The sequence below is a fragment of the Pipistrellus hanaki genome (assembly GCF_964339955.1).
Source record: "Pipistrellus hanaki genome assembly, chromosome: 15".
NCBI classification, from domain to species: Eukaryota; Metazoa; Chordata; class Mammalia; order Chiroptera; family Vespertilionidae; genus Pipistrellus; species Pipistrellus hanaki.
The window spans coordinates 36,624,870-36,868,230 of record NC_140517.1 but is presented as its reverse complement, the minus strand read 5'-3'; the positions used below and the strand labels follow the sequence as shown (position 1 = coordinate 36,868,230).

Sequence of the window (243,361 nt, the reverse complement as noted above, 5' to 3'; positions counted from 1 at the left end):
TGTGTGATAGGTGTCCTATAGGGCCCATCGGCTCAGCCTCTCATTACCTGAGGTGGACACTCTTGGTGAACCCCTTTGTGGACCTGTGTGCTCAACCTTGTTGTAGTTAAGTCTTGATTGTTGTTGGTATCAGTGGGAGGAATTGACCTCCAGGACAATTGGCTGTGAGGATCAACTGTGTCTACGTAGGGAGAACTTCTGTGCTGGAGACACCCTTATGGGACAAGACTTGAAAAATTGCAAAAGCCTCTGTGCTCAGCTTGGATGGGGCAGAGTTTCAGGGTGGAGCAACAGCCTTTGCTTCCCATCAGCCCTGCCCTAAGTGGTCCCTGGGTCTCAGTGTCCCTCAGTAATCACTGCAGGCACCTCTGAGAGAAAACCACCCTTGCCCACTGTCAGACAGTCCAGTTGCTCCCCAAATGAGTCTGGGTTCCCAGAAACACACCTGGAATTGGAGTTCAGCTCAGTCGGGAGCTTTTGTCTCCCTCCTGCTTTAGAAAGCCAGCCACACACTCAGCTGTCCATGCATTCAGCTGCTTATCCTCTCTGCCTGCACATCTCCATACTTCAGCCTTTTGAAGCTCGTCTGAGTCACAATGTGCTTTTATCTTTCCTTCTAGTTGTAGTATTTCCACTCAGCTAGCTTTCCTGTGGTTCTGGAGTGTATCCGTTTTGTCTTTTAGTTGTAATTTTGAAATTGTTGTGCAAGGCAGCTGTTTAGGTGTTTACCTATGGTGCCATCTTGGTTTCCCCAATAAAAAATATATTTTAAAAAGTAAATAAATGATATCCAACATTAAAAAATAATAATAAATAAAGCCGAGCTCCTGATCTTCCTCCCTAAACCTGATCTCCTCTCAGTCTTCCCAGTCTTATGAACGAATCCCTCATCCTTCCAGCTGCACAGGCAACAAACCTTGCAATCATCCTTGATTCCTCTTTGTCTTCAGATCCCAAATCCAGTTCTTCAGGAAATTGTCAGTTCTATCTTCAAAGTATATTTAGAATCCACCCACTTTCCCCTGCCCCCATGGCTTCACTTGGTCCCACCTTCATTAGCCTTGTCTAAGCAGCCTCCTCACCAGCTCCCAGCTTTCTCCAGCCCCTTTCCCCTAAGAAGCCAGGAGGAGCCTTTGAACACCTGAGTCAGATCAAGTCCCTCCCTCTTCTGCCCAGAACTCTCCTCCCCTTATTCTCTCCTCCCCTAGGATTACACACAGAAAATGTCAAAATCAAGGAAAGGATCAAAGATGCAGAAGTCTCTCCTGCCCTGGACCATTCCAGCCTTTTAAAGAAATGAGACTCCTGTGGCATTAGCCAGACCCCCAGGTCTTCCACTTCCTGGTCCCCATTTCCTCTCCCAGCTCACCTCCCACTTTGCCCCTTGCTCTCTGAGCTCCTGTCCCATTGCAGGCCTCCTTGCTGTTTCTGGAACACAGCAGGCCTGGTCCAGCTTCATAGTCTTTATACTTGGTGATACCTTGTTACCACTGTCTATATCACTTTCCCTAGATACTGAATCCCAAGGGCTCACAGACTCCTCTCCTGCAGGTCTCTGAGGCAACATCACCTCCCCAGTGAGATATTTCCTGACCAAATTATTTAAAATAGCATCCCACATTTTTCCTGCTTATTTTCCCCCCAAAACCATGGATTACCATTTAATACATTACAGGATTGACTGATGCTGATTGCATTTATCTGTTCTTTCCCAAGAATGTCATCCATGGGGTAGTGCTTTTTGTTTTGGTCATTGCTATATCCCCTAGTCTCTGAAGCAGTATCTCACACAAGATAGAAGTTTAATAAATCCTAGGTGAATTTAAAACAATGATGAGAAATTTGAATTTTTAATTGAAACCTGATTGATATAAATTTTATTCTAAATGCAATGGGAAGTTAAGGGAGGATTTTAAGCAGGGCTGGAATCTGATTCAGCTGTGCAAAGGGTCCCCCTGGTTACATGAGGGGAACAGACTGTAGAAGGTGGATTGGGAACAGGAAACCCAGTGAGGAGGCTGTTACAATGGTCCAGATAAGGCTGAACAGGACCAGAGGCTTGGAGGAAGAGAGAGCTGTGGAGGGGTAGGATTTTTGGAAAAACAAGAGCTGACAGGATTTACTGACATGAATTTGGGGTTGGGGAGGACAGAGATAAGAAAGAGTAGTCAAGACTCCAGAAACTCCAGGTTTTCTACTGGGGATGGGGATTAAAAGACATGGCTCAGTGGATAGAGTGCCTGCCTGCGGATTGAAGGCTCCCAGGTTTGATTCTGGCCAAGGGCACAAGCCTGGGTTGCAGGCTTGATCCTCAGTAGGGGGCATCATGGAGGAGGCAGCCAATCAATGATTCTCTCTCGGAGAGAAACCAAGATGGCGGCATAGATAAACACCTAAACTGCTGTCTTCCACAACAATTTCAAAACTACAACTAAAAGATAGAATAAACATCACCCAGAACCACAGGAAAGCTGGCTGAGTGGAAATTCCACAACTAGAAGGAAAGAGGAAAGGACACGGAGAATCAGAACTTCAAAGGATTAAGATATGGAGTCACGCAAGCAGAGAGGAAGGGAGGGTGAGTGCCTGGCTGGCGTTTTCTGGCAGGAGAGGAAAGGAAGCCCCTGACTATACTGAACCCCAGTTCTGGGTGAAACACCATGGACCCAGGCTCATGGGGGTGAGGGGAGCCTGGACTGTCAGGTAAAGAGAAAGGCACAGGAAGATTTGGAGAGGAAGCGGGCAGGGGTCTGGAGGGATGAGCACACAAGTGTGCGCATGACTGACTGCTGAGGTTGCTACTAGCTCTCCCTAGTGAAAGGGAGTTTGAAGCTACTGACTGCACTGAACCCCAGCTCTGACTGCACTGAACCTCAGTTCTGGCCGAGCCTGGGGAAATCTGGACTCTCAGGAGGAAACTCAGGGGAGTGCGGAAGGCAGAGGTCTAGAGGCGCACATGCAAGGACAGGGCTTATGGGAAGCCAAGACTGTCTGCTCAGCTCTGAGACTCCGCCCCATCCAAGCTGAGCACATAGGCTTTTGCATTTTGCAAGTCTGGTCCTATAAGGCTATCTCCAGCACAGAAGTTCACCCAGCGTAGACTCAGACCAATTGGCCTGGAGGTCAATTCCTCCCAGTGATACCAACAACAATCAAGACTTAACTACAACAAGGCTGTACCCACAATCCACAAAGAGGTGCACCAAGAGTGTCCACCTCAGGTTACTGGGGAGGCTGACCCATTTGGCCATATAGGAAACCTAGCACACAAAGCTATCCTATCAACTCAAGGAAGCAGTGAAAATGTTGAGACAAAGTAACAGATCACAAATGAAAGAAATGGAGGAAAATAAATGACTAGATATAGAATTCAAAACCACGGTTATAAGGTTTTTCAAGAATTTCCTAGAAAAGGCCACTAAATTTAGCCAGACCCTCGAGGATATGAAAAAGGACCAACTACAAATTAAACATACACTGACGGAAATGAAAAATATTATACAGAGACCCAACAGCAGGGTAGAGGAATGCAAGAACCAAGTAAAAGATTTGAAATACAAAGAAGAAAAAAGAATCCAAAAAGTTGAAGATAGTGTAAGAAGCCTCTGGGACAACTTCAAGTGTACCAATATCAGAATTATGGGGGTGCCAGAAGAAGAGAGAGAGCAAGATACTGAAAACCTATAATATTTGAAGAAATAATGACAGAAGACTTACAAGTCCAGGAAGCACAGAGAACTCCAAACAAAAGGAATCCAAAGAGGACCACACCAAGACACAACATAATTAAAATGCCAAGAGCAAAAGACTAAGAGAGAATATTAAAAGCAGCAAGAGAAAAAACAGTTAATTACCTATAAGGGAGCACCCATAGGATTATCAGCTGATTTCTCAACAGAAACTATGCAGGCCAGACGGGAGTGGCAAGAAATATTCAAAGTGATAAATAGAAAAAAACCTACAACCAAGATTACTCAACAAAGTTATATCATTCAGAATTGAAAGTTAGATAAAGAGCTTCAGAGATAAGAAAAATCTAAAGGAATTCATCACCACCAAACCAGTATTATATGAAGTGCTGAAAGGTATTCTATAAGAGAAAGAAGAAAAAAGTATAGATAAAAATTATGAACAACAAATATATATTTATCAAGTGAATTAAAAATCTGAGCAACAGAATAAACTGGTGAATAGAATAGAATCAGGGGCATAGAAAAGGAGTGGACTGATAATTCTCAGGGGTAAAAGGGTATGGGAGGTGGGGGAAGAAATTGGAGAAAAATTGTATACCTATGGATGAGGACAGTGCAGGGGGAGTAAGGGCAGAGGGTGGGGTGGGAACCAGGTGGAGGGGCGCTATGGCAGGGGAGGGGAGGAGAAACTATTGTAATAATCTGAACAATAAGGATTTATTAAATTTAAAAAATTAACACCAGAAAAAAATGATTCTCTTTCATCATTAATGTTTCTATCTCTCTATCCCTCTCCCTTCCTCTTCGAAATCAATAAAAAATATATATATATATTTTAAAAAAGACATGGCGCCGAAGCTGGTTTGGCTCAGTGGTGGAGCGTCGGTCTGCGGACTGAAGGGTCCCAGGTTCGATTCCGGTCAAGGGCATGTACAGTGGTTGCGGGCACATCCCCGGTGGGGGTGTGCAAGAGGCAGCTGGTCAATGTTTCTCTCTCATCGACGTTTCTAGCTCTCTATCTCTCTCCCTTCCTCTCTGTAAAAAATCAATAAAATATTTTTTAAAATAAATAAATAAATAAATAAATAGATAAATAAAAAAGACATGGCTCCTGCGCTAACCAGTTTGGCTCAGTGGCCTACGGACTGAAAGGTCCAAGGTTCAATTCTGGTCAAGGCATGTACCTTGGTTGCAGGCACATCCCCAGAAGGAGTGTGCAAGAGGCAGCTGGTTGATGTTTCTCTCTCTTTGATGTTTCTATCTATCCCTTTCCCTTCCTCTCTGTAAAAAATCAATAAAATAGCCTACCTAATAAAAGAGCAATATGCAAATTAACCATCATTTCCCTACACCCACAAGCCATGCCCACCAACCACGCCCACCAGCCAGTAAGAGCAAATATGCAGGTAAACCCAACCAAGATGGCTACAGCCACAGAGAGCAGGAGGGAGCTTGGGTTTCCCAGGCAATGGAGGAAGCCAAGCTTTCCACCTGCCCTTACTGGCCTAAGCCTCCACTCAAGGCTACAAAGTTTCAATTATAGAAGGTAAACAAATCCAAACAGAAATGGCTGCTGGCCACAGAGCGAGCAGAAGGCTTGGCTCCACTCAAAGATACAAAGTTTCAATTGTAGAAGGTAAATAAATTCCAGATACTTGGGCCTCTACTTGGGTTACCAGGGGGCGTGGCCAGCCTGCAAACCATCACAGGCCCCTCACTTAGGCTGTCCCATGCCACAAGGAAACCCCCACCCTGACCTGGGACACCCTTCAGGGCAAACCATCTGGCCCCCATCTGTGCACCAGGCCTCTATCTTATCTAATAAAATAGTAATATGCAGATTGACCATCACTCCAACACACAATAGCTGCCCCCATGTGATCAAAGATAGCTGCCCACATGTGGACACAAATTGTCTACAAGATGGCCAGCAGGGAAGGGCAGTTGGGAGGCACCACGCCTACAAGGGTGGGCAGTTGGAGGTGATCAATCCTGCAGGGAAGGGCAGTTAGGGGTGACCAGGCCAGCAGAGGAGGAAAGTTGGGGGCAAACAGGCTGGCAGGGTACAGTTAGACATCAATCAGGTTAGCATGGGATGGTTAGGGGGTGATCAGGCTGGCAGGCAGAAGCATTAGGGGCAATCAGAAAGGCAGGCAGGCGAGCAGTAGGGAGCAGCAGTCCTGCATTGAGAGGGATGTCCCACATTGGAGAGAGTGCAGGCTGGGCTGAGGGACACCCCTCCCCCTGCCCTGTGTATGAATTTCGTGCACTGGGCCTCTAGCCCTATCTAATAAAAGAGTAATATGCAAATTGACTATACCTCTGCTACATCCACAAACCATGCTCACCAGCCAATCAGGAGTGAGTATGCAAATTAACCCAACCAAGATGGCTGCGGCCAAAGAATGAGCAGGAGGCATGGGTTTCCTTGGCAATGGAGGAATCCAAGCTTCCTGCATATCCTGGCCAGCCCAGGCTTCTGCTCAAGGTTACAAAGTTTCAATTATAGAAGATAAATAAATCCTAGATAACAGGCCATCCACTTGGGTCACTGGAGGTGTGGCTGGCCTGCAAATCATCACAGACCCCTCTCCCAGGCCATCCCATGCCCCAAGGGAACCCCCTACCCTGATCCAGGACACCCTTCAGGGCAAACCAGTTGGCCCCCACCTGTGCACTAGGCCTCTATCCTATCTAATAAAAGAGTAATATGAAAATTGACTGTCACTCCAACACACAAGATGGCTGTCCCCATGTGGACACAAGATGAGCACCACAGATGGTCAGCAGGGGAGGGCAGTTGAGAGGGACCAGGCCTAGAAGGGAGGACAGTTGGGGGTGATCAAACCTGCAGGGGAGGGCAGTTAGGGGCAACCAGGTTGGCAGAGGAGTAAAGTTGGGCCTGTAGGGAAGGGCAGTTGGGGGGGACCCAGGTCTGCAGGGGAGAGCAGTTGGGCAGAACCAGGCCTGCAGTGGAGGGCAGTTAGGGGCAAACAGGCTGGCAGGGGAGCCGTTAGGCATTAATCAGGCTGGCAGGGAAGTGGTTAGGGGGTGATCAGGCTGGCAGGCAGAAGCAGTTAGGGGCAATCAGGAAGGCAGGAAGGCAGGCAGGCAAGCATTTGGGAGCCAGCAGTCCTGCATTGTGATAGGGACATCCCTTGACGGGTCGCAGATTGGAGAGGGTGCAGGCTGGGCTGAGGGACAACCCCTCTCATGCACGAATTTTGTGCACTGGGCCTCTAGTATTAAAAAAAAAAAAAAAAAAAAAAGACAGCTCCTCCAGGTATGAGAGCTACAAGGTCTTTCTCCAGCTCTCTCAAAGGCACTGGAAGGGATCTAATGGCAAGCAAAGGGAACAAGAGCTGGCAGAAGCCCACTTTCCCAGGGTATGATGCTAGGACCTAGCCAAAGACTCAAGTGTTATTGATTTACAAAGCTGGGCTGGGCAGGCAGCCTGTTGACTTGGCCAACAAGCCCAGGACTCTTGTGTTGGGCCTTGTCAGCAGGGAAAGGCCCTTGGGTTTAGGGCCATCTGCCCCACTCTGCCTGCTCCTGGTGGACACTGAACTCTGGCTGAGAGACAAAGCTGATGGTGCCAAGCAATGGTTTAAATTATGGGCTCCCTTTGCCACTCATCTTTGAGGCCCTCCAGGACCAGTGCAATAATAGCTATCATCAATTGTGTCAATGGGCAGGACGAGACTGGAAGAGGCTCGGAATGAAGGGGCATGTCAATGGGATCACCATTCTATACCACTTAGAATTCCCAAGACTGTAGTATCGGATTAAGCACTGTGTCCTATTATTAGTGGCACTTGGGCAAAACAAAGGAGACAGCTGTGTCCTCCCAAGGTGGGAACATGGATCCTGGGATATCTAGAGGTGACAATGGTAGCAGTTGAACAGCCCAAGTGAGCAAGACAGGCTACACATTTGTGATCTTACAGTATGCCAAGATCTCTAAAATTTTCACATTAACTCACAACTATGAAAGTAGGTACTTTCACCAGCTGTAAAATTGAAGCAGTTAACAAGCCCAAAGGCTATTTGTCTAGGATTGGAACTCAGGCTGTCAAAGGATGATGATTCTCCTGAAGCAAAAACAGGTTGGCAAAGCAGGACGAGATGTAGCTTCCAAATGACACGGGTTATTTCCTTTTCCTTGTTGTGGACATGGCCAGCTGTACAGGTTTTGTGTTTTTTTTAAACTTATTGATTCTATTTATTTATTTTTTTTACAGAGAGAAAAAGTTAGAAACATCGATGAAAATCATAGATCAGCTGCCTCTTGCACACCCCCTACTGGGGATGCGCCTGCAATCAAGGTACATGCCCTTGACCGAAATCAAACCTGGGACCTTTCAGTCCGCAGGCCAACGGTCTATCCACTGAGCCAAACCGATTTCGGCAAGCTGTACAGGTTTTATTGTACACAGGGCACCTACCAAGTGGGTGAGTAGGAGTTGTGCCCACTCTGAGGGGGTGCCCACAAATGAGTGGGTAGCAGCATTAGTCTTCCCTCCTGCTACCCTTCACCCCCCTTACAGCTGGCTCGAGTTCTGAGCTATATAATCACCCTTTGTGCCCAGGATTTGAACACACCCTAGTTTCTGGCTCAAGCTCAGGTCTGGAACAGAGGGCAAAGGGTGTCCTGCCCAGCCCTGCCTCCTCACATCCCTGCCCAGAGGATGGGTGTGAGTGCAGGGGGATCAGGGAGGCTGGCTGCACAGCACTGCCAATCTCCGTAGGCAGTCCACTGTCACGGAGGATGAAGAGCTCCCCCAGGCAGTAGCACTAAAGGTTGTGTATCTATCACAGCATTTCATTTCCTCCCAAAGGAGTCACTATTGTTCTCATGCCCTTTACACACAAGCACAGAAGATACTTGTCCAAGGTTATTCTGCAAGATGCCTGGAATACTTCATGTATAAAATGGGAAAAAATAACCATCCCAACTGAGGGATGTGAACTGGACCTCCTAACTAGCATAGGCTGGGATTTGGGGACAGGGGAGTATGGCCTGGCTGAAAATATGAATTACTTGTCAAGTCTCTCCAAACAGGAATGCTAAGGACTAGTTTGCAACCTCAGGGACAAACCCAAGTCTAAAATCAACAACTCCTGTTTTCTAAGCACCAATAACAGCCTGGGACCTGGTCTGAGAAATTGACAAGAGCTCATGAAATCCTCATAACTCAGAGAAGAGTGCACCATTCTCTACCTTTCTGAGAAAACTGAGGAACAGGGGCGGAGTCACTAAAGAATTCATAGGATGCCGAAACCGGTTTGGCTCCGTGGATAGAGCATCGGCCTGCAGACTGAAAGGTCCCAGGTTCAATTCCGGTCAAGGGTGTGTATATTGGTTGCGGGCACATCCCTGGTGGGGGTGTGCAGGAGGCAGCTGGTTGATGTTTCTCTCTCATCGATGTTTGTACATCTCTATCTCTCTCCCTTCCTCTCTGTAAAAAATCAATAAAATATATTTTTTTAAAAAGAATTCAGCCAAAACTGGTTTGGCTCAGTGGAAAGAGCGTCGGCTTGCGGACTGAGAGGTCCCAGGTTCGATTCCGGTCAAGGGCATGGACATTGGTTGCGGGCACATCCCCAGGAGGGGGTGTGCAGGAGGCAGCTGGTCGATGTTCTTCTCTCATCGATGTTTCTAGCTCTCTATCCCTCTCCCTTCCTCTCTGCAAAAAAAAAAAAAAAAAAAAAAAAAAAAAAAAAAAAAAAAGTATTCACATAGGGTAGAACAGCCAGGAGGCTCCTCCCCCATCACCCTCTAGCCACTAGTGCATGGTTTTATGAGGCCCAGGGGCAAAGATATGCCTGCCCTCCAGCACCCCAGGAGGCCCACACCCTGCTCAGCTAGGTTTTCCCAAGTACAGAAGAGCCCAGGCTAGAGCCAGCTGCAGGGCTGGGCTCCTGTCCCATTCACACTCTCCTTTCTGCTGACTCACTGTTACCTGCCCTCTCCTGGGGGTGGAAGGTCAGTTGCAGGGGTGGGGCAGGCAACGAAGAGGAAGGGAAGAAAAAAGATGGAAGCCCTGCCACTGGGGGGCCCCAGCACAGGGCCAACAGAGACCTGCTCCGGGGCTCCCTCTAGTGGACGAGGAACAGAGTTGGAAGCTACTAAGGAGACAACAAGGCTAAGGCAATAAATCTTTATTAAGCACCTGTAGTTACTGGGAGGAGGCCATGATGCTGGACACACCTGTTGACAAGAGAAGGGGAGACCAAGGGTCAATGTGGGAAAAATGAGAGACAAGTTCCAGTCATCAACTATAGCACCCACAATTCTTTAAAGTCAACAGATCACAACTCCCTTCTGGGCCCCAGTCACTATCACAAAGGCAGTTTGGGGCAGTAGTTAAAAGTCTGGACTCTGGAGCAAGGAGGCCCAGGTTCAAGTTTCAGCCCTGCCAGGTACCAGGTACATAAGTTTCCCCACCTGTAGGAAGCATCTATCCTAACTAGGATAGGATTAAGGATGCATTAGAACAATGACTGCTAATAAGTGTTACTATTATCATAGTAATGCAAGACACTCTGTGCTGGACTTGCATCTCCTCACTGAACCATTTGCTCCACTAAGTTCTTACATAGAATAGGTACCTCAGAGTGAGGGTCTACAGTACCCAAGTGCAATCTGGTTCCTAAATAAGTACCAAGTTAACTGGTTTGCACTGAGAAGCCTTGTTGTACCAATAACTCTCTTTAAAAGTACCCACCTTATAGGATAAGGAGAGGTCAAACTGACTTAAGTGTGAAGAAACAGTGTTTGTCATTATTATTGATGCTCTTTTACCCATATTTTAGATGAGAAAACTGAGGCATAGAGCAGTAAAATCACTTGCCCAAAGATACACAGCCATCAAGTACAGAACCAAGATTCCCACCCACTAGCCTAACTCCAGAGCCTGTAGCTTCTGGCATTCTGCTGCGTTTTAGCAGATGCCAGGGCTGAGACCCCGGGAGCCCCAAGGATAAGGAGACAATGGGACAGAGCCCCAGGAACCAGTAAGTGTGTGGGGACCACCCTCCAGGCCACTCCAGGCCCCTGGAAGTCTTAGTGAGTGCTGTGGGGCAGGACACAGGGCCGGAAAGTTCTAGGGAAGACATCAGTACTCCCTGCTTCCTTCCTGGGCGGCAGCCCTGGGACAGAAGAGGTCAGTGGAGTCTGGCAGATGGGTCTCTATGGACGGGCACCTGCTGAGCCACACACCCTGAGGCCTCAGGGTACTACTCACTGTCAAAGTCGATCTTCTCCACAATGTTCTTGGGCTTAATGCTCTCTTCCTGGCTACAGATGAAGATCTGTCCCGCCTCATCAGCGCTCCAGCCGTACTTGCTCATCCACACCTTCAGCTGGCTGTCTGCAGGTGACACAGCAGCACAGGGGTTTTGGCCACCCAATCCTGCAGTACCAGGGGTCCTGGGATCCAAAAGCCCAGGCACCTTCCTTGCCCCAATGCTTCAGAAGCCAAGAGCATTTTCTATCCAAACAGCAGCAGCACCTCTGCACTTCTATAGTTCATTCTCCAGACGGCTGCCAGGGGCAGCTTTTTACCTTTCTCATCCTTACATGCCACAGACTTTTGTCTTATTTTCTATTTATCTCTTTTCTCTCCCAGGGCAAACCTTGGTTCTAACAGTCACAGTATATTTATGTAACTGCTTTTCCCCATGACCTACAAGAAATGGTTTCAAAACCACCGTGTCATCATCACCACGAACAATAAGCCTGTGGTTATCAGGTTTGAGAATTGCTTTGCAGTTCTTTTTTTTTTTTTAAATATATTTTATTGATTTTTATACAGAGAGAAAGGGAGAGAGATAGAGAGTTAGAAACATCGATGAGAGAGAGTCATCGATCAGCTGCCTCTTGCACACCCCCTACTGGGGATATGCCCGCAACCAACCCAGGACCCTTCAGTCCCCAAGCCAACGCTCTATCCATTGAGCCAAACCGGTCCCGGCTGCTTTGCAGTTCTTTTTCACCCTTGGAAAATATGCCACTAAGGATATAGGGCAAAAGGGTTTACTGTTACTGGAAATAACCATTATCAATGTGATCCAGATTCATGTTTCTTTTCAATTTTCAGGTTGTTAAATCCCCTTTTGATTTAATTTCACTTTTAAGTATGTCAAACAGTACAATGCCCGACACAAAGTGTGCAATTAAGGCCAAGTTAGCTCCCATTAGAAACAACAAACCCCCCCCAAAAACTAACTGGATCAAAAGGCAAAACTGTCAAAGGTACTCAGAGAAATCTCACTCCAAATCCACTGTTCTCAACCCCCTGATCTTCACCCATTTTCCTTTTTTCCCCTGTGTTTCTTTTTGCAAAAATGTGCAAACACACACACTTTTTTTTTTCTCCTTCTTTTTAGAAGAATCTTTTAAAAACATAAAACTAGCCCTAGCTGGTTTGGCTCAATGGTCAGCCTATGGACTGAAAGGTCCCAAGTTCAATTCTGGCCAAGGGTACATGATGTCTGGGTTGTGGGCTCGATCCCCAGTGTGGGGCGTGCAAGAGACAGCCAATCAATGATTCTCTCATATCACTGATGTTTCTATCTCCTCTCCCTCTCTGAAATCAATAAAATACATTAAAAAAAAAAAAAAAAAAAAAAAAAAACATAAATCTGATCACGTCCCTCCCTGCTCAGAACCCTCTGTGGCTCCATCTCTCTAAAAGTAAAGATCAGTCTTTGAAGGCCCTGCTGTATCTAGAGATCTCCTTCCCACCACCACTTCTCTGCTATCAACTCCCTATATACCCACCCATACCTACACTCAATTCTGCTCCAGCCACCCAAGGAACATGACAGGCCCCCACTGCCTGAGGGTCCTCACATTCGCTCTGCCCTCAGACTGCAATTGTTCAAATGCTGCCCCCACCCTACTCTACAAGCCGTCTTGCATGAATTACCACTGGATAGAATAGTGTCTGGCACAGAGCAGCCATTCAATAATTAATACAGAATAAACAAATGAATGTGATATATCTTCCGTCTTATACCAATTTCTTCTTCCCTGGGCTGGGCCTTCAATAACCACAGGGTGAGGAAGGGATGGATCCATCAGGAGCTGGCTGAGGCCCATTACCCCAGACTACCCTGAACTTCCTAGGCTGGCATTAGGGACCCAGAGAGCATCTTACCGGTCAGGTCTCCGAGCATCTCGGCCAGCAGCCAGCGATCAATGTGCTGATAAGTGATACCCACGACATGGCAGATAACTGTGGAGGTCAGGGACAAAGATGGTAAAGAGCCACGCCCGCCTCCCAGGACCCTGCTAACACTCCCTACCTGCCTCCACCTTGCCCCTGCCTGGGAGCTGTTTCAAAAAGGGACTTACATTTTCGGACAGAATCTTCAAAACCAGTTATACCTTCCAAAAGGTCCATGTTTTCATCCAGGGCTTGCTGTGAGAAGAATGACAACGTTGACAATTTTAATATTAATACCAAGAATGCTAATATTAAAAATATTAACATCCTGTCTGACATTCTCCGTTGGCTCCCACATCTAAAAAAAATTTAAAAATCGCACCGCTGCCCTGACCGGTTTGGCTCAGTGGATAGAGCGTTGGCCTGCGGACTGAGGGGTCCTGGGTTCAATTCCCGTCGGAGGCATGTGCCTTGGTTGCGGGCACATATCCTCTGCAAGAGGTGGCTGATCGATGTTTCTCTCTCTGTCCCTCTCCCTTCCTCTCTGTAAAAAAAAAAAAAAAAATCAATAAAATACGTATATTTAAAAAAAAAATATTAACAATCGACCCCCACATGCCAACTATTCTTCCGTGTGCAACCCCATCATGTAACAGTTACTATTTTTATGCCCATTTTAGAGATAAAGAAACCAAGGCTCAGAACAGTTAAGTGATTTGTCAAAAATTAAACCTAGGTTTTAAATCTGATAGGCAGAACCCAGTTCGGAGAAGGGACAGATACAGATTAGCTAAATGCACTCACTTTGCTCCTATCTCACTCAGAGAAAAAGCCTACCATATCCTACAATGACCCACAAGGCCCCACAGGATCTATGCCTTCACTCCAAATTTTATTAATTTTTAGAGTGGAAGAGAGAGGGAAAGAGACACATCAATTTGTTGTTCTCTTTTTTTAATGCATTCATTGGTTGACTTTTGTATGTGCCCTGACTGGGGATTGAACCCCCAACCTTGGCCAGGAAGCTCTAAGAAACTGAGCTACCTGGCCAGGGCTGCACTGACTGTTCTTGCATCTGAAACTCTCCTCTCCTCCCCCATGGTTTCTACTCATGTGTCACCTTCTCTGCAAAGGCACCTTCCAACATTAGTGAGGGAAATGCGGAAGCCACAAGGACAAGGAGTAGCCAGTGAGGTATGAGGAAAGTCAAAAGAGCAGTTGTAGCTGAAACTGGTTTGGCTCAGTGGTAGAGCGTCGGTCTGGGGACTGAAGGGTCCCGGGTTCGATTCCGGTCAAGAGCATGTACCTTGGTTGTGGGCACATCCCCAATGGGGGGTGTGCAAGAGGCAGCTGGTAGATGTTTCTCTCTCATCGATGTTTCTAGCTCTCTATCTCTCTCCCTTCCACTCTGTAAAAAATCAATAAAACATATTAAAAAAAAAAAAAAAAAAAAAAAAAAGAGAGAGAGAGCAGTTGTCTTGGAAGCCAAGTGATTAAAGGATTTGACAGGACAGGTAAGATGGGGGACTGAGAACTGCCTACTGAATCTAGCAACTGTTGACCTCGACAAGTTTCATGGTGTTTGTGTTGGGGAGCAGGTCAGAGGGTTGGAGTGGGTTCAAGTGAGCAGGGAAGAGTGACCATAGGCAATGTGTCCCAGAAGCAGGGTGACCAAAGTCCCCACCTGCTGAAACTAAGTTTTGAGGTGTGACATTTGCAGTTTTAAAACCTGGAAAGACCTGGGCAAACTGGGCAGCCAGTCCCCTAGCTGAGAATGTGGCTGTAAAGGGGCGCAGAGAAAGGGGGTAGAAGACAGAGCAAATGTGATGTCAGGGACAGCTCTCGCTTTTAAAAATAAAAACATCAACGATGAGAATCACTGACCGGCTGCCTCCTGCATTCCCTCTACTGGGGATCAAGCCCACAATCCAGTCATGTGCCCTGACTGGGAATCTAACCAGTGACCTGGCTCATAGGTTGACGCTCAACCGCTGAGCCACCACAGTGGGGGCAATAGCTCTTTGTTATGCTAGAACTACAGAGCAGGCATGTTCTATGGTGACACAAATAATCCAGGAAGACCACGTTTGATGTTACAAGACAGTAGGGAGAATTGCTATTGTAACACCACTGAGTGGGTGCAAGTGAAAGGGGACAGTGTACCAGATGGTCTGACATAAGAGGGACCACCCACCCTCAAAGCTGCAGGTGCTCGGTCAGCTGCCATGCCAGGGCCAGGGACATGTGCAAGTTCTGTTTTTGGCTGCTTCTATTTTCTCACAAAACAAGCAACCAGATTATAAATTAAGGTGAGAAGAAAGGGTGGGGTGGGAGGGGAGGTCAAAAGAGCTGTCTAGGTGAGTGGGGAGGGAATAAACTGGAGGGGGGGGGAGAGGCAAGAGCCTAGGCCAAGGGTGGAGGACTGTAGATCTGGGTTGTCACGTGCTCTGGGTGGCTTTTTCTCCAGCCTGTTACTTCAGATATAGGTGTGTGTGTGTGTGTGGTGGGAGGGGGAAAGGGGAAGGGGGGATCCCGGGGAGGAGGGATGCATGACTTTTGCTAAGAGGAAACAGAACAAAGGACTGGAGTGCTGATCAGCCCAAGAATGTCAGTTGGAGACCTCACAGGGAGCGGGTGTGTGTGTGTGTGTGTGTGTGTGTGGCTGGAAAGCTAGGAGGAAGTGGTCAGAGAGTGGAAATGTTTAACATTAATGGCCAGAGGAAGGAGAAATTATTGCTGAAGAAAATTCTAGGGCAGTGGGTCCCATTTAGGAAGCTGCAGAAGTGGAGGATCTGGTTCCAGTTAGAACAAGAAAGGGGGCAGTTCAGGTGATGGAGGACTTTTACTGGGAGGATGCCTGAGCCCTGTGGGCACAGGGGACAGCCTGGGAGTCCTGGCTGTGTGTGAGGATCACGATTCTATGAGATCCTGCTTGCACAGCCCTAAACACAGGAAGCCAGTAACGGACATGGTCATTACTTTTATCAGTTCGCTCTGTGTGGCCCAGCCACCCATCCTGCCCTTGGATCCAAGGAAAGTTACCCAGAAGGCCTGGAAGTGGCAGGTCTCTAGTAGGTCTCCAAGGTATAAAATCTGTCGGATGGGCCGTTCTTCTTGCTGGAGGAAAACGTTAAGGGAAAATGGTCCTAGAGCCTGAGGAGCATACTGTGAAGTCCTAAGCCAGCCCTCCTTACCCACCTCTTCTGATCCCTGCAGCACGGGTCGTAATGGCAAAAGGTGAGACAACCAAATCATCCAATGATGGGGACAAGGACATCAATGACTGTCCAGAGACTGAGCCAACTCCCACAGAATGTAAGCACACTGACATTAAAAAAAAAAAAAAAGAAAAAGCAGAACAATGTGCATAACAGCTTACAATTTGGGTGGGGGACATATCCTTTTCTATATAATAAAAAGCTAATATGCAAATCAACCGAAATGCAGAACCAGTCACTATGATACACACTGACCACCAGGGGGCTGATTCCCATGGGAGTGGGGGTGGGGTTGGGGGGTGCTCAGCCAGAAGTAGGACTCTTGGCTGGCAAGGGGAGCCTCTCCTGCCTCCATGACAGTGCTAAGGATGTCAGACTGTGAGAGGGTGCAGGCCACAGGTGCACGATTTATGTGTAGTGTAAATTTAACATACACAGCTGTACTTATGTAGCTACAGGATATCTGTGGAAAGGTCCCTAAGAACAGCAAACAATTGTTGCCTCCTATGAGCGGACAGGGGGAGCTGTGGGATAGGGAAGAGAAGCCATTTTCCCCCTATATAAATTTTCTTTGTATTTTTAACAGTGTGCTGTATGTCTTTTTTTTTTCCCCCCCTCCCATCTGGCCCAGCCCATCCGGCCACCCGTGTATTTTTTTTTTAAACCATCATAACAGAACCCTGTAGAAGGTGGACAATCTCTCAGAAGGGAGGCACTCTCATGGACACACCTGGCAGAACAGGTTCAATGAGTAAGCAGCCATTTCCCAGCTCAGCCAGTAACAGGCAAGTAGTTGTGACAATCCTGGCATGGTGATCACTGTGAGCACAGGGCCCAGCATGTTGGGGGACTCTGCCAAGTTTCTCAAGTAATTAAAGGCAAGTTAGAGGCTTTCCTAGTTAAGTGCTAGATCAGCTACAAAAAAGCAAGGGGAGGCGAGGGGATCCAATTCACTGATTTTTCACTCAACAGTTTTTCATTGAAGGCCTGCACTGTGCTAGGCAGGCAATGAGGATACATAAAGTTTAGCTGACAATCCAGCTCTTCCTGCCTTCTGCCTAGTGCCCAGCCCCCAACCCCTCCTGCCTCTGGCCTGGTGGTCTTTACTTAACTAGAATCCTCATGAGAATCTCTCTAAAGCATAAATCTACCCCCATCATTCTACAGCTCCCTGGTGCCCTCCCAAATTCCACTTTGAAAGCTATGGCATGGCTATGCTGAACTTCTATAAGACAGCACCGAGCTTTTCCTCCAGGCCTCCCTACATACTGTTCGCTCTGCCTGGATCACCTTCCCTACCACTTCACCTAACTTATCTTTCAGATGGTCTCTCCTCCAGGAAGCTCTAACATCCAGGCAAGGTCAGGTGCCTCCTCTGGCCCCTCTAACCCTGAGGCTTGAATACATGAGGCTGTCACTAACATGGGACAGGCCAGCCCTACCCAGCACTGGGCCAAGCCCAGAGCAGGCACTCAAGTGTAACTAAACTCACAGACCACTTCCCAGGGAAATGATCTTTCTTGCCCCTGCCTCCTCCCACACACATGTGGACCCAAGAACTAGAAGGATACATGGGCCTGGTCGATCATGCACTTGCAAAGAGTGAAGTCCGTGTGGGGCAGGTTGGTGAGGGCCTTTAGCAGGATCTGAGCGGTGACAGTGGTCTGAAAGAAGGCTGGGTTGAACTGGTACCTGAGAAGGGAAACAAGAGACACAGCAACAGGTGGCACCTCCAGGCCCCAGAAGCCTCACCAGGGGTGAGGCAGGGTACACACTGCTTTGGCTCAGAGTCTGGGAACTATACATGCCTGGGCTCCAATGCCAACCACAGATTCTCTGGCTACATGACCTCCCTGACCCTACTTTCCTGCTCTGTCAACAAGGACAGTTAATTTTCACAACCACCCAATAAGACAAGATAATGTTAACTGATTCACAAATACCAGTAAATGAGTATAGAGAGAAGTCTCAAATAGTGGTTTAGGGATCTGGAACCAGAATGCCTGGGTTTAAACTTTCCTGCTGAGTGACCATGGACTTACTTTATTTATTTTTTAAAATATATTTTATTGATTTTTTTTAGAGAGGAAGGATAGAGTTAGAAACATCGATGAGAGAGAAACATCGATCAGCTGCCTCCTGTACACCACCCCACTGGTGATGTGCCCACAACCAAAGTACATGCCCCTGACCGGAATTGAACCTGGGACTCCAGTCCACAGGCCGATGCTCTATCCACTGAGCCAAACCGGTTAGGGCACCATGGACTTAATTTAAATCCTGTCTATCAGTTTTTTCCCTTGCAAAATGGGGCAATTGCAACCATATCTACCTCACAAGGACAATACAACATTTAAGTGAGTTAATACATGCAAAGCTTATAGCATAGCAACTACCACATGGTGGTAGCGATCACCAGTAACAACCTAAACAACCCTATAAATACATCCATTGTATAGATGTTAAAACTGAAGCTACCCAATCGTAAAAATTATACAGCTGTGTGCCAATAAAGTACTGAAGGAGAGAAACCCAAACCTCTGTTACAGGAAAACAGATAAAAACTGAGCCACAGAAAATGGCTGGACCTCATTAATCCAGTGCTCAGTGGAAGCAGCCAGATGCAGGACTTGTTCTGGAGGACTCTAATTGCATCAAGTTCAAAACAGGCAAACCTAAGCTAAGGCGATCAGGATGCATGCATGTGTGGTAAACTCACATTAAGTCAGACCATTAGAACCTGAATGGTTGTGAGGGTGGGCAGTAGGTGTGACTGACATAAAACAGGTGGGGCAAAGGGCCTGAGTTGCTAGCAACACTCAGTTTTGCAATATAGATGGTGATAATATGGATGAATTTATAATTACTTCTTAAACAATATGCAGTCCCTCAGTATCCACCAGGGCTTGGTTCCAGGACCTCCTGTGCATACCAAAATCCACAGACCCAAGGTCCTTACATAAAAAAGTGCAGTATTTACATATAGCCGATGCACGTCCTCTCATACATATTTTTACTTTTTGGTTAATCCTCATCTGAGGATATCTTTCCACTGATTTTTAGTAGAGAGAATAGAAGGGAGCGTGAGAGACAGAGAAACATGGATGTGAGAGAGACACATTGATTGGTTACCTCCTACCTGCACAGCAACCAGGGCAGGGAATCGAGCTTGCATCGAGGTACATGTCCTTGACTGCAACTGAACCCGAGACCCTTGAGTCCACAGGCCGGCACTCTATCCATTGAGCCAAACTAGCTAGAGTTCCTCTCATACATTTTAAACCACCTCTTGATTACTTATAACACCCAATACAGTTACATACCATGTAAATAGTTGTTATACTGTATTGTTTAGGGCAGTGGTCAGCAAACTCATTAGTCAACAGAGTCAAATATCAACAGTACAACAATTGAAATTTCTTTTGAGAGCCAAATTTTTTAAACTTCTAATGCCACTTCTTCAAAATAGACTCACCCAGGCCATGGTATTTTGTGGAAGAACCACACTCAAGGGGCCAAAGAGCCGCATGTAGCTTGAGAGCAGAGTTTGGTGACCACGGGTTTAGGGAATAACAAGAAAAACGTTTATACATGTTTAATATACCGTATTTTTCGGACCATAAGACGCACCAGTTTTGAGAGAAGGGAAATGAAGAAAAAAAGATTCTGAAACAAATAGTGTCCTAAAATATTTTATGTGCATTAAAACCCAACATCACAGTCATAAACACATGTAATCAACCCTGTAAAGTAAACAGCAGCATTTAGAACCATTTTAGAGCCGGGCAAGCACACAGAGACCACACAGAGCCGGGCAAGTAAAAAAACTTTTTTTTTACAGTATATGTGTAGGCTATATTTGGACCATAAGACGCAGGGACTTTTCCCCCCCCCCACTTCTGGGGGAAAAAAAGTGCGTCTTATGGTCCGAAAAATACGGTAGATATAACCATAGTAGGTATAACTACACAGTACATCAGCAACATCACATTTTTAGGGGAATGTTTTCAACCTTTCCACTGATGTGGATTCTGTGGATATGGAGAGCCAACTACATATATTTATGTACTAGTCTGTATGTGTGTTCTGTAACTAACTTAAAAAAAAAAAAAAATAGAGCGTCGGCCTGTGGACTGAAAGGTCCCAGGTTCGATTCCAGTCAAGGGCATGCACCTTGGTTGCGGGCACATCCCCAATAGGGGATGTGCAGGAGGCAGCTGATAGATGTTTCTCTCTCATCGATGTTTCCAACTCTCTAGCCCTCTCTCTTCCTCTCTGTAAAAAATTAATAAAATATATATTTTAAAAAAAATCCATTCTGCCCTAACTGGTTTGGCTCAGTGGAAAGAGAGCATCAGCATGCAGACTGAAGAGTCCCAGGTTGATGTTTCTAACTCTCAGTCCCTCTCCCTTCCTCTCTGTAAAAATCAATAAAATATATTAAAAAAGAACACACATCTATCCTCCTGATCTAACTTCCTCGGATTCCTAGTTTTGCACACCAAGATGCTTCATGCTGTAGGCTACCCCCTACTCCTGTACCACCCAGTGTTGGAAGTGCTACCTTGCTGGTCACTGGCATGGGACTGGGATTAGAGGCAGACACTCACAGCTTCAGGACAGCCAGGTTGGCTTCCAGGTCATAGGCATTCTCCTTGGCCTGTGTCTCCACATAGCGCTCCAGGGTGGCCAGATTCTCAGGATTGTATCTAGAGAAGAATCAAGATGGATGAGCAGAGAGGAGACAGGAGCTGAGCCAGTTACTTTTTTTAAGGATGGGCACAGTAACCTGCTTCTTCCTCCTTTACTTCCTTTATCTTACCCGTATCTCAGACCTGAGCCAGGGGTCTAATGCCTAGGATGCTTCCCCAACCTCAGACAATCAGTCATCCCAACCTGTATACCTGGGCACCCGGACATCTTTGACACACACAGCTTCCTCCCTTCTCCAGATCTCACCCCTGTCCAGCCCCATCCTCTCCGCTCTAGCTTCTCCCATTCCAGTTCTGACCAATCTGCTTGTGCTTCCCCCATCGCAGCTCTGACCGCCCTCAGCTATCACTATCTACTGACGGTTTTGTCGTGACTCTGAACTGGGAACTCCATGAAAGCCTGGGCAGGGGCTGTCTTGGTCACTTCTGGTCCCCAACGTTGCCCGGCGCTGACAGTGAACATGTGTTGAATAAATGATATGAGAAAAGAAGGTAGATGAAGAGCATTGTCAGTCGAGAGGAAAACTGAGGGGCTGAGGCCTTAAGACAATAAAAGAGGGGAGACAAGGCAAGGTTATCTCCCGCCTCTAGACGCTTGCAATGCTGTTTTCCTTAAACATCTCCCCCCGAAGACTGGAAAATCCCACCCAGGGCAAGCCCAGGACCTGACCACCCACTCGCGGCCCCGCGGACCAGCTCTCCCTCCGACCAGGCTCAGACCTGTCGATGCCCTTGAGCAGCTTGCCCACGTTCGCTCTCATCTGCTCGAACATGGCCATGCCTGCGGTCGCTTCCCACCCGGGGGATGAAGCCGCGGTACCGGCCGGTGCGGCGTCCTAGGGGACCGGAAAAGGAAGAGATGGCGGAAACGGAAATACGTCGTAGTTTCGCTCCAGCCCCTAGGCGCTGAAGGGGGAAGGTTCTTGCGGCGGCCCCACGCTTTCCGGCTGCCACGTGATTTCTCCCCGGGGCCGCAGTTGGCGCGTGCGCACACTCTGCACCCGAACTGGTCCCACAGAGGGAGCGCTCTGTGGAGCCAATGCGCGGGCGCCGCCGGGCGCCGGGCCGAGCCCGTGGCCTCAGGCCGCGCGCGGACCCGCTAGCAGGGGGCGAGCCTCCGCGGTGTGCGCGTGCTCGCCTCATTGAACTTACAAAACTGTCGGAATGCACGTAGCAGTCCTCTGTTTGAGCCGTGATCCACGCTCTTCCCCCCCAGCCTTGGACCGCAGCAGGATCCTGAGCTCCATAGTTTCAAAGCCTGAAACTGGTCCCCGTGCTCCACCCTAATTCCAGGGGTGGGGGCCCACCCGCAAAGCTGCTGGGATGGTCTGCTCAGGAGGGGCAGGGGTGAGGGACTCCGGAACCCCGCAGATTTGCACCTGCAATATGTTGGGTGAAAGCGAGGTCTCCAGGTGTGGTCATAAGTTATGTGGATACAGATTCTAAACACTGCAGGCATGAATGTACAGGCATGTGTTATATAAGTGGAGGTATATAACACAACCCAGCCCATTGGGCTACACTAAGCTTTTACACTCGCTGTTGGTCTAGGTACACCCACATGTGTGCACATGCGTATCCAGGCATGTGCATGTCGGGTTGTTCTGCACACGGGGTTCCACTAAGTGCATGTCTGTGCCCAAGGTGAACAGTAATGTACACTGAGTGATCAGGCCCAGCTCCGGCTCCCTATGCAGACTGCCGTCTCTGGGTTGTGGCCAAACTCTCATGCACTCAGTAGAGGTTCAACTGTGGTTTTTAGCCACCACCCAGAATGGGGGATGGGGTGCTGAGGTACCCATCAGGACACACTTAAGATAGTTTGCATCTGATTTACATTCTGTCCAGGGCCCTGAAGGTGGAGAGGGGTCCCGTGGGTCCCAAGGCAAGCTGTCCCAACAGGCTCTCAGGGCCCAGGGGACTGGGGGTGGAGCTGGCTGCACAGCCTTGCGCTGGGGCAGGAAACGAGAGTGGGGAAGGGGGAGGCCACAGCCGGTGGAGGCAAGGCGGGTGCAGGGTGTGTGGGGAGGGAGGGAGGTGCCAGCACTCCAGCCCTGAGGCCCTGCTGGCCCCTGGGCGGAGGCCCAGCTCCGGCTCCCAGGAATGGACCTCGTGGACCCTGACATCTTTAATAGGGACCCTCGGGACCACTATGACCTGCTTCAGCGGCTGGGTGGTGGCACCTATGGAGAAGTCTTCAAGGTGAGGAGCCCCCTCCTTCTCCATCACTCTCCAACCAGGGGCCTTTGTGAAGCCCAAGAGGGGAGGGGATGAGGGAGGGTCCCAGGCTTTGATGGTACGCAGGCATGCTGAAGAGCAATTCAGGGGAATGGAGACGGCCTGACTGTCAACTTCCCTTTTACAAGGCTCGAGACAAGGTGACGGGGGACCTGGTGGCATTGAAGATGGTGAAGATGGAGCCTGGTGAGGAGAGGTCCCAGGAGATCCTTCCCCACACCCCACCGGCTTCCTAGGACACTGGGCTCCCCCCATCAGCCTTCCCTGCAGTGGAACTTTCTCTCCTGGCCTCTTTGCAGATGATGATGTTTCCACACTTCAGAAGGAAATCCTCATCTTGAAAACTTGCCGGCACGCCAACATTGTGGCCTACCACGGGAGTTATCTCTGGTGATGAGCCTAAGACTTGCCCTCTATCTCAGGACCCCCACTTCTAACCAGGGTGCCCCCTAACCTTTTGTCCTGGACCCTTATTTTAACTGAGTTACCCCTAACTTAATCCCCAACCCAAAGTTCTACATTTCTGACCAGAGCACCCCCTAATCTAAACTTTAATTTGAGACCAGGGGTCCAAAAATTGACCTCTTCATAGTAACCAAACCTTTCATCCTGTGCTTTGGTTCCCCCAGTTTCATTCTCTGTTCATTTAATGTGAACCTCTGAATTACCTGACCCCCACATTACTCCAGTTGTTCCAATAATGACTCTGTCCCTCAGACCTGGACCCTGGGCCTCTGTGTCCCCTCTAACTTCCTCAACTTCTGAGATCTTTTTTTTTTTTTTTTTTTTTAATATATTTTATTGATTTTTTACAGAGAGGAAGGGAGAGAGATAGAGAGCTAGAAACATTGGTGAGAGAAACATTGATCAGCTGCCTCTTGCACAACCCCCACTCGGGATGTGCCCACAACCAATGTATACGCCCTTGACCAGAACCGAACCTGGGACCCTTCAGTCCATAGACCGATGCTCTATCCACTGAGCAAAACCGGTTTTGGCAACCTCTGAGACCTTTACTCTGACTTCTACCTTAGCATGAGAGAGCAGAGGGTGCCCTGGATTAGGAGCCAAAGATGTGGGTTTGAGTCCAGTTGATCATGAATATGTATTTCCTCTTTGAGCCTCAACTTCCCCATCTATAAAATGGAAGTGGGATGATTTCACTCTGTGGGCAAGGAAAGTTAGAGATGACTACTGTTACATTAAAAGATCAGAGCCCTGGCTGGTGTGGCTTTTGGTCAGGACACTTGCCTGGGTTGCAATTCAATCTTTGGCCAGGGGTCAGGGCAATGAGGTGGGGGTAGGGGCAACTGATCAATGTTTCCTTCTTTCTCTTTCTCCATATATATATATATATATATATATATATATATATATATATATATGGACACCCCCTATATATATCTCATTTCCCCCTTCTCTAAAGGTCAGTGAATATACCCCTTTGGTGAGGATTAAAAAAAAAAAACACCAAAAATGTCAGAGCAAGACAATGAGCCAGGGGCTGTCCAATAAATAATAACTTACCACTGCTATTATTATTATTACTGCTGTTGAATGTTGTAGGCTGCAAAAGTTCTGGATCTGCATGGAATTCTGTGGGGCCGGTTCTCTTCAGGACATCTACCAAGGTGAGAGAAGAGCAAGGGACCCAGGCAGCTCCTGCCCTCCAACCCACCTCTTCTGTCTGTCTGTGTTTGTGTGTCCTGGAACTGTTTATTCTGGTCCACATTTTACATAGTGAGCTCCTCCGTTGGGCCCTGGGCCTTCCCCTCCAAAACCTGACAGTCCCAATTTTTCTGCATCTGATTTACATTCTGTCCAGAGCCCCTTCCTCAGCTTCCTCTGTGTCTGCATTTTCTCACCAAGGTCTATTTGTGTTTGAGTATTTCTGCATTTCTGGCTCATAGTAGGTGCCCACATTTTCATTGAATGAGTGATTCTCTCATCCTGCTTTTGCTGTCGTGGAGAATTTGAGGATAGGGTGGAGTAGCCTGTGATCACCTCTTGATTTATGATGCCCACTTCTACTTCTTCTTTTTTTTTTTTTTTAATATATTTTATTGATTTTTTACAGAGAGGAAGAGAGAGGGATAGAGAGTTAGAAACATCGATGAGAGAGAATCATGGATCAGCTGCCTCCTGCACGCCCCTCCCCCCCCCCCACTTGGGATGTGCCCGCAACCAAGGTACATGCCTCTGACCAAAATCGAACTTGGGACCTTTCAGTCTGCAGGCCGATGCTCTATCCACTGAGCCAAACCGGTTTCAGCTCTGATGCCCATTTCTATCTTTGACCATCTCCCTGTATCCCTCCATCCCAACACCTCAAGTGTTAGAAAAGGAAGGACTTCATTAAAAAGTCCTCAGTGGGGGGAAACTGAGGCCCACAGAGAGGAAATGACTCAGACAGCAAGACTGTCAGACCTGGTCTCTGTCTGCCTTTCTCTGTTGTTCCCTCTCCACCCTGTGTCTCTCTTCCCACTATTTGGTCTCTGACCATCTTTCTTTCTGTCTCACTTTGGATCTATTCCCGCTTCTCTGTCTGTGTCTGTCTGTCTGTCTGTCTGTCTGTCTTTCCTCATTTTGTAAAGTCCTATTACTTCCTGCTCAGAGCCCGCCCTGGGCCTCCATTTCCCTCCAAAAATCCCAAGCCTCTCATCATGGCCATGAGTCTGACATCACTGAGCCCCAGGCTGCACGGCCTGGTCTCATCTCCCCACGGCTCCTCTCACTGCTGCTTTCCAGATCCACCAGGCACTCCCGCCTCCCAGCTCTGCACTGGCCTTTGTCTCTTCTCCAAGCAGGACCACTCACAACTTCATCCTGTCACCTTCACAGCGTGGCCTTCGCTGACCAGCCTAAGTAAAATGTCGTAGCCTTCCCACACATTTCCTGTTCATTCTTGCTTTTTCTTATTTTTATTAGCATCTTGGGTACTGAATATTTTACCTATTTATCTGGTTTACTGTTGGTCTTCCTCACGGGCATGTTCTCTCTGTGAGGGCAGCTGTGTCCCCAGTGCCTACCACACAATAAACACACAGTCAATGTCTGTTGAGTGACTTTCTGTCTCCATCTGGCTCTTGGCATCCTGCTGCCTCTCTGTTGCTAACCACCCCTTGGTTCCCCGGCCCCCCTTGTCCCATCCTGTACCGTACCCCACTCCTCACATAGCACCCTCTCAGCCAGTTTGGCGGGACCAGGGGCTCTTGGGCCAGGTTTCCTAATTCCCAGCCAACCCTGTGCTGGGGTGACCTTTGCAGTGACAGGCTCCCTGACAGAGCTCCAGATCAGCTACATCTGCCGAGAAGTTCTCCAGGTGAGGAGAGGCCTAGGTGGGGCAGGTCCCTGCTCCAGCCCTCAGGCTCTCACAGCCTCCTTGTGTACCCCCTTCCCAGGGACTGGCCTATCTGCACTCACAGAAGAAGATACACCGGGACATTAAGGTGGTCTAGGGGCAGAAAGGTGGCCTGGGGTGAGGGGCAGGAGGCGGGAGTGGTGTTTGGAGGGCTTAGGGTGGTATTGAGCTGTGGGGCAGGGGTAGGGGGGCCAAGGTGGAGGCTGGGGGTGGTGGTCTCTGATAGCCTCTAATCTCTCCTCTGTCCCCAGGGAGCCAACATCCTCATCAATGACTCTGGGGAGGTCAGGCTGGGTGAGTGTGGCTGGGGATTGAGGAGGTGGACTGGCTAGGGCCCGAGAGGACCCTAGGTCACTGTCTCTCCCTTTACCTCCAGCTGACTTTGGTATCTCAGCTCAGATCGGGGCAACGCTGGCTCGACGCCTCTCTTTCATTGGGACACCTTACTGGTGAGGGTGCCTGCAGGCAGCTAGGGGTAGAGTGAGGGGCAGCAGCTCCCCTCCCCCCCATCTCTTCTTCTGGCTCCTCCCAACCTCTGCCTTGCTCTGTTGAATATTCTATCTTCCCTTCAGCTCTCTATCTTGAGTTTTCCCTTTAGTGTTTGTGTTGATTTTTATCCTGATCTCTCCCCATCTGTCCTTTTTTCTGTCTTAGTGTGGCCCTGTCTCTATGTTCCTGTCTCTCTCACTCTGTCTCTCTCAGTGTTTTCCACCTGTCTCTTTCTCTCCATCTTTGATTCTCTGTACACCTGTTTCTATTTTCCACTCTCCTCTCTCTTTTTGTGTCTATTCCCGCCCCCCCAACTCCCTCACCAAGGAGTCTCCCTTCCCCTCCTTTTGTCACCCCGGCTCTCTTCGGGTCTCTGGCCCCAGGATGGCTCCAGAAGTGGCTGCCGTTGCCCTGAAGGGCGGATACAATGAGCTGTGTGACATCTGGTCTCTGGGCATTACAGCCATAGAATTAGCTGAGCTACAGCCACCGCTCTTCGATGTGCACCCTCTCAGGTAAGCAGTGTGGTGCCCCCCCAGGGCCTAGAGACTCCACCCAGCCCTGCTTCTAAGCACCCCCACCCGCCTGCTTCCCCACATCAAGATTGTCCTATAGGAGAGCCCCCATTTCCTGCAAACCCAGCCTGAGACCCCCAAGGATCTTCTCAACTCAGAAAGCCTTTTTTTCTAGTTCTCCATACCAGGAATCCCCAACTCAGGGATCCCCATCTTGAGCCTCTCTCTCTGCGACTCACATAGCTCTATAATGTGAAATGTGGTGTCCCCTGGAGGTGGCAACCCAGTGCATAGTAAAACCTAAGCCTCATTCTCATCTGTCCCTCACTTGCTCTCTGCTGACTTCAGTGCTATTGAGGGTCCCTCTGGCCCCCACTGGGAGTCTGAGCTCCATGTACTCTCCTTATTCTTGTAGAGTTCTCTTCCTCATGACCAAGAGTGGCTATCAGCCTCCCCGGCTAAAGGAAAAAGGCAAATGGTAGGAGGAAGTGGTGAGAGGGAGGGCAGAGCCAGGGTTGATGGTCTGATGGGAAATGTCTCTGGTCCCTCACCCCAGAACTTGGCTTCTTTCTTCCAAGGTCTGCTGCCTTCCACAACTTTGTTAAAGTCTCCCTCACCAAAAGCCCCAAGAAACGACCCAGCGCCACCAAGATGCTCAGTGTAAACCACCCCTCCCCCAAACCCTCCCCAGACTCTCACCCCAGAATTCCCCAGGGCCACATGGCTCTCCAGAACATTAACGGTTTAGTTCCACAGAACCCCATGGCCCTCTCAGCGTCTTCGGTCCTTCAGAATTCCCCAGGATGCCCCCTAAAACCCTCCAACTTGTACCCAAACCCTTTTCCAAGATATCTTGAGTTGTTAATACTCACAAATTTCCAAGAGCCTCAAGACCCATTCCTGGGTGTACACTGGAATGGAATCCTCCGAGCCCCCCACCAGGATCCTTGAATTATTTTAGTAACTTCAGACTCCTCAGCATTCTCTGGTCTTCTGCCAGTTCCCCAGAGTTTCCTGCTTTCTCCCTCTGTTCCCCTAGGCAGGCTCTCCCGCCCCTGTTCCAACTTCTCCCTTCACACCAGCTGTCTGCCTGCTGACCTCCTCCTCCCCATCCCCCAGCATCAACTGGTATCCCAGCCAGGGCTAAATAGAGGCCTGATCCTGGATCTTCTTGACAAACTGAGGAACCCAGGGAAGGGGACTCCTGTTGGTGAGACTGAAGATGAGGAGCCTGAGGTGAGGGGTCCTGGCAGACAGAAGCCCTGGAACCTCCCAGCCTTTGCTCAGGCCAGGCCCCCTGCCTGGAGTGACTCTTGCAAGGATAAATGGGAGGGAGGATGGTGGGCTTGGCACAGGTCTGGGGGCACAGAGGTTATGGGAGGGGCAAGGGCTCCAGGCTGGGCCCACCAGCCTGATACAGCTGCCACTCTGCCCAGCCACCCCCTGCCATCCCTCGGCGGATCAGATCCACCCACCGATCCAGCTCCCTGGGGGTTCCAGATGCAGACTGCTGTCGTGAGTAGAGAGGCCTCAAACTTGGGAACTCTTGGCCCTAAAATAGATCCAAGAGACCCCCTTCACTCCTACATCACTCACCACTTTCAAGCAGACCCTCAGAGACCCCAGAGCCTCATTACTACTGACCTACAAGGTGACTCTAGGGGCCCCCACTGCTCTGACCTGCAAACAGACCCCTTCACACTTCCCATTACCACCTGACCCCCAGAGACCTCAGAAATATGGTAGACCCTTGATGCCCAATGGGACCTGAAACTGAACACTCTATTACTACTTTAGCCCTACCTTTCTAATCCCAAACCTTGGTCCCTGTAAACCAAGATACTTCCCTTTAAGGAACAGCTCCAATCCAAACTCCCAATTTTAGTCTGATTCTGAATCCATTTCCCCAGCTCACTGAGTTACCTCACCTTCCCACCCCCAACCTCCAGGACGGCACATGGAATTCAGGAAGCTCAGAGCAATGGAGTCCAGAACTGCAGCTGACACTGTGAGATGCCCTTTCCCCCACCTGTCTGGCCCCAAACACCCTCCCCTTCGCCTAGGCCACTGCTGACCCTTTACTTCCCACAGGCTCGCTTACAGCCCCCTGAAGACTTCAGGAGCAGCAGTCCTAGGTCAGGGACCCTAAGGCTGGGAGGGGAGGGGTTTGGATATAAGTGGGAACTGCCTGAGGCTTATGCCTGTCACTCCTCAGGAGGCACCTGTCAGAGTCTGATGATGACTACGATGACGTGGACATGTAAGAGAGGCTGGGCCCTCAGCTCCTCAGGCCTTCACCCAGCCCCTGCCTTCCTGCAGCCCCTGCCTTGCTCCCACTTTGACCCCAACCTCAGTCCCTACTGTCCTTCCACCACTCATCCCTGACCCCTGACTGGACCCTCAATACATGAAGGAGCTCCCACCTTCCTTCACTCCCAACCTACGACCCCAACCTGACCCCTTGCCCGGCCCCCACTCTCCTTCATTGATGTTTCTATTTCTCCTTAGCCCCACCCAAACTCAGCTCTTTACCTCATTCCCTTGACCCCCAACCCATCTTCCTTCCAACTTTTTATAGGACTTTTGATCTGACTCCCAACTTCAGCCCCCACCTGCCCTCAACCCCAGTTTCTTCTAGAATGTCCTTCTGCTCCAGCCAGGGCTCTTTCCCCATCTATCCAGCTCAGCCCTGGACCCTTTGCTCCAACCCCCAGATTTCAACTGCAGCCCCAACCCTCAACTACAGGTCTTCATCTTTCCTCATCTCACAAAACCTGACTGAATCTTGGTCCCTGGGAATTTCCCCATGTTAGACTAGACCCTGGACCCTGGACCCCAACTTCAACCCCAGCCCACAGGCCCAGCGTCAGCCTCAGGGCTCCCATCATGCTGTAATGGGCTCACATGTGGCCCCAGGCACCCTGTAGGCACCTAACCCCCAGGAGCTCAGATGGCTCTGAAGATCTGTGTCGTTAGGTGGCTCTGAAGATTTAGACTTGATGCCTTGACAGCACTTGATCTCCAAGGGTTGCTGTTGGTATTGTCATCATGATTATTATTTTAAAAAATATATATTTTTGTTGGTTTCAGAGAGAAAGGGAGATGAGAGAGAGTTAGAAACATTGATGATGAGAGAGAATCATTGATCAGCTGTCTCCTGCACATCCTCTACTGGGGATTGAACTCACAACCTGGGCATGTGCCCTGACTGGACTTAAACCATGACCTTCTGGTTCATAGGTCAACACTCAACCACTGAGCAACACAGGCTGGGCTGTCATGATGATTATTAATTAGTTCTTTAGTCTTCAGCTCCATCACAGACCAAGTCACCCCTGACCCTTCTGACCTCAGATATCCAGCCCCTAACCACTCCATCCTTGTTTTCCATACCCCCACCTGCTTACCCCGTCTTTTTGTTTTAGCCCCACCCCTTCAGAGGACACACCTCCTCCACTGCCCCCCAAGGTGAGGTCCTAGTCAAGAGCTGGGGGTTTGGAAGCCAAGAGTTTAGGGTCCTTAGATGCTGGGATACTGGACATTCTAGGGCTGTAGTCTGGGACATCAGGTCCTTTGAAATCTGGGAGATGGGACAATGAGCATATTGGGGTATGGGAGTGGCATCCATGAATCCACAGGTGTGATTCAAAATATTTAGCCTGATGGACACTGGTCAGTAGCTGGTTACCCAGCATTAATCCTTTAGTTGCTGGAGTCTATTGACGGGGTGGGGTGGAGGGGAAGTTGGAGTGGTGGTAGGACATTGTGGGAAGGGTCAGAGCTATGGCCACATTTCCGTTGTAGCCTAGGCAGGTTGGTATGGCAGGGTGCCCTCTCTTTCTGAGATCATCTAATGTCTCCTGCCCCACTTCTCTGCCTCCAAAGCCCAAGTTCCGTTCTCCATCGGACGAGGGTCTTGGGGTGCCTGGGGAGGAGGGGCAGCTGAGCCCGGGGGTGCTGGTCCGGTGTGCCAGTGGGCCTCCCCCACGCACCCCCCATGTCGGACCTCCCCCAGCCACCAGGAGTCCCCATCTAACTGCCCATTCAGGTAACAGGGCAGGCTGGGGTGGGAGGTGGGTAGGGGTGGGGGAGCTTTGGGGACTGATTATCCCCAATCCTGTCTCAGAGCCCTCACTCTGGAACCCAACCCCTCAGCAGTCTGACCAGCCCCCACGGTTGCCCCCCAAGAAGGAAAAGATGAAGAGAAAGGTGAGGACTCACACCTCTAGATGGGACCGGGGATGCTGGCGGGGGTGGGGGTGGGGGTGGGAAGACTAATGATAAGTGACATTTGTAGAGCAGTTCCTCTGTGCCAGGTACTAACCTCATGTCTTTACATGGTGTAAACTTTACAATTAGAGGTAGATATTATCTCGCATTTCACAGAGGATAAACTGAGGTAGAGAGGGTCATGTAGCCTGCCAAGGTCATAAACCTTTCAGGAGGCAGAATCTGAACACTGGCACTCTTGCTCCAGAGCCTTAACCACTGCACTTCCCGTCCACTTTTTTTTTTTTTTTTTTTTTTTTTTGCTGAATCTCCTGCTCTGCTCCCCATGACCTGCCCAGGGATGTGCCCTTCTTGTGAAGTTGTTCAATGGCTGCCCCCTCCGGATCCACAGCACGGCCGCCTGGACACACCCCTCCACCAAGGGTGGGCATTCAGGAGGGTAACAGAGAGCATGGCGGGATGGGGAGGGACTTTAAAGGAAGGTCAAAGTCAAGGACTAGGAAGGGGCTTAATAGGGTGTGGAGTGGCCAAGCTGAGGCAGGGACAGAGCCTGGAGCTACAGTGGCATTTGGGGATTAAAGATGGTAGGCTGGAAGATGAGTTTGAAAGTGAAAACTGGCAATATTAGGGATTGGTGGCCATGAGAATTAGATACAGCAGAAAGGTCAAACTTTGGGATACAAGATGGGGGACAGTTGGACCCCATTAACTCTATTAACCTGTTGGAGATTAATGGTAGAGAGAGTAAAATTAGCATTTTGGGATTGGGAGTTTTAGGGATTAGAATATAACAGAGAGGGATAGAGTTTGGGGATCAGAGATGTAGAGACAAAGTCAATGAGAGGTTAAAGAAAAAGCATAGAGTGTGGGGAGTGTCACTGAACAGGAAAAGCTATTATATTTAAGAGGGCCTGAGTTTGAGGATCAGTGCTGAGACAGGATTAGCCTTCAGGGTCTAGAACTAGGGGGGGAAGAGAGGAACAGAATTCAGAGGGCTATTTGGAGAGGCGTGTCTAATGTTTGGTCAGGACTGAGGGGACAGAGGGTCAGGATTTGTGGTTCAGAGATGAAAGAACCACCAGAACGTGGGAAGTCAGAGGAAGGTGTGAATGAGACCAGTTAGAGGGATTGGATCAGGGTTTCAATTCAGATTGGGGACAGGCTGGGAGTACTGTTGTGGGGGTGGGAATAAGAGAGCTGAGGGTCAGGGCTGGGAGTCAGAGTGCTAGTGTTCTCCAGACAGGTGGCGGTTTGGGAGGTCCCCCAGGATAAGGCAGGTCCTAGTGTCCTTGTGTCTTTCCCCCAAGACCAGCACCTGATCCTAGGGGCAGAGGAAGGCATTTTCATCTTGAACCGGAATGATCAGGAGGCCACGCTGGAGATGGTGAAGGGTGCTCCCAGGGTGGGCCAAGGGCGGGGCTGGAGCTGGGGGTGGCTGAGGTCTTACAGGAGCTGTCTCCCCCATTCTCTGCAGCTCTTTCCTAGCCGGACCACCTGGGTGTACTCCATCAACAATGTCCTCATGTCTCTCTCAGGTCTGGCCGGCCGCCAGGGTGGGGTGCTGGGAAGGGTGGGATCAGAAGTTCAGGGGTTGGGGTCAATGGGTTGGGAGGTAGACGGGCACAGCTGGTAAAAGCCTAGGCTCCCCTTCACTTGGTTCAGTCCCAGTCACCCTCACTTGGGGCAGGAGACGTCTGCTCCCTGATTCTGTCTCCCCATCTCACAGTCCCCACCTCTCAAGTCAGTTTTGAGGGAATTTCTACAATAAGTTTGTCTTTACCCTTCTTTGATGTTCAGATGACAATTAGGACTTAGCCCACACTACTGAAACAATGAGCAAGTTATAGATTACAATTTGTTTAATTTCATAAACACTTTGTGTAAAAAATTTCTAATTTGTGGGAAATCTCCAAACCAAATAGGATTCATGAGCTAATTAATATCTGTGATGACAAACTTAAAAGTTTCTAGATAAGTTTCTTCTTAAACTTTGCAATGTTTTTAACTTCATCTGGCTGGTTGAGTGCCCATAGTTCTTATGTGGGTACAAGAACCAAAGGGCAAGGAACATATTTCTTTTACTTGCCACTGTTACCAGTGCCTAGCACAGTGCCTGGCTTACAGTGGGTGTTTAAAACATGTTAAGTGAGCCCTGCCAGCATAGCTCAGTGGTTGAGCGTCGACCTATAAACCAGAAGGTCATGGTTCAATTCCCCATCAGGGTACATGCTCTGGTTGCTGGCTCAATTCCCAGTGGGATGTGCAGGAAGCAGCCGATTAATGATTCTCTCTTGTCATTGATGTGTCTCTCTTCTCTCTGAAATCAATAAATATATATTAAAAAATAATAAAACATGTTAGGTGAAAAGTGCTTAAGGCTTTAAGGTCTGTGAACTTCAGACAAAGTGACGGGGGGAGTGAAGCCACCTGGAAAGGCGGGAATGTCCGATGTCCTATAACGGCCTGCTTCCTGTGTGTACAACCCTGCAGGAAAGACCCCCCACCTGTACTCTCACAGCATCCTGGGCCTGCTGGAGAGGAAAGAGACCAGAGCGGGAAGCCCCATCTCTCACATTAGTCCCCACCGGCTACTCGCAAGGTACCAGCCCCCATGGCCCCACAGATCCCTGTCACCCCCCCTCCCCACCTACCTTCCACCCCCCCATACCTTCTTCTGCAGGAAGAACATGGTCTCCACCAAGATCCAGGACACCAAAGGCTGCCAAGCGTGCTGTGTGGGTGAGAGAAAGCCCCCTGGGAGGCGGGGAGGGGCGGCCTGGGCCGTGGGTGGTGCATGGGCCCATCCACCCTAGGGGTTTGCAGAGTTAGGGCAGGGTGTCCAGAGCCTGGAAAAAATGTGGCCTTTTGGGAGAATGGGAATGGGGAGAGAGTGACTCTATCATGTCCTTACCCTCTCCCACAGCGGAGGGCTCCAGCTCCGGGGGCCCCTTCCTGTGTGGGGCGTTGGAGACCTCTGTGGTCCTGCTTCAGTGGTACCAGCCCATGAACAAGTTCCTGCTGATCCGGGTAGGGAGCCGTAGACGCTGGCTTCTGCGGAGACTTCCATGAAACCCCACTTCCACTCGAGGCCTCATCCCAGTTTCCCCCAAGGTTCTGCCCCCCTGCCATAGGTCAGGGTGGGAGCCCTCCCCCTGAGGGCTTCCTAGTCCTTAACTCCCGCCCCTCACCCTGGCCTCCTTCTCCAGGCACAAGGCCCTTCCCCCTCTGCACTAAGGGGACTCCGTGCAGGTCCTTTGAGCCTCTGAGACCCGGCCGCCTTCGAGGCCACGCTCCTGGGGGTGGGTAGGTGGGGGTCCTTGTCTTTCTGTCACCAGAGCGCCACGCCCCCATGGGCAGCCACGAGAACTCAGAGTACATTCGTCCATTTCTAAGGAGGCGCCACCGAAACCCCGAGACCTCACCCCCAGACATTTCTGGATTTGGCCCCTCCCAAGGCCGCCCGCCGTCAGGGCCCCGCCCTCTCCGCCGCCCCGAGCCTCTCTGAGCCGGTCGTGTCGTGTGTCCCCCCCCCCCCCCCCCCCCCCCCAGCAGCAGGTGCTGTTCCCGCTGCCCACGCCCCTGCCCGTGTTCGCGCTGCTGACGGGGCCGGGCTCCGAGCTGCCCGCCGTGTGCATCGGCGTCAGCCCGCGGCCGCCCAAGTCCGTGCTCTTCCACACCGTGCGCTTCGGCGCGCTGTCCTGCTGGCTGGGCGACATGAGCACCAGTGAGCGCGGCGGCGCGGCGGGGGGCGGCGGGGCGGGCTGGGGCGGGCTGCCTGAGCTCGAGGCGGGTTGGAAGGGGATGGGACCGGCGTGTGCGGGGCGGGGAGAAAGGCGGTGGGCTCCTCGTATGGGGTAGAGGACCGGGCCCCTGGGAGGAGGAGCGGGTTTAGCCTACTTGTGCGGGGATGGAGCGGGCGCTAAGGAGGAAGGCGAGAGCCACGGAATCTGCCCTGAACCTACCTCCTCCTCCCAAACAGAGCACCAGGGACCAGTGCAGGTGACCCAGGTGGAGGAAGACAAAGTCATGGTGTTGATGGACGGTAAGGACGCCCCTTCTCTCAGCCCCGGTCTTGCTTTGCTTCTCCCCCGGAACTTACTGTCCAGTTTTCTCGGTAACCCGCTCTTACAGCCTCTTCACTCCCTTACAGGGTCTCTGAAGCTGGTGACGCCTGAGGGAGCCCCAGTCAGGGGGCTTAGAGCTCCGGAGATCCCCATGACTGAAGCTGTGGAGGCTGTGGGTACGTGGAGTTGGGCGGCCCGGGGTCCAGAGTGGAGGCTCAAGGGATCCCCGAGGGTAACAGGCACTGCTTTCCTCCCAGCGATGGTCGGAGGGCGGCTCCAGGCCTTCTGGAAGCATGGCGTGCAGGTGTGGGCTCTAGGCTCTGACCAGGTAAGTGTCTCCAGCCCAAGCCCTACAGCCTTACCTCCTCTCTCAGGACATGGGCCGGGAGGTCTGAGTCAGCTGTGAAACCCTGAGGAGAAGCGTCCTCCAGTCTCAGTTCAGACGGGTCCCCTGCTCTTCCCCAGGGTCTCTTGTGTCCAGAGCTCATCCCAGGCCATGTGTGACCTTGTGCATGTGTGACTTTGCTTCTCTCTTAGCCTCATCATCTCAACTATAAAATAGGAGCACTATGGAGATCTATGGGTGGTTAGGAGTATGGACCAGACCACCTGGGTTGGAATGGAGTTGAGTCACCTTAGGCAAATGACTTAACCTTCCTGTGCCTTACTTTCCTCATCTGGAAGATGGGGCAAAAATGGTGCTTAGCTCATAGGTCACTGTGTGTCAGAACCTGCCCATACATGTTCGTATTTTATTTAATCTTTGAGATCACCTGTCAGGTAGGTACTGTGATTTCACAGGTTAGTAATCTGAGGCACAGAGAGGTTAAATAACTTGCTGGAGGTCACACAGCTGGTGAGTGGTATTAGCAAGAATGATTATTTGTGGATCTGAGGCTGGGAGTTCAGAGCACTCCCTCCTGTCCTCTTTAAGGGAGCTGGAGGAGTATTCTAGATACTGACACACATCTTCCCCTCCAGCTGCTTCAGGAGCTGAGAGACCCCACCCTCACCTTCCGTCTGCTTGGCTCCCCCAGGTATGGACTTGGGGACCAGGGAGGGGAGCTTCTGAGGTGGAGGGGGCATCCTGAGGTGTTCCTAGCCACCGAATCTTTGGCCTAGACATTCTCGCCCCTGGTCCTGTTTCCAGCTCTGCCCCATATAGTCCATTGATTTTTTTTCCCTGACTATGGGGGTGTAAATTGCAGACATGGTGCCTATTTACTCATAAATTCTTCAGTGTGTGTTCACTAAATCAAGCAAGGACCTGCTCTTACAAACCACATGCAGCCTTCAGAATCAAGAAAATATGGAGATATCACTACCTTCTAATCCACACACCCATTGAAATATCACTATTTATACCAGTGATATTCGTAATAACAAAAAAATAATATTATTGGGGGGGGGGTGTCCAGAATGCAATCCAGGATGATGAATTGCATTTAGGAGTCTTCTTTCTTTTCTTCCTTCCTCCCTCCCTCCCTCCCTCCCTCCCTCCCCCTCCCCTCCCCTTCCCCTTCCTCCTCCCCCTTCTTCTTCTTCCTCCTCCTCCTCCTCCTCCTCTTCCTCCTCCTCCTCCTCCTCCTCCTCCTCCTCCTCCTCCTCCTCCTTCTTCTTCTTCTTCTTCTTCTTCTTCTTCTTCTTTTCTTCTTCTTCTTCTTCTTCTTCTTCTTCTTCTTCTTCTTCTTCTTCTTCTTCTTCTTTCTTCGTTGTCAATTCTCACCTGAGGATATTTTCCCCATAGATTTTTTTTGAAAGACAGTGGAAGGGACAGAGGGAGGGAGAGAGAGAAATAAAACATTGATGTGAGAGAGACAAATAGATTGGTTGCCTCTGGCTCATGCCCCAGGGGGTCTGGGATTGAACCTGCAACCCAGATAAGTGCCCTTGACCCAAACCAAACCTGTGAGCCTGCGGTACTCAGGCTGACGCTCTAACCACTGAGAACACTGGGCAGGGCAGGAGGCATGTTTCTTTAGTCTTTAGCCTGGAATAGTTCTTCAGACTTGCTTTGTTTTTCGTGATCTTGACACTTTTGAAGAGAGTGCAGGAAAATTGTTTTACAGAATGTCCCTCAGTTGGGTTTGAGATGCCCAGGTTAAGCATTTGGGGCAGGAGATTCACTGAAATGATGGTGTGGCTGTCTCACACATCATATCAGGAGGCACATGTCAGTTTGTCTTATTATCGATGACGTTCTCTTTGATCATTTGGTTAAGGTGTGCAGTCAGCCACGTTTTCCCACTTTCAAGATACTCTTTTTCCTTTCTATTAATAAGTACAGAAGCCCCCCTTTACTTGTGGGGATATGTTCCAAGACCCTCAGTCCTGAAACTGCAGGTAGTATTGGGCCCTATATGTATTATGTTTTTTCCTATACACGCATATCTATAACAAAGTTTAACTTATAAATTAGGCACAGTAAGAGATAACAACAATAATTAATAAACTAGAACAATTATAATAATAAAGAATAATAAAAATTATCTGAATGTAGTCTCTCTCAAAATATCTTGTGCTGTACTCAGCCTTTTCCTCATGATGATGTGAGATGATACAATGCCTATGAGATGGGGAGAAGTGCTATGAATGACATAAGCATTATGATGTAGCATTAAGCTACTGTAAGGGTTCTTTGAAAATAGGACTGAGATACTGTAACAGTTGGTCTGATAACTGAGATGGCTAAGTGACCAAAGGGAGGCTAGTATATACAATTGGGTAGGCTAGATAGAGAGGACCCCCTTTGAGTAGGACAGGGTGGGGCAGCACCAGATTTAATCATGCTAGTTAGAACGACATGCGGTTCAAAACATATGGATTGTTTATTTCTGGAATTTTCCATTTAATATTTTTGGACTGCTTTTGACCTCAGGTAACTGAGACCTTGGAAAGCAAAACTGTGGGTGGGGGGAGGAGAGACTATGTATCTTTTTGGGTGATGTGTTAAGACTGTGTAAATATACTCTTTCTTACTAGACTTTCATTGACTAGTTTTAGCAGTTATTGATAATTTTGTTTAAAGTTTTATTTATTGATTTTAGAGGAAGAGAGAGACATCGATTTGTTGTTCCACTTGTGCATTCATTGGTTGCCTCTTTAAAAAAATAAATATTTTATTGATATTTTACAGAGAAGAGAGAGAGAGAGAGAGTTAGAAACATCGATGGGAGAGAAACATCAATCAGCTGCCTCCTGCACACCCCTTACTGGGGATGTGCCCGCAACCAAGGCACACGCCTTTGACCGGAATTGAACCTGGGACCTTCAGTCCGCAGGCCGACATTCTATCCACTGAGCCAAACCGGTTTCAGCTTTAAAAAATATTTTTTTAAATTGATTTCAGAGAGAAAGGGAGAGGAAGAGATAGAAACATCAATGATGAGAATCATTGATTGGCTGCCTCCTGGGACTTGAGCCTGCAACCCAGGCATGTGCCCTGACCAGGAATTGAACCATGACCTTTTGGTTTATAGGTTGATGCTCAACCACTGAGCCACCATAGCTGGAACATTGATTGCTTCTTGTATGTGCCCTGACCAGAGATTGAACCTTGACATACCAGGACAACATGCTTCCCGGCCAGGGCTATAGATGATTTTTGTCTGAATCTATTATTAGGATGGTTACTAAATGGTGATTTTTCTATTTCTATCATTCTGTCTACATTTATTTATTTATTTAAAAGATTTTTTTTAATTGATTTTTTTTTTTTTAGAGAGAGAGAGAGGGAGAAAGAGAAACATTGATGTGGCAGCAATACATGGATTGATTTGTCTCCTACAAGCCCACTCCTGGTAATTGAGCTGGAAACCCAGGCACATGCCTTGACCAGCAATTCAACTGGCAACCTTTAGGTGCATGGGACAACCAACTGAGCCACACTGTAGGGAAAAACTGTCCCTTCTCCACCATTTATGTGTATGTATGTATGTATTTCAGCATAGTCTCATGGATTTCCATTGTATTCTATGGATTATATATAATCTATTACTATCATTTTTTTTTTAAAGGCACAAATACTCCCAGATTTAGCCAGTGCAAGCCTCTTCAAGGATCTTCTGTGACCATTTTTGACATACAAGAGGGGTCTTTTAAATTCCAAATATGAATTTGTCACTTCCCATGTCTAAAACCCTTCTATGGCACCCTAGCCAGTTTGGTTCAGTGGCTGGAGCATCGGCCTGTGGACTGAAAGGTCCCAGGTTTGATTCTGGTCAAGAGCACATGCCCAGGTTGCGGGCTCGATCCCCAGTGGTGGGTGTGTGCACGAGGCAGCCGATCAGATTCTCTCATTATTGATGTGTCTATCTCTCTCTCCCTCTCTCTTCCTCTCTGAAAAAATATATATTTTTTAAAAATAAAAAGTATCCCTCCCCACCCCAATGTGGCTTCAAGATAAATTCCTAATTCTGGCCACAGCTCTTGTGACTCTGCAGCCAACCCCCAGTCCCTCTACCTCCAGGCCTTTGCATGGGCTGTTCTCTCTCCAGAACGCTCTTCCCTGTCTTTTCACCAAGTTCCCTCCTAAGCCTTGGTCAGGATCTCCTATCCATTCTTTGGAGGCACCTTGGCTGACCCCTGGGGCTAGGTGTCCCTGCAGTGTGCCGTGCTTTGCACTCATGTAATTTACTGATTCATGTTGGTCTCCTGCTTGAAAGTAAGGTCCTCAAGTTCAGGGACCATGTCTGCTTGTTCACTGCTACAGACCAGCATTATGCAGGCACAGTCTTTATTAATTTGTGAACGAATGAATGAATGAATGAACAAATGCTTGGCCTTAGCCAGTTTTGCTCAATGGATAGAGCATTGGCTTGCAGACCAGAGAGTCACAGGTTCAATTCTGGTCATGTACCTTGGTTGCAGGTTGCTCCACAGCCCAGGCCCTGGTTGGGCACATGCAGGAGGTAGCCAATAAATGTGTTTCTCTCAAATCGATATTTCTCTCTGTCTTTCCCTCACTCTTCCACTCTCTCTAAAAAATAAAATAAAAATTAAAAAAAATGGAAAAATATCCTTGGATGAGGATTAAAAAAATAACAACACACACACACACACACACACACACACACACACACCCCCAAAAAAATGCCTGAACTGACTTCTCTCTTCCCCAGGCCTGTGGTGGTGGAGACACGCCCAGCAGATGATCCTACTGCTCCCAGCAACCTCTACATTCAGGAATGAGTCCCTGGAGGTGTTAGGAATCATTCCCTGCACCCTCCTTCCCAACAGACACTCATTAGTGGTCCTGACATGTCTCTTTACCACAATAAACATGTCTTCAGCCTCTACTGTCATCTTGTTTTTCTGGGGTTGGGGTAGGACAGAATTTCAGGATGCTCCTCCCCAATGTCAACAATCCAACACTAGGATGTCAGGGGTAGCACAGACTTTATTTCTCCAGGACATGGTCACCTCCCCCCAGGGGCCTTGTGGGGAGGGCCTGGGGCAAAGGGGCTTGCTGTAAGAGTAAGGCACTTGAGGCGGGGGTGAAGGGCCAGCGGGGTTGACTCAGTTGAGCTGGTCCTCATACTGCTTGCGGAAACAATCGCCAGCAGGGAAGAAGTCCCAGCATCTCTCTTGGTACATCTTCCACACGTAGGACTCCTAGGGTTGGGGGATGGGGAGGAGAAGGTTGGTCACATCTTCAAACACTTGAAATTGACATGATTAACCTTATATTAAAACTCTCCAGGTCCTGCCCACTGTCCTCCCATTAACACCCCTTTACCTGACCCGTGTGTTCTGTCTCATCCTTGTTTATCAGGTACATCAGGAAAAACCTGGGGATGGGAGTGCAGCAGTAGACAGGTCAGGCACATCGCATCCTTACCTTCTGATTAGCTGGCTGGGAATCCACTATGGACCACACCCACTTCCCTAACTGGCCAAGGCCAGTACCCTACCCCTGACAGTCAGTGACCATCCTTCTCATTGGCCAGTGGGCCCACACTCACATGTAATTGGCCAGGTTGTGTTCCTCTAGTGTGTGAGTCTCAAACCCGTGGGGTGTGGTATCAAAGTAATCACTGCCAATGCCACAGATGAAGCACTTGGTCTGTGGGTGGTAAGAGACATCAGAGTCCAGGCCCTTTCGACTCTCCAGGGTCCTATAATCCCTTTGGGTCACCCCCAGACAACACCTACCTCCATATCTTCCTTCACTTGTTCTTGCTGGTCTCGGAGCTCACCAAAAGCATCAATGATCAGACCTGGAAGGCAGGGCATAGGTCAGTGCCCAACCTCTGACCCACTTCTGGTTACCCACCTCTGAATCACCCATCTCCCATCTTCCTAATATCACCCTGCTTCCTGAAAATACTGACATCTAGTGTTTATTGAGCACTTATGAGCCAGACACTTAACACCTATGAATTGACTTGATTCTCACAACAACAATATGAGCATCTTATTAATATCTCCATTTCACAAATGGAGAAACTGATGTCCAGAGAGGTGACTTGCCCTAATCTTCCAGTAAGGAGAGGCAGAGCCAGGACATGGACCCAAGCAGACTGGGTTCTGGGATGGCACTCAAAGGAGCTAGTCTGAGCCCCACTTCCACAACCCCTAGCAGCACTGACCCTGGATGATGGCCAGCAGGATGACGATGACGAAGAAGAAGAAGGTGATGTCAAAGACGACTCGGTACAGCTCATATTCATCGCCTGCTGGGTCCTCAATCTCATCCCCAATGCCCCCACCAGCTCGGACACCCACGTACATGTGAAACAAGTAACACTGCAGGGAGAGGATGAGAAGCATATTGGTCACACATCTGATCATTCAGCATTCACCGAGTACCTACATGGCCCTGGGCCAGTGGGGCAGGAGTCATGGCAATGACTGAGACAACCCTGGACCTTCCCTCACAGGGATCACAAACATGCCACCAAATAGTGACAGTCAAGAAACGATCTGGGCTATGATGGGGAAGCTGGGATGAGGGAGACACAGGGTGATCGGAGGAGATAGGGAAGCAGAGGAAGCTTTGAAGCTTGAAAGCCTGGGTGAGCAGGCAGCTTCCTGGAAGAGGAGGTATATGTGAGCTGGGACATGAAGCAGGTGTTAGGTGGGAGACTGTTCCAGGCAGAGGAAACCACATGTGCTACATCACCATTGGGGGAGAAAGAACACATTTTGCTCCCATGAGGAACTGAAAGAATAAATCTTCAGTGAGGCTAGAAAATAGAGATCCTGTGAGCAAGGGTAGGGAGAGAGATGAGGTTCAATCAATGGTCACTGAGGGCTTCCTGTAGGAGGCAGCATGTAAGTGGAAAAAATAGGTGTCAAATGAAGAGGTGTATGTGCACAATAGGGTCTGGGTGGGAGGAAGAGAGAACACCAGAAGCAAAAAGCTTGGGTTGGGAGAAAACACATGGTCTTAGGGGAAGTGAAAGAAGGACCAGGCAGCCAGAGAGCAAAAGGCAAAAAAGACTGTGGTTAGACTCAGGCAACACTAGCTTTTCCCTGGCTTTGTAAGCTATAACGAGAGAATTTGTTTCATCCACCTGGCATTAGAGCCACACGAAGATTCGGTGCAGAGCCGGGAACATCATCTGTCTGGACCTTGGAAAAGACTTCACACTTGTTATTTCTTTCTTTTTTTAAAAAAAATAATTATATATATATAATTATATATATATAATTATATATATATAAAAAAAAGTTCAAGGAAATATATACATATATATATATATATATATATATATATATATATATATATATTTCCTTGAACTTTTTTTTTAAATATATTTTTTTATTGATTTTTACAGAGAGGAAGGGAGAGAGACAGAGAGCTAGAAACATCAATGAGAGAGAAACATCGACCAGCTGCCTCTTGCACACCCCCTACTGGGGATGTGCCCACAACCAACGTACATGCCCCTCGCCGGAATCGAACCTGGGACCTTTCAGTCCGCAGACCGACACTCTACCACTGAGCTAAACCGGTTTCGGCCACACTTGTTATTTCTGTGTCCCCTAGTTGTCTTGGGTAAAAGCTAAGGCCAGTGACTGTGATGGGCAACCAGGCTGGCAGGGGAGGGCAGTGAGGGGCAACCAGGCCTGTATGAGTGGTAAGATGGGGTCTGGTGGGGTCTCAAATGTCAGGCTGAGGTGCTGGACTGGGTCCTGAGATCATGGTGCCAGATTACAGGACATTTCAGATAAAAGCCTGAGATGATTCTTTCAACTGTGTCCCATGCCTCTGGTAGATTAAACTCAATTTAGATTATAACCACCATTATTATAATAGGAGAGAAAACAGAAATGGGTGGTATGCTGGTACTTTGGTGAAACTTCTAATTATAAATAACTAGAGGCCCAGTGCAAAAAAGTCATGCATTGTGGGGGGGAAGGGTAGTGTCCCTCAGCTCAGCCTGCACTGTTTCCTACCTGGTGGGATTGGGCCTAAACGGGCAGTCAGACATCCCTCTCCCAACCGCATGTCTGCCTGCCTGATTGCCCCTAACCACTTCTGCCTGCCAGCCTGATCACCCTCTAACCACTCCCTTGCCAGCCTGATCGATGCCTAACTGCTCCCCTGCTGGCCTGATTGCTTCTAACTGCCCTCCCCTGCCAGCCTGGTCACCCCCTAAGTGTCCTTCCCTGCAGGCCTGGTCACTCCCAACTACCCTCCCTTGCCAGCCTGGTTGTCCCTAACTGTTCTCCCCTGCTGGCCTGGTCACCCCCAACTGCCCTCCTCTGCTGGCCCTGTCATCCCTAACTGCCCTTCCCTGCAGGCCTGATTACCCCCGACTGGCCTCCTTGCAGGCCTGGTCCCTCCCAACTGCCCTCCCTTGCCAGCCATTTTGTGGTGGCAATCTTGTGTCCACATGGAGGCGGCCATCTTGTGTGTTGGAGTGATGGTCAATTTGCATATTACCCTTTTATTATATAGGATGATGGCAGGAGCTAACATTTATGTAATCCTTATCACATGCCAGGCACTATTCTCAGCTATTTAAATCTGAGATTGTCACAGAGCACCACTGAGTCCTGAAGATACTGTTACTATATATTCATTTGACAGGTGGGGACCCCAAGAGCATGGGGAGTTTGAATAGCTTGCCCACGATCACATGGCTTGGGACACTTTGCCTGAGTGCCTTTCTGAATAAGAAAAGTTATAAAAACTCAAATAATAGTACACCAGTGGTTGACATTTACTGAGTATTGGTTGTGTGCCTAGTACTATTCAAAGTACCTCACAAGCATCAGCTCACTGAACCCTCACAGTAAAGCTACAAGGCAGGGACTATTTATTATTAAGCCCCTTTACAGAGGGGAAAACTAAAGGTCAGGGACGGTTAAGTCACTGGCCCAAGAGCGTTGGAGGGAGGGGCTTACTGTCATCATGTCGTCGCACTTCATGTCAGGCTCGTCCTCATCCTCGCTTTTGTTGTAGAACTTGCGGAAGAAGTTGAAGGCCACCACAGTGTACAGGTAAACCACCACTGCCAGGAGGCCGACGGTCATCACCAACTGGGGATAGGCAGGGGCAGGTCAGCTCCATGCTCCGGCTTGCTGCTCTCCCCCCAACCCCCCCCCATGCCCAGCCTTCCCCATCCTTACTTAGGTTCAGCCATGCACCGCCCCCCCCCCCCCGAGCCTACTACCCACACCCACCCTCGCTTGGTGGCCTAGCCTTGTCCCTCATCCCTCCACCCCTACACAGTCTGCTAACTGGTCCCTGCCAGGCTCACACGCCTCCGTCAGGTCCTCTCCACACCTGTTTCCCATTGTGGGTGACAGAGGAGAGGATGGTGCGCAGTGTCTTGACTCCCATGGCAATGTCCAGTAGGTGGGCAGCAAAGAAGAAGTTGTTGTAGTGTCCCAGGAGGGACATCACCATGTACCAGCCCAGGTACAGGAAAGACTGCGGGCACAGGCACACAGGGTCAGGGGTCAGGGAGCATGCAGGGATTCATGGGGAGCACTCTGGGAAATAACACCCAGGGAGTCTGGGGACATTTAAGAGGGTTTGGGGTGCTCTGGGGATCAGATGCCATCTTTAGCTGGGAGTGGGGGGCCCTTGGAGGTTCAGGAGCACTCTGGATGAGGAGCCATCCTGGGGAAAGTTGGGGATCCCTCTGAAGAAGGATACAGTCTGGAAATTAAACAGCACTCTGGGTGACAAGGAGCCTTGGGAGTGTCAGAGCTTATCCTAGGATCAGAGATGTGCAGGGCTCAGGAGTCAGTCTCTGGCCAGGGATACCTAGGAGTGGAGCCATTTTCCTGCAGGTCCCTCCCCCAGTACTGGCCCCTCCTTACATTGTCTGTGAAGATGACCCCAAACTTCCAGATCTGGTACTTGATGTCAATGGACATGAGCCTATGCAGGGTGGAGAGAAGAGGGATGGCCAGATGCCTGAGGGTCCAAACCTGGCCAATCCCCCTGCCTGCCCCAGGCCTGCGTGGCGCTACCCCAGGCGCACCAGGTAAGCAGCCCCGGTGGTGGTTCAGGCTTGCGCTCATGGTGGACTGAGATCTCCAGCGAGGCCAGATCCATGCCCAGCAGTTCGGCAATTCGCTCCCGCCCATAGATGTCCCCGTGCTTGTCCAGGACCTGCACAGAGAACGTGGGGCCATGCAGACACAGCTGGAGTGGGGGAGGGCCTTGGCTGGCGTAGGGAGTTCTGGGGACCCTCAGAACTTTGTGTGGTAAATTGGGGGTACATTTTTCCAGGGAGAAGGGCCAGAGCTTTCTTAAAGGTCTAGCTGATTCATTAACCAAAGTAATTAGGATAATTTCTTATTAGGATAATTTTAAATTAGGATAATTTCTTATTTTTAGGTAGGTTAGTAGGCAAGGAGTTGTATATACTTTTTAAAAAAATATATTTTATTGGTATTTTACAGAGAGGAAGAGAGAGTCAGAAACATCGATGAGAAAGAATCATCGATCAGCTGCCTCTTGCACACCCACTACTGGGGATATGCCCTCAACCAACGTAAATGCCCTTGACTGGAATCAAACCTGGGGCCTTTCAATCCTCAGGCTGACGCTCTATCCACTGAGCCAAACCGGTTTCGGTAGGAGCTGTATATAACAGGCCTCTTGTTACCTATAAACTTATCTCCTCACCTCACTGCCTCACTCTCTCTGCTGCAGAAACAACCTGCTCACAGCTCCTCACATGCACAGGCACCCTCTGGCCTTGGGCCTCCCACTGCTGTCCCCTCCACCTGGATTCTTCCCCCGGATTTCCACTTGGCTCGTTCCCTCAGATCCTTATTGATTAGAGAGCCCTTTCCTGACCACCCTGCACGAAAGAGCAACCACTACTCTGCCTGTTTTCTTCTATATCACTTATCACAACTTGAATGCTGTAAATGTGTTCATCAATTGTCTTTCCAACTCCAGTATCAGAATTACTGTTGTGTTTACTGCTGAATCCCAGGTCTCTAAAATAGTTGAACATTGGTATGCAGTTTGAACAGTTGTTAAGTGAATAAATGATGGTAACAGCCAGATACTGTTCACATAGTAGGCCATATAATCTTTACAATTACTCTATGGAGTCGGCCCTATTGTTACCTCATTCTGAATATGAGGGAAACTGGGGCACAGAAAGGTTGACGCAGCCAGGAGTAGAAAAAGCAGGCAATCTGGCTCCTGAGTCTGTATGCTTAAAAGAGTAGTTCCTCCTTTTGAAGTAATATTTATGAAGTACTTACTCTGTACCAGGCACTATGCTATCTATGCTTATTGCCTGCATCATCTCATTTGTCAGAGGGAGGGGTGCTTATCATGCTCATTTCAAAATGGGCAAACTGAGGTGCTCCTCGTCCAGGTCACACACACAGCTTGATAGGACTGGGCTGGCCTGGTGGCAGCAAGGGACCCAGCCTGGAAGGCACTGTCACCACCCCATCCATGCATCTCACCTTCCGCTTCACAAACTTGTCCCAGTAGTTGCTGGGGAAAGACCTGTCAAGAGAGATAGACCACGAGATGTCAGGACAGGAGGGAATAGGAGCCACTAGCCAGTCCAACGTGGTTTGAAACCCCAATGTTTTTCTTTTCTTTTCTTTTTTTTTTTTTTTAAACATATTTTATTGATTTTTCACAGAGAGGAGGAGAGAGGGATAGAGAGTTAGAAACATCGATGAGAGAGAATCATCGATTAGCTGCCTCTTGCACCCCCCCTACTGGGGATGTGCCCGCAACCACGGTACATGCCCTTGACCGGAATCGAACCCGGGACCCTTCAGTCCCCAAGCAGATGCTCTACCACTGAGCCAAACTGGTCCCGGCCCCAATGTTTTTCTTACAGGGGACCCCACACTCTCACTCTGAAGACCCAGGCCTGAAGTTTGCCTCAGGCCAGCCATTACCCCCACTGGCGTCTTTTGGTGGAGCCCAAGTGAGGCCGGGCGCTGCCTTCGGGGCCTGGATGTACAAAGACCCTCATCGGCACTCAGGTGGGGAGGACTCCCCGCCAGCAACCTGGTCCTGATCCAGCTCCAGTTTTATGTAATGCTATTTGATGATTCTGGTCCTATATTGACCAGTTCTGATTGATATCTCTGATACAACAGGATAATCCAGGCCCATTGTATATTGACCTGCCCCAGCCCTGAAATAGGCCACTTCTTCAAGGAGCTTGGTTCCTTTTTGTGGAAAATGGCATTTATAAGTCAAGGTCTTAGGCAGATACTTTTTTTTTTTTTAAGTTTATTTATTTATTTACTTACTTACTTAATCCTCACCCGAGGATTTTTTTTTTTTTTTTTTTAGAGAGAGTGGAAGAGAGAGGGAAAGTCAGAGAGAAACATCAATGTGAGAGAAACTCATTGATTGGTTGCCTCCTGCACTCGCTCCAGAGCCTGCAACCAAGGTACGTGCCCTTGACTAGAATTGAACCCGAACTCTTGGGTCCACAGGCCGATGCTCTATCCACTGAGCCAAACTGGCTAGGGTAGGCAAATACTATTTTAAACAAGTGTTCCTCTGTCTTTTTGTTAAGCATGTGTACTTGGATGTGACATTGAGAGGGAAGGATGTGATTGGTGTGGCTTCCCTCCCTCCTCACACCACCCACACTAGGCAGGACCCCATAGTAACTTCCCACCTTTACCTAGAACTCACTGTGCTCAGAAACTATACTAACTCATTTCAGAGTTACAAGATTTTTTTAGGTCAATGTTATTATTTATCCTTACTTTACAAATTAGGAAACTGAGGCACAAAGAGGCTAAGTGACTTGACCAAGAATTCCCAGCCAGGATATGACCAACCCAAGGTTTAAATCTGATCGGACGTTCTTATTCTAGAGGCATTCCCCCCCATCCCACCCCTCCCGCCCCCCACCCAAGCCCCATATGGCACGAGAAATAGGACTCCATCTGGGGGAAAGGGAATGGGCTGGCGTGCACATGGGGTCCACAGTTCCAGCACATTGCCCTCACGCACCCTCATTTCCTCTCTGGGCCCAGTATAAAAACCGAATGATTTCACATTTCCCACTCATGGCCCTTGGGTGAGAATCCCACATGGGGCAGGGTTTAACATGCAAGTTTCCGGGCTCCTCTCCAGACTTCCTAAACCAGAATCTCCAAGGCCAGGGCCCAGGAGTCTCCATGTGTCACCAACACCCCTAAGGGACTGCAGAGGGAATGTGTCTACATTACAGAGAGGAAGACCAAGGCTTGGGGAGAATGAATCAGGCTGGCAGTGATGGAAACCCTGGTCTTTTGAGGAGGCCAGGACTGGAGTAGAAACGCAGCTGTGCTCCCCCCATCCACCTGGAGGTGGGGACTGGGTCCTTACGGCGTGTTAAGCACCAGTCGGTCCCACTGCCCCTTCACATCGTCGTCCTCAGGCTGCTCAGTGATGTAGAGACCGTCAAACTCCAGCTTCCGGGCCAGCTCCTTCTCCCGCTTAAAGATTACCAGGGGCACCTAGATTGTGCAGGGAGGCAAGGGGGCTGGTGTCGGGCGTCTCAGGAGACCACAGCCTCAGCAGGTGCCAGGAGATCTTGTTGGAGCCTGTGTGAGCCCCACACTGGAGTGAACAGGGCAGAGATGGGGAAGTGTGGGCAAGGGGGTCTGGGCTGGGATGGGGAGAAATGGGAGAGCCCAGATGTGGTGCCCAGTGCAGCCTGTGGCTTACCAAGGGAGGGAGTTCTGAATCAGATCTTAAGAATGAATAACACAGAGGCAGGTGAAAGGAGAGAGAAGTGGAGCAAAGCATTCCAGGGCAGAGGGACAGCAACTGCAAAAGTTCTAAGCCAAAGAACTCTGTTTATCCAATTATAACATGCCAAGATTTATTAAAATAGATCTTATGGAATCCAAATGGAAACTCTCGTAACAGTACTTATGGGGCATCACAAACCTCAGGCATAGTTGATGTCAGACTCTACATTCCCACTAGCACCCACGTTATGTTAAGAGATCTTAATTCACCAACTGACTAGGATGCAGGAAATATTCCAAATTTAAAAAACCTGCCTCTTGATCCAAAAATTAACAGTCATAAGACCTGTCTCCTCAGCTGTGACCCGAATTAGTTCCCAGTTTGAAGACCCCAATCCTGTCCCCATCCCCCAGCCCTTACCCCAACACCAGGACCCTTCTGTCTCCCCTCCAGTGTAAGATCCCACAGCCTGCGCCAGGTCCTCTCAGCCAGGGTCCCCTTCCCCTCAGCACACAAGCCCCTGCTCAGGAACATCGCATGGCCCACCTTGAGGCAGTTGTAGCCAATGATGCAGAGAAACGCCACCAGTGTGTGCAGCAGGCTCAGGCAACGCAGGGCAGGCTCCATGTAGCCCGTGCTCTCCTCCAGGAAGTAATACACCATATTCTCATCCTCGTCGCCCTCTGCTTCTTCACCGACGCCTGAGCCCCAGCCAGAGCCGCCACCAGACCCTGTGCCTGCCAGGTCCCCGGCTGCTGAGCCCTCCAAGTCATCCTCCCCTGGCGGGGAGTCTGAGACCTGAGGGGGGGCAGAGGTCAGTCACAGGCACCTGGTCTGCCATTACCAAAACCCACTAACAAACCAAACAGCCTTCATTTTTGAGGTTGTACTGGGCCCCTGTCTGAGATAGTGGGGAAAGGACTGTCAATCAAGATCAAGGGGTGGGCCCAGAACTCTAGCTAGCAAATCAAACTATGTCCTGGGAATCTCACTACTGAACCAAGTGACAGGAGGACTGAAAACAGAGTGGATCATCTTAGTGGTGAAGTCTTAAAGAGACTGACTACTAATATTTACACTAATACTAAAATTAGTAGTAGCTGACATTTACACAGTTGTTTCTTATGTCAGGTACTGTTCTAAGTCATGCAACTAGTGAGTGGTAGAGTCAGGTTTCACTCTCCCAGAAGTTGCCTGTGTGGCTCGATGGTCGAGTGTCGACCTATGAACCAGGAGGTCATGGTTCGGTTCCTGGTCAGGGCGGGCATATGCCACAAGGGTTGTAGGCTTGTGTGGGGCATGCAAGAGGCATCTCTCTCTCCCCCTCCCTTTTTCTCTGAAATAAAAGTCTGACAGGAGCCAGCCTGGAAGATGCCTCTCTGCTAGATGCCTCTCTGACCTGTTATGTAGGCATAGGCCCCAAGGATCCCTTTGTCCTTCAGGATGCCTGGTTCTTACCCTTTCCTTCCCATTTCTCCCTCCCTACAAATGTCTCTTTAGCTTATGTGAAAGCCAAGAAGTTTAACTGCATCAATGTGTGTTGCAGAGACAAAGGCCTGTGGCTAGGGACACAGGACAAATGGCAGAGCTGAGTACGGGACCCTGAACTACAGGCGCTCAGGTTCTAACTCCTACAGGCGCTCAGGCATCTGTCCAGACGGACCCACACACTCACACTCACCCCAGTGGGGTCCCAAGATTCAGGTGTCCAACCTGAACATTTCTGGTAACCCCGGGCCCAACACCTTGTCCCTGGTGAACTGCAGTGACCCTGTGAACTTATTAGGGGCTGAGCCCCCCACCCCACAACCCAACTCCTCCTGGCCCCTCATGACCAGCACCTTATAAAACAGCAAGATGAAGTTGATGGCAAATGCCAAGAAGAGGGCAAGAAATCGCAGGGTGTAAAAGTTCCGAGAGAGGTAGTTCTATGAGGAGGAGAGAAAGAGAAAGAGAAAGAAAACTCACAGGCCACCCTCTTCCCATAACACAAGTACCCGAGTCCTCAATATTTGGTCCCACAACCTCTTATTTTTTGAGTGCTTACTGTATATCAAGACCTGGGCTAAGAGCTTTATTTGCAGGAACTTGTTTAATTCTCACCACACCCTATGAAGTGGGTACTGCTGATATGACCACTCTACAGATGAGGAAATGGAGGCTCAGGGAGATGAGCTGCCTTGCTCAAGGTCATAGCCAAGAAGTGACAGATGTGGGATTTGGAACCAGGCAGTCAAGCTCCCAACCACTGCTGCTTCCTGTGTGAGGTTACCCTGTCTGCTTTACCACAAGCAGGGCACACCTACTTCCATCTCTCCCTCCCTCATTCTTCTCGTAAACCCTCACTAAACCACCTTCTGTCCAGCATGTTTCCTTTAGCCCCTGATGCCAGGTTGGCCCTGGGAGAGGAAACAGGAGGTGGAGCCCTGGACCCTCCCTCCCAAACACCCTCCCTTCTTCCTGCTTGGATGAGATGAATTGTCCCCCCAATAGGAGTAGCTGGGGCTGGGGTGACGGCTACAACCTGAAGGCTGACAGCCAAGAAGCAGGCCATAGCAGGAAGAACATGGCCTTGGCGGGATTTAGCTCCAGCACGGCAGTGGGATGCCTAAGCAGGTGGCCCCAGATGAGCAAAGGAGTGGAGGTTGGAAGAAGAATCACGATTAAGAGCAAGGAGAGGCGGAAGAGCCAAGTGGGAACAACCTAAAACTTCTGTCCCGTGCTCAGGTCCTGGCTCTACTGGGACATCTCTGCCCTCTTCCCAGCCTGGCTTTCACTAAGAACAAGGTGGAGAGGAGAGGGGTGTGAAGAGGACGCTGCAGCATGCTGGATCCTTACCAAGAACTTCACCCTCTGCACTTCCAGTTCTCCCCAGAATTCCAGGCCCCCACCTCTGCTTTCCTCCTTCTTTGAATGGGGTGGGGGAGGTGCTGTCTTCTTGGGGGGTTCTGGTGGAGGCTCAGGGACTTCTTCCTTCTCCCCGTTCTCAGCACTGCAAGGCAGGACAGAGTGTGGAGGTACCTGAGCAATTTGTTCATTCATTCATTCAAAGCCATGTACAGGGGGCCCACCCCATTCCTGGCCCAGGTCAAGACAGTATTGGGAACACAGTGATGGGACAACCTCAGGCCCTGTCCTCATGCTCTTCAGCCCAATGGAGTACAGATCTTTCACCAGATGTGGCAACCCAGTGTGGTCAGGGCTGGCATGAGGGAAGCTGGGAGCCCCGAGGAGACATTCCTTCAACTTAGGGATGTGATGTCAAGGTAGGCTTGGGCCAAAATTCAGACGATGAGGAAGACTGAGATGAAGCACGGGGGAAGGTGTTCTGGGCAAAGGCTTGGGGGTAAGAGAGGAGCATTCATTTCTCTCCTCCCTTTCACAGAGCCCCTCCTCTGGGCCTGGCTGGGAGATGCTGAGGACACTGGGTAACCAGGACAGCCTCCTGGCTCGGGCCCTGACCTCAGAAGGCTCTCCATCCAGGAGGGAGGCAATGATAGATGCTGGGCCCTCTGGGCCCCAAGGCCACTCACTCAGCTTTCTCTGGCTCTGGCTCAGGTTCTGGCTCTGGTTCTGGAGGCAGCTCCTCTTCCTCTCCGTCCACCTGGCAGCAGGGCAAGCATCAGAGTCTCGAGCCCCCATCCCTGGGTGCCTCGAAGTGTTGACCTGCCTGCTCACCTCTGGGTCCCTCCCTGGTCATCTGCTTGGGCACCCAAGTTTCACAACGCCCTTGCTAGAAGGGAGAGGGACTAGGACTCGTTTTACGGAGGGGAACGGAACGCCTTGCTCAAGCACCCAGGTCAGGCTGACCCAGGGTCAGGCTCACAGGCCAGGAGGGAGGCAATGATAGAGGCTGGGCGCTTTGGGCCCACAGGCCACACACTCAGCTTTCTCGGCTCCAGCTCTCTCTCCCACCTTTCCCATCCCCCTGACAACCACCCCCAGGGGGCACTCACAGCACTGTGGGCAACTTATTCCCCACAACCATCTGTGTCTCTGAGGGTCTCTCCTGGTGCCCCCGACCCCACCTCGGCTGCTTTTAATTTCTGGTCCTGTTTCCCCTCAAATGTCGTCTTGGGGTCTCTCGCTCTGTGACTCCAGATATGGTTTTCTTTCTGTTCCAGAAACATCACTTTTTTTTCATCAGGAGCCCCTCTCCAGGCCTCCACCCGAGTCCATTTCTCTGTGTCTCTGAGTGTCTCTCTGTCTTTCTCTATCTCTGTGTGCGGGGCCGGTTTCTCTCTGCGCATCCCTGAGTCTGAGTCTCTCTTCCCCTCCCCTCCCGTCCTTTCTCACCCCATCTCTCCCACACCCCAGCACCCGCCTCGGCTGCACTCTCACCCCCAGCTTCCTCTTGATGATGGGGGAGCCCTCTGGCGTGGGCGGCTCCACCGGCGTCGTGTCGCCCATGTCCCCGAGGCCTCCCGGGGCCCCTTCGAGCCGGAAGGGGCCCCGTTCCGCCGCGGCCGCGGCCCCGTCGGCGCCTCCCGGGCCGGCCTCGCGGGCGGCCCCTTCCTCGCCGGCGCCCTCCGCGGCGTCGCCGGCGCCCTCGCCCTCGCCCTCGCCGTCCGCTTCGCCGCCGGCCCCGGGCGGCTGCTCGCCGTGCACCTCGTCGCCCGTGGGGTCGGGCATGCCGGCCAGCAGCTCGGTCACCGTCACCTTCTTGGCGCCCTCCACGAGCCCGCCGCCGAAGAGCGAGCCCCAGAGCAGGCCCAGCGCGCCCGCCGCCAGCCCCGCGCCCGCCGCGCCCGCGCGCGTCACGGCCGCCCAGAGCAGCGCGGCCGCCGCCGCCGCCGCCTCCCGCGCCGTCAGCCGCCGCAGCCGCCGCGCGCGCCGCCGCAGGCCGCGGTAGCTGAGGCCGCGCAGCGCCCGCGCCAGCGCCGCCGCCACGCGCGCCGCTGCGCCCGCCGGCCCCGCCGCGCCCTCGGGCCCCGCCGCGCCCTCCTCGGCGCCCTCGGCCGCCTCCGCGCCCTCCTCGTCCGACTCCTCGGGCTCGCCCTCGGGCTCCGAGATCTGCGCGGCGATCTGCATCTCGAAGATGGTGTCCTCGCAGAAGCTGACGAAGAGCTCCATCTTCTCCGACTCGCCGCCCTCGTTGACCACGTCGAAGATGAACTGGCGCTTGGACTCCTTCACCTGCGGGCGGGGGGCAGGGGACGGGGGTCAGCGGGCAGCTCCGCTCCACGCGGCCCCTGATAGCGACATTCGTGTTCTATACCTATGTTTTAATAATTTAAAGCAAAATTAATAACAGTAAGTGCATATTCTGCTCGCTGTAGACTCTCTTCAACAAAGCTAGGCCCTGTTCCAAGCATCTTACATATATTGTCTTACTTAATCCTCACAAACAACCCCTAGGGCTTGCTCTTATCCCCATTTTACAGTCGGGGAATCGGAGGCCCAGAGGGTCACCACGTGCTGCGGTGATGCTGCTGAGAGGTGGCAGATGTGGGACTGGAATTCCCAACAAGCTGGCTTCAGAATATGATTTCAGCCTCTTTGAGACACAAAGGTTCCTCAGCCAGCCTGCCTGGGTTCAAGTCCCAATTCTGCCACCGAGTAGCTGGGTGATTTCCATGTAACTCTGGGCCTCAGCTTCCCCCTCTCAACATGGGGACAATAGTAGGACTTACCCTATAGGGTTGGTGTGATGGTTAGATGAGTTAAAGGATGCTGAGGGGTTAGAACCGCAGCCTGCGCTTTACCCACGCTGCGCAGTGTTTGCTATTACACTGCTGAGGAGCCAGGCCACACCAGCAGCGGAAAGCGCATGGGAAGGGTGAGCAGGTGGAAGTGCATGTTTGGAGGACACATTAAGGGAATGAGTGTCACGTGGGGAGCATGAGACAGGCAAGGAAGGCAGAGCTCCCAGGGCATGGACAGGCATATGAAGGGCCAGGGCTTCCGGTGGAGGCAGGGATGTGGCAGACATCCAGGTGCAAGGATGGTGCACCCACTTTTTGGCTAGATGGGGGGAGGGGGGGGATAGGGGGAGGGAGGTGAGTATGCAATGGTGCCTCAAGGACACAGTGTACAAACTTTGAGGGTTCCTGTGGACCATGTGAAGGAGCTGATGTGCAAGAGCCTTGTGAGAGAGCACCAGGGATTAAGGGAGGAATGGGTGTAAGGAGAGCATGGTGGCATGGGAAGGTGGGAAATATGTGACCATGTGGGCTCACTGTACAAGTGGAGATGGGCACATGGGGCAGGCATTCAAGGGCCTGAGGCCAAAGCAGGGGTGGGGAGAGTGCTGGTGTGGAGGGGCCTACAGTTCATAGGATCAGTGTATGTGAAGCAGGTATAAGTGTGCAAGCGGGCCCCAGGAATCAGGGAGGCCCAAGGTCATGAAGACAGGGCTCAGTGTGGGACATGAGCCAGCTGTGCAAGAGCCAGGTGTCCTCTGAGGAGACATGAAGGGCCTAGCTGTTGAGGAGGTTGTGGGAGTAAAAGCTTCATGGGCTGTAAGTGGGAAAGGGTGTGCAAGAACATGTGGAGGAGTATGCAGGTGTCTTGGGGCACCTGAGGAACAAAACGGAAGCGTGAGTTTAAGGGGAATGCAAGAGGTACGCAGGCTGGTGTGCAATGTGTGTGTGAGTCGGAGGGCCACCGGGATCACAGGGGTACGGCTGGGGACTGAGCGTGTGTGAGAGGCATGTGTGAGTGTGAGAGATTGAATGATAGGAGTGTGTCAGGTGGGCAGGAGATGATCTAGGGCCACATGAATGTACTCTTGGGGTAAGTGAATGTATAAAGACATGAACACTTTTGGGTTGGGCATAGGAGGGGCTGAGACAGGGCCAAGAAGTAGGCCTGCTCACTAAGGACATGTGGGGGCTCTTATGGGACTTGAAAGGGTAGTCCAAGTGTGCCTGGGTGGTAAGTGTGCGGGGCTACAGTGAGGGCATGTGGGAGGTGAATGGACAACTATATGGCATGCTAGTGCTGCATCCAGAATAAGTGGGATGGGCATTGTGTGGGCACATATGGTGGCTGGTGAGGGCTGGGCTAGCATTCCATGGCCCCCAGGGTCCCCACAGTGAGTGGGCAAAAATGTGGGCATGCGTAGGCCAGGGCCAAAAGAGGGCAAACTAGTGTCTGCTGGGAAGGTGAGCTAGGGGTGGGTTCCAGTACATGAAGGTGTGGGCTTGGTCGAATCAGGACTCTAAAGGCTCCAGGATAAGTGTGCAAATGGTGGGGACATAGTGTGCTAGCACCACAGTGAGGGCACACAGACTCTGCTTCACGTACAAGGGGTGTGTGTACATCCATGTGTGCGCCAAGGCTGCAGAGAGGCAGACAAGGGGAACGGAGGGTATACAAGGGCGCTGCAGGACCCGTAAAATGTGTGTGAAAGGGTGGGCATAGGCTTGTAGGAGCAGAGCAAACGCCCACCAGGGTCTTCAGACCAGATGTACAAAGCATGCATGGAGTCCAAGGGTGCGAGGAGCGTGCCCCCAAACCTGGGAAAGCCAGTGAGTGAGGTCGTCTGACCTGGGGCATCTCCCACTGGGTGCGGTTGGTCTCTGAGATCTCGAAATAGATGCGCTCGATGCGGCGGGAGGCGCCCATGATCTCGATGCGGCCCAGGTAGGGCCGGAAGTACTCCAGGATGCTGTCGGCCAGCTCCAGGAAGTTGCGCAGGCGCGGGTCGTGTGGCACGTGCTCTGACAGGTCAATCAGCAGCACTGCCACGTTGAAGCCGATTTCGCGGGCTGGCTCCTGGAAGCGGTTGGCGAACTCCTCGCAGTTGATCATCTCGTTTTCATCCGCTTCAGAGCAGGACAGCAGGAACTGGATTTCCGGGCTGCTGAACTGCTTCTGGCTGTCCATGGCCTGGGTGCGGCAGGGGTGGGGAAGAGGTCAGAGGGGTGACCTGGGGAACCTGAATGCTCTTCTTAAAACAACTACAGACTTTTCATGAAGACAGACAAGTCCAAAATCTTATTAACAGCTGGCACTGGCGAGGCTGTACCAGTCATTAAAATGTTAAAATATTAAGCTTCGTCCCCGCGCTCTGTGCGTTATCCCGGTGTGCCTGACAGGCCACTCCCCACCCGGCCTCCTTCCCCTCCCCTGCCTGCGGGCCATGGCCTGCACCTTAGGCGCTCTTGGTCCTCTGACTGTGGGTGGAAGATGGAGCTGAGGCATTTCTTGCCCTGCTTCCTCTCTGTGCCGGTGTGCTCCTTGTTCCAAGGTGAGTCCCACAGCCCTGTCCACGCAGCACCTTCTGTCTCCAAGTTAGGTAACTACTCTTTCCTCCGGGCCAGCCCCTGACCAATGCTTGCCTCAACCTCTGACCCTTTCCCAAGTGCCCCCTCTACATTTCCAGCAACCAAAAATTGACACCTGACGCATGGAAGCCTCTGAGTCACACCTGGTAACAGTCATGTGCCCATCACCCAGAGTTAACAAATGCTGCGAAAAGATATTTTTCAAATACTACATTTTAAAAAACATATTGTAGAATTAAAACATTACAGGTATGATTGGAGTCCTATCCGATATCCTTCTCTTGCTCCACCCCGCCTCCACTATCCTAAACATGTGTCAATACTTTTACTACCTATATCCCAACATTTTTCCACCAAAAAATAAAAATAAAAAAAATACTGTATCCTGTGCATTTTTTAAATTTAAAGGAGCATGTAATTTGAAACTTGTCTTTTTTCACTCAACTGCATGTTTTCTTTTCTTTTTCTGTTTTATTAGTCCTCATCCGAGGATATTTAAAAAAAATATACTTTATTGATATTTTACAGAGGAAGGGAGAGGGATAGAAGAGTTAGAAACATCGATGAGAGAGAAACATCGGTCAGCTGCCTCCTGCACACTCCCTACTGAGGATGTGCCTGCAACCAAGGCACATGCCCTTCACCGGAATCGAACCCGGGACCCTTCAGTCCGCAGGCTGATGCTCCATCCACTGAGCCAAACCAGTTAGGGCCTGAGGATGTTTTTCCATTGATTTTTAGGGAAAGTAGAAGAGAGACTGGAAAACAAAGAGAAACATCAATGTGAGAGGAACACACCAGTTGGTTGCCTCCTGCATGAGCCCTGACCAGGGCCTGGGCAGGGAAGAAGCCTGTGACCAAGATACGTGCCCTTGACCAGAATCGAATCCAGGACCCTTTGGTCTGCAGGCCAATGCTCTACCCCTTGAACCAAACTGGCTAAGCCAACTACTGTATGTTTTCTAGATCTATTCATGTTGATATTTGGATCAAATGAATTCATTTCATGGTAGTATTCCTGTTTTAGAAAAATAGTACTCTTTATTCTCCTGATGACGGACACTGAGGTTGTTTCCAGTGTTTTACTTTGCAGGCAACACTTAGATTGAATATTTGGTGCTGATCTCCTATGCAAGAGGCAGTTTTTCAAATGTTTTGACTGCACCCACAGTAAGAATACATTTTTATAAAAAAGAGGTTTCATGACACAGTTCTGACTTTCATTGTGCAACTCCCTCTGTAATGTTCTATTTTATTTCTAAAGATGCAGGTCATGACTTAACTAAACTAATTTCATGATCCATAGGTAGGTTGCCACATGCAGTTTGAGAAATGCTGCTCTGGGGTATGAACAAAAGTGAAATTTTCTGTCTCTAAAAAGTGCTTTGTAGTCAAGAACTTTGCAAAATGCTTTCTAAATGAGTAACATGCTTTGCAAATCATGAAGGGCTCTAAAAACCGCAGAATGTGGAGACATAATCACACAGGAACTCCTCACCTCTACCCTCATCCACAGAACTATCTCCTCCTTTTATGATGCAGGGTGACACTGAACCCTTAAAAGTGCCCCCCTGCCCACTGGGGGCCTGGGACTCCATCCCCTCCATTCAGTCCTGGACTCTGCTCTTGTGATTTGCTGCTTTCTCTTTGTCATCATCTGTTTGCCCACTCCCTTCTTTTGAAATGCCTTCTTCTCTGACATCAGATCCCTAAAGGTTGGGGGAATCCAGGCCTGGAATTTGCATCATTTTCTTTAAATATACACCCTCCATGGAGATATCATTGAGGTCCAAGGCTCTGGATGTCATCTCATACCAATGATGGCCAAGTCTGCATCCCAGCCCTGACTGCTTTCCAGAATCCAAACACAGCTAAAACCCTACCTAACAACTCTTTGTGGATCTGTTCCCCAAATTGGAAATGGCCCAAACTGAACTTTTGATTTCAAAACCTATCCTCTCACACTCTTCCCATCTCAGGAGTCATCCTTGATTCCTCACTTTTATCTCACCACCCACACCTAACCCACCAGCAAATCTGTCAGCTCTGCTTTAGACAGATCTAGGTCTCACACACTTTACCCCTTTAGTAGACCTCATTCAGGTTCTCCCTCCCCCTTTGTCTCCCATTGGACCATTACAGCAACCACCTCCCTGGTCTCCCTATTCCCCATCTGTTCCCAAAATCAGCTGAAGGGACCCTGGAAACATCAGAGTCAGGTCACATTTCCCCTCCTTGCCCCCTTTCCTCTGAGAATCCTTCCTCGGCTCCATCTTACTCAACTTAAAAGTCAAAGAGGCTCTGCCTATCTGCCCCCTTCACCTCTCAGACTCTATTTCTTCCTCTCTTGCCACCAACAGCTCTCTCCAGCCACACGGCCTCCTTTGCATCCCTCTATTCCCACCTTTCAGCTTGTCTCCTTCGCCTGGGATGCTACAACTTTCCCACCCCACCTCCACCCATCTTCACATGGTACCTTTCAGCTTTTCCTTCAATATTCTCTTCTAGAAAGACCTTCCTGGACCATGCAGATTACAGGATTTATTCAAACCATACTTTCTTATACAATACCCTGCTCATTTTCTTCAGACCACAGATTATAATCTGAAATTATTTCGTTTATTTACTTTTTTCCATCTGCCCCTCCACACTGGGCCATCAGCTCTGAGGATGTTTTGCTCTCTGCTACACACATATTCACCAAATGAATTAAGCATCTTGAAAACTGCAAAGAGTTTATAACTGTTACAATTTTTAAAAATATTTTTTATTGATTTCAGAGAGGAAATGAGGAAAGAGAGATAGAAACTTCAATGACAAGAGAGAATAATTGGCTATCTCCTGCATGCCCCACACTGAGGATCAAGCCTGCAACCTGGATATGTGCCCTGACTGGGAATTGAATCATGACTTCCTAGTTCATAGGTCGACACTCAACCACTGAGCCATGTTGGTCGGGCATAACTATTACAATTCTTTAACATTTGAAAGTCCCTTTTAAAAAATCCTGAACTTGTTTTTTAAACCATAAAGAAATGTAAGCCTGAATGGTGTGGCTCAGTGGTTGAGTGTGAACCTATGAACCAGGAGGTAACAGTTTGATTTTCAGTCAGGGCACATGTCCGGGTTGTGGGCTCCATCCTAGGGTGGGGCATGCAGGAAGTAGCAGATCAATGATTCTCTTTCATCACAGATGTTTCTATCTCTCCTTCTCCCTTTCTCTCTGAAATCATTAAAAAATATATTAAAAATAAACTGAAAAGCACATTGTAAAAATACAAAGATTTGTGAAGAGTTCAGAAAACTACATAAAGCTTGGTAAATGGTCAAACATTTAGAAACGAGAACTTCACCATTCTTAATCTCTAATGAACTCATGTATCTGAGCATTGACACAAGGGCTGCTGACATCACAAAAGAGGAGGCCCGGACAGGATGTGCCTCCAGATAGGCAGATGCAGCACCATCAAAAACAAACAAACAAAAGCAAACAGAAATAAAAATTCCATGCCCTAACTGGTTTGGCTCAGTGGATAGAGCATCAGCCTGCGGACTGAAAGGTCCAGGTTCGATTTCGGTCAAGGGCATGTACCTTAGTTGCAGGCACATCCCCAGGAGGAGGTGTGCAGGAGGCAGCCGATTGATGTTTCTCTCTCATTGATGTTTCTAACTCTCTATCCCTCTCCCTTTCTCTCTGTAAAAAAGAAATAAAATTATATATATTTATATAATTTTAATATATATATATATATATATATATATATATATATTAAAAATTCCACACCTGAAAGTCTGATTGAGCTTCTTGACCTATGTCCAAGTTTACAGGAAACATAGGGGACAGAAGAACACAGTAAGTACCACGACAAAGTTGCATCAGCCAGATCCAAACTGTGGGAAACTCAAGCACAGCACTGTTGAATAATAGCCACGAGCCACATGTAGCTACTGAGCATTTGAATCGTGCCTGGAGCAAACTGAGACATACTCAAAGTATAAAAAACACATACTGGATCTTGAAGACTTATTATGAAAAAAAGAATGTAAAATATTTAATAATTTTCAAATTGAATATAGATTGAAGTAATGTTTTGGATACATTAAGTTAAAAAACTTATTTGGATACATATTGTTAAAAATAGCCTGGCCAGCCGAAACCGGTTTGGCTCAGTGGTAGAGCATCGGTCTGCGGACTGAAAGGTCCCTGGTTCGATTCCGGTCAAGGGCATGTACCTTGGTTGCGGGCACATCCCCAGTAGGGGGCGTGCAAGAGGCAGCCAATCAATGATTCTCATCGATGTTTCCAACTCTATCCCTCTCTCTTCCTCTCTGTAAAAAATCAATTTTATATATATATATATATATATATATATATATATATATATATATATATATATATATATATATATATATATTAGCCTGGCCAGTGTGGCTTAGTCTTTGAATGTAGACCCAGGAACCAAGAGGTCAGCACCAGTCAATTACCAATCAGGGCACATGTCCAGGTTGTGGGTTGCATCCTCAGTAGGGGGCGTGAGTGGGGCAGTCAATTCAAGTTACTCATGAATTCTATCCTTGTCTTTTCCTTTCTCTCTAAAAATCAATGAAACCTACTAAAAAAATAATTTCATGTGTCCGGGCCAGTGTTGAGCATTAGTTGAGTGTCAGCTCACCCACTGAAAAGTTATGAGTTCGATTCCAGTCAACGGCACATACCTAAGTTGCAGGTTCAATCTCTGGTCCCAGTCTCATCTCTCTCTCTCTCTCTCTCTCTCTCTCTCTCTCTCTCTCTCTCTCTCCCTTCCACTCTCTAAAAATCAATGGAAAAATATTCTTGGGTGAATATTAAAATAATAATAATAATTTCACATGTTTCTTTTTCCTTTTTCTAAAGCATAGGTACTAGAAAGTTGTAAATTATACATATTGCTCACATTGTACTTCTGCCAGACTTCTACAGGACCAGTCACCTGGGTCTCCAGCAGATAAAGCGCCAGAAAAAGTAAACGTGATGGAGGGAAGCAGTAGATTTAAAGAAATGTAAACCAGCCCAGCCAGCATGACTCAGTAGCTGAGCTTTGACCTATGCACCAGGAGGTCGATTCTCCATCAGGGCACATGCCTGGGTTGTAGGCTTGATTTCCAGTGTGAGGCGTGTGGGAGGCAGCCAGATCAATGATTTTCACCATTGTTTCTATCTCTCTCCTCCCTTCCTCTCTGAAATCAATAAAAATATACTTACAAAAAAAAAAAAAAAAAAAAGGAGAAGAAGAAGAAGAAGAAGAAATATCAGTCAATTGCAATAGGCGGGCCTTGTTTGGATCCTGGTTCAAAGAAGTTACAAAAAATTATGTGATATTTATGATATTTGGATATTTGAACACCAACTAGAATCTAGTTACTAGATATTTGATTATTTAAAGAATTGTGAATACGTTTTTTGGTTTTGGTTGGGGGTGATAATGACATTATGACTTGTTAAATTTAAAAAAAAGCCTACAATTTCATTTATATGAAGTGTCCAGAATAGGCAAATCTATAAAGATAGAAAGTAGATTAGTGGTGCCTGGGTTGGGAAATGGAAAGTGACAGCGAAAAGGTATGGAGTTCCTTTTTGGATGTGATTAAAATGTTCTAAAATTAGATTGTAAGGATGCTTGCACAATCCTGTAAATATACTAAAAAAAAAAAAAAAAAGTCACTGAATTGTACATTTTAAATGGGTGAATTTTATGGTGTGTAAATTATTTCCCTACAAAGATATTTTTAAAAAGAAAATTTAAATTTAGAGATACGTTAAAAATATTTGCAGATCAAAAATAAAGAAAACCCCAAAACAGTACTGACCAAGAATAAATTTGTAGCTTTTAATGTGTTTTCAACTACCAAAAAGGGCTTTCCAAACTAATGCAAAAGTTTGGAACCTGCAAAGTACTTATTAATGGAGATGTGTCTTGCAAACTGTCAAGAACTCTGTCAACCATGAAGAACTTGGGAAACCATAAAACAATGCTATATAGTTTTAATGCAGATTTATATATGAATGGAGATGCAGAAATAAAAAACTGGAGAGTGGATAATAGTGGCAGTCCTTGGAGAAGTGGAATGAGAACAGAATTGGGGCCAAAGGTGACCTCAGTCATAGCTGTAAGTTCTGAGTTTCTTTACAGGAAGAGTGTATTTCTGTATTATCTATTTCATTAAAAATGAGTCAAGTATTTTAAATTATTTTCTACATAAAAATTAAGTATTCTGCATGACCCCCCTCCCCCAAAAACAACAACAGCAAAGTCAAAAGACAAAATGATGAACTTAAAAAATAGGTGCAACTCCTATTACTAGCCAAGTTATAATAAGTTAATATATAAAGAGCTCCTAGAAATCAAGAATAAAAGTACCAACATCCCAAGAGAAAAATAAGCCAAGGACATTGTTATTTCACTGAACAATTAACATGAAAGAAATAACATGAAAAGATTATTAACTGCTCCTCTAACAAGAGAAATGTGAATTAAAACTGCAATGCACTACCATTTTTTACTTATCTGATTGGCAAAAATCCAAATATTTGACAATGCGGTCTGGTGGTGAGGCTGTGGGGAAACAGGCACTCTCACATGATGTTAATGAGAGGGAAGATGACAAAATCTGTCCAATGACAAATGCATTTACCCTTTAACCAAGCAATCCTGCTTTCGATTAGATGTAACTGCACATATAGAATGATGTGTGTACAAGGGTATGGTTGTAGCCAGCATTGCAAATGGACCATAGGGGGCCTTCCTCAACACATTTACTTCTATCTCCTAGAAATCTACAATATCTGTGCTATAAACTGCACCTTTGTAAAGTGCACACAACTACTACAGAATGTGTTGTAATATCAAAAGACTGGGAACAAAGCAAATGTCCATCAGCAAGGAATAACCAAATAAAACATAATATATACACAAAGTGGAATACTGGGCACCTGTAAAAAAATAATGAGGGAACTCCCTGTACCTCCAGAATATATTAAGTGATATACACTAATGTATGTAGTTCATTACCTATTATAAAAAAAGGAGGGAAATAATATCTGGAAAAATGATGGAAGGATACAAAAGAAATTAATGCTACTTTTAGCAATGGGAGTTGGGGAAGGGCAGGTTGACAAAGAGGTGAGAATGAGGGGATCCAAGATGGCAGCTTAGGTAAACACACCTAAACTGCTGCCGTGCACAACAATTTCAAAACTACAACAAAAAAACAAAACACAAAACGTCTATCACCCAGAACCATGGGAAAGCTGGCTGAAAGGACGCTCTAGAACTAGACTGAAAGAGAAAGGAGCATTCAAGGCACAAGAGCTGAAAAACTGAGGTACTGGGGCACGCGCGCGCAATACGGGCTGGCAACAGATCCCAGCTGGCAGAGGGCGTTGCTTTCTTCAACCCAAAGAGAGACAAGCTCCCGATGTCTCTGAAATCCAGTTTCTGGGGAGAAGCTAGACTGTCTGTCATCAGGTCAGAAAATGAGGGTGGCTTGTTTGCAGAGCTGCGTGCAAGAATAATTGCTTGCTGTGCTGGGGTGTGAGACAAGGGGATGCGGTCAGAGAGGCAGATACGGCTGACAGGCAGCCATTGCTGTAGGCCACGCCCCAGCCTAGTGACGCCCTGAGACTCCGCCCTTAGACTCTGCCTCACACAATCTACAAACACACCCAAGCTCCAAGCAGCGGCTTTGCATATGAATGGCCTTCTCTAGTGCAATATAACCTAGCAAACTTGCAACCTGATGCAGACAGCTCCAAAGCCTCCATACTGTAAGCAGGGAGGAGAGGACTGTGGTTCTCGCTGTAGCTCCTGCAGGGTGGCCTCAGACAGTAGCTGAACTGCACCCCATTGGAGATCCAGAAGCCATTGTATCTAATGGTCAGTGTGAGACACCAGACTTCAACTCCTCACATCCATAAGTGACACATTCGGGAGGTGGACTCTGAGCACCAAAGCCCCACTGATACAAGGCCTGCACCAGAATTGTGTCTCCAGCGCAGCAGTTCTTCCATTATAGATACAGAGGGACTTAACAGCCAATTGGCCTGGAGGTCAATTCCTCCCAGTGTACCAACAGCAATCAAGGCTTAACTAAACCAAGACTCAACCCACAAAGGGGTGTACCAAGAGCAACCACCTCAGGTGATTGGGGAAGCTGAGCTACTGGCCCCTATAGGTCACCGACCACACAAAACCACTCCATCAACACAGAGAGGCAACCAAAATGTGGAGACACAGAAGTATGTCATAAATGGGAGAAATGGAGGAAAGTAAACTACTGGATGACACAGAGTTCAGAATCACATTTATAAGGTTACTCAAGAATCTTGTAAAAACCACTGAGAAACTTGAAGAGACCTTCAAGGACCTTAATGAGAATACCAAAAAAATGGAAAAGGACCAGTTAGAAATTAAGCATACACTGTCTGAAATAAAGACTATACAGAAACTCAACTATAGATCAACGTATCCCAAGAGTCAAACCAAAGATCTGGAATATGAGGAAACAAAAAACACCCAACCAGAGAGGCAGAAAGAAAGAAAGAAGAATCCAAAAGTGTGAGGATAGTGTAAGGAGCCTCTAGGATGGCTTTAAGCGTACCAACATCCAGATTTTTGCGGTGCCAGAAGAAGAGAGAGAGATCAGGATATTGAAGGCCTATTGAAAGAAATAATGACAGAAAACTTTTCCCACCTGGTGAAAGAAATAGACTTACAAGTTCAGGAAGCGCACAGAACGCCAAACAAGAGAAATCCAAAGAGGACCACACCAAGACACATCATAATTAAAATGCCAAGGGCAGCAGAGACCGGTTTGGCTCAATGGATAGAGCGTCGGCTTGGGGACTGAGGGGTCCCGGGTTCGATTCCGGTCAAGGGCATGTACCTTGGTTGCGGGCATATCCCCAGTAGGGGTGTATGCAAGAGGCAGCTGATCGATGACTCTTTCTCATCGATGTTTCTAACTCTCTATCTCTCTCCCTTCCTCTCTGTACAAAATCAATAAAATATATTAAAAAAAAAAAAATGCCAAGGGCAAAAGACAAAGAGAGAATCTTGAAAGCAGCAAGAGAAAAACAGTTAGTCACCTACAAGGGAGTACCCATAGGACTGTCAGCTGATTTCTCAACAGAAACAATGCAGGCCAGATGGGAGTGGCAAGAAATATTCAAAATGATGAATAGCAAGAACCTACAACCAAGATTACTCTACCCAGCAAAGCTATCATTCAGAATTGAAGGTCAGATAAAGAGCTTCACAGATAAGAAAAAGCTAAAGGAGTTCATCACCACCAAACCAGAATTATATGAAATGCTGAAAGTTATTCTTTAAGAAGAGGAGGAAGAAGAAAAAGATAAAGATAAAAATTATGAACAACAAATACATATCTATCAACAAGTGAATCTAAAAACCAAGGGAATAGCCGAAACCGGTTTGGCTCAGTGGATAGAGTGTTGGCTTGCAGACTGAAAGGTCCCGGGTTCGATTCTGGTCAAGGGCATGTACGTTGGTTGCAGGCACATCCCCAGTAGGAGATGTGCAAGAGGCAGCTGATCGATGTCTCTCTCTCATCGATGTTTCTAACTCTCTATCTCTCTCTCTTCCTCTCTGTAAAAAATCAATAAAATATAATTTAAAAAAATAAAAAAAATAAAAACAATAGAAACCAAGGGAATAAAAAAATCTGATGAACAGCAGAAACTGGTTTGGCTCAGTGGTTAGAGCATCGGCCTGCAGACTGAAAGGCCCTGGTTCTATTCCGGGCAAGGGCACATACCTTGGTTGGGGGCACATCCCCAGTGGAGGGTGTGCAAGAGGCAGCTGATCGATGATTCTCTCTCATCGATGTTTCTAACTCTCTATCCCTCTCTCTTCCTCTCTGTAAAAAATCAATAAAATATATATTTAAAAAAATATACAGTATTAACTGGTGAATATAATAGAATCAGGGGCATAGAAAGGGAGTGGACTTATAATTCTCAGGGGAAAATGGAAGTGGGGAGTGAGGGAAGATACTTAACAAAAAGGGTATACCTATAGAGAAAGACAATGGAGGAGGGGGTAAGGGAAGAGGTGGGGTAGGAACCTGGTGAAGGGGAGCTATGGGGGAATAAAGAGGAACAATTGTAATAATCTGAACAATAAAGATTTATTAAATAAAAAATAAAAAAAGAAAAAAGAAAAAAAAGTCACCTGAGCTACAGAAGGATTCTTACAGAAGAATACGTGCTCAAAATCTTGTGCATTTTACTCATAGGAGAATCTCTATCCATCACTCGAGGCTTCTTTACTTATATTTTTTCATGCAGTTATTACATCCTAATCAACTAACTTTTTTCCCCTTCAATATCAGAAGAGATACAACAAATATACAGAGGGAATAAAGAAGGCTGGTAGAAGCAGGCACATTGGCAATAACAAAAAATAAACCTGACAACTGCTTTGAATGCAGAAGTGAGAACTTTTAAACATACATCAAAATAAAAGACACAATATTCTAAACTAGAGCCGGGGAGCAAATAGGCTTAGGCACCTCAGGTCTGTGAGGCCACCACTGCTGTTCATTACAGTGAAACTGAGTCATCAGGAAAAAAGGTTAAATTATATTTTGAATTCAGCGAACAAAAAGGTAGAATATGCATTGCCCATTGTATAAATTTGTCAATAAAAATGGCATACCGTATTTTTCGGCGTATAAGACGACCTTTGAAACGAAAAAAAGTCAACCGAAAATCGGGGGCAAAAGACCAAAATTGCACAAAAATTACCTGCAGATCTTGACGGCAAAGTAAGTCTTTTCTTTGAAGTGGGGGGTAGTCTTATACAGCGAATATAGGCCTAAACCTATGTTTTAACTGTAAAAATACAGTGTGTGTGTGTGTGTGTGTGTGTGTGTGTATATATGTGTGTGTGTGTGTGTGTGTGTGTGTGTGTGTGTGTGTGAATACTGTATTTTCCATATATATATATATATATATATATATATATATATATGTTAACATTTGGGCAACCTTGGGGAATTGTATTCAGGAATTCAATGTACTGTTTTTGCAACTTCTCTATAAACTTGAAACCATTTCAAAAGAAAAAGTTAATGAAATGTTGATGGAAATGATATGGCAGTAATAATAGTACAGGTGTACCTAACTTTATTGCACTTTGCAGATACTTTTAAAAATTTTTTAAATAAATTGAAGGTAAGACCTTCTACCAGCAAAAGATTATGACTTGTGCCCAGCCAGTGTGGCTCAGGGGTTGAGCTTCGACCCATGAACCAGGTCACAGTTCAATTCCCAGTCAGACTCAATTCCCTCCACCCCCCGTGGGGGGCATGCAGGAGGCAGCTGATTCTCTCATCATTGATGTTTCTATCTTTCTCTTCCTCTCCCTTACTTTCTCTAAAATCAATTTATTTTATTATTTTTTAAAAATATATTTTATTGATTTTTTACAGAGAGGAAGGGAGAGGAATAGAGAGTTAGAAACATCTATGAGACAGAAACATCAATCAGCTGCCTCCTGCACACTCCCTCCCTACTGGGGATGTGCCCGCAACCAAGATACATGCCCTTGACCGGAATCAAACCTGGGACCTTTCAGTCCACGAGCCAAACTGGTTTCAGCTCTAAAATAAATTTAAAAAGAGATTATGACTTGCTGAAGGCTCAGATGATAGTTAGCAATGTTTTAGCAACAAAGTATTTTTAAAAGAAGGTAGGTACATTGTTTTTTAGACATAATGCTATTGTACACTTGACCAACTACAGTACAGTGTAAACATAACTTTTATACACACTGGCAATCTAAAAAAAGTTGTGATTTGCTTTATTGTGATATTAAATTTATTGCTGTGGTCTATAACCAAACCGGCAATATCTCCAAGATATGCCCATAAAAATAGTAGCTAACACCTTTTGATTGCTGCTGTGTTCCAGGCACTGTCCATTCTCCCAGCAGTCCTGTCAGATAGTTAATGTTACTATCTCAGCCCCATTTCACAGAGGAAGAAACTGAGGCTCAGAGCAGACAAGTGACTTAGCTGGGTTTACATAGGGAGAGAGAATACAGCTGTGATGGAGTGGACTGAGGGAAATGAGTGGGCTCCTGGATGAAGCTGATTTTGGTATTTCCCTCCTAACAGCCTCACTATTCAGACTTCCATGGTCACTGGTGTCATAAGATTATAAGCTTCATGAAGGCAGGATTGTGTCTGTCTCCATTATGCTGTGTCTATGGTACAGAGGGAAACTCAGTAGATGTTTATCAGCTGAATAGCTGATCTCTATCTATTATAATAACCCTATATAATGAAAGCTTAATATGCAAATTGTCCCCTCCACCAGGAGTTCAACCAGGATTTTGACCAGAGGGCAGGTCTTGGCCAGCCAACGTGGGAAGGGAGGCCATGGCCAGCAGCCACAGCCACTAGATACCCTACCTGTGCACGAATTTTGTGCACCAGTCCTCTAGTAGTATTATAACTATTTATAATGACAATAAAATGATGGCTTTCATTTGTGTTATTATATTTCACATTAAAAACAGTTCCAAGGGCTGTTGTATCTCATTTTACAAATAAGGAAACTGAGGCTTGCAGAGAATTCTCTTGCCCAAGGCAGGTAGTCAGGAAGGATATGACTGGGACTTGGCACCCTCACCCAGCTACTTTCCAGCACTCACCTTCTGGAAGTCCTTCTTGGAAATGAGGCCACGGGGGTCCGTGACATAGTCCTGGAAGGCCTCTGAGCCCACGATGTCCTTGAGTTTCAGGAACATGTCAAAGAACTTGAGGATCATCTCCACGTTGGATGAGGATTCCACCAGCATGTCCACCATCTGCCGGGCAATCATGCCATTCACCACGTTCCCTGTGGACAGCCCCAGGTCAGTGTGATCCAGCAGAGCCTCCTTTCTGGAGACCCATGGCTTGCTTCCCTCTTCAGCTCAAGAGCTTCCCACGGCTCACCAGGACCCACTGTGCTGGTGGAAGCTTCCCCGGCCAGCACACAAGCCTCCCCTTCAAGGGCGTGGGTCACTTTCTGATCTCAATCACCATCACGTGCCAACCTAGCTGATCCTGTCTTTGTCCACCTCCCGGAGAGCTGAAGGAGCCATCAATAAAGTAACGACAGCAAAAGCTAATGCAGGTGACAGATGCTGTGCTGGCGAGATCTCACCCTTGTAAGGGAGGTATGCTACTATCCGTTTTTACAGGTGAGGAGACTGAGACTCAGGGAAAAAGTCAAACACTCAGGACTACACAGTCAGTAAAGGGGTGAGGAGAGTTTGAACCCAGAAATACATAATTTCAGAGTTCACACACTGAAGCCTTCCACTAGCCTACAGAGGCCAAGTAGGTCCACAGATGAGTGAGGCAGGCACAGGGAAATAGCAGGGAGAGGTGGAGACTGTGGTAAACTGGGATCTCATACTGCCTTCTGAAGCAAACTGGCTCCAGCTTCTTTGTGTAACTTTCAATTTTAACATTTACATAAAAGGTGCAGTAGTGCAAGGGAAATCTGGATTCAACCATTGTTGACATTTTGCCACATTTGCTTTTTTGCTTTATACTCTTCCCACTTTCTTTTCGCCCTGAATCATTTGAGTGTTAGCTGCAGGCCCAAGACCTTCCCCCTACGCGTTCCATTGGATATGTCCTAAAAGACAAATATAATCATAGCATAGTAACCAAAATCGGAAGATTTAACTGATATAATTCAGCTATTTAATTCAGTCCAGCTAATTTTTGCCATGTGAGACTGAACCCAGGGTTACCAAATCTTTCATTTTTTCAAGAAAAGCTGGAAATCTGATGTTTAAAGAAAACCTTCTGATTTAAAAAAAATATATTTTATTGATTTTTTTTTTAATAAAGAGGAAGAGAGAGAGATAGAGAGTTAGAAATATCGATCAGCTGCCTCCTGCACACCCCGCACTGGGGATGTGCCCGCAACCAAGGTACATGCCCTTGATGGGAATCAAACCCGGGACCTTTCAGTCCACAGGCCGACACTCTATCCACTGAGCCAAACCAATTTCGGCAAAACCTTCTGATTTTTAAAGTTAATGCTTAGTTACCAAAGAACCTGAAACTCTAAGAGGAGTAATCATTACAACATTGTAGTGAAATATTTTTAAAAACTTGAATATCTATCAATGGGAATATGGTTAAATGAATCACTGTAACCCATACAATGCAGCACTATGCAGCCATATAAATGAATGAGGACAGGCTTTATGACCTCTATAGAGAACAGTCTGTCTACTAGTTAAATTGTTTCATTAATCAATAATAAATTATAGGTGTTCTATTTTTATTTTATTATTATTTTTTTAATCCTCACTGGAGGATATGCTTAGAGAGAGAGAGAGAGAGAGAGAGAGAGAGAGAGAGAGAGAGAGAGAGAGAAACATTGATGTATATGGAAATATCCATTGGTTGCCTTCTGTACGTGCCCAAATGGGGACCAACCCTGCAACCCCGATTTGTGTTCTGACTGAGAACTGTGCACAGGATGATAAACAACGGTGTCCCTCTGGTTGGGAAATTGTGGTTGTTTTTAAGTCTGCTAAGTTTGTTAGGCTGCAAAACATAGCTGATATGTTTAGAAACAAAATAACTATTAGGCTATTTAAAGTGTCCAGCCCATCTACCTTATTAAGATTTTTCTAGGGGCCCTGGCCAGTTTGGCTCAATGGATAGAGCGTTGGCCTGCAAACTGAAAGGTCCCAGGTTCTATTCTGCTCAAGGTACATGCCCAGGTTGTGGGCTTGATCCCCAGTAGAGGACACCCAGGAGGCAGCCGATCAATGATTCTCTCTCATCATTGATGTTTCTATCTTTCTCTCCCTCTTCCTTCCTCTCTGAAATCAATAAAATAATATTGTTTTTAAAAAATATTTTTCTGGGGATTCAATAATCTGATGTATATACAGCTAGGACCTGGCACATGATAAGTTCTCAATAAACGTCTGCTTGCCCTTGTTAATGTGACTTCTTAACCAACCCATTGATATCGACATGGTATCAGATAGAGTTGAAGGTTAGGGTCTGCAGCTTTGTAGCCGCCTTCCCCTGCCCCCAATGTGTACCTTCCAGCAGTGACAGCAGCATCACCACCATGTCCTTCTGCAGGTCCAGCAGCTCCTTCAGCAGCTCGATTTGGCTTGAATCCTAGAGACCCACACCACAGCCATATGAGGACTGGTTTCTGCAGAGACACCTCCCCCATCTCCAGCTGCTTCTGTTCCTCCTCACCACCCAGCAGGGCCTAAGACATCTTTTTTCCTCCCCTCTTACCTCCGAGGGGACCCGAGTCCAGACATGTTCCTCGGAAGCAGGGGGAAGGGTAGAGAGACAAAAGTGTGGGGATGGGGTTGACATTTGGGGAGAAGCAGGCCCAACAGGTGATATGTAGGGGCAAGGGCTGGCAGACAAGGACTGGGAGGAGTATGGGGCTTGGAGAGCAGACTTTTGGGGCTCAGACAGAGACAGGCAGAGGAAAGTACTGGGTCAGAGACACAAATAAGGGAATGAAGTATCTGAAGGGATGGGAGCTCATCACCGCGTCTGGCTAGGTGCATGGTTAGTGAATGAATGTGTGATGGGAAAGGTGGGACTCTGGGTTCAGGAAGAAGGCTGGAAGATACAGCCATGTGTTTTCTGGCAAGCTATCTGGGAACAATGTAGGACGTGCTGCCTCTCCTGTTACAGTGCCGAATGCAAAGCCCAGAAAAGCTTCCAACATGGTCAAAGTTCTGCCTCATGTCCATATCTGTATAGGTTGAGCTACATAAAATTGCCAATATTTTACCATTTTGATCCACAAAGTGGTAATTTCATATGGCTTTACCAAATAAAATGGTGGAGGGGGGGGGGATAGCAGAGAAATGGGACACAAGGCTCCTTCTACCCCAATATTAGTTCTAAAGTTGCTTATTCTAACCCTAACACATTTCCACAGTTCCAAAGCTCTGTATTCTGAGTCTAGGATTCTAACAATCCCAGGATCTCGAGATCCTGAGATGGGTGTGTGCCTGCCCAGAACCCAGCGCTTGTTTCTCTTAATCCCACGCTCAGAGCATGTGAGGCTAGCTTCATCTTCTGGTTCCAGGATTGAGTATATGACCAGATCTGGCCAATCAAAGCCTTCTTTCTCTTGACCCTGGTGATTGGTTCAGGATGGGCATGTGACCCAATAACCCAATCAGAGGGAATTGTAGGTCTTTTCCAGGGCTCTGTGAAAAAGGGTCTCTTTTCCCTCTGGAGCTGTTAACGGGATGCTCAGGAGCCTAGGGCGCCATTTCCCAACCCCTGGGGAGAGCCTGCTTGAGAATGAAGCCAGACAAGAGAGACATTTCTACTGACATCACCTTGGGCCTTGGAACTGTGATGGGAACAGATAAATTATTTTTCCCTTGTAAGCCAGTACTTTGCATTGGGTGTCTGGCCTTTGCAACCTGACCCTATGAATTAATTCTGCAGGGTCTAAAACTCTACACTATGATACCAACAGTCTCTAGAATTTTAAGATTACAACTGCACTGACACTGAGCAGTTGCATTTCAACATTTAACTCCTTTCCAAAAGTCGAATGACACCAGACAAGGTTTATGCCTGTGGCACCTTGGAGTAAATTAGAAAAAGGCCTTCCTTCCTCAAGACTGTTCCTGGGAAATTATAATATACAGGACACTTTACTGCCATCTGCTGGAAACCCATTTTAACAAACACACCCATGTATGTCTGATGTCTAGGATGTGGCTGGCCCCCTCAGAAGCTGAGCTCTGGCGTAGTGTTTACCTATCGCTGCCTTGGATCTGTTTACCAGATAGAAGCAGAGCAAATGCATGTGGTGTTCGGGAGACACTGGCAAGGCCGCAAAGGGGAGGGAGTGGTGGGAAAGGGGAGCACGAAGATTCGGAGATGGGAGATGGACATTACATCCAGGAGCCCACGATGGACGTCACATGCCGCAGCAGAATAAAGAAGCAGAACACTCCTCCAGCCACAGGCCCTCACCTAGAAGCCTGCGTGTGGGTACCCTATTCCTGGGGCTGTTTGAATGGATAATCCCATCAGAGAGAAAAGAACACCAACCAATCATAGAGGAGCTCCGGCAGACCAATGGAAGTATGGCTAGAAAACCAACCGATTGGTGGCAAAGAAAGAGGCGGGGTCAGGCCGAGAGCTAATCCAGAAGGAAGATGGATTTAGCCTCTGGGCGGGGGAACCGTCTGGAACATGCCGGGAGCACTTGGGTGAGAAAGTGAGCGGTGGGGCGGGCTTGGAAACGCGCCAGTTGGAGTGCCCTGAAGCAGTTAGAGGAAAAGCTGAGGGGCTCGAACCTGAGCTAGCTTCATCATCATGTGGGCAAACACGTGCAGGAACCCCACCACGGCGTCCCAGAGGCGGCTGTGCGCCAGGCTCTGCTGGTTCCCGGTGCAGGGGCCCTGCAGGCAGAGGCTGCGTGAGGGCGAGGCGCAGGGCGACTTCCCCGCCCCTCCCCAGCCGGCGGCCCTACCTGGATGTACTCAGTGAGGCTGTTGAACACTTGTTTAGCCACCGACATGGCCTTGGAAAAGTTCCTCTTGCCCTGCTCCTCAATGACATCCTTGCCAGAGTAGTACCAGTAGAAATCACTGATGGACTCCTGGGGGGCCGACAGAGGGTGAGGGGATGCAGGGCCAACGATGGCCCCCAGTCCCCGACCCAGGTCACACCCTTACCTGCAGCCGCAGGAGGTAGTCCACCGTGCAGATGATGATGTTGATAGTGGTCGTGTTCCCTGTCTGTGTCCGTAGGTAGTTTTGGAAATCTAAAAAGATTAAAAGTTATTCATTCATTGAGAATCTACGATGTGCTCAGGGAAGTGGACAGTGAGTCATTAATTAATTAATTAATGCATAAATTCAAATAGGGTGCCTATTGTATGTTGAGGCATATAATCATTAATTTAGTAACTATCAAGTATCTACTGTGTGGCAGAGGAAGATGGAGGATAATCTATTCACTTACGTAATAAATATTTCTTGAGGGCCTACAATATGCAAGATGTGGTAGCTGGTCATTTATTCATTGATTACTTTCCAAAATATGGTTCTGGAGCACCTACAGTGTAGCAGGGTACATGGAGATTTAATCCTCCATTTGTTTGCAAAATGGCTTTGAATGTCTACCATGTGCTGGGGGAGATGGAAGGTTAGTTATTATGTATTTATTTATCCAACAAATATTTATTGAGCACCTACCAAAATTGAGGAAATAGCATCTGTAATTTCTTTGTTCACTAATTCAATATATACTTACTGAGCATCTATATATATATATAAAAGGCTAAGTGACCAACTCTACGTACATATGTCTGACCGACTGGCTGGTCAGTACATAGGATGTGCACTGGCAATTTAAAAATAAATATTGACTCGGACATGCACAATACATATAAAGCTCTCAGTGGTGCCAATCACATGTGTGTGTTTCAACTGGTCATTGTCGATTATGAATTTGGTTGACACTTCTATTATAGAGAATGGGCGAATAACAATATTAACATATTTCTTCTAATTAACTTCCTTTCAATGTGCACACATCTGTGCACCAGGCCACTAATATACAATATGCTAGTGGGAGATGAAGATTGACCACTTATTCTTTGGTAGTACAAATTTACTGGGCATTTACTATGTGCCAGGCACTGTTCTAGGCCCTAGGGATATAGCAGTAAAAGAAAAAGGCCCTGCTCTTGTAAAGTTTAGATTCTCATGTAGTAATTTTCAGTATTTTCTAACAGCAATCTATGGTAGGAAAATGGAAATTCATTTTCCATTGAGACCCAGAACATGTGTTTAAACAAATTATATCCACATATACCTGAAACAAGTTTCACATACTCTTACTATGTGCCGTGCATTCAGATATTTTCTGTCTCATTAACTATAAGGAATTCTGATCTCAACCACTAAATCTGTAGTTTTCAACCTCTCAATCTTGGCTGCACATTAGAATCACCCGAAGGCATTTTTAAAAATCCAAATGCTCAGGCCCCAACCTAGACCAATTAACTTAGAACGTGAGGGGTGGTGGTGGTGAAACCTGGGCTTTAGTATTTTTTAAGGCTCCCAAGGCATACAGGTGTGCAATTAGGATGAGAACCTCTATGATAAACTGGTTCAGGTCCTCTGGTGAGTTAGTTCCCACTATTTAAAAAACATTGTTCTATGGCAGAACGTTTGTAACTATTAAAGCTGAGTGATGGGTACTTGGGGGTTTACTAGACCATTCTCTACTTCAGTGTGTGGTAATAATAATAATAATAATAATAATAATGACAACAACAACAACAACAATAATACACTGTTCATTGGTGGCAGGAGTGGTGGTGGGGAATACTGAGCAGAATGATCTTGGTTGTGATGGGGAAACCCAGAGGGACAATAGGAGCCAGAGGAGATCCTGGCCCAGCCTGGGTAATCAAGGAAGACTGGAGGAGGGGACCTCTGAGCTGAGACCTTAAGATAAGTAGGAGTTGACTGTGACCTCGAGCTGTGTGATCTCAGGCAAGTTATTAAACCTTTCTGTGTGGTACAGACTTGCCCATTTCCCATTGGTTACATGGCGATCACATTTATTAGACTCCTTAGAGCTAAAGTATATATAATACTTTAGCGTACATAAAGGAGTTAGGATAGCACTGGTACATACGTGCTCAGTGAACGTTAAGCTGACCTTAAAGGGCCTTAAAGAAAGTGCTGAGGTTAAGAGCTGCCCTTTGGAGTGGTGATTCTCAAAGTGACCACAGACCAGTAGCATCAGCACCTCCTGGGACCCTGTTAGATATTTACATTCCTGGGCTCCAAACAGAACTACTGAATCAGAAATCCTGGGGTGAGGCCCAGAAACCTGTATTGTAACAAGGCTTCCAGCTGATTCTCAGGCATGCTTAAGTTTGAGAACCACCTATTTGCCAAATGACCAAACGGGGTTCAGTGAAGTCCTTTCAATGTTGATAGCAATGTCATGTTGCACAGGATGGCTTTAACAGCCCTTGAGAGGAATTTCCCCTCCAAAGCCTTACTCCCCCCTTGACTTTCCTATAATCACATCATAATCACTGTATCAGGCGAAATGTCCATTTTGCCTTGTTCACATTATAGATAAAGTATACTAAAATATTCAAGATTTTATAAGCAGGTTTTCTCATCAACCCTGTTTGCTAACTCCTTTGTGTTCATTTACCTCAGACTATATGCACAAGTTGTTAAATATACAGCACTCCACTCTTGTAAAGAACTCTGTCAACTGAGAATGCTGTCACAGACATGAGCAAGTAAGAGACAAACCCTTTACCTTCATTGAATTGTACTGAATACTCAAGACATGCCAGGCACCTGATATTTCAAATACTTATTTGATTGGGCTGGTTTACGAATTTAGGCAGAAGACTGGATCAAAAATTTACTGGGAGAAAGAAATCCCACCCATAAGAATGTTTTCATTTCCAAAAAGTGATAGATCCAGGGAATAAAATTCATTTTTAACACCGAAGACTGATTCCACTCTAGTTGAATTTAAAGAAAGGAAATCCTAGTTATGTGGCAAAAGAGTATTTAATAAACATTGAAGAATAATTGTGGCCCTAAGAGCTTTTGAGAATGTAAAGCAATAGATCATGCTTTATCCTTTGTTGAAAAGAGTGAAGATTAGAGATATTTACAAATCAGTTACCTTAGTGAGCACTAGCTAAATAGGGTGCAGGTTCTATGGAAGTTTGATTTATAATTACTCCTATTCTTGTCATGAAGGCTAATCATTGGTTTCACAATCACCTGCTAAGCATTACAACCCACACCCTTGGGACTAAAATGGTTTTGGGTAGAATGTTTGTTGGACAGAGTTTGGCTGTCCCTTTAATGTTATATTTTCTCCCTGACTATGTGTTTAACTTGCTGGTCACCCTTGAACCAGAACAAATGTAAAAACTCTTGCTAGCCGAAACCGGTTTGGCTCAGTGGATAGAGCATTGGCCTGGGGACTGAAAGGTCCCAGGTTCAATTCTGGTCAAGGGCATGTACCTTGGTTGCGGGCACATCCCCAGCGGGGTGTGTGCAAGAGGCAGCTGATCAATGATTCTCTCTCATTGATGTTTCTAACTCTCTATTCCTCTCTCTTTCTCTCTGTAAAAAATCAATAAAATATATTAAACAAACAAACAAACAAACAAACAAAAACCTCTTGCTAAAGTTAGAAAAAATCTGTAGTTATTCCTTCTGGCAAAGCATTTTTATAAGCAAAATTAATAAGCAATGCTATATAATAAAAGGCTAATAAACAAGAATTTAGGCAAAGGATTGGAACACAAAGAGCAAACGGTAGAACAACCCTGAGTTATCTGCTTTTACTAAGTGTTATTTTGTGTGTGTGACTTTTGTCCTGTATTGTCTGTTCAATTATCCGTATATATAAAAGCCTCAGTGACTGTTATAACCTGTTGACCAATTAACGGGTCAACTGGTGGCTATGACAAGGCACTGACCACCAGGGACAGACACTTAATGCAGGAGCTTCCCCTGGTGGTCAGTGCACTCCCACAATCAACCTCCCGCAGCCAGCAACCTCCCGTGGTCTCTCCCCCTGGCTGGCTGGCCCCATCAGCCCCAATCACTGGCCAGGCCAAGGGACCCCACCTGTGCACAAATTCATGCACTGGGCTTCTAGTTGTAATAGATTAATTGAAAAATGCCATGTGACACCCCCCCCACCCCCCGTACAGAACCAAAGTATGGAAATCCATAACATTTACTCAACTTTGAAATAACTTGGGAAAATGGCAAGTAGCTACTCATTTTGACAAATTGATTTTTGGCCATATTGGTTTCTGATAGATTGCTTTTGGACTGGCCAGGAAGTGAATTTCTGGCTAGATTCCAGAAATTCAAGGGAGATTTAGGAAGGTGGGTGGATTGAGTTTGACTCTGGCTGAAAGTAAATGATGGACAAAGGGATACAGATAGGTAATGAGGTCATCACTGATAAGGGAGGAGGGAACTGGAGATTAACTCAGACAACTCTTCCAGACTGCCCCCAAACCTCACCTCCACCCACCCCTCCTTCTCACCATTATTATGCCCCTCGCAGAGCAATTGCAGGAATCGGAATAGATCTTGGGTGAATTCATCATCTGCCATGACCTTCTCCCCTGATTGGAGAAAGGGGTAGGGCCCAGAACAGGTGAGGTGTGCCAGAACACGGCACATGCACACATGGCCCATGCACACTGCACACACATGCGCAAAGCATAGGGAGGAGGAGGGGTAGCAGCCATCACTTCAAAGACACTATGAGGGCCATGGACATCCATGACACCAGGAGTCCTGATTTCAGAATCTGTGACAGCTGATGTAGACCTGATGGGCCCTGAGTTATGAAGCTGGGGCCTTGGGTGTCTTTCTACAACATCAGTGTCTCTCTGATGTCATCATTATGTGACATCTGGGAGTGTCTGCCTGATCCAGCAAAGATTCAAGCAGCTGACACCTCCCTCAGCACTCCTCCAGGACCAAAGGGTTAATGGATTATGGGGATTGGGATCACTTTCACACAAAGGCTCCGAGCAGAAAGGGATAGGACTGAAATAGGCTCAGGTGCCTTGAAAGCAGCCAATCCAGGAGAAGCAGTGTGTGTGTGTGTGTGTGTGTGTGTGTGTGTGTGTGTGTGAACATGGGCCAATCAGAATAGGCATCTGAAATAAACTCATCAAGAAGGGCTGTAGGGGAGGAAAAAGAGGGGAGGCTGGGGCCAATCAGAGCAGGCACAGAGGTTGCACACACACCAATCAGAGTGGAAGCTAGGAGCAACCAAGCCGGTTGGTGGATGGGAACTGCAGACCCCACCAATGTGGGGTGGGGTCATGACACAGAGAGCAGGGGTGGGGGAGTGGGGGAGTGGGTGGGGGGAATGGGGATCACCCCACCCTGGGGCTGTGAATCTGGGTCAGGAAGTCCGAGAACATCCATCTGGAAAGGGACATTTGCCATCTTCTCTAGCTTCTACTTTACAGATAGGGAAACTGAAGCCAATGGAAAGTAAGTGAGTAGCTAATCTGAGACTCGAATCTTGGTCTCTGGACCCTGTTCTCAAGACTTTCTCCAGGTATTTCTTCCTCCCTGGATGTCCCAGATCCTCAGCCCCCAGGTGAAGGGGGTGATGGGGGTAAGAAGGGACGAGTGGCAGAGTAGCACAGCAAGGGGAATGGGCTGGGGAAATTACCGTTCTGGCGGTTGATGACTGGGGCAGCCAACAGGATGGGAGGAGGAAGCAGGAAAAAAGAGGGGGGGAAAGAGACAGAAGGAGATAGAGACAGAAAAACACACAGTGACACAGGGCAGGGACGAAGACACAGACATGGAAAAAGAAACAACTCCCACAGAAAGAACGATAAGGATACAGAAGGAAGCCAGGAGGAGAGTAGGAAATGATGGTGAAGGCATTGGAGAAGAAGGAAGAGGGAAGAGAAAGAGAGATGGACAGGTAGAGGTGGAAAGGCAGGAGGCAAGGATCAGGGCAGAAAAGTTAAACACATCACAACACGGCAAAGAGGAGATTTGATTAACCAGGATTAGGGACATTAATGAGAGAACAGCAACCAGGGTGGGAGACTTGGGGCTCATGGAAGGCAGGGTCCATGTGGTGATGGGTAAGAGAACACAGGACACAAGGACACCCAAGGGTGGAGATCATGGGGAGGGAGACCCTGAGAAATTGGGGGCAGGACTGGGCACCACTGCGTGGGGCAGGGGAGGGGAGACCCCTGGGGATGCTTTTGGAGAGGGGGTGTCTTGGAGGAAGGGAGCCCTGGGCAGTGTTTGGTGAGGGGGTAGATCCTGAAGGAAAAAGAAATTCCATGGAGAGGGAAGCCCAAGAGAAGGCCTCACCAGTTCCGTCCTCGTTGACCATGCCCAGCCCTTCCGCCTTGTTCTGTCTCTCGAACGCATTGAGATCCAGGACACTGAGGGGAATAAAGGGAAGATGGAAATACGTGCTGAGATTGTCTTCCAGAGCCCCGCAGCGCCCCCGAAGGTGGCGGGTGAAGAGTCATGGGAAGCCATGGATGAGCAGAGATCAAGAGGAAGCAGAAACAGAGTTGGCAGAAGCTGTGAAGTAAAATAGCGTAAGGACAAAAAATGTCCCAGTTGAAATCAGGAGGGTACAAAAACCATCAATCAGCAAAAGCCTCAGAGGGTCAACAAAGACAGACAGTCACAGAGTCACATTAATAGGGGTCATTAAAGAGAGAGCCCAGATTCCCTGCTGCTCTGAGCCCCTTGAATTCTCAACATCCTTCCAGTTCCCCTGTCTGGATCCTGGCTTTTTGCCTTCCTTATTGTTGCACATGAATTCTTATAATAAACTCCCTCATGTTTGAGCGAGTTTGAATGGGTCTCTGTTCCTGGAACCAAGAGAATGGAACTAGATGTGATAGCAGGAGGGGGGCACAGTGGCACCAAACAGTTTCACTAAAAGATAGATACTAGAGCCCACCTGCATGTCTGCATCAGCGCCTGGATACTCTGGAAGAAGCCAACTTCCTTCTTGTCCTTCAGATAATCCAGCATTTTCTGCAGAGGGGGTGGCAGGACAGGGGGAACTGATAGTTACACAGGAACCTACTAACCCTCTTAGCCCTCCTCCCAAGTCCCTTCACCTGCTACCTGCTGCACATCAGCATTGCCCCCATTTAGGATGGAGATGCCCAGCTTCAGGGTGGAGGACACCATGGCTCCCGTCTCTCCTGAGGATGGGGGCAGCAGGGGACAAAAGATGGTGACTTAGTTTGGGAGCGGGTTTCTCCATCCACCAGGAAACAGCCAATGCAGGGGATGTGAGAGAAAGGGTCAGAGGAGTGTGGAGTGTGATAGTGACGGGAGGATGAGCAAGAAATCACAAGGCAAGGGAAACATGCAAAGGCTGATGTGTGTGTGCAAACCACAGACATTCAGGGGTGGGAGAGTGCTGCTGGGCCCACAGGAAATGAGGGCTGGGAGAGTGCAAACAGGATGTGTGTGCTCAGGAGGAGCCGGATGCTTGTGGAGGGCACCTTTGCAGGCACTGATCATCTGCAGCACCATCTCGGCCGCCCCTCGGTTGTGCAGCCGCGCCTGCTGGTACAGGAGCCTCTGCTTCTCCATCTCTTTCTCCTGGGGAAGAGCCAGGCCCATGGTGCCAAGTGAGTCCAGGCTCCCCAGCCAACCTTCCCCTCCCTCCAGCCCAGACCCTCACCCCTGTGCTCCCTGCTTCAGTCACTGGCTCATTTCTTCAACTCATAAACCTCCTCTATCTTTTGGGACTGAAATCTTCCATTTGTTCCTGGCACCTAGTGCAGGACTGGGCATGGTGCAGTCTTAACGCGGGCCCACAGACCTTCAAGGGGTCAATGGATAAAATCCGGGAAGTCTGTAAACTCGAATGAGGAAAAAGGTTATGTTTACTACCCTCTAACTGAAATGTAGCACTTCTTCCCATTGTGGATGAGGCCATAAAACAGCAAGATTATCAATAAGAATCACAGATGAGCCCTAGCCAGTTTCTCACAGTGGATAGAACATTGGTCCTCAGTATGGGTTCAACTCTGGTCAAGGGCATGTGCCTTGGTTGTAGGTTCTGTCCCTGGCCCCCCTGTCAGGATGAGTATGGGCAGCAACCAATCAACGTGTCTCTCTCACATTGATATTTCTCTCTGTGTCTCCCCCACCCTTTCACTCTCTCTAAAAAAATCAATGGAAAATATCCCCAGGTGAGGATTAACAACAAAAAGAATCACAAATGTTTCCATGTCACATTTTTATAGACATCTCAAAATATTGTTTTATTCACCACTACTTATCACTTACAGTAGCTATTGGACCCACTGTTAGATCTTATTTAATGGATTAATAAAGAAGTGCAGATATTACTGTATCATGAATTTTTAAGACAGTATTTTGTTAACTACTTCAATATGCTTATTTCCTCTCTTATGAATTCATTTTCTGAATTTAAAAACATAATTGTGAGAAAGGCTTCACCAGATGCCAAAAGGAACCCTGGCACGAAAATGGTTAAGAAACTCCTGAAAATGCTTGCTGATTGCCTTAATGATGAAGAGGTGGGTTAATTGCAAGTTTACTAGCTCTTTCTCACTGCATGGCGGCAAACTCATTGTTCAACAGAGCCAAATATCAACAGCACAGCGATTGAAATTTCTTTTTAAAGCCAAATTTTTTAAACTTCAACTTCTTCTAACGCCACTTCTTCAAAATAGATTTATTCACCCATGCCGTGATATTTTGTGGAAGAGCCAGCCACACTCAAGGGGCCAAAGAGCCGCATGTGGCTCTCGAGCCCCAGTTTGCCGACCACAGCCTTACCTGAAACACCTTTCTCCTTTTCTTTAATTCAGACATCCCTTCCTCTGAGAAGCCCTTCCTCTGGTGGAGTGGAAACCTTGGGTGGGCTTCCACAACCCCCTGAACTTACCCCTGAGCCACTCTGCTTTCCCAGCCCTGCGTCCGTGTGTCTCTCCCCCCCCCCCCCCAACCTGAGCATGTCTCCCCAATGGACTAACCTGTTCACTGCTGTATCCCCAACATCACCCTCCCAGGTCCTGGCTCAGCACTCCTCTGTGAGTGCATGCTGAATAAATGAGGATGAGTGAAGTCAGGGTTCCCCATCCCTTCCTCCAGGACCTCCTGACCCCACCTACCTCAAAAGAAACCTCAGCCTCTTCTTCAGCTTCACCGTTCTCCCCTCCCTCCTCCAGGTGACAGCTCTGAGGATGGGACATAAATTAGGGATGACAGGGAACAGAGGAGATCCTCAGTCCACCCCCACCCCTTTCAGTGGATAAGCTGAGAAGGGGACCTGCCCTGGATGGGGGCGGGCCTCACCTTTGCCATGATGTCAGCATACGCCATGTACAGGTAATCCTCATCCAGTTTGCTGAGGAAGTAATTGGGAGACAGTCAGGACCCAATGGAGAGAACCGTCTTACAGCAGCTTCCAGGTTTCCTCTGGAAAGCCAGCCCTCCCCACGCACAGCCTCTGTGGCTCACGCAGGGTAAATTGTCCGTTGTCAGAGTGGGCCTGTGATGAAGTCTGGGCCAATTAGTACTTTTTTCCTGATTGGACACAGGAACAGGCTAGAGATAGTCCAGTGGAACTCATATGGGGAATTTTGCTGAAGCTATTGGTAGAGTTTTTCCCTTTCTACTGGGGTTACTAAAACGGTGTGATGGAAACATGGAGTTTTTGGGTCCATCTTACCACCCTGACAACTATGACCAACCACCTTGTTAATCCCTGTTCTAAGTGAGAGAGAGATATAAATTCTCACAATAATCTTATTAGGTAGGTATATGACTAGCCACATTTTACCAGTGAGGAAACTGAGGCACAAAGATCCTTCTTGGCCAAGGTCACACGGCTTTTACTGGGGTTCACACCTGGATAGTCTAACTCCAGAGTCATTGCTTTTCCAGGACACTGAATTTCCCAGCCTCCCATGCTGCTATTGGTAGCCTGATGCCAGAATTCTGGCCAATGAGATTTGTGCAGAAGCCCACCAAGGAGGGCTTCTCTCTTTGGATAAAAAGATCTTGGCCTTGCCTAGAGGAAACAAATGCTCTTCCCTTCTTTCTGCCTGGCACGTGGTCATGTCTGGAAGTTTAGCATCCATTTTTGTGACCACAAGACAGAAGCTCAGAATGCACTGCAGAAAGCCTGAGCAAGCCTGTCAGCCTGAATGACTTGTGACTGTCATTGTGTCACTGCTTAGCCCTGGACTTCCTACCTCCTGACTTCATGTTATGTGAGAAAAATCTCTGTGCTGCCATTCCCTTGTCACAAAAAGGAGTTAATAATAGTGTCTATCTTACAGTGTGAAGATTAAGTGAGAGAATATAGATGTCAAGTGCTTAGCATGGTGCCTGACACATAAGCACTTGATAAATGTCCCCTGCTAGCAGAAGCAGCACCATTACTTCGCTCGTTTATTCCCAAGACTGTCATTAGCCCATATGCAGTCTTGTGTGAATTAGAAAAAGGACCCCCTTTCACACTTCCCTCTGTTGGAAATTTGTCGTAATTTGCTGATTTGTCCCTATAATATACTGATTTTGCTTGAGCAAGGTGCTTTCTTCTAAAAATGTCAAAATCAATACTGCCTGTGATGTGAAACCTTCAAAGATGCCCTTGTGAGTGCTCTGCCTGCACAGTGGTACATGGTGGCTTTGCCAGTCCTTGTAAAGTGACTTTGAGAGATCAGCTCCCCTAGGACACAAAAGGTCTCTCTTGAGGAACAGGGAGGTTGCTGGGGCAAGGAGGTAGTGGGTCATTTCCTCAAGACGTATGGAGGGTCCTCACCTCTTTTCAGTCAAGGCAGTGCGGCTAAAGTGCAGGACCAGTTGGTGCAGGGGGTCTGGCTTCTTCTCCTCCACTTCTTCCTCTTCCTCCTCTTGCTCCCCAGCTTTCTGCGGGAAGGAGTGGGGTTGGGGAAGAGGCTTCCAGAGTCCCCTCCTGTCTCACCCATTGCCCCAATGGGCTGGATTTTTTTCTCTCACATGTTCTACATCCTGGACCCTTCCCTGGTTCTGCCCAAGCCAGAGGCCACCTTTCTCAGACCTCTCCATGTAAAGGGTGATCCCTGGAGATGTACAACAGGCAGCCTCAGCCCCAGCCCTATCCAGCTCTGCCCCCACATTCCCAGGCAGGCCCAAGCTCACTGAAAGGTCATCTATCATGCGGTCCTCAAAACTGTGGTCTTCTGTCAGGATCCACGTGGCCTTGTACCTCTCCAGGAACATGTTACTTGCCCGGTGCCTGCAAGGGAAACATGTGGAGTGACAGTGGGACCTTCTCCGCTTCCTCTGACCTCTTATGAATTTGCTTCACCAACCGTTCCTAAAGAGCCCATCATATTGGCACTCCATCCTCCTGCCCACTCAGCCACCCTTTCTTTGAGGTCCCTTTAGGTCCCCTTCACCCGCTTGTCTTACGTGGGCAGGTTGTACAGGGGGGTCATGCGGAAACAGGCAACGACCGCCCTCCGGCGCTGCTTGGACAAGAGCTTGTGCCACACAGCCTTCTTGGACTTGTACGGGTGCTCAACCTGAGAGCAGAACAATGTCATGTCCCCAGACTCTGCCCCTGGCCTGATTCCCACTTCCAGCCTGAGTGAAACTTCCCATCTGTGCCCAGGTCTGACTAACAGGGCCAAAGAAACATTTTAGTTCCACTGACAGAGTCAAGGTTTTTACCTGCTTCCAGACCAGAATTTCTCTCCTAGACCCTGTCCACAGACCCAGGGTCTCTACCCAGGGTCCGGCCACAATTCCAAGGCCCTTCCTGGAGTCAAGTAGTCTCCATCAGGCTTTACTACCTGAACCGAAGTTCTGTTCCAGGCCCAAGATTGAGCGCACTGATTCAAGTTTCCATTCTAAGCCTCAATTTATTTATTTATAATTCATCTTAATGTTAGACTTGAAAAAAAACCCTTAAAAATGGTTTTATTGATTTCAGAAAGAGGAAGTGAGAGGGAAAGACATCAATGATGAGAGAGAATCATCCATCAGCTACTTCATGCATGTCCCTTATTGGGGATCAAGTCCTCAACTGGGACATGTGTCCTGACAGGGAATCAAACTATGACCTCCTAGTTCATGGGACCAAGATGGCAGCATAGGAAAATGCTTGTACCTACTGCCTCCCAAAACCACATAAAAATTACACCTAAAATACAGAACAATCATTATCCAGAACTGCCTGAAAGCTGGCTGAATGGAACTTCTACAACTAGAGAAATAAAGAAGAAAGCACCCTGAGGTAGGTGGGGCAGAGGCATGAAATGGGTTGGACCAACACCCACATGTGTGAATTTTTTTAATCAGGTGGGAGATTATCTTTGTGGAGGCCACCTGTGAGGAGCAAGGGGTCCCAGCTCCACACTAGATGCCCAGCTTAGGCTCCCAGAGCTGGGAAAAGACTTTCCCATAACGATGGGCTGTAAAAACCAGCAGGGATTGGGGCTCAGTAACACGGAGGCTACTGAAGACTCAGCTGATCCTCTTAAAGCACTTCCCTGTACACAAATTGAACTTACAAGGTCCCACTTCCTCTGAGTTCCAGTGCCAGGGCAAGTGTCTAGGGAACACAGATACATATGGGGAGGAACTGGATTGTCTGGCATCAGGGCAGGAACTCAGGGGCAGCTTTCTCCTAGTCAGAGGTGCTAACAGGGGTCATTGTTCCTGTGTTGGGACCTCCCTAGTTGCAGGGCTGACTGGCAGCCATATACCACTACCCTGGTGATTCCCTGACATCCTGCCCATCCAATTTTCAGCCCCACCCAACCTGTATGCAGTAGCTTTTGCATACGAATGGTCTGCCTTTGCTCAGGCTTCAGACTTTGCTAAAATCTCTCAAACAAGCTGCAATGGGCTCAGGGAGCCCCAAACATATCAGTAAAAGGCCCAACACCCAGCACTAGCACCAGCCTGCCTTGCTTTATAGCTGAGCCTCACTTGAGCACTTCCAAAACTGATACGAATAGGAGGATCTGCAGATAGGTGGCCCCAGGCAATAGTTGACTTTGCACCTCCCTGGAGACCAAAGAGCCAGTGTACCCAGTGGTCAGTGTCAGACCATACAGATTACAACTCTATGCATCCATAAATGACACACTAAAGGGGCAGATTCAATGAGCACTAAAGCCCCATTAAAGCAAGTCCTGCTCCTTAGGGGTGTCTCCTGCACAGCAGCTCTTCCATTGTAAACACAACTGGCCCTCACAGCCAATTGGCCTGGAGGTCAATTCCTCTCAGTGATGCCAACAGCAATCTAGTCTCAACTACAACAAGACTGTGCACACAGAGTGCCCAGCTCAGGTGACTTGGGAGGCTGAACCACAGGGCCCAATAGGACACCTACCATACAAGGCTACTCTATCAACTCAAGGAGACATGGCAGCAGTACAAAATGCATAGAAACAAACACAGGGAAGTAACCAAAATGCAGAGATAAAGAAACATGTCAACAATGAAAGAAGTGGAAGAAAGCAAACTACTGGATATAGAGTTTAAAACCACGTTATAAGGATAGTCAAGAATCTTCATAAGACCTTCAAGGAACTTAGTGAGACTTTCACGGATCTCAGTGAGAATTCCAAAAAGAAGTGAGGGGTGTGGGGCACGGGAAACTAACCAGTCAGAAATTGAGCATACACTGGCTGAAATAAAAAATAATATATAAGTATTCAACAGTAGAGTAGTAGAGGATTCCTAAAATCAAATCAATGATTTGAAGTGTGAGGAAGCAAAAAACACCCAATCAGAAGAACAAAAAGACAAAATAATTTAAAAATATGAAGATAGTATAAGAAGCCTCTAGGACAATTTCAAGTGTACCAATATTTGCATTATGGGGGTGCTAGAAGAAGAAAGCAAGCAAAATATTGAAAACCTATTTGAGAAATAATGACAGAAAACTTTCCCTACCTGGTGAAAAAAATAGACTTACAAGTCCAGGAAGCACAGAGAGTCCAAAACAAGGGAACCCAAAGAGGCCCACACCAAGACACATCTTATTGAAATGCCAAAGGCTAAAGACCAAGAAAGAATCTTAAAAGCAGCAAGAGAAAAGCATTTAGTTAACTACAAGGGAGCTTGGTTGTCAGCTAACTTCTCAACGGAAACTAAGCAGGCATAAGGGAGTGGCAAGAAATATTCAAAGTAATGAATAGCAAGGACCTACAGCTAAGATTGCTCTACCCAGCAAAGCTCTCATTTAGAATTGAAGGTTGGATAAATAGCTTCACAGACAAGAAAAGCTAAAGGACTTCATTACCACCAAGCCAGTATTACATGAAATGTTGAAGGATATTTTTTATGAAGAGAAAGAATAATAATAAGAAAAAGATAAAGATAAAAAATATGAACAATAAAAAGGCAATCCTATATAATAAAAGGCTAATATGCAAATTGACCAAGTGGCCGAATGACCAGAAAGCAGGCCTAAGCTGTCAGTTGGCTCCCAGACTGCAAGAGAGCACAGGCTGGGCTGAGGGAACCCCTCCCCCCTCGAGTGCATAAATTTTGTGCACTGGGCCTCTAGTCCTATATAATAAAAGGCTAATATGCAAATTGACTGAACAGTGGAATGACTGGTCATTATGATGTGCACCACCAGGGGGCAGACACTCAACGCAGGAGCTGCCCCCTGGTGATCAGTGCACTCCCACAAGGGGAGTGCCACTTGGCCAGAAGCTGGGCTCATGACCAGAAGCCCTGTGGGAAATGAGCTTAAGCTGGCAGTCGGACATCCCCTGAGGGCTCCCGGACTGCAAGAGGGCACAGGCTGGGTTGAGGGACTCCCCTCAAGTGCATGAATTTCATGCACTGGGCCTCTAGTAAATACATATCTGTCAACAATTAAATGTAAAAATCAAAATAAACAAATAAGAAATCTAATAAACAGAATAAACTGATGAATAAAATAGAAACAGAGGCATGGAAATGGAACAGATTGAAGATTGTAAGAGAAAAAAAAAAAGATTCTAAGAGGGAAGTGGGGCAAGGGGATAGAAAGAGATTAAACAAAGATTTTATATGCATACTAGAGGCCTGGTGCACAACTTCATGCAATGGTGGGGTCTCTCAGTCTGGTTGGCGATTGGTGTCAATTAGGGCTACAAGAGATTGGCCAGCAAGGTTGGCTGGCTGTGGGGGGAGTGGCTATGGTGAGAGGGCGAAGGTTGGCAGGCCTGGGGGGTGAGGTGGGGCTACAGGAGGTTCAACCGGCAGCCCAATCAGGGTCATTGGGGCCCACTGGCTGGGGGGAGAGACTGTGGGAGTTGGTCAGCAGACCATAAGGGCTGGTTGGCTGGAGAGAGGGAGTGCGGGAAGGTGGCTGGCCACAGGAGGTTGGCTGTGGGAATGCATTGATCACCAGGGGGCAGCGCCTGTGTTGAGCATCTGCCCCCTGATGGTCAGTGCATGTCATAGCGACTGGTCAATCGGTCATTCAGTCATTTGATCATTTGGTTGCTTAGGCTTTCATATATATAGATATGCATTACCTATGGACACAGACAATAGGGTGGTGAAGACCTGGGGGGAGAGTGGTAATGGGGGGGGGGGCGGGGGGAGAAGAGGGACATCTGTAATAATCTCAACAATAAACATTAATTTGTACAAAAGGCTCAACCACTGAGCCCCACTGGCTGGGCCTAAGCCTCGATTTAAACTCAAGTTTCCATGCAAGCTCACTCACAGACCCAAGACCCACCCCTTAGCCCTCCTAGAAAAGCCACACCCATAAACGTAAGACCTGCCCCTTGTCTGGCCAGGAGATCATAGGCCAGCTGCCCGCCCACCTGCTCCAGGTGATAGAGCACTGCAGACACTTCTTGGACTCTGCGTACGATCTTTTCAGGGTCGTCTGCGTCCTCCTCGCGGCCTGGGAGGCCCCGGTACAGGGCCATCTGCCAGCGCAGAGAAGGGGAGCCTTCCACCTGAGAGGAGGAACAGTGGGCTGGCGTGAGGGCCCTTAACCAGTCCACAAAGCCCTCCCTCCGCCTGGTTTCTGGCAGGGTGGGGTGGGGTGGGGAATGGCCCTGCACGCAGTGGCTGCTCTGGCCTACCCGGCTCCTTTCAATGCGGTCATACTTAATTCTGTGGGAAGTGAATACAAGTTAAGGTCCCTCTTTTGATGCCTGGTACATAGTTAGTGCATATAAGTTGGCTCTTTTTGTTTCTGGTATCCCAATGTGCCTAGATGCAAATTAAGGAGACCTACCTTTCCTTGAAGGTGAAGATTGTTATGCAGAAATTCCCGGACCTCCTCATCCGTGTCTTTCTGTGGGGGGGGGGGGGGGGGGGGAGAAGACATGGCCAGGCTAGGTCACTCGGGAGGGCTCAGCTCTCTCCTTGACCCATAACTCTTTCCCTTCTAGGCCTGTCATCCCAGCAACTGGTGGGAGGCTTGTGTAGGGAGGATGGGAGAGAAACTCAAAAGGAATAGAGATCAGGAGTGGTCAGAGGGTTAGTCCTAGAGGTCACTAAGGCACCTTGAAGAGACAGTAAGGATTAGATGAACCTCATGGGGGGTATAAGAGGAGGTAGAAGGTGACAGGCTGTCCTCAAAGATCAAATAAGACCACAGAGGGATTATTGGATGTCAGAGAAGGGTCAGAGTGGGACTGCAAGTAAGTGAGGTCCTAAGGATACCAGAGGAAGTCAGTGGAGGGGTGGGGGAGTAAGTAGTATGTTGTAAGGTTGCTTAGCAGGATGGGGTGTATTTGATCAGATGGAGTGAAGGGGGTTATAAGGAAGATGACCAAGTTAGTAGAGGTCACGGGAGATCAGGCATATCAACTAAGTCATAAGTAGAGTTTTCACAGGCCAAAGGAGGGGTCAGTAGGGTGGGGGTTCCTTAGGGTCCCAGGAGAGGGGGGCCCTCAAGGACCAAGTGGAGGGCTCAACGAGCTCTTTGGGGGTCTTGGCAGGACTCAGCACAGCCCTAAGAGGACCACGAGGTCCTAAGGATACCAGAGGAGGTCAGTGGGGGGTGGGGGGGAGTATGTTGTAAGGTTGCTTAGCAGGGTCGTGGGGGGAGGTTTTAGAGATCTTGAGATAGGACCCTCTAAGGTTCTTGTGGTGAAAAGAATCAGGGGTGGGGGAGGGTATTATTCCATATAAGGGGTTAGTGGGGTCCTAGGAGGCCTCCATTAAGTCCCAGAGGGCTGAGAGTTCAGGGGCAGAGTCAACTGATTCTGATTGTTGGGATCTCAGAGGATTATTCATAGATCTGGAGAGGGGACCATTAGGATTCTGCAGGGCTACTTAGGGTCACAGGGTGCTCACTGATCCCCTGAGAGTTTTGAGTGGTTTCGTTGGGTGTCAAGAGAGTTCAGAGGGAGGGTCCAGCAGGGTCCTGAGGGAAAGAGGTGATGAGAGCTCAATGGAGACCCAGAGGTTCAAGGGAGGGCCAGTGAGATCATGTGGGGTTCATTGGGTTCCAAGGAGTTTTGAGAGGTCCTGGTGAAGGGCTCAGAGGAGTCTCAGGGATGCTAATGGTATCTTGTGTAGGGTCCTCAGAGTCATAATGGGTTTGGCATGGTCCTGGGGGAGGGTGTTCAGTTGAATCCCTAAAGGGTCAATGTGGTCCTTCTAGGCCTGTCAACCCAGCAGCTAGTGGAAGGCTTATGAGCGGGTCTTAGTATTTCTGGGTTTCAGTAGGGTCCCATGTAGAATTCTTAGGTCCCAGAGCCCTGGCAGTTTCCTGAGTGAGGTCCTAAACATCCTAGGGGGTCCAGTGAGTCCTCAGGGTCCTAGAGAAGGATTCAGCAGGGTCCTAAGGGAGGGCTCCCAGTGAGCTCCTGGGGTCTTGGGGGCTCAGTGTAGGGTACTGAGTGGGATCCTGGCAGATTCCCACAACGGGGTCCGGCAGGCACCAAAGCATAGCGGGTCTTGGCCAGCGCAATGAGGTCCTGGTCAGTGGGTGCACACATGTTCAGGCCGATAGGTAGCATCTTTTTGAGCGTGGCCACAATCAGCGATGTCTGCACAGAGTACCGGTCCCCCCGGCGCTTCTTCTTGGTGCGTTCCTGGTCTGAGCCACCTGACTGTGGAGACATGAGGCTCAGCACCAGCCTGAGTGCCAGCCCAGCCCCATACCCAGTTCCCACCCCAACAGCCATTGCCCCAGTTACCACCCCAGACCTTGCTGATCTTTCACCAGATGCCCAGTCCTGACCCTCCCAGACCCAAGCCCCTATTCCAAATTCCTAACTTCTATCGCAAACCCTTACAGATTCCCCCAAATTCCAGGCCTTTCTCAACATCTGGAGGTCTTCTCCCAGAATCCCCTAAAAACTCTCAGTACAACATCCCTCCAAAAAACATGCACAAACCCACACTTCATATCTCAAGACTGAGTTCCCAAGAATGAAATAAAGATGCGAAAAGAGAAGTTGGAAGAAAAAGAGAGAGAATGAGAGACTGAGATGGACAAGAAAACAGGAAGACAGAAGATGCAAGAGATCCAAAAAGATCTGGGAACAGAAACACGGGCATGGAGTCCCATAGCCATGTTCTGGAGCCTTGGTGCAGACATGTAGTCAGGACCACCCCAGTCATGCCAATGAGAAACCCAGGTGACAAGCTTTGGCCAGGGCCACATCCACACCAGCTTGAAATATGGAGGCCGTACATGCATCTGAGTCCTTGTAGTTCTGGGCCAGGGGCTATACGCCAAATGCCATCAGCAACTCAAAAGGATAAGACTGTTGACCAGGGTCACATAGTCACCTGCCAGAGTCAGGATTCTAAGCCAAGTCTCTCTCATTCCAGAGCCCCAAGACTTAAACTTGGCATGCACGTGCCTGTCCCACCCTCATTCCATTCCTCACAATCTCAGCCCACAATGGGCCTTAGCCCACAATGCTTCAATGCTTTAGGGAAAGCTGAGAGATAGGTTTTTCTTTCTTTCTTTTTTTTTTTTCAACGTAAGTTAAAAAAAAAAAAAAGAGAGAGAGAGAGAGAGAGAGAAAGAGAGAGAGAGAGAGAGAGAGAGAGAGAGAGAGAGAGAGAGAGAGAGAGAGGAAAAAAAATAAAGTAAATTTGCTCAAAGCTGAGAGTTGGAAAGGGAATGGATGGTTGGGGACAGGGAGGAATAGGAAGAGAAAGAGGATGGTGGCTGGGAGCTGAGGGGTGGGAAATAGGGATAGGGGTTTTCTGGAGGGGTGCAGATGCTGGGGTTTGTAGGGAAGAGTATTAGCCAAGAGTCATGCGGAAGGTTCCAGATGAGGGGCTGACCTGTACATCTCCTGCCTGCTTCATCAGATGGCAGACAGAGACAAAAAAAGGGTTACCCCAGTCCTCAGAGAACCCCAGGCCTAATTCCAAGTTGGCCCAACCCAAGCTCTCTGCCCACTGGACATGCACCCCCTTGTAGGGCATTCCCACACCTTAGCTCAGGGTGGGTGGGTTTGTCCTTTAGATTGAACCCTGTAGAGGGCAGTTCTGATAAGTAATAGGGGAGAGTAGTAGGGGACCTGGGATAATGAGGATAGGAGGAAGGAAATGGAAGATGAGAGAGGACAAAGCTGTGAGGGCTGCAGGGAAAGTGATCAGGATAAGGCAGCCAGCTGGATGAGGAGGGGCAGGTAGGAAGCCCTTGGGTGTTCCCTCCTTCCCTGATAAGGCCACTTCCTAGAGCAAAGCACCCACCTTGGCCATTTTGCTCTTGTTGTCGGCAGTCAGAAATGACATGTTGTTGATCTCATTCTGGACCACGAAATTCTGCTCCTCACGCTTGAAGTTCTGATGGTAGAGACAGTGCTGGGGTCAGGCAGGGTGTGGGGAAGGCATCTCAGGGCAGCAGCTTCTCAGGTATGAAGAGGAGCAGGGAGTGTGCAGGGACTCACGTGGGACTTGCACCAGTAGATGAAGATCTCGCCTACCATCCTGAACAGCTCCTCAGCGTTAGGATCGGGCTCTGTCAGCCAGTGTGCCCTGGGCAGCAGGGAAGGGGCTGATGAGGGATGAGGTGGGACACCCAGGAGAGAAGCTACAAAAGAGATCTTAGGGGAGAGGATCAGGGGGACCAGGAGACTCCAAAGGGAGGAGTGGAATTTTCTAGATAATCTGGCTCCTCAGATTATTTAAAATTGCTAAATGACCATTCCTTTACAAACTTTTTTCTTTCTCCAGTGAAATGTAACATGCATAGTGCTAGTGATGCTCAGCATAGGAAGGACAATGGCTGGGAATCCCCTTTGTTTTCTGGGTGTGAGGACAGCCCTGGAGTCACAACCACAGGGACCTTTAGCTTTACTTTGTCCTGGAGAGAGGGAGGGATTTCAGGGAGGAGGGCAGACAGGGACATTTTTTAAGTGGGGAAAGAGCTGAGCCTTTGGGTTCAATTTTTTTACTCTTGGAGTGAAATTGTGTAAGGTAATGACACGTAACTTTCCCATCCTAAATTATTTCAGCTCTTTCAGTAGCTGACGCAGGATTTAGTTTGCAACTATTTTATTTCATGCTTTAGCTATAGGTTGGAAGTGTTCTCTCTTGCAGAGCCGGCACTGGGAGCAGAATAATAGATCCATTAATTATAAATTTATGCTTCAAGGTTTTAAAAATCTGGCTTTTTAAATGTTTCCTCAGTAAATCTAAGAGTTTGTAAAATGTAAACTAGAGAGAGAAACCAAGATGGTGGCATAGGTAAACACCTGAAATTGCTGTCTCACACAACAACTTTAAAACTACAACTAAAAGATAAAATGGACATCATCCAGAACCACAGGAAAGCTGGCTAAGTGGAAATTCTACAACTAGAGGGGAAGAGAAAAGCAATCTGAGGCTCAGAGGAGCTGCAGAAGTAAAGTGCAGAGGTATGGAGGTGTGAGGGAGGAGAGGGTTGGCAACTGAGTATGTGGCTGGCTTTTTCAACCCAAATGGAGACTCAAGCTCCTGACTGCTCTGAACTCCAATTCCTGGCAAGATTCTGGGGACCCAGACTTATACAGGGAGAAACTGGTCTGTCTGGCAGGGGGCGGAACACGATGGTGGCTTTCTCTCAGAGGTACTAGCAGTGATTACTGAGGGACACTGAGACCTAGTGGCTTCTTAGGGCAGGGCTGATGGAAAGCCATTGCTGTTTGCTCCGCCCTGAGAGTCTGCCATATCCAAGTTGTGTGCAGAGGCTTTTGCATATGAATGGCCTGGTCCTTTGAAATCTAAACTTACCTAACTGAGTCAAAAAGACCCAGAACATCCAAAAGAAGGCCCAAGGCCCCACAGCAGCTTGCATTGCTTCATAGCTGGGCCTCATCTGGGCACCTCCAAAATCCAAACAAAGAAGAGGAATCTGCAGATCTCTCTATAGCTCCTGCTGGGTGGCCTCAGACCTCCTTGGAGATCCAAGAGCCAGTGTACCCAGAGGTCAGAGTAGATTACAACTAGATTACAACTCCTCCGATCCATAAGGGACACACTCAGGGGGCAGACTCAGTGAGCACCCACTGAAGTCTTGCCTCATAAGGATGTCTCCAGCACAGAAGTTCTCCCATCATAGATACATCTAATCCTCACAGCCAATTGGTCTGGAGGTCAATTCCTCCCAGAGATATCAACAACAATTAAGGCTTAACTACAATACAAACAAGACTGTGCACACAGCCCACAAAGGGGTGCACCCAAGAGTATCCACCTCAGGTAACAGGGAGGCTAAGCCACTGAGCCCTACAGGACACCTAGCACACAAGGCCACTCTATCAACTCAGGGAAGCAGCCAAAATGTGGAGACAAAGAAACAGGTCACAAATGAAAGAAATAGAGGAAATCAAACAACTGGATATAGAGTTCAAAACCATGGTCATAAGATTTTTTAAGAATTTCCTAGAAAAGACCGGTTTGGCTCAGTGGATAGAGCGTCGGCCTGTGGACTGAAAGGTCCCGGGTTCGATTCCGGTCAAGGGCATGTACCTTGGTTGCGGGCACATCCCCAGTGGGGGGTGTGTAAGAGGCAGCTGGTTGATGTTTCTCTCTCATCGATGTTTCTAACTCTCTGTCCCTCTCAATTCCTCTCTGTGTAAAATCAATAAAATATATTAAAAAAAAGAAAAAGAAAAAAGAATTTCCTAGAAAAGGCTGATAAATTTAGTGAGACCCTCGAGGACATAAAAAAAGACCAACTAGAAATTAAGCATACACTGACTGAAATAAAAAATAATATACAGAGATTCAACAGCAGACTAGAGGATTGCAAGAATCAAGTAAAAAATTTTAAATACAAAGAAGCAAAAAACACTCAACCAGAAAAGCAAAAAGAAAAAAGAATTTAAAAAGTTGAAGATAGTGTAAGGAGCCTCTGGGACAACTTCAAGTGTACCAACATCCAAATTATGGGGATGCCAGAAGAAGAGAGAGTACAAGATACTGAAAACCTATTTGAAGAAATAATGACAGAAGACCCGCTACCTGGTGAAAGAAAGACTTACAAGTCCAGGAAGTGCAGAGAACCCCAAACAAAAGGAATCCAAAGAGGACCACACCAAGACACATCATAATAAAAATGCCAAGAGCAAAAGACAAAGAGAGAATATTAAAAGCAGCAAAAGAAAAAGAGTTACCTACAAGGGAGCACCCCTATGATTGTCAGATGATTTCTCAACAGAAACTCTGCAGGCCAGATGGGAGTGGCAAGAAATATTCAAAGTGATGAATAGCAAGAACCTATAACCAAGATTACTCTACCCAGCAAAGTTCTCATTCAGAATTGAATGTCAGATAAGAAAAAGCTAAAGGATTTCATCACCGCCAAACCAGTATTATAAGAAATGCTGAAAGGTATTCTTTAAGAAGAGGAAGAAGAAAAAGGTAAAGATAAAAATTATGAACAAGAAATACATATCTATCAACAAGTGAATCTAAAAATCAAGTGAATAAAAAATCTGATAAACAGAATAAACTGGTGAATATAATAGAATCAGGGGCATAGAAAGGGAATGAACTGACAATTCTTGGGGGGAAAGGGGAGTGGGATGCAGGAAGAGACTGGAGAAAAATCGTATGCCTATGGATGAGGACAGTAGGGGGGTAAGGGCAGAGGGTGAGGTGGGAACTGGGTGGAGGGGAGCTATGGGGGGGAAAAGAGGAACAATTGTAATAATCTGAACAATAAAGATTATTTTAAAAAAATAAAATGTAAACCTAAAGCAATCGAAAGTTTCTATTTAAACTTTGTTTGCAACTCCTTGAATGAGAAGATTGAATTTATAGTTAAATGCACTATTGAGATTTTTAATGAGGCAAATAAATTTTTTCTACAGTGAAAAAAAGAAATTTGACACGCATATAAATGTCAACTTGATAAATTATCACAAAGTGAACACACTTGTGTAACCACCACCCAACTCAAGAAATAGAACATTTTCAGTCCCTAGAATTTCCCTTATGTCCCTCCCAGCCACTCCCACTTCCTTCCTCTTGAAAAAAATGACGCTTATCTTGACTTACAGACCATGAATTATTTTTGTCTGTTCTTGAACTTTACATAAATAGATGATATGATATGTACTCTTTTTTATTTTATTTTACTGGCTTTTACTTAACCTGATGTTTGTGAGGTTTATCCATGCAGTGTGTTGTGACTTTGTTCATTTGAATTATTGTGTAATATTCCACTGTGTGAATATACCACAATTTACTTGTTCAAACTCTTTGACCCAGCTCTCCCACTCCTAGGAATTTACCCTACAGCACTACCCACTGGTGAGCACAAAGGTGGATGTGCAAGAATGCATCCAGCATGCATACCACCACTTCCTTTTCTGCTCCCAGGACAAGCTTTTCCAACAAGGATGGAACTGGAGTTGAAACTCATTTACTATCCTTGAATTAGGCTGCACGTGGAGTTAATAATTTTTTAAACAGTTTCTGAATTTAGAGACATTAGCAAGCTGCACTTGCCCTTTTAGTAAAGATCCATGTTTCTGGGGAATGAGACGGGTCACATCTGGACTATCTTTCTTCTCCCAATGACAGAGAAGGGCCTAATGATTGGGCTTTGCTGCACAAATATCAGACATCTCGTCTACCCAAGCCTGGAGGCCAAGTGCTGGAGAGAAAAGCAGGGCTCCTTATAGCTGACATTGCAACCGTGCAGGGCTCAGATTCATGAGTGCAAAGGGGCAGGAAGGGAGTAAATCCAGTGGAAGGGATTTTGTTCAGCCAGAAACAATGGGGTTGGAGTCAGAAGGCTGGGTGAGAATTGCAAGAAGTTTATAGCAAGTCAGAAGGTGAAGGGTCAGAAGGGATTAGGAAAGCCAGAGGTCGGGCTGAGGTATGTAGGGGAACAAGGGAGACATGCTGACCTGTTGTTGTCCACGTAGCGGATGAGCAGTGGATAGAGGGCATACAGGTCCCGGCAGAGCACAGAGAACTCGTCCCGCACCAGGAGCTCACCCTCCTCGGCTTCTGCCTTGGCCTCCAGGCGCAGCTGCTCCTCCTCAGCCACCACCTTCCCTGCCCGCTTGCGCAGCCGCCCAATGGTTGGGATAAAGTGTGAGTGCAGGAGCTCCGGCCGGGCCCGGCTCACAATGGGCTGGGCAAACACTGCAGGAGCAAAGGGGCGACACTCATTGCTGGCCAGCATCTAACTCCAGCATCTGACCTCCGACCTCTGTTCCCATCCCATGACTCCTCTGACCCAGCAGCTATCATTGAGCCTGACCCTGGCTTCTGATTCCAGCAGCTATCTCTATCCCACTTCTGACCTTGGGTCATGACTTAGTGACCCTGAATAGTCCCTGAATCCTCCGTACCATAACCCATAACCTGATCCTGTGATCCCAGCCTAACACGTGTGCCTGACCTGTGATCACAACTGATATCTTACCCTAGCCTAGACTGTAACCTCTCACCTGTCTTTAACCTCTGACTGGTTCCTACCCAGACTCTTTCTCACTACATTATTTCTGACTATGGCTCCTTACCCCAGCCTTTGGCCTCTAATCCTGGCCTCCAATTCCAGCCCCAACCTCTAGTTTAAACCAATTTTTGACAGAGAACTTGTAAACCAGGAGTCTCAACCCTTTAAGGACTAATGTCTTGATCTCTTACCTATAACCCTCATCAGGAACCTCATCCTCTATTTGCATAAGGAACTCAGGCTCTGACCCTGTTCCTAAATCCTGATCTAACCTACTTTAAGGTTCCAAAAATTCAGAATCCAGCCTGGAGGACTCCCTGGACTCATCCTTCCAGCCCTGAGCCTCTCACCCCTTGTGATGACCCTTGACTTTCAATCCTGAGAAAACCTAGACTTTGACTCCTCTCAACTTCCAAGACTGTTAGATCAAGAGGCTCCAGCCCCAAGACCCTGGCCCCAACCCTCCATAGCTTAGTGTCCCCAGACCCACCAGCAAGCCGTTTCATCCATGAGGCTTCGTCAATGCCCAGGTTATTGACGATGATTCGAAGGATATTCCCCAACAGGGAGTTGAGGTGGTCAGAGGTGACAGCTGTGCAGGGTGGGAGGACCCCAGCGGGCAGGGCGGGTGGGGGCACCTCAGGTCCGCGCTCCCACCAGCGGGGCAGGTAGCTGCACAGCATGGGCAGTGTGATCTCAATGACATGTGGCATCTCTGTGTAGCGGGCCCCCGACTCGGCCAGCCCCCCGATGTCTGCCATGAGCCGCTCCAGCACTGGAATGTCAGGGCACATCTCCTCCACGCTGTTGGGGAGCCCCAAGACTGGGGTGCAGGGAGGGATCAGGGTATGCCAACCCATCACCCTCAGATCTCAGTGTCCACATGACATTCTAGGGTCTCCCATAAACCCTGGGATTCCCCAATCTGGAGCACACCCAAGCTTGGGAATGCTCAGCCCCTCAGAGCCCAGATTGGGCCACACTGCTCCCAAAGTGGGCTCTGCTCTGGGCCGTGTGGACTGGAACCCTGTCTGTTGCCCTAGCCCCACACAACTTACTGGCCCGCTCCCGAGGAGACTTGGTGGTGTACACTGAGTAGGCATTATACTCATTCAGCTGAGGTTCCAGAAACGCCACAGGCATGGCTGCTGCCAGACGGGCCAGGCACTCCCCAAGGGCTGGCCGTAGCCTGAAAGAGGGTGCTCCTTAACTCCCATGTCCTCCGCCTGGATCTGGATCCCAGCCCCAGCCTCCACAGGAGTCCCTCCCCAGAACCCTTTGGAACAGAGTGCTGCTCACCAGCGGGCACATATGACCTTTTTCTCAGGCTTCCTGAATGCCCTCTTGTCCCACCTGTGATCTTGGCTCAGGAGAGCCCACATGAGCACTGCTAGAGCCCTCCCAGTGCCCCCAGTGTGCTATGGCCTCTGTGTGCTCCCTCGTTTCTGCACGCCCCTTGTCAGGGAAAGCCTGTTCCTCAGGGAAGAACAACCTGGCATTTGGGCCAGCAAAAGCCTGGTCATCCCCAGCACCCTATTCCATCCGCAGCGTGGAGGTCTCCACTTCCTTAGCTAACCTTCACCTGAGTGCCCTCATGTGGTCACCTTGGGGAACTGCATCTGCCACAAAGTGCCGCTGTTGTTTTCCCTTGCTTTTCACTCACTCCCATTTTCTCTTGGGCCCTCCCCTCCCAGTGCTCATTCCAGCCCCAAACTATGATTGTTTCTCCTTACTTTTCCACATAAGAGTTCCTGGTTGTTCCCAGAGAGTAGATGCTGCACAGTGTTCGGTAGCATGAGACCTGGACGTCATCCACTGAGAGAGAGAGAACAAGGGTGGAGAGTGTGCCCACCGCACCAGTATCCCAACCCCCTCCCTTGTATCCAAATGCAGGGTAAGAGCAGAGGCTGGAGAGCTGCCTGCCATTTACTAGTTTTGTGACTTGAGCAAATACCACTCTCTTGACCTGTTTTCCAATCAGTAAAATGAGCATATTATAGTATCTTCCTCATTGGGGTTATTGTGAGGATAAAACCAGTTAATACTTGGAAAGCAATTAAAACAAGGCACACAGGAGGCACTCAGTAGGAAAGGACTCATGGATCTCTTTGATGGTAGTGATGGATACTCTCCAGAAAAATGCAAACACACATGCAATCCTGGCTAGATTTTAGGTTAGCCAAACATCCTCTTTGGAAGGTTGGGTTAAGAATCTCATCTAGCCGAAGCCGGTCTGGCTCAGTGGTAGAGCATCGGTCTGCGGACTCAAAGGTCCCAGGTTCGATTCCGGTCAAGGGCATGTACCTGGGTTGCGGGCACATCCACAGTGTGTGTGTGGGGGGGGTGTGTGTGCAAGAGGCAGCTGGTCGATGTTTCTCTCTCATTGACATTTCTATCTCTCTATCTCCCTTTCTCTCTGTGAAAAATCAATAAAATATATTTTAAAAAATAAAATAAAAATTTCTTTAAAAAAGAAAAAAAGAATCTCATCTAGTTCACAAATGTCACAAGGCAAAAAGAGGGCAGGGGACTGTCCTAGATTGAAAAGAGACTACAAGAAAAGCCATGAGAGAAACATCACTGGATTCTGAATTAAAAAAAAAAATCAAAGGCATTTTGAGGGCAATAGGGAAACTTAGAGATAGTCAGTTTAGGGGTGACTCTGATATGTGGTTACATAAGAGAAGGTTCTTGCTTAGGAGATACAAGCTGAATGTTCAGGGGTAGGATGTCACTATGTTTGCAACTCAAATTCAAAAGCTCAGGAAAGTCTTTAGATCCTTCCACTCATAAAGTGAAAGGTAAAGCAAATGGGTCAAGTTCTTCACAATTCTCCTCTGTGACTTTCCTGTATATTATTAAAATTTCCAAGTAAAATGGAAATCCCCATCCAAGTGCTACTTTTCTTACTGGGGTTTTTAAAAAATGTTTTATTGATTTTAGAGATACAGGAATGGAGAGGGAGCTAGAAACACTGATGAGAGAGAAACATCAGCATTGATTGGTTGGCTCTCTCCTGCTGGGGATCGAGCACCTTGATAGAATAAACATGGCAGACACTGCTAATTGACTCCCAGCTCCTGCTCTTACCTACTTTCTGTACCTCTCTTCTTCCTAGACCTCCAATATTTAGCTGTACACTTGACCTCTGAGAAAAAGGGCTACTTTCCCAGCTTCCTTTGCAGAAACATGGGCCACATGCTAAGTTCTGGCCCATGGGACTGATGTAAGCAGGAGTGATGCAGAACACTTGTAGGTTGTTCCTTTAAAATAATTGAGGTGCCTCCTCTTTGCCTTTACTCCTCCCCTACTGGCTAGAATAAGAATGTGATGGTGTGCTATCTTGGACCATGTGGATAAAGACAATATTTCTGAGATAGCAGAGCAACAAAATGAAGGGAACCTGGGAGCCTGACATTATGGTCCACTTACAATAGACTGTTACACAGGACAAAAATTTAATTCCATTTTACTTAAGCTATGCCATGTAGGCTCTTTTGATAGAGCAGCTGAAGACATCCTAATTAACTCATTCTGTTTCCTACTAATTTACTGAATGCACACTTTGCTTATGGCAATAAATCCACTCAATAAATACACATTTAAACACCTGATCTTTCTATTGGGCACACAGGGAAGGGTGATGTTGGCTGAATTGCTTCCCTCCCCCCACCCTTAGGGTCAGGAGTCCTTACGGATGACATCATCTCCAAACTGGTGCTGGGCGATGTGCTGGAAGAGGGTGGTGAGGACAGGCAGCAGGGCCACGGTGGTGTAGGTGAGGTTCTGGCCCACACCCTTCACCTGTGTGCGCGCCTGTGACACCTTGCCTAGCCTCAGGTTCTCTACCATCTTCTCGATGTCCTCTGAGGCACTCTCAAAGAAGGAGCGGAGGCCAGCCTTCACGATCTCGGGGCCTGACTTCATCACCGTCCTAGGAGGGAAGTGGGGGCACCCCCGTTCTAGAGTATGAGAGTTTAGATTTCAGGGAATCTAGGAACGGGCATCATGACCTGTAGCCCTACCTGGCATCCAGGGAGCGTGCCAGGATGTGAAGACAGTTGACAACAGCTGGGGCATCCGTCCCTGAGGAATGAAGACGAGCTTAGATGAAGGAAGGGCTACAGTACAGTACATCCATCTACATCCACCCCAAGTGATCTCTCTGCACCCCTACTCAGACTCCCATAGGCTGCTGTTCTTCCTCATCTGGGCCCTGACCCTCTCCCATCCAGGTCTTGACCCCTCAGGCCTTCACTCTCTGGTGATGAGCCTGTTTTCCCGATCCTGGCCTGTGAGCTCCATGAGGGCAGGGCCCAGGACTGTCCCCGTGACTGCCCCCAGGTCTACCTAGTCCATGCAGGGTCCAGGGGAAGAAAACAGTAAAGGTTGCTCAAATTAAGGCATGAACCTGGGCCATACTTCTTCAGGGTGGGATTGGTAATGAGGGGAAGAGAGGGAATATTAAGAAGAAGGGCTTAGGGAGCAAAGTTACTTACCAAAGAGAGAGACTCGGTGACGAACAAGAGCAGCAAGCTTGCAGAAGAGGCTAATGATAGAGAAAGAAGGACAGGGGAAACAGCGTGCAAAGGCTCCGAGGGACAGGGGCAGTGATGACACAGTTAGAGGAGGCAGGCATAGGGAGAGAGGGACAGAAGAGTCATGGGAGATAGAATGATGGGGGAGGAAAAGAAGAAGACAGGAGGGGCAGAGATGAGTAAGCTTGAAAGGAACTGGCAATAACGGGCATGTTGGGGCGGAGTGGGGATACTGGTCAGCTTTTCTGACAGGACAACAAATTCATCCCAATTTGCCTGAAAGTCCCACATCCTGGAAAACACCTCAGGGCACCACAGGACAGTCGATCACTCTGCCCTTTTATTGCCTCTGCAGGTAGAGGTAGTCAGTGCCTGGCCCCCAGGACAGAGCCCCTAAGGTCCAAGGTAGGAGTATAAGGTCCAGGATTACAATGCTGTGAGGTCATGGGGCTGGGTCAGAGGTCAGAGGGCAGCCCACCTGGTGATCATTTCCTTCTCCTTATTGGAGGCATGGCCACCACTGCCCAGCACTTTGGCCGGTGTGGACAAGAAATACAGGCAGTGGTTGGTGAAGTACTGGTTGATCAAAGGGAGCAGGATCTGAAGAGTGAGGTGGGGAAGAGATGAGTGTGACTGAGTGAAGGGTGGAGAGAGTTTCCAGCCTCCTCCAGCTTCTGAGCCCACCTCTCACCTTGGCAAAGAACTTAATTTCCTGTTCGTGCGGGGACTTTTCTACTCGTCCACTGCTGACCACAGCCTCTGGAAGGGGAGAGGGCCAAAAAGGGGTCATGGTAGATTCAAGGCTATCGAACTCAGGGTGTTCTGATGGGGCAGAGTTAGGAGAGAATGGGAGATAAATTCTTCACATGAAGTCACCTTGTTGGCTCTAAAATAAAACTCTCTCCTACCTTTCCTCTGCTGCCCTAACTCCTTGATCAAACCCTTCTTTGAGGCTGATAATGGGCAGGGCCCTGGAACACCCCCCTCCTCTCCTATCACAAACCCTTTTCTTCTTGCACGTCAATACCTGGCATTGAGTAAATTTGAAATAAACTAACATCCCCCTCCTCTCCTATCCCCAATACTTACACTGAGTAAATTTGAAATAAATGAAACAAGAGATCAATATTGTTATTTTTAAAATGGAAATCAATTTCAAATGTAATAATAATGGTGACAATGATAATTAATACTATTAAAATAATAATAATGCCAATCCTAATTATTAGAGACTTGCTATTTCTTGGCACTGTGAGAAACATCCTTGTAACATCTCCTCCCACCTTGGAGGCCTGTGTACAGTACGTTCTCACTTAATGTCCTCCTTAGGTTCTTGGAAATGGCAACTTTAGGCAAAACAATGCATAATAAGGACACCGATTTGACCACAGGCTAATTGACATAAACAAGAGTTAAGTTCTATGGCATATTTCTCACCAAACTTCTAAATAAAGACCCAAACACTTCCAATATTAAACTCTGAAATAAATGTGAGCTCTACATACATTTAAGAATCACTCCATGAGCTACCCCTGGCACGTCTCTGACTCCGTTTCCTCTCACTCTCCCCCTCAGTCACTCTGCTGCAGCCAAACAGGCCTAATATTCATAGCAGGGACCTCCCAGAGTCTTCGCACTGGCTGTTCCCCTGCCTGGAATACTCTCCGCAGATGTCCACACGGCCCCCTCCCCAGTTCCTTCAAGGTCTTCGGGACTATTCCCATTGCACACACCTTAACTGGCTCTGTTGCAATCTTAACCCCATAATATCAAGCACCTTCTAACACACGAAGTGCGTTAGTTATTTGTGACATTAATTGTCTGAATCCAGGACAGGCATCTTTGTCTGTCTTGCTCACTGTTTAGTCTCAACACCTAGAACACTGTCTGGCGCAGTAATTATATGAGGGAGGAAGGAGACATGCGTGCCCTGGCTCCCAGGTAGGGCGGGCAGCGGGGACGGACTTCTCCGCACCCAGGTGGGCGATAAACTCCTGGGAAATGTCCATCCAGCGGAGCAACTGCTGCAGGAAGCCAAAGGCGAACCGTTTCTCAATGGAAGATGTATCCAGCTCCATGTCCTTAAGGCCTCTGCGTGGATGGGTAGAGAAAAGAATCAGCTTAGACCCAGAATGCCCTGTTTCTATCCTTCTCCAGCTCCGACTCTGCTCCCCCAGATCCCTGGAGTTTCCAGCTCCTCCCCGGAATTAGAGCCGCTTCTGATCCAAAGTTCCACCCTCTTAACACCCCCTTCTGGCTCCACTCCATTTGTCAGGCCCCACATTCTTAGCTTCTATCCCTCTCAGGTGCCGCCTCTGCTCTCCAGACCCCGCCCTCTTAGCCTCCTCCCTTCTTTGCCTGTTTCCCCTACACCGGCCTGTTTTCCCAGCTGCTGCTGCCCTGTGGGGTCTGCCTCACTTCCCCACTGTTCTCAGGTCTGGCTCCCAGCCCACCTACCTGGTGACTGCATAGCCATTCATCTGCAGGAACTTCAGCAGCTCCTGGGCCTTCTCTCTATCTCGTGCCTTCTCCTTGGCAGTGAGAGTGTCGTAGGGGACCAGCAGAGGGTGGGTCCCTCCACCTGGCATGGCAAAGACCAGAAATCAGGGGGCTGGGAAGGACCCAGGCCACTCTCATTGAAGTGGTTCCTGCAGTTGAAAGCTTGTGTAATTACTAGAGGCCAGATGTTCGAAATCCATGCACGGGAAGGGTCCTTAGGTCTGGCCAGTTATCAGGGCTGATTGGTGGGGCAATTGAGTGGCCCCGCTGGCATCTGCCTTGCTTGGCCTGGGGCCTGCAGGCTGGGGGCAGCTCTTGCATTGAGCCTCTGCCCCTTGGTGGTCAGTTCACATCATAGTGACCGGTAGTTTGGTCGATTTGCATATTAGGCTTTTATTATATAGGATAGTAATAAAGACAGAGATAAAAATAACCAAATCATTGCTTTGGATGTTCTTCACATCCTCACCACAACCCTAAGATAGTAAATGCTATTATCTCCACTGTACAAACACAGAAACAAGGTTCAGGGGATTAAAGCAATTGTGGGAGATGAAAGTCACACAGCTCTAACACAGGCCCTTACGACCCAGAGCCTATGACCAGGGGACTGTGGAGAAGGAGGATCTGTGCAGAGGCCGATGCGTCCCCTCACCCTTGGCCTCCAGCTCCTGCTTCTTCTTCCGCCCCCACGTGTTGTGGTAATTTTCTGCCAGCTGTTCTGCCATAGCCTGGGTGTGGATGCAGAGAGTCAAGGCCCAGATTCAGAGGATGTCCTCCCCCACCCAAACAGACACCTCCACACCCCAAAAGAAAAGACGAGGGGTCTCACCTGCAGCTCCCGGGACAGAGTAACTCCGCTGAGGTCGGGTGGTTGGGGGTTGTACCCTTCTCTCGGATCATAGGTCTGGGAGGACAAGGGAGAAATGGGGGGCTTGGTGGGTTAGCAGAAGCCCATGCCCCGACCCAAACTACTCCCCCTCATCTGGCCCTACACCCGTGCTCTGCATTCTCTCTTTAAGGCCCTGCCTCTAAGCTACCCCCTCCTTTCTACTTTGCTGTCTCCTTTTCTGGATCTTCTCCTGCACCTCATTGCAGGCCTTCCTCCTTCCCCCTACTCCATCTCCGGCCTGGCCCCACCCTCTCCTGGCCCTGACTCTTATTCTAGCCACTCACCACCCCCTCAATGCCCGGCCCTCCATCCCGGTTCAGCCTCCACCTGGGCACTTTGGGAGATCTTTCTTGTTTTTTTCTTCTCCGTCTTCTCCTCTTCACCTTCCCTCGCTTTCTCTATGGTCCATTCCCAGGCAATCATGGCCTTCAAGGACTCCTTGATGGGCCAGCGATAAATCTCTTTGTCCTGGGGTTGACAGGAGAAAACGGAGTTGGTGGAATGGGTGAGAGGGAAGTGGAGGTAAAAGGCGTGGCTTAGCTTCCATAGCTTCCAGTGTCCCAAGAAGGGGAAAGCCCCCAGCAAGTGGCTAGGAAGTGGTCCAGTTGAATTTGAACCTAGGTCTCTTCCCTGCTCTGTAACAGAGCTTTCCAAACACACTCGCATTGTCCCATCTTGCCCAGGAGACTCAGAGAAATTAAGGGTGGAATCAAAACCAGTCTCTTCAATTCTTCCAGAAGGAATACTAAGGTTTAGGGGAGGCAGCCACATTCGAGAAAAGGCACACTCCATGGAGAGGGATCCAGCTAGATCCAAGCAGACTCACTCCTCCCTGAACCTCCAAACTTAGAGGTTTCATTTTGAACCCCCGACATTGGGCCCCAAGGCTTGGTCACCTTCTCTGAAAAGGTCTTATATGGCCTCAGCATGGGGTGGGTCTTCAGCTCCTCATCTACGTTCTCCCCATAGGACCAGTTATTCTGGATCTGGAGGTGAAAAGGGTGGAGGCAGTGTTACAGCTGAGGATAGGGGTAAGATGAGGGGTTGACAGCAGCTTGGGGGACACAGAGAGGAAACCCTAGAGGGACTGAGGGCTTCAGAGGAGATTGTGGGTCTCAGGAAGGGTTATGGGTTTCAGAAAAGCTGGTGTTTTGAGGCAGGGGTAGGAGTTCCTGGGAAGGGAGGACCCTGACACCAACCTTGTCGAAGGCCCACTTCTCATGTGTGTACTCTGCGAACTTGTTAATGAAGGAGTCCAGCTTCTCTGGGATGATCACACTATTAGAGGGGACAGGGTCAGCAGATGTTGGGGCTGGCCCTTCCTCGCGTCTCTGACAGTCACATCCCACTTCTCTTTGCCCCAGGCCCCACCCTCTCCTTCCACTAGGCCTCACTTGAGGGTCTCCACAGGTCGAGGATCAAAGTTGCCTTCAGCATCCACCGTGGCCTTTTTCTCAGCCTTGGACGAGTATGAGGCGTCCACGTAGTCAGGGGGCAGGGCCCCTGCGATGGCACACAGACAAGGCATAGCTATGCGGTACAGCTCTTGGTCATACTTCTAGGGATGCCAAAGACAGGGGTGTCACTGCAGGCCTGGCTGAGCCTGCAGTTCCTGGAACCCAAGAACCTCAAACTTATCCCTGCCATCAGTAACCCTCCTTCCTGGGCCCACAAACATGAATTACGGTCCCTCTTCCTAAAACCCAAGCCTCAGTCCCATCTGGACCCTCGAGCCATCCTATGTAACCTTCTCCAAGCCCCCAAATAAGAGGTCCATCCCATCTTCCATGACATCCAAGCCAGAGGTCTCACTCATGGATTCTCTTGGATCCAAAGAACCTTCCTCCCTGATCCCTACATTTGGAGATTTCATCCTGAATCTCAAGTTTGGACCCCACCCCCTCCAAACAGGTTCTGTTCAGGGTCCCCAGGTGCCCAGACCTTGTGTGCCAGTGAATCAAAGATGCCCCAGAAGAGTTTCCTTGTGAGGTGCAGCTCTTCCTCTGAAGTGATGCCAAAGTTGGCCCAGCCTGTGGGCAGGCAGTAGTACTTCCAACAGCGCTCATAGTGGTTGGTAAGGAGCTGGATGGGAGCAAGGAAGAGGCAAGCAAATGAGGGGGCAGAAGCAGTTGGCAGGCAAATGAAGTCTTGGGAGGCCCAGGGCTGCCAGTGCTTTTACTTACTGAAGGAGGTGTGGGTTATATAAATTGTGCTAATGAGGGGAATGGTATGCTTATTGGGGAGTGGTCCTGGACAGTTTATTATACAAAAGCTTAACATCCTAATTTTGAGTCAGGATGGGCATTAAAGTAGAGCTGGATTTGTCTGGTATTGTTTTACACAGATAATCCATGAGGAGCATTATAAGTAAATGGACATATGGATGCAGTGGTTTGCTCTTATGTAAACTATCATGTGGAATAGAAACATTAGCAGCACCCCATAAAAATGTAATTTGTATGGTAATTGGGAAGAGAGCCTCCACATTTAATATGCAAATTTAAAATAGGGGCTAATTTAGATATATTATGCAAAATAGTCAAGATATCTGAGATGGAGGTATCTCCTTATAAAAACTAGCATGGATGCTGGCCGCATGGCTCAGTGGTTGAGCATCGACCTATGAACCAGGAAGTCATGTTTTGATTCCCGGGCAGGTTACATGCCCAGGTTGTAGGCTCAATTCCCAATGTGGGGTATACAGGAGGCAGCCGATCAATGATTCTCTCTCATCATTGATGTTTCTATCTCTCTCACCCTCTTCCTTACTCTTCGAAATCAATAAAAAAAATATTTTAAAAAAACTAGCATGGAAATAGAAAATAATAGGAAAGACAGTGTGCAAAGATTCAAAATAGCTGTGGAACTGCTTGTTAAAATAAATGTACTCATTTGAATAATAGAAGCCTGATGGTCTGGGCATAAGAATAAGCATGCTAATTAGGAAAAGTGGTGTGCCCCATGCAAATATATGTTAATTTATGTGCGGGTTGGCTCAATATTAGGGAAATTAAACTTTAATTAGAGAGCGTTAGAGGCACCAATGACACAAAGTGAATATTCTGAGAACCCCTTATGCAAATGAAAATGCTAAAGAATGGCTTCATGTTTGCAGTTTAACTGGCCTGGGGGGTGCTAATACAAATGAGCCTCAGAGTCCAGTGCAGAGCAAGCGGTGGGCGGGGCATGAGAGTGAGCGAGCTAAAAAGCGTCTGCCCTCACCTTGAGCGGCATCTTGGCGAACTCATTAAGAATGGGCACGTCGAACACCAGGCGCCGCAGCAGGTGCTGCAGCATGGACGGGCGGATGTACCTGGAGGACATTCAGCGGGCGGTGGGCTCTCACCTGGAAGCCCGCCCCCGCCCGCCCTGCCCCGCCCCACCGCGCCCCGCCCGCCCCGGGCGCCTACTTGCAGAGCGCCATGAGGCAGTCCTCGATGACGTCGCGCTGCGCTTTGGTGAGGGAGCGGCCGCGGGAGAGGCGGTACACGGTGTGCAGCATGGAGTCCACCATGATGGCGCGGTGCTCGGTTCCCGCGAAGAGCGGCGCACACTTGGTGATGAGCGGCAGCACGGCCAGGCACAAGTATCTGTTCAGCGCCAGTGCCATCTCGGTAGTGCTGAACGTGGCCTGGGGCGCAGGGAGGGGACTTCAGTCCTCGGTGCTCCTGGGGCTGCCCTGGCACTCGGCTGGACAACTCCGAGCAAATGACCCAGGCTTCTGGTCTTTCCTCCAAACCTGCTCCTCCGTCTCTACTCTCTTACAGAAGTGCAGAAGCCAATTACTGAATCCTCATTAGCCAGACTACACTGTTCTGCAGTTTTCACCTTCGGCATGTTTATTTCCTCTAATCCCACCTTTTGTCCTGTGATATTTTCATGCAACACCTAGCCTACACCATTTTATTCCAAAATACTTAAATATGTATCTCCATTCAGACAAGAAGTTCTATTTAACCTTCTATGCTGCCATTATCACATCTCACAGAATTAACAATTTTCCTTATATATAAAAAAGGGTAGAATGTAAATTGACCCTCATGGTGGAACTACTGGTCACTATGACCCCCACGGACCAGAGGGCAGACGCTCAATGCAGGAGCTGCCCCCTGGTGGTCATTGTGCTCCCACGGGGGAAGCTCCACTCATCCAGCTGAAAGCTTGAGTGCAGTGGTGGTGGCAGGAGCCTCTCTTGCCTCCTCTGCACCGCTAAGGATGCCCAACTAACTGCTTAGGCCTGCTCCCTGCAGGGCTGCCGGGCTGCCAGAGGGATATCTGATTCCCAGCTTATGCCCAATCCCCCAGGGACCAGGCCTAAGTCAGCAGGTGGACATCCCCCAAGGGGTTCTGGACTGTGAGAGGGCATAGGCTGTGTTGAAGGACCCTCTAAGTGCACAATTTTCATGCACCAGGCCTCTAATGTCTCCATATTCATGATCAGCTTACTCCAATTGTCTCAAAAGTTGCTTTGCATTTAGCTGAGATTGTTTGGATCAGGCCTCAGGAAGGTCAGCATATGTGTTTAGCTGACAGGTCAGGTCTTTCCATCTGCAGCGGTCTCTTTCCTCCCCACCCTTTTAAAGCTGTTTATTTGCTGAAGTAACCGGGTCAATGGTCCAGTGGAATTTCCTATATTTTGGCTTTGGCTGGTCGCTTCCTGGTGGTGTCAGTTAACTTGTTCTTTTGCTCCAGTATTTCTGACAAGCTGATGATTATAGATTCAAGCTCCTGTGTTCCTCTTCCCAATTAACGACTAAGAGTTATTTCTCCCATCTTAAGAAGAGCCTTTCTTTGTTCAAGCTCACCCCTCCAGCACATCGCCATTTCTCTGCCTTGTTACCAACTTGTGTAAAGACTGTCAATACCCATTGTCCCCCATACCTCACCTCCCAGGCTGCTTAAACTCTCTCTTGTAAGGCTTTTGCCCCATCAACTTGTTCAAACTATCAAGGACACCAGTAACCTCCAATTGGCCAAACCAGTGGTCAGTTCTCAGTTCTCATTGTACTTGACCTTGTCACCTGTTATTAATACTGTTGTTGGACACAGGTCTTTGAGTCACCGTGGTGCTGAACCATCTCTGAGAATGATTATTTCTTATAGCCTGAGGCGTTGGAGATTTCCACCCTGTCCCTTCCCCAGAATTCAGTTTTTCTTGGTTTTTGTCTTCTATCTTGATTTTGGGGGGAGGGAAGGGCAGGATAGCTACACAATTTCAGAACACACTATTCCTACCCTGGAAGTAGGGAGGTTGGCCAGGCTGCTCACCGTGTCCAGTGAGGCAGCTGCCCTCATGTCGGGCAAGAACCCCACATCCAGCACATGCAGCAAGAAGTCCTGGTTCTCGATGCCGTACACACGGTCCAGGAAGAGCACCATGGATGCCTTGTGGTCTGGCACAAAGGATGCAGACATCTTTGGCTGTAGCAGAGCCCCATCTGTGGACAAGGACACAGGGGGTGAGAGATGCCCTTCAGACCCACCCTCCCCAGCACTACTCCCTTGCTGAGTCCCGCCCCCTCACACCTTTGCCCAGGGTGGGCATCTGCAGTGGGAGGCTGATGATGCCCACGAGGTCATCCAGGGGCACAAGGGAGCGCAGGATGGCACGGATCCGCAGGGCCTCACCCTTGCCGGCTTGGATTAGCTGGAGGGGGGAGGGGAGCATATCATTGGGAAGCCCATGACCCATTTGGCCATTACTCTACTCTATCCCTTCCAGATGCACTGGAGCAGAAATTCTTTTCATGGGGATAACTCAGGGGTCAGGGAGACACAGCCCTGACCCCAGCCTGTGTGTCTCCACTTCAGCCTTGACTACCCCATGTTCTCACTACCTGGTCTCACCCACTGGACAGGGAGCTCTGGGAGAGTGAGATCTGGGGCCATCTTGGTCACCGGTGTCCCCCCAGCATTGCCTAACTCAGGACCAATGTTGAGCACCTGAATGAAGAGGTTTAAGGCCATGCACACCCCTTGGTCTTTGGTTCTCACATGCATCTCTGGTGCACAGCGTCCAAGAAGATCAATCAAGGCAGCGTAGAAGGACATGATGGCATGTCCCAGGTGCACCCGGTTTTCCTCAGGGGGCTCCTCCCCAAAGCTGCAGGAGAAGGAAGGTGGCGTTGGGGGGGGGCAGCAAGGGGCACAGGAGGGCAGGTTGTTCTGTTGAGGAGGGGGCGGGAAACTCACTGCTCACGCCTTCGGTCCCTGCGGACACCCGGGCCATCCCGCGCAGGGTCCTCAGAGATGCGGATGGCCTCTTCGATGGCAGCCAGCAGTCCCGAGCCACCCTCGCCCCGTAGGGCTGGCCCAAAGCACTCGGGCTTGCGGATGAGCAGCCGCACCACCACATTGGCGTTCTCCTCCACACTCTCACCTGGTGGCTCGGGTGGGGGCAGGAGGCCTTGTGAGCCCAGGTTCCCTCCCCGGGTAGTCTTAGACCCTGCACCTCAAGAGTTCATGCCCAGACCCTCCTTCCTGCCCGTGCCAGGCCTATAGCTCAAGATGTGAGCCACACCTGAGGGAGATTTGGCCAGTGACCCCAGTCTCCACCACCACCACCACCACCACCACCTCCACCACCACCTGCCTCACCATTGACAAAGACAGCAAAACGCAGGAAGTCCAGGTAGCGCTCACCGCCGCAGGGGTTCCAGCCGATGTCTGGGTACCCTTTGGCCAGGAGCATGGGGCAACTCTGGAGGCCACAGCCAGCCAGGTAGGACACCACCTGGGGGCAGAGGAGGGCTCAGCCAGAGGCCAGACCCACACTAACGTCCTCCCCAAGGCTCATGGCCCTGCAATCCCTGGTGTTCTGCACTCCCATTATCTCTGGAACCCTCTGCAAACAGTAACTCTCATCCTCTGCCCTGAATTCCCACCTGCCATCAGTGGGGCTTCCACCCAGGACTCCCTGCTACCCCCAAGTCTGTCCCCTACACTCAGTCAGAAGGACCCTGTAAACACCTGAACCAGGTCATGTCACTCTCCTGCTCAGAATGCTCTGGTAGTGCATTACACATGGTAAAAGCCAGAACCCTCATTGTGGCCCACAAGACCCTGGAGTCACTGGCCACCTCCTGCCCTCACCTCCCACCACTCACCCCTCACTCCTGCTCCAACCACCACACTGCTCTTCAAAGTCATGAGGTTCACTACTGCCTCGTGACCTTTGCACTGGCTATTCTCCTGCCTGGAATGCTCTTTCCCCAGATTCTACATGGCTCCTCACCTGCTTCAGAGTTTTACCTGAATGTCACTGTCTCAGGGAGGCTTTCTCTGATCACTCTTGTTTAAACTTGGACACCCTCTGACACTTGATATTTTTCTCTCTTGCTTACTTTTTCTCTCTTCAACACTTATCACTAGCTAATATACTGTGTCTTTCACTTATTCATCTTGTTTATTATCCATCCTCCCAACTAGAACAAAGACGAGGATTTCTGTCTCAATCACTGTCATACCCCTACTGCCCTGCACATAGTAGGTGCTCAATAAACATTTGTTAAATAATATAATAGTGGATAACTGTTATTGAGTATTTACTGTTTTGAAAATGCTTTCACAGGTTAACTCAGTCCTCTGATCAGCTCTTTAACATGTTTTAATTATATTCATTCTGCAGATGAGGAGACAGAGGTTTGGAGAATTTAGGGCATTTGTCCAAGGCCACGCAGCAAAGGGGTGGGGAGAGTTAGGTCTAAGTTTCTGAACTCAGAGCCCTTCAGTGCTATCCACAGAGGCAGGGGCACGGAGGGCCAAGAAATGTGCCAAGGCCACACAGCTGGGAAGGGTGGAGCATGGATTTGCCCTCAGTTCCACAAATGAGTGACTGGGGTCCTGTTCTTTTCTTGAAAATTATTCCCCTTTTGATTTGATCCTGTACCATCCAAGCCCCTCATAATGGGTCCTGAATCAGCAGGTGCCCCCAGGGTCCAGGCCTCCTCCCTCCACACCTTCTCCAAATCCTGCTCCTGCAACGCCAAGGCCAGCTCATTGTTGTCAATGACAGAGGCAGCTGCCACGTCCAGGGGTGTGGAGCCCTGCATGCCTGTGGGGGCAAGAGGTTGTGAGAATGTGTTTTGGAGGTGCTTAGCCACCTGTCTCCTGCCTATCCTACCTCCTCGGAGAAGGCCTCTTTGACCAACCCTTTCCAGCCTAGGTTGGGTGCCTCTTCTGTCCTGTGCTTCCCCATCCAAGGTCTGACCACTCTGGGCTGTTGCTGTCCGGGATGGGTTTGTCTGCCCTGATGCACTATGAGCCCCATGAAGGCCAGGCCCAGGGCCGTCTGGGTGTCCCCAGCACTGCTCATCACAGGGTCAGACCAAGGGCAGTTGAGAGTCAGTGTTTACTGAATGAATGAGTGAGCCATTGGAGAGTGAGGGGGGCCTGGATGGACTGCCAGGAGTGGGCTCTGGGAGGCATCACCGAGCCCGGGGGTTCTCACCCAGGCCAATGCCACTGTTCTCCAGCAGGTAGCTCAGGTGGTCAAACATGGAGCGCTGGTTCTGCCTGCTAATGCGGCAGAAGTAACAGAGGAAGCGGCAGCAACTTGTCACCATCTTGGGGAAGCGGATCTCCTGGGGTGGGCAGGGTGGGCCAGTGGTTAGTGCCTGCCTCCCGTGGTCCCTATCCTGAGCTCCCCAGCCAATGCAGGACACTTACCTTGGATTCGCCACCCCCAAGGACATTCACCATGACCTCCATCACTGTTTCATGCATGCCCAATGCCCTCATCAGATTCGGGTGTTGGTAGAAAACTTTGTTGTTCATGATGTTTCTGTGGACAAATGTAGCTCTTAGGTGGGGCCCAAGTCCAGGGAGAGCCCCCAGACTCTCTTTACCCTAGGGAGGAGACCTTTGTCACGTTGCCCATTGTATCCACAAATGCCTAGAAATGGCCTCCACACAGTAGGTGCTCAATAAATATTTGCTGAGTGAGTGAATGAGACACTTGACACTGAGTACTCAATATTACCATTATTATTATTGCTACTGTTACAAGCAAGAGCTCACTAAAGCTGCACAGGGACTCTACAAGGTGGGCATGCCTCTTCCCCACTTGAGATGAGGAAACTGAAGCTCCATCAGGGTGGACATTGTGCCAAGAGTCAGTCACAGGTGAGTAGGAGCTGTTATCTTAGGGGTAGGTGGACGTTATCTAGGGAGATGGGCTAGTTGCCAGAAGAATGCATCACCCTGAGGATAGGGCAGAGGTGGAGGAAGTTGTGACCCAGGGGACAAGCTCCCCTCCCTTCCCCTGGGACTTGCAAAGTCAAGGAGGTGGCAGTGCCTCACCCGATGCTCTGGATCATGAGGTTCTCTTCCTGGGGACCCATCTGCACAATGAGCAGCGAGCGGATCTGGCCAAGGCACTCCAGCAGGCTCATGGTATCCACCATGGAGGATGGCGAGATGGTGTATGCCCGGGGCAGGGCACGCAGCAGCTCCCCGAGTCCATCGTATTGACGGTGCAGGAGGCTGAACATGGCCCTGACCAGCTCGGGGCTCTGCACGAAGTCCTCTTGGGCCCAACGCACCATTGTGTGAGACACCAGCTCCTGCAGCGACTCTGGGAAGAAGACACAGGGTCAGTACACATTGCCTGACCAGGGCTTTGAGCCCAAACAATGTAAAAGGGGCCCCTCCTTCTCACAGCTTCTCAGTTACTAGCTGCCTGTCCCATGAGGCAGGAGTGCCTGGATTCTGGCAGATTTTTTTCTATTGCCCTAAGACTCTCTCTGTTCTCTTCACCCTAGTGAAGAGACCTCCTACAAATTTCAAAAGGAAAAAAAAAAAAATGAAATCGCTAGAGAACACCAGAGCACTATTCTGAGCTTTTCACTATGTACCTCTGAGAGCCCAAGCCTCAATTCTGTGTGTTCTATAAAAATATTGCCAACTTGTCATCATGAGAGTCAATAGGTACAAAGATAAACTGGGAACATTTCAGTATCATTTGAAAATAATGCCAAAACAACTCCTTTATTTTCCCTGGGAATTTCTTCCCAGGATTTCTGGGGGAGAAGACGGATGTCTCCTGTGTTAAAAGAAACCTCCAGGCCCTGGCATTAAATGATGGTGTCAATTCATGACCTGTGATGTGTTCATCTTACCTTCCTTCCACACTCTGGCCCATCACTTCTGACCTCATCCCCTGCCCCCTCCCCCTACTCATTTTGCACAAGCCACATTTGGCCTCTAAACATACCAAGCATGTCTGCCTCAGGCCCTTTGCACTGGCTGTTCTCTCTGTACCAATTAATCTTCCCCAGACCTTTGCATATCTCATTCTCCCAATTCAACCCCTCCATCTTAGTCCTTCTCTCTTCTTTCACTCAACTTTATTCTTCTTCTTAACACCCATGGCTACCTGACATTATGGCATATACATGTATTTGTCATAATATTCTAAACTCCTTGAGGGTGGGAACTTTGACTCTTCCCTCTAATATATTCCCCAGCCCTGCCAACATTGCCTGGCCCAGCGTTGGTCAATAATAGCTACCTAAATGTTGTAGAATAAACCCTATAAAACATCAATGATTCTGTCTTAGTGAGATGGGGTTAATACATAGTTTGCATAATCAGCCTTTGTCCCAACATTTATCATAACTGCTTTTCTAACCCCTCAGCATGTTAATCATTTCACCAAAAAATAAAATAAAAACAAAGAAAAGCCACAAGGACATGGAAGCCTTGGTGGTGCAGGAGTTGCCATGTACGGATGAGTCTTTTCTCTGGAAGGGCCATAAACCACCCTGGTCCAATACAGACTGTGCAGCCCCGACATTTGGAAGTCTATATGTCTACATACAGCCCCACTCCAGCATGCTTGCCCTTTCACCTCGCCCTCCATTCCTCACCTCTAATATCCATTTACCCTTCCCTTGTGCTACTCCTCATAAGCTGACTTGAACCCAGAGGCTCCCCAAGCACAGGGCTGCTTGCCCCACCTCAGCCCCCTCCCTAATGGCCCAGTTCTCACGGGGTTTGCTCTCCTCAGCAGGCAGCTCCTCCTCGGGTTTCTCCTCCTTCTTCTTCACCAGCCGCACTTTCTCCAACAGGCTCATCAGGCGGCTGCCCAGGGTGACCTCCTCCTCTGGTTCCTCCTCCTTCCCCTCCAGCTGAATTCCTGGAGGTGGTCAAGGACGAAGGGAATGTCATTTATCTGTTTGCTATTCATATGCTTAACCATTCACTTTTTCATTCCTTCATCTGTTCATTTATTCTTGCATGCATTCATGTTTTTTCATTTATTTCTTTATATGCCCACACGCTTTTCACTTATTCATTCTTTGAAGCCTTTGTCTTTATACCAGCTACTGTAAATATGTTCACAGAGCTAAAGGAAACCATGTCTGAACTTTTTATTTTTTAATATATTTTAATTGATTTCAGAGAGAAAGGGAGAAGGAAAGATAGAAACATCAATGAGAATTATTGATCGGCTGCCTCCTGCACGCCCCCTACTGGGGATTGAGCCTGCAACTGGGGCATGTGCCCTTGACTGGAATAGAACCTGGGATCCTTCAGTCTGCAGGCCGAAGCTCTATCCACTGAGCCAAACCAGCTAGGGCATGTTTGAAATATTAAAGAGAAGTATGGTGACAATGACTCATCAAACAAAGAATATTAATAATGAGGTAGGTAATATAAAAAAATAACCTCATAGAAATTCTGGAGTTGGAAAGTACAACAATTTTAAAAATCACTAGAGAGGATGACCACAAAAAAACACAGGTTAATAGACTATCTATATATATATATCTTATCTAATAAAAGAATGAAATGCAAATTGATCATACCTCTGCTATACCCACGAGCCACACCCAAAAGCCACATCCACAAGCCAATCAGAGCAAGTATGCAAATTAACCCCAATCAAAAATGGCTTCGCCCACTAAGAGCAGGAGGGAGGCTTGGGTTTCCCAGGCAATGGAAGAAGCCAAGCTTTCTGCCTGTTCTTGCTGGCCTAGGCCTCCACTCAAGGGTACAAAGTTTCAATTATAGAAGATAAACAAATCCAAAGGAAATGGCAGCAGCCACAGAGCAAGCAGAAGGCTTGGCTCCGCTCCAGGCTGCAAAGTTTCAATTGTAGAAGGTAAATAAATTCCAGATACCAGGGCCTCTGCTTGGGTCACCAGGGGGCGTGGCTGGCCTGCAAACCACCACAGGCCCCAAGCCCAGACCACTACCCTGATCTGGGACACCCTTCAGGGCAAACCAGCTGGCCGCCCACACACTCCAGGCCTCTAATAAAAGAGTAATATGTAGATTGACCATCACTCCAACACACAATATGGCTGCTCCTATGTGGCCAAAGATCCTGCCCCTATGTGGACACAAGATGGCCACCACAAGATGGCCAGCAGGGGAGGGCAGTTGGGAGGGACCAGGCCTGCAAGGAAGGGCAGTTGTGGGTGATCAGACAAGCAAGGGAAGGCAGTTGGGGGTGATCAACCCTGCAGGGGAGGGCAGTTAGGGGTGACCAGGCCATCAGAGGAAGAAAGTTGGGGGCAAACAGGTTGGTAGGGGAGCAGTTAGACATTAATCAGGTTAGCATGGGAATGATTAGGGGGTTATCAGGCTGGCAGGCAGAAGTGGTTAGGGACAATCAGAAGGGCAGTCAGACGAGCAGTTGGGAGCCAGCAGTCCTAGATTGTGAGAGGGATGTCTGACAGCCGGTTTAGTCCCGATCCCACTGGGCAGTCGGACATCTCTCAAGGGGTCTCATATTGTAGAGAGTGCCGGCTGCGCTGAGGGACACCACCACCCCTCTCTCCTCGCCGTGTGCATAAATTTCGTGCACCGGGCCTCGTGTGTGTGTGTGTGTGTGTGTGTGTGTGTGTGTGTGTGTGTGTATTTGATTTCAGAGAGGAAGGAAGAGGGAGAGAGAGATAGAAACATCAAAGATGAGAGAGAATTATTGATCGACTGCCTCCTGCATGCCCTTTACTGGTAATTGAGCCTGCAACCTGGGCAGGTGCCCTTGACTGGAATCGAACCCGTGACCCTTTATTTCACAGGTCAACATTCTATCCACTGAGCCAAACCAGTGAGGGCTATGGCCACATATATGAGCTGGTAGGAAAAAGAATCAGTGAAAGTAGGACCAGTGAGGGCTATGGCCACGTATATTAGCTGGTAGGAAAAAGAATCAGTGAACTTGAAGGTAGGACAATAGAGATTATCTAGGCTGAAAAATAATGAAGAAAAAAGCAACAGAAGCTCAGACCTGTAGGACACCATCCAGTGTATCAATATGCATAATGGGAGTCCCAGAATAAAAGCAGAAAAGGGGGCAGAAAAAATATTTGGAGAAATATGACCAAAAGGTTCCAAATTTGATAAAAAAAAATATATATATATATCAATCTGCACATCCAAGAAATTAAATTCCAGCCCTAGCCTGTTTGGCTCAGTGGATAGAGCACTGATCTGTGAACTGAAAGATCTCAGATTCGATTCTGGTCAGGGGCACATGCCCAGGTTGTGGGCTCGATCCCAGTGGGGGACTTATAGGAGGCAGCCGATCCATGATTCTCTCTCATCATGGATGTTTCTGTCTCTCTCTCTCCCTCTTCCTTCTTTTTTGAAATCAATAAAAGTATATTTTTAAAAAAGAAATTAAACTCCAAATTAAACTCCAAGCAGGATAAACTCAAAGAGCTCCACACCTAGACACAGCATACTCAAACGTTTAAAGGCAAAGGTAAAAAGAAAAATTTTAAAGCCAGCCAGAGAAAAACAATACATTATAAGGAAATCTCAGCAAGATTGTCAGCTGACTTCTCATCAGGAACAATGGAGGTCATCCATCCATCTTTCCAGTCAGCCATCTCTCCACTCTCATCCCTCTGCCAATAGCCATTCATCCAAATACACATCCACCCAAATACCTATGTAAACATATCCTTTCTCTCATCATTTATCTATTCACGAATACATCCATCCATCCATTCATTCTTCAACCAACCTACAGTTACATAGTACAATACTCTAGGTGTTTAAGATCAGAAAGTCTCAGGGTAACTTCAGGAGAGGTCTCAAGGAAAAGTTTGGGAGAAAGGTTCTCTGATCCCTTCTCCTTACCACAGTGTGCCAGTAGGTCTTGATGAAATTTGAGCAAATCCTGTCGAATCTCTTCAGGGAGTGGACAGTCTTCCTCTTCCTGACCATCTTTGAAGTGCACTAGCATGTTGATCTAGGAGAATGTCAAAGGTCAGAATGAGGGTCAGAGACACCAGAGCAGAAACACTGTGATCAAGGATAAAAGATTTGACTGTGAGTTCTGTTTAAGGTCATTAGCCAAAATATAAGAATATATGAGAGACTAGACGCTTGTAAAGGGTCAGGTCAGTCTAGATGACTCGGAGGTCAAGTTCACTCAGAGATAGGACAGTAAGAGATAGTATATCAATAGGGTCAGAGATCAAGAAAAAGTTTAGAGGTCAAGTACTATTGGTGATATGAATAAGGAAGAAGTTGAGGTTGGGGTTTAAACAGTAAGGCCAACCAGGGTCAGGGGGTCAGAGGACCTGCTCCTGGGGTGGGGAACGGAATTCGCGAGTACGTCGGGCAGTCTCAGCTGCAGACATAGTGAAGGCTTTCATGAGGAGGCCATAGCGGTCCCGCTGGTTGGCCTGGAGCCTATCCACATAGTGCTCTGCAAAGGCTGCCAGGGACTCTACTCGGTGCTGCAGCTCTCGGTCACAGAAATATTCCAGCAGGTGGCACATCTGTGGGAGAACAGCCATGCATTAGGAGGGATGGTGGTCAGACCATCAGGACTTCCTTGAAACTATTTTGCTTTCTGTCCTCCTCTCAGGGGCTCTGACCTAGTCTTGCCACCATCATCTCTTGCCTGGATCCGTAAACCAGACTTCTCCATGGTCTCATTTCTCCAATTCATTTCCCACTTGGAAACCAGAGAGATGACTTCACTGCTTTATGTACTTCCATAGCTCCCCACTGCTCAGAACAAATCCGGACTCAAATCTCACCATTGTCTCCCACCCAAGATGAATGGAGGTTGGAAAATGAAATACCTAATGGAAGTCCTATGGTCCAGACCACATAGCCCACCTGTAATTTCACAGACTCTGGCAACTTCATCTGGAGAAGCCCCTCCTCCAAGCCTTCTTTTTCCTCTTCTGCTGTCTCCTCTTCCTCTTTTTCCTCATCTTCCTTCTCCTGTGACTCTTCCTCCTCATCCTCCTCCTTTTCCTCTTCATCTTCTTCTTCCTCCTCCTCCTCCTCCTCTTCCTCTTCTTCCTCAGTGAATACTTCAGGCTCAATCATCTTCAATATCTGTTTCACATCCTCATCACCAAAGACGCCCATCACCTACAGAACAAAGCCTGGGTCCTTCACTGTGGCCTGCAGAGCCTCCATAAGTAAGTCCCAGCATCATTTCCCAGATCTGCTTTTCCTGCATGTGGCAGGTTCATTCCTGCATTGGCTATATGGCTCCTCTCACAAGCAGGAATGACATTTCTCTGCCCTGACATTCATCCTCCTTAAGATTCCCTCAAATCTTTATCCTGTGTCCCACCCTCATGGTCCAGACCACATAGCTAAATATGAGCAACTTTCCCTTCCCAAGTGTCTATTCTCCCAAGCTTCAGCATATGTGCCTTTGAAACAGGACACACCCTATACCTGATGGATACCCTTATAGCTTCCAGCATTGCCAGTTCTCAATCAACATAATGGAGATGCTAACAGATGGAAGGAAATTGGGTGGATAAAAGGGAAGAAGAGTTGAGAAGGAGAAACAAGGATGAATGGGGGGAGAACTGGGTGGCTGAATTAATACATGGAATAGTAAGGGTTTTAAAGGGAGAAGAAAGATGAATGGGTGGATAAGGAATGGAGAGGTGAAGTAAAAAGTGGAGGAAGAGATGGGAGGTGAAAATATGACAGAGGATAAATGACATATGGATAGGTGAATAGGTGAATGGATTGTCTGATAGATGCATGAGCAAGTAAATGAGTGTATGGGTAAATAGTAAGTAGTCATGGGATGAGGTGGTAAGGATGGGTGAATTTGTGAATGAAAAGTTGGATGAATTTGTGCGTAGGCATATGGATGAACTATTAGATGGGTATGTGAATGAAAGTGTACACAATATAAGGGATGAATAGAAGATGGAGATTGGGTGGATGCGTGAGTGGATGAATAAGTGTAGGTGGTTGGATGGATTCATAGATAGGTGGACATATGGATAGACAGGTATGTGTATGGGTGGACAGGTAGATGGATAATGACAAATGGATAAATCTATGATAGTGCATGGATGTACATATGGATGAATGGATGCACCAGTGGAATCAGGATGATAATTAGATGTATGAAAAGGAAGTTAGATTTTAAGTAAATGGATAGTTAGATAGATGAATAAATGGCATGGTGAATGAACTGATGTATGAGTAATTAGAAGGCTAAGTGAAAAACTAGGATGAAAGCTGGACAGATTGACACATTGGTGGATGGATTTATGGTTGGAGAATGGAAGAATAAATAGATGTACGAATGGTGGTTGGTTGGGAGAATGAATGGAATAAGAATTTAATAAATACATGAATAGATGACAGATTAATGAATGGAAGGAAAAGTGAAAGTGAAAGAAGGATCAGTAGATAATGGAGGGATAACTTGAATGGTGGAGGATGTATAGATGGAGAGATGAACAGGTGGTTAGATGCATAAATGGAAGGGGGTTGATGCATGTGTGGACAGATAATTTGGACTGTGGAAGACTGGGGCAGAGGAAAGCAGGAGGAAGCCATTACCAGCAGGGTGGACACAAGCTTGAGCACAGGGACAAACTGGAACTCCACAGAGCCCCCGACAGGGTCGCGTGCGTGCTGCCCACCATCTCGCACTGCCTCCCCCAGCATTCTCAGTGCTTTGTCCCGCAGGGCCTCCAGAGGGATGCTGGGGCTGAGGCGGGCTGGAGCTTCTGCCATCCCAGCAGCTGTCAGGGCAGCCACGAAACAGGGGGGTGAGAAATGGTGTGGAGGTCGCAGGGAGGTGGTGATGCCCACGCCAGGCAAGCCGTGGCGGCGGGGACCATTATCCGTGCCCTTTCCAGGTGGGAAGAGGGTGATGGTTCGGGTCTCAGGTGTGAGTGGCACGATGTACTCGGAGAGCATGGAGCGACGGCTGCGACAGGCACTTTCCAGGTGGATGCTGATGAGGAGGTCGTAGTAGCCAGCGCGCAGAGGGCCAGGAAGGTGCGCGTCCTCCAGGGCGTGCAGCAGCTGCGCCTGGTCCACATGGCTGCACAGAGCATGCGCCACGCGGTTGTTGCCCAGGGCGCACACTGCGCGGTAGAGGCGGAGTGTGTGGGAGTGGAAGCGCTGAAGGTTCAGGCGCTCCGACAGCTCCAGGATGTCCATGCACCTGTGGCAAAGATGGGCCCCAGACAGGAACAGAGCCGGCAGAGGAGGCGGGAGACAGACACAAACCACAGAGAGGCAGAGGTGAGTAGGTGAGTTTTGGCGGCCTCAGCAGGAAATCCCAGTGCTCTGCTGAGCCAAGGTTCTGTACCGTCTATGGAACTGGGTAAGGAGTCTCTGAATGGTTCTGGACGTCCCTAAAGGATCTGGGGGCACCCTGGGAATATCTGGCATCTGGGATATCTGAGACTCTATGGAGAGGATCTTGTGACTCTGACATGTATCTGGGATACAGAACTGAGCCTGGCCCTCCCTCCCAGGGCAGGTCTGAGTATCCTGGTTGTGTGTGAGCACCACTAGAATGTAAATGCTACTAGGGTAGGCCATTTCAGTCTGTTTTGGTGTTTTTCTTTTACTTTCTGTATTCATCAGCACCTACACAAGACTTAGCACATAACAGGTGTTTGATTAAAAAAAAAAAAAAAAAAAAAAAAGATAAGTATTTGTTGACTGAATAAATGGATGTGTCTGGCCCACCGAATTATACATGAGCATTTCTAGAATGTTCGTTCTCAAGGGCTTGATGGTCTACAGCCTGGAATGCCATCAGTTACATAAGAAGAGCTCAAAGCTATTTATTATGTGAGTGAATAAAGGAAAGATGAGGCATGCCGGAAGCCTCCTGGGGTGAGCCTAGGATTCCTGGCCATGTTCAGGGTCCTTAAGAGTATTCCTGCGATTCATGTCCACCCAGGTTTGTCTGGGTCGCCTGGAGTGGGTTCAAAGAGATCCATGCAGCGTGCCCGAGAGACCCTGCAGTGCACCAGACCTCTCCAAGGAATGTCCAGAACCCTCCGATGTGCACTTGAGGCCCCTTGGTGGAGTGGGCTTTTTGATATGGACCTAAGATGGGTTTGGAGCCCTGTAAAGTGGGTCTGTGGTCCCCTGTGAAGGACCTAGGATCTCCTGAGGTGAGTCTGGAGTTCCTTGGAGTGTATCTTGGAATGCCTGGACTGCGTCTGGGTCCCATGAGGTGTGTCTGGGGCCCACTGAAATGCATCTAAGGTTCCCTGCAGCGTTATTTGGGACAGTAAGGTAGGTCTGGACCTAGAGTGTTGTCTGGAGTCCCAGAGTATGGGGGGGGGCACTGAGTTGGACCCACATCCCTGTGGCCCCCATCCCGCCCCACCGCATGTCTTGCAGCGGAGGGACACTGACCGGTTCTCCTCAGGGATGTGCAGCGCCATCATGATCAGTGGCTCCTGGCACTCCACGGCCCAGCCCAGTCGCTCTCCAACCCGCCGCGTGTCCACCTGCAGGAAGTGGTTGGGCATGCGGCTCCACGAGATGGGCATCAGCATCTGCACCTCCAACCGCGGTGGGCACTGCGGGGCCGGGTTCTTGCGCTCGCTCAGAAACATGGCGGCAGACAGCGGCATGATGTTCTGGGGGCATAGTGCACTAGTCAGGATTTCCAGCCCTCCATCCTGCCACCCTGCTTCCAGGGAGACCTCCGGGATTGCCCCCTCCCGTACAGCTACTGTTCCACCTGGCCTGCCACACCTCCCACCGTGGCCAGTCCCATCACTGCACGCTTACCTTCTGCTTCCCCAGCTCAAATTGGACGACATGCTGGTGAGTGGGCAGGACAAAGACAGCAGGAAAGAGCTTTGTGTTGGGTTCCACCTGGCAAGGGATAACAGCAGGATGGGGAAGAGGGTGAGCTGCAGGTGGTGTTGACTCTGGAACCCAAACTCTGGGGCTGATTGTCCCATCCTGATCCTGCTGGCACCTGCAGGTCCAAACTAAGGCACCGTAGGCTTCACATTGGCCCTGAAGCTGCCCTTTGGCCGCACCCCTCTGATCCAGCCAGGTCCAGTTCCTGGGTCTCTGTCCACATCATGTCCCCCACCACGAATGCCATTTCCACTTCTCTCCCAAGCATACTCTTCTCCAAAATCCAGCAAGCATCCTCTGACTCCCTCTCCCCCCAGCACTTCTAATCTTCCCAGTGGAACCCACCCAGCCTCCACCACCACAAACACCACCATCTGGAAGCAGCCTTGCCAAAACCAAACCTGATGAGAGAGAAACACCGATCGGCTGCCTCCTGCACACTCCCCACTGAGAATGTGCCCACAACCAAGGCACACGCCCTTGACCGGAATCGAACCCAGGACCCCTCAGTCTGCAGACCAATGCTCTATCCACTGAGCCAAACCAGTCAGAGCTGTCCTATCTTTTTAAGGTCTGGACTCCAGGGGTGTCTGGGGAGGTTGTTCCAGGATGCAGGGACATGATGCTAGTGCTAAGTTGAAAGGTTTGGGCTCACCTGGAAAAAGGTGTTGCTCTCTTTGCCATTGGCTGTAAAGGTCATTAGGCCAGTGGCCAAGTCTACCAGGCAGCCAATGACAAGGTCTGTGTGGCTGATCCGGCCCTGCTGCCCGGGACTCACGAAGTCTCCGCCCCACACCATGTAGCAGTTGCTGCACTTGAGGCTGGAGGAGACAGGGGCAATCAGTGCATGGGTCCTCAGCCAAAGCATTCTGGACCCTGGATAGCCTCTTCCCCAAGCTCCCAGAATACTGCAACCTCAGGGCTCATCCCCAAACCTCTACCACTTGAAGACCCGAGCACTGAAACCCCTCACCCCAGACCCTGAGTCCCTCAGAGCTAGAATTCTTAAAAGCTGGTGGGGTGTCCTAGAAGGAAGAGAAGGAAGGGGAGCAAAGAGGAGAGAACAGAGAAATGAGGTGAGGTAGACAAAGAGAGCAAAATGAAAAAGGAGGAGTAAACAGAAAAGAATAAATGAAAAGAGGAGAAGAGGAAGAAAAAAAAAAAAAAAAAAAGCAGAGCAGAAGCCATTGGAAGAAAATAAACAGGAAGAGAGGAAGAAAAGTAGGAGGGAAGCTTCTGAGCCAGGTGCCCAGTGCTAATGTCCCGCCTCCCACAGTCCCACCCCTCCCTGGCACCTGCTGTGGACGTTGCCTTGTTCATCCCCCATGGTCACTGTCACTGCCCGGACCTTGGTGAGGTCGAAGTTCATGTCATGCTGATGGTAGTCAGGGGTGACCCAGCCCACCCACACGCAGCTGGGTTCCTGGCCAGCAAAGACCCTCACGGAGTAATAGTACTGGAGAGGCAAAGGGAAGATCAGTGGTCAGTCCAAAAGAATGGTGACATAGGGCTTCCCTGGGACTTTAAGTGGGTTTCTCTGGATCCTCAGTGTCTTCTGGGAATTTAACAAGTCTCCAGATTTGAGACCACCCTGGCTCTATATCCCTCTGTTTCTGTGTTTATTGATGTATTTCTAAACTTAGGAATCCTTTGGGAGTATTTTGTGATACTCCCAAGTTTGGGTCTCCTCAGTTTACAGCAAAGTTACAAGTAAACAATGGCCAACAAACAGCTCACTAATTAGCTCACAAATTAACTCACATAGTCCTTACACTTACCATCAATTGTAATAACCTTATAATTACCATTTTGCTGATGGAAAAAATCATAGGGTTTTTTGACAAGAAGACCCAAGTGGCATCCAGATCACCCATGATCCTAACATGGCTGTTTGCCTTAGAAAATGTTCTAGATTTGGGGAATCCCAAAACTATTGGAATAACTGTAAGTTTTGTTTCCCAGGAATATGCTAGAATAACTTAAATTTTGATGTATTGAGTTTATATGGGTGAATACAAATATTGGGGCCCCAAGTTTATATTGCTTTATCCCTTGGATGTTTTTAGATCCCTGGGAGTTATGTTAGTATGCTTTGTAACTTCACAGTGATTCCCACAATTTTTAGGCTTTATGGATCTAGGAGTTCAAAGAAGTCTCCAGTGTATATTGAGGTATGGCAGTTCCTAGGAATCACAACATGAAATTCTGAAATCTGACAGGTTTCTAAAGTTGAAGGTCCTTGGTTCATACCGTGGTGGTGTTGAGGATGATCTCAGGGTCATCACGGTTATCAGCAGGCACCACCTCTCGAGGGAGTCGGGGCAGAGTTGGAGTGGCTGGTGGCTGGGTCATCATGGCAGCCTTTTTGGCCTTGAATAAGAACCTGGTGGTGGGGAGGAGAAGTTGCATAAGAACTAGCTCTCAAGCCCAACCCTCCAATTCTCCTGACTACAGCATTCATGCTGCCCACATCTGTCCTAACTACATCCTGTTTCTCATACTCAAGGCCTTACCCCTAGAGCCGTGATCGGCAAACTATGGCTCACAAGCCCCTTGAGTGTGGCTCTTCCACAAAATACCATGGCCTGGGCGAGTCTATTTTGAAGAAGTGGTGTTAGAAGAAGTTTAAGTTTAGAAAATTTGGCTCTCAAAAGAAATTTCAATCGTTGTACTGTTGATATTTGGCTCTGTTGACTAATGGGTTTGCCAACCACTGCCCTAGAGGATAGAATTCTCAACTATGCCAGCTTAATCTATTCTGAAAGTGCTGCGCTCTGAGGTTGTGAATGCTGGTTGACCCAAATTTAGAGGAGCATCTGGGAACATGGAGCTTCCCTGGGGGGCATACAGTGATTCCCCCATGTCAGCATTTCTCATATGCGTTTCTCATATGGGTGTTAAAGGAATTTGGGAAAGGACCATTTTTCTTGTGTGGCACTGTCTGGTACACTGAAAGCAAATAGAATTGATGGAGACCCTAGGAGCAGCTGTGATAACCCAAACCATGATAACCAAAATCTTCCATCATTTCCAACCTCACCCCCCACAAAAAAGACGCAGAACTGCATCCCACTGAAAACCTACATAGTAGGAGAAAGCTGATTTCATTTCAATTCAACTTTAATGCCTTCTGAGGGCATCCCTTGAAATAGTTTTGGGGGTACATGTGAGACACAGAAATGACCCTGACTTAGAAGACCACTGGTATTCACTGAGTCACCTTGGGATGTGGTCAACTCTGCCAAGATACTGAAGTCCTCCCTATAAAGTCCATAGCTAATGAAGCCCATTGGGTGAAATGCTTTGAGGCCCATCAGGTACCCCAAGAATAGTGAAGTTCTCCATAGACATAGTGGGGTACACCAATTTTACATTCTCAGGCGAATTAGAGCTTCCTAGGAAAATAAAGGTGTTCACTTGAGACATGATAGGATCCATCAGTATTTTGACTTACTTAGCATATATGCGGATACCTTGGGATACAATGGGATTTATCAAGTTATTGAGGTTGTCTAACTGGGGATCCCAGGACAGACCCTAGGCCTCACATGGCCCCACCTTGACTCACCCTCTCTTCTTGTTCTTCTCTGTTGTAGCATCCTTCTCATTTTCTGCCCTGGCAGGCTGGGCCTCTGCCCCAGCCTGGAGGGTGCCTCCGGGTGCCCCCTCCTTGGCAGTTCCCTCTTTACCCCCCTCAGCTTCGCCCCAGCGCCCAGCTGAGCGGCGCAGGTTTTCATAGTCTGTGTCAGGCTCTGCTGCCCAGGCCTCATCCTCAGCAGGGGGCTGAAGGCCGGGGGATGCCAGGGGGGTGGCCCCCGCAGTGCAGCGGAAGTGCTGATGGAACTGGACTGGAAGGCTCAGGCGAAGAAAGAGCATCTCCACCAGACTGTTCTGGGAGCCCCAGGTGCGGTGGGTCAGGCGCAGGCAGGGGGGTGTATCCACAGTGCCGTCCACACGGGCCACCTGCGGGGAGGGACAGGAAGCACTGAGCCTGATAGGTGGGCTAGGCTATCGGTCCTAAACCCGGTTACACACCGAGCCACCATTAGGCCTTAGAGCACCTGTGTGAGAATCAGTCAAAAGTATCCCCTCCTCTGGTGGATAAACTCCCCATGGGGCAGACAGTTTGGCCATGGGTGTGCAGTCAGCCCTCTGTCAACCTTTATCTGGGCACCTGGTGGCAGCCCTGGTCAGACACTGGGATCACTTTCAAAACCTACCTATAGCCATGGCAGATTTTGCTCAATGGTTAGAGCATTAGCCTGTGGATGGAAGAGTTCTGGGTTCGATTCCCTGTCAAGGGCATGTATCCTGGAGGGCATGTGTGGGAGGCAACCAATTGATGTGTCTCTCTCTTTCTCTCTCTCTCCCCTTCCTTCCTCCCTTCCGCTATCTCTATAAATCAATGGAAAGAATGTCCTCTAGTGAGTATTAAAAAAAACCTACCTACCGGTCAAGGGCATGCACCTTTGTTGCGGGCACATACCCAGTAAGGGGTGTGCAAGAGGCAGCTGATCAATGAATCTCTCTCATCGATGTTTCTAACTCTATCCCTCTCTCTTCCTCTTTGTAAAAAAAAATCAATAAAATATATTTAAAAAAAAAAACAACAACAAAAAAAAACTAAGCACAGGCCTTACTCCAGACCAAATCACCCATCCATCAATCCACTCATCCATCCAATCATCCATCTGTCCACTCATCCATTCATCCATATACCTGTCCATCTACCTGTCCACCGGTCTATCCATTCATCCAAACACAGATATTTACCGATTACCTACTGTATATCAGCTACTGTTCCAGGTTTTGGGAACACAGCAGTGAACAGAACAAAGGTGTTTCCATCCTGGTCTTAGGGAGACCTCTTGGGGAGAGCAGCCCAGGGTTTTTTGTTTTGTTTTGTTTTTTAATATATTTTATTGATTTTTTACAGAGAGGATGAGAGAAGGATAGAAAGCCAGAAACATCGATGAGAGAGAATCATCGATCAGTTGCCTCCTGCACACCCCCCTACTGGGGATGTGCCTGCAACCAAGGTACATGCCCTTGACTGGAATCGAACCCGGGACCTTTCAGTCCACAGGCTGATGCTCTATCCACTGAGCCAAACCGGTTTCGGCAAGCCCAGGGTTTTTTAAAGGTGCCCCAGAAAAAAATTTATTATACTTATAAATGGAAACATAACACTCAGAAAAGTGCACACATCATAAGTGCATAGCACCTTGAGTTTTCAGAGTGAACACACATGTATGCTAGCACCCAGAAGGAGAAACAGAACACAACCAAGCCTCCAGGAGTCCCCTCAGTGCCTGTTTAGTCACTACCCTCTCAAGGACCATGCGAGTTTCTGATGAGGGAGATGCACCAACCTGGCCTAAATAAGGGACAGAGCAGGTAGAGGGACAGATATCTGTCCTGTGTGCTCCAAGTACAGACTCTCAAAAGTTTTCTAGTTCAGTTCAAAGGAAAAGAGATACCAATCCTGCCATAAGTGTATGAAAGACCACGCTCTGGTTAATGTAATATACTCTGCTGTACTGAATGCAGTGTGTAATTTTTGTCTGCGGCTAAAAACTAAAATCTGTATACCAGTTAATCATTTAATTGCACATGTGAGATTTGCTGCTGTTGCAGTATAAACACTAGGTATCATAGGATTGAAAATAAGTTATATTATCCTATCTAATAAAATAATAATATGCAAATTGACCATCATTCCAACACACTAGATGGCTGCCCCCATGTGGTCAAAATGGCTGCCCCCATGTGGACATAAGATGGCCACCACAAGGTGGCCAGCAGGGGAGGGCAGTTGAGAGGGACCAGGCCTTCAGAGGAGGGAAGTTAGGGGGGACCCAAGCCAGCAAAGGAGGGCAGTTGCGGGGGACCAGGCCTGCAGGGGAGGACAGTTAGGGGTAAACAGGCTGGCAGGGGAGCAGTTAGGTATCAATCTGGCTGGCATGGAAGTGGTTAGGGGTAATCAGGCTGGTAGGCAGAAGCGGTTAGGGGCAACCAGAAAGGCAGGCAGGCAAGCAGTTGGGAGCCAGCAGTCCTGGATTGTGAGAGGGATGTCTGACTGCCTGTTTAGGTAGGATTGGGCTTAAACAGGCAGTCGTACATCCCTAGAGGGGTCCCAGATTGGAGAGGGTGCAGGTTGGGCTGAATTTTGTGTACCAGGCCTCTAGTAGTTCATAAAAGCTGAAAATGAGAAATTAAACCCACAAGTGAAATGTTTGAAATGATTATACTCATGTCTACATAAGATGTGATTGGGACATCAGGTACTTATAGTGATGATTTAAGTACTGAATACCAAGCTTTCTTTCTATTTTGGTTTATTGATTTGGTTTCATTTCCATTATGCTATGTTGTATAATCAAAGCATTGTAATTTTACTTAAAAATACATTATTTAAGACCAAAAAAAGTTTTATGGAGACTCCATCAACAATTGGAGAGGTTGATGTCCCTCTCAAGTTGACCTTCTGAAGGACTAGCTGCTGAGATAAGGGACTAGCTCTGTGCTCCTCACCAGCCAAAGAATTCCCCTCAACCCTGGCTGGTGTGTCTCAGTTGGCTGGAGCATTGCCTTGTACACCGGAAGGTGAAGGGATTGACTCCCAGTCAGGGCATATACTGGGGCCAGTTGGGGCCAGTATGGGAGGATGTTTCTCTCTCTCAAATCAATTTTTAAAATGTAAAAAGAGAATTCACCCCAAACTGTGCAACTAAGATTTGCTGTCCCCAGACTGAAGGCAGGATCTTCTCTCTCTTCTCTTCCTTATAAATCCTGTTTGGACATTGCTCCTTGACAACAGCCTACTGACCTCTCCCTCCTGTGATTTGTGTGCAAAGTAACTAAATGTCTGAGTTATCCTTTCACAGTAACATCCTCCTAACTTATCACACCACAGATTAGCTTTGCCTGTTCTTGAACTTTCTACAAATGGGACCCCACAATATGTGTTCTTTTGTGCCTGGCTCTCACTCAACATTCTGTCTGTGAGGTTTGTCCATGTGTTGTGTATATACTAGTTTGCTCACTTTCACTGCTATCTAGCATTCTGATCTTTGTATTGTGAAGACCACTGGCAATTAAAGGTGCCCCAGAAAAAAATTTATTATACTTATAAATGGAAACATAACACTCAGAAAAGTGCACACATCATAAGTGCATAGCAACTTGAGTTTTCAGAGTGAACACACATGTATGCTAGCACCCAGAAGGAGAAACAGAACACAACCAAGCCTCCAGGAGTCCCCTCAGTGCCTGTTTAGTTACTACCCTCTCAAGGACCATGCGAGTCCTGCATGTGGCAGGAATTGGGAAGTTCATGGCTACTCCATCATCTTCTCCTGCCCCATCCACCTCTCTGGTCTTTCTCCACTCTCACCTTCTACTGTCAATAGGAATCTTTCCAAAACTCAAATCTACACTGTACATTTCCCTGTTTAATACCCTCAATTTTTATGTAATCTTAAAATGCCTCCCCACAAAGAATTCCTAATTACAAATAGAGAGTGACTTTACAGTAGGGAAATTTGTCAGACTTTACCTTAATTATAGAGTCTAAGTTGATATAAGACATCAACTTAGATACAGAGACATCGTGTGCCTCCTGATAGCCTACACTACTTAAATGTTGCAGAATCCCTGCCAAGTACACAGAACCTGAGCCTAACCATGAGGAATCATCAGACAAGCCTGAACCGAGGGGCATTCTGCAAAATAACTGGCCTGTACACTTCAAAATGTCAATGTCATGAAAGACAAAGAAAGGCTCAGAAATGGGGGGGGCAGGGCGGGGCACTGGTAAGATATGTACACAGATAATAATTTAATATAAAAAAAAGAAAGGCTCAGAATCATTCTATTTTAAGACTAAAAGTATAGCAATAAGAGCCATATTGGATCCTAGACCAGAAAAATAAAAAGGGACATTATTGCCACAATTTATAAATTTTAAATATGTGTTGTGAATTAGGTGATACTTTATACCAGTGTTAAATTTCCTGATTTTCATAACTGCACTGAATCTAGTTCTGTAAGAGCATAGTCTGTCCTGAAGAAATGCATATTGAAAGTTTAGGGGTGCCCTGATCGGTTTGGCTCAATGGATAGAGCATCGACCTGCGGACTGAGAGGTCCCAGGTAAGGGCATGTACCTTGGTTGTGGGCATATCCCCAGTAGGAGGTGTGCAGAAAGCAGCTGGTCGATGTTTCTCTCTCATTGATATTTCTAACTCTCTATTCCTTTCCCTTTCTCTCTATAAGAAATCAATAAAATATTTTTAAAAAAAGAAAAAAGAAAGTTTAGGGGTAAAGAGGCATGATGTCTCCAACTAACTCAAGTGATTCAGTAAAAAAAAAAAAAAAAAAAAAAAGGAAGATTGTGTGAGAGAGATCCAAACAATGCCATGGATGGGGAAATTGGGGCTCAGGAAGAGACAGTCATATGCCCAATGTAAGGGGCCAGCTCCAACTCTGTCTGATTCTAAAGCTGAACCTCAGTCACACAGGATCAAGTTCTTCCCAGATTGAGAAAAGGACTATCACTTTGTTCGATGGGGGATATTTATGGTAAGAGCCTGACCTTGAGTTCAATCCTGGGAAAGAAAAAAACACTGGAGTCTAAAAATTAGGACACTAGCCCTAGCTGGTTTGGCTCAGTGATAGAGGGTTGGCCTGGAGACAGAAAGGTCCTGGGTTTGATTCTGGTCAAGGGCACATGCCCGGGTTGTGGGCTTAACCCCCAGTAGGGGGCGTGCAAGAGACAGCCAATTAATGATTCTCTCTCATCATTGATGTTTCTATCTCTCTATCCCTCGACCTTTCTCTTTGAAATCAATAAAAATGTATTTTTAAAAAAATAGGATACTAAAAACAAATAAATGAACAAACAGAAAAGACAAATAACAATTGGTAATGAGGGTGCCAAAATCTACTCAAGGTTTATATTTCTTCTAACTTTGTTCTATGATCAGATAGTTAAAAGACTGGAAATTTCCAATGGAATAATTTAATCCAGCTTCTCATTCCTTCATTTCACCATTTTAATAGGCAAGGTACCTGGAGCTGAGAAAGGTTGTAGTTTGCCAAGGTTATACCCTACAAGGTGGCCCTGGGAACCCATCACTCTAAGATCCCCTTGTACATGGTTTGTCAGCTACCACGGAAGGAAAGGAGAAACTCAGGGAAGAGAATTGCAGGAAAAATGAGGTCTGGAGGCAGATCAGAAGGTACTGAGTGGGGTCAGTCCTCACCTCATAGTGGGGGTGCTCAAGGGGCACGGCCTCAAACTGGGGAAGGCTTTTGCTGAACCAGGTGGTGACTGGGCGTTGCATGTTGATGGCGAATGGCTCAAAGCCTTCCTGAAGACCACAGATAGCAAAGAACCGCAGGGAGCTCACATCCTGGCCCAGGTTCAGATGGCCCACCTGGCCAGGTCCCAAGCTACAGACTGGCAGGAAACCTGGTAGGAGGGCATGAGGGGGCATAGGTGAGATAGGTGGGCAGGGCAGGGCAAGGACTTGTGGGGAGGGGATAACGTGGAAGGAAAGGATGGAAGAGGGGGAGGCTGGAACGGGCACTGTATGGTTGGTTCAGACAGAAGAAAATCAGAAAGGGACCATGAGGCCAGCCCTCACCATCACCAATCTCAATGTCGCGGAAGGCTGTTTCGGAACCTGAGTCGGACATGAGGATCTCGCCATTGAGGGTGAAGATAATGGTGTTCTCTGTGAGGTCAATCATGCAGCCCACAACATCACCCGACTGCCAGGGACGCCCAAATGGTTCACTGCCCAAGTGCCAACGCTGGCCCTGTGAGGAGGCAAGGGGAAGATGTAGCATGAAAGACACACACAAAGAAATGGAGACTTAAGAAAGCAAGGAGAGACATAAATATACATGTTACAAAGCATCAGGTCCAGGGCATGTGGAACAGAGCAGTGGTCATCCCCATAGTGTACCCATCTTTCCCCACATGTGTATCCATGACCCCTGGAATATAAGGAATAGGCTTTTATGCTTTTGCTTCCCTTCTGCTTAGGTTCTCTACTGAGTCCATGGGTTGATGCAGGGAAGAAAGAAAGTATAGACAAATAGATAAATGGAAGATTGGATGAGTTGTTGGATGTATAAATAAATGAATTAATGGAGTCCAGCTGGCATGGCTCAGTGATTGAGTGCCAACTTATGAACCTGGATGTCATGTTTGATTCTCGGTCAGGGCACATGCCTGGGTTGTGGGCTCAATCCCCAGAGTGGGGTATGCAGTAGGCAGCTGATCAAAGATTCTTTCTCATCATTGATGTTTCTATCCCTCTAACTCCCTTCCTCTCTGAAATAAATAATAGTATTTTTAAATGATTTAATGGTTCCATATACTAAATTATTGAATAGATGAATGGGTAGATAAGTGAAATTACAAATTGATTAAATAGGTGAGCAGCTGAATTAACAAATGAATAAGTAGGTGGAAAAGTGGATGGTTAAGTGATTATCTAGACAGATAATTAGATGGATGGAGAGTTGGATTTGTGGATGGATTAATGTAGGGGTGTCGAACTCAATCAGAGAAGGGGCCAAAATCTAAAATCCAGCCTAAATCGCGGGCCGAATGGTTTACTGAACAGTCATAAACTGACAATGTCATAAACTGACAGCGGAGTGCAGTGATGACAGCGCGGTGCGGGCCACATTGCAAGGCCTGGCGGGCTGGATTTGGCCCGCGGGCCTTGTGTTTGACACATGTGGATTAATGGATAGCTGGATAGAGAGATGGATGATGGGTAGATATATGTATGGACAGAGAAAGAGGGAAGGATAGATGGGTGGATGAATGGGTGAGTAGTAAGGTAGATGTGGGGATGGGTAGAGAGTGGGGCACAGACAGAGGCAGGGCTGACATAAATGAGCTGTGGGAGGGACTACCAGACATGGCAGAGTGGAGCCCAGGGAACTACCCACCCGGTGCCCGTTGAAGACATAGGCCAGCTCATCAGCTCCCAACTCCATGTCAGGCCGCAGCTCAGGCCTCGCCCAGCCCACTCGCATCTCGCCTGTGGTGACTGCCTCAAACTCGAAGTACCAGCGACCACTCTGCACCGCGTAGGATTTCTCTGCCCGGAAGATGCGCACTCGATCCCAACGGGACTGGCTTTCTACCAGACCTACAAATGGGGCCAGACAGAATCAAAGAGGCTGGATGGGGAGTGGATACAAGGCAATGAGAGGATGGTGGGAGAAACCAGTGAAGGTAAGGCTGAGAGAAGAAGGACAATTGTTTGGTGTTAGAGGAGAAGAATTGGGAAATCTGACTAGACAAAGGTAGAAGGGACCTACTGAGTGGAACTTCTCCCCTATGGTCTTTAGCAGTCAGAGTTCTCAGAGAAGAGATACTGACAAAGACATAGAGGGAGGAAGTCAGGTCAGTCATGGTCATAGTCTGGAGCTAATGATCAAGATTACAGTTAATATTTAGAATCAAGTGTTGAGAGCTGGAGTTGAGAGTCAGGGTTAGGGAGGAAATAAAAATTGGGGTTGTAACAAGGGGTTGAGAAATTGAAGGCTGGGACCATAGCCAGGGTTAGGGGTCAAGGCTGCTGTTAGAGGAAAGCAGTGGATCAGGGGTCAAGTTAGGGGTCTCTGAGATCTTGGCTGGGTGGCTCCATGTATTAGCTATAGTCCAGAGGTTAGGGGTTAAGGATCATACCTGGGGGGCAGGGATTGGAGTCTGGGGTCAGGGTCAGTGCTCATTGGGCTCCTGGTCTGGTGGCTCAGTGTTGCAGTCATAGCCCAAGCAAAGTTTGCATTAAGTTAAGGTCAGTGGGTAAGATCAAGTTCAGGGTTGGGGGTAGAGGTTCAGTATTGTAGATGTAGCGCATTCAGAGGTTGAGTTGGCTCAAAGATCAGGGGTCAGGGCTGGGGGCTGGAGGTCAATACTCACTGGGCTCCTGGTCAGGTGGCTCAATGTTGTAGCCATAGCCCAGCAGGGTGCGCACAGCTTGGCAGAGGCTGTCCCTGTTGCTGCGCTTGGTGGCCTCATCCAACAGGCGGTAGGGCACTAGGCGAGGGTTTCGGCGTGCAGGGATGTCCTGCACAGCACTGTAGCTCCAGCCCTGGGCCACACGGTCTCGGGCCCACACATTGTGCCCGTTCTCTGCCAGCCGGTCCACCAGTGTCGTCTGTGCTGGCGTTAGCCGCACGTGGCTCAGGTCCAGCGGTGCTGGTTTGTACCCGTTGCTCATCATATACCTACAGGTGTGGTGGCACTGGTGTATAAGCTCAGTGCTATGGGACCCCTGACTCTGAACTGACCCTTATCTCCAGGATCCCAGGGGCCACGAATCTTGGAATTTCTGACCTTTGATCTTTGACATAGGGTCTATGACTCCCTGAATAATCTTGGAAATGCTTTATCTTTGACCCCAGGATCCTGTGACCCTAGTTAAAGCTTTGATTTCACTGACCTCTGACTTCTGTGACTCTATCTTGATTCTGGGAGCCTCATTTCTAACCCTGGAATGCTCTGATCTCTCACCTCTAGCTTTGAGGCTTCTTATCTCTAACCCCAAGACCTTATTGCTCCAAACTCCTAGCTTGGAAGCCCTTGACCTCTGAACCCTGATCTCTTTCCCCAGGACCTCTCATCTATAATTTTAGGATCCCTTACAAAGTCTCACCTCTTCCCATTGATTCCTGGCCTCTAACTTAGAGATCTAGCCTCTGCATAAAACTCTGGGGCCTGACATGCTTCTATTCTCCCTCTAGAACTCCTAACTCTAAAATCCTGACACTTCCCAAGACACTCACCACTGATTCCAGACCCTGACCCCTGAGCCTATGATCTTCAACCAATGGCCCTTTCTTCTCTGACCCCAGTCCCCCCACAAGATCCCTCAATCATGGCAGCCCCATACTTTATTCCCCAGTGGGACCCAGGCCATCCACACTCACGTCTTAGGGAGTTTTGTCTTCTTCAAGTTGTCCTCTGCCTTCTCGTCTGCCATGCCCACATGGCAGCCCAGAGCCAGCAGAGTCCTGGGATGGAGGGTGGGAGTACAGGGTCACCCCACCCAGTCCCCTGCCCCATGTCTCTCCCCTACAGCCCCTGTTGCCTCTGTCTCTAGGTCTCCAGCTCTCTTCATATCTTTCCCCCAGCTTCCTGGGTGTTTTTGTTCCCACCTCTCTCTGTCTTAGTCTCTGTCTCTCTGACTCTGTCTTGCCCTGTTTCTTTCTTTGTATCTTTTGACTGTCCATTTCCCCCTCTGCCTCTTTCTGTCTCTCTGTCTGTCTGTCCCTTTTTAATTATCTTGCCTTCTGCCTCTATCTCTCTATCTTGCCCTATGTCAGTTTCTGCCTCACAAGCCTTGCCTCTCTCTCTCTCTGTTTCTTTTGCCATTTTTCCTCTCTCTCTCCCTTTCAGTCTGTCTCACTCTCCCTTTTTCCCTTTGCCCCTGCTCCATGGGACCCCCTCTCCCCACCAGCCCCTGCTCCATGGGACCCCCCTCACTTGAGTGTCTCCCCCGACATCTGCAGGTTGTAATTCCTCTCAGGCTCTGGTAGGCTGTGGAAGTTCACAAGACATGGGTGCAGCCTCTTATTGTCATCCCGAACCTGGAGAAATCCCGGGTCAAGTTCTGGGTTCCCTCTTCCCTTTCCCCAATATTCCCAGACTGTGACCCCTGACCTCCCACCCTTAGTTCTGCCACTGGAAACCCAAGGACAACCCCTCACCCCATGCTGTAAAGATCCTTCCCTCAGCCATTGGCCCCTCCCAATAGTGAGCCATGCCCCCCTCTGCAGCAAGTCCAGCCTGATGCTGCAGGTAGTCACTTACCGGGCCATATGTCCAGCCTTGCTCAATGCGAGTCAGAGCCCAGAGTTCATGGATATTCTCTGCCAGCTTCTCCCGAATTCGCTCCAGATGGGGAGGCAGGACAATCTGGGGTATAGACATCCGTGAGCCCCTGAGTTCTTTCCAGCTTGCACTGTGACCCCTCTTCCAGAGAACACGTGCAAGCTCTGTCTTCCCCCAGCCCCCAGCATGCTCTTCTGACCTTTTCTGCTATTCCAACCCTGCTCCCCATCTCCATGACCTGACTCCAGAATTGGTACCAGCCAAGTAAGAACTGAGCATCATCAGAATTAAAGGGTCGCCTGGAAATGGGTCTGTCTCTCCCATGTCCAGGAAACTCCAGAGGACAGAACAGGGCTTCCTCAGTTTCTATCATTTTCCCAGGCCTGCCCAGTCCAGAGGAGATGCTTGGAAAATGTTTGCTGAATGAATGGTCAAGTGTCTTTCTTTCTTTGTACAGTGAGGATTTGAACAATACTTAACTCATAATACCTCATAAGGATTCAGTGAAATCACTTCCATAAATTATTAAATGTATGTAGTTTATCTAAATGTCTGTCACATAGTAGGTGCCTAATAAATATTTATATTGTTGCTATTCTCCAGGCAGGAGATAGTTGAACCAGGGTGGTCTGTGGGGAGGAGAGGGAAGGGGATGTGGATGTACAGGCAGCTGGGGGTTGGAGAGGGAGACATCAAGAAGTTAGGCCCAGGGCTCTGGCCTGGTTACAGGGAAATGGAAAGTTCATCCCTGAAATAATATTACTAATACTACTACTAACAGGAACTATATTGAGTACTTACTATTTACTCAGGAATGTGCTAGGCACTTTGCATTTATTAATTTATCCACACTTCACAACAATGCTATGAGGTAGGTTCTATTGTTATCCCCTTTTCTCAAATGAGGAAACTGAGGCACAGAGAGGTGAAGCCACATGCTCATGGTGACATATTAAAAATCAAACCCTTATGATCAGTCTTTCTTGCTTTTTTTTAAATCCTCGCCAGAGGACATGCTTTTTTATTTAGAGAAGGAGGGAGGGAAGAAGGAAGAGAGAGAAAAACATCAATCAGTTTCTTCCCATACCAGCCCTGAATGGGGATTGAACCTACAATCTAGATATGTGCCTTGACCGGCGATTTAACCCACAACCTTTTGGTATATGGGACAATGCTCCAACCAACTAAGCCACACTGGCAAGAGCGTGGTCAGTCTCTTGAACACTACTTAAATCCCCTGCTATAGGGACATGCTTGGAGGGAAGGTGGGGAGTTCAGGTTGGGATAAGGGTAGTGGGAGTGGTGGATAAGATCACAGGCTTTGGAATCACACTGCCTAGGTTCAAATCAGCAGTGTGACTTGCACAGATTGTTTAACTTGTCTGTGCCTCTTTTTCCACATCTGTAAGTTGGGGGTAATAATAGTCATTTCCTTAGGGGGCTATAGTGAGGACTCCCTGAAATGGGGAGTCTGCCTTAAGAGTCCTTTGCCTCCTCCTCGCTACTTTAGTTCCCCTCTCTATTAAACAAGATTCCTAACTTCCAGCTCAGCTCCCCACCTCCCTGACTCTGAAGGGAGTCTGCCTCACCGGGAAACCCCTGCAGGACAGGCACTACCTGTACAGTGTCCACGGGGCAGGGCACAAAATCGGTATGTGAAAGGCAGCGGCTTGGGCCCACCAAGTGGGGCCCCCGGGGCCCCTCCCGCCGGTACTCCTTGATGGGTTCCAGATGGAGTCGCTCTCTCGGCAGCACAGCCTCATGGCATGGGGCATAGCCAGGTGGGGGGAGGAACTTGAATTCACCATGTCGTCCACCAAGAAGGAACCGCACCCTGATGAGAGAGTGAGGTCACTGGAGAGGCAGGTTACAGGGGTGAGTCTGTGCTCAGTAGCAGTAAGGGAGCAATTAATCCTAGGGTTGGTGGAAGGTTCTGGGAGACCTGAGATCACTGGGCAGTCAAAGGATAATAAAGGTTAAAAAGGAGTCAGAAAGGATATTCTAAAGTCAAAAAGAATGTCTGAGGTCAATGGGAATCATTGGAAAGTCAAAGAAGGAAAGTGTGGATCTTTAGAGAGTTAATATAAGGCCACAGAATGTCTTTTGGAGGCTCTTAGTCAACAGAACATTTGGGGATATTAGAAGGTTTTTGGGAGACCAAGAAGGTCATTTGGGAGTCACGGAGAATCTGGTGTAACTATGAGATAACCATAATTGCCCCTGGATGGGAAGTCACTCACGGAGCTTATGGATCATTGGGAAAAGGCTGACTGATTGAGAGGTCTTTGAAATATGTGGGGTCACTCCGGGGTCAGTGGGAGATTAAGCGATTGAAAGATCATTGAGAGATGTTGGAGTCACTGAGAAGTGTTTAAGAGTATGGAGTCATTAGGAATGTCCAAGGTCATTGTGGATTTATTGGGAGGTTTTGGGGTATTTAGAAGATTATCATCATATTCTGGAGTCATTTGGAGGTCACTGGAATAGCATAGAGTCACTGGGACAGTCTGAGATAATTTAAGAGTCTGAAGTTTTTAGGTCATTGTGAAAGTTTGGGGACACTTGAAGGTCACCAGAAGAACCTGGAGTTGGGGAGAAGCTAAGGTCATTGGGAGGACACTGAAAGTGTCCAGGGTCATGTAGAGGTCATTGGGACCTTTACCTACGGGTCTGACAGCTCATCTTAAAGATGAGCTGCTGGGTGTTGACAGCGCTTAGGGAAGCTGTCTCAGGACAGTCCCAGGTCTGGGGACTGGCAAGAGGACAGGGGCAAGTCCTTACTTTACACCAGCTGAGAAGCTGACGACCGGGAAGAAGAGCCCATCAAGGTTGAAGGCCTCGAAGACGCCCTGTACAGGACAGCCATTGATCCGGAAGGAGATGGATGGAACACTGAGGTCCAGGCAGCAGCTGACGACATCCTCTGGGGCCAGGAGATGCTGACCTGGGGAAGTCACTGGGCGTGCCACATGTCCTGCACCAGGGTCACCAGGGAGGGTTCAGAAGTCAGAGGTCCCATGGGACCAATGATCTCAAGAGACAAGGGGCAGATATTAGAGAATATTATGGAGTTTGGATCCTGGGAACTCTAAAGTCAAGTGTTTCTGCAACAGGCAGATATCAAGGCTCCCTGAGGTTAGAACCCTTAAAGCTGTGGGGACAGAGATTAAAGACTTTATGGAGTCAGGACTTTGGATTCTTTGGAGTCAGAAGTCAAAATTAGAGGTCATAATAATCTGGGCAGTTTTCTGGGATCTCTAGGGTCACAGATCATACATCCTCTGCGGTCAGAGTTCTGGAGGCTATGAAGAAATGTATTATGAACAGGATTCTGGAACCTTTAGGTATAGGGTCATGATAAATAATCAAAAGTTGGCCTGTTTGGGGGATCAGGATCCTAAGAACTCTGAGGTATGCGGTGAGAAGCTTGGAAACGCTAGGGTCAATGGTCAGGGTTGGTCATCCCCCAGAAGGGTTCAGATACCTGTCCAGAGATGCAGCCCATCGAAGCCGTAGGAATAGAGGTCATCGCCAACCCCGTTGCCGCCCCAGCCCTCGCCACCCCCAGGGTAAGGGCTGTAGCCCTCAGTGAGGGCCCAGCCCACCCGCAGGTGGGTGGCCTGAGCTGTCAGGAATGGAGTCACTTCATCCACCATCACCTCAAAGTACCATTTTCCATACTGTGTAGTGCCCTCTGCTCGGCCCACAAAGATGTTGGGGCGGATGCTGTAGGAGAGAGGGAACAAGAGTGGGGAGTGAAGGAGAGGTGGAGAGGAGAGCCAGGTATGAAGGGAGAGGAAGAGGGAGAGGATGAGAGGCAAAGAGAGAGACAGAGACAGAAAAAGAGATATATACACAGGAAAAGCAGAGAAGCAGAAGCATGAAGGCAGAGAATACAAAACAGACAAAGGGAGAACAAGCAGAGACAGCAACAGAGAGAGCAAAGACAGAGATAAAAGAGAGATGGGTGGGGGGAGAGATGAGGAGGATAAATAGAGACAGAAACAGAGAGTGAAAGGAACAGACAGATGCAAAAATGAAGAAGGGACAGAGGACAAGAGTGGGGAGCCAGATGAGCTAGGACAAGAGCAGATAAGTGTGAGGACGAGGTGTTAAGTCCAGGATGGGAGATGGAGGAAGAGACTCTCTTAGTCAGGGTGAAGTCAGGCTAGGTTCAGACCTGGTGACATAGTTGATGAGGTTTGTCTGTAGCAGAAGCTCACGGCCAGGGAGCAAGTTCTCGGTAATGAGATCTTGATTGGAGCGCACAGCCACACCATTACACACACACAGGGAACACAGCACATCCAGCACCTGGAGGTCAAGGTCAGAGATCATGATGTAAGGACACCAAGGCAGGAATCCATGAGAGGCTCTGAGTGGGAAGCCAGAAGTAAAGGGTGGTATGTCAGAATAGGAGATGGACATTTTTATTGAGAGGAGGTAGAGAAAGTGGGATGTCAGGGATCACAGAGAAAGGTCAAGGGTCAAAGAGAAAGGTCAGGTGAGACAGTAGGGACCATATGAGTTGGGATAAAGCAACAGCAATATAAGAAATTAGTGTCTGAAGTATGATGTTAAAAGGAAAAGGCCAGGGAAAGAGTGAAAGGGCTATATTAGTGAGACAACACAGGGGTCAGGGTGAGATTTGAGATCAGCAGGGGTTTCAAACTAGTGTCTGCCTCCTCCCTGGCAAATTCTGCAAAGTGAGCAGTGGTGGTGTAGACATTTAGGTGTTCAATGCAAATCAGGACCAGGGAGAGCATCCCCTGAGGTGGGAAAAACAAGGGGGTCACCACAGGACTCCCAGGCCCTTCCTTCCTTGCCTTTCTTTTACTAATTTATATTTCTTCAACAGCTAGTGACTGTGAGTTCCCGGATGGGTAATGTAAATCGTGATGTGGTTAGAAATAATACAGGTAGGACCTGTGGCAAAGTGGAGAGTTTGTATGCACCGAAACAAAGACTATAAAATTGAAAAATTATAGGAAATTTAAAAAGCATTTCATAGGTCTAATGAAGCATATGTATGCCCCAGAATCCATTCAGAACCATGTGTTAGAGGCCTTATGTTAAGATGGAAGCATATGGGCCAGTTTGTCTTAATGGACAGTGTCGGCATGGGGACTGAAGGTCCTGAGTTTGATTCCAGTCAAGGGTACATGTCTGGGTTGCGGGGTCAATCTCCAGTAGGGGGTGTGTAGGAGGTAGCTGATCAATGGTTCTCTTTCATCATTGATATTTCTATCTCTCTTCCCCTCTCTTAAATCAATAAAAATATATTTTTTTAAAAGATGGGAGCATATGGAAGAGAAATCCAGGTAAGAGATAAGATGAGGGAGGGGAGGGAGGATAGTGGAGAGTTCTGGGGCTGTGGGGCCAGGGTTCAGAGTTAAGGGATGAGAAGTAATGGGTGAGGGCTGACCTTGTGGTTCCTCCCATGCTTGTCCAGAAGGGAGATGATAGACTTGATGTGGTTCTCTTGGATGATATTTAAGACTTCAGGACTCTCAATCAGGACACAGTACAGCACCTCTAGGATTCCTGCATGGTTAATAGAATGAAAGGTGAGGTGGCTGTGACCCTTCCCTCCCCCAAATCCCTGTCTCTTCCCATGAGCTCTCCTACCAGATGAGGCTTCCAGCCTATCCAGCTTGCTGACCAACCAATCCAAATTGGTGGAGAAGAGGGCACAGTTGGTACGATTGCCACGGATCAGAGAGGCTGAAAGTGGAGAGATAGATTAGACCCAACAGTACTGGGATCTGTGGAGTTCCAGGGAAAGTCATAACTAGGCCCCTTTACCTAGGAGTTCATAGAGCAGGTTCACAATCTCTTTCCAGGACTCAGCGGCCTCCTCCCCAGCAAATTCTGCGAAGTGAGCAGCGGTGGTGTAGACATTTAGGCGGTCAATGCAATTCAGGACCAGGGAGAGCATCCCCTGAGGTGGGGAAACAAGGGTCACTCAGGAGCTCCAAGTCGTCCTTCCTTGCCTTTCTTGGATTTACTAATTTGTATTTCTTCAACAGCTAGTGACTGTGAGTTCCCAGATCCACACCAGCACAATAGCTCCATGTCCCCCTTCAGTCCCCCTCCCCCCCCCGCTTTCTTGGCTCCCCAGATAAGTCCTGTCTTCTGTGTCTCTGTCCCCAACATAATACAGCCTTATTAGCAACAGGACTGAATTTGTGCTTCTCTTTCCCACAGTTTTCTTTCCATCCTTTTCACTTCCAAGCATCCCACTCCTCGTCCCAGTTGGCCCAGTTCACTCGCCACACTGACCATTAGAGAGATTTTGTTGTTTTACATTTTAGTCTTCTGTCTTTTTTATTGTGAATTATAACAGATACATAGAAAGCACATAAGACATATTTAGTCAATTGTTACTCATGATATTTGGGTTCTGAAAAGTCCCCATGAACAATGAGCTAGCAAATCCTGAACCATGACTCCCAGGAGAAACACAGGCAGTTCCTCAATTTAGTCACAACAATTTCATACTCTCTTGTTTTATGTGCATTTCTGTTTAAAAACACTGATTTATCACAATAGCAGACATCAAGATATATTACCAAGCACGGTTCTTAAAACTGCCTGGTACTGGCACAAGTACAGACATATAGACCAATGGAACAGAATAGAGAACCCAGAAGTTGATTCCAGCCATTATACTCAATTAATATTTGACAAAGGAGGAAAGAGCATACAATGGAGTCAACACAGTCTCTTTAATAAATGGTGCTGGAGCCGAAACCGGTTTGGCTCAGAGGATAGAGCGTCAGCCTGCGGACTGAAGGTTGCGGGCACATCCCCAGTGGGGGTGTGCAGGAGGCAGCTGATTGATGTTTCTAACTTTCTATCCCTCTCCCTTTCTTTCTCTAAAAAATCAATAAAATATATATATAAAAATAAAAAATGGTGCTGGGAAATTTGGTCAGATACATGCAAAAAAATGAAACTAGATCAGCAACTTACACCATACACAAAAACAAACTCAAAATGGCTAAAAGACTTGAATGTAAGATGGGAAACCATAAAAATCCTACAAGACTCCATAGGCAGCAAAATTTCAGACATATGTCATAGCAATATCTTTACAGACACAGATCCTAGGGCAAGAGAGACTAAGTAAAAAATAAACAAATGGGACTACATCAAAATAAAAAGCTTCTGCACACCAAAAGAAACCATTAACAAAACAAGAAAGCCCACTGCATGGGAGAACATATTTGCCAATGTTGTCTCTGATAAGAGTTTAATCTCCAATGTTTACAGGGAACTCATACAACTTAACAAAAGGAAGATAAACAATCCAACCAAAAAATGGGCAAAGGACCTAAATAGACACTTTTTGAAAGAGGGGATTCAGAAAGCCAAGAGACATATGAAACATGCTCAAAGTCACTAATCATCCAAGAGATGCAAACCAAAAACGACAATGAGGTACCACCTCACACCTGTCAGAATGGCTATCATTAACAAATCAACAAACGACAAGTGCTGGCGAGAATGTGGAGAAAAAGGAACCCTCCTGCACTGCTGGTGGGAATGCAGATTGATACAGTCACTGTGGGAAACAGTATGGCGTTTCCTCAAAAATGTAAAAATGGAACTCTCATTTGACCCAGTAATACCACTTCTAGGAATATATCCTAAGAAAACAGAAACACCAATCAGAAAGGGTATATGCACCCCTATGTTCATAACAGCACAATTTACAATAGCTAAGATTTGGAAACAGCCTAAGTGCCCATCAGCAGATGAGTGGATTAGAAAACAATGGTACATCTACACAATGGCATACTATGCTGCTATAAAAAAGAAGGAATTCTTACCATTTACAGTAGCATGGATAGAACTGGAGAGCATTATGTTAAGTGAGATAAGCCAGGCAGTGAAAGAAAAAAACCACATGATCTCACTCATTTATGAATATGGCACCAAATATGTGACACTTGTTTATAATATGAGACATGAAACAAGAAAACAGAGTGTGCTAGCCAGCGTGGCTTGGTTGGTTGGAACACTGCCCCGTACACCAAAAGGTCGCAGGGTGCAGGTTCATAGTGGAGGAAACCAATAGATGTTTCTCTCCCGCTCTCCCTCTCTCTCCCCCTAAAGATCAGTTTAAAAACATACTCTGGAGTGAGGATTTTTAAAAAAAATATTTTATTGATTTTTTTACAGAGAGGAAGGGAGAGGGACAGAGAGGTAGAAACACTAATGAGAGAGAAACATCGACCAGCTGCCTCCTGCACATCCCCTACCAGCGATGTGCCCACAACCAAGATACATGCCCTTGACTGGAATTGAACCTGGGACCTTTCAGTCCACAGGCCGATGCTCTATCCACTGAGCCAAACCAGCCAGGGCTGGAGTGAGGATTTTTAAAAAAGGAGATGAAAGTGGAGCATAGCCTTGTTCCACCTCAGCTAGCTACATGAGACTGAAATTTTTTACCACTCTGCACATGGCCACACACTGCTCTAGTATTGATTAGGGTAATACAAATAAACTTTAGCAAGTAGGCAAATGGAAAATACAGAATCTGTGAATAACAAAGACCAAAGTATATGTTTACCAAACCAATATCAAGAATAGCTGTGGAACCATGACCCAGGCCAAGAAAGAGAACATTGCCAGCCAGCAAGCCAGAAGTCGCCTGGATGCCCTTTCTAATTACACAACTCTTGCTGTTAGGGATAAACCATTGTCCTGACTTTTATGAAAATCCTTTCCTTAATTTTCTAATTGACTTTTGTCTGTATTTGAACTTGGAATATACAGAAAGTATCCTTTTGTACATGGATTCTTTTGCTCAGTGTTATAGTGTAAGATCCAAGAACATTGTTGAATCTATCATTTCATTTATTCCTTTTCATTGCTGAGTGTATCCATATCCATTTTATGGACATGACACATTTGTGGATCAATTCTAGTGGTGGATATTTGAGCTGTTTCTAGTTTTAGGCTGTTACAAGCAATGCTGCTATGACAACTGTTTTATCTATATCCTGGGGCCCATATCACTAGTCAGAGAGGCAGTGCATTGTGGGTCAGAGCATAACCAGGATGGAGTCACACAGACTGGCTCTTCCACTAGCTCCCCCAGGTATGCACATGGCCACCTCCCTTCCTTCAGGTCCCTGACTTGAGCATTCTACTGCATTTTAATTGCACCTCTCCCAGCACTGCCTACTACTGCCCTGCTTTATTTTTCTCCTTAGCTCTTGCCACCATAGCATATAAATTTTTTATTTTATGTATTTATTTATTTTAGATAGAAAGGGAGAGAGAAGGAAAAACATCGATTTGGCCAAAAATAGTTTGGCTCAGTGGATAAAGTGTCAGTCTGCAGACTGAAAGGTCCCAGGTTCAATTCTGGTCAAGGGCATGTACATTGGTTGCTAATTGATGTTTCTGTCTCATCAATGTTTTTAGCTCTCTATTCCTCTCCCTTCCTCTCTGTAAAATAAATAAATAAATGAATAAATAAATAAATAAATAAAATATATCGATTTGTTGTTCCTTATGCATTGATTGATTCTTGTATGTGCCCTGCTTGGGGATTAAACCTATAATCTTGGTGTATTGGGATGATGCTGTAACCAACTGAGCTACCTGGCTAAAGAATAATTTATTTTATGTATCATCTATCCTCCTCCCATTCCAACTCCGTAAGGACGGGCATTTTGTCTGTTTTGTTGACAGCCATATCCACTGGTATATTGTTGCCCTTCACTGACCCACCTGTAAAACGGGAATTACAATCCCCCATGGAGTTATTAGAGGATGTCATGTACATAGTGAGGGCTAAATTCAAGGTAAAATAACCCAAATATTTACTGGCACTGTTCAAGCTCTGCATATACTAACTCTATTCCATAAGTAAGTTTTGTTATTGTTATCATTTCTATGTCTGCCTCCCCCATCAGACTGGGAACCCCTGGAGAGGAGGGGCACCAGTTGTCAACCTTTGAATGAACATACATCCCCATCAGCATGTATCAGACGCCCAACCTTTGTCCAGCCCCACAACTCTTCTCCTCAGGCTCCCCTAACCCAAACTCCTAGCCCTGACCCCTCTGAGTTTCCGCCCTACACTGCCCTCCCCGTCTCCCAAAGACCCACCTCTGCCCTGATCCGCCCCCACGCTCCACCGGTTCCACCCTCTCACAGACACCACAGATACCACCTCTGAGTCCGCAGCCTCTGGGCCTTTATCCTGGGACTTCTCAGGCCTTCCCCGAGGGCCCGGCCCCTCCTTCCCGATGAGGGAACGAGGTCAGTCCCTTAAGCTACGGGTTCCCCCGGCTCCACTGGACCCCGCCCCCACCAGAGACTCCGCCCCGGGCCCCGCCCTCGCCCCTCCGGAGACTCCACCCCGGACCCCACCCCCGCCCCGCCGGAGACTCCGCCCCCGCTCCTCGGGAGGCCCCGCCCGCAAGCCAGCCTTGCGCCCGCACCTCCTCTTGGAAGAGGCTCTGCCGGTTGCGCAGGCTGCGCAGCTTGCTTTGCTTTTCCTCGTGCTGCAGCTCCTCGGAGGGCGGCTCGAAGTAGCCGATGAGGTCCTGCAGGCTCAGAACGACGCCCTCGATGGGCAGCGCGGTGCCAGCCGGCGGCCCCGAGCCCCGCGGCTTCCCGCTGAAGCTGTCCAGGCCCCTGTGGGATCGCGCACTCGTTGGCCAGGGGCCGAGTGCTGACCGTGGGTGCGGCACTCGGGAGTCCCCCTATCCCCGTCCCTGCAGGACTCTCCTTTAACAGAGAGGGAGATGGATATGCAGAAAGACAAAGAAGGCCGACACCGGTTTGGCTCAGTGGGTAGAGCGTCGGCCTGTGGATTGAAAGGTCCCAGGTTCGATTCCAGTCAAGGGCATGTACCTTGGTTGCGGGTACATCCCCAGTAGGGGGTGTGCAAGAGGCAGCTGATCGATGATTCTCTCTCATCGATGTTACTATCTCTCTTCCTTCCTCTCTGTAAAAGAATCAATAAAATATATTTAAGAAAAAAAAAAAGTCAAAGAAGTGCCTTGGCCTGAGGTTACACGTGGCCAAGGGTGGAGCTGGAACTAGGACTCATGCCTGTGTAGGCACAGGGACAGTGGAAACAGGAGTCGGAGTTGGGAAGTCCAGGGACAAAGGCCTGGGTGTCGGGGGTTTGAAAGATGATCAGAAATGCTCAGGTTAGGGACCAAGTATATAAAGGTCAAGAGTTTAGAGGTAAAAAAAAAAAAAAAAAAGAGTTTAGAGGTTAGTGGTCATGTGAATGTTAGCAGGGATGTGCATGTCAGAGGTAGAGATTAATGGGGTCAGGAACATGGCGGTCAAGGTATGACCTGGCACCCGGGCAGAGTGGGCAGGTCGCTCACTTGATGAACTGGTTGTACAGGCCAGCAGTGCTGTAGATCATGCGGGCAGCCTGGGACTCCTCCTGCTGGCAGCGGGTCAGGGACAGAGCGTCATCCATGTGGCCTTCCTGGTGCAGCATGGCCTGGCAGTGGGAGGACAGAGGAGTCAGGAGGGGGCCTTGCTCCCTAGACTTTAGCCCAAAGCTGCCTGCTTCTCCACCAAATCTCTCTGCCAGTTCTCCCTTCCATCCCTCTTTATCTGAGTCTGTCTTTCATTCTGTCTTTTGTCTTTCATCTCCGTCTTTGTCCCTCTTTTTTTCTGTCTGTTCATCTTTGTCTCTCTCGCTCCTTATCTATATCTTATCTCTATTGCGCACTTTGGTCTCATTTTCCCTGTCTCTCCTTCTCTGTCTTTCTCTGTCTCTTTCTTGTCTGTCTCCAGGCCAGACCCTCTCCACTTGTATCTACTAATGCCTTAACATTCCCCCATCAGAGCACTCTAGCAGCTCCCCAAACTTAATATGTCCCAGCAGAATGCCACCGTCTGTGAATATGGCCACCACAGTGCCAGCTTTCCCCTGAGCTGACCTCTAGTCCTGTGGCTGGGACTCCTCCACTCGTGTTTTCAATGACAAACCTTGTTCTTTTCACAAACAGGTGCCTCCCTAATCTTCCCACTCATTCACTCAGCAAGTCTTTGTTGAGTGACTCTGTTAGAGCTAAAACTTTAGCCCTGTTCTCTTGAGCTGATATTTGACTGTCCCTGAGTTGGTTAATGGCACTTCCATTCTTTTGGTTGCTCAGGGTAAAAATCATAGCATCACCCCCAGTCCCTATCTCTCTCGTCCCAATACCCAATTTGTCAGAAAATCCTGTTGGCTCAACCCTCAAAATACAACCAGAATCCACCATGTTTCCCACTACTCCACAGTCCTCACCTGTCCTGTCCTCTGTCATCTACTACCTAGGCCCTACCAGCAATCTCCTCCCGGTCTTTCTACTCCAGCTCTACACCCAACTCCCACCACACACAACCTGTTCCTGGAAGCAGCTAAGGAACCAAAACACTGTGGCTCCATCTCATGCAAGTGAAGGTAAAGCCAGGACCCTCTCCATTACCAAAGGCCCTACACGGTATGCTCCCGTCTCCTCTCTGACCTCACCTGCCCCTCCACTTGCCCCTTGCTCACTCCGCTCTAGTCAAACTGGACTTCCTTTCTGTTATTGCAACAAAACAACCTCATTCCAACCCTAGGGCCTTTACTCATGTTCTTCCCTCTGTCAAAAGCAGCTTTCCCTCTCTTCAGTTATATAGCTATGTACTTCATTAAAAGCAGTTTATTCACCAGTTCTGAGAAATGGGGAGGTGGGGGGCTGGGAATAAGTCTCTGTAGCTGGCCTATATTTACACACACACACACACACACACACACTTGGATACTCATTAATTTGTTGAATGTCATTCTCCGTCTGTTTGTCACTCTCTGTCTTTTCCATCTGTCTTTCTCTATTTTTCTGTCTCCATATTGTATTTATCTATGCCTTTCCCTGTGTCTATATTTCGCTCTCTCTTCTCCACATGTATTAACAACATATATTTCTCTTCATTTTTTTCCTCTCTCTCAATTTTTGTTTCTCTCTCAGCCTGCCTCTTTCTCTCATCTTCAAACACCTGATATTCTGAAGGCTCAAGCAGGAACCCCCCTCCCGCACCCCGTCTCCTTTCTCTCCTTGCCGGTGCCCACCTTCTTCTTGAGCACTCCGAGCCGCAGAGCCTTGGGGTCCGGAGCGGCATAGGTGAGCCACAGGCCTGAGGCCACATGCTGCACAAAGCACAGCGACTCCCCATACTTGATCTCAGGGGGACCCATGCCTTCCACGTCCCGCTTGGGGGCCACATCCAGCTTCTCCTGCAGGGACAGGGGACAGAAGTTAGCTCCTCTGCTGTGCGGTTAATAGGGGAGCCCCACGGAGAGACTGCTGAGATGGAATTTGGGGCTCCAGGTGAGGGAGGACACTCTGACCCCACCAACCTTGGAGATGCGGAAGCAGAAGGAGGTGGCCTTGGTGTGGGCCTTGCTGGCATCAACCACCACCAGACCCTGGTCCTCAGTGAGTGCCAAGTACCGCCCCGTGGTGACATGGCGGATGCGAAGCGGCTGGCCCCAGCGAAGGTGGCTCCCACTCCAGCTGTGGAGGGTGAGGGCAAGAAGGTCAGAGACCAGCTGCAATCCTCCCATGAAGACTATGGTCTTGGTTCAAACCTCCTCAAGCCCCTTTCCAGGATGCTCCAAACTTTCTTCAAGTCTTCCTTAGAATCCCCAAACCCTTTCAGGAACCCTAATCATCTTCTCTTGGGCCTTCACAGCCTCCTCTTGGCTCCACAGATGTCTCTAGCGCCCCCAGTTTCCCCAGACCTATCATCTTATCCCTCTCCACTCCCCACATTTTCACTCAGAACCCTCTAACCTCTCCCTCAGCACCCCCACAACTCCCAAGACCTCCTTTTCCTCCAGGATTCTAGGACCCTGAAGACTTCATTGCCCTCTTGGGCTCCCCAGATTTCCCCTCAAAACTCTCAAGTCTCTTCCTTAGTTTTCCCCTCCAGATTCCCCCCAGACACAGTCCCCTCCCTCAGCTCAACCCAGTGCCCCCACCTGATTCTCAGAGGCTCCAGTCTCCAGAGGGAGCGGGCATGGGTACACACAGCTCCCCCTTCATAGTGGACAAGCCTGGGGACATGAGAGAGAGTGAGGTCAGGAGTTCAGGTTCCAGTCCCCCAGAATCTGATCCCTACCTCAGCCCCCCAACTGACCTTTGCATCTTCCCTGCCCCCACCCTGAAACCCCATGCCTTCTTGTCCCCCATCCAGACCTGCGCTGGTCATCACTGTCAGCGGGGGAAATGGTCAGACACTCATCCATGTGTCCATGGAAGAGGCGGAGGACATGGCCCCCAGTCACATAGCCTGCAGACGAGCCAGAAAAGATGATCACTGTGGGCTGGAGCCCCAGACAAGCCCGGAACCAAAGAGGAGTTCAGGGGCCTGTTTACCCCCCAGGGGAGGCTGGGGCCTGGGCGGGGGTCTGCAGGTAAAGACCTGAATTTCAGGGTAGGAAGTGTAGTCTGAGGTTTAGGCTAAGTTTGAGGTTTGAAGTAGAGGGCTATGATTTGGGGTCTCGAGTTGAGGGTCGGGTGTGTAGAGCTGGGGTCTGAGTTTGGATATTTGAGATTAGGGTTAGATATTTGGGTCTCATGCTCCCTGATATTGGGGTCCATGTTCCATGGTCCATGGCCTGGGGTTTGGGTTTAGAAGTGTGATGACTGGCTCTAAAGTTGGGATCTGAATTTTGAGTGTGATTTTGAAGGTCTGAGGCTGATAGCTGAGATTTAGGGTCTGAAGTCATAGTTTAGGTTTGGAAGTCTGAGCTTTGCAATTGGAAGTTGGTGAGTCTGAGATTCAAACTTCAGGCCTGAGTTTTGGAATCTGTCCTTTGAGTCTCAGCTTGAGCCTTAGGGCTCTGAGGTTTGGGGTGTCAGAGTTGGAGTCAAAGTTGGGGCCATGTTTTGGGGAGTCTGAATCTGGGAGATGGTTTTCGAGATATGAAGTTAAAGTGGAGGTCTGAGGTTGGTTAGCTCTGGTATAGAGTCTGAATGAGGGGTTTTGGTTTGGGGATCAGGGTTTGAATTTGGGGGTCTGGGTTTGGGGGTTGATGTCACATGCTGCTTGTGCTTGACATCTGAGGCTTAGGGTTGAGAATAAGCTCCAAATTTGATGTTCTAAGCTTGGATCTGAGTTTAGGGGTCTGGCCTCCAGGACCCGAGTTTGACATGTCAGCTTGGGGACTAATACTTTGGGTCTGGGTTTGGAGTCTGATCCTGAGTTCCGGATTTGGGGTCAGTTGGAGATCTAATTGTGAGGGTCATAGTTTGGGGTCTGAGTGTACAAGGTTCTGTTTGGGCGAATCTGAGAGGCAATGTGGGAAGTCTATGTTGGGGCTCTCAGTTTAGGGTCTGGAATTATGGGAGTCCTCACCCTCTTCACAGCCAGAGGAGATGGGATTCATGTTCCACAATGTTTGCATGAAGGAGGCATCGACTTGGAGCTCCCCACTGGCTGTTGACAAGTGCTGAAGGCAGCCAGGAGATGATGGTCAGAGACAATGGTGATGGGCCAACAGTTCCAGAGGCAGAAGCCAAAACCCAGAGGTGGAAGCCAGGAAACCAGCAGATGAAAGACAGAACATTAGAGGTCACAGATCAGGAAACCATGATGGAGTCAGGAGATGGGGTGTCAGAAACCAGGAATTGAATGCCAAAGGTCAAGAGCCTGGATATTGGGAGTCGGGACCTTGGGACCAGACTAACCAGTGATAAGGAGATGGGGTGGATCCCATGTGCCTCCAGCCCGGGGGCAGTAGTAGCCATGAGGTGGTGGGGTTGCTCACCAGGTAGCGCTCAGAGGAGACACTAACGAGGATGAGGTCATCCCCAACGCGAACCTTTTCTCCTTCGGACCTCTGCTTGGAGGCTGGGTGCATTGTCCACCAACAGGCTTCGCCTATGGGGGGCAGGCGTCTCAGGATGGTGGCTGCCCAGAATTCTCTTCCCAAGGTCTTCCCTGTCCTGAGCCTCCCAAGCCTTGTGCTCCAAATTCTCCTACTGCTGCCACCAACTCTGCCTCAGTTCCCTTTTCCTGCCCTCAGACCCTCTGCCTACGATTCCCCCATGCTTGCCCAAGTCTCCCCATCCAAATTTATCCATTCGCACCCAGATACTCTCTGCCTCAAAGTCCTCATTACCCCCAGCGCATTTCCATGTCTACCCCATAATTCTGTAGATCTGCACCCCAACTTCCTGCCTGTCCTGTCCTGTCCCTATCATACCCTGCCCCTCCAGCTCCTCCACCTGTTGCATCCTCCTGCAGTCCCACGTCGAAGGCCAGCTTGTCGGTCATGGAGCGGGAAGTAGTGAGGCAGCTCAGATACTAGGGTCATAGAGGGGGGTCAGCCTCCTCCTGGAAGGCACTGCACTCCCTGCCCCCTGCCCTCTTGCCGATGCACTCACCATGCTGCTGTGTGCATGCCGGAGCAGGATGGCATGGCCATACAGGAGTGTCCTGTGTCCTCCGCCCTGGGATGACTACACGGGGTGTGGGGGGATGAGCGCACAGAGTGAGAACAGACCCCTAACACATCTGGCCTATCCCAGGTGGGAATAGGATCCCCATAAAATACCATGCTCACACCTGGATGCAAGGAAGCCTCTGCTCAGACCAGTACAGATTCTTTGACTCAGTTTCCCTACCTGTGAAAGTGGGGGCTCTTGTCTCTGAGAAGTCTGTGGATGGGGAGTTTTATATTCCCCAAAGCCCCCTCTGTCCGCCCTGCCTCCTTCACCTTGTTAACTAGGCCAAGAGTCACTCAGGGAGGCTGGACCCTCCTCTAGGTACCGAGGACACTCCAGGAAGCCCCAGCATCTCATGTCCCACGGACCTCAGCTCCTTCTACTCTAACCTGTCGCATCATGGCTGGCGGCAGCTGGTGTCACGGTACAGTCCTGCCAGTTGTTAAAGATTTGAACATCACCTGCAGAGACCTGCCCTGTACTGCCACAAGGAGACTCTACCCCCCTCCCCCCCCCCGTGTCATTTGATGGCACCAGGCCTTCCATCCCAGCTCTTTCATGCCCATGCTCTGAGGGGGCCATGTGATGGGGCCACATGATCACATGGCGGACCCACTCCTGGACCGGAGGGGACCCACACTTGGGATAAGAGAGGGGAGGGAAGAGGTCCCATGCGGAGAAGAGCTGGGATCAGGGTCAGGGAAAGGATGGGAAAGAGGAGGAAGTACAGGTAGTGGGAACAGGGGGTTCAGAACCCCCATCTCCTTCCTTCCTTCCTTCTTTCCTTCCTTCTTTCCTGGCCTGTACTGGGGTCCATAACCCCAGCCTCAAATGCAGGATGTGAGCCCAAGAGGCAGACTGGGCTCAGAAGAGGTGGGAAGGACAGGTGACACCCAAGGCCAGACCTACCCACTTATCCAAATTGAGGGCCTGTGGGGGTGGGTCAGAGAGAGGAAGAAGAGCAGATGGTAAATGAAGCCCATTTCCTCCCACCCATCCTGGTCACCCATCGGCTCGGGGAGCCTCACCTCCACGCCGGCCTCCACAGTGTTGGCCAGCATCTCCTGCAGGGCTCGGACGGACAGCGACTGCTCCAGGACAAAGCAACAGATGGCCAGATCGGGGGGCACATTCTGGAGGGGGGTGAGATGTGAGCAGAGGGCCTGCAGGCCCAAAGATCTGGCATACCCCTTCCCCTCTAAATATGGACACCCAGACTCGACCCCAACCCTCCAAGCCCTGCCCTCTGCCTCCTGCTTCAGACACCTGAATCCTCACCAATATCACAGAGAACACCTCTGCTGTGCCTCCTCCCTCAAACATCTGAACCCTTTCTGAACCCCACAGAAGCTTCCACGCTACTCTCCTGCTCAGACACCCCACACCCCACCTAATCTCAGAAGACGCCTCCATCCTTAGACACACTGCATTGGCCCAACTCCAGGGCTCCTCCGCTTCCCCTGCAGGCAACTCAAACCTCTCCAACCCCAGAGGGAGCCCCCCTCCTGCTGTCCCCGTGCAGACCAGTTCCTGCCTCCTACATGGACACTGTGAACACTGCTTCAAAATCGCAGGAGGGCACCTGTAGCCACCCCCTCAGTCTTCCACCCGTTACCTCAACTCCTAGACACACTCCTGCTTGAACCCAAGGCTCTCTGTCCCCTGCAGACCCTGGCCCTTTCCCCCATCAGATGCCATGTCCCCTCCCTTTCCCAGCCCTCACCCTATCCCCCAGGTCACCTCCTCTCTCAGACCTGAGTCCACCTCACCCTCAGACCCCAGGCACCCTCCACCTCTCAGCCTCAACCCCCACCCACACTCCCACCTCAGTTCCTTGCTAGCATCCTCCTGCCCCTCCAGGCCTTGTCACATCATATTCAAGCCCCTCTGCCACCTCAGACACCTGCCTCCTAAGACCCTGGTCCCTCCCTCCTCAAACCCAGCTCCCTTTTCCTTTTAGCCCCCTCCATTTTCTCTCCCATCAGCACCCTCTCTTCAGATTTCCAGACCATCCTTCTTTGGGCCACATATCTGTGCCCCTTTAGACCCCTCTCCCCCTGACCCCTGCCCTCGCTCCCGTGCTGACCTGAGCATTGCTGGTAGGCTCCAGGAAGCAGAGGCGGTTGCCAAAGCCCTCGGCTGCCAGGCAGAGCTTAAGCTGCTCCTTGAGCACGGTGGCACTGCACTGTAGGACCACCTCATCATCCTGGGGAGGGATGGGGGTTCAGGGCTCCCTAGCACTCACCCTCACCCCACAGACACTACATACCGTGCCACTCACCCCACCCTTGTCCCCATGAAAGAGAGACCCACCTTGCAATAAAGTAGGTGCCCGTACTGAATGCTCCACATACTTCTAACATCCCCATGAAATGGGAGCTAGTGTCATCCCATTTTAATATGGGAAACTGAGGCTCAAAGCGGAGGCATGGTCTGTCCAAGACCACACCACTAAAAGGAGGAGCTGGGATTTGAGCCTCAGTCTAGCTGGCTCCAGAGGCCCTCCAGGTGGGTCTTCAAGGTGAGCCATTGAGGGTGGGAAGTCTGAATACATCAAGTCCAATGGCTTTTAAGCTCAGCCTCCTTTAATTTCTCTTTTGTGTATTTAATTTCTCTTAATACCCAAAATTGTTGCTCTGGCCAGTGTGGCTCAGTTGGTTGGAGCATAGTGCAGTACACCAAAAGATAATGGGTTCTACTCCTCATCAGGGCACGAAACCAGGTTGAGGGTTTAATCTCCAATTTGGGTGCATGCCAGAGGCAACTGATAGATATTTCTCTCATCAGTGTTTCTCTCTCTCCCTTCCTCTCTCTGAAAAAAAATAATAATTACACACACACACACACACACACACACACACACACACACACAAAGCCATTGCCCTAGACAGTTCAGTTCAGTGAGTAGAGTATTGACATGCAGACTGAAGGTTCCCAAGTTCAATTCTGGTCGAGGGTTTCAGGCTCAATCCCCAGTAGGAGGCATGCAGGAGGCAGCCGATCGGTGATTCTCTCTCATCATTGATATTTCTCTCTCTCTCTCCCTCTCCATTTCTCTCTGAAATCAATAAAAATATATTTTTTTCAAAAGCTATTCTTTAAGGAGTGCTTTCTAATGACATCTGAACGTGATGCCAAAGCCTGGACTAGTTCCTGGGTGGAGGGGAAATGCCACAAAAGATGATGCTTCAGCAATTGGTCAAAGTTGAATAAGGACTGTGAATTAGCTAATGGTGTCATCACAATACTAATTTTCCTGATGTTGATAATTGTACTGTGATTTGTAAGAGACATCCTTGTGTTTTAGGAAACAGCCACTACAGTTTTTAGGGTTAAGGGTATCATGTTCACAACTTACCCTAAAACAGCTACAACAGTTCAGGGGGAAAAATATGGAGAGACAGAGGGGGGAAGCAGATATGCCAAATCTTCACATTTAATGAAAATGACTGAAGGCTATATGGGAACTCTTTGAACTAACCTTGCAACTTTTCTCTAAGTTTGAAATGATTTCAAGATTATAAATTAAAATTTTAAGTACAATAGATGCATTTTCATGTGGTGGATCCCATTCTAAGAAGTTAACTCATTGATTCCTCACAACAACCATGTAAAGTAAGTCTTATTATGTGAACCTTTGGAAACTGAGGTCCAGAGAGGTGAAGCAATTTGCCTGAAGTCACAGAGCTGTCATATGACATAGCTGGTACTTGATCCCAACTCTGTATGTCACTCTCTTAGAACACTAGACTACCTCTTCATACATGACTATAGTAGCCCACATCTACCTTTATAACCAGTACAGTGTTCATGGGGAGTGCTCAGTGTTTTCACTGATAGAAGTCTCAATAAAAAATTATGGCGACCACAGCTCTTCTCTGCTGAGGAAGGCAGTGGTTATTCCATCTTGTAGCTGAGGAAACTGATTCAATGAGCTCAGGCATCCTGCCTGAGATTGCACAGTCTCCAGTCCTTCCAGGGTATCACACAAACATGTTCCAGTCCTGGGCTTTGACCCACCCAGGCAGCCCTGAGTCTGTCTATCCAGAGCAAGAGGAGGGGAGACACAATAAACAGGTGAATAGGTTCATAATTTAAATGTCAGTCGTAAGTGTAATGGAAAAAATTCCCAGGGTGATGTAAGAGAGTGGCTTTTGGAGTAGGGATGACATCAGTGAGAGGATGAAGTGACAGCCTCTCCAAGGAGGTGACATTTGAGCTGAGCCTAATACTTTATCCCCAACCATAAACTTTATCCAAATAATGAGGAGGAATCAGGCCTCATGATCTCTGGGGGAAGAAGGGGCAACCTGTTCAAAGGCCTGTGGCTGGAGGGGCCGAGGGTGTTGAGGAAGAGCAAGAGGGATAGGATGGTGGCAGCAGGAACAAAGGAAGATGGGAGAGATGAGCTCAGAGAGAGCTGCACAGACCCCTGGAGCCCTTATGGTACAGACTTTTTGTCCCCATTTTGTGTGTGTGTGTGTGTGTGTGTGTGTGTGTGTGTGGTTTGTTTGTTGTTTTTTGTTGTTGTTAATCCTCACCCAAGGATATTTTTCCATTGATTTTTAGAGAGAGTGGAAGGTGGGGGGATAGACAGAGAGAGAAACATCAATGTGAGAGAGACACATTGATTGATTGCCTTCCACACGCACCCTGATTGAGCCTACAACCAAGATATGTGCCCTTGACCAGAATCAAACCTGGGACCCTTCAGTAGGCAGGCCAACACTCTATCCACTGAGCCAAAGGCCCCCTTGTTAATTTTAATATATTTGCTGCTGAATCAATCCTTGTCCCCATTTTTTCAGACTAGAAAATTAAAGCTTGGAGAGAAAAATAAAAATCACCTGCCCAAAGTTTGGAAGCAGGCAAATGGCAAAGCCAGACATGAACCAGAGAATGGCTACAGCAGTGGTTCTCTAACTTTCTCTTGGATCAGAATAAAGGGAGGGACCAGGAGGATATGGTTTGATTCCCTGGTCTGGTCACATGCCTGAGTTGCAGGCTCCATCCCCAGTGGGGGATGTGCCAGAGGCAGCCAATCAATGACTTTCTCTCATCAATGACTTTCTCTCATCATCTCCCTCTTCCTTCCTCTCTGAAATCAATAAAAATATATTTTAAAAAAACAAAAAGGAATGAAGAGAGGTGCTTGGTTAAAATGCAGCTTCCTGCCGAAACCGGTTTGGCTCAGTGGTAGAGCATTGGTCTGCGGACTGAAGGGTCCCAGGTTCGATTCGGTCAAGGGGCATGTACCTGAGTTGCGGGCACATCCCCAGTAGGGGGTGTGCAAGAGGCAACTGGTCGATGTTTCTCTCTCATCGATGTTTCCAGCTCTCTATATCTCTCCCTTCCTCTCTGTAAAAAATCAATAAAATATATATATTTTTAAAATGTTGGTACTTTAAAATAAAATAAAATGCAGCTTCCTTGCTGTGCCAGTTTCCCACCTCCACCCAACACCAAGAGTTTGATTCATTGGCTCTGCCTGAGCAGGGAATCTGGGCCATTAACCACCTCAGGAGGTTCTGACATGGCCACGCTTTAAGAAAGCCCAGCCTGGGGAAGAGGGGTGGGGGAAAAGGGGCTAGAGGCCACCACACATCTAAAGGAAAGGAAATTAGTTTAGGGGTCCATGGGCACCATACTTAAAAAGGGAAATAATAAGAACAGAAAATAACAACTTGCCCATCATGCTTCATAAACCTACAGTTTATGAAATTTCTGTAGGTTTCAGAAATTTCATAAACCTTCAGTTAAAAATAAGTGTGTGTGTGTGTGTGTGTGTGTGTGTGTACCTAATTTGTCCATAATAACATGAATTGACGGAAGCCATCAGCAGGTGAATTGATAAACAAATTGTGCTATATTCACACAATTGAAATACTTCCCAGCATCTTAAAGAGCCCTACTGGTTTGGCTGGATAGAGTGTCAGCCTGTAAACCAAAGGGTCCTGGGTTTGATTCCGGTCAGGTCAAGAGCACATACCTTGGTTGCAGATTTCACTTTAGTTGCAGGCTGGGCCCTCATCAGGGCTCATGCTGGAGGCAACCAATCCATATGTTTCTCATATTTATGTTTTTCTCTACCTTTCCCTTTCTCTTTCACTCTCCCTAAAAATCAATGGAAAAATATTCTCGGGCGAGGATTAACCAAAAAATAAAATAATGAATTAAAAGAAAGAAAAAAAGAACTTTTGCCCAACCAGTGTGGCTCAGTGGTTGAGCATCAATTTATGAATCAGATCATGGTTCAAATCCTGGTCAGGGCACATGCCAGGATTGCGGGCTCATGTAGGGTGGCGTGCAAGAGGCAGCCAATCAATGATGCTCTTTCATCGATGATGTTTCTATCTCTCTCTCCCTATCCCTTCCTCTCTGAAATGGTACATGGATGAGCAAAAGAAGCAAGACAAATGAGCATGAATTGTATATGAAACATTGGAATGACTAATGGAATCTATAGTGACAAAGTAAATGGACAGGTTGATTACTGCAAAGAGCAAGAAAACTTTTTAGGGTAAAGGAAATGTTCTGTCTTAATTATGATACTGATTACATAACTGTGTACAGTTTGTCAAAACTCATTGTATTGTAACACCTAATATGGGTGCAATTATTGCATGTCAGTTATATCTCAACAAAGTTGGTTTTTAAATAATGTATGTATATAAGTACATGTCCCAGGTTACAATAGAAAATATTTCTTACTGGTGAAATGAGGTATAAAAGGTTAGAGAGAACCACCACACAGCATCAATAAAGTTCTGGGAAAAACACCCACTCTGTGAAAGCAGGAGTGCTGGGCCCCATGGGCATCTAGAAATTATTCTTCTTGGCCTTGACCTTGGGCAAGTTGTTCCACTCATACCTTGGTTTCCTTAAATCTCCCAGAGAGATAAAGATAGGGCCCTAGCTCAGAAGATAGGCATCGAGGATATAATTAGATGCTTCAGAGGTCCTGGGCACAAGCACGGGTCTGACATAGAGAAGCTCAGGGGCTGATGGCCTTGGCCACCATCTCATTAGGGCCCAAGAGGAGAGGAGAACCCAACCCAGTGGAAGGGACTGGAGCTGGGGCAAGAGTCTAGGGTGAAGCTAGGACTCCTCCCCTGGCTGCATGCTCAGCTGTTCCTACCCTTCACTGTCAGCCCCAGCTGTCTGCTCCTCCCTCCCAGGAAACAAAACCTTACAGCCATGGTCCTAGCCGGAATTCTGTGTCAGCATTTCCCAGGGCCCAGAGGGGGAGGGGAGGAGCTAGTGCAGGGTCAGCAGACCTGGCCCAAAAGAGAGAACATCTCCTTCCATACTCACACTCCTCATCCAGCTGCGCCACTGGGAGGGAAAGTTAGGAAGGACTCGAGTTAGGCAGCCCCTCCCCCCCATCATCTCCCTGTCCCCTGCCCAGCCCCCAAAGAGCGGCTATTCTGGGAGAGACACCTGTTGTTCCAATTCCCATCCCTGCCCCCAGCAGGGGATCAGAGATGTGGGGCCAGCGCTAGAGAGACGAGTGAGAGACAGAGGGTCTGAAACCAAAAGACAAAGACAGAGACAGGGAGACAGAGACACAGAGACAATCTAAAGAGACCAATAGGGAACGACATGGCCAGAGGTTATCAACAGCCATTTCACCCTCCTTCCCAAAACCAAGGTAGGAAAGGAAGACCAGGAGCTGAGGGACGCTCAGGAGGCCCTCAAGGGCTGGGAGTGCAAAGAACTTAGGGTTTCCAGCCACCCCAGCTCCCTTCTCGAAAATTTAAGTAGGTCAGAGTCTGGAGCAAGAAGAGAATAAGGGCTAGGATGGGGGGGGGGGGGGGCGGGTGGTGGTGGTGCTAAATTAAGCTCAGGAATTAGAACTACCTTCCCCAAGTGCTGCGTCCAGGTGATGAGAGGGGTATTCCCCACCGGCCCCCTTCTCCCAGACAAGCCGCTAATGGCATAAGAGAGGGCGGCCCACGACCCCCTCCCCGAAGTCGGCTAATTCTCTGTGGTGAAACCGGGCGGGGGGCCGGGGGCGGGGGGGACCTGAGAAAGACGACTGAGGGACGCTCACCCAGAGGGACAGAGGAAGAGACCTGAGTCTCAGAGACCACAGCAGGCAGGACAGAGAGCGCAGAGGAGCCCGAGGAGGAGCCCCGAGTCCCCCTGACAGCGATACGCACCGTCCGCAGAAACTGGACCTCATCCTCGCCCTCTCCTCCGTCTCCCATGGTGTCGGGGCCCGAGGGGACACCGCCGAGGTGTAGGGATGGGAAGAAGGAGCCTCGGGCTGGGCGGGCTGCGGGCGGGCTGGGTCGGAGACCTCCGGGGACACCGGAGGAACCCGCGAGGCAGATGGAACTGCGAGGAGGACCGCGCGCCGGTGGAGCTGGAAGGAGGTCCCCGCCCCCGGGCTCCCGTTAGGCCGGCGCTTGGGACCCGCCCCTTCGCCCCGCCCCGCCCACAGGCCCGCGGCCTGGCCCGCGCTGGTGGGAGAGGCGCCAGGGGAGTGTCCAGAAGGCAGCTGCTCTCCGCACACATTCGGGGTGAGGAAGGGACCCTCTCTCTCCGTTTCACCGGGAGCAAGCTGAGGCGGAACGGGATCCGCTGGTGGCTCCGCACTGCAGAGGCTGATGAGCACGAGGCCTCCGGACTTCAGGGCGCAGCACACTCAGTGACTGAAAGCAGGGACTCTGAGCCAGCCTTGTGACTCCCCTGTGTGACCTTGGACAAGTCACTTCACCTCCCGTGCCTGAGATTCCCCAACTGGGAAGAAGGATATTAATGGTACTTATCTCACAGGGCTGTTGCAAGGATTAAATGAGATAATTTATTTACAGCACTTAAAACAGAACCAGTGTAAAGATTATGTAAGTGCTGCTATTATTATTATTATTATTATTATTATTATTATTATTATCACCATTATTATTATAAAAACTGATGAGGCCGAAACCGGTTTGGCTCAGTGGATAGAGCGTCGGCCTGCGGACTGAAAGGTCCCGGGTTCGATTCCGGTCAAGGGCACGTACCTTGGTTGCGGGCACATTCCCAGTAGGGAGTGTGCAAGAGGCAGCTGGTCAATGTTTCTCTCTCATCACGTTTCTAACTCTCTATCCCTCTCAATTCCTCTCTGTGTAAAATCAATAAAATGTATATTAAAAAAAAAAAAAACTGATGAGGCAGGAACAATAGCCATAGCAGAGGTCTTCTGTGTACATGTTGCATTCGAGGCCCTGGGCTTAGGTCTTTTTATGCATCTCATTTAGTTTCACAACAATCCTGCTATTGTTCACATGGTTTAGAGGAGGAAATAAAACTGTGTGGTCCTTACCAGGTATACTCTTAAGGACACAAATAAAATGATGTAGTTCTCACAACAGTATGGTGAAGCCATACACTTACTGTGCCCATTTTACAGATAAGGAAAGTTGAGCACAGAGAAGTGGAGTGACTTGTCCCAGGTCACATAGAGACTGAGACTGGGATTTGAACCCAAAACCAGAATTTTATTTTTAATCTTCACCTGAAGATATTTTTCCATTGATTTTTTGAGAGTGGAAGTGAGGGGAAGAGACAGAGAGAGAGAGAAACATCGATGTGAGAGAGACACATTTATTGGTTGCTTCCCACAGATGGTGCCCTGACCAGGGCCAGGGATGGGGGTTGCAACCAAGGTATGTGCCCTTGATGGAACTGAACCTGGGACCCTTTAGTCCACAGGCCAGCACTCTATCCACTGAGCCAAAATGGCTAGGAAAAAAGCCAGGATTCTTTTTTTTTTTTTTTATAGTAACTTTTTTTTTTATTTAAAATTTTTTTATTTTAATATGTGTTCATTTGAAAATTTAGAAAATATTTAAAAGCAAGAATAAAATTAAAACCATAACTCATTAACCAATTACTCTTAATCTTTGAGCTTGGTTTACTTTTTTTTTTTTTTAAAGTGATTCTTACATTTTTATTTTTTTTATTTTTATTTTTTTAAATCAATCTTTATTGTTCATATGATTACAAAGGTTCCTCATTTCTTCCCCCCTCCACCAGGTTCCCACCCCACCCTCCGTCCCCTCCCCATCCCCCATTGTCCTCATCCATAGGTGCAGTTTATGTTCAGTCTCTTCCTCCCTCCCTTTCTCCGATAGTAAATCCCTTTTCAGATAGTAAATCAGTTACTTAGCATTTTCTCCTATCAATAATACCTCCACATGCCCAATGATACATTTCACACAAAAGACATTTCCAAATAGGTCAACCAGCCTCATCCAGGCCCCACCCAAGGCACTCACAGATCAACACCCCAGCCCTATACTAACTCAACACATCCAGATCTAAGCCTTGATCACTTGATTCAGCAGACCCTCAAGTTCCCACAAAAGTTTCCAGCCATGTCTGAGAGGCAGCCGTGGGACGAGCTGTTCCGGGCCTGGCTGCTCCTGGCCTGGCCTCTGTTGCTCTGGTTCATTCCACAACCAGCTGCTCCGGGTCTGGTCACTGCCGCTCCCGACCTAGTTGCTCTGGACTTGGCTGCTGCTGCTCCGGGCCTGGCTGCACCCGACCCGGCTGCTCTGGGCCCAGCTGCTCCGGGCCTGGTCGCTCCCAGCCTGGCAGCCGCTGCTTTGGGCTTGGCCGCACCAGACCCGGCTGCTCCAGGCCTGGCTGCTCCCAGCCTGGCAGCTGCTACTCTGGGCCTGGCCGCACCCGACCCGGCTGCTCTGGGCCAGGCTGCCCCGGGCCCAGCCGCTCCGAGTCTGGCCGCTCCCAGCCTGTTTGCTCCGGGCTTGGCTACTGCTGTTCTGGGCCTGGCTGCTCCCAACCCGGCTGCTCTGGGCCCGGCTTCTCCTGGCCCAGCCACTCTGGGTCTGGGTGTTCCTGTACTGGCCACCCTGGGCTTGGCTGCCTCCGCCTCAGGCCTGGCTGCCACTGCCCCAGGTCTGGCTGCTCCAGTGCTGGCTGTTGTTGCTCTGGTTCTGGCTGCTGCTGCTCTTGGTCCTGGCCGTTGCTGCTCCGGGCCCGGTTGCCACTGCCTTGTGCTTGGGCACTCTAGGCCTGGCCGCCGCTGTTCCAACATTCTGTCCTTTTTTTTTTTTTTTTTTTTTTTTAAACGCATATATGTTGCAATGTTGGCTGGTGAGTTGAGTTCTGACTTAGTCTTTGATTTTTCAAGATCTTCTTTGTATTCTTTCTTAAGTAATTTTACTATCTTTTGCTCTCACTTGATTTCTTCACATTGAGAACTTCTTTGGTTTCTTCCTCCTTGTCCTGGGAGCTCAGCAGGTTGGCCTGTGGCACCCCTTTGTTCTCCGTGAGCTCCCGCACTGCTCCAGCCTGTTGCCGGGGTCAGCGCCGCCCAGGAAGCAGCCCCCGGCCTTGGCTCCATTGCCCGAGCTCAGAGGTCGAAGGCTCAGGGGCACCCCCCCCCGCCAGGGGACCCCATCGCCCAGCGCCCGGCTGGCCGGTGTCCGGCAGGGGCTCCTGCTCCCTGTCGCATTCCTCCAGTCTGGAGCTTTTTTTTCTCTTTCTTGCTAGGGGAGTCTAGGATCAGAATCAACAGACTGTCCTCTGCACACAGTGTGTGCGACTCTGGGGGTTCCGCTTTTCGCCACTCCCCTGGGATTCCGCCTCACAGCCCCGTCTCCCCCTGCTCGAGCCTGGGTCCCCAGGGTCTGGTCCAGGACTGGGGTTCAGAGCAGTCGAAACTGGGGCCCAACACAGCCGGGGCTCCCGTTTCCTTCCCTCCAGGGCAATCCCACATCAGAGTCAACATTCCTTCCCTTGCAAGCAATGTGCGTGACTCCGGGGACTCAGCCTTTCGCCCCTCTCCCAGGACTCCACCTCACAGCCCCATCTCCCTCTACTTGAGCCTGGGTCCCCAGGGATTGGCCCAGAACTGGGGTTCAGAGCAGTCCGGACTGAGGCTCAGCGCCGCCAGAGGCCCTGTTCCTTCCGGCTAGGGTAATCTAGCATCAGAGTCAACATTCAGTCCTCTGTGCGCAATGTGCGCGCGCCCTGCTTTTCGCTGCTCGCCTGGGATTCCACCTCACAGCCCCGTCTCCCCCTGACGGAGCCTGGGTCCCCAGGGTCTGGCCCATAACTTGGGGCTCAGCGCTGCCCGTTCGGGGGTTCAGCCCAGGCTGGGGGTTTTATTTCCTTCCTGCTAGGGAACGTGGGGCAGCACCCAGCCCTCTTCTCCTCTCCAGCTGCGACCTCTCTGCGCACGTGTGTGCGAGCGCGCAGCATGTCTCCGTACCTTAGGCTTTTTTTCAGCTCCTCTGATTTTCCTTCTGGTTTTCTCTTTCCTTCTTGTTGTAGAATTTTCAGTCAGTCGACTACCTGTAGCTCTGGGTGATGTCCACTCTACATTTTAGTTGTATTCCATTGAAATTGTTGTGTGCTGTTAGGTGTCTACCCAAGCAGCCATCTTGGATTCTCCTCTTTTTTTTTTTTTTTTTTTTTTTTTTTAAATATATATTTTGTTGATTTTTTACAGAGAGGAAGAGAGAGGGATAGAGAGTTAGGAACATCGATGAAAGAGAATCATCGATCAGCTACCTCTTGCACCACCCCCACCGGGGATATGCCCGCAACCAAGGTCCATGCCCTTGACTGAAATCAAACCTGGGGCCCTTCAGTCCGCAGGCTGGCACTCTATTCACTGAGCCAAACCGGTCTCGGCAAAGCCAGGATTCTTAACCATTCTGCTTTATTGTTTCAATATTTGCATAAAATCTTCCAATTATAACAAAACCCCCTTCCCCATGTCCAGAGTTCTAACCCTCCCTTTCTGCAGGGGTCACCTGAGCTGCTGAGGCCACCTGACTAGCTGGGCCACTGCTTAATGCAAGTTGAGCACTCTGGGCTTTCTAAATAGAAGACCTGAGAGTGGTAACCAGCTTCTTCTTGGGAGCAGGTGTGGAGGGCCTTTACAGTTTCCTAAACAGGCAGCTATGGTGCTTGCCTGTGCGGCTCAGTGAGTTGAGCAATGTCCATGTACCAAGAGGTTGCTGATTCGATTTCCAGTTAGGGCACATGCCGGAGTTGTGGGCTCCATCCCCAGTAGGGAGCATGGAGGAGACAGCCATCGATGTTTCTCTCCCATCAATGTTTCTCTCTCTCCCTCTCTCTTCCTCTCTCTCTAAAAAAATTAATAAAAACATATTTTTTCTTTCTTTTTAAAAAATATATTTTATTGATTTTTTTTTTACAGGGAGGAAAGGAGAGGGATAGAGTTAGAAGCATCAATGAGAAACATAGATCAGCTACCCCCTGCACACTCCCTACTGGGGATGTGCCCACAACCGACATACATGCCCCCAACTGGAATCGAACCCGGGACCCTTCAGTCCTCAGGCTGACGCTCTATCCACTGAGCCAAACCAGCCAGGGCTAAAAACATATTTTCTAAAAAAAACACATGCAGCTGTGGGACTTGGGGGCCCAACACAGAAGCCTCATCTACTTCGGCCTCCTGCCAGACAGGCAACTTCATGCCTCTGGGTCTCAGTTTCCTCATCTGACAATTGGGTTAATTTAGAATAGTTTCTAACTAATGGGGACTTGGGGAAATTTTGATGAGGAAACCAACATGGTAACTGATTGATACAGGGATCTATTAAAATTATTATCATTGTTAAAATGTAATGGTATCTATTAAGTTACATAAAACAATATTTTACAGTTAAATAAAACTATACATAAAATCCTACATAATAAAAGACTAATATGCTAAGTGTCCAGTCGTCCGTTCATCCATTCAACCAATCAAAGCATAATATGCTGATATGCTAAGGCTGCTTAACCACATGTTATGACATGCACTGACCACCAGGGGCAGCCTTTGAGGGCCTCCTGGGGGGTCCCTCAAACTCCCCGTTCAGTCTCAGTTTGCTCTCTGTGAAATGGAAGAAAAGATGGTCCCTTCCTTACCATGAATGTGTACTCTTGCTGCTGGGTTCCCTCGGCCTGGCCTGCACCCTCTTGTAATCTGAAACCCCTTGGGGGATGTGGGAGAACTGGATTTGGCCAGATCCGGCAAGCCAGGCCAAGGGACCCCACTGCTGCATGAATTTGTGCACTTGGATCTAGTGTTAAATAGGTTGCTAGGAGTAACATAGTTAAAATATTGGTATAGTGATACAATTGTAATATATAGCATATGTTTGTATCATATTGTTGAATTATAAAATGGATAATTATATATTTAGGCTTATGTAATTATATAGTACAATACAGTTATGTGTTTACATATTATACATTATATAATATACATGTAAGTTTTATGTATTAAATAGTAAGTTTTTCCTTAGAATTTTATATTAAATATAAAATTATTCTGTCATTTTACATTATATCATGAGATATTAATAATTCTTTTTTTTTCTCAGTCATCCTTATGTGTTGAAGACCCAACCTCGATAGCCCTGGCAGGGTAGCTCAGTTGGTTACAGCAGAGGTTGGCAAACTCATTAGTTAACAGAGCCAAATATCAACAGTACAATGATTGAAATTTCTTTTGAGAGAAAATTTTTTAAACTTAAACTATATAGATAGGTACAAAAAAATGAAAAAAAATATATAAGTAGGTACATTGCTATTAATTAGGGTACTCCTAAACTGGCCTTTGCTAAAAACTCAAGGGGCCAAAGAGCCACATGTGGCTCACTGGTTGCAGTTTGCTGACCACTGGATTAGAGCATCATCCCAATACACCGAGGCTGTGGGTTCCATCCCTGGTCAGGGCACATACAAGAATCAACCAATGAATGCATAAATAAGTGGAGCAAAAATCTCTCTCTCTCTCTCTCTCTCTCTCTCTCCTCTCTCTCTCTCTCTCTCTCTCTCTTTCTGTCTTTCTCTCTCTTTCTCTCCCCTTCTCCCTCTCTCCCTCCCCTTCTTTCCACTCTCTCTAAAAATCAAAGGAAAAAATATCCTCAGGTGAGGATTAACAACAACAACAACAAAGTCCCATTGATTTTAGACATTGGAAATAGTTTTTCCTGCTGTAGCATCTAACATTTGTCCCACGGTGTCCTCATTAAACAAGATCCTTATTTGAGTGTTACCAAATGCATCTTTTTTCTGCCATATGAGTTTTGTGGTTTGCTTTAGAAATCTGTCCTTTCCTGGTTGTTCATGTCATTGTTGGTATTAACCATCCCTGAGGGCCTTGAGGGAGATGTCAATACACCAGTGCCAGGGCCTTTTCCTCCTTCCACCCTCCCGGAGGCTGAGCCAGCTCAGCCAGGAGCATTACATCACCTCTGGAGATGCAGGTGCTGAGGAGATGGGCTGAAAGACACAGCACATCGTGGAAAGCACAAACTTGAGCCTGGGGAAGAGAGAGAGGAAAAGAAGTAGGAAGAGGAAGAGATGCAGAAAGAGGGTCTGAAACTATGTTTTGTTATGTCATGGAAAAGTTAGAGAGAATGGGCTCTGCACTTGTCTAAATGTTCTGGTGTGAAAAACAAACTAACAAACAAAAAAAACCACGGAGGAGATCCAAGATGGCAGCTTAAGTAAACACACACCTAAACTGCTGCTGTGCACAACAATTTCAAAACTACAACTAAAAGACAAAACGTCTATCACCCAGAACCATGGGAAAGCTGGCTGAGTGGAAGCTCTACAACTAAACTGAAAGAGAAAAGAGCATTCAGGGCACAAGCGCTGAAAAACTGAGGTACAAGGCTTAACTACACCAAGACTTTGCACTCAGCCCACAAAGGGGTGTACCAAAAACAACCTCCTCAGGTGATTGAGGAAGCTGAGCTACTGGCCCCTATAGGTCACCTACCACACAAAGCCACACCATCAACACAGGGAGGCAACCAAAATGTGGAGACACAGAAGCATGTCACAAATGGGAGAGATGGAGGAAAGTAAACTACTGGATGACACAGAGTTCAGAATCACATTTATAAGGTTACTCAAGAATCTTCTAAAAACCACTGAGAAACTTGAAGAGATCTTCAAGGACCTTAATGAGAATACAAAAAAAAAAAGAAAAAAAAAAAAAAGAAAAAAGAAAAGGAACAGTCAGAAATTAAGCACACAATGTCTGAAATAAAGAATATACAGAAACTAAACTGTAGATCAATGTTTCCCAAGAGTCAAACCAAAGATCTGGAATATGAGGAAACAAAAAACACCCAACCAGAGAGGCAGAAAGAAGGAAGAATCCAAAAGCGTGAGGATAGTGTAAGGAGCCTCTGGGATGACTTAAAATACCAATACCCAAATTTTTGGGGTGCCAAAAGAAGAGAGAGAGCAGGATATCGAAGGCCTATTGAAAGAAATAATGACAGAACCCAAACCGGTTTGGCTCAGTGAATAGAGCATCGGTCTGCGGACTGAAAGGTCCCAGGTTCGATCCTGTTAAGGGCATGTACCTTGGTTGCAGGCATATCCCCAGTAGGGGGCATGCAAGAGGCAGCTGGTTGATGACTCTCATCAATGTTTCTAACTCTCTCTCTTTCTTCCTCTCTGTAAAAAATCAATGAAATATATATATATATATATATATATATATATATATATATATATATATATATATATTTTTTTTTTTTTTTTTTTTTTTTTTTTTTTTAAAGAAATAATGACAGAAAATTTCCCCTACCTGGTGAAAGAAATAGACTTACAAGTCCAGGAAGCTCACAGAACCCCAAACAAGAGGAATCTAAAGAGGACAACACTAAGACACATCATAATTAAAAATCTTACACCTATGGATGAAGACAGTGGCAGGGGGTAAGGGTAAGGGGTGGGGTGGGGAATCAGGTGGAGGGGAGCTATGGGGCGGGGGTGCGGAAAAAGAGGAACACCTGTAATAATCTGAACAATAAAGACTTATATATTTAAAAAATTAAAGTTATTATTGATAGGTAAAAAAAAAACCATACAAAAAGCCCCACACTTCATTTAGTGTAAAAAAGAAAAGAACAAAAATATACTTCTAGCCCTAGCCGGTTTGACTCAGTGGATAGAGCCTCAACTTGTGGACTGAAGGATCCCAGGTTCAATTCTAGTCAAGGGCTCATGCCCAGGTTGCTGCGGGCTCAATCCCCAAAGAGGGGTGTACAGAAGGCAGCTGATCAATTATTTTTTCTCATCATTGATGTTTCCATCTCTCTCTCCCTCTCCCTTTCTCTCTGAAATCATTAAAAATATATATATTAAAATAATATATATATCCTATCTAATAAAAGGGCAATATGCAAATTGACCATCACTCTAAGACACAAGATGGCTGCCCCCATGTGGTCAAAGATGGCTGCTCCTATGTGGACACAAGATGGCCACCACAAGATTACCTGCAGGGGAGGGCAGTTGTGGGTGATCAGGCCTACAGGAGAGGGAAGTTGGGGGGTGGGGGGGGAACTAGCCTGTAGGGGAGGGCAATTGAGGGTGACCAGGTGTGTAGTGGAGGGCAGTTGGGGATGACCAGGCCTGCAGGAGAGGGCAGTTGGGGAGGACCAGGCCTTCAGGGGAGGGCAATTGGGGGTGACCAGGCTGGCAGGGGAGGGCTGTTAGGGGCAATCGGGCTGGTAGAGGAGCAGTTAAGCATTGGTCAGGTTGGCAGGGAAATGGTTATGGGGTGATCAGGTTGGCATGCAGAAGCAGTTAGGGGCAATTAGGCAGACAGGCAGTTGGGAGCCAGCAGTCCTATATCATGAGAGGGATGTCCGACTGCCCGTTTAGGCTCGATCCCAGGATTGGGTGCACGAATTTCATGCACTGGGCCTCTAGTGTATATACTTGTGTGTGTGTGTGTGGGTGGGTGGGTGTGTGTGTGTGTATGTATTTCTATGAGACCTTTGATTGAATAACTAACACACTAGGTTTTGCATAAACATATTAATTACTATGACCCATTTACTCTAGTCATGTGTATGTATCCTACAGAATTATACACTTTAATATTCATCAAAAGACAGGTACAAGAATGTTTACAGCAGCAATATTCACAACAGTCCCAAACTGAAAACTCAAATGCCCATCACGGGAAAATTGATAGATCATTTATAGAATAGTCACACAATAAAAAATCATTTGGTTAAAAATAAGGAATAAATTTTAACCAAATAGAATTACATGGAAGAATCACAAAAACATGATGTTAGATAAAAGAAGCCAAACACAATAAATCATTCCATTTATATATAGCTCAAAACTGGGCAAAACTACACTGTTAGAAATCAGGCTGGTGTTTGAATTTTGGGAGGTAGCCCCGTGGAGGAGGTTTGGGGGCAGGTAGAGAATGGGAATGTTATTTTTTGATTGCTGTGATTGTTACAATTCACCAGCCTAAACACTTAGGTTTTGTGCTCTTTATTTATATGTCAATTAAAAAATATGTCAAGCTCTAACTGGTTTGGATCAATGGAACATTGGCCTGTGGACTCAAGGGTCTCAGGTTCGATTCTGGCATGTACCTTGGTTTCGGCCACATCCCCAGTAGGGAGTGTACAGGAAGCAGCTGATTGATGTTTCTCTCTCATGGATGTTTCTAACTCTCTCTCTCCTTCTCCCTTCCTCTCTGTAAAAAATCAATAAAATATTTTAAAAATAAATAAATAAATAAATAAATGAGTTACTATTTTTAAAGCCTTTAGAACAGTGTGTGGTATACAGTAGACACTACGCTACATAAAGCTTTGTTACAATGAAGGTAATAAAGTGAAGACTAAACTAGGAATAAAAGAAACTTAAGAAGAAATATACAAAATATTATGCCTGTAACTTTCCATTTAAAGCTTTGTGCATTCTTTACATGAATATGTCCTTATAGAAATATAAATTCTTATTTTGAGTGTATTTTACATAAATGCTTTTATTGAAGTATGAAAATGACAGGACAGAGAATCACGGGTCTAGAGACAGAAAGATGAGGGAGATAGAAAGCCCACTGACTGGTGATTGGGGGTGGGGTCCAGCAGCACCGGAAACCTCAGCTTGTAGGGATCCCCATGTGGGGGGAGGGGGAACCTTTGGTCTCTCCCCAGCCTCTTCCTTCCCCCTGGCCTGGGCCTGGGTGGGGAGGGGCAGTTCCTCTTTCCTTCCCCAGCGCTAGGGGAGGCCCCAGCTCCCAAAGGGCTAAGAAGCTGGAGCATTGGTGAAAGAGGAGAAGCTGAGCCAGACTCTTGCAAGACCCCTTCCAGCCCCACTCCAGGAAGCATGAACAGGAAAGACAGCAAGAGGTGAGAGACCCTCAAGGAACCTGGGCGTGCCCAAAACCCCTGGGCCTCCCGCTGTGTGGGAAGGTTGGGAGGCACTAACCAGTTAGCAGGGTGTGGGGCTCCTCTGGGAGCAGGGGCAGGAGCAGGGGGCCCCAGAGGGAAAGATGCTTTAGGGAGTTCAGAGCCAGCCAAGGCCCGGGGCTCTTTGTATGAGCTCTATGTCTTGTCCTCGCTCTCTCTGGAGCTGGACCTGCTCGGTTTCCCCTTCTCCCCACCCCCACCCTCATCCTATCACTCTTACTCTGTCCTCCCTGGGGTCTTCCTGGTTCCCCATACAGTCGCTTGCTGACCCCCTGAACTGGAAACTCCAGGCTCCTGCAGGGCCCTGCCCGGGAGAGAGGATGTGACACAGGGCAAAGGGATTCCCTTGCCTCTTAAACCACTCCTGGCTGCTTCAGATACTACAGGGGTCAGTCTGCAGGCAAGGGCCTAGCAGCTGGCTGTAGCAGCAGATGCTGGCTGGCTGCCAATGAGCAAGATCATGGCTTCCATGGCTCTGGACATGCTGAAAGAGGGCGGCTGCAGTGAAGCTGAGCTGCTGGAGAGTGAGTGCAATCACTGCATTAGATATGAGAGACACCTGTGTCTATCGCCTGGGCAAGCTGGCCCTCCTGTCCTCACAAGGCCCTGTAATTGTGTTCCTAGCCTGGGCAGCTCCTCCAGCATGTCTCTGATCTACAAAGGGGTCCCTTCCCCATAAAATCCAGCAATTTAGTGGTTGAGATCAGTTGCCTCATTTTCTGCCTGCATGACTTGTATATATTCAGAGAGGAAGGAAAGGGAGAGAAACATCAATGATGAGAATCATTGCTTGGCTACCTCCAGCATGGCCCCTACTGAGAATCAAGCCTGCAACCCAGGCATGTGCCCTGGCTGGGAATTGAACCACTGAGCCACACCAGCCATGCTTGCTTAGCACTTTTGAAGAGCTAGGCATTGAATGGTCAGAGCAGATTCCTAGGGAAGATCTCAGGGTGACTTATTTTTTATATGAGGCCCATAGAAATTAAGTGACTAACATAGCCACATGGCCAACATACATTTCTCAAACCTCATTTTGTCTAACTTATGGAAGCCAAGGCTATTCTGCCTGGATTCTCCTCCCTGCTTCTTCCACCATCCCAGTCTCTCCATTACCTCTTTCCCCAACTGGAACACCAGCCTCCAGCCTTGAGGAGGCACAAAGCAGAGTGAGGGTTATTTTTAAACTTCCCTTGAAACTGTCTCAGCCCCAAGGACCCCACCCCTTCTGAAGAGCACCCATACTTTCTCCCTAGGCTCCAAATATAGGGACTAAAGTGAATGGCTAAGACTCAAGTCCTGCAGAAGGGTTGGCCTGATGGAGGGGTTAAGGTAGGGGAGAGGGAGATAGAATATCAGAGGTCTGCTGCTCTTACGAGGGCTGGGAAAAGAAGGCACAGCATTGGAGAACAAAAGGGAATTCTGTGGAGTCTCCCTGAAGGCAGAATCTCCTGATTCCCCTGGGAAGACAGGATTCTGGTAGTCTTCACTTTTAAGATCTGGAGTAATTCCAGAGGTCTGCCAACAGGAAATATCTCCCATGATGCCTAGGGACTGTATAGTCAAGGGGAATTTGGGGGCAATGCCTGGAGGAGAAATTTCTTATGATTACCTAGAGGGTCATCTCCCATGATTCTCGGGGGGGGGGGCGGGTTTCAGGGTAGTTTTGAGGGTCTTATCCCGATTCCCTGGAGACGGGAGTAACCTTTGGAGTTTACCTGTAGGAGAAGGCTCCCATGACCTGGAGTACTCTGGGGGTTTTCTCCCATGAGTCCATGGGAGATTAGGAGTAACCCTAAGGCTTTGCCTTTAGGGCATTAAGGTCAAGAAGGATTCTGGGGGCCCGTCTGATGAAAGGGGCTCCCATGATTCCCTGGGGGAAATGCCCACAGGAAGTCCCACCAGGAATGCCCAGGAAAGACAGGAGGGCGGGGCCGGCCCCGACAGGCTCGCCGCCACAAGACGTGCCCCAGCCCCAGAGAAATCAGCAAGATCATGGCTTCCATGGCTCTGGACATGCTGAAAGAGGGCGGCTGCAGCGAAGATGAGCTGCTGGAGAAATGTATTCAGTCCTTTGGTGAGTGTCCCCCTCCCTGGCCAGCCTCCCAAATACTAAGGTTGGGCCAAGTGTTCTCTCTCTAGGCCTCATTTGGGGGGTGGGGTGGGGGGTTATAAGATAAGGTGAGTGCAATCACTGCATTAGATATGAGAGACACCTGTGTTTCTCTTTCCTGAGATGTGGAGTCGAAGGAAGTCTGATGATATTTCTGTCTTCAACATGACTTGCCAGGCACTGTTCTGATTCATGCATAGTGCAGACCAGGAAACAGGCTCAAGTAGGCCAAGTTGTTCTCCCAAGTTCATGTAGGAGTCAGGAGGAGAGCTGGGGTTTGAACCAGGTGATCCAACTGGCTCTGGAGACTGCAGTTCATTGCCTGGGGGCCATTCTGACACAGAGTCCCCTCTTTCTGTTCCCAGACTCAGCTGGCAGCCTGCGCTGTGGGGACCACATTCTCAACATGGTACTGGCCATGCACAGCTGGGTGCTGCCCTCTGACCACCTTGCTGCCCGTCTGCTGACCTTATATCCTCCCAGGGCCGTGAGCAGTGGTGGAGGGCAGAGGGCAGAGATGTGAGTCTGAGAGATAGAGACAACGTGAGTAGGCAGGTTTGGGATGCTGGCTATCAGAGCCTTAACCAGAACCCAAGTATCAGGAGGCCACAGGGAACACGCAGGAGCTGAGGCGGCTGCAGATCTGTCACTTGGTCAGGTAGGACTGGGCCAAGACCTCCATACCCATGACCCCAAACCCTCACCCTGCTGATGCCTAAAACACCTCCCAGAGTCTCCCCAGCCCAATTCCCCACAGGCCCATCCAGCTCCTCCGAATCCCACTTTAAGATACCTGGTTTGATTGGTAAGATTCTCCCAGTTCTACTCTTTAGAATCCTCACCTCTTAGAGACCCCTAACCAGATCCTATAGACCCTCTCACAGCTCGTGCCCAGACACCTCTAGCTCTGATCCCCAAACCCCTACCTCCAACATACTCCAGCCTAGCTTCTAAGACCCCCGTCATCCTGCTCTCCCAAAATCTTATCCAAAACCTCTTCACTGTCCTACCTAGCAATGTCACTTCCAAGAGATCCTCCCCAATCTATATCCTATTGCTCCACTAACCTGTGCTAAGAGACCCCCCAATCCTAATCCCAGAGATTGCACTAGCCTGGTGCCTCTCTGAACCCTGGCTTTACAGAGATTCCCCAATCCAACACCTAGAGATTCTCAGAGAACTTTCCTACCCTCACCCCACCATCCCACCATCCAGCCTCATCCCATCATCTCTAAACCGTCCTCAGATATTGGCTGACCCAACACCCTGAGACAGTGCACCATGAGCCCCAGTTAGAAGAAGTTATAGGTCGTTTCTGGGCCACTGTGGAGCAGGAAGGCAACTCAGCCCAGAGGAGCCTGGGAGATTCCTCCAACCTGTGAGTCAGCCCTTGCCCATTCTGTCCCTCCCATCACTCTGCCATCTCTCTCCATACCTCCACCCTGAGCCCCCATGATACCCTCCCCCTCTTTACCCCCAGTCTGAGCCCTGGTGGCCCTGGCCCCCCACCCTCCATGAGCAGCCCAGGCCTGGGCAAAAAGTGCAAAGTGTCCTTGCTTTTCGACCACCTGGAGGCAGGGGAACTGGCTCAGCACCTCACTTACCTGGAGTTCCGGTCTTTTCAGGCTATCAAGGTGAGAACCCCCTTCCTCCAGCTAGGGAGGACTTGTGATGGGGCGGGGCCTGACTGGGCCAGGTAAGAGGACACTCCCCACCCTGGCCTGGACTCTGGGCAGGGATCTCACTCTCAAACTTGGTGCTGGAAGGGCCAGGAAAATGAGTTAAGCTGGCCGAGCACAGAGCCCCTGGGGTTCAAATAGATCAGCCCCTTGTTACCTGTGTAACTTTGAACTAGTCCCCTCTCTGGGACTCAGTGTTTTTAATGCAGGTCATATTACTTCATTGGATTGTTGGGAGAGTTAAATTAATATGTCCATTTGAAAATGCTTGTCCCAATGCCTGGCACATAGTAAGTGCTAAAGATAGGATCTGTGCCTGGTTCAGAGTAAATCCTATCATATTTTACCTACCCAAATGGTAATGTCATGTTTCAATCTAGTAAGTGCTCATTATTACCATCAAAATTTCAAGGGAAGGTGGAGATCTAGTTTTTTGTTATGTTTGTCTTATATTTTTTTGTTAAATTTATTTTTAAATTACAGTTAACATACTTATGTTTCAGGTGTCCAACATAGTGATTAGACATTTACATACCTTATAAAGTGATCATCCTGATGGGCTCTGGTTTTTGGTGTGTTTTTTTTAAAATATATTTTTTTAATTGATTTTTTACAGGGAGGAAGGGAGAGAGATAGAGAGCCAGAAACATCAATGAGAGAGAAACATCTATCAGCTGCCTCCTGCACACCACCCACTGGGGATGTGCCCCCAATCAAGGTACATGCCCTTGACTGGAATTGAACCTGGGACCTTTCAGTCTGCAGGCTGACACTCTATCCACTGAACCAAACTGGTTTTCGGCTGGGCTCTGATTTTTTAATGTGAACATTTTATGATTACACACACACACACACACACACACACACACTTGCGCACACGCACACGCACACGCACGCCTACATACACATGTAGCACAGTGTATGTGGATATGGACTGTTGACCCCTGAGCAGAACAAATAGAAATTGATTTATTGTCCTCTTTGTCATTCTTTCCTTTGCTGACTGTATACCAGACAGGTAAACAGTTAAGAGCAACAGACTGGTTCCCATCCTGACTCAAGCATATGTGATCCTGGACAAATTACTTATCCTCTCTGTACCTTCTTGGCCTCATCTCTAAGATGGGAATAATATAGTAGTCACTTCATAGAGTCAATGTGAGGGTTAAATCAGTTAACATGACAAAAACTTCAAAAGAGTGCCTGGCTTTTTGTAAACATTTTTCTGGCCCTGGCTAGTGTAGCTCCGTTGGCTGTGACATTGATTATCAGTCAGGGCACATACCTAGGCTGAGGTTGGTTACTTGGTCAGAGTGAGTATGGAAGGCAATCACTGATGTTTCTCTCTGTGTCTCCCTTCCTCTCTCTAAAATCAGTAAACATATCCTCAAGTGAGAATTATTAAAAAATAATGAATAAATAAACATTTCTCCTCAGATGGGAAAGAGCCATGGTGACATCAGGGACATGACAGCTAGGCTAGGGCTTAGGAGGTCAAGACTGCTAGGGGGATGGGCTGTGAGGGGCAGGGCCCGAATGCCACGGCCCACCTGATGCTCATTCATCCGCAGCCCCAGGACCTGCGAGACTACGTTTTACAGGGCTCTGTGCGGGGCTGCCCGGCCCTAGAGGTATCCGTAGGTCTCAGCAACAGCGTGTCCCGCTGGGTGCAGGTCATGGTGCTGAGCCGCCCCGGGCCCACACAGCGCGCACAGGTGCTGGACAAGTTCATCCGTGTGGCACAGGTGAGGCCGCCCCGCCGCTCTACTCGTTTTGTGGGCGCTCGCACCCCTTCGGTTCCAGTTGTCCATCCCTGGTAATGAAATCACCGTGCCCTGGCCGAGCCCTGCAGCTTCGAGCCCCATCCTGACCACTCCCGCCCGTCCCCTCCACTCTCCCTTCTTCCCCCTTCCCCCCTCCCCCCTGCCCCATGTCTCAGTCTGGTGGTTCTTACCCAGACTGTGACAGCCCCGGTTCCTTGGCCTTGATAACACCGCATCCAACCCTCCCTGGCCTCACCCCGTGGTCCTAAACTTGGCAGTTGACAACATCCCTCCTGGCCCCGTCTTCCAAGCCCTACACCCGAATATTGTCTCCGAGGCAATAAAAGCGTCTCTTTCATGTCCACCACCTCTATGTCATCCTCCACCCTAGTCCCTACATTCATTCCAGCGCCTCTTCCGGAATAGTGACTACGTTGTCAGGTCTCTCTCTGGCCCCGCCCCTTGCACGCCCCTCCCCGCAGACAGGTCCCCTCCCTTCTGGAGAAAAGGGAAGCCCTCCTTCCCCTAGCGTGGCCACGCCCCTTTGCGCACTTCCTTGCAGCCACACCCTTCCTCTAGCTTCTCCCTGCGCCTTTGCTTCCCTTGCTGGGTCCCTTAGACCTGCGGTTCTGGGTTTGTCTGCGGGTTTCCTTCTTGTTCCACTTTCTCCTCGCAGCGACCTGCGCCCTTCAAACTTGGAAAAGGGGAGGGCGAGGCAATTCTCCCTGACGGCCAGCTGACCCCACACATGTCTACCTGACACTTCTATATCACTCTGACCCCATTCACCTCTGCTCTGTTTCTAACTCCGCCCAGAGCTCAACCTTCTTTCTCCTCACATCTGACTCTCAGAGCAGTGAGACCTCCAGGTGCCTGACACCCTGATATCTGTCTGAATCACCTACACCTGTCTGACACACACCTGCCTAGTACAACACCCCATACTTGACGGAGTCCCTCCACTTTTTTTCTGACCTCACATTAAGTCTGTTCCCTGCCTGACCTCACATTAGTCTGTTACATGCCTGCTGTGGCCCACTCCTGCCTGACACATCTCAACTGTCTGATGCCCATACTGGCCCCTCCACACACATGCCTGGGATCTCAACTTCAACTGGGTACTTTCAATTGGGATGCTTCATCTGAGCCCCCAACTTATCCGTGCTCCTTGTGACCTCATCATATCTGCATTGCCCTCCATAGAGTCTCCACCAGCTGCAGAATTTCAACACACTGATGGCAGTCACTGGGGGCCTGTGTCACAGTGCCATCTCCAGGCTCAAGGACTCCCATGCCCACCTGAGTCCTGATAGCACCAAGGTGAGGCCCCACTACCCTCCCCAAAATTCTAGTGGTCCTGAACTCCCACTTTTCTTCAACCCCCTTTACCCCTGGGGCCCTGGAGACCTTGCTCATTCAAATCCAACAGACCCCCAGGCTCTGTTCTCCTCTGCCATTCTTCCTCCCTCTTCACCCATCCACCTGTCATGCTGACATCTCTTACTGTGTATCCAGTCCTGAGCAGGACTGGCGAGAGACATGAGAAAGGTGCTAGTGGAGAACTTGCAGCCCAGGGGCAGAGTAAAACAATGCCCCCAAGAGTGCCAACATCTGGGCCACCCATGGGAGGAGCACCGGATGGGATCCTGGTAATGTCTGGGGAAAGTGAGCCATTCATGAGTCTGGTGTGTGGCTGAGGACAGGTGGTGGCAGATGATGTTCAGAGGAAGATCTAGGGGAGCCTTGCAAGCTCATTAAGGTGTCTGGGCTTTATCCGGAGGACACTGGGGAGTTAGGGAACATTTGAGAATGACGCAACATCCATGATCAGACTTAGGTGTTGGAAGAATCACTCTAGCCTGGGGACCCAAGGAAGATCAGTTTGAGAAGATATTGAGGCCAATATGGGACATGGATAGGGTTTGGGAAAGTGTCCAAAAACGGCATTGGGCCCCTGGGGGTTAGAAGCCCACACAGGGGACTGCTAAGATACCCGCCTCCACGAGGCTAAGAGAGCAGAACCTAGTTTTCCCCGATAACATGCTGCCCTCTCCCCAATGTGGCCTCCCACACAGACCCTGCTGGAGCTGACTGAGCTGCTCGCTGCCCACAACAACTATGCCTGTTATCGCCGCGCCTGGGCTGGCTGTACAGGCTTCCGGCTGCCTGTGCTGGGTGTGCACCTCAAGGACCTGGTGTCCCTGCATGAGGCACAGCCCGACAGGTTACCTGATGGCCGCCTACACCTTCCCAAGCTCAACAGCCTCTACCTACGGCTGCAGGAACTGGCAGCCCTTCAGAAGCAGCACCCCCCCTGCAGTGCCAATGAGGACCTGCTGCATCTGCTTACGGTGAGCTGCCCAGCCCCAGCTGGGCTCCTGGAGGCTGAGCCTGGGGTCCTGGGTGGGTGAAGGGCTGTGTGCCAGGAGAGAACAGCATTGAGATGTTTGGGCTTTGAAACCAGAGCTTCTTGTGCTCGCTTTGGCAGCACATATACTGAAACCAGAGCTTCTAGGTACCACACTCCCCCCCACCCCCAGCTGTGTGGCCTTGGGCAAGTCACTTAGCCCCTTGGCTTCAGTTTCCTTATCTGCAAAATAGGAATAATAGGACCTACTTCAGAGAATAGTTGAGAAGAACCAATCAGTAATATAATTCACATAAAGTGCTTAAATTAGTACCTGGAACACAGTGAGCTCCACATATGTTATGCCTTTTCCTCCCATTCCCCCAGAAACTCAAGTATCCATTGATCTAAGCTCCAGAATTACGTTGGGCTTTCACACTTCTGAACTCCAAGGTTCTGAGCTTCTCATGTCACTTGTCCAAAATTCCAAGCTTTAACATACTACGAATCTAAGCAAAAAGCTAGTAATAATTATTGATCACTTACTATGGGCCAGACTACATGTAAAACACACTCTCTCTCTCTCTTTTTTTTAATATATATTTTATTGATTTTTTTTACAGAGAGGAAGAGAGAGGGATAAAGAGTTAGAAACATCAATGAGAGAGAATCATCAATCAGCTGCCTCTTACACACCCCCTCCTGGGGATGTGCCCACAACCAAGGTACGTGCCCTTGACCGGAATTGAACCTGGGACCTTCCAGTCCACAGGCCGACGCTCTATCCACTGAGCCAAACTGGTTTCGGCTGTAAAACACTTTACAGAATACTTCATTCCTTCTGTACAACTCCAAGGTGGGGACCCTTATCATGCTTCCTACAGGTTAGGAAACAGGGCCACAGAGGTGAGGTCACTTGCCCACTCTCCCATAGCAGTAAAACCTGGATCTGGACCCACGTGTGTAACATGTAAACTACTACACTATGTCCTAAGGTTGGAAGTGTGGGATTCTGGAGACACATATATACAGGAGGAGGCAAAAGTAGGTTTACAGTTGCAATACAAATAATATGGAGCTCCTTGTTCCAAATTCTTCAGACTTTCAAGACTGTGGTGACAGGGCATTAAACAAAGTGGGGGCCCTTCTAAGTGTGGGGCTTGCCCATGAAGCTGGCCTCGCCCTAATATGAGGCCCACCCTATTATGAGGCCATCATCCCAAATATTTATTGAACACCCACAGTGAGCCAGGCACTACTACTTCAGGCACTTAGGTTTCACAGCAGTGAGCAAGTCAGAAAGTGGGGGGGTGGGGGGGGAGACTGTTCTTGTGAGGCTGACATCCTAGTGGGGAGACAGCACATAAAACAATGCCATTAAGTCAATCACATGGTCTTTTAGATAAGTACGAGAGTAAATTAAGGCAGAAAACGCATGGAAAGGAGCAGGGTTTGAACTTTTAAATAGGATCCAAAAGAGCCCCAGTGAGAAAATAGCATACTTGTACTAGGTGCGTGAAGAATGAATAGATTTCAGTGGGAGAGACCTTCCAGGTCCCCAGAGAAGAGGGGGCTTTTGGGAAGAGGAGGAGAATGGAGGCCCAGGCAGGGCAATGGCTGTAGGTAGGAGGATGGAGACAGAGAGTCTATAATCCCTGTCCACCCCCAGCTTTCCCTGGATCTTTTCTACACGGAGGACGAGATCTATGAGCTTTCTTACACCCGGGAGCCTCGCTGTCCTAAGAGTCTGGTGAGACCCAAACCCTGATCTCTGACCTCTAGCCCAAGCCTATCCACTGACTAACTATGCCCCTCTGTCCCTGCCCCAGCCACCCTCCCCCTTCAAAGCACCCCTGGTGGTGGAGTGGGCCCCTGGTGTGATGCCCAAGCCCGACAGGGCCACCCTGGGTCTACATGTGGAGCAGCTGGTAGAGGTAAGGAGGGACTATGGCCTGGCTACTGGGGGCCAAGAAGGAAGCTACCTGTATAGCCCTGACCCTAAGACCAAAGGGATCATGACAAGGCCTTACTCTCCCCTTCCCATGTTCCTCTGAAGTCCGTGTTCAAGAATTATGACCCTGAAGGCCGAGGAACAATCTCTCTTGAGGACTTTGAGCGACTCTCAGGCAACTTCCCCTTTGCCTGCCATGGGCTTCACCCGTCCCCCTGCCAAGAGTAAGTGCTCTAATTTCTAAGGCCCCCACAGATGAGGATACGGGGGTTTCCAGGATTCTGGGGTCTGGGAGAAATGGGCCAGTCGTGCTGAAGTGAGGTCTCTGCCCCCAGGAGTGGCTCCTTCAGCCGAGAGGAGCTGACGGAATACCTTCTCCGGGCCAGCGCCATCTGCTCCAAGCTAGGCCTGGCCTTCTTGCACACCTTCCATGAGGTCACCTTCCGCAAGCCCACCTTCTGTGACAGCTGCAGTGGTTTCGTGAGCATTCGGCCCACTATCATCCTTGGGGCCCATCTTCTGAGTGTCCTAGCTCCTCACAGACTGGGCTCAGAAGCCAGACCTTCCTTGGAGTACTCAAGCCCTAACAATCTGCGAATTCCAGAAAATTGTTCAACCTCAAATAATCCCCACATTTCATAGACACCCTAAACATTGGATCTTCTCTATATCCCAATGTTTCCAAAGTCTAGCTAACGCCCAAATCCCAGCTGACCTCTATCCTGGATAACTGCCAACGCATGGATAACACCTAAAATCCTATTTAACTTACATGCCTGGATAGATTATTCCTAAACATTCAATCTCCAAGTTTCTAGACTCTAGATAATTCAAACCCTGGGTAATTTTCAAAATTACACTCAAGTTCTGGATAATGGACAGATCTCTCAATCTCCCATGCTAATTTACAACCCTTGGCCTTCCAAAATTTGTTTTCCATTCACTAAATATTTATTAAGTACCTCCTGTGTGCCAGTACAGTTCTAGGCTCAGGGTGTGTAAGTGGAGGGAGGGGGGAGGGCAAGCAGAAAACACAATAGACACAATCTCTGCCCACAGAATTCCAAATTTGACCCAGTTCTAATAGCCTAGATCAGTGGTTCTCAACCTTTTTTAATGCCGAGACCCTTTAATACAGTTCCTCATGTGGTGACCCCAACCATAAAGTTATTTTCATTGCTATTTCATAACTGTAATTTTGCTACTTTTATGAATCGTAAAGATCTGTGTTTTCCGATAGTCTTAGGTGACCCTTCTAGCGACCCAAAGGTTGAGAACCACTGCTGTAGAGCCATCGGAAAACATAGATCTTTACATTATGATTCATAACAGTAGCAAAATTACAGTTATGAAGTAGCAATGAAAATAACTTTATGGTTGGGGGTCACAAAATGAGGAACTGTATTAAAGGGTCTCGGCATTAAAAAGGTTGAGAACCACTGGCCTAGATGATTCCTCAAACTTGAATAAACCTCCAAATTCCTTTAATCCTCATCCCACATAAACCTCTATCTAGCCTTGAGAATTTCCAAAACCTAGATGGTTTCCACACTTCCAAAGAGCCCTGCCCATCCACAGCCCTACCTCTCCTAGCCTTGGCAACCTATTCCGCTTTCTCTTCCCAGCTCTGGGGTGTCACCAAGCAAGGCTACCGCTGTCGGGGTAAGTGGGACGGACATCAGTGAGGGGGGAGGGAGTTCAGATCTTGCAGCCCAGAAGAATGGGGGCATAGGCTGGGTCTTTGGCCACTAACTGCTGCCTTCCCCCAGACTGTGGGCTGTGCTGCCACAAACACTGCAGAGACCGAGTAAAGGAGGAGTGCAGGAGGCCAGGGGCCAAGAGCGAGACCAGCCCCTCAGGAGCCCCTGTCCCACCCACATCAACACCCCGTGCCAGCTGTGGTAAGACCAGGGTGTACAGCTCTGGAAAGGGGGCTTGGTACATAGGGATTAATCCCAAGGTCATGAAGCTCTTCCCAACATACTCTCATTCCTCCCACCCATACCCCCGAAACAGGCTCTGAGGACAGTCTTTCCTACACTTATGCCCTGGAACCTGAGACGGAGTGCCACCTTCACCATGCTTGGACCCAGACAGAGTCCCCACAACCTTCCTGGGAACCAGACACGGTGAGGATACAGGGGAGACTAACTCACTTGCCTGGGGAACCCAAACAGATTGGGGAAACAAGGGAAAGTAAAAATGTGCAAAAATCCTCAATTACTTGGGTAGGAGATTCTGGTAAATTTTTAACGTTATTAGAAAAACAGAAATTTCAGTATGTTGATAGGAAGAAGGGGTAGCCACTAGTAGAACAGAAAAAAAGGATTTTAGGGAGAAAAAATAAAGAAAATAATGAGATGGCAATTGTAAGGCCAAATATGTCAGGAGCTACAATAAATGTCATGGAATAAATTACACTATTCCAAGGCAGAGACTCTGAGATTGGATTTAAAAATGTCCACAGGGGACATTCATTCATCCACTCAACAGAAGTCTGGTGAGGTACTCGCTTCGGCAGCACATTCACTAAAACTGGAATGATACAGAGAAGATTAGCATGGCCCTGCATGAGGATGACATGCAAATTGATGAAGGGTTCCATATTTTAAAGAGACAGAGAAGTCTGGTGAGGTATTGATGGCAGGGAAACATCTCCTGGACATCATACACCACCCCCCCCACATCACCCAATATCTTCTTCCTTCCAGGTTCCCCTCCCAACGATGGCCCCGCCACCCATCCAGTCCTCCAAGCCCAATTCCTAGACATCGGGAAGTTATTTTCTTCTTTTGCATCAGAGTAGCTATTAATTGTACTCCCCTTTCCTGCACTTAGGCAACTGCAGCTCCATGTTGGATACATTTAATCTTTACCATTATTTTACCAACTCCTTAAATCTTCATTTTACAGATGAAGAAATTGAGGCTCAGTGAGGTCAAGCTGCTCACCCAAGGTGGCAGAGTTCCTAAGTTGTTGAAGGCAGGATTCAAACCCAAGTCTTCTGTCTGCCTCTAAAACAGAAGCTTCTGATCAATGTGCTCCACTGACAGTCAGGGTGGGTCAGGCGGGGGATGGGAGAGGAGGTCAGGAGGGGGATGGGAGCAGGGGATGGGGTTCTAGAGACAGTAGAGAAGGGGTAGAAAGGGGAGCTAGTGAACGCTTGAGTCTGATCATGTGGCTCCATTTCACTCAGGTTAAAAGCCACAGTTCTCCCTGCAGCCCACTCCACACAGTCTGCCGCTGTTACTTCCTTCCACTTACCCCCTCCCATCCTGCTTCAGCTGCACTGGCCTCAATGGTCCCTGAGCATGCCAAAAATACTCCTACCTCAGGGTCTTTGCACTGGCTGTTCCCTCTGCCTGGACACTTTCCCAGAGGCCCACATGACACCCTCTTTGGGACTTAGCTCAAGTGTCACCTCAGTGAGGCCACCCCTCACCATACTCAAAGTTTCAATCTCCCCATGGTCCCGGATCCCACCTTCGGCTTTATTTTCCTCCAAAGTCCTTTCCTCATCTGGCAACTATACATTTTACCTTTTTCTCTTGTTGAATATCTGCCCATCCTTACTAGAAACGTGAGCTCTGGTAAGGCAGGAGCTGCACTTTTCACTGCTTTATCCCAAGAGCCTAGAACAGAGCTGCCGCGTGGTGGCTGCCTGATGTTTGTCCTGTGCCTGCATGTCTTTCCCCCTGCCCACAGGAAGGGAAAGTGTGTTGCTGAAGAACAAAGGACTTTGAGGGTCAGAGCACCAGGAGCCTGTTTAGATCCAAGGGACTGAGACCCCTCCCTCCTCCTCAAACCTGTGCGTCCTGACCTGCCCCTCCCCCACAGCTCCCCAGAGATAGGTCCACAACTGTCATAAATTAAATTTATTTTTCAGAGAACATGGTCCTTGATGTTAAATGGTGGATGGGGGGATGAGGGGGAGGAATTAGGGCCTCAGGAATAGATGTGAAGCCTGGGTGCCAGGTGCCAAGAAACAATCTCAAATTGACTCCCCAGAGATTATCAATGGCATCAGCATCCCATAGAGGACCCAGTCCCCCTTTATTTCTTTTTCTTCTTACCGCCCCAGCCGTGGCGGCCTGCCTTCCTCCCGCCTCCATTATCTCTTCTGCTCTGCCAACTGGGCATAGGAGCCTCCAACTCATCTGGACGTCCCCCTCGGTCTGGCACATTGCCCATAAGCACCTGAGAGTTGATTAGACTTTAGTTTCAGAAAAGAAAAGTATCTTGAACAAGGGGGCCAGAGAGCCAAGGAAGCAGCATGAGTTTAAAAAAGGGCAGATGTTGACCATTTGGGTACAGTGGGTGGGATGGTCTGGGGCAGTGGTCGGCAAACTCATTAGTCAACAGGGCCAAATATCAACGTACAATGATTGAAATTTCTTTTGAGAGCCAAAGTTCTAAAACTTAAACTATATAGGTAGGTACATTGTTATTAATGTAATTAGGGTACTCCTAAGCTGGCCTTTGCTAAAAACTCAAGGGGCCAAAGAGCCGCATGTGGCTCTCGAGCCGCAGTTTGCCGATCACTGGTCTGGGGTGCTGGATTGGTAGAAGATACAGGCTGGAGGTTTCAAACTGGGTTCCAGGAGCCTCAGGAAGAAGGAAATAAAATTGAGAGTGATGGCAGAGGTCCAAGTCTCCACCAATAGTAATAAGGACACCTCAATTTATGTTATTTTATATTTGGCCTTTGTATAACATTTCCAGTAAAGCAGTGTATTTTTTTTTTCTAAATATCCATCACTTGTACATTACCTATAATATTATTTACTTACTATATTTCCTTAAAGCAAACAACTTTCGTAAATTTTATTTCTCTTTGCTGTGCTAGACTTTATTCCCTAGTATTCACATAAGTATAAGACTATTTAGACAGAGGTATGAGGCCAAATAACAATCATTTAAACAGAGGGTATCTCTGCTTTTAAAATGGCTGAAAACTTGCCAAAACGGGTTTGGCTCAGTGGATAGAGCATCGGCCTGCGGACTGAAAGGTCCCGGGTTCGATTCCAGTCAAGGGCATGTAACCTGGGTTGTGGGCACATCCCCAGTAGGGGGTGTGCAGGAGGCAGCTGATCGATGTCTCTCTCTCATCGATGTTTCTAGCTCTCTATCCCTCTCCCTTTCTCTCTGTAAAAAATCAATAAAATATTTTTTAAAAATGGCTGAAAACGAATATAATAGAGTGAGGTGTTGGGGAAGGAGTCTAAGCCAAAGCTGGAGAGGTGGGCCAAGGGCTCAGCTGGGCTGTTTGAAAGGCACTGGGGGCCACAGGAGGGTTTTTAGCGAGGTGGGGACATGGCCAAATTTCTGAGTTAGAAATATCCTTCCAACTGCTATGTGGAGAGAGTGGATTATAGGTGAATCCAGAAGATAGGAAACCAGGCAGAGGAGAGGACAAAGCCACGCCGAGGTCGAGGTTGAAAGGCCAGTTTGAAGGCCAAAGATGCTGGGGCCCTTCCCCAACCCCAGATGCCCACCTTGTTGATGGCACAGCTGGTCCCTCGGCGGGCAGCCTTGCTCGTGGCTGGGACAAGACGAGACAGATCAGCTCGGGCAGCCAGGATGTGTGCAATGGAGACATCCGATTCTGGGGTCAGAGTCTCTCGAATTGGGATCAGCACTGCCTTCATGGCCTCCCCTTTGGCCTGGGGATTGTGAGGGAACATGGAGAAGGTACCCAAGAGCCAATCAGGGTGGGAATCTCTCATTTTTTTTCTCACTCAGGGTCTCACTTCCCACTTCCCTAAATAAGGGGTATAGCTCTGAAAACACTTCCAACTCAGAGCTGGGAATTCTAGAAGGCCTTGGAGGCTCTGAGATTCTAGGACCCCAACCTCACAAGATTCAACATTGTCCTGAACCTCAGAACATGCAAGAGGGTAATATTCCTGGCCTTAGTTCCTTTTCCCTGCAGGGGTAGCTCCCGCCATTGGGCCTCCTTGACCCTTCTAGGGTCCTATGCCCACACCTCTGCCCGATCACTCCAGTGGAATGCAGATATTGTGAGGTCCAGGCGCTTGAGGAGGAGGCAACGGCGGCAGCAGTACTGATCTCCCAGGCTTTGGCACAGAGACTCCAATGCTTCCTGGTGAGAAAGGTCTTGGTCATATCACTCTCATCCCTGAATGAGACACTGTTTGCATACAGCCATACAGTCTTACCCATCTGGGTGCATCTAGTGGGTGGCTTAGAAGGGGCTGCAGGGATCCTGGGGGCAGGGAAGGCAGCAGCTCTGAGACCTGATGGGAGAAGTCAAGAGGTTGAATGACTATAAGAAACTGTGGGAATTCTCCATCGACCCTAATTTCCCAAATCCCTGGGGACCCAGACCACGGGTGGCTCTGGTAAGGAGAGAACTCTTGCTTTCTACCTTGGCATGTAACTCCCACAGCAGCCTGCTGGCGAGGGTCCCCAGCGCAGGTCTGAGCAACCCCAGGGCTTGGAGGATAAGGATCAGTTCCCGAACTATGCCATCTCCCTCCTCTGTCCCTTCCCCATGGGATTCGGGCACCGCTGGGGTGGGATCCAGCCGCTGGTGTAGGCGGAGGAGGCGGGCAGCCTGGAGTTCTGTGCAGAGAAAGCCTAAAAGCAGGGAAAGAGAGTGGCACAATCACCCACCTGAGCCAAAAAGCTGCTTCTTTGGGGCGGGGGAGGGGGTTTGAGGGAAGGGACAAAGCTCCTGCAGCTTCAAACCCTCCCTCTTTCTAGGCCTTGGCCCGTGGCTTGGCGAGTTTGATTCCCGTTCAAGGTCAAGGGCAGGTACCTCTGTTGCGGCCGCGAGAGGCAACCAATCAATGTGTCTCTCTCAGGTCGATGTTTCTTTCTCTCTCTCTGTCTCTCTCCCTCCTCCCTTTAGCACACTCTAGAAATCAACGGGAAAAGTGTCCCCAGGTGAGGATTAGAACAAACAAAAACACCTTCCCTCTTTCTAGTTCGGCCCTTCTAGGGCCCTGGCTCTAGCTCCAGAATAATCTCCGCCCACTTGAGACCCAGGCCCCTGCGGACTTTGAACCTCGCCCACCAGAGAACAAACTGCCAGCCTCCAACTAACACAACCCACTGGAGCTCCAGGATCTTTCCGCCCGCCCGGGGCCGAAGCCTCGCTCACTCCCGCGCCCGGCGCCCCCTCACGCAGAAGGCGCAGGCCGGCGCCCGGCTCCCGCAGCGCCGCGGCGCAGTCCCCGCCGCAGAGCGCGCGGTCCGGGCAGTGCAGCTCCTCCAGCAGGCGGCGCAGCTGTCGCAGGAATTCCTCCTCCGCGCCGGGGCCTGCGGGAGGCGAAGGCTCAGCGCGGGGCGGCGGCCCCAGGATCCCCCCTCAGGGCCTGTCGCTCCACACGTACCGTCGCCGGCACTCAGCGCCTCCGCGCCCTCCTCTCGCTCTCGCTCCCGCTCCAAGGCGCCCAGAGTCGCCAGCTCAGCCGCCAGCCGTGCGCACAGCGCCCTGAAGTCTGGGCACAGGGGGCTCCGCGCCGCCGCCTCCAGGAAGTCCTCATACCTGCGGCGGCGCCAGGGCGAGAGGGAGCCGGGGAGGCCCTCAGAATCCCCAAGGGCAGGCCTGCCCCTTCCAGCGCCGCCCTCCGCCACACCGCGCCCCTTACCCCAGGGCCTGCAGGTCCTGGGCTACGGCGGCCCCCTCCCGAGCCTCGGCCTCCGCCCCCTCCATGGAGACGTAGCCTCCTCGCAGGGGTGCGCCCCCTGCCGGGAGGCGGGAGGCCCCGCCCCAAAAGCGGCGCGCGCAGCCGGCCGCAGCGTGCCCGACCCACAGCCTCTTCTCGCAAAGGGCCTCTGCGCTCCCCGTCGCAGCGGGAGACGAGCCGCCCAGGCCCGCCCGCGCCGTATTTTAGGCGGGCCGCCTGGGATTGCAATGAGGGGCCTGGAAGCTCTCCAGGCCCGGGAAGTCGGAGCTGAGTCCAGGGTCCCGGCTTTTGGGACCAGCCAGTGGGTGTCGCTACTGCTGCGACGTAGTAGCACCTTAGACTTTTTCCTCAGCCTCCCTCTTCTCTTAAAGCACCCTAGACCAAGTTCTTCCACCTCCGCTCCAAATCCAAAAACGTACTTATTCCCTCCCTGCTTAGGGTTGGAGTTAAATCAGGAACTCAGAAAGTGCGGCCCCAACAGAGGCCCTCCTCATGGATCACACTGTGCTTGTCTCGCCTTCATCCCTCTGTCTCCCAAGCCTTGGAGAGAGGCAGCAGGTGCCGCATAGCTAGTGACTGATATTACACCCTGGGAGTCAGGCCAACAGGGGTTAGGATTTGACTCCACTACTCACATATGTCCCTGCCAAATTCCCTTCTAACCTACAAGGAAGGGGACATTACCTTTTACAGTTGTGAGGGTTAGAGCCCTGTATGTAAGTGCTTAGTAGAATATCATATATTGAGCATTTCCTGTGTGTCTCTGGGCCAAGTAGCTGAGGTTTAGAGAGGGTAAGTTACAATGAATGTGTAGTGGTGCCAGAACTCAAATTTAGATCTTCTGAAGTCCATGCGTTTAACTATTTAACCTATTACTACTGTTATTACTGCTACCGTTTTGTTGTTGTTAAAATTGGGTCCAGATTTAATCTTTTACCATCTCTTTTTTCTGATCTCCAGTAGTTCCTAGTTTAATTCTGCTGGGAGCAGGGGTGGCCTAGGTGTTTAGCCTCAGGCAAGAACAAAGGCCAGAATTTCCTCCTCAGGGGCAGAGCCTACCTACCCTTAATCTGGCTCCACCTTAGTCCTGTCTACCTCAAAAATGGGTATTCAGGAGACCTTCGTTAACCCTAATAAAACATTAAAAATTGCCCAAGCCAAAATCCAGGAATCATAACCTCGACTTCTCTCTTTATAGCAAACCCCATATCTAAATTTGTGAACTCTACCTTCAAAACACTTCTCTCCACCTCCACTGCTCTCACCCTGGTCCTCTGCACCATCGTCTCCCCAGGACCATCACATCAGCCTCCTCCCTACCTCCCTTCCCAGTGTCTGTTCCCCAGAGGCAACCTGTGAACACCTAAGTCAGCTCACAGAACCCCCCCCCCCCATGTTTGGAGCCTTCCTATAGCTTCCTCTCACCCAGGGTGAACACCAAAGTCCTTGCAATGGCTTGCAAGTCCCCACAGGTCCGCCCTCATCTCCTAAGTAACCTCCTCCTTGCTTTCTCCCCTCCAGATACTCGAGCTCCCTTAATGTCCCTGACTTCCAGACATGCTCTTCCCGGGGCCTTCTACTGACCCTTCTTTTACTTGCAGAGTTCTTCTTCCAGAAGACATCTCTCAGGGCTCTATTCAGATGCTCAACAGTGAGGCCTAACCTAATCACCCTGGCTACAACTGACTTCATCCCTCATCTCCACGTTTTCCCCACAGTACATATCGTTTCTTACATGTCATTCCCTATAAAGTTCATAAGCAGCTTGTGGGACATTTTTATGTTCTGTTCACTGCTTTCTCTCCAGAGCCTAAAACAGGACGTGGCATATAATGGGTGCTCAATAAGTGCATTTGGTGGAATGTATAAACTCAGCTAAGCGTCTGCTTGGGACTAAAGGATACGAAGAGAACTGGGTAGGAGACTGGTTTGACAGTTCAGGAAGGTGAGTGGATGGGGCACGTCAATGCAAATAAAAACACAGGCTGAGACTTTGTTGAAGACATTTCTTGGAGTGAATATCTCATGCCCCCTCCTCCGATGACAAGGTTGGGTCTTTGGCTCCCTCACCACTTCAGTAACAATATTGAGGTCACAGACTGGCTTGGAATCAAATCAGGAAAATAAATGTCAGGGTGCCTCCCCTAAATCTGGGGGCCAAGTATCCAATCTGAGGGGCAAGCAGCTGGGAAATTAGGCCTGGGCTCCAGGGTGTGAGGTCTTCCTGGGTCCCAAGATCAGCCCTCCATGCACCCAATTTTGGGGTGATGAAGAGAATTCATGGATCAGAGGTGGGTATCATCAGGCGCAGGACTGGGAGACCTTGACAAGGTGGTGTTGGGGGATCTTCACCCCAGCCCCCCACCGTTTCATGTAGATCCCACAGTACCTTACAGCATCTGGTCCCCTGTCCCACCCCTCCCCAAAACGAGGTAGGTTAAGAATGGAGCTTTCCCCTGCCCGTCACTGAAGGGAGGGACTGGAGGTACAGAAAGGGGGATGGGGATCCAGGGTGCCCCAGCCCCCAGTGCCTCTGTCTCAGCTCTGGTGGGTCTAACAGTGATGAGAGTTGGGTAGAGTGGGGATGAGAGGGACACCCTCTTTTTTTCTTACCCATCCCAGAGTCTGGTTGGGAGAGCTGAATCTCACAGGTTCAGATGTAAGAAATAGTTAATCATTTAAAAGAAGTGACAGAAAGCTCTATCTCTCTAGGCTCCCTGACCTAGTTCTTGAACCATGCCACCCAAGTCTAGGTATTGAAGAAAGATAAGTTCACCAGATGCAGGACCCAAGCCCATATACTGATTTAAGATGGTGTTGCTCCAAGACTTCGGTCCCCTCATCCCTATTTAGGCTATCAGATTTGAGGGATCCTGAAGTCCCATTCCACTCAAGGAAAAGAAACTTTGGCATCCCCTTTCCCCTGAACAGGAATCGCAGGGGGCCATGAAACAGGCTTTCAAACTTCTGAAGCAACCCTCAACTCTGAGATGTAAGAGAAAGGGTTAATGGAGGGTGAAACATTAAAAGCTTGGACTAGGACCGGGACTCAAGATTGGGCTTGGGGAAGAGCCTGGAGGGCTGGAGAGTATGTGTGTGCACCAGCAGAGCCATAGCTGGCCCCAAAGGTGCCTTTGTGCAGCTTAGAAAAAGGCACACCTTCCTCCGAGAGCAGTGTGAGGTGAATCCCAGCCACCTCACCACAGTAGCCAGGTGCCTTTGGTCAGTGAATAGCCTGCACAATCACCTATGGAAATGTTGAGAATGGAGGAACTCAGTGGTCCTAGAACCCAAAAACAGTTCACAATGGTGGTCTCCCCCCTCCCCTCCCAGGGTAAAGATAGTTATGTGGTTTGCTGGGAACATGCGGGGTAGGGGGAGGGGGGGGGGAAGAGAATGACTCTGGAACTAGAATTCCAGAGTGCCATAGCCTGGGATCTTGGAGGTCTCAAGGACCTATGGATAGCAGAATTCAAGGGACAGCAGATCACAGGGAATATCAGACTAGAGAAGTTTGAGTTCAAAGAAATCAGATCTGAGGGTGCTGGGGTCCTGGGGCACCTCAAATCTCACTCTGGTATAAAGGGACCAAGATCTCAGGTCTGTGATAATCCCAATGCTATGTAGGCTTGAGCCCTGAATTTGAAAGGTCAGTGGCACCTTGGGGTCACTCTAAGCTGGGGACCAAGGTCAGGGTTGTTATGAACAGCGCATCCTCTGGGAGCCGGGCTTCCAGCCTTTAGAGGATTGGGGAATCTGTGGGTACAAAGAAGCCAAAGATTCCAGGACATTCTGGGATTTGAAACCTAAGTCCAAGAGGGCTATCTAAGGATATGGTACCAGTGTCTTGGGTCCTGAGGTGTTGGTGGCCTTCAGTCCTAATCTGAAAGTACTAGGCACCTCAGCATCCTATATGAGATTCAAAGCTCCTGAAAGCATTGGCTGGGGAGGTTGGGAGGGGCGGGTTGTCTGCAGCTGTCTTTGATCTCTGGATCTCAGAGTATCTTGGAATCTGATGTCTGGACTGGGGGATGGAGGAGGGAAGGGGAAGAAAAGATGAGGCTATAAGATTAGTATCCCAAGCCATTTTGATCAGAGAACATCTATTTGGGCATATCCTCGAACCCAGGGCATCTTGAGAGGGTTTGGTGTCTTAGGGGTCCTAGGGCTAGAACACCTCAAATATGAGTGCCCCAATTTAGATGAGCATTCAGGAATCATTTGGGGTGATTCTGGGTCCTGTGATCTCAAGATGTGGGAATAATTGTATACAGGCAGGGTCAGGTATTCGAAACTCCTTACTCCTTGGGGCTGTAATCTGCGTTCAGTCAGGGTTCGGGGCCCTGCCTCTGCCAGGGCCCTGTGTGCCCTGAGGTGTAGAGCCTGGGATGACTAGTGGCCTCAGTCTAGGTCCCAGGGGGAGGGGCACAGCAGGATGAGGATGCCAAGACTCAGCATGCCTAAGACTTAGGCAGACAGCTCACTGAAGCTGGGCCTGGGATCCCTCAGTCCTAGATTTGGAGTCCAGGTTCCAGATCTGGGGTCTCTCAATTTAAACTCGAGCTTCAAGTTCCAGGTGTGCCTAAGTTTAGATTTGGGTTCCAAACGGAGCCCGGGGTCCTGGACCCTCAATTTTGGGTCCACCAGGCCATCCTCACCGCACGGCCTCCTCGTGGCGACCTCCGCAGCCCGCACAGCCGCATCGTGCTGCAGCCCAGTGGCAGGCGCGCAGGGGCGCATAGCAGCAGAGGCAGGGCACCGCCAGGGAAAGTGCGGCCAGCGCGGCCCAGCGCGCAGCAGGGCGCGGGTGGCCCGGCTCGCAGGCACACGGGTCCGAGAAGTCGCCTTCGGCATCCGACAGGCAATGGTAGAGCAAGCTCTCTGCACACCACAGGCAGCTGAGACGGCGCACCAGCAGGTGACCCGGGTCCGGGGCCTCGGCACAGCGGCCACCACGCCCATCTGCTCTGCGGCGGAAGAGCGCGCGGCAGTGCACACAGCGTGCAGCCTCCTCCGCCTCCGGGGAGGTCTTGGCTGGTGCGGGAGGTCCAGCCTCTGGGAGAGGAGCAGGTAGGGCTGCTGGGGGCCCCAGGGCTGCACCCCTCAACGCGCCAGTCTTGGCAAAACGAACAACGCAGGTGGACAGGGTGAGGGGCGAGGGCAGCCCGGCGCGCCTGTAATCCTCATAACCGCGGCTGCCCCAACCCAGCCCCCCAGCCCCGGCCAGGGCCTCTGAGGGCTCCGGAAATCCTGTGAACGGTAGGAGCGGAGGATAGCTCTGTGGGATGAAGAGACAGAACCCATTAGTGGGGTTTGTGATCCCTGACATCCCATCACAATCACAATCCAGTCTAGTCTCAGAAAACCTGAGAATTCAAAGACTTCTCCACAGGCTTCATTCACCGGAGGATCCTGTCCTGGGACCTGGTCTGAGTCCAGCAGTCTTCCAAACCCCTAGCCCCACTCCTCTCTCAGGGTCAGAGGAAATTTAGGAACAGACAGAAGAATCCAGGCACCAAGCCCACACCTTAAGAGCCCAGTAGTCCAGGCTCCCGTCCTGTGCTCTCTCAAAATCCAAGAGCAACCCCCTAATACTAGAATAATTCATGGCCCAAGTTGTCCACCAAACCCCTCTGGAACCCAGAACTAATTTCCAGGAGCGCAGGAGACGCTAGAAACCCTCCAATGATCCCAGACTTTCAAATTCCACCCTATCCCACCATGAACTCCAGTCAACCACCCCTAGTGTGTTTGTGGTTTCTTGCCCATCTAAAGCCTCAGTTCCTGCCCACTTCAGGACTCCGGCCCCCCATGAGGTGCCCCAGACTTCTGCTGGGGATTGAAGGGCGCACCTGAGTGGAGGAGCATCGATGCTGGGGTGGCGTGGTTGGCCCGAAGCTGGAAGCTGACTCCTCGGTGACCTTGGGGGCCGCAGCAGTGGTGGTGGGAGGGGTCTCCTGGCGGCTGTGACTGGAGGAGGAGTCGCTGTCCACGTGGGACTGGGGAAGATTGGTAGCCTCAGAGCCAGATAGGCACAACCCAGCTGATGCCCTTACATAGACTCCCTCCCCTCCAGAGAGGGCTCTGTGGCCAGCCAGGCCAGGGTTCAAACCACTCTACCCCCCTCTAACTAGCTGTGTGGCCTCCAGCAAATGAGCTAATCTCTTTGAGCCTCAGCTTCTTCTTTTGTAAAATTAGGATTATAATAGTGTCTATTCTTAAGGCTGTGGTTAGGTGCCACTGTTAAGGGCATAATACATGCCTGAAGTTCAGGAAGAGCTAGAAATGGTTATCATTGTTATTTACACACACACACACACACACACACACACACACACACGGGTGCGCACCCCCCACCCCCCATCTTTTTTACCTGCTCAGCTCATGAACCTACATAACATCAAATCATCTTTCTCCCTTCTCAGAAACCTTCTCTCTTGGCCAGCCAGCTGCCCTCCTGCCTCATGTTCTCCACCACACCTTTATTGGGGCAGTTTCATCCACCTAGAATTCCTTCTTTCCCACCCAGACCAAGCTCTATCCTTTACAAGCTGAAACATCACTTCTCGGACTCTCAGTTTCCTTTCTGTAACTTGAGAGTCATTCCTAAGTCATCTGTTTACTATCTTCAATAGCCATTCATCGAACACCCACAACATGGCAGGCTCAAATAGGCTCTTGTAGAGATGTGAGATGAGGCATAGAAGGCACACCACCTTTCCTGAGTAAGCACTCAATAACCAAGAACTATCAATGTGTTTTTTGTAGACCCACCTGAATCACCTATTACTGGTCTGCCCAGAGAACCAGTTTTTTGTGTTTTTTTTTTTTGTTTTGTTTGTTTGTGTGTGTGTGTGTGTGTGTGTGTTTTAAACATTTTTATTGATTTCAGAGAGGGAGAGATAGAAACATCAATGATGAGAATCATTGATCAGCTGCCTCCTGCACGTCCTTGACCAGAATCGAACCTAGGACCCTTAAGTTCACAGGTCAATGCCTTATCCACTGAGCCAAACCAGCAAGGGCCAGAAAACCAGTTTTGTTCCTCAGTGTCTCAAGCAACTCTCACTGTTCCCAGCAAATGCCAAATCACATTAGACATTCTGGGCATTTATTGATTCAATAAATTTATTTGACACATCTTTACTGCACTTTATTGTATCTACTGGGCCCTGTTTTAAGTCTTGGAGATGCTGCAAGAAAGCAACAAAAGATCCTTGCCCTCTAGGAGCTGACATTATAGCATGGGAGAATGACAGTAAATTAAAAGTTAAGAAAATTGTCTATTGGGAAAGAAAATACAAATTTTAGAAGTTGGGGGAAAATTAGAACAGAGTAAGGAGCATTAGGATATTGCAATTTAACAGGTTCTTCAGGGAGGGCCTCAGTGAGAAGGCGATGTGTGTAAAGTCCTGAAAAATATAAGGAAATGAGCCATGTGTAAATTTAGGAAAGAGTGTCCAAAGACAGATGGACCAGCCAGTGCAAAGGCTCTGAGACAGAAATGTGCCTACCCTTTTGGAGTAACAGTGAGGCAATCAGTGTGGCTGAAACAGAGTGGGGAAGAGGGAGAAAAAGAGGGGGCTGGTTGGTGTGGATTTTATGTACCACTGTAAGGACTTTGTCCTTTACCCTGAGTGAGATGGAGCCCTGGGGAGGATTCTGAGTGGGGGATGGCAATAATCTGACTTAGATAATCAATAGGGTCCCTCTGGTTGTGTTCAGGAAGAGGTGTGTTTTGTTTTGTTTTGTTTTGTTTTTGAAGGCGTTGACAATGAGAAGCTGGTGGGATGGTCTAGTTAGGAGATGAGGTTGGGCAGTTACCAGATTGGAGGCAGAGTCTGATCATTTTGAAAGTGAAACCAATATTTGCTGATAGAGAGGCATAAAAAAGGAGAGGCGTTGAGGTTGACTTCAAGGTTTGTACCCTGAGACACTAAAAGGATGGACTTGTCATTAATTTGTTCATATATTTACTTTTAATATTTATTCATTTTATAGTTTATCTTTTTTTTTTTAATCTGCCTTTCCACACTAGAAGAGAAACTCCATGAGGAAAAGGACTTTGTTTTGTTCAGTGATGTATCCTCAGTGCCTAAAACACTGCTAATTAAAGTTGGTCAATAAATACCCTTGAATGAATGTGTGAATATGTTCTATCATGATAGAACAGAAATTAGAATATGTGGGATAGAGTTGACCTGATATTTCTGTCCCTAGCTTGTGGCATGATGCCTGATACACAGTAGGTGCTCAATAATGGTTGTAGAACAGAAACAAACCCCTGCCCTTCCAGCAGAGCTGGTCCTGGGAACTCACCGTCAGAGGGCAGGGGGTCTCTGCAGTGTCCTGGGAAGGGGAGGAGGAAGAAGAGGAGGAGGGAGTGAGTGAGCCTGGGACAGGGAGAGAAGCAGAGAGTGAGTCCCATGTACCCCAACTTCTCCCACCCCTTCACCCCAGCCCCCAGTGCCCACCACCTCTACTACTCACCTTGACCCAGTGCTGCCAGTGCTTCCAGCAGGCTCCTCTGGAACTCATCAGCTTCTGCAGGACTCTGAAATGTCAGCCCAAACTTGCAGTCACCCAAGCTCCAGTGGTGGAAGATGGGGTTCACCTTGTTGTAAACCAAGCCTGGCCTCAGGGTACACTCCAAGGTGGTCTAGGGCAGGAGGAGCAGGTCAGACACCTCCTTCCAGACAGATGTAGGACTTCTCCTCCACCCAGCTTCTCTACATACCCTAGACCTCATTTCTCTATCCTAGGTGTACCCCTGAACCCTGATCAATATCACTCCCCAATTTTATCGAGCAGATGTCTGATACTCCAATATTTCCCCCAAGCCCCCTGATCCCTTTTTCCAATTTCCCCCTTCTGATATCCCAATAGGAATCCCAAATCTTTTTTTTTTTTAATCCCAAATCTTATTGAATGCCTCAAAAAATTAGTTCATTTCTGATAACCAAATATCCTTCCTTCTGACTCAATAGTATTCCCCAAACTTTATTAAACTCCTCAAAATATTAGTTAATCCCTTATCAATGCTCCGATAATCTCCCAAAACGCTACCCCCAAATTTTTATCAAACTCCCACAAATTACCCAACACATGCTGGTAACACCCTAGATAATCCCTTATATCCTTGCCCAACATCATTATATTCTTTCACACCATTTCAAATCCCCATGCATTGCTCCTTCTGGCCTCTCCCCTGAAATGCAACCCTTCCCCTAAGCCTTTGCAAATCATCTAGATCTTTCTACTACACCCCTAACTGAAACTTTAACACTGTTCTTCCCTTTCGTGCCCAGAATATGTCTGCTGAACCCAAACATAGGGTTGCAAGCCCTATTTAACATTTCCAAATAGTCCCCCACCAGATGCCTCCAGGAATTTAGGGCAGTTAGGGGCCAAGAGTGTAGGGCACTGCGGTGAGGACAAGATGGAACAGTGAGAGGTTGTAAGCAGAGGAGGGATGTGACCTGAGTGATGTGTTAGCAGAGCCCCAGTGGTACACACTGAGGTGGGGGAGGGAGCAGGGCAAGGAGAGCAGTGAGGAGGCTGCTATGATAGTCCATCAGGCAATGGCAGTGAACAAGACCTGCCGAATACTCCAAGTGTTCCCGAAACTCCCAACTTTTACCCATAGGACAGATATCCACTTCCAAACTCCATCCCATACTCAGGTTTGATTCCCAGGTTTGGAGATGACCTGACTTCACCTCTGCACTCCCAGGCCCATTTCCCTGTTTTCCCAGGCCCCCACCCTCGTCCCGTGCCCCAGGGTGGCTCACTTTCTGGTCCCGGAGTCGCTCCCCGTGGATGACGTAGTGCCCCTGGCGGGCCCCCCCCTCGGGCCTGGCCCCTTGGACCCGACATAAGCTCACCTGGCTGAGGCCCCCGCCCCCCACAGGCAGCCAGCCCCCACTGGAGTCATCTCGGGCCATCACCACAGCTCGGACCCGAACCATGTACCTGGAGGTGGGGGGACAGGGATAACATGGTCAGTGAACTCCAATCCTGTTCTCACATTTCAATGTCTCACGAACCCTTCATCTCCCCTCTTCATTTCTCACATCTGGATCCATTGCAACTTTCACCTTTGATACTCAGCTTACCTTCCATTTCCAGCTTCTTCCCAGTACCCACTTTCTCTCCCTACCCCCGTTTTCCAGCATGGCTTCTTCCTCGTGCCATCTATTTTCTCCCCTCCCTGCCTTCTCCATATCTACCTTTTCTTTCCATACCCCTTTTCTCCCTCTCCCCATCTTTCCCATCCGGACCCCCACAGCCTTGGGTTTCCACTTCCCTTCCCCCTCCTGCTCATACCCATCAACCCCATCTCTTCCCTTCTCTCCGCTCCTACTCATACCCACAGCCCCACCCATTCTTCCCCCTCACAGCTGGGTGCCTGCGCATACGTATTTTCTTAGAGCCCATCAAGTCAGCTCCAGTCCCCCCTTCACTGCCTCTGCACGCTGCGTTCAGGCCACTGGGCTCTCCCCGCCCCCACCTCCCCTTCCCGCATTTATGAATGAGGCCGGATGCAAAGTTCACTGAGTCACCCAGCATCGGGAGATGGTCAGAGAGAGAACCAGAAATGACCAGAAAGAGGCCGGCAAGGAGATGGAGGCAGAGGAAGCCAGAAACTGGCGACAGAAACACATCCAGAGAACATTTCATTCACAAAAACAAAACGAAAAAAGCAAGCCTGCACCCTCAGGCCCCGGCCACGGGAAGGCGAAGGGAGATATTGGCGGAGGAAGGAGGTGGGAGTTGATCCCTCCTTCTCCCCGCCCCAGCATCCTTCAAAACCATCTTACCTCGCGCCCCCCTCTCCCACCCCCACCCCCAACCCCCAACTCAGGAGACTTAGCCCTCTGCCCCTCACTACCACCTAGTGCAGGGACCCTGGCGTCCCAGACTTAGGGACCCATGCAGTGAACTCTGGCCCTTTCCCCCACTAGCAGGCTACCGGTTTCCCCGGCCCTTCAATAGGGGTAGGGGCGGCCGCAGAGCCGCCAGCGCCCCCAGCCCCCTTTACTCAATGGGATGGGATTTTGTGAATGAGCAGTCACGTGACACTGCTTCCTTTGTCCGCCCGCCTCCCCGGACAACAGGTGAAGCAGAGAAAAAGGGCAGGGGTCCCCTGCAGGGCCTCGCTTGGAAGGGACGCCGGGATTTCTGGGTGCTCTATGCTCTCCACACATCTGTTTCCTGGGAGGAGTGGTCCCACAGCTTCTCAATGGTGAGGGTCCTGTACAGAATTTTATGAATGGAGCATCCTCGGAGGAAGTCCAGGCCCCCCCGAATGGAGACTGCTACCCCAAATGGCTGCCGCGCAGTTTAGGAGCCCCCACACCCTTGTTCTTCCAGCCGGGATCTGGGGACGCCCCGGGGGGGCAGGAGGCGCAACGCGGTGCAGGTCGTCCCCACACCAGGACAGCCCTTGCCCCCTCACCCTCCTCGGCACCTGCCTGGGAGGCTCCGGCCGGGCTCCGAGCGGCGGCGACGTGGCCTCCTCCTCCTCCTTCTTTTCGCTCCGGCTCCCTCGCTTGCTCCGGCGGCGCTAGAGACGGGCTCCGGGAGCCGGGGTGAGGGGGGAGGAAGGGGGAGGGGGAGGCTTGGGGTGGTGTAAACGCCAGGCGGGAGTACTTGCCCGCTGGGTCCTAGAGCCCGGCACCAGCTCCTGGGAACAGCCTGAGCCCCCATTTTCTCAGGATCTAGGAAGGATACCCTCCTTTCCCACCCATGAGCGCCTAAGGATGTGGGGAAGGGGTCCGGGACATGGCCTGGTCTCAGCGTTCTAAAGAGGCGAGGGTCTACGCTTTGGGTACTAAACGGAAGGGGCTAAGTGCTGCCGCATTCGAAAGGCTTGGGGCCAGAAGGGAGCATTCACTAGGGGGCGAGGTCTGAGGCCCCGGGAAAGGAGAGACAGGACGCCCAAGGCGCAGACAAGTGAGTACTGTCTTGGAGAAGGGCCAGTCCATGGTGAATGGGCCTTCTGGGCGGGCAATGGACAGAGAGGGTCTTGTGAGTTTAGGAGTAAATTGTGTTGTTGTTGTTTTTTTGTTTTGTTTTTTTGTGTGTGTGTGTTTACAGTTTTCATAAAGGTCTATTTCATTATTGGTGGGTAGCTCATTTAACAGTTAAATACATTAAATAATGTATAGGTGACTGCAGGACTGCCGCATTGGTAACTAGATAACCAATTCAACTAGAAATCAGCTAATAAGTAACTGTCTATATACATATTTAAAACACAGCTCTTGTTTAGCTCATCCTGTTTTGATCACCTTCTTGAAGGGGAAAAAACCTGCTGGACACACTGGAAATATATATATAATATATATTATTGATTTTTTTACCAAGAGGAAGAAAGAGGGATAGATAGTAGAGGGTTAGAAACATCGATGAGAGAGAATCATCAATCAGCTGCCTCTTGCACACCCTCTACTGGGGATGTGCCCGCAACCAAGATACATGCCCTTGACCGGAATCCAACCTGGGACCTTTCAGTCTGCAGGCTGATGCTCTATCCACTAAGCCAAACCGGTTTTGGCTACACTGGAAATATATTAAGGCCAAATCTTCTAATATCCATTCCCAGAGATTGCTTTCAGCTGGATTAAGCCTCCTTTAGGAAGACTGCCAACAACTCCAGGGCAAGCCCGTTTGTGGCCACCAGCATTAATGCTCTTCCCATCTACCAGGGCAGGCAGTGTAAGCTTCACACCAGGCCTCAGCGTCTGAGTATAGCCCATTCCAAATAAACTAGAGTTGTTGACTTTTGCAGAAATGGAAGCAATGGGATCCAACTGATATTTAGCTGCAATACCAAAGCGAGTGCAATTGGTACCCGAAGTCCAAGCAAGGTTAGAGCCTCCAAATTCTGTCCCATCATTGACATTAGCGTGCAGCTGAAAGTTCCCAGTCCTATAGCCCACTGCAAAGTTATTCCTTGTAAGTTTTTAAAAATATATATATATATTTTATTGATTTTTTACAGAGAGGAAGGGAGAGGGATAGAGAGCTAGAAACATCGATGAGACGGAAACATGGACCAGTTGCCTCTTGCACATGTGCTGGCAACCAAGACACATGCCCTTGACCAGAATCAAACCTGGGACCTTTCAGTCCGCAGGCCGACGCTCTATCCACTGAGCCAAACCGGTTTTGGCTATTCCTTGTAAGTTTTGATTTGGCACTGTCAAAGGTCATCTGGTATCCAGCAAGCCAGCCTTCGTAACCAAAGACAGCTGAACTATGGATTGCAGGTCCAGCAAAATCAAAGTCAACATCACATCCAAGGTTTATACATTCCCTCTTGTCAGAAGACTTGATTTTACCACTTTTCTTTCCCGTGTTTGGTAAAAGATGGTATCAAATGTCAGTTTCAAACCTTGACAAATCTGGTCTTCAATTGCTATTTCTGTTCCCAGGGTGTTATCAGTGTTCCATTTCTCTGTGAAAGTCAGACCATACTTACACCATTTATAAGGTCCCAGTAACTTTACCAGTGCCTGTACTAAATGAACCAGATGTTGAGAATTCCACGCCACTGCAGGACTTTGTTTTCCAGTCCAGTTTCACCAACCCCAAACCAAATCCTTTGTTGAAAACATCTCTGGCAGCTTTGCCAAGGTCAGCATATGATGGAGGAATACACATTAGCCGCGCAGCTCTGTCCGTAGGTCGCCATGGCGAGGCCACGGGAAGAGGTGGTCTAGTGACTCCTCGGGGGGCCGTCCCGCTGCTCCGCTCGCAGCTGAGGCAGCTTGGCTCGCTCGGTGTCGGGCTGCGGCTGCCGCGGTGGAGGGCGTAGTGAAGGAGACCTGGAGTAAATTGCTTTGGGGAAGGGGCGCATGAGAGATCCAAGAGGGAGCTACGAGGCAGTGTTCCTAAAGGGTAGGCCTTAGGGAGACGGACTAATGGGACGGCAGGGTATTGCAAAGGGGCGGGGCTAAGGAGAACGTCCTAAAAGGGTGGGGCTTGGAACTCGAGGCCTAGGAGTAGGGAAGAAGACCCCCGAGTATTTCCAAAGGAGATCCAGGTTCGTGAGAGGCCAGTTTCAAGCTGTCTAACAGGAGGGCGTGGCCTCGAACCAGGGGGCGTGGCCTAGATCTCGGGGTCCGCCCTAGCTGTCTCGCCCACTTGCCTTCACCCGCATCCCCGTTCTTTTCGGTTATTTTCTTCTACGGCCGTTCCCCGCCCTGCCCTGGGCCCAGGGGGCCGTGGTGTGAACTTTGGTGGGCAGGAGAAATCGGTGAGTGGGGAACCTCTGGGCCAAGGGCAGAACTTGGGGGAAGGGGTGGGGCCTGAGTGTTGAGGCCAGCGGTAGAACCCGAGCAGGAAAGAGTTTAGGAGTGAGGCCTGAAGCGCTGCCTCTGCTTGGATAGAAGGCAGGCCCCAAATGATCCACATAGAGATAGAGAGAGAGAGAGAGAGAGAGAGAGAGAGAGAGAGAGAGAGAGAGAGAGATATATCAGAGGATTAGAGGTGAGGACTGAGGGCTGAGCATTACCAGAACACCTGGAATTTGTTAGGTGGAGGCGGGGTCAGGCCGGAGTAGGTGTTGAGGAGGCCCTATTCCAGACAATTGGGGGGTGAGGTTACTGTGCAGGGAGAGAAGCTTGAACTTGTAGACCTTATAGGCTACGGAGTACAACCATCATGAGTGATGTGGCTTGAGAGAGAAAAACGGGCAAGACCTGTGTCTTGGAGCCTGAAGACCTAGGAGGTGGCCAAAGTGTAGGGATGTGAGCTGAGGGGCCAGCCAAGGCATTAGGGATGGAACCTCATTAAAGTAAGGATGGAGCCTGTGTGTACACAGCAGCTGTATGGGACCATGGGGAAGAAGGCGTGAACGTCGTGAGTCAGGGAACACGAATGCGTCTAGAGACTGGTGCTTGAGTGGACCAAGTACAGCCAGTTTCATCGGGTCCCCACAGTCCTGGCAGACAGACTGATGCAAGTTTTTCTGACCACAGTCTCCGACCTCCGTCAGAAATGGGGAACGTGCAGTCGGAGCCGTCCGCGGGCGGGGGCTCCCGAAAAGAGCAGGCCTCAGACCGCTCTTCCGATTCCCGCCGGACATCCTTGGCGGAGCCCGAGGTGACCCCCTCCTCTCCTGCCGTACGCCTGGCTCGAGGGCTGGGCGTCTGGTTCCCCAGCAGCTCAGCGCCCCAGGGACTTCTGGTACCCCCAGAGCCGCAGGCCTCACCCTCACCCCTGCCCCTACCCTTAGAACTGCCCTCGCCAGTGATACCCCCTGCAGAGGAGCCGGCTGCGGCCGCGGTCTCCACACCACCCCCACCCCCCGTGGGCACCTTGTTGCCCACGCCGTCCAAGTGGCGAAAACCCACAGGCACTCCAGTGCCTCGGATCCGTGGTCTACTGGAAGCAAGCCATCGCGGCCAGGGCGACCCTCCGAGCCTCCGCCCACTGCTGCTGCCGCCGCCGCCGCCGCTGCCGCCGCCGCCGCCTCTGCCACGAACGGAAGAGGACCCCGATCCAGTCCCGAGGGCCCCATCCCTGACTCCCGCATCCTTGGAGCCGCGAAAGATGTCACCACCGCCCCCTTCCGACCAGCAGACCCCGGACCACAAAATAAGTTCTGCTCTGGCCACACTGGCCACAGCCCCCATAGAAAACCAGGTCCCTTGCAGCAGTGAGCGGCAGGCAGCCGGCAGGGCCGGCGGCGGAGCTCCTGCCCAAGCAGGCGAGGGTGAAATGGCCCGGCCGGTGGCCTCCGAGTCCGGCCTGAGTCTGCTGTGTAAAGTCACCTTCAAGTCGGGGCCTCCTTTGTCCCCAGCGGCAGCATCGAGTTCCTTAGTCGCCAAAGTCTCGCTAGGGGGCAGTGGAGGCAGGGGACTCTTCTCCACTGCCTCGAGCGCCATCTCTTATGCCGAGGTCCTGAAGCAAGGGCCCCTGGCTCCCGGGGCCGCTCGCTCCCCTGGAGAGGCCCCTCGGGTGACCCAGGAAGCAGAGGGCGGTAATGGAGACGGCGAGGGGTGTTCTGGACCCCCCTCCGTGCCTGCGCCCCACGCCCGGGCCCTTCCACCTCCACCCTACACCACCTTCCCAGGCTCCAAACCCAAATTTGACTGGGTGAACCCTCCCGATGGCCCTGAACGCCACTTCCGCTTCAACGGGGCAGGCGGAGGCATCGGGGCCCCCAGACGGCGCGCAGCCGCGTTCTCAGGTCCCTGGGGCTCCTTGCAGCCTCCGCCAGGGCAGACGCACCCAGCTCCCGGGCCCCGCAGGCCCGCACCCGCTTTGCTTGCACCGCCTATGTTCATCTTCCCAGCGCCCACCAATGGAGAGCCGGTGCGCCCCAGGCCTCCCGGCCAACAGGAGCTGCTACCGCCTCCGCCACCGCCCACGCCACCGCCCACACCGCCTCTGGCGCCGCAGCCCATACCGCAGCCCCCAGTTCTCCAGCCAAGGCCACTGTTTGCGGCGCTCCCACCAAACCCAGGCTCAGGCCACTTGGAGTCCGCCCAGGCTACCGCCCCGCCCCTCGCCTTGGCTGCAGACCAGGCCCCGGCCCCGACCCCCGCCCCGGCCCCGGCCCCAGCCCCAGCTCCTACTAAGGCCGAACCACCACCACCTGCGCCCACGCCCGCGCCCATCAAAACCCGCACACGCAGAAACAAGGGCCCGCGCGCTGCCCGGGGCGCGACCCGTGAGGATGGTGCACCTGGAGAGCGTCCTCGTGAACGGACTGCAGCTACCATCACTGACAGCGGTGGAGGTGGTGGTGGCGGCGGAGCTCCTCCAGCGGGGACGGCTAACACTGCTGCCCGACGCCACTGGCCGCCCTTCCAGGTGCTTAATTCTTGCCCCTGCAAGTGTTACTGCCGCCACCAGCCACGCCATCGCCGCCTGCCACGCAACGTGTCTGCCTGGTGAGGAAAGGTAGGGGGTTGGGGGCGGGGAGTGGGAAGTTAGGGAGAGGAGGACATACCCCCCTTTAAGTCCAACACACAACTTCCTTGGGTAGAGTCGCGCTCAGCCCTTTTGCTCTTGACCTTTTCCTTGGCTGCAACTCAAACCCAACTGGGCTCCAAGAAGGAATACGTTGGCCCAGCCCTTTTGTATCCAGCCCTTCAAGCTGACTCCTGGCCCTATTACTTTCGTTGCTCTCTGGAGCCATCAGGGAGAGAAGCTGGTCCCAGCTGAGTCTTCTCAGCCTTGACACTGTCCCTGAGAATACCAAGAAGGGCCATGTTCCAAGCCCTTCAGGGACGGGAGGGGAAATGACTTTCTGGAACCAAAAGATAAATGCAGGACTCCAAAGGAAGTCCCAGGTCTAGCCCATCAGACTGCCACTCCTCCCTCCAGCCTCTGGCAACTTCTGACTCTAGGACCCAAGGTTTTGACTGCCAGTGGGCACTGAAGTTCCAGTCTTAGTGTTGCAGTCTACTCCTGAGTCTTCAGATCCAGGGGAGACAGTATCATTACCCCGACACTGAATTTCAGGATCGGTCACCCTGGCTCCGGAGAATCCTGAATCACTAGGATAGTGGTCAGCAAACTGCAGCTCTCGAGCCACATGTGGCTCTTTGGCCACTTGAGTTTTAAGCAAAGGCCCGCTTAGGAGTACCCTAATTAAGTTAATAGCAATGTACCTACTTATATAGTTTAAAAAATTGGGCTCAAAAGAAATTTCAATCACTGTACTGTTGATATTTAGCTCTGTTGACTGAGTTTGCCGACCACTGCACTAGGAGATCCTCTGCCCTGGACCCCTTGGAGCTCAGCTAGTGAGAGTGGGGGATGTCACACTCGCCAAATCTTGGGCCCTTTCCTATTTAGTTTAACTGGATACAGCCCTGCCCTAGACTGCCTATGCCCTATAGTGTATTCAGACATGGTCCCTCATGGAGATGGAGAAAGTGAAGCCTGGAAGGGGGAAAGGCCTCACCGCGCTGCCAGACGTGCTGAATCTACTTTCATCCTAGGCTGAGCACGCCCACCAACCACCTGAGCGAGCCATCCTGGGTTGCCACCATCAAGTTGGCCGGCTCCCTGGTAGCCGGGCTGGAGCACTTCGACTTGCAGGCCACCCATTCCAACTGAGTGTACTCTGTTCAATGGCCTCTACCTTCCCTCCTTGACAATAAAATAACCAACAACCAGATGTCTAGCTGCCTGTTCAAGTCACCTACAAAAGGTTGGAGTGGGGTTGGGGTATGGCAGAAGTCTTCATGCAGGCACCACATCCTAGAAATAGGTTGGACCCAGAGCAACTGCAATGGAGGTTTCATTCAACCACCATCCAGACTGATGGGGCCCAGGGTGAGATGGTCTCATTCTCCGTAATACCATCAGCTCCATTTCTGAGCTGATCTCGTGCCAAACTCAAGGGTTCAGCACAAATCACTCAGGCTGAGTGGACATTCCATTTTACAGCTGGGGAAACTGACTCTGGAAGGCTTGAAAATACCACATATAGTCCAGCTAGACTTGGACTCACCCTTAAACACCTCAAGAATTTCAAGGCAGGAAAGAGGCTGGGGGGGGGGTGTATGAGTTTGTAAGTCCCAGCACTGGCTCAGGAAGGTCAGGAACCAAGACAGGCCCATGACTTTTGTTCAAGAGGTCTCAAAAGTGGTATCCCACACAAGGGTTTCATTTCACATATTGAAAAAATTGGTTTAATTAATTGCAAACTTATTTTAAAAATTGGGATACTTCATCCCCTTCACTAGAAAACTGGTACCTTAGCCTGGCACTCCTGTGCCCACAGCTAGGTGCAACAGTTTCTCTACCCAAGGCCTGTGCTCCTCCAGGCCACACTGCCACCAGGACCCTGCAGTGAGCATTAGTTCTGATACCCTCTGCAAAGGCCACTGGACAAAGACTGGCCCTGAGGGCCCTCAAACTTACAAGTTTTCCAAAGACAAAGACTTGTCTCCCCACCATTCCATCTAGGGAGACAAGGACTTAGGAGAGAGAATGTCCATTCAGCTTTATTAGAGAAAATCCTGCCATGCAACTGCTTTCAATAATGGGAGCTCTGCCCCACTCAGTGCCTGCTGGGCTCAGACGATCATTTCCAGCTGCCGGGCATACTCGATGACCTGTTTGGCCAGCTCCGTGGAGGGGATGGTGGTATCTTCCGGTTTCTGTTGTTGGCTGGCAAAGCTGTAGTAGTTGTTGAGGCCCAGGACCCACCCTCGCTGCAGAAAGGGAGGGATGAGAGATGGGTGGGGTGATCACATAGGCTCCCTCCCCACCCCAGAGCGCCAGCACTTATCCACGTATGCCCCGCTTGCTTTACTAACCATAATCTACCCACACAACTCTAGGCAAGTAACTTCACCTCTCTGTGCCTGTTTCTCCATGTTTGAGACTAGGACCCTAATCACACTTCTCTTCAAGTCTGCTATGAGAACTCAATCAACATTGTAAAGTGCTGAGAATAGTGTTTGGCCCACTGAATATCAGTCATTACCACCACTCAAGGTCAATTTCACCTCTTCTAGCCAGGGTCACTACACCCCATGCACCAGCATGTCCAAGGGCACTGCTCCTGCACAAACACCCCAAACCAAATGAAGCAAAGTTGTGTGGGGAAAAGCGACAACCTTCAAGGAATTCTTTTAAGGACAACACGTGCTAAATTTTTGCCTCCACCTGGTGCCAGATGCTATGCTAAGCTCATCCCCATGTTAAATTCTAGCCTCACTCTACAGATAGGGGAACTGAAGTTAGAGAAGTTTGGAGACTTGCCTGAGGATACACACCTGGATTTTTAAACCTTAGGCAGTCTTGCTCCAGGTCCCTCCAGGCCACCGTCATAATTATTAGTCAGGCCACCCTCATAGCTATTAGTAAATGCACCCCTTGGCCCCATGACCCCTTGCACCCCAGCCACCTTTTTGGCGTAGTCCGTCATCTTTTTGGGTGTGTTGAAGAAGAGGATACGGGTGGCCTCAGTAAAGAGGATTTTCTCGTAGGCCTTCTCGATGCATCCAGCAATCTCATCTCTGGGGGAAGATGAGGTTCTTGCTATTGAACACAGAAGCACTCCAGGAATGGAAACCCTCTCAATCTGATACTCTGCCACCACCTGGGCACTCTTTTACTTCTCAAAGGACTTGTTAATGTCATGCCCACCTTCCTCTGTGATGTCACTTGTGCACAGAACAACCCCAGAAGGGCTAGAGCACATGTGTCAAACACAAGGCCCGCGGGCCAAATCCAGCCCGCCAGGCCTTGCAATGTGGCCCGCACCGCGCTGTCATCACTGCACTCCGCTGTCAGTTTATGACATTGTCAGTTTATGACTGTTCAGTAAACCATTCGGCTCGCGATTTAGGCTGGATTTTAGATTTTGGCCCCTTCTCTGATTGAGTTCGACACCCCTAGGCTAGAGGGTTTAAGGGCCCCATTTTAAAGAAGTGGAAACTAAAGGCTTCACAGCTCAGGTGATCTGAGGTGAGGTTGCAGGACTCACGGAACATTCCTAAGAAAGGCAGCATGGTCCCTGTTCGCTGAGCAGTCTGGGTGCTAAATCAATGCTCTGGGTCTGGAATGCATAGGCACACTGGTACAACAGCCCAGAGCAAGATGAGGACCGTTTCCCACAATCTCTGACAGTTCCAGTCACAGAAAAAGAAAACTGATGTGCCCAGTCTCCCAGATCACAAGTGGCCAGAATCGGATTCAGTTAAGGGCTGTCTGACTCCAGATTCCAAGGCCCTCGTTCCCCATGAACCTGATAGTGTCAAGCAGGATGTCGATGAAGAAGGTATAACTCTCCGCAGGGATGTTGCCTTTGGCCAGGAACACCTTGTTGTAGCTGCCCTCCATTAGGTACTGCAGAGACCAAGGGTGGGGAAGATAAGATGAGGTAGAGACAGCATAGTGGCCTACCCTCTGAGGCTTCACCATACTCCCAGTGCTACCATAAGCCCCACTCTGCTAGAACGCCCATTCCCCATGCAGAATGGGCACCTGCTCTACCAGAAAGGCCTCCCTGGTTTACTTCCATGCACACACACCCATACACCCACACCCAGCCTGTCCTGGGCTGGTATGTACTGATATCTATTATCCAATCACAGGAGGAGACAGAGCAAGCCCATTCCTCCTTTGCCCAAGCTGAGCTGCCTGCCTTATCTGTCCTCTCTCCCAGACTCTCCCCATAGCCAAATCCTCCCATGAGACCTCAGCTTTAGGAACTACTTCTAACCTTGGGTACTAAGGCTCTTCCCTCACCCTGCTGACCTTGTTCTAGAAACGCTGTCTTCTTTGCTACCCCTCAGCCAGGCAACCAGGCATGTTTCTGCCTTGGGACCTTTGGCAGAAGGTCCAGGCTACATGGACCACTGTTCCCCTAGATGTCCATATGATTGGGTTCTTTACTCCTCTCAAGTCTTTTTCAAAATTCACCTTTTCAGCAAGACCTTTCCTGACCACCCTTATGTCATGCTCCCAAGATCAGGGATTTTGTTTTGTTCACTGTATAGTCTGAAAACCAACCACAGTGCCTGACACATGGCTGGTGCTCAATTTGTTTGACAAATGGGTCCATGGGCTGAAAGATGGGTGAACCCTATCCACTCCTCCAGGAAACCCTCCCTAATGTCTGTCCTTGCACCACCCTCCTTAGCCAGGCCCTTCCTTTCCCTTTCTCCAGACTCACCTGCTCAAGGGACACAGGATGCTTGATGTATACATTGGTCTGGATGTCCTTGGCAGGCAGCCGCTCCAATTCCGTGTGGAACTCAGCCACCCGGTTCTGAGACAGCAGGAAGAGGAGGTTAAGGCCCAAGAGCTGGTGCATGTACGCTGATTCAGGGAGCTGTTCCCTGTGAACCAGGGTGAGGGAATCAAGGTAAGAATTTAGGTACCTACTGTGTCTCCCACCCCAGGTTCCAGGGATCTCCTATGACTATCTCATGCTATCCCCTTGGAGATAGCCCTGGGTTTTCCGATGAAAATAATGTCCAGAGAAGTACAAAGAAGTCACAAATCATATGGGTCCAAGTGAGTGACCTCACTTCAGTAAAGTGACTCAGCCTCAATTTCCCCAACTGTAAAATGGGTATTACTACAGTACTCATACCACAAGAAGAGGGTTAAATGAAGAAGGGTTAAGTGAATTAAATGATTTAACCTAGATAAAATGATTAGAACAATACCTGGCCCAAATAAGTACTGGTACAAGTAGTAGTTATGATTATGATATTAAGAATCATAGCCTTTGCCGAAGCTGGTTTGGCTCAGTGGTAGAGCGTTGGTCTGCGAACTGAAAGGTCCCAGGTTCGATTCCGGTCAAGGGCATGTACATTGGTTGCGGGCAATCCCTGGTGGGGGGTGTGCAGGAGGCAGCTGGTCGATGTTTCTCTCTCATCGACATTTCTGGCTTTTTCTCTCTCTCTTCCTCTCTGTAAAAAAATCAATAAAATATATTTAAAAAAAAAAAATCATAGCCTTTATTTTAAGAGGGGAAGTGAGGCTTAGGGAGGTAAGGTCATTTGTCCAAGACCACATAATCGGGAATTGATCAAATCAGTTTCAAACTCTGGTTTGTCTGATTTTTGATGCCAAATTCTTAATCATTAATCCATGTAGGCACCACTGAGCTATAAAACCATTCAGTTTTATACTCAACACATATCCACTGAATCCATGCCCTGGGCCTGGCCCCATGGTAGGCAAAGTTGGGACACAGCAGTGACCAAGACCCCTCTGCCTTTAGAAGGCTCACAGTCCAGAGGAGAGACAGGCCTGGGATAGAAGCACAGGCAGAGGGGTCAGGGCTACCGTGTTTCCCCGAAAATAAGACCTAGCGCATGGAAAGATAAGACATCCCCTGAAAATAAGACTAGCGCAACTTTGGGAGAAAAAATTAATGTAAGACACCGTCTTATTTTCGGGGAAACAGGGTAGGATGGGGCAGCTAGGAAGAGTGCTGACACTGCAGTGGAGACCACAGAAAAGAGCGGGGCCTGGAGCCTGAGGGCTATGGAGAGCGATGACAGGTTCTAAGCAGGGCATCAAGTTTAGTGTCACAAAGATCCTACTGGCTGCCATGGGGTGGGGGCGGGTGGAGGAGGAATAATCCAAGGGGTTAAGGCTGGGGCCAGGGCATATGAAAGGTAATGGTGGCTACAATGGGGAGTGGAAATACGGAGAGGGAGACAGAATGAAGCCAACAGAGACTTAGGGCCTCAAGGCCAAGCTCCTGAGCCTGCAGTCTCTGGGGATGAAGCTCTGCAGAAAGGAAGTTTCCAAGCTAGAGCACCAGGGATCAATGAGCTGCCATCAGGCAGAGTCCATCCTCACTTGTAATCGAAGTAGTAACATTTGAGCTGGGCCATGTAGCGCTCGAAGGAGGGGATGTCCTTGCGTAGGATACTCCACTGGGCCCCAATCTCCAGTATATCACCTGTGGGTGACAGGGCAGGCTCTCAGTTGAATGAGTCCCTCTCCTGGCCACCACAATACTATTCCTGCCACAACCCCCAACACATTACCCCCCACCAACTCCAGTGACACTCACGGGCCAGAATGAGCTGCTGTTTGGTCAGTTTGGTCCCTGTAGTTGGCAGGAAGTTGAGCTCCAGCAGAACCAGCTGACAAGAAATAATGGAAAGGGAAAAAGGAAGAAAAGAAGATGGGAATTCAAGTAGTGGTTACTTACCTTTTCTAGGCCTTGGATCCCCAATCTAGAAAATGTAACTCATCATCATCCCTTACTCAAAAGGTTGTTATGAGCATTAACAGAGTCAGTCCTCTTACGTAAATCCTGAGTGCTCATTCAGGATTGCCTCACATTACAATTATTAATAGCCCTACTGGGGAATCAGGAGACAAAATCCATGCCTGGCCCAACAGAATCAAAGTGGTGGAGGGAAAAGGGGAACACTAGCACCTTCAGTTCTTGCAGACCTTTCCCATACTCTATGGGTTGAGCCCAGCTTACTCCCCCAACCCTAATCCACACCAGCGAGGGAGGGAGGGATGCTAACCTCCCGGTACAATCCGGCCCACACCTCACTTATCTGACTACATCCCAACTCAAATAAGGTCCAACTCACAGAATTTCTACTTTCCCAAAAACACTTGGTCTGAAGTAACACGAACCCCACTCTAGTCCTCTTCTATAATACTTTTTTTTTTTTTTTGTAGGTTTAGTCCAGCCTTCACAACTTGGCTGGCCTCCCACTCGCTACAGATGCACCCCTAACCCCAGTATCTCAGAACCAAACTTCGTCTGGTCTAGACTACACAGCCCATTACCTCGGCCTTCTCTCATCACTCCATCCAGTTCTCATTTCCCTGGGGCTTATCATTCCCGCCACCTGATAAACCCCGTCCAGCCACTCCAGCCAGCCAGGCCTCCAAGCACCCAAACTTTGCCCTCTCACTGGGTCTCCATCACCCCTCCATTTGGCTGTTCCGAATCCTTCACTCCTTTTGATCTCCGACGTGGTCCGGTTAACCCAAGTCCGGAAGCTCGGCTCGGTAGCGCCCCCGGCCACCCCTACCTTGAGACGGCCCAGCTCTTCCCCACACTTGCTGAGGTTGGGGCTTTTACGGTTCCACTCGCCCTTGAGCTGCTCGTACATGCCGGCCGCGGCCTGCAGGACCGCGCTCGAGGCCGCCGAAGGCCCCGAGTTAGAGGAGCCCACCCCGACATTCAACGCTGCAGCCGCCATCTTCCGTGATGCGGCAAACCGCCGGCGCGAATTACGACGGCAACGCCTGGCGACCTCCCCAAGCGGAAGTGGGCCGAGAGGTGGAGCCCAAACTGGAGGCGGGACTACGGCTGCGCGCCTCCGCCCCAGGCGCCTCCGGAGCCCGGCCCTCAGGAGTGGCCGCTCCGAGCTCCGTCTGCAGTCTCTCAAGATGGTGGCCGGAAGTCGCCTCCCGCCCTCACTGAAAATGGCAGTGGTCGAACGCTTCCACACTTCCCATAATCAATATGGCTGTCCTGGCTTCAGCCCGGGCTTTCCGGACGCTACGTTTCAATCTTGGAAACTCCAACTTCATGGCAGCTTATCGAAGCCAAGAGGTGGCAATGGTGGAGCCATCTGGAAAGCTGTGTTATTCTTTTCATTTTACAAACGGGCTTTAAGAGCCTGCCGTCATCTTCCAAGAAACTTAACAGCTGAGATTTGAACCTCAGCCTTTCTCTCTAGTCTCTCAGTGCATCCTTCCACATTTTCTCCAAGTTTTTGTAAATACACACAAATTTTACAAAAAGCATCCAGTCTTACAGCTTTAAACGGCTCATATATGTGGAAGATTCCCAACTTTTTCCCCTACTCTCAATTCCTCCATATGTATCACACCTGCATATTCAACATTTCCCCTTTTTCTCAAACCCAACTCTCTTGTCACTGAAACAGGAATTTTAGGGGAATATAGGCAGGTTTAGGGAATTTTTAGAATTGGGGTCCATGGAAAAATACAGGACTACGTACTGGGGAACGGTGTATTTCCATAACACGAGGAAGCCAGGAGCAGTTACATTTCTATAAGACAATGGAAATGGAAATAGCCAAAAAGGTCTCTATAAAATAAAGAAGGAGGAATAAACCCAGAGGGAATAGGACAGTGAGGAAGGAGGGCCTCAGAAGTCACTATAGTAACCAATTCCAAAGGGAATATTGACCAATCAGAGGGGATATCGGGGCACAAGAATTGCAGCCTTTATAAACCATGGAAATCAGAAGCCGGTGGGAGCCTTCCTGTGGGACTCTTTCCCTCTCCCCACGTGGGAGTCTGTACTTATTCTTCAATAAATCTCCACCTTTGCTAATATGTACTATCCTCTGTCCGTGGATTCATTCTTTAACTCCTGTGGACAAAGAATCCAGGTTCTAGTGCAAAAATTCCATTTCATCACTTAGAATATGAACTCCAAGAGAGCAGGGATGTTTATCAATTTTCTTTAAGATACAAAAAGACAGATAGGCTCAGTTAAGGTACAGGTTGACCTTGTCAGTGAAGATAAAGTGAGCCCTCCAATTCAGGGGTCATGGTAGAACACAAAACATACTCAGGAGCCATGGGGCAAGGCAAATATCTTTACTTGTATGTAGAAGGGTGCGCAAACATGGTCTGGAAGTGTGTGCACACCAAGCAGGTGGGCTGCTGGGGCTTATTTATAATCCCTGATGGATGTGACCTGTCCTTTGCTCTTAATTGGAGCTCAGGCACACAGTCTTTCACAATTGGCTAATTCAAAGGGAGAGGTTGGCCTTTGGTGTTTCAAGATAGCTGCCCCAGGGGAGCTGCAAGCCATGTGGCCAACATGGCAGCTGTACAGCCCAAAATGGTGACTGTCTAAATTGTCCTTTGACAGAAAAGATGATTTGTTTATTCACACAATACTAGCCTAGGATGTAACTACCCACCATAACTGCTTTTTTTTAATATCAGACCATCCTTTGTGGTTATTTTAGGTCTCTCAATTTGCAAGACCACCATGCAGGCCTTCTCTGAGTTTGTCAGGTTAGCATGTGGCCCCTTTTATCCACAGTATTATCAGCCCAGTTAGTTTCTGAAAGCAATTGGCTGCTGTTTTGGCTGTTATAGCTGAATATTCCACATGCCATATCACTGAGTCGTGTACACTGAGAATCCCTCTCTAGTCCAATAGTATGAGGAACCTTCCAAAGTGAAGTTACTGGGTCAAATGGAAGTTCCATATTTATTTTTTATTTTTAAATATATTTTTGTTGATTTCAGAGATAGAGAGGTAGAAACATCAATGATGAGAAAATCATTGATCGACTGGCTCCTGCATACTTCTCACTGGGGATTGAGCCCACAACCTAGGCATGTGCCCTGACCAGGAATCAGGCATATACCATGAACCTCCCGGTTCATAGGTCAACCATCAACCACTGAGCCACTCCAGCCAGACTATATTTAATTTTTTTAGGAAACTCCATACTGTTTTTTGTTTGTTTGTTTGTTTGTTTTTAGTATATTTATTGATTTTTCACAGAGAGGAAGGGAGAGAGATAGAGAGCTAGAAACATCGATGAGAGAGAGTCATCGATCAGCTGCCTCCTGCATGCCCCCTACTGGGAATGTGCCCACAACCAATGTACATGCCCTTGACCGGAATCGAACCCAGGACACTTCAGTCCGCAGACCGACACTCTACCACTGAGCCAAACCGGTTTTGGCTCCATACTGTTTTTTATAGTGGCTCCACCAATCTTCATTCCCACCAGCAGTGTACTAGGGTTCTTCCCCGGCCCCCCTCCCCTTGCCCCTGCATCTTTGCCAGCACTTGTCATTTGTTGATTTGTTGATGATAGCCATTCTGATAGGCATGAGATTGTTTTAATTCATATCACTGATGATTAGTGACTTTGAGCATTTTTTCATTTGTCTCTTGGCCATCTGTATGTCCACTTTGGGGAAGTGTCTATCTAGGTCCTTTGCCCATAGTATCTAATAAAATAGTAATATGCAAATTGACTGTCACCCCAACACACAAGATGGCTGCTCCCATGCGGACACAAGGGGAGGGCAGTTGGAAAGGACCAGACCTGTTAGGGAGGGCAGTTGAGAGCGATCAGACCTAGAGGGGAGGACAGTTGTGGGGGGACCCAAGCCTGCAGGGGAGGGCAGTTGGGTGGGACCAGGCCTGCAGGGGAGGGTATTTGGGGGCAACCAGGCCTGCAGAGGAGGGCAGTTGGCAGGCACCAGGCCTGCAGGGGAAAGCACTTATGGGGGACCGGGCCAGCAGGGGAAGGCAGTTGTGGGGGACAGGTTGGCAGGGGAGGGCAGTTGGGGGCATCAGGCCTGCAGAAGAGAGCAGTTGTGGGGGTGGGACCAGGCAAGCAGGGGAGGGCAGTTGAGGACAACCAGGCATGCAGGGAAAGACAGTTAGGGGTGACTGAGCCAGCAGGGGAGGACAGTTGGGGGGTACTGGGCCTGCAGGAGAGTGAAGTAGGGTATTCGGCCTGCAGGGGAGGGCATTTTGGGGGACCCAGGCATGCAAGGGAGGGCTGTTGGGAGGGACCAGGTCTGTAGGCGAGGGCAGTTGGGGGGAACCAGGCCTGCAGGGGAGGGAAGTTGAGGGAACCAGGCCTGCAGGGGAGGGCAGTTGGGGGGATCAGGTCTACAGGGGAGGGATTTTGGGGGAACCAGGCCTGCAGGGAAGAGAAGTTGGGGGCAACCAGGCCTGCAGGAGAGGACAGTTAGGGGTGACCAGGGTGGCAGGGGAGAGCAATTAAGGGCAATGACTGGCAGGAGAGAAGTTAGGCATTGATCAGGCTGGCAGAGGAGTAGTTGAGGGGGCATGATTAGGCTGTCAGGAAGAAGTGTATAGGGGCAATCAAGCAGGCAGGGAGGAAAGTGGTTGGGAGCCAGCAGTCCTGGATTATGAAAGGGATGTCCAACTGCCCCTTTTGGCCTGATCGGATCAGGCTTAAACGGGCAGTCAGACATCCCTTGAGGCATCCTAGACTGGAGAGGGTGCAGACTGGGCTGAGGAATACCTCCCCCCCCCATGCATGAATTTCATGCACTAGGCCACTAGTCCTATATAGTAAAAGCCTAATATGCATATGTTTGACTGTTTGACCAGTCGCTATGATGTACACTGACCACCAGGGGGCAGTAGGTTAGCTTGCTTCTGGGATCTGGTCAATCAGGTGGGCAAGATGGGCTGGAGATGCTCTGGAGCCCTCCTGCAGTCCCTCCGTGGTCCAATTGTGTACCTGTGGGGTTCTCCGGCCTGGTATGCACCCTCTTGCAATCCAGGACCCTTTGAGGCATGTCGCAGGCTCAAGAGAGAGAACCCACAGGTACACAAATCCATGCACCAGGCCTCTAGTCCTATATAATAAAAGAACAATATGCAAATTGACTGTACCTCTGCTACACCACAAGCCATGCCCATAAACCACGCCCATCAGCCAATCAGGAGCAAATATGCAAATAAACCCAACCAAGATGGCTGCAGTTTCAGAGAGCAGAAGGGAGGCATGGTTTTCTCTGGTAATGGAGGAAGCTAAGCTTTCCACTTGCCCTTGCTGGGTTAGGCCTCCACTCAAGGCTACAAAACTTCAATGATAGAAGATAAATAAATCCAAACAACAGAAATGGCGGAAGCCACTGAGCAAGAAAGAGCAGAAGGTTAGGGTTGTCCCTGGCAATGGAGGAAGCCAAGCTTTTGAAGCCCTGGTCTACTTTGGCCTTCACTCCAGCATACAAAGTTTCAATTATAAAAGATACATAAATTCCAACAGAAATGGCTGCTGCCACAGAGCAAGCAGGAGGCTTGGCTCCACTCCAGGCTACAATGTTTCAATTATAGAAGATAAATAAATCCCAGATACCAGGGCCTCTGCTTGGGTCGCTGAGGGACATGGCTGGTCTGCAAACCACCACAGGCCCCTTACCCAGGCTGCCCTACACCCCAAAGGAACCCCCATCCTGATCTGGGACACCCTTCAGGGCAAACCCACTGGCCCCCACCCATGCACCAGGCCTCTATCCTATCTAATAAAAGAGTAATATGCAGATTGACCATCATTCCAATACACAAGATGGCTGCCCCATATGGTCAAAGATCCTGCCCCCATGTGGACACAAAATGGCCAGTAGGGGAGGACAGTTGGAAGGGACCAGGCCTTCAAGGGAGGGGAGTTGGGGGCAATCAAGCCTGCAGGGGAGGGCAGTTAGGGGTGACCAGACTAGCAGAGGAGGGAAGTTGGGGGTGACCAGTCCTGCAGGGTAGGGTTGTTGGAGGGGACCCAGGCCTGCAGTGGAGAGCAGTTGGAGGGGGGACCAGGCCAGCAGGGGAGGGCAGTTAGGGGTGACCAAGCCTGCAGGGGATGGCAGTTAGGTGTGACCAAGCTTGTCGGGGATGGCAGTTAGGGGCAAACAGGTTGACAGGGGAGCAGTTAGGCATCAATCAGGCTGGCAGGGGAGTAGTTTGGGGGTGATCAGACTGGCAAGCAGAAGCGGTTAGGGGCAATCAGGAAGGCAGGCAGGTGAGCTCCCGCCGGCAGTTCTGGATTGTGAGAGGGGTCCCAGATTGGAGAGGGTGCAGGCTGGGCTGAGGGACACCTCCACCTCCGTGCATGAATTTCGTGCACTGGGCCTCTAGTTTTTCTACAATCTTAAATCAGTTTTGGTAGTTTGTATATTTCAAAAAAAAATTGTATTTCATCTAGGTTATTGCATTTATTGGTATAATTGTTCATAGCATTCTCTTTTTAAAAAAATATATTTTATTGATTTTTTACACAGAGGAAGAGAGAGGGATAGAGAGTTAGAAACATAAATGAGAGAGAATCATCGATCAGCTGCCTCTTGCACACCCCCTACTGGGGATGTGCCCGCAACCAAGGTACATGCCCTTGACTGGAATCGAACCTGAAACCTTTCAGTCCGCAGGCTGATGCTCTATCCACTGAGCCAAACCGGTTTCGGCCATAGCATTCTCTTATAATCCTTTTTATTTCTATCAAATAGGTATTTATATCTCCACTTTCATTTCTAATTTTAGTTGAGTCTCCTGTCTTTTGTTCATAATCAGTCTAGCTAAAAGTGTCAATTTTGTTGACCTTTTCAAAGAACTGACATTTGTTTTCATTGATTTTTCTCTGTTGCTTTTTCTATTCTCTATTTCATCTATTCCACTCTAATCTTTATTATTTCCTTCCTTCTGCTAGCTTTGGGTGTAGATTGCTCTTCTTTTTCGAGTTCCTTGGGGTGTACTTTCTGAGGAGCCTTTTGGCATCTTACTGTTTCTATAGCTGGACAACTTAGATTTTATTCATCAACCTGCTGAACTGTTTCTTTTTCAGAAATATAGATACCATCAAAACATTTTCTGAGTCTTATTTTTAACTGTTGTGGCTTGCTAAATCAAAACAGCTGAATTGATACAAGTTCAATGTTGTGTCCTTTAAGAATCAACTCATCTTTTTGTGCTTCAGATACTGTACAAGCAATTCCTGACCTCATCTGAACCTGTGGATGTATTTTTCACCCAACAAATTTCTTTTTTTCTTCTTTTTACTCTCACCTGAAGATATGTTTTTATTGGTTGTAGAGAGATGGAGAGAGAGAACGATAGAGAGAGAGATCAAAGTGAGATACATCAATTGGTTGCTTCCTGTATGCACCCCAACAGGGGACCAAAACTGCAACCTTTTTTGGGTATTGGCCAATGCTTCAACCAATGGAGCCACCAGGCCAGGGCTGCCAAGTAATTTCTAATTTCAACAAGACAGCCATTCTCTTGAATATGGATGTTGATGGGGAAGCAAGCATACACAAACCTCATCTTGTAACAAAAACCCAATATAACAGCCTTGATCATGTTCTGTATGTGACTGCAGATAGTGTGAATGGTAGCCAGTTCCTATTTCCCCACCATTTTTCAATCTTTCTATTTCTAAGGAGACTGAGTTCTACATTGATGTGGTTGAAGTCCCTTTGCAGGGTGTCTCTGGGGCCCTTCATAATAACTGTACTTCCACTCAGAGTGATAGTGACAATTTCTGGAATGTCAACAGTCTGATTGCTGAGAAAGATCTTCATCCTTGCAGTAGACTGTGGGAAAGTGACTTGAATCTTTCTTCTCTTTCAATGTAAGCATTTATAGTTATACAATTCCCTCTAGCACTGCTTTTGATGGATCCAGTAATTTTGGTATGTTGTGATTGAATCTTAATTTTTTTCAAGGTGCTTTCTAATTTCCTCTTGTGATTTCTTCTTGGACCCACTGGCTATTTAAGAATATATTGCTGCTGAAACCGGTTTGGCTCAGTGGTAGAGCGTCGGTCTGAAAGGTCCCAGGTTCGATTCCGGTCAAGGGCATGCACATTGGTTATGCGCACATCCCCAGTGGGGGATGTGCAAGAGGCAGCTGGTCGATGTTTCTCTCTCATCGATGTTTCTAGCTCTCTATCTCTCTCCCTTCCTCTCTGTAAAAAATCAATAAAATATATTTTTAAAAAAAGAAAGAAAGAATATATTGCTTATGCCCTAGCCAGTTTGGCTCAGTGGGAGCATCTGCCTGTGGACTGAAGGGTCCCAGTTCGATTTTGGTCAAGGACACATGCCTGGGTTGTGGGTTCAATCCCCAGTGTGGGGATTGCAGGAGGCATTCAATCAATGATTCTCTCTCATCATTGATGTTTCTATCTCTCCTTCTCCATTCCTCTCTGAAATCAATAAAAATATATTTTAAAAAAGAATGTATTGCTTATTTACAATTAAAAAAGAGTGTATTACATAATTTCCACATATTTATGAATTTTCCAGTTTTCCTTCTACTAATTTCTCATTTTATTTTATTCTCATCATAAAGGATATATTATATAATTTCAATATTTTTAACTTTATTTTTTTTAAATATATTGATTTTTTACAGAGAGGAAGGGAGAGGGATAGAGAGTTAGAAACATTGATGAGAAAGAAACATTGATCAGCTGCCTCCTGCACATGCCCTACTGGAAATGTGCTCGCAACCAAGGTACATGCCCTTGACCGGAATCGAACCTGGGACTCTTGAATCTGCAGGCCAATGCTCTATCCACTGAGTCAAACTGGTTAGGGCAATATTTTTAATTTTATTAAGCTATATGTATCCTAAAAGTTCTATGTGCACTTGAAAAGAATGTATATTCTGCTATGTTGAATGGCATGTTCTTTTTTTATGTACATACTAGTGGCACAATGCATGAAATCCAACCACATTAAAAGGGAATTAAGTAGAGGAAATACTTTAATATTGCTATTTTCCCTTTCTCTATAATAGAAGTGTCAGAGATGAAAGAAAATTAGTAAAATGTATATGAAAATCTCTTGTCAGAGTCTGGGATGCACCACAGGACCCAGAGTCAAGTCCCCACCCACTGCACATGCCTTAAAATCTTGCGATTCCCAGACCCAGACAGCCCCACTCCCATCAAACCTCACAGGGTGGACTGCACAGCTTCAGATCCCCCGGACAGGCACCAGGCAGGGGGTGCAGCCTCAGGTCCTCTGGCCCTGGTGTGCTTGCATGACAGCATGACAACCATTTGCATATTAGCTCTTTATTATATAGATTTTTTTTTTTAATTTCAGAAAGGTAGGGAAAGGGAGAGATAGAAACATCAAATAATGAGAAAGAATCATTGATTGGCTGCCTCCTGCATGCCCCATATTAGGGATCAAACCCCCAAACTGGTCATGTGCCCTGACTGGGAATCAAACCATGACTTCCTGGTTTATAGGTCAATGCTCAAATACTGAGCCACACCAGCCAGGCAAATGGAATGTTCTTTATATGTCTGTAAGTCTAATAATCTTAGAGTGTTGTTCAAGTATGTTATTTCCTTAATGTCGATATTCTGACTGGTGGTTCTACCCATTATAGAAAGTGGAGTATTGAAGTCTCCAACTCTTCAGTACTGTCTATTTTTCCTTTCAATTCTGTTAATTTTGGCTTCATATATTTTGGGGCTCTGTTTTTAGGTTTATATATATATAATTGTTCTATATTCTTTTTGGATTGAACCTTTTATCAATTCATAATCTCCTTTGTCTCATATTCTTTTTTGACTTAAAGCTTATTTTACCTGATAATAATATAGCCACTTCAGCCCTGGCAGGTTTGGCTCAGTGGATAGAGCATCAGCCTGCAGACTGAAGGGTGTCAGGTTCGATTTCAGTCAAGGACACATGCCTGGGTCACGGGCTCGATCCCCAGTAGGGGGCATGCAGGAGGTGGCCAATCCATGATTCTCTCTCATTGATGATGTTTCTATCTTCCTCTCTGAAATAAAAAATATATATATTAAAAATATATATAACCACTTCAGTTCTCTTTTAGTTACTATTGGCATGGGATATCTTTTTTCTATCCATTTATTTTTAACCTCTTTAGGTCTATAAAATGAGTCTCTTGCAGACAATAGAAGACATGGATCATTTATTAAAAATTCAATCTGCCACCCATGTGGTGTGGCTCAATGGTTGAGCATCAGGCCATGAGCTAGGAGGTCATTGTTCAATTCCCAGATGGTCAGGGCACATGCCCAGGTTGAGGGCTCCTGGGGGACATGTGAGAGATGGCCAATCGATGATTCTCTCTTATTATTGATGTTTCTATCTCTCTATCTCTAGCCCTTCCTCCCTCTAAAAAAAATCCATAAAAATATTTTTTAATAATAATGAAAACATAAAATAATCAATCTTCCAATCTCTGCCTTTAAATGGGTCACTTTCGTGCACCAGTGGGGTCTCTCAGCCTAGCCTGTGCCCTCTCATAATCCTGAACCCCTGAGGGGATGTTGGAGAGCTGATTTTGGCCTAATCCTATAGGCCAGGCCAAGGGACCCTGAATAAATTTGTTTACTGGGCCTCTAGTGATTTTATGATGATTGTTTTATGCAATTGCCTGTAAAATAACATAAGAGTTGTAAACCAAAAGCACAATAATATTGACTTTTATATTTACCTATGTAGTTACTTTAAGAAAAAAAAAAAAAAAAAAATATATATATATATATATATATATATATATATATATATATATATATTAATGATTTTTTACAGAGAGGAAGAGAGAGAATTAGAAACATCGATGAGAGAGAATCATCGATCAGCTGCCTCTTGCACCCCCCCCCCCCCACTGGGGGTATGCCCGCAACCAAGGTACATGCCCTTGACCGGAATTGAATTTGGGACCTTTCAGTCTGTAGGCTGATGCTCTACCCACTGAGCCAAACCGGTTTCGGCTATGTAATTACTTTTAACATTGTTCTTTATTTATTCTTATGGCTTAGAGTTACTACTATCTAGGGTCTTTTTATTTCAGTGTGAAGAACTCCCTTTAATATTTCCTGTGGGGCAAGTCTATTGGTAAAGAACCCCTCACCTTTTGTTTATCTAGGAATGTCTTAATTTCATTCCTTGGATGTTGTTTTTTGCTTTTTTAAAATTATGTTTTATTTTTAAATTACAGTTGACAAAGCATATTATACTAGAGGCCCCATGCACGAAGATTCATGCAAAAATGACCTTCCTTCCCCTGGCTCCTGGCAGCATTCGCTTTGGCAGCAGAGCCACCTTTCTGCCTTCCCATGCTGCCCAGAGGCCCAGAGTGGCTGGGGTGGTACCGTCTTTGTTGGGTTAATTTGCATATTCACTCCTGATTGGTTGGTGGGTGTCGCAAAGGTATGGTCAATGAGCATGTTACCCTTTTATTAGGTAGATTAGTTTCATTTGTACAAAATAGTCATTAGACAATTACAGAACTTGCAAAGTAATCACCTCAATATGTCTATTACCTAATCTGACACCATACAAAGTTATTACAATACTACTGACTATATTCCCTGTGCTGTACTTTACATCCTCTAACTGCTTTTATAACTGGTGATTTTCACATATTAACCCATTCCCCTTTTTCTTTTCTTTTTTTTTTTTTTTATTTTACTAATTTTTTTTTTTAATAAATTTTTATTGTTCATATTATTACAAGTGTTCCTTTCCCCCCCTTCCCACCCCACCCTCTGCCCTTTCCCCCCTCCCCATTGTCCTCATCCATAGGTGCACAGTTTATATGTTCAGTCTCTTCCCACATTTCCCTCTCCCCTTTTCCCCAAGAATCATCAGTTCACTCCCCTTCCATACCTCTGATTCTACAATATTATATTCAACAGTTAATATTGTTCATCAGATTTTTTTTTTAAATTTCCTTGGTTTTTTGATTCACTTGTTGATAGTTACGTATTTGTTGTTCATAATTTTTATCTTTATTTACTTTCTCTTCTGAAAGAACCCCCTTCAGCAATTCATATAATTCTGGTTTGGTGGTGATGAACTCCTTTAGCTTTTTTTTATTAGTAAAGCTCTTTATCTGACCTTCGATTCTGAGTGATAGCTTTGCTGGGTAGAGTATTTTTGGCTGTAGGTTCTTGCTATTCATCACCTTGAATATTTCTTGCCATTCCCGTCTGGCCTGCATGGTTTCTGTTGAGAAATCAGCTGACAATCGTATAGGTGCTCCTTTATAGGTAACCACCTGCTTAGCTCTTGCTGCTTTTAATATTCTCTCTTTGTCCTTTGCTCTTGGAATCTTAATTATGATTTGTCTTGGTGTGGTCCTCTTTGGATTCCTCTTATTTGGAGTTCTGTGTGCTTCCTGGACTTGTAAGTCCAATTCTTTCCCCAGGTGGGGGAAGTTTTCTATCACTATTTCTTTCAGTATGTTTTCGATATCTTGCTCTCTCTCATCTTCTGGGACCCCCATGATTCTGATGTTGGATCGTTTGAAGTTGTCCCAGAGGTTTCTTACATTATCTTCAATTTTCTGGATTCTCTTGCCTTCTAGCTTCTGCAGAGGAGTGTCTTCTGGCTCTTTATGTTCCAAATCTTTGACTTGATTCTTGCGATCTTCTATTCTGTTTTTAGGACTCTGTAGAATATTTTTTATTTCAGACAATGTATTCTTTATTTCTTGTTGATCCCTTAGCATTTCTTGTTGATCCCTTTTCATATCCTCATAGGTCTCATTTATTTTATCGGCCTTTTCTAGGAGTCTCTTGAAAAACCCTATAAGTGTGGTTTTGAACTCTATATCCAGTCGCTTTTTGTCCTCCATTTCTTTCGTTTGTGATCTATTTGGTTTAGGCATTTTCGCAGGCAGCTTTTCTGATGGGGCGGGGTTTCAGGGTGGAGCCTACAGCCTTGGCTTCCGTCAGCCCCGCCCTATGCGACTCCTGAGACTCAGGGTCCTTCAGTACTTGTTGCAAGCGCCTCTGAGAGAAAGGTGCCCTCGATTTTCGCCTGCTACCAAACAGTGTAAGCTCTCCCGCAATGGGCCCGAAACTGGGGTTCAGTTCAGTTGGAAGTGGAGTTGGAGGTGGCGTTCAGAGCAGTCTGGAGCCTGTCTCCTTCCCGCCAGGGCAGTCCTACGGCACAGCCGGCCGGCCCTTCTCTGCGCGCTGTGTGCGCGCCTCTGGGACCTCCTTTCGCTGCTTCCCCGAGTACCGCCTTACAGCCCAGCTCCCTCTGGATGAGCCTGGGTCCCCAGGGTCTGGCCTAGAACGGGGGTTCAGAGCAGTTGGGGGCCCAGCACAGTCCGAGTGTTTATCTCCTTCCCGCTAGGGAACGCCAGCCAGGCACTCGGCCTCCCTCCTCTCCGGCTCCGTCCTCTCCGCACGCGCCGCGTGTCTCCGTACCTTGGGCTTTTACAGCTCCTCCGCGCTTCCTTCTGGTTTTCTCCTTGCTTCTCCTTGTAGAATTTCCAGTCAGTTGACTTTCCTGTAGTTCTGGGTAATGTCCATTTTATATTTTAGTTGTATTTTATTGAAATTGTTGCGTGCGGCTGCGGCTAGGTGTCTACCCGAGCAGCCATCTTGGATTCTCTCTCCCATTCCCCTTTTTCACCCATCCCCCTAACATCCTTCTCACCTGACAACCATCAAAATGTTCTCTGTGTCTATGAGTTTGTTTTATTAGTTCCTTTATTTTAGCTGCCACATGTAAGTGAAATTATACAGTATTTATCTTTCTCTAGCTGACTTATTTCACTTACTAAGTGTATCAGATGTATCATTATGTATCATCCTATATAGTGAAGAGGTAATATGCTAATTGGTCCTAGTCTTGTGTCTGAGTCACGACCAGTCAATGGGTTGTGTAACACACAGGAGCTGGTGGCTGCGGAAGGGGGCAGGGATTTCTGCCTCCAATAGAGGCACGCCCAGGCCTGTCCAGTGCTAACATACTGCCCAGTGCTGAGGTGAAGCTGCCTGCCTGCATCCCTGGCCAGGGACGTGACACTGCCTGCCTGTGTTCCTGACCTTGGATGTGATGCTGCCCGCCTGTGTCCCTGACCTGGGACATGACATTGCCTGCCTGTGTCCCCGACCTTGGATGTGATGCTGCCTGCATGGGTCTCCGCTCAGTGCTGAGGTGAAGCTGTCTGTGAATTGGAGAGGGTGCAGGTCAGGCTGAGAGATGCCCCACTCCCCCACACAAATTTCATGCACTGGGCCTCTAGTTATGGTACATAATACCCTCTAGGTCCATACATGTTGTTGCAGATGACAAGATTTCATTTTTATTTAGGGTTGAGTAATATTCCATTGTTTATATGTCCATTCATCTATCAGTAGACATATAGGTTGTTTCTATATCTTGGCTATTGTAAAAATGTTGCAATGAACATAGGAATGCATGTGTCTTTTCAAATTCGTGTTTCTGGTTTGTTTTTCTTCTTTTTAAATATATTTTATTGATTTTTTACAGAGAAGAAGGGAGAGAGATAGAGAGCTAGAAATGTCAATGAGAGAGAAACATCGACTAGCTGCCTCTTGCACACCCCCTACTGGGGATGTGCCCACAACCAATGTACATGCCCTTGACCGGAATTGAACTGAGCCAAACCGGCTTCGGCTATTTCTGGTTTCTTTGAATAAATACCCAGAAGTGGAATTTCTGAATCCTTCTTAGTCTCTTGTTATAGCCTTTAAAAAATAATTATTTATTGTTGAAATATTACATATGTCCACTTTTCTCCCATATAGACCCCCTCCAGCCCACTCCATCTCCCCTTCCTGCCCCAGGGTTTCAGCATACTATTTTCTGTGTCCATGGATTATGCATTCAAGGTCTTTGGTTGATTACCTCCCATCCACTCACCTGCACCCACCTTTCCTCTGAGATTCCACACTCTGTTCAATGCTTCTAGGTCTCTGGGTCCAATCCATTCATCAGTTTATTTTGTTACTTAGATTCCACATATGAGTGCAATATTGGTTTACTTGTCTTTCTCTGACTGACCTATTTCACTTAGCATGATACTCTCCAGGCCCATCCATGCTGTCTCAAAGGGTAAGAGATTTTTCTTTTATACTGCTGCATAGTATTCCATGGCATAAATGTACCACAGCTATTTTTTCTACTCATCTACTGATGAGCACATGGGCTTTTTCTAGATCTTAGCTATTGTAAATTGTGCTGCTATAAACATAGGGGTACATAGATTTTTTCTGATTGGTGCTTCGGGTTTTTTAGGATATGTTCCTAGAAATAGGATCACCGGGTATATGGCAGATCCATATTTAAATTTTTTTTGAGGAAACTCCATACTGTTTTCCATAATGGATGCACCAGTCTGCATTCTCAACAGCAGTGTACTAGGGTCCCCTTTTATCCACATCCTCACCAGCACTTGTCATTTGTTGATTTGTTGATGGTAGCCAACCTGACAGGTGTGAGATGGTACCTCATTGTTGTTTTGATTTGCATCTCTCTGATGATCAGTGACTTTGAGCATTTTTTCAAATGTTTCTTTGGAGAAGTGTCTAGTTAGGTGCTTTGCCCATTTTTTAATCAGATTGTCTGTCTTCCTTTTGTTAAGTTGTATGAATTCCTTATATACTTTGGACATTAGGCCTTTATCAGATGTTTCATTGCCAAATATGTACTCCCATACAGTGGGCTCCCTTTCATTTTGTTACTGTTTCTTTTGCTGTGCAGAAGCCTTTTATTTTGATGTAATCTCATTTGTTTATTTTCTCCTTCATGTCCTTTGCCCTAGGAGTTGCATCTGTAAACATATTACTACAAGAGATGTCTGTGATTTTGCTGCCGATGGTTTCTTGTAGGATTTTTATGGTTTCCCAACTTACACTTAAGTCTTTTATCTATTTTGAGTTTATTCTTGTGTATGGTGTAAGTTGATCCAGTTTCATTTTTTTGCATGTATCTGTCCAATTTTTCCAACACCATTTAATAAAGAGACTCTCTTGACTCCATGGTATGCTCTTGCCTCCTTTGCCAAATACTAATTGAGCATAATGGCTTGGGTCAATTTCTGGGTTCTCTGTTCTGTTTGATTGATCTATATGTTTGTTCTTGTGCCAGTACAAGGCTGTTTTGAATACTGTGGCTTTGTAGTATACCTCAAAATCTGGTATTGAGATTCTTCTAACTTTGTTCTTTCTCAATATTGCTGCAGCTATTCAGGGTCTTTTTTGATTCCATGTGACTTTTTGGAGTATTTGTTATAGATCTGTGAAGTATGCCACTGGTATTTTAATGGAGATTGCATTGAATCTGTAGATTGCTTTGGGTAATATGGACATGTTGATTCTACCGTACTACGAACACATTATATTCTTCTACTTGTTTCTATCTTCTCAATTTTCAATGTCCAGTAGTTTTCCAAGTACAGGTCTTTTGCTTTCTTGGTTAAATTTATTCCCAAGTATTTCAATTTTGTTGTTGTTGTTGCAGTGGTAAATTGTATTGTTTGTTAAGTTTCTCTTTCTGAGAATTCATTATTAGTGTATAACAAAGCCATTGATTTTTGGGTGCTGATTTTGTATCCTGCTACATTGCCAATTTCATTTATTAAACCCAGTGGGGGTTTTTTGGTGGAATCTTTAGGGTTTTCTATGTACAATATAATGTCATGAGCAAATAATGAGAGTTTAACTTCCTCTTTTCCAATTTAAAAAATATATTTATTTTATTGAGTTTTTACAGAGAGGAGAGAGGGATAGAGAGTTAGAAACATTGATCAGTTGCCTCTTGCACACCCGCCACTGGGGATGTACCTGCAACCAAGGTACATGCCCCTGACTGGAATCGAACCTGGGACCTTTCAATCCACAGACCAATGCTCTATTCATTGAGCCAAACTGGTTTCAACCCTCCTTTCCAATTTGGATGCCTTTTATTTTCATCTTTCTGATTGCTGGGGCTAGGACTTCCAGTATTATCTATACTAATAAAATGGTAATATGCAGATGGTTGGGACGCCCTCAAAGATAATGACTGATCAACTGGAGGTTGCGTGCAAAGCAGGCACAAGTGGGCAGGGACTTGCAGTGTTGGGGATGGGGACAGGGTGTGGCAGAGGCCTCTTTGCGCCTGCATGGAGCAGGGTGGGGAGGTCTGCTGGCCTCCCCCAGCTCTGGCCTACCTCTTAGGAGCAATCCGTCAAGGAGCCCCAGAAGGGTAGGCGGGGCCTACCAAGAGGCAACTGATGGATCACTGGGCTCCTGCACTGTGACAGGGCACAGACCAGGCTAGGGAGACCCTCCCACCCCAAGTGCACAAATTTCATGCACCAGGCCATTAGTGTTGAATAAGCATGGTGAAAGTAGACATCCATGTCTTATTCCTGTTCTTAGGGGAAATGCTTCTAGTTTCTGCCCATTGAGTATGTTGTTTGTCATATATGATCTTTGTCATGTTGAAATATACTCCCTCTATTCACACTTTGCTGAGAGTTTTTTTTTAATAATAAATCTTTATTGTTCAGATTATTACAGGTGTTCCTCTCTCCTCCACCCATAGCTCTCCTCCACCTGATTCCCAATCCCACCCCATGCCCTTACCCCCGCCATTGTCTTCATCCATAGGTGTAAGACTCTTGTCCAATCTCTTCCCGCACCCCTTAGACCCCTTTCCCCCTGTGAATTGTTAGTCCAATCCCTTTATATGTCCCCTATTCTATTATATTCACCAATCCATTTTGTTCCTCAGATTTTTTTTTTATTCTCTTAATCTTTAGATTCACTTGTTGGTAGGTATGTATTTGATGTCTTTTTGTTGTTCATAATTTTTCACCTTTACCTTTTCCTTCTTCTTCCTCTTAAAGAATACCCTTCAGCATTTTATGTAATCCTGGTTTGCTGTTGATGAACTCCTTTAATTTTTTCTTGTCAGTGAAACTCTTTATCTGACCTTCAATTCTGAATGATAGCTTTGCTGGGTAGAATAATCTTGGTTGTAGGTTCTTGCTGTTCATCACTTTGAATATTTCTTGCCACTCCCTTCTGGCCTGCATAGTTTCTGTTGAGAAATCAGCTGATGGTAGGATGGGTACTCCCTTGTAGGTAATTGTTTTTCTCTTGCTGCTTGTAAGATTTTCTCTTTGTCTTTTGCCCTTGGCATTTTATTTTATTTTTATTTATTTATTTATTTATTTTTATGTGATCTTTTTTTAAAAAAAATATATTTTATTGATTTTTTTTGCCCCCCACCCTTGCCCTCGGCATTTTAATTATGATGTGTCTTGGTGTGGTCCTCTTTGGATTCCTCTTGTTTGGGGTCCTGTGTGCTTCTTGAATTTGTAGGTCTATTTCTTTCACTAGGTAGGGAAAGTTTTCTGTCATTATTTCTTTCAATAGGCCTTCAATATCCTGCTCTCTTCTTCTGGCATCCCAAAAAATCCGGTTGTTGGTACGTTTTAAGCTGTTCTGGAGGCTCCTTACACTATCCTCACACTTTTGGATTCTTCTTTCTTTTTGCCTCTCTGGTTGAGTGATTTTTGTTTCCTTATATTCAAGATCTTTGGTTTGATTCTTGGGGCATGTTGATCTATAGTTGAGTTTATGTTTATTCTTTATTTCAGACTTTGTATGCTTAATTTCTGGCTGGTCCTTTTCCATTTTTTGTATTCTCATTAAGGTCCTTGAAGGTCTCACAGAGCTTCTTGGAGGTCTCATCAAAATTCTCAAAGGTTTTTACAAGATTCTTGAGTGACCTTATAAATGTGATTCTGAACTCTGTGTCATCCAGTAGTTTACTTTCCTCCATCTCTCCCATTCATGACATGCTTCTGTGTCTCCTCATTTTGGCTGCCTCTCTGTGTTGATGCAGTGGTTTTGTGTGGTTGGTGACCTATAGGGGTCAGTAGCTCAGCTTCCCCAATCAACGGAGGTGGTTGCTTTTGGTATATCCCTTTGTGGCTGAGGGAAAAGTCTTGGTGTAATTAAACATTGATTGCTGTTGGTACACTGGGAGGAATTGACCTCCAGGCCAATTGTCTGTGAGGACCTGCTGTGTCTATAAAGGAAGAACTGGTATGCTGGAGACACGCCTTGTTTCAGTGGGGCTTTGGTGCTCATTGAGTCCGTTTCCCGAATGTGTCACTAATAGGTGTGAGGGGTTGAAACTGAGCATTAGAACTCTGGCTTCTGGGTCTCCAATGGGGTGCAGGTCAGCTACTGTCTGAGGCCACCCTGTAGGAGCTACAGCACAAACCACAGTCCTGTCCTCCTTGGACCTGTTTGCCCCAGGTTGTAAGTTTGCTAAACTGCAACAGATAGGGCCATTCATATGCAAAAGCCACTGCTTGGAGCTTGGGTGTGTTTGTGGTTGTGCGAGGTGGAGTCTCAGGGCAGAGTCTCAGGGCATCACTCGGCTGGGGCGTGGTCAACAGCGATGGCTGCCCATCCACCGCCTCTCAGATGGCGTCCCAGTGTCCCTGCATCCCCATGTCCCCATGTTTCACACCACAGCACAGCAAACAATCTCAGCTCTGCAAGCAAGCCAGCCTCACTTTCTGACCTGATGCCAGACAGGCTAACCTCTACCCAGAAACTGGATTTCAGAGAGATCGGGAGCTTCTCTCTCTTCAGGTTGGAGACAGCACTGCCTTCTGCCAGCCTGGATCTGCCGCCAGCCCGTATTGCGTCCACGCCCCGCCCCCCCTCAGTTTTTCAGCACTTGTGCCCTGAATTCTCCTCCATCTCTTTCATTCTCGGTGTAGGGCTTCCTTTCAGCCAGCTTTCCCTTGGTTCTGGGTGATAGACATTTTGTTTTTTGGTTGTATTTTTTAAATTGTTGTGCACGGCAGCCATTTAGGAGTGTTTACCTATGCCGCCATCTTCATTCTCCTCGAGTTTTTTTGTTTTGTTTTGTTTTTAACGAAAACAGGTGTCAGATTTTGTCGAATGCTTTTTCTGCATCAGTTGATATGATTATGTTAATTTTTGATCATGTGATTTTTTTTCTTTCAATTTGTTTATTAATTTGAGAATATTGTACCAACCTTGCATCCCTGGAATAAATCCCACTTGATCACGGTGTATGATTTTTTTTCTTTTTTTTATTAAGGTATTATATGTGTACATATCTTACCAATTCCCCCTCCCCCCAATCTTTTAAATATATTGCTGGATGCATTTGCTAATATTTTGTTGAGGATTTTATCATCCACATTCATCAGGAATATTAGCCTGAAATTCTCTTTCAGGGATATTAGCCTGTAGTGTCTCTATCTGGTTTTGGAATTAGGGGAGTGCTGGCCTCATAAAAAGAGCTTGGAAATGTTCCTTCCTCTTGGATTTTTTTGAATAATTAGAGGAGTAGAGTTGTTAGTTCTCTTTGAATGTTTGGTAAAACTCCCTTGTGAAGACGTCCAGACTTGGGCTTTTTTTGTGTGGGAGTTTTCTTTTTTATTAATGCTTCTATTTCATAAGTTGTTATTGGCCTATTCACGTTTTTTGATTCTTCCTGATTCAGTTTTGGGAGATTATATTTTTCTAGGAATTTGTCCATTTTATCCACATCATCTCGTTTGTTGGCATAGAGTTGTTCATAGTATTGTCTTACAATCCTTTGTATTTCTGTAGTGTCAGTGGTTAGTTTTCCACTTTTGTTTCTGATTTTGTTTATTTGGGTCCTTGCTCTTTGTTTCTTGATGAATCTCGCTAATAGTTTATCAATCTTATTCTTTCAAAGAACCAGCTCTTGGTTTCATTGATTTTTTTATGTGTTTTTTTTTTTTTTTTTTTTTTTTTTAGTCTCTATGTTATTTATTTCTGCTTTAATTTTTATTATTTCCTTCTTTCTACTTACTCTGGAATTTTCTTGTTGTTCTCTTTCTAGTTCTTCAAGTTGTAGGGTTAGCTTATTGCTGATTTTTTCGTGTGTGTGTGTGTGTGTGTGTGTGTGTGTGTGTGTGTGTGTTTTGAGGTATTCCTGTAGTACTGTGACCTCCCCTCTCAGGACTACTTTTGCTGTGTTCCAGAGATTTGGGGTTGTTGTATGTTCATTTTCATTTGTTTCCAGGAAGCTTTTTTTCTTTTCTTCTTTCTTTCTTTCTTGATCTTATTGGTAACCCAATCATTGTTTAATAACATGCTATTTAGCCTTCATGTGTTTGAATGTTTTTGGGTGTTTTTACTGTAGTTGATTTCTAATTTCATTCCACTGTGATCTGACTTCAATTTTCTTGAACTTGTAGAGACTTGATTTATGTCCTAACATGTGGTCTATCTTTATGAATGATCCATGTGTACTTGAGAAGAATGTATATTCTACAGCTTTGGGGTAAAATGTTGTATAAATGTCAATTAAATCCATCTGATTCAATGTGTCATTTAGAGTCTCTGTTTCCTTATTAAGTTTTTGTCTGGAAGATCTGTCCAATGAAGTCAGAGGGGTGTTAAAGTCCCCTACTATGACTGTATTTTTATCTATCTCTCCCTTAATATCCTCTAGAAGGTTTTTAAAAAATATATTTAGGTGCTCCTATATTGGGTGCATAAATGTTTACCAGGGTTATATCCTCTTGTCAGATTGATCCCCTTAGTATTATGTAGTGACCTTTGTTGTCTCTTGGAATGGCCTTATTTTGAAGTCTTATTTTTTTTTTATTTTTTGTTATGAGGATTGCTACTTCAGCATTCTTTTTCTTTTTCATTTGCAGAGAAAAAATTTTCCCCATCCCTTAACTCTCATCCTGTGTGTGTCTTTTGTTCTGAGTTGGGTCTCTTGTAGACAGCATATAGTTGGATCATGTTTTTGTATTCATTTAGCTACCCTATACCTTTTAATTGAATCATTTAATTCATTTACATTTAGGGTTATTATTTATGTTTTCAAATATATTTTATTGATTTCAGAGGAAGAGGAAGAAAGGTATAAAAACATCAATGATGAGAGGGAATCATTGATTGGCTGCCTCCTGCACATTAGGCCAAGCTCGCAACCCAGGCATGTGCCCTTGTCTAGAATTGACTTGGGGCCCTTGGGTCCACAGGCTGACACTCTATTCACTGAGCCAAACCAGCTAGAGCTAGGGTTATTATTGAGAAGTACTTATTTATTTATTTACTTATTTATTTATTTTTATTGATTTTTTACAGAGAGAAAGGGAGAGAGATAGAGAGCTAGAAACATCGACGAGAGAGAAACATTGACCAGCTGCCTCCTGCACACACCCCCCACACACACACACACACCGGGGATGTGCCCACAACCAATGTATATCCCCTTGACCGGAATAGAACCTGGGACCTTGCAGTCCGCAGACTGACACTCTACCACTGAGCCAAACCTGTTTCAGTGAGAAGTACTTATTTATTGCCACTTTAATTATGTATGGCTAGTTCTTGCTCTCTGTTTCTTGTTGTTGTTGTTGTTGTTGTTGTTGTTGTTGTTGTTGTCTTAGCATTTTCTGTAATGCTGGCCTGGTGGTGAAGTACTCCTTTAGCCTTTTTGTGTATGGGAAGCTTTGTATTTGACCATCTATTTTGAATGATAGCCTTGCTGCATATAATCTTGGTTTTAGGTCCTTGCTTTTCATAACAGTGAGTACTTAATGCCATTCCCTCTAGCATGTATAGTTTCTGATTAAAAAAATCAGGTGTCAGCCTATGGGAGCTCAATTGTAGGTAACAGTTTGCTTTTCTCTTGCTACCTTTAAGATTCTCTCTTTGTCTTTCATTTTTGGCAATTTTATTATTGGCCTGTTTGGGTTCTTCTTGCATAAGGTTCTCTGGGCTTCCTGAACTTGTGTTACATTTTTCTTTATTAGATTATGGAAGTTTTCTGCCATTATTTCTTCAAACATGTTCTCTATCCCTTTCTCCCTTTCTGCTTTTTTCTGGCACACCTGCTATTTGAATATTGTTACATTTCAGGTTGTTCACAGCTCTCTTAAGCTGTCCTCATTTTTTTTTTTTTTAATTTCTTTTTGGTCCTCTGATTGAATGATATTTTCAACTCTGTCTTCTAATTCACTAATTCAATCCTCAGCTTCCCTTAATCTGCTGTGTATTCATTCCAATGTGTTCTTAATTTGTGTTGTATCATTCTTTATTTCAGACTGTTCTTTTTTCATAGTTACTATGTCATTTTTCATGCTGTTGAACATCTTTACAGTCATTACTCTGAACTCTTTCAGATAAATTTCTTATATCCGCTTTATTTATTTATTTTTCTGGAGCGTTCTCTAATTCTTTCATTTGGGGTTTCCTTTGTCTCCTCATTTTGGCTGTCTGTTTGGGTTTGTGACTATGTATTAGGTAGATCCTCTACACTTCTCAATCTCTAGTGCAGGACAGTATTAAACACGGTTTCTTACTAATTAGATCAGGCAAAGACTTAAAGGCTCTAGAGACTGCCTCTGCCCAGAGACTGATAAGATTGTGACCCCACCTCCCCGCCACCACCACCACCACACACACACACACACACACACACACACACACACACAGACACACACACGGAGGAAATTATTTTCAGGTGTGCTGAGAGTTTTCAGCAGGAATGAGCAATTGCTTCTGTCTAGAAGCTAATTGTTATTTTTAGTCTTTTAAGTGGCCTCAGAGCAAGGTGCTTTCCAATGGGGTGTGCCTTCCCCCAAGCAAGGCAAGTATCTATGTGGGAAAGATGTCCTCTGCTGCATGAGGAAATGACTCAGCCCAGGAAACTGGGGGTGTTTGCCTTCTGAGCTCTAACTCCTGAGTCCCCAATTTCTGCTCATACAGCTCCAGTTCACTTCACTCTCCCTCTGCCAGAGCATGAGGAGAATGGCTCCACAGGACATTTTGTGTGTTGGCCCTTTAAGAGGGTGCCTGAATTTTCAGCTGTCACTCCCTAGCAGACAGTGAGATGTTATGTGGGTACCTTCTTCAGTTGTGATGCTATCTGCTGAATGGCCCAGCTTAGGAATTAGACCCCAGAGTTCTCAGTGGCAGACTTCCATAGCTGAGATATCTCTCCAGGACTTCAGTTTCTGTCTTTGGGTGCCCAGTCAGCCCTTGTGCATCTCTGCCTCTCCTACCAGTCTCTATATGGTCTCCACTTTCAGTTCTCAGATATCAGAGTTCTCTCCTGTGAGTTTTCTGTTGATTATTCACAAAGTTTTTCTGTATTTTAGTTGTCATTCCAGTTTGTTCCTGGGAGCATGTCCATGCAGCATCCACTTACTCTGCTACCATTTTTAATCTCCTTAGCCTTTGTTTTAAAGTCTATTTTGTATGGAATAAATACTGCTGCCCCAGCTTTTTAAAAATTGCCATTTTCCTGAAATATATTTTCCCATCCCTTTACTTTTAGTCTTTGTGTATTTTTCAATCTGAAGTAAATCTCTTGTAGACAGGAGCTTGTTTTCTTCTCCATTCAGCCACTTCATGTATTTTGATTGGAGCATTTCACTTTTACATTTAAAGTAATTATTGATAGGTATATAGTTATTGCCATTTTATTATTCATATTTCCTCCTCTGCCACCTCCATCTCTTCTTCTTCTTCTTCTTCTTCTTTTTCTTCTTCTTCTTCTTCTTCTTCTTCTTCTTCTTCTTCTTCTTCTCCTCCTCCTCCTCCTCCTCCTCCTCCTCCTCCTCCTCCTCCTCCTCCTCCCCCTTCTTCTCCTCCTTCTCCACCCCCTCCTCCTTCTTTTTCTCCTCCTCCTCCCCCTCCTCCTCCTCCTCCTCCTCCTCCTCCTCCTCCTCCTCCTCCTCCCCCTTCTTCTCCTCCTTCTCCACCCCCTCCTCCTTCTTTTTCTCCTCCTCCTCCCCCTCCTCCTTCTTCTCATCCTCCTCCTCCACCTTCTTCTCCTCCTCCCCCTCCTCCTCTTCCTCCTCATTCTCTTTTCTATCTTCTCCTTCTTCAAATATCCCTTTAACATTCCTTATAATACTGGTTTTGTGATG

The 243,361-nt window shown here is 48.4% G+C and overlaps 8 protein-coding genes and 2 pseudogenes across 28 annotated transcripts; 3 read left to right on the top strand and 7 right to left on the bottom strand.

The window, feature by feature from the left end:
* Positions 1 to 9,839: 9,839 nt before the first annotated feature.
* Positions 9,840 to 21,742, bottom strand: EIF3K (eukaryotic translation initiation factor 3 subunit K). 2 transcript variants are annotated; one of them, XM_084905632.1, is made up of 8 exons: positions 21,516 to 21,742; positions 20,694 to 20,792; positions 17,655 to 17,775; positions 15,908 to 15,982; positions 13,054 to 13,120; positions 12,857 to 12,934; positions 10,940 to 11,065; positions 9,840 to 9,903 (listed from the first exon to the last, which is right to left on the bottom strand). In XM_084905632.1, the coding sequence occupies exons 1-8, from the start codon at positions 21,572 to 21,574 to the stop codon at positions 9,872 to 9,874; spliced, it is 657 nt and encodes a 218-aa protein (XP_084761758.1). In that variant the 5' UTR covers positions 21,575 to 21,742; the 3' UTR covers positions 9,840 to 9,871. The 2 variants fall into 2 exon arrangements, with proteins under 2 accessions (XP_084761758.1, XP_084761759.1); XM_084905633.1 differs by having other exon boundaries at positions 20,648 to 20,792; positions 21,516 to 21,634.
* Positions 21,743 to 21,798: 56 nt separating this feature from the next.
* MAP4K1 (mitogen-activated protein kinase kinase kinase kinase 1) lies at positions 21,799 to 41,010 on the top strand. Of its 2 annotated transcripts, XM_084905629.1 has the most exons (32): positions 21,799 to 22,207; positions 22,931 to 22,997; positions 23,162 to 23,219; positions 23,333 to 23,423; positions 24,600 to 24,664; positions 26,300 to 26,355; positions 26,435 to 26,482; positions 26,646 to 26,688; positions 26,771 to 26,843; positions 27,267 to 27,398; positions 27,814 to 27,876; positions 27,977 to 28,058; positions 28,518 to 28,634; positions 28,835 to 28,913; positions 29,348 to 29,406; positions 29,490 to 29,533; positions 29,614 to 29,658; positions 30,824 to 30,866; positions 31,284 to 31,446; positions 31,525 to 31,607; positions 31,967 to 32,051; positions 32,936 to 33,012; positions 33,103 to 33,163; positions 34,119 to 34,227; positions 34,309 to 34,367; positions 34,552 to 34,655; positions 35,181 to 35,352; positions 35,608 to 35,670; positions 35,779 to 35,868; positions 35,950 to 36,020; positions 36,674 to 36,729; positions 40,813 to 41,010. In XM_084905629.1, exons 1-32 carry the CDS (start codon positions 22,119 to 22,121, stop codon positions 40,880 to 40,882), a joined length of 2,517 nt encoding a protein of 838 aa, XP_084761755.1. In that variant the 5' UTR covers positions 21,799 to 22,118; the 3' UTR covers positions 40,883 to 41,010. The 2 variants fall into 2 exon arrangements, with proteins under 2 accessions (XP_084761755.1, XP_084761756.1); XM_084905630.1 differs by lacking the exon at positions 21,799 to 22,207 and having other exon boundaries at positions 22,821 to 22,997.
* A 62-nt stretch (positions 41,011 to 41,072) lies between these two features.
* On the bottom strand, positions 41,073 to 166,299 carry RYR1 (ryanodine receptor 1). Of its 6 annotated transcripts, none has more exons than XR_014796923.1 (105): positions 166,096 to 166,299; positions 160,020 to 160,139; positions 158,962 to 159,066; positions 157,874 to 157,948; positions 157,715 to 157,793; positions 157,255 to 157,367; positions 156,843 to 156,936; positions 155,681 to 155,774; positions 155,464 to 155,538; positions 154,840 to 154,996; positions 154,552 to 154,716; positions 152,828 to 152,949; positions 151,925 to 152,120; positions 147,264 to 147,399; positions 147,087 to 147,182; positions 146,884 to 147,002; positions 145,639 to 145,772; positions 144,943 to 145,184; positions 144,240 to 144,432; positions 143,076 to 143,292; positions 141,438 to 141,542; positions 141,111 to 141,214; positions 140,555 to 140,638; positions 139,545 to 139,852; positions 138,566 to 138,768; positions 137,242 to 137,416; positions 136,858 to 137,066; positions 131,160 to 131,554; positions 129,842 to 129,974; positions 128,887 to 129,047; positions 128,247 to 128,412; positions 127,514 to 127,600; positions 127,133 to 127,359; positions 125,306 to 125,918; positions 123,596 to 123,856; positions 123,049 to 123,249; positions 122,603 to 122,714; positions 119,496 to 119,642; positions 117,806 to 118,079; positions 117,173 to 117,287; positions 116,955 to 117,087; positions 116,464 to 116,558; positions 115,103 to 115,238; positions 114,698 to 114,884; positions 114,500 to 114,608; positions 114,032 to 114,152; positions 113,774 to 113,943; positions 111,916 to 112,136; positions 111,728 to 111,818; positions 110,447 to 110,587; positions 109,900 to 110,063; positions 109,705 to 109,783; positions 109,402 to 109,491; positions 108,833 to 108,973; positions 108,446 to 108,520; positions 108,269 to 108,344; positions 107,572 to 107,695; positions 107,090 to 107,205; positions 105,806 to 105,873; positions 105,593 to 105,714; positions 105,076 to 105,125; positions 104,602 to 104,662; positions 104,272 to 104,510; positions 102,310 to 102,391; positions 101,635 to 101,765; positions 101,067 to 101,399; positions 100,020 to 100,260; positions 95,568 to 95,655; positions 95,371 to 95,463; positions 93,594 to 93,764; positions 91,937 to 91,996; positions 91,515 to 91,652; positions 87,142 to 87,254; positions 86,869 to 86,965; positions 86,510 to 86,616; positions 85,036 to 85,087; positions 84,852 to 84,917; positions 83,208 to 83,307; positions 82,822 to 82,901; positions 82,652 to 82,728; positions 82,045 to 82,118; positions 81,380 to 81,397; positions 80,229 to 80,309; positions 75,841 to 75,929; positions 75,636 to 75,764; positions 75,460 to 75,564; positions 73,204 to 73,285; positions 70,792 to 70,979; positions 57,336 to 57,677; positions 54,186 to 54,980; positions 53,378 to 53,448; positions 52,683 to 52,836; positions 51,686 to 51,772; positions 50,391 to 50,642; positions 49,476 to 49,606; positions 47,591 to 47,633; positions 46,138 to 46,268; positions 45,974 to 46,034; positions 45,432 to 45,866; positions 45,050 to 45,184; positions 42,283 to 42,439; positions 41,846 to 41,910; positions 41,656 to 41,756; positions 41,430 to 41,481; positions 41,073 to 41,305 (listed from the first exon to the last, which is right to left on the bottom strand). XR_014796923.1 is itself a non-coding variant. In XM_084905623.1 (105 exons), the coding sequence occupies exons 1-105, from the start codon at positions 166,141 to 166,143 to the stop codon at positions 41,210 to 41,212; spliced, it is 15,084 nt and encodes a 5,027-aa protein (XP_084761749.1). In that variant the 5' UTR covers positions 166,144 to 166,297; the 3' UTR covers positions 41,073 to 41,209. The 6 variants fall into 6 exon arrangements, 5 of the variants coding, with proteins under 5 accessions (XP_084761749.1, XP_084761751.1, XP_084761750.1 ...); XM_084905623.1 differs by having other exon boundaries at positions 45,432 to 45,578; positions 166,096 to 166,297; XM_084905625.1 differs by lacking the exon at positions 51,686 to 51,772 and having other exon boundaries at positions 45,432 to 45,578; positions 166,096 to 166,297.
* Positions 166,300 to 176,961: 10,662 nt separating this feature from the next.
* On the top strand, positions 176,962 to 189,864 carry RASGRP4 (RAS guanyl releasing protein 4). Of its 2 annotated transcripts, XM_084860831.1 has the most exons (17): positions 176,962 to 177,108; positions 179,061 to 179,245; positions 179,647 to 179,752; positions 179,877 to 179,939; positions 180,528 to 180,659; positions 180,762 to 180,915; positions 182,532 to 182,705; positions 183,927 to 184,043; positions 184,799 to 185,074; positions 186,740 to 186,820; positions 186,900 to 187,004; positions 187,127 to 187,245; positions 187,357 to 187,501; positions 188,647 to 188,683; positions 188,791 to 188,922; positions 189,038 to 189,150; positions 189,733 to 189,864. In XM_084860831.1, exons 1-17 carry the CDS (start codon positions 177,086 to 177,088, stop codon positions 189,787 to 189,789), a joined length of 2,019 nt encoding a protein of 672 aa, XP_084716957.1. In that variant the 5' UTR covers positions 176,962 to 177,085; the 3' UTR covers positions 189,790 to 189,864. The 2 variants fall into 2 exon arrangements, with proteins under 2 accessions (XP_084716957.1, XP_084716958.1); XM_084860832.1 differs by lacking the exon at positions 179,061 to 179,245 and having other exon boundaries at positions 176,987 to 177,108.
* A 1,017-nt stretch (positions 189,865 to 190,881) lies between these two features.
* Positions 190,882 to 194,968, bottom strand: FAM98C (family with sequence similarity 98 member C). 4 transcript variants are annotated; one of them, XM_084860862.1, is made up of 8 exons: positions 194,638 to 194,968; positions 194,380 to 194,534; positions 194,171 to 194,305; positions 193,410 to 193,621; positions 193,201 to 193,278; positions 193,008 to 193,124; positions 192,517 to 192,684; positions 190,882 to 191,218 (listed from the first exon to the last, which is right to left on the bottom strand). In XM_084860862.1, the coding sequence occupies exons 1-8, from the start codon at positions 194,700 to 194,702 to the stop codon at positions 191,075 to 191,077; spliced, it is 1,074 nt and encodes a 357-aa protein (XP_084716988.1). In that variant the 5' UTR covers positions 194,703 to 194,968; the 3' UTR covers positions 190,882 to 191,074. The 4 variants fall into 4 exon arrangements, with proteins under 4 accessions (XP_084716988.1, XP_084716989.1, XP_084716990.1 ...); XM_084860863.1 differs by having other exon boundaries at positions 190,882 to 191,626; positions 194,638 to 194,807; XM_084860864.1 differs by having other exon boundaries at positions 193,551 to 193,621; positions 194,638 to 194,782.
* A 427-nt stretch (positions 194,969 to 195,395) lies between these two features.
* On the bottom strand, positions 195,396 to 206,459 carry SPRED3 (sprouty related EVH1 domain containing 3). Of its 4 annotated transcripts, none has more exons than XM_084860850.1 (6): positions 206,147 to 206,459; positions 204,468 to 204,648; positions 203,167 to 203,335; positions 202,996 to 203,069; positions 200,529 to 200,675; positions 195,396 to 199,954 (listed from the first exon to the last, which is right to left on the bottom strand). In XM_084860850.1, the coding sequence occupies exons 1-6, from the start codon at positions 206,383 to 206,385 to the stop codon at positions 199,331 to 199,333; spliced, it is 1,434 nt and encodes a 477-aa protein (XP_084716976.1). In that variant the 5' UTR covers positions 206,386 to 206,459; the 3' UTR covers positions 195,396 to 199,330. The 4 variants fall into 4 exon arrangements, with proteins under 4 accessions (XP_084716976.1, XP_084716977.1, XP_084716978.1 ...); XM_084860851.1 differs by having other exon boundaries at positions 204,561 to 204,648; positions 206,147 to 206,365; XM_084860852.1 differs by having other exon boundaries at positions 206,151 to 206,265.
* GGN (gametogenetin) lies at positions 205,429 to 213,485 on the top strand. 5 transcript variants are annotated; one of them, XM_084860834.1, is made up of 3 exons: positions 205,429 to 205,921; positions 209,664 to 211,593; positions 212,640 to 212,752. In XM_084860834.1, exons 1-2 carry the CDS (start codon positions 205,740 to 205,742, stop codon positions 211,585 to 211,587), a joined length of 2,106 nt encoding a protein of 701 aa, XP_084716960.1. In that variant the 5' UTR covers positions 205,429 to 205,739; the 3' UTR covers positions 211,588 to 211,593; positions 212,640 to 212,752. The 5 variants fall into 5 exon arrangements, with proteins under 5 accessions (XP_084716960.1, XP_084716959.1, XP_084716963.1 ...); XM_084860833.1 differs by having other exon boundaries at positions 205,430 to 205,921; positions 209,664 to 211,583; positions 212,640 to 213,485; XM_084860837.1 differs by lacking the exon at positions 205,429 to 205,921 and adding an exon at positions 206,535 to 206,631 and having other exon boundaries at positions 209,664 to 211,583; positions 212,640 to 213,485.
* LOC311633782 (non-selective voltage-gated ion channel VDAC2-like) lies at positions 207,302 to 208,375 on the bottom strand (annotated as a pseudogene). Its single transcript has 2 exons — positions 207,845 to 208,375; positions 207,302 to 207,633 (listed from the first exon to the last, which is right to left on the bottom strand). The product of its transcript is annotated as a non-selective voltage-gated ion channel VDAC2-like (transcript).
* A 149-nt stretch (positions 213,486 to 213,634) lies between the features above and the next one.
* On the bottom strand, positions 213,635 to 219,569 carry PSMD8 (proteasome 26S subunit, non-ATPase 8). The gene is made up of 7 exons (XM_084860866.1): positions 219,183 to 219,569; positions 218,195 to 218,267; positions 217,978 to 218,080; positions 216,332 to 216,497; positions 215,402 to 215,502; positions 214,559 to 214,670; positions 213,635 to 213,860 (listed from the first exon to the last, which is right to left on the bottom strand). The coding sequence occupies exons 1-7, from the start codon at positions 219,351 to 219,353 to the stop codon at positions 213,723 to 213,725; spliced, it is 864 nt and encodes a 287-aa protein (XP_084716992.1). The 5' UTR covers positions 219,354 to 219,569; the 3' UTR covers positions 213,635 to 213,722.
* A 5,875-nt stretch (positions 219,570 to 225,444) lies between these two features.
* Positions 225,445 to 226,218, bottom strand: LOC311633859 (large ribosomal subunit protein uL6-like; annotated as a pseudogene). The gene is made up of 2 exons: positions 225,872 to 226,218; positions 225,445 to 225,683 (listed from the first exon to the last, which is right to left on the bottom strand). The product of its transcript is annotated as a large ribosomal subunit protein uL6-like (transcript).
* Positions 226,219 to 243,361: the final 17,143 nt, after the last annotated feature.

Coding starts and splice junctions, on each gene's coding strand:
- GGN (XM_084860833.1), top strand. CDS start 205,740: ATGAGCAGTCACGTGACACTGCTTCCTTTGTCCGCCCGCCTCCCCGGA. Junction 205,922..209,663: donor GGTCCCACAGCTTCTCAATG/GTGAGGGTCCTG, acceptor TTCTGACCACAG/TCTCCGACCTCCGTCAGAAA. Junction 211,584..212,639: donor CCACGCAACGTGTCTGCCTG/GTGAGGAAAGGT, acceptor CTTTCATCCTAG/GCTGAGCACGCCCACCAACC.
- FAM98C (XM_084860862.1), bottom strand. CDS start 194,702: ATGGAGGGGGCGGAGGCCGAGGCTCGGGAGGGGGCCGCCGTAGCCCAG. Junction 193,622..194,170: donor CGCCGGCCTGCGCCTTCTGC/GTGAGGGGGCGC, acceptor CCCTGCTTTTAG/GCTTTCTCTGCACAGAACTC. Junction 193,125..193,200: donor CACTAGATGCACCCAGATGG/GTAAGACTGTAT, acceptor CTTTCTCACCAG/GAAGCATTGGAGTCTCTGTG.
- SPRED3 (XM_084860850.1), bottom strand. CDS start 206,385: ATGGGGGCTCAGGCTGTTCCCAGGAGCTGGTGCCGGGCTCTAGGACCC. Junction 203,070..203,166: donor ACTGGCAGCACTGGGTCAAG/GTGAGTAGTAGA, acceptor TCCCTGTCCCAG/GCTCACTCACTCCCTCCTCC. Junction 200,676..202,995: donor AGACCCCCTGCCCTCTGACG/GTGAGTTCCCAG, acceptor AATCTTCCCCAG/TCCCACGTGGACAGCGACTC.
- PSMD8 (XM_084860866.1), bottom strand. CDS start 219,353: ATGGCGGCTGCAGCGTTGAATGTCGGGGTGGGCTCCTCTAACTCGGGG. Junction 215,503..216,331: donor ATCCTGTGTCCCTTGAGCAG/GTGAGTCTGGAG, acceptor TGGTCTCTGCAG/TACCTAATGGAGGGCAGCTA. Junction 214,671..215,401: donor ATCCTGCTTGACACTATCAG/GTTCATGGGGAA, acceptor ATCTTCCCCCAG/AGATGAGATTGCTGGATGCA.
- MAP4K1 (XM_084905629.1), top strand. CDS start 22,119: ATGGTCTGCTCAGGAGGGGCAGGGGTGAGGGACTCCGGAACCCCGCAG. Junction 23,220..23,332: donor GATGGTGAAGATGGAGCCTG/GTGAGGAGAGGT, acceptor GCCTCTTTGCAG/ATGATGATGTTTCCACACTT. Junction 34,368..34,551: donor CTGCCAAGCGTGCTGTGTGG/GTGAGAGAAAGC, acceptor CCTCTCCCACAG/CGGAGGGCTCCAGCTCCGGG.
- RYR1 (XM_084905623.1), bottom strand. CDS start 166,143: ATGGGAGACGGAGGAGAGGGCGAGGATGAGGTCCAGTTTCTGCGGACG. Junction 123,857..125,305: donor AGCTTGTGTCCACCCTGCTG/GTAATGGCTTCC, acceptor TTTGTTCTGTAG/GTGATGGGCGTCTTTGGTGA. Junction 118,080..119,495: donor TGCTGAGGAGAGCAAACCCC/GTGAGAACTGGG, acceptor TCTTCTTCCCAG/AGTCGCTGCAGGAGCTGGTG.
- RASGRP4 (XM_084860831.1), top strand. CDS start 177,086: ATGAACAGGAAAGACAGCAAGAG. Junction 186,821..186,899: donor CTCGCTGTCCTAAGAGTCTG/GTGAGACCCAAA, acceptor TCCCTGCCCCAG/CCACCCTCCCCCTTCAAAGC. Junction 187,502..188,646: donor GTGACAGCTGCAGTGGTTTC/GTGAGCATTCGG, acceptor TTCTCTTCCCAG/CTCTGGGGTGTCACCAAGCA.
- EIF3K (XM_084905632.1), bottom strand. CDS start 21,574: ATGGCCATGTTCGAGCAGATGAGAGCGAACGTGGGCAAGCTGCTCAAG. Junction 20,793..21,515: donor CTGCTCAAGGGCATCGACAG/GTCTGAGCCTGG, acceptor ATTCTTCTCTAG/ATACAATCCTGAGAATCTGG. Junction 9,904..10,939: donor GGAGAAGATCGACTTTGACA/GTGAGTAGTACC, acceptor TCTTGTCAACAG/GTGTGTCCAGCATCATGGCC.